The sequence below is a fragment of the Cricetulus griseus genome, chromosome 4 (assembly GCF_003668045.3).
Source record: "Cricetulus griseus strain 17A/GY chromosome 4, alternate assembly CriGri-PICRH-1.0, whole genome shotgun sequence".
Taxonomy (NCBI): Eukaryota; Metazoa; Chordata; class Mammalia; order Rodentia; family Cricetidae; genus Cricetulus; species Cricetulus griseus.
This window is the reverse complement of record NC_048597.1, coordinates 35833984-36039447: the sequence shown is the minus strand read 5'-3', so window position 1 is coordinate 36039447 and position 205464 is coordinate 35833984. Positions and strand designations below refer to the sequence as shown.

General features: G+C 39.3%; 3 protein-coding genes and 1 pseudogene across 17 annotated transcripts; 2 read left to right on the top strand and 2 right to left on the bottom strand.

Annotated features, from left to right (window-relative positions):
• Positions 1–12365: 12365 nt before the first annotated feature.
• Positions 12366–136847, top strand: Senp7 (SUMO specific peptidase 7). Of its 15 annotated transcripts, none has more exons than XM_027412494.2 (24): positions 12368–12544; positions 21773–21822; positions 27209–27304; positions 41965–42062; positions 54409–54606; positions 79955–80146; positions 96533–96645; positions 100605–100789; positions 101511–101805; positions 103247–103404; positions 106628–106774; positions 109121–109154; positions 113301–113480; positions 116977–117224; positions 118348–118481; positions 119799–119915; positions 122050–122172; positions 127249–127341; positions 127900–128024; positions 129100–129152; positions 130174–130217; positions 130892–130960; positions 132170–132320; positions 135086–136847. In XM_027412494.2, exons 1-24 carry the CDS (start codon positions 12505–12507, stop codon positions 135224–135226), a joined length of 3084 nt encoding a protein of 1027 aa, XP_027268295.1. In that variant the 5' UTR covers positions 12368–12504; the 3' UTR covers positions 135227–136847. The 15 variants fall into 15 exon arrangements, with proteins under 15 accessions (XP_035300364.1, XP_035300360.1, XP_035300359.1 ...); XM_035444471.1 differs by lacking the exon at positions 41965–42062 and adding an exon at positions 15769–15898 and having other exon boundaries at positions 12389–12544; XM_035444466.1 differs by lacking the exon at positions 21773–21822 and having other exon boundaries at positions 12367–12544; positions 27209–27321.
• Positions 55755–56433, bottom strand: LOC107979393 (annotated as a pseudogene).
• Positions 90811–91173, bottom strand: LOC103164112 (cytochrome c-like). The gene has a single exon (XM_035443373.1). The coding sequence runs from the start codon at positions 91171–91173 to the stop codon at positions 90811–90813; it is 363 nt and encodes a 120-aa protein (XP_035299264.1).
• A 9216-nt stretch (positions 136848–146063) lies between the features above and the next one.
• Impg2 (interphotoreceptor matrix proteoglycan 2) lies at positions 146064–203862 on the top strand. Its single transcript, XM_035444531.1, has 19 exons — positions 146064–146808; positions 147244–147471; positions 152788–152954; positions 158251–158282; positions 158374–158397; positions 164225–164274; positions 166018–166085; positions 171061–171222; positions 174129–174187; positions 176377–176397; positions 185425–185669; positions 187673–187758; positions 192708–193011; positions 194246–195492; positions 196251–196470; positions 199732–199942; positions 201666–201854; positions 203034–203235; positions 203779–203862. The coding sequence occupies exons 1-19, from the start codon at positions 146724–146726 to the stop codon at positions 203860–203862; spliced, it is 3684 nt and encodes a 1227-aa protein (XP_035300422.1). The 5' UTR covers positions 146064–146723.
• The last annotated feature ends 1602 nt before the right edge of the window (positions 203863–205464 follow it).

Sequence of the window (205464 nt, the reverse complement as noted above, 5' to 3'; positions counted from 1 at the left end):
CCCCATGACTGGATTTTTGAGGGCAGAAGTTAAAGGGACAAGATGAGCCTTTGGGGCTCTAAGTAGGTTTCTCCAAAGACAAAAACAAAACAAAAAAATTTCTGTGTCAGACATCTTTTACAATTGTGGTCGTTTGAAAGAAAATGCCTCCCAATGGGAGTGGCACTACTGGGAGGTGTGGCTTTGCTGAAGTCGGTATGGCCTTGTTGGAGGAACTGTGTCAGTGTGGGGTTGGGCTTTGAGGTTTCATATGCTCAAGCCACAGCCGGTGTCTCAGACCACTTCTGATTGCCTGAGCAAGATGTAGAGCTCTCAGCTCTCTCTCCAGCATCATGCCTGCCTGCCTGCTTGCCACCATTCCCACTATGATGATAATGGACTAAACCTCATCGAAATTAAATGTCTTTCTTTTATAAGAGTTGCCGTGGCCATGGTATCTTCATGGCAATAGAAACTCTAATAAAAGGTTCGTTTTGACTCACAGTTTTAGTAGTGGTGCCATATGAATGACAATGGTGGGGAAATGTAACATAGGCAAATCTTTTCTTTTTATGTGCATGAATCAGTCACATTGATTTTATTTTGGGTGGGTGGAAGTGTGTAGGTGTGCATACATCTGTTTGCATGTATGGGTGAAGACAGGAGGACAATCTTGGGTGCTGTTCCTCAGGATATTGCCTACTTTTCTTTTCTGAGACAGGATCTTTTGTTGGGTCTACAACTCACCAGACGAGGCTGGCTGGCCAGTAAACCCCAAGAGTCCTGTCTCCACTTCCACAATGCTGGAATCACAAGTGCCACACCTGAGTGCTGGAGATCAAGCTCACACACTCACATTTGAAAGGCAAGGGCTTCACCAACCAAGCTGTCCACCAGTCCCGAACAACTCAGCTCGTGACCAGAAAGTAAAAGAGAAAAAGGAGACTTCAGTTTCCTTTAAATGCACATCTCAGTGGCCTACAAACCACACATTAGGTCCTTTCTCAGCATTTCTGCCACCACCTGACAACACCAAGAGCTTGGGCCTCTAAGGGGACATTCCAGATTCAGCAACCATGGTAAAGCATGGGCCTCTAAGGGAACATTCTAGATTCAGATTGATAGCAACCATGAAATGGTTAATTTGCTGAATGAATTAATGACAGAGACTCTTAAAAATTCTTGTTAGAAATACACTGTATTAGTTACTTTTCTTGTTAAGCTGTGACAACGAAGGTAACAAAAACAAATTAAGAAAAGGTTTATTTGCCAGGTGTTGGTGGTGCACGCCTTTAGTCCCAGCACTCAGGAAGCAGAGGCAGGCCGATCTCTATGAGTTCGAGGCCAACTTGGTCTACAAGAGCTAGTTCCAGGACAGCCTCCAAAGCCACAGAGAAACTCTGTCTCAACCCCCCCCCAGAAAAAAAAAAGAAAAAAAGGGAGGGTTTATTTTGGATCCCAGTTTGAGGGTACAGACCATCATGGTGGGGAAGGCAGGATGACAAGAGAACAAATTGGCTGATCACATTGCCTCAGTCACATAGCAAAGAGAGATGAGTTCCAGGGAGCAGTTCATTTTCTCCTTCTATTCAGTCTGGGCCACAGCCTTGAGATGGTGCTACCCACATTCGGGTAAGATTGTCCCTCTTCAATTAAACCTTTCTGAAAACAAATTCATAGATGCATTCAGAAGTGTGTTTCCATGGCGATTCTAAATCCACTCAAGTTGACAGATTAATCATCTCAGCAGGTTTGCACAAAAATGTGGCACTTTCTCAGATCTAAAAGTCTTGTTTGTTCAGGTGCTATGCTGTGAAACATTATGTTCTATGCTAAAAATAAAAAGGATACAGGTTATGTAAAACAAGGAACCTTGTTAACTATTGGTTTATTTATTTATTTTTTGTTTATCTGGATAGCACATAAAGAAAATCAACATTCTCTGGTAACATACACTATCCATTTATTCTCTTGTACGTTTTTAAAAGCTATGTGTGTATCCAGTTGGTGAAGAGACAATTATTAGGGGAAAGAATAGAAGTTGTCGGGCTGCAAAACAAAAATAGCACAGATAGATAAAAGATGAGTGGAGGTGTGGTGAGTAGGAGGAACAAGGTAGAAATTATCTTGTAGAATATAAAGAGACTTTTTTTTTTTAAAGAAGATAGTGTCTATATAGTTCAGACTGGCCTACTATTTGCTATTCTCCTGTCTCCTCCTCCTATGAAGCTAAGATTATAGTCACATACCACCAGGCCTCGTTTAGACAATTCCTTTTTCAAAAGTGTATATGTGTACATGTGTGTTGCTGTATGTACACTGGGTGCATGCTTGTGTGTTTGCCAATGCAGGTGCCTGAATTAGTGCTCACAGAGGTTGGGAGAGGACATTGGGTGTCCTCCTTTATCACCGCCCCCATTCCTCCGAGGCAGAGTCTGGTCTGTCTGTGGGCACATGCATATCACAGTGTGAGTGTGGGGGTCAGAGGACTGTTACCCCTAGGAGTTGGTTCTCAAGTTCTATCTACCCTCTGGGTCCCAGAAATTGAACTTGGATCATCAACCATCAGGTACCTTTCCTTGGTTAGCCATCTCATAGGGCCCAGCCTTCTCCTTTTTAGTCAGACCAGGTTCCCAGTTCAGGGATGGTGCCACACACATTAAGGATTGGTTCTTCCTGTTAAGGTGTAAGCGTCACCCCAGCCCCTGATATCCATATACCCAAAGAGTGTGGAATGTTATGGTGGGGGTTCCACTCAAGTCTCCCCCATCTCCCTCCAAACCCTGCTGCATCTCAGAAAGCCCACCAAATGATGGCCCCTCCCCCAGAGATGCTCAAGACCACTCCCACAGGTATTTAAATTGTCCTCCAGAAACTAGACTGGTGGTTTTTCCAGTCTCTGTTTCCAGTCACCTCTTTGGGGTCCTGGAAGGCCATCTGGGAGCACTGTATCCATTAAATGTGGGTTTTTCTTTCTTTCCTTTTTTTAAATTTTCCCTTTGTTTTTTTTTCATATATTTTTTTATTAATTCAAGTTAGGGAACAGGCTTGTTTCTCATGTAAGTCCCTTCTCCCTCTCCCTCCCCTCACCCCATCCCTCCTCCCCACCTCCAACCTACCCCCCACCCCATCCACCCACCACTCCCCAGGCAGGGTAGGGCACTCAACAGGGGCTCTGCAAAGTCCACCAAATCTTGTGCTGGGCCTAGGCCCTTCCCCATGTGTCCAGAGCCAGAGTGTATCCCTTCACGTGGGATGGGCTCTCAAAGTCCCTTCTTACACCAGGGAAAAATGCTAATCCACTTCCAGAGGCTCCCTGGAGTGCAGGGGCCTCCTTATTGGCATCCATGTTCAGGGGGCTGGATCAGTCTTGTACTAGCCTCCCAGATAGCGTCTGGGGTCGATATGTTTTCCCTTGTTCAGGACAACTGTTTCTGTGGGTTTCTCCAACCTGGTACAGACCCCTTCGATCTTCATTCCTCCCTCTCTTCAACTGGGTTCCAGATTTCAGCTCAGTGTTTTTCTGTGGATGTCTGTCTCTGTTTCCATCAGCCACTGGATGAGGACTCTCGTTGTGATCAGTCGGCGGAAAGGGCTAAATGTGGATTTTTCTAATTCAGTTCGATTTGGTCTGATTTGGATTGCTGTATCGGCGGAGATGCTTAGCAGGGTCTAGAAACTTCTCACTTCCTAACCTAGTAAGCTAGTTCCTCACAGGCGTGTCCAGACACTTGTCTCTGTATGTGATGCTATGACTAGGGGGGTGTGAAGAAACGTCATTCACCCCAGATTAGGGAATTCATGATAGACCAAAGTTCAGATACCAACGAAGTCCAACTTAGTGAACCAACAAGTTTTATTGGGTGAGAAGAAATGCCTCAAAGGCTGTCACCACAGCCCTCCTTAGCATGGGTGACAGCTCATGATAACGAAAAACCTGGCGCTCACTGCAAGTTGCAGGCAGCTCAACAGGTTGGAGTGTCTTTTCCAGGTGTCTCAGTTGGTCTTAGCAGCCAAAGAGTGTCCCTCAGTTGTTCTTACTGCTTATATATGCTTTCGAATATATACATGCCACACACATACACAAGGTTAAAATAAAACAGAACAAATCAACCAAAACCAGTACAGAGTACAACCAGGAGCCTAGATTAAAGATATCTAATGGCACCACCTAGTGGAAGCATAAGTAACATACACAAAAACCTCCGCGATCTTGCTTTAATAGCTGCTTGGGAGGAGAGCTTAAGGCTTTTTTTTTTTTTTTTTGGAGGAGTGTTTGTTTGACAGAGGGTCTCAAGTAGCCAGGGTGGCCTCGAACATGCTATATAGATGAGGATGACTCTGAGCTCCTCTGAGCTCCTCATCTTCCTGGTCATACTTTCCAAGTGGTGGGCTGACAGGCCTCTATAAGATTGGTCAGGGTTTGGACCTGGTGTTTCTAGGTTCCTGGATCCTTATTTACAAGATCGAAATAGGGCTTAGACAGTTTGCAAAAAGCAAGAAGATTTAAGTGAGGGAATAAAACAGTTCAGAATATGCTGCAAGACAGACCCGTAGGCCACGGGAATGACAGTGTTCAAAGACCTGGATTAAAAAATGTCTCTTTTGAGTCGGGCAGTGGTGGCCTGTGCCTTTAATCCGCACTCAGGAGGCAGGCCGATCTCGGTGAGTTTGAAGCCAGCCTGGTCTACAGCGTGAGAGCCAGGACAGCCAGGGCAACACAGAGAAACCCTGTCTTGAAAAACAAATAAAACAAAGAACCTGTCTTTGTGGGCCTTCAGTCGGTTCCAGCCAACTTGCTTGGTTTGTACCTGAGAGGGGGAGTGTAGTTTTTCGAGACAGGGTTTCTCTGTGTAGCTTTGGAGCCTATCCTGGCACTCACTCTGGAGACCAGGCTGGCCTCGAACTCACAGAGATCCACCTATTTCTGCCTCCCGAGTGCTGGGATTAAAGGTGTGTGCCACTAAGGCCTGTCCATAACGTTGTTCTAATCAAATAGCTCTTATTCTATTCAGCTACCAGTCTCAGTTCACGCGGTCCAAGAACATTCAAATAGGAAATCAGATGTAAGCAATTATTCTTCAAATATTATAGCTAGGGGCTAGAGAGATGGCTCAGAGGTTAACAGCCATGGCTGCTCTTCCAGAGGTCCTGAGCTCAATTCCCAGCAACCACATGGTGGCTCACAACCATCTGTTATGAGATCTGGTGCCTTCTTCTGGTGTGCAGATATACATGAAAGCAGAATGTTGTATACATAATAAATAAATAAAATCTTTTAAAAAATTATAGCTAACGATGCCATGTTTGCCTATGATCTTTCTGATATAAAACCACATCCATACCTCAGTGGCCACCCAACCACTCAGCACAGCTTCCTTGACTGTAAGTTGTTTGAAGCTATCAGTTTTAGCACTTTGGATTATTTTTTTCCACGCTCTGAATAGCCATAAGGAGCTCAGTAGAGGTTGGGGCAACCAGTTCAACCTCAATGCAGTGACAAAATGTAACCAACTGAGATTTCAAATATGTCACAGTAACATTCACCAGCACCACGGCCTTTTCCTCAAGGTTATGGTCTAAGATGGAAATTGGATTAACTCTTAAGGGAAGAGACAATAGTACAGTAGTTCTCCACCTTCTTAATGCTCAACCCAGTAATACAATTCCTCATGTGGTGACTTCCAACCATAAAATTATTTTTCTTGTTACTGTTATGAATCAAAATGTAAACATATGATATGCAGAAGGTCTTAGGGGATCCTTGAGAAAGGATTGTTCCACCCCCACAAGTTGAGAACTGCTGCAATAGTATTGATACACTTTAGGGCAGATTAGAATGTCATGTCTTGGGCCAGCCAGTAGTTCAATGAGTCAAGGTACTAATTACAAAACCCTTTGACCCAAGCTTAAATCCCAGCACCAACATATCAGAATTAAGATAAATGACGCCGGATAACTTATATGCACACACATAAATACACAGGTTGCTATAGTCCAGTCAAAAAGGTTACAGAGCATCACATATATAATACTATATAAGAGTCTCTTTTTTTGTTTTTGTTTATTGTTTTAGAGACAGGGTTTCTCTGTGTAGTTTTGGAGTCTATCCTGGAACTCACTCTGTAGACTGGGCTAGCTTTGAACTTACAGAGGTCTGCCTGCCTCTGCCTCCTGAGTGCTGGGATCAAAGGCTTGTACCATCACCGCCTGGCAAGAGTCCTTTATTTAAGCCAATGACTGAGAGCAGGCTTTTGCCACAAAGAACTCTTGTCGCCAAAGCAATAGAGGTATAGTGTCCATAAAGGCATAAGCCACAAAACCCACAGTGACATCCTGTAAAGGTATAGGTCAGGGGAACCTTGTAAGCTGTTTTTTGGCAGGTCGTGGCAGTTACTTTGGTTATACATTCAGCAGTTATCTTGGTTATACATCTGGGCCATGGTTGGGATAATGAAGGTCTCCAATGCCCTATCAAGGTGGATGCAGTTATTGGGGGCTGAGGACCGAGGTTGCAAGCATGCCTCAGCAGACACAACATGGAGTCAGAGTACCATCATGACATGATGGCTCCACCACCTCCACTTCAAAGGACACCCAAAACAAAGAAATAGATACTTTAAAAAAGAAAAGAATATCTCATATCTTCCCAGGACCACAGAGGTAGAAGTCAAAATCCATTCTTTTCAACAGGAGGCTTCAATAAAGCCGTGGTTCCTTTGCTTTTTCATATCATATTTAAATCTTGAGGAGGTATTAATCCACCGGTTGAGAACAAGAACACAGCCACAATTTGAAGACAGATTTGAACCAGGTGTTAATTAAATACTGGCCAGCTGGATGGGGTTTGGTCAGTCCATACCCAGGTCCCTGGGAAATGGCCTCATTTGCAGCAGTTTGGGTATTTTCCCATCAGGTTCAATCCAGGGCAAGCATACATTTGGAAGTACCATCCTGCGAATCTCCTGCCCACATGTGATCAAGCACATCTGGTGCAGATGGGCCAAACAAACTTCTATAGGGGAGTGAAAACACGTGGCTTGTTATCTCTCGTAAACAATGACTCCAGCATTTCAGGAACTATCTCTCCTTAGGCAAGGGGCTTGCGGATTAGAGGCATTTTTGTTTCATGGATCTGTAAGGTATAGTAATTAAAACTTAAAAATGTAACTTTGGCTCTCACAGAGGAACAATTGTGGTATTTGCTTTGTAGTATTACCAGAGAAATAGAAGGTGAGGTGCAGTGTGGATTATGGTGAAGGGGTCTGTTCTATTACAACCACCAGCTCACTCCTGCTTGATCTGGAAAGCCCCCCCATCCGTCTTCTCTGTCTCTCTCCAAACTGTGCCCTCTCAGAGAATCTCCAACAAAGGGAAGGCACCAAAAAGCCCAGTTTTGCATTCTTGGCAGCTATGACAGCTCCTGCCCTGAAGTTGCGAGCTGCCCAAGTCCCCACCTAAAGCGGTCAGCTTTCAGCCATACTTGGGCATAAACCCAGATTGTGGTGGACAGGTTGTCCCTCACCTACAACCTATATAATCTCCCTGCTTTAGTTTGGGAATGTGGCTTCTCCAGCCACAATCTCTGGGATTGGAGAACCCACCCAGAAGTTGCTTTGCTTAAATAAACCTGTTGTTATACTTTTTCAATTTGGCTTGATCTGGCTTACTTCATAGGCAGAGAAACCTATTATGGAGTTACAGAAAACCTATTTGGGTCCATCATCAATGGCCTCCAAACCTACTAATGTCTTCTAGCTACCTTAACAAAGCCAAACTTCAATTTCTACAGTACTGAATGAGTCCTACACAACCCAAATAATCTGTAAAGAGTTCAGAGTTGGAGCTCTAGAATTATCCAATCATAAAAACAAATAATCTTCTAATATATAATATGTGAATGGATCTTGATAACATTATGTTAGATGATATAAGCCAGTCAGAAAGGACTTAGCTCTAGAACTGATACATTTATAAAGATAGAAGGTAGATTACAAGTTGGTTGGACTGTAGTTGGCACTTCAAAATTGCTAGAAAGCATTAACTTCTTAGATGGGCCCAGAAGATAATTATAAAACCAGCAAGAAAGCCTGGCATCTCCATCTTTATTTTGCAACTATCTCCTTTGTGTTGGGACTCTAGATTATCTCTGAGTCTAGACATGTTTATCAATCAAGAATTGTCTATCTAAAGATTATTTCCCTTTAATGTTGAAGACACAAAGACAAATAATTGTCTTAATCTTGCAGTCACCTTAAACTATGAGAACAGCAAGGCCAATAGGCAGGAAAGATCACCCCCCAAGTGAGATAAATTATCTATGCTAGAGAAGTTAGACTCTGGAACAGAGAGAGCATTTTGTAGGAACCAGACTGCTCCTCTCAGGCAAATACAGTGATTAACATATTGTAACTTTGGCCACCTTGAGCTCAGACAAAGACGGTAGGACCACACACACTTTTCTTGCTCCTGCTCCAATTCTTTCTGTTGGTAAGTGTAAAGTTCATACTATTATCCCCAAACACAAGTTTGGGGTCACTAGACCCCTTCCTCCATTCCTCTTCCCAATATGCATTGATTAAAAACTCATTTTCTGCTTCTTACCATCCCTTATCTCTTTAGTGAATTAAAATGTGTGGCTGAGAAAACCTGGTAACAACCTAGATGCCCCTCAACTGAAGAATAGATATAGAAAATGTGGTACATTTACATAATAGAGTATTTCTCAGCTGTAAAAATCACTGACATTATAAAATTTGCAGGAAATGGATGGAAGTAGGAAAGAAATCATCCTGAATGAGGTAACTCAGACCCAGAAAGTCAAACACCGTATGCACTCACTCATAAGTGAATATCAGATGCAAAGCAAAGGATAACCAGGCTGTAACTCACAGCCCCAGAGACTACCCTAATTGTTATCATAGAACCTCCATCCAGTAACTGATGGAAGCAGATGCAGAGATCCACAGCCAAGCACTGGGCCGAGCTCTTGGAGTCCAGTCAAAGAGAGGGAGGAGGCATTACATAAGCAAGGGGATGGGGGGAGGGTAAGGATCATGATGGGGAAACCCACAGAGACAGCTGTGGTCCCCTAGCTCGTGGGACCTCACAGACTCTGGGGAACCTACTCGGGACTGAACTAGGCCCTCTGCATTGGGTGATAGTTGTATAGCTTTTTCTGTTTGTGGAGCCCCTGTCAGTGGGACCAGGATCTACCCTGGTGCATGAGCTGACTTTTTGGGGCCAATTCCCAGGGGTGGGCTGCCTTGCTCAACCTTGATGCATAAGGGAGGGGCTTGGTCCTGTCTCAACTTGATATGCCAGGCTTAGTTGACTCCCCATGGGAGGCCTTACTCTTTCTGGGTAGTGGATGAGGGGGGGTTGAGTTGAGGGGGTGGGGGGAAGCAGGAGGAAGGCAGGAAGGAGGAACTGTGGTTGGTATGTAAAATGAATGAAAAATTAAAAAAAGAAAAAAAATGTGTGGCAGATCCTCCTCTGTTGCAGCTGCTGGAGCCGGGATTTTGCTTTAAAACTCCCTCCAGGGAGGGAAGACCTTTAGGAAGTAACCGTATAATGGTGCAGCATCTTTGTTTTGTGTGATATAAGAAAGAAACTGTGGTGATGGCTGCACAACAATGTAAATAATTGATGTCATTCAACTGCACACTTAGAAAGGACAGCTGTTTCTGTGGGTTTCACCAGCCTGGTCTTGACGCCTTTGTTCATCACTCCTCCCTCTCTGCAACTGGATTCCAGTTCAGTTCAGTGTTTAGCTGTGGGTGTCTGCTTCCACTTCCACCAGCTGCTGGGTGAAGGCTATAGGATGGCATATAAATCAGTCATCAATCCCCTATCAGGGGAGGGCATTTAAGGTAGCCTCTTCTCTGTTGCTTAGATTGTTAGTTGATGTCATCTTTGTAGATCTCCAGACATTTCCCTAGTGCCTGATTTCTCTGTAAACCTAAAATGTCTCCCTTTATTATAGTATCTCTTATCTTGCTCTCTTCTGTTCTTCCCCTGACTCAACCTTTCTGCTCCCTCATGTCCTCCTCACCTCTCCTCTTCTCCCCTTCTCATTCTCCTAGCTCCCTCTCCCCTCCCCCCACGCTCCCAATTTGCTCAGGAGATCTTGTCCCTTTCCCCTTCTCTAGGGGGCCATTTAAGTCTTAGAGTCCTCCTTGTTACCTAGCTTCTCTGGTGGTGTGGATTGTGGGATAGTAATCTTTTGCTCTATGTCTAAGATCCATATATGAGTGAGTACATATCATGTTTGTCTTTTTGTGATTGGGTTACCTCACTCAGAATGGTTTCTTCTAGTTCCATCCATTTGCCTGAGAATTTCAAGATTTCATTGTTTTTTTTTCTGCTGAGTAGTACTCCCTTGTGTAAATGTACCACATTTTCTCCATCCATTCTTCAGTTGAGGGGCATCTAGGATGCTTCTAGGTTGTGGCTATTACAAATAATGCTGCTATGAACATCGTTGAACAGATGTCCATGTATGAATGTGTACAGCAGGATCTTAATGGAGGCATTTTTCTCAGTTGAGGTTCCCTCCTTTCAGATAACTCTAGTCAAGTTGACATAAAACTACCCATCACAAATGCTTAGCACACAAATACAAATACTCATTATTAGTTGATTTTTATTTTAAAATTTCTAGCCAGGCCTGATGCCACCCATCTTTTTTATTTATTTATTTATTTTATTAAATTATTAATATTTTCACATGTACTTTCCCTCTCCCTCCCCCCACCCCCATTCCTTCTCCCCCACCTCCAACCTACCCCCCACCCCATCCACCCGCCACTCCCCAGGCAGGGTAGGGCCCCCAACCAGGGCTCCACCAAGTCCACCAAATCTTCCTGTGCTGGGCCTAGGCCCCTCCCCATGTGTTCAGAGACAGAGCGAATCCCTTCAAGTGGGATGGGCTCTCGAAGTCCCTCCCACCCACCAGGGCAAAACGCCAGTCCACCTCCAGAGGCTCCCAGGAGTGCAGGGGCCTCCCTATTGATGCCACCCATCTTTAATCCCAGTTCTCCAGAGGCAGGAGTATTTCCATAAATTCTAGGCCACCCAGGACTGCACAGTAAGACCCCGCTGAAATGTTAGAAACAGGCTCAGGGTGGCAAAAAAGAGACCATCATTTTAACTGAAGTGACTGGGCAAGGCAAACTTGCGTTTTCATCAAGAGGATGTGCTCAGAAGAGCAAGCATGCTGAGATTTTTATTTTTATTCTAACTCAGGTGGTGACCTGTGTCTTCTCTCATTGGTTGGGGTCTGACCTCACACTCTTAATTCTAGTAGCTCTTCTGAAGAGACTTGGTGCACAGGAAACGAAGAAGGCAGAAGGGAGTCATTGCCTCCTGCCATCAGTTCCCTGAAATACATCAAAGTTCTGGCTTCAGCTGGGTGGGAAGAGCATTTGTCTAAAAGTCTTACAAGGTGGGGGAGGAAAAAGATTTGAATTCCTTGCCTTTGTAGAGGGAACAGTGAAGAAACCACTGGCATGGCTGCTTCATGATAATTTTTTAAAATTGTGGGTAAGAAAGAAAATATCCATAGGCATCTGGAAGAGCCCAGAGCTGAGAGAAAAAGCAGCGGACTGGACATGGCCAGGGCTTTCTGTGAAGGAGAGAACAGTGGGAGAGATAGTGAGATAGCAACAGATAGCAGGCACAGCGGGGAAACCGTGGCGTTTTAAAGAATGGGGCTGTCGGACAGCCTGGGGGCTTAGCATAGGGCAGGAGGAGTAGGGGGAGAGGCCAGGAGGCTCTGGGTTTGGGTACTTGTGAATAGGGACTGTGCTGTAGGCTAGCGTGGACTTGATATTCAACCACAAGAAAGTATGTAAGTAGGTATGTATGTATGTGTCAATAGAGAGTCCTAAGCCCCATCTGTCAGGCAAGGGAAACGATTCAGAGGAATGCCGACTTTTATCTAACTGCTGGGCCAAGACTGTTATTTCTGGATATATGGACTTCCTGAGGCCTAAACTTCCTGAGTCCTAAACACAAGTTTTATAGTTTTTGATAGAAAAGACTTCATATTTGAATATTTCTTACATTGAACAATTATAAGAAAAACTACATTTTGCTGTTTTGTTCTAACTTTGAGTCGGCTTCTTGAGCACAAACAGCTCAAGAGAGACCACCGAGTAACTGGAGGGACTCGGTAGATTTAATTTTTGTCAACCGCAGCTTTAAGGTCAGCAGGTTAAAACCGTAAGCCAAGCCTCCCTTTCCCTTAGCGACCCTGGTGGTGAAACTGCCCCCTGCCAAGGCCTTAGAGGTGGCAGCCGCCCCCCTCCCCCGCCCCCCCAACAAGGCCCTCCCGGGAAGCGCTACCTCTCGCAGAGGTGGGAGGGGCAAGGGACTTCCGGTCGGAGGGAGGCGGCCGCTAGTGCGCAAGCGCGAGTCTCGTTCCTGCCTTTCTCTCTCCCCTCCCCCCTCCCTTCCCCAGCCTGAGGGGTCCTGAGGTGACAGCGCCTGGAAGCGCGACTGGAAGGGCCGGCGGAGGAGGAGATGGACAGGGCCAGGCCCGGGCGTCGGCGATCTTCGACCGGTGAGGAGGAGGGCTTGCGCGAGGGCCGAGCGGACCGTGCTGTCTGCGCGGCTGGCGGCCGCCGGTCGGCGCGGTGGGGAGGGAAGGAAGGAGGGAGGGGGGGAGGGAGCGGCGGGGGGCGCATAATGGAGAGCCCCGGAGCCGCGCGGGCGCGACCGCAGCTGTCGGGGCCGCCTCTGCTGCAGCCTGCCCCTTCTGCACCCCTCTGGCTCGCTCCCTCCTCCCGCGACACTCGGCTCGATTGTCTTCGGCCCACGGGTCTTCCCCGTTGGCTAGCGGCTGACCTGCCACGCCTTCCTCGTAATTTCACCCGCGTTCACGTTCGCTTCCGCCCACGGCGCACTCGATCTCACTTTCTTCCTGCGTCCCTCTGAACCCTTGCCTGGCCGACCCCGCCCCCGCCCGCCCCGCCGCTTCTCTCTCCCTCCCCCCCCCCCCGGCAGATAGGAGAGGCTGCCGTTCGCCCCTCTGTCCCTCAAGTAAATAAGCCTGGTGTCCCTCGTCGTCCCAGCAGGCTCGGTTAATAGCATTTTTCTTTTCCAGCCTCCTGCATCTTCCAAAAGTGATTCGAAAGGCCAAGGATTCGAAGCCGGGCTTTTGTTGTTGTTGTTTTAAATCTCAGCTCATTTTTGTTTGTAGTTGCTTCAAAGCTTGAAACTCAAGAACCTCTTAAGTTTTGTATAGAATTGACACGGAGCTCCGCCCAGTCACGCTATTGTTGTACACGTTATCTGTTAAGTGCGCCTCTTAAGTCCTTGAGTCAAGTCCCGTGTGCACAGAAATGCAGTCTAGTACATAAAACAACATCGGTGAATTCATTAGTATTATTATTTGTTGTTGTTGACAAAGGGTCTCCCTGTGTAACTCAGGATGGTGTCAAATTCTCAGTAACTCCCTTTCCCGAATGCTGGTGTTACAGGCTAGCTCAGCGCCTATCCGACCCCCCCTTTTTTTTTCCATACAGCTTTTCCCTGTGCAGCCCTGGCTGTCCTGCAACTCACTCGGTAGAGTAGACTGGCTTGGACACCGAGATCCATATGTCTCTCCCTCCCAGAGTGCTAGGATTAAAAGACATGAGCCACCACTGCCCGACTTTAGTCCAGCCCATTTAAGAAAATATTATTGTATTGTTCATTTTTGTAGAGATAGTGTTAACAGTTCTAAATCTATTTATGTATGCCCAGTGGCAATGTGTCTAAAATGTTTACTGCAGAATGTAAGGAGGTGAGCACAGATAGCACTTGGCTTAACAGAGTCGAAATCCACAGATCCCTTCATACTCGCTGGATCTTATCAATATTTTTGTCTCTTTTTCGGGGCGGGGGTGGGAGGGATGGTTGTCATCATGCAGCTTTGGAGCTCAGGAGTCTCCTACCTCAGTCTTCCCCCGTGCTGGGATTGTAGGTGTAAGTCACCATGCCTATTTTTTTTTCCCTGTGTATTTTAAATATACTAATTGTTCTTTGCCTTTGAAAGTATAATTATGCTCGAAAAACAAAGGTGTTTTTGTATGCATGTCTTCACTGACCAGTTTTTGTTTTGAGATTTCTGATCCTTGTGTTCAAATGAAATTGACTACTAGAAAAATGCAGTGTCTAATGTCATTTGGTCAGTGGCACTGCTGACCTTTAAGCCCAGCACTCCTCCAGAGGCAGAGGCAGGTGGATCTGTCTCTGTGAGCTTGAGGCCAGCCTGGTCTATAGAGGAGTTCCAGGACAGCCAAGACTATAATGTTTCAAAAAGAAAAAGAAAAAGAAAAATGCAATGTTTAGTTCTATTTGGGAGTTTTTTTGTTTTTTGTTTTTTTAAAGTTTTGTTTCTGTTTTTCTTTTTTCTTTTCTTTCTTTTTTTTTTTAAGATTTATTTATTTATTATGTGTACAGTGTTCTACCTGCATGTTGCCTGCAGGCCAGAGGAGGTCACCAGATCTCGAGCCACCATGTGGTTGCTGGGAATTGAACTCAGGACCTTTGGAAGAACAAGCAGTGCTCTTAACCACTGAGCCATCTCTCCAGCCCGGGTTTTTTTTTTTTTTTTTTTTTTTTTTAATGCAGAACTTTAGGCATAATCATAATCTCAATTCGATACAGTTTCTTCTCAATAAATATGATTCATCTTGACTTATCACATTTTATGTGTTAGTGTGTTATACAGCAAGTCTTTAGCCCTTTTTTTCCATTGGCAAAATCTATCCTTTACCTGGCTATTCATTTATTATTGTTTATTTGATGGATGTACTTTTGGAAAGAGAATTTGAGAATGAAGTTGCTAATCTGAAAACACTGGTATTTATGTTAGCTATAGCTCTAGGAAAGCCCTTTTGAGTGAAGTTTGAGATTAAGACCTCAAATTCATAAAAGACGTTGCTATTTATGTCACTGGAGAATTATTTCTTATGCCTTCTCTGGAAATTTTCTTTCTACGGAGCAGTGTGTAATCAGACCCATTCAGAGATCTACTATTTTCTAGCCATTGTTTTTCCAGTGTGCCTCTAGTTGTGTAATGTGAACATTAAAAAATAATCACCATAAGAATGGACTTTGGGAGCCCATTTCACATAGAGGGATACTTCCTCAGATTAGACACATGGAGGAGGGAGGGGAAGGCCTAGGCCCTATCCCAAAGGGCATGACAAACTCTTAAGAGCCCCTGTGGAAGGCCTCACCCTCCCTGGAGAGCAGAAAGGGTATGGGATAGGTAGAGTGTTAGTGGGGAGCAGGGGAGGAGAGCGGGAGAGGGAACTGGGATTGACATGTAAAACAATCTTGTTTCTAATTTAAATAAAAAAATGGAGGAAAAAATCACCTAATAAGATATTTGATTTTTCAACATATATTAACAGAAATATGTTGTCCTAGAACTTGCTGTGTAGAGCAGGCTGGCTTCAGATTCAGAGATCTGTTTGCCTTTGCCTTCTGAGTACTTGGATTAAAAGCCTATGCCATCATGCTCAGTCTTCAAATAGTTTTGTTTTGATTTATGTATTTTATGTCAATTTATTTACTTATTTTATGAATGAGTGCTCTGACTGTATGTATGCCTTTATGCCAGAAGAGGGCATCAGATGCCATCACTTGGTCCTGAGAATTGAACTCAGGACCTCTGGAAGAGCAGCCAGAGCTCTTTACTACTGAGTCATCGCTGGAGCCCCTGGAAACACTTTGTAGCAGAGTAATAATACTCCCTTTTATCATGACCCAGTTGTTTTCTTGACTTTGCTTTAGAATGAATCTCTGCTGCATCCCCTGAGGTTCCTGTGCTCAGCAAAGCCAGTGATGCAATACAGTCTTCGTATGTACTTGCTCACAGCTTCATCTTGGGCTGAGATCTAGTTTTCAAGTATCTGAAGATGAGGTTGGTGGACTGTACCCTCTCTGTCTGCATCCTTGGCCTGACCACTCTAAGAACTTTACAAACTTTAATTCTTTCAATCACTCTTACAAGTGACTTACTATTTTTGACTAATAAATGGAACTGGAATTTAGGAACCATAAGCATCTGTTAGTAAGAACTAGTGTTAGAAATAGGGTCAGATTAAAAGTCTGGTCTCTAAATACAGTATTTATGGCTTTAACTTCTTTTACTGCCTTTACACATTAATTAGCCCTACTTTGAAAAAAAATTCCATGGCTCAAAACTAGTTTGGATTTAAAAAAGCCTTCAGGATTTTGAAATTCTTTGTGTGCTCTTGTATATTTTGGCTCATTAAGAAAGTAGCTTTCTCACTGACACCCAAGTTCAGAGGGTCTGGATCAGTCCCATGCTGGCCTCCCAGCCATCTCAGTTCAGTGTTTAGCTGTGGGTGTCTGCCTCTGCTTCCATCAGCCACTGGATCAATCTCTTTATCAGGGAAGGGCATTTAAGGTAGCCTCTCCACTGTTGCTTAGATTGCTAGTTGGTGTCATCCTTGTAGATCTCTGGAAATCTCATTAGTGCCAGATCTCTCCTCAATTCTGTAATGGCTCCCTCTATTATGATATCTCTCATCCTGCTCTCCTCTATTCTTCCCCTGACTCAACCTTCCTGCTCCCCCATTCCTTTCCCCTCCTCTTCTCCTCCTGTCTTTCTCCCAGCTCCCGCTCCAAATCCCTTCATCCTCCCAATCTGCTCAGGAGATCCTGTACCTCTTCCTCTTCTCCGGGGTACTATGCATGTCTCTTTTAGGGTACTCCCTGTTTCCCAGCCTCTCTGGCAGTGTGGGTTGTAGGCTGGCAATCCCCTGATACATGTCTAAAATCCATATATGAGTGAGTACATACCATGTTTGTCTTTTTGTGACTGGGTTACCTCACTCAGGATGGTTTCTTTTGGTGTCATTCGTTTGCCTGCGAATTTCAAGATTCCATTGTTTTGTTTTGTTTTTGTTTTTTTTCCCACTGAGTAGTACTCTATTGTGTAAGGTACCACATTTTCTCTATCCATTCTTCAGTTGAGGGGTGGGTGTGGGGGAGGAGGGGAGGGAGAGGGAGCTGGGATTGACATGTGAAGCATGTTTCTAATTTAAATAATAATAAATTATATATATAAAAAAGAAAGTAGCTTTCTTGGCCTGGCGTTGGTGGTGCACTCCTTTAATCCCAGCACTCGGGAGGCAGAGGCAGTCAAATTTCTGAATTTGAGGTCAGCATTGTCTATGGAGTGAGAGTTCCAGGATAGCCAGGACTGTTACACAGATGAACTCTGGAAAAACCAAGAAAAAAAAATAAAAGTGGCTTTCAAGTAAGAGTAGCAGAAAAGGGATGAAGGGAGGAGAGGAAGGGGAGAAACTGATGTAACTCTATTTCACTTAGAAACATAAAGAAGCAAGTGGCTGAGGACTGGTGAGATGGTTCAGTGGGTAAAGACTACACATGAATTCACATGATGGTGGAAGAGAGACAACTACTGATCATTGTTCTCTGACCTCCACATAGTACTGGAATATGTATGACCTACCCTCCCCCCAATAAATAAATGAAAAAGTAGCTGAGTTCTCCTGATTTCTTCTTCATTTCCATCTTGAGGGATTAGTGTACCAGGTCCAGGTGATGTCTGCTTTGCAGTATTGGAAATGTAATGTGACTTGGGCCAGCAAGTTGTTCTCCAGTGACGGGCTCCTAAGGGTGATAACCAGAGGATGAGAAGATAAAGAAGATCGGAAAGCTGGGATCAGAAGGTCTTGCACAAGCTATGTCTTATGCCAAGCAAATTTATTAAGAAGTTTAGTATCTTATGTACAGTTTCTAGGGAAAAGTGGGACAGAATCAGCTGAAAACTCATACAATATGATGAAGTCAGCAAGAAGCTAATCAAGTAAATTTTTCACAAGATATCTCAAGTGCATCACAGACAAGTGCTCAAAGACTTTGGGACTAATAACTGCAGCCCCTCGAGGAGGGAAAAGTTGAGCTCTCAGGATCTGGAAAACAGCAGCTCCCCCAAGGTCCTGGCCCTAGGACAGTAACAGGCCTTGCTAAGTATGTGCTTGTTTTAGAAAAGGGACAAGTTGTAGTAGAGAAACAGGATTAAAAAGAAAAGAATATAAAGACTGATTGGGAAGGGAACAGAAAGGGGTAAATGGAGAGGAAAATGGCTAAAGATGTATCAGGTGATAAATAGGTAAGTTAGTTAATAGGATGAGGTGCTGGAAGAGTTGGAATGGAGTAGATTTGATGACATGGGACAAAATGGATTGAAGATGAATACAGTTACAATATGAGACGTTAATGATACTGCAGTCATGGCTTGCTATGAAATAGGTAAGGTATTATGAAAAGGGAGTTAATAATAGGAACTCAAGATCATATAGGGATTAATAAAGGAAGTAAGTAATTTCAGAGTTTTAAAATGTGAGTTTGCAGCCGGGCGTTGGTGGCACACGCCTTTAATCCCAGAACTCAGGAGGCAGAGGCAGGCGGATCTCTGTGAGTTCGAGGCCAGCCTGTTCTCCAGAGCGAGTGCCAGGATAGGCTCCAAAGCTACACAGAGAAACCCTGTCTCGAAAAACAAAAAAAACAAAAAAAAAAAAAAAAAAAAAAAAAAAAAGTGAGTTTGCATCTGCGTGTGGTAACACATGCCTTTAATCCTTGTACTTGGGAGGCAGAGGCAGGCAGATCTCTGAGTTCCAGGCCAGCCTGGTCTACAGAGTGAATTCTAGGACAGCCAGGGCTACACAGGGGATCCCTGTCTTGAAAAGAAAAAAAGTGAGCTTGCAGTAGTTGGGTTAAGTACTTGGAGAAAATAAGTTTAATTTAACTTTGGGTAAAGTGATGTGTTGTACAGACATGAGCAGGTAAAACTCTCTTACACTTAGAATAAAACAAAGCAAAACAAACCAGAGCTAATTCCTCCTCTTTGTACTTTGGAGCTTTTGATGTTATTTTGAGACAGGTCTCAGTATGTAGTTCTGGCTGTCATAGCTGTATAGATGAGGCTGGCCTTGAACTCACAAAGATTTGCCTCCCAAGTGCTGGGATTAAAGTTGTGTACCCCTATGTCATGAAAGCCAATAGACCTAGGTCAGTCTTCAGAGTCCACCTAGAGATAGTCTTCACAAAGTCCTCCAACCTCCCACTTCCTCTTGGGTCCATCCCTACCCACATCTTCCTTTGCCCATGGAGTACAGTTTGTGTTTCCCAAACTCTTGGGTGTGGAGCCCTTCCCCTACCAATGGTCACACCTTTAAAGAAAACTGACTCTCCCTCTCCCATCGACTATCAATTGTCACTAGTTCCTCAGCTAGGAATGAGACTTTGTGATCACCTCCCTCTTCCATGCTCCGATTTGTGTCTGACTTGTGCTTGCACGTGTAGTCTTCTCTGCACCCTGACCAGTTGTGGGTTTTTGTGTTAATCAGCATATACTACAAAAAGAAGCATATACTACAAAAAGGATTGAGAGTTGTGCTTGTCTGTGAGTGTAATAAGCCAGGAGGGATTTAATACTCTGTCCCTTTAGCAGAACAATAGTAGTAGGTGCTCCCTTAGGTCCTATGAACTGTCTAGCCTCAGGTTCTTGGTCCAGATAATGGTGTCTGGGTATGGGTTCCATCTTGTGGAGAGGCCCTTAAATCCAATCAGAAAGTTGGTCCCATGGCATCTCTGTCACTGTTGTACCAGTGGGCATGTCTTGTCATGCTAGTGGTTACTTAGCTCACAGAGTTGTTTGGTGGATAAGGTTATTGATTCCTTTCCTTTTCCAGTAGTGAGCACAGCACCTTCCATTACTATTAGAGCTGGCCTGTAGGGAAAAAGCTTTAGTTATAAACATGCCTTATTTGTATAGGCACCAGAAAACTTTTACCATCTTATCAGACTTAATTTGTGCCCTTCCCCAGTTAATATTCCCTTTATTCTCTATATCTTCTATTGTTCAAAATAGTATCATCATAGATTTGTTCTAATTGTAAAATGTCACAGTTGTGCATTTGATTTCCGTGGAGCAGAATGTCTGTGAGACATTCTGTGCTTAGAGGTAATCCTTGTCATTTGTTAACCCTGCAGCTTTCCTTGGTACAAATATGTTGATACATTACTAGTGGTAGATAATCTAGGTTGTTTCCAGCTTTTGGTTATTAAGGACACAGATAGCATGAACATTCTTGTTTCTCTTGGTTATTTGTCTAGAAGTATAATAGGTACTGAGTAAAGGCAGGTAAATATCTAACAGACACTGCCAAAGCATATACACTCATTTAACTTTTCCTGGCAGAGTATTAGTCTTTTTCCAATATTTGGTAATGATAGTCTTTTAAATTTTATTGTCATTTTAGCTATTATTTCCCTAATGGTTGTATCTTGACTATTTGGATATACATGTATACATACATACATATATAGTATGAAATGCTTGCTCAAGGCTTTTGTCCAATTTAAAGATTGAATTTTATTGTATTTATTCATTTTTCCCTTTCTTCTGTCCTGCCTTCCCCTGCCTTGCTAAGCATGTGTTCTGCCACAAGTACATGCCTCAATTTTAATTTTTTTATATTTATTTATTTTGGGTTTCTCTGTAGGCTTTGGTGGCTGTCCTGGAACTATCTCTTGTAGACCAGGCTGGTCTCGAACTCACAGAGATCTGCCTGCCTTTGCCTCCAAGTGCTGGGATTAAAGGCCTGCGCCACCACTGCCCGGCTACAATTTTTATTTTTGAACAGGATCTCACCATTAGCCCTGGCTGCTTTGGAACTTGCTATGTAGACCACCAGGCTAGCCTTGAACTTACAGAGATCCACCTGTTTCTTCTTTCTGAGTGCTAGGATTAAAGGTGTGTTCCACCATGCTGCGAATTATAATTGCTAAGAAATCTTGGATTGTGTCTGATTTGCTCAGTGTTATTTATGTTCAGTGCCTAGCAAGTGAGGAACATATGATAGCCATTAAGTAGATATTTGCTGATTGAATGAGAGAATTCATGCAAGAAAAACCCACAGAAAGTCTGAAAAATGCTGATGAGTAAAGAGTTAAAGTATTTCCCTTTGTGTGGCATGTGTATGTATGTGATAAAACTGGAAGGAAATGTTTCTGTAGAATACTGCCAACTTCTAGATAATCTCACCTCTGTTCTCTGTCATAAGATCTGCCCAGTCATCTGATTCTACCATGGGTATTTTTATTAGGAAATTTCTGTTTAGTTCTTTCTTTCTTTTCTGTTTTTTTTTTTTTTTTTTTTTTTTTTTTTTTTTTTTTTTTGACAGGATTTCTCTGTGATACTGCTCTGGCAGTTCTGGAACTCACTCTGTAGAGTTCCAATTTACAGAGATCCATAGCTTCTGCCTCCCGAGTGCTGGGATTAAAGGTGTGTATCACCACTGCTCTGCTACTTTTCTTTCTTTCTTTCTTTCTTTCTTTCTTTCTTTCTTTTTTCTTTTTTTTTGGTTTTTCGAGACAGGGTTTCGCTTTGGAGTCTGTCCTGGAGCTAGCTCTTGTAGACCAGGCTGGTCTCGAACTCACAGAGATCTGCCTGCCTCTGCCTCCCGAGTGCTGGGATTAAAGGCGTGTGCCACCAATGCCCGGCTACTTCTTTCTTTTTTAATTGTCCTTGTGCACATGTTTACTGGAGGCATTTGTGACAGTCTGTCACATTGATATATGACAAACTTTTAGGTCTTTAGGCGTAGCCCTTTAGTGTCTGTAAAACACCAGTGTACTTTAATTTTAAGTAAGGGATAGATAGAAAAGGATCCTGTTCAGTAAGTTATGTCATTCAGATGGTAAATAATAATTTTTATTATGTCTTTGGTTTTTGTAGAGATTGTCACAGAGAGAAAAAAGAAAAAGTCATCAGCTGATTTACAGGAGGTATGTGTTAATGTGTTTATCATCTTTAAAATTACTCACACCGGTATCATTTTGCTGTTTCTTTTTAATATATAAAATGCTGATTAAAGTTTTACTGTGCATTTTTAATTATACTAAAAGGAGCCAGGCAGTGGTGGTATGGACCACCTTTAATCTCAGCACTTAGGAGGCAGAGGCAGGTTCGAGGCCAATCTGGTCTACAGAGTGAGTTCCAGGACAGCCAGGGCTACACAGAAAAAAAGCCTGTCTTGAAAAACCAAAACAAAAAGTAAAATAAAATAAAACCAGAAATTTTTTTCCTTCATTAATTCTTTTTTTTTTTTTTTTTTTTTTTGTTTTTTGTTTTTGTTTTTCGAGACAGGGTTTCTCTGTGGCTTTGGAGGCTGTCCTGGTACTAGCTCTTGTAGACCAGGCTGGTCTTGAACTCACAGAGATCCGCCTGCCTCTGCCTCCCCAGTGCTGGGATTAAAGGCGTGTGCCACCAACGCCCGGCTCCTTCATTAATTCTATAAGCCAAAACTAGCAAAACAATTTTAATTTCTACTTGTATAGCAAGTTTTAAAAATCATCCTTAAAAAAAAGATGATTCCCCTCCCTGGGCATTTTGTGATTTAAACATAGTAATAACCTGATTAACATTATTTACTAGATAACTTGCTTTTCTTTCATCCATGCTTTTTTATTTATGTATAACTGGGAACATCTTTTATTCTGTATTATTTCTTTTTGTTTTTTGAGACAGGGTCTTACTATGTAGCTCTAGCTGTCCTACTCACTATGTAGGCTGGGTGGCCTCCAACTCACAGAGATCTACTGCTTCTCAAGTGCTGGAATTAAAGGCATGCACTACTGTGACCAGCTACATGCTTACCTTTAATTTAGAACTTTCTTTTTATGTTATGCATTTGTAGGATTTGGCAAAGGAGGGTCATGAGAGGAATTCAAGAGTGCCTTAGATGACCATGTAGGGAACATTGCTTTAGGTATTGGTTTCTGTTGGATTCCTTAAAATCTGCAAGGGGTGCTTTCTCCATTTAAAATGTTGGATTTAAATTAAGTGGGGTGAATGATAGAGAGAGACTTTTTTTTTGTTTATTATTGTCAAATACTGCCATAGCTAGGTACTCAGTTCATTTTCTGTTGCTATTATGAGTATACTTGAGACTGGCAATTTGAAAAGAAAAGGAGTGTTGGGCCAGTGAGATGGCTCAGTGAGTAAAAGAAAATAAGTGTAATTTGTTCACTGTATTGGAGAGCTCTTGGCATTTGTTCATCTGTTGAGAGCCTTGTACAACTTCATCTCGTGACAGGAAGTGGAAGGAAGGACAAGCAGGCTGGAGACAGGAACTTGAGAAAGATTGAGGAGAGAGTTCCAGGATTTCTTTGTAATAATTTGCTCTCTCTTTCTTCTTTTGGAGAAAGAATCTCACTAGGTAGCCCTAGCTGGCTTGGAATTCTCTATGTAGATTAGGTTGGCCTCAAGGTCAGAGACTGTCTCTGCCTCCCAAGTGCTAGGATTAAAGGTGTTTGACACCTCACCTGGCCCTGGAAGGTCTCTTGAGCCCAGAAGTTTGAGGCTAGCCTGGGTGACAGCTCCATAATAGTGAACTAATACATGCTGTCATGTTCTCTTCCCTGACTTCCCTTCCCTTTCCCTCCTTTGCCCTTCACCATTTTCACAGTGTTGAGGGTTGAACCCAGAGCTTTGAAAGTGTCAAGGAGGTACTCTTCCATAAGCTACACCCATTTCCCATACCCTGCTCTGTAGATGCATGGCATCTTTTTTATTTCTAAATAATTTTTGACTCAGAATATTTATAGAAGTTGGGCAGAATTCCTGTGTACTATTCATTTATAATGATAGTATGATTATCAAAAATAAGAAATTAGCCTTATAGATCCATTCCAATATTCTCTACTGTGTTTTGTTATACCTTCCTGATTTCTTTGTCTATCACATTTCTTTAGTCTCATTGCTTTTATAGCCATGACACTTTGGAAAAGTACTAAATAATAATTTGTGTAGAATATTCCTCAATCTGAATGGACTCTCTCTCTCTCCCCCACCCCCTTTTTTTGTGTGTGTGTCTTACTGTTGATGATGTCAGCCTGATTGTTTGGTTAAGGCAGTATTTCTTGCTTGCTCCCCTGTATGGTTATTATTTTCTCCTTATGATTAATTGATGTCTTGGAGGAGACTGCAACTTAATGCGATGTGGTATTATACTTTGCTCAGTATCTTGGCATCTACTAGTAGATCTTGGTTGAATTCTTTTGATTTTCTTTTATTTATTGCCTTTTGGCCATGATCAAGTATAGTATATATCTTCTTATTCCTTCATTTCTAAATGGAAATTTTTCTGTAAGTAAGAGCTGTCATCCTTCCACTTATTTATATCAAGTTGTTTTCAAATACTTATTTCATTATGTTTATTATAATCTATTCTTAATGATTCTGTTAGTCTAAGTTTTGGCAATAAGGTATCTTTCAGATTAGCTCCTGTCTTCCCGTGTGTGTGTGTGTGTGTGTGTGTGTGTGTGTGTGTGTGTGTGTGTGTGTGTGTGTTTGTATGTGTATTCATCTGTATGCAGATGCACATGCAGAGGGCATGTGTGTACAAATCCATTTGAACCCTAGGATCTGTGGGTTTCCACCTCTCCAATGTTAGGATTACAAGTGTGAACCACCATGCACATACACACAAACACACATATGTATATAATGTCTGCATATTTATATATGTTTAATGTGAATTTTAGCCTTCCTGAGCCCTTTTGACATTGTGTTGTTTATTTATTTGAGTGCTTTCTTTTCTTTTTTTTGTTTTTGTTTTTTTAAGACAGGGTTTCTCTGTGTAGCCCTGGGTGTCCTGGAACTCACCAGAGTGCTGGGATTAAAGGCATGTGCCATACTGCTTACTTTTTAGCATTGTAAGAAATATTTTTGGCACTGCTGTTAAATTTTTGTTCAAATTATATATAAAGAAAATAGGAGTATGAGACATAAGACTAAGAGACGTATTAGACATATTATAGGCCCGGCAGAGTAGGGAGACTAAAGGAGAAGAGAAACAGGGTTAATGGCTGACCGCCATGGCTGGTCACCATAGAGAGAGAGAGAGAAGAGAAGCAGAAGCAAACAGAGAAGAGAAGAGTAGAGAGTGTAGAGAGGTAAGTGTAGAGAGTAGAGAGTGAGTGTAGAGAGAGCGTAAATGGACAAGGATCTGTCTTTTAAAGGGGTCCTCTGCACCTGCGTGCAGACTTCGTTCCCATGGAACCCTGGGCTGACCAGGGTACTGCCTGTTCTGCCAGGTAACAGGGGCAGGCCAGCATAATGCTTGTATCTTTCAACTGCAGATGCTAATTTTGTTAGACTGTTGCTGTGCATACTTATGAGAGAAACAATTTAAAGGATGAAAAATTTATTTTGCCTTACAGTTTCAGAGATTTTAGACACTGCTGTTTGGCTATGACAAGGTAGAAACATCATGGAGGAAGGACATGGTGGAGAAAAGCTGTTGCTGACTAGACAGGAAGTGAAGAGGTAGCAGAAGTGGTCCAGGGCCAGAATAGCATGCTTCAAAGGCATGACCCCGTGAGATAGTTCCTTAGCTGGGCTTCACCATCCTTCCTCTGATTTCCAGTTGTCTATTCAGATTTTGAACCCATCACTTAGTTATGTTATGGATTAAGTCAGGCCTCATGGTTTAATCTATGGAAACACCCTCACCGACGTTCAGGTGTGCTCTAATAATCTCAGTGCAGTGCAAGTATCTTTCCGTCCAGATGACAGTCAAGACTTTTCATCACTCTTACGAGAAGGCCCTGAGTTTGATCCCCAACAGAAGTAAATGCTTTAGAGATACTATTTTTTCGGAAGTGAAGTGGAGCCTATCCTGGTACTCACTCTGGAGACCAGGCTGGCCTCGAACTCACAGAGATCCACCTGCCTCTGCCTCCCAAGTGCTGGGTTAAAGGTGTGCGCCACCAACGCCCGGCAAAGAAATGCTTTTTAATACAGAAAAGCAATAACTAGGAAGTTACTGGTACTCAGGAAGATTAGCTATCCCTTAGTGATGTAAGCTATTGATGTTAGGGTTGCGGTATACTTTCTTCAAATTTATTCTGTCCTCCTGATTTAGGCTTTCTTCTCATAGAAACACTTATGGGGAGGAGGGTTTTGGTAATTGAACCTAGGGCCTTAATGTACATGTTATGCCCGTACTCTGCTGCTGAACTTTGGCCCCTTGTAAGTGATTACTGTATGTTAATACTTATTTATTTATTTATACATTTTAGGTATTTACATTTTAAACAATGGATTTCTAACTTGTTGCATTTCATGCATTATTTTTAAAAAAGATTTTATTTATTTATTATGTATACAGTGTTCTACCTACATGTATACCTCCTGCAGGCTAGAGAGGGCACCAGATCTCATTATAGATGGTTGTGAGCCACCATGTGGTTGATGGGAATTGAACCCAGGACCTCTGGAAGAGCAGGCAGTGCTCTTATCCTCTGAGCCATCTCTCCAGCCCCTCATGCATTAATTTATAAAGTTTAACTGCTGTTAAGTTATAAAGTACTGGGTGTAGTAGACAGAAGCTTGTAATCCCATCTCATGGGAGACAGGAGGATTGCCACAATTTTGAGGCCAGCATTGGTCTGATTAGTAAGTTCCAGGTCAGCTGGGGCTATATAGAAAGACCCTTTCTCAGAAAACAGATAAAAGAGAAAGAAATGAATGACCAGTACCCTCAGTTTAGGAGGATTATGTAGTTTGAAGAAGACTGCTATGTAGATAAATACTGTGATATGCTACGAGTTAATATAAATAATTTAAAATAAATGTGCTGAGCACAGACACATGGAGAAAGGAGTGGCTTCAAGCAAGGATGATGCTTATGAAGACAATTTTCAGACAAATTCAGAGTATTTCATAAAAAGAAATACAGGGAAGAGCAGCCTAGGTTGAAGAAATCGTGTATAAAAATAGCTAGAGATATCAAATAATGCAACATGTCTGAAGTTTAGCAACTCCATAGAGTTGAATTACAGAATTTTAAATCTGTTGGTCATATGAAACATTCCTGAATCTAGAGTTTTACATAGAAATGGTGGATGTCATTGTTGTATTACATAACTGCTTTAGATAGATTAGAAGGGGGAAGAGACCAGGCAAAAGCATAGTATTTTGGAAGCTAGTGTGACTCTTTACCTGATTTCATGCTCATGAGAAGATATTGTTAATACAACTGTATTTAATGAAATCTTCAAAACTGTTAAGAGTATTTATGTAGAGCAATAGCCAATGCCTCTCTTAGTTGACTCAGTTCCTCTATACATTTCAGTTAAACTAACTGTTTTCTTGTCCTGGTTTCAGATAACAAAGTTGTTAACTGTACAGTCAGAGGATGCCCTTGCTCAGTCACCGTTGTCCAAACTCAGAGGCTCAGAGTGCTGGAAGCTCCCCAAGGGGGTAAACTCACTTTTAAAGTACATCATTTTGTTTGCTGTGTCTACAATATTTTAGTAAATAAATTTTATTTTCTTATGTATCCCTTTTGATTTTCTGTGTAACTAAAGATTTTATAGTAGCTTATGTCTGATATATGTTAAAATAAAACTTGGAGATTAGGATCTTGGGCCTTCAGTTTAAGTATTCATATGCATGGTTGATTTATGAAATTTCAATATCATTATTATAAAAAGAAATCATTTTAAGGTTTAGTGAAATATTTCTTTTTCTCTAATTTTTTAAAATTAATTTGTTTAAAAAGGTATTTCCTTTTTTTTTTGAAACAGGGTTTCCCTGTGTAGTCCTGGCTGTCCTGGAAATTGCTCTGTTGACCAGGCTGCCCTTGAACTTAGAGATCGTCTGCCTCTGCCTCCTGAGTGCTGGGATTAAAGGTGTGCCCCACCACACTTGGCAAGAGGGTATCTTTTTTTTTTTTAATTTATTTATTTATTTATTTATTGTGTATACAACATTTTGCTTCCATGTATATCTGCACACCAGAAGAGGGCACCAGATCTCATAACAGATGGTTGTGAGCCACCATGTGGTTGCTGGGAATTGAACTCAGGACCTCTGGAAGAACAGTCAGTGCCCTTAACCTCTGAGCCATCTCTCCAGCCCGAGGGTATCTCTTAACTGAGCTATAATGGTATAAAGATACTCTGGGGGCTGGAGAGCTAGTTCAACGGTTGAAAAGTACTAGTTACTCTTCTGGAGGACTTGGGTTCAGTTCCCAGCACCCATGTGACAGCTCACAACTGTCTTTAACTCCAATTCCAGGGGATCCAATGCCCTCTTCTCACATTTGCAATCATTAAGCATGTACCTGGTGCACAGATGTCCATGAATAGAAAATACACACATACACACACACACATACATACACACTTATTTATTCACAATAAATAAGTGAAACTTAAAAAGAAAGATAAATGTTGTGAAAGAGATTATGATTATATGTCTGGACTTTAATATTATCATGATTTGTTATTGGTGTAGGGTTCTGATAATTAGTTACCTATAGTAGCATTTTGTTATTCTTGCTGTTTGAGATGGGAACCCCCTCTCTTGGCATCCTGAGTGTCCAGGACTACTGATATGCACTACTGCACCTGACTCAGCTCTTCTTTCTTTTTTGGGACAGTCTCACAAAGTAGCCCAGACTGATTTTACATTCCTAAACTTCCTGTTTCAGCCTCCTCAGTACTGCTACTGTGTCTTGTTTTGCCATGTGTATATAATGTGCCTTGTGTTAATGAGTGGGGGGGTATGGATACATGTGTATGCAGATAACAACTTCATTGGTTCTTCCTCTGGTACTGTCTACCTTTTTTAAAAGACAGGCTCACTCACTGGTCTGGAACTCACCAAGTAGGTTACGCTGGCTGCCTCGAGACCCCCAGCCATCCCCTGGTACCATGATTGCAAATACATGCCACCACCCCTCCTTTTTGAAAATGTGGGTCCTAGTGTTTGCAAGGCAGGCGCTTTATACCTACTGAGCTGTCTCTCCAGTCCCTTGGTCATTTTAAAAATAGGTGCAACTAATTATTTTAGTAAATAATTGAAGTAAGTAATAATTGAAGTAAGTAATAATTGAAGTAATTACTTACTTCAATTATTGCTTGAAGTAACTTTTTAGATTGTTTTTCTTTTCTTTTTTTAAATTCTGGGAAAGGAGATAATTAATTAAAGAAGAATGACAGAGGAACTTAGAGGTTTGCCAGACTTAGCATGTGACCCAGCAGTAGGCTTTAATGGGACAAAAGGGAAGAGCAGGGGCTCTGTGATATTTTATGGGTCACTTACATAGTAATCCTCTCCCAAATTCCCAAAGTCTAGTCTTTTCTGAGCATGCTTCAATGGTTGAATGAAGTCTGAGCAGGCTGAGGGCTGCCACATGCTAATATGGCACACCATATGCTAATCTCCTCCACTCAGGTCTTCTCAGGCCTCTGTGTTGCTGATAGTCTTGCCCATGGAGCAGCTTAAGGGACACTCTTCCTGCTGCAGGATCACATGAGCTCTCAGCACTAGTTTTTGCGTTTTCTTGTTTCACACTCTTTCTATGATCTTTCATCTGTCTGTAATGCTCTCGCATGTTATCCCTGCAATTCTTTGGCAGCTACGTGGTGTTTCTCTGGCGGCTCCTCTCTTTTCCTCTTTTTCTCTTTCTCTTTCTCTCTCTCTTTTTTCTTTTCTTTCTTTTTCTTTTTCTTTTCTTTTTTTGTAGTAGGCTTGAACTTAAGGCCTTGTGCTTTCTAGGCAAGTGTTTTACCACTGAAGTATACTCAGTCCTTTTCTTAACTTTAAAAAATTCAAGACAGGCTCTTGCTAAGTCACCTAGTCTGGCCTTTTACTCACATTGTCCAGGCAGGCCTTAAGTTCTTGATTGAAATTACCTTTTTGGTGTCTACAAGTATTTTTTTTTTTAAATAATTTTGTAGGACTTCATTATATGGAACATCAGACAGAAATCCTGCTGCAGCAAGCATCGTGTATATGTATGAAATATGGAGAGCCATTTTTTGAGTGGGACCTTTTAGGAAATTGTATATTAAATTTCAATAAATATTACAAGATTGTCTCAGAAAATTTGGACCAGTTTATGTTGCCACCAGTGAGAGCACTGAATTTTTTACAAACTTACCAGTTCTAGATACTGTTAGAGCCCCGGAAAAACTCAGGTATCCGTGGTCCCAGGCCATGACCTCGGTCACCCCAATCACCAGGCAGATTCAGAGAGCTTGCTGCAAACTGCATGAGGCTTTATTGTTTTTTTAATGCGCTAACTCCATGTTAGCTCGGGTCTTTCACCCACCCACCATCGAGGATGGCTAGCAAAGACCCCTCGAACCAGCTGCCGAACAATCTTGTAGGGTAGCGTAAGGGGAGTGTGTAGGGTATGTACAGGCTCAGGATTGGTGTGCCTCCAGGCTTGGAGGGCTTGCCCTGTGTTGATTGGCCAATTGGTTGTTATGGCCCGTAGGCCCTCCCAGGGTGGTTGCTATGCTCTGCACGTCATTGCTGTGCGCTTGTCTGTAAAGTACACCCAGAGTCGTAAAGCATAGCGCTACCAGCTAACTTCTGATTGGTTCCTTGTCACGAGGCAGGCACCTAACCTCTAGTGACTAAGGCAAGGTCATAGTGAGCACGTGTTACTGTCATGGCTGCCGAAATGGGGGGCTGGTCCCTTCAATACCATCACAATAATGACTAATTTTGGTGCTCAGGTTGCCTCAATTGAGAACTGCTAATGTGATTAGAAAAGCACACCTCTGGGTGTGTCTGTGAGGGAGTTGCCAAGTGATATATCACAAGGATTAGTGAATGGATTAGTGCCTTGATGGATCCATAATTTGGTAGTATTACTGGGAGATGGTGAAAAGTAAGAGGTGGGGGTTGGTTGGAGAAAGGTTGCTGGTGATATTTCTTGGACCTCTCTTTTTCTGTTCTTTTCACCACACTGTCCCTAATCTGATAAATAAACATTTCTGAAACCTTCATAAAAAGAAGGAATTCCTCTCTTTTAGACGTGTGTCAGGTATGCAAAGTAATAAATAAAATCACAGTAAAGTGGTTGCCATTTGAAAGGTAGAAAAGTAATCTTGTTTGTTTTGCTTTGATAGTGGCTCCCTGTAGCCCATCTTCATTTGTTAGAGACAGCTTTAAACCTGTTGTCATTGTGCACATCTGGTATCCCCTTCTTTTCTGTGACAAACTTGTAGATCTCTCTGAATGTCCACAAGAAGTCATGGGGTAGTCTCAGCTTATCCCCATGTTCATGGCAGAATAGCCTTTCTTTTGATTACACTCCTTTGTAGGAACCATTTGTTTGGCTCAGGTTGGGAAGAAAGAATTCTAGGGATTATGAGTTTGCTTTTCCAAGATTAGTCATCACTGGAAGACCTACCTTGAATAAAAAAAAAAATGATTATTTTTTTCCTGTGTGTGTCTGCCCATGGTGGGGCATGCAAGTGCCAGAGCGTGCATTCAGAGGTCCAAAGACAACTTTGTAGATGTAGTCTGTTCTTTTCTACCACTTTGATGAGGGTGGCTCAAAGTGGGAGTTGAACTGAGGATGCCAAACCAGTGTAGCAAGTGCTATTATGTAAGAGCCATCACAGCAGCCTGCTGTGCCTTGAGTTCATTGTTTTTGTTTTTTTTTCCAAAACAATGTCTCTCACTGTAGCTCAGGGTAACCTAGAACTCACCATGTAGCCCACACTGGCCCAGAACTTGTAGTAATCATCTTGCCTCAGACTCCTGAAAAATAACTAGATTATAGAATGTGAGCCACCTTGCCTAGTTTATAGTATTAAAATTATATTAAGATACTTTCTGCTATTAAGATTGTATAAGAAGGATCATTTAAGAGCGTGTACTGTTCTTGTAGGATCCTACCATCCAACATCAGGTAACTACTTTTGTTTTCGGTGGGTACCTGCACAAAGATACATAATTAAAATATAATTAGTAAATTGCCTTGTGAACTCATGTAGCACCTTAATTTCTCATCTTTTTATACAAGGACATTTTTATTCAAAGATAAATTGTATGTTGAACATATTTTCCCACATATTCCTCTTTCTCCCTCTCCCTCTTTCCTTAGTTGTCTTGTTGCCCTAGATAGTTTCACTTAAACTTTCAGATACAAGATTTTGTATATCTGTATAACATCTAGGAGTAAGTAAAAACATATGGATAAAAACATATTATTTTTGTCTTTCTGAGATTGACTTAATTTCCTTAATGTGAGTATTGAGTTGTATCCATTTTGCTTCAAATGATATAACTTCACTGACTTCTTTTTTGGGGGGGCAGGGAAGAGAGGCTCCCTGACTAGGAATCCAACCTGTGCCACAGCAGTGAGAGTCCCAAATCTTTTCTTTTCTTTCTTTTTTTTTTTTTTTAAAGATTTTTATTTATTTATTTATTATGTATACAACATTCTGCTTCCATGTATATCTGCACACCAGAAGAGGGCACCAGATCTCATTACAGATGGTTGTGAGCCACCATGTGGTTACTGGGAATTGAACTCAAGACCCCTGGAAGATCAGCCAGTGTTGTTAATCACTGAGCCATCTCTCTAGCACTGATAGTTTTACTGAATCTTAACCACTAGATTACCAGGGAGCTTCACAGATTTTTATGTTTGAACAAAGTGTTATTGTGTTTATATACACCACATTTCCTTAGCCACTTCTCTGTTGTTGACCACTGAGGTTGGTTGGTTCTATTACTTAGCCTTTGTGAATATTGTCACAGTCAACATTGATGTGCAGATATTTCAGTGATATGCTGACTTTGAGTCCTTTTGTAAACACTGAGGAGTGTGGTATAGATGGGTCACATGGTAGTTCTGTGCTCATTTCCAGAGTTGCTAGACTAGCTCTTCCCATCAGCAGTGATTCCCCTTTTTTCACATCTTTGCTTGTGGTTGTTGCTTGTTGTTTGCTTAATTACTGCCATTCTAATTAGGCTAAAATGGCATCCCAGTGAGTTTTCATTTGGATTGATAGCTAGTGACTATGAACATTTTTTTTCATGTGACTATTGGCCATTTGTATTTTCTCTTTTGAGAACTTTGTATTTCATCATCCTACTTATTAGCTGAGTTATTTGATATTTTATTTAGATGGGATCTCACTGTGTAGGCTTGAGTGTTTAGAACTTGACCAGGTTGGTCTCAAATTTAGAGTTACCTGCCTCTGCTTCATGACTGCTGGGATTTAAAAAAAATATTTATTTTTATTTTATGTTCATTGGTGTTTTGTCATGGGGGTTGAGTCCCCTGGAAGTGGAGTTACAGACAGTTGTGAACTGCCATGTGGATACTAGGAATTGAACCTGGGTGCTCTTGAAGTGCAGGCAGTGCTCTTAACCACTGAACCGTTTCTCTAGCCTGACTGCTGGGATTAAAGACAGTACTACTGTACAGCTGAGTTAATTGATTTCTTGTAGTTTAATGTTTTGAGTTCTTTGTATAGTTTAGCTCTTAACCCTTTGTTAGATATGTAACTAGCGAAGAGTTTCTCCCATTCTATAGATTCGATATTTGAATAAAAATTTCTTTGGCATTCTGCAGTATCTTATTCTCTGCCCCTTGTCAGTTGTGGGTCTCTGTGTGGGTCTCCACAAATGTCAGACTCCACAGATGTGGGGATCCACATCTACTGCAAATAGAAACTTGTCAGATGAGGGTTGGGAGATGGTGTCTATTAGTATCATGATAAGCCGTTAGAAATTGGTTAATCATTACACCCATTGAGTAGCATAATAGTAGTAAGTTCTCCCTTGGGGCCTAAGATGTGTCTGGCCATAGGTTCTTGGCCTTATAATGGTGCCAGGTATGGGTTTCATCTTGTGGAGCAGGATTTAAAGTCTGTTAGAAAATGGTGATTGCTCCCATGATGCTCATGCCACTATTGCACCAGTGGGCATGTCTTGACAGGACAGTCATTGTTGTAGCTTACAGGGTTTACAGCTAGATAAGATTTGTCAAGATTCCCCCAGTGACCGCTGCCAAGGATTGCAGTAGAATTCAGGATTCCAGAGCCAGGGGACTCCAGATGCTGCTGCACAAGTGTGCATTCTGTGCAGCTTTTATTCCAGATAGCTTGAAGTTCAAAGCAGGAACAGAGAAACAGTGACCATTATACAGACTAGTTCTCATCACTATCACGGATGTGCTCAGACACAGAAAGTCTCATGGCTGAGTGGGGACTGTTTGCCTGAGGCTCTTGAGCATGCTAAAGTGATGAGGAAGGGGAGGAAACGTCTTGCTTGTAGCATTCTTGGACAGGCAGAGGCATTCCTCCAAGGGAAGTAAACAGTTCTCTGGGAACAGAGTTCACACAGCAGGAGAGTGTAGGAAAGTCTGTCATAGGGTGGTTACTACGATTGATGGTTCCTTGTTTCTTCTGACAGTGTGCATAGCACCATCCAGCACTATAAAAGTTGGATAGTAGGCGATAAAGCATCGAGGTCAGTACCAGCTTGATTCTGCCATGTTCTATGACTCAGTTGTGTGGTGTCTTCAGTAATAGGTATTACCACTGAGTTCTGGAGGGTGACCAGGAGCAATGGCAATGCCAGCAATGATTGCTTAGCCTGAAGGAACAGATGTATTGCAAACCCTAGGTTCAGGGATCATTACAGGAAAGGGGTAGAAAGCCGGAGGTGGTAAAATGACTACAGGGAGATGCACATCTGAACTCACAGTGGTTATGGCGGCATGCATAAGTCCTGTGCAGGCCCAAACCAGATCAGATCCCAGCACGGAGAGAGGAGCTGGGCATATAGCTCACCCCTAGCTGTGGAGCTACTGGGAATTGTTAGTTGCTGGAAGAAGGAGAGGGAGTTTTCTCTGTGAGTGGAGCTCTCAGGAAGTTGACCACACTCCACTGGAGAATCACATATTCAAGAATATTTGGGCATCACAAACTGGTCTTGAAGGTTAAAAAAAAAAAAGAGAGATAAAGTTGAGTGAGTGGGGAAGTGGGGGTAAATATGATCAAAATATCTATGAAATTCTTAAAAATTAAATTTGTTTGACTTCAAAGATGCTTTTTAATTTCATGAGATTCCATTTGTCAGTTGTTGATATTTTCTGAGTAACTTGTCTTTTTTTTTTTTTGCCCGAGACAGGGTTTCTCTGGGTAACTTTTTTTTTTTCTTTTGCAGGTTTCATATATATATATTTTATTTTGTGTGTGAAATGTTTTGACTAGACCATGACATCTCCATTCTTGTCTGTTTTGTGTTCTAAATGCCTTCTGTACATAGGTGGCCATCTTTCCCCTAGACCTAACTACTTTTCTTCTATGATTTTATTAAAACATGTTTTCTAGCTGTGAGTATGAAATCTTGTTTGCCAATTATTTGTAGATTTGATCTTTTTACATTGTGTCATGATCTTGGATAGATAACGTTATAGACATGTTTTTTCTGAATGATTAAAAATTTAAAATAACACTTGTGTGTTTGGTGTGTATATGCATGTGTTCTATGTAGTGTGTGTGTGTGTGTGTGTGTGTGTGTGTGTGTGTGTGTGTGTGCTACAGCATTCGTATAGATGTCAGAGGAAAGAAAGCTTGGGGCAGTCAGTTCTCTCCTACTATGTAGGAGAGAATCCCTCTCCAATCTTCAAACCCTCTCCCTCTTCAGTCCCTCTCCCAGGGATTGAAGTTGGTTTGAAAGGTTTGATGGCAAAGGCCTTTATTCCATGCATCTTCTTCCCAGCTCCTAATCTTTTTTTTTTTTAATCAGCACTTTGATAATGTTTTGTTCTTTTAATTTTTTGGGATTTTTGGAGATAGGGTTTTCCTATGCAGCTCTGGCTGTCCTGGAACTCAGGCTGGCCTCAAACTCAGAGATTCCCCCAGCCTCTCCTTCTTGAGTGCTGGGATTAAAGATGTGTGCCACCACTGCCTGTGGATTGTGTTTTCTTTTAAGCTCTGTTCCCTGTCCCATGATTAGAAGAAAGAATGCTGGCAGTCTGCTCCCACAGTTCCCACAGTGAAAAAACATGGTATCAAATGTTTGTTCTATTACATAACTTTTTCAATTAGTCTCAGAAGCTAAACATACGATTTTAAAAAGAAAGTGGGCCATGCTTGGTATCCCAGCCACCACCTGGGCCTAGCCATCAGCCATGCTTGTGAGAATGGGTCTGCTGAAAAGACTGAGGTAGGGCAGGAAAGAACAAGGGAGGTCTACAGAGTTGGGTGACTGTGAGCTTCTAGAGGCCCTATTACCTGAGTACCCCTCAGGAATCATTTTTGCCATCAAGCTAGCTGAGGCTTCTGCTCGTGTTTCTTCATAGTCCTCCCATGGTTTCAGGTAAGGACTAGGAATCACAGGGTCTTGAGGATAGCGTGCTGAGGGGGTGCCAGTGGAGGCACAGTGTTGCCATGCATTCCCCAGTTGCATATGGTTCATCAGGTTCAAACACAGCACACTCCAGGACAACCTTGAACACATCTTATCCATACATCAGCAGGCCAAGTAGATCTACATAGATGGCCAGAGCATGCTTACATGCAGGTGTGTGGTGACCCAGCCGTACACGTTGCTTTTGGTTCTTCAGGCTTGGGCATCAAACCTGAACCAATCAAACCTTGGGCTGGCTCTAAAGATTCCACAAAGCTCCAGTGGAGAATTTCTTTATTTTAGTCCCAGACCATGTCCAGTAAAGTGTTCTGTTTTGAAGGTGTGAAGCTGGTCATGGTATAAGTTGTTTAGACAAAGGTGAGCTTCAGTGAAGATTTCCTTAGGTTTTTTTTTTCAGGGAGATCCTTTGTTTTAAAATTGGTGTCAAAATTCTTTTATCTTTCAGATTGACAATTGCGATGCCACATTCTTCTTTAATTGCTCAGTTCTCTGTGTTGGTATTTCCTTTGAAAGAGGTGATATTCCAGAATCACCTTGGGGTGGGGGCATGGGAACCAAATGTACCAGCTGTATAGGTCAGATGTAGAGGACAGTTCATGTGGGCCGGAATATCCAACCCTGTAAGTGGAGTTCTTAATTGGTCTAAATAATAAAAACCAGGAGTCAGGTATAGAGGAAAATGCTGAGAGATCAGAGAGAAGGAGCAGGCCAAAGCCACCTTTACCTTATTAGCTTCCTAGTGGAAAAGAGAGCGAGTTCTGTTTCTTCTCGCTTATATCCTTTCTCTGCCTAGCCATCTCACTTCCTGTCTGTCTGTACAGACATCCAGACCTCCATGGTTAGCTAGTGGCAAGCTCCATCTTCTGATCTTCAGACAAACTTTATCTATACAAGCAAGATACCACCACATATCCCCTTTTTTTTGTCTAAAAATAAAAAAGGTTATAACTAATATAAGAAAAACTATATACATATAACAACTATATACAATATATACAGGCAGTAAGTACATCAACAATGTCTAGTCCATTAGCATTTGACAAATTCAGAGAATATACTCCATTATCCTTTCTTGGTGAGTCCAAAGTCTTGTACCTAAATTTACTTTCTTTTCTAATTTGCATTATCAAATTATCTTTCAATATCTTTCAAACCTTTTACACTTAACATATCTTTAGTGAGGTTTTTTCTTCTTTTTTTGGTTTACTTGTTTTTATTTTGTGTGCATAGTTGTTTTGCCTGCATTCATGTCTTTGTGAGGGTGGATCCCCTGGAATTGAAGTTACAGACAGTTGTGAGTTGCCATATGGGTGCTAGGAATTGAACCCAGGTCTTCTGGGATAACAGACAGTGCTCTTAACCATTGAGCCATCTCTCCAGCCCCCATGAGTTTCTTTTCTGGGTCTGGTAAACAAGGAAAACTATAACTACCTAGTTTTCATCTCCCTCAGAGACCCGATAAGGAAATAATATTAACCAAGTAAGCAGGAAGTATGAGCAAGTGACTCCCCAAAAATGTGAGTAATGACAGAAGCAGATGGTTGCCTGGACAGTCACCCAGAATTGCTCTGCAATGTTGTGGCATCCATCTTTGGCCTATAGGCCTAGCATATCTGACTTATCTGTGAAGCAGAATTTTCTGAAGGACTGTCCCATGTTGTCTTGGCAAGGTTTGCAGCCACTCTTTTCGGTGTCCTGTTTGTCCAGTTTGGACAGCATACTGTCAGCAGTTGAGGCAAGGGCACTTCTTGCCCAGTGGCTTACCTTTGCCACAAAGAAAGTAAACTCCATGTGGAGTTTCTTCGATGTCCCTCATCTTCTCTGATGTAGATTGGTGTTGTCTGGAGCAGACATGCCTCATTGTCATAAAAAAGAGCCTGTTATTAAGACATGTTAAATGCCATATTCTGTAGATCTATGAAGCATTTAAAGATGACCCATCTTTCTAAAATACATGTTTGACCTTGTAAACATACCTAATGTGACTACAAGTTCTATTGTAATTGTTGATTTATTGCTAAACTTATTATTCTATATAGTAGATAATAATAACTTTCAAGGACCAGAAATTTTCATTACATTGTTAAATGAGCTGTAAAGGTACAACACTTTGAACAATATTAGAAATGTATGTAAATATGTTTTAACAAAATTAGTCTCAAACTTGTATTAATATTCAACATTTGTATACAATGTGTAAATCCAATCCAATGTAAAATATTTAAAACTAATAGTTGGTTTTTAACAGTGGATTCAATAATCTACTTTTTAAATCTTATATCTTTATCCTCCCTTTTTTCTTTTCAGAGTAAATTCAACAATCTACTGTTGTTATCCTATCATATCTGTATTCCTCTTTGTTTTTATTTTTTCAAAGCAAAAACCTAGCCTGGAAAACTATGCCACATTACCAAAAAATGGATTATGGATGTCTGATTTTGTTTAGCATGATGGTTACAAGTTGTTATGGATAATGGTCAGGAAAAAAGCTAAACAAAGGAGATTAGATTCAGGGTTCTTGTTTAGAAAAGAAAAAAAAGAGGAAATGATGTGAGATAATGCTCTTGTACACTGTAAAGATTTGTCACTCATATTGGTTTAATGAAACACTGATTGGCCAGTAGCCAGGCAGGAATAGGCAGTGTGATCAGTCGAGGAGAATTCTAGGAAGAGGAAAGGCAGAGACACAGTTGACAGCCAGACATAGACAAAGCAAGATGAGAATGCCTTACTGAGAAAAGGTACCAAGCCACGTGACTAAAAATAGATAAGAATTATGGGTGAATTTGAATTGTAAGAGCTAGTTAGTAATAAGCCTGAGAAACAGGCCAAACAATTTATATTTAATATAAGCCTCTGTGTGTTTGTTACTGAATGGCTGCAGGACCTGACAGGACAGAAACTTACGTTTACACAACCCTGCTTTCCTACCTTATTCCAAAGCAGCTGCTCTGTATTTGGGTAGGATTGTGAAATGTTTCTGGTTCCCATTGGAACCACAGCTGTGGACTGAGTCACCAGAGCTGGCTGCCAAGATCATCATCCTAAAGCCCCTAGATAAGCAGGACAATCCCCAAGTCATGGGGGATGCCATTTTTTTCCATGCCCACTTAAACATTTAAGAGTTTAGTGACTCATACATTTTTGTTGTTATTCAGCTATTAAGACCATCCATCCTGAAAAATGAAATATTATACCCATTAAATAATAGTTCCTTATTGTCTGCTCACTCCAGCCTCACTCCACTGTCTATAAATTTGGTTACTCTAATTATGTGATTTGAATGGAAATATCCAATATTTGCCTTTTTTAGCTGCTTTATTTCACTTACACTAAATGCCAAGATTTTCTCATATTGTAGCGTGTTCCTTCTCTTAAGAAAATGTTTTTTTTTTCCAGGAAATTAATTTTTATTAGTTCAAATTAGAAACAAATCTGCTTCCTGCTCCCTCTCCCTCCCCTCCTTCCTCACCCCCTACCAACCCCCCACCCGTCCCCCCCCTCTGCTCCCCAGAGAGGGTAAGGCCCACCATAGGGGATCTCCAAAGTCTGTCATATCATCCTGGGCAGGGCCTAGGCCCTCCCTCATGTGTATAGGCTGAGAGAGCATCCCTCCACGTGGGATGGGCTCCCAAAGTCCTTTCTCATTCTGGGGATAAATACTGATCCACTACCAGAGGCTCCATAGAGTGCCAAGGCCTCCCCACTGACATCCACATTCAGGGGTCTGGATCAGTTCCATGCTGGCCTCCCAGACATCAGTCTGGGGTCCATGCGCTCCCCCTTGTTCAGGTTAGCTGTTTCTGTGGGTTTCACCAGCCTGGTCTTGACCTCTTCGCTCATCACTCCTCCTTCTCTGCAACTGGGTTCCAGAGTTCAGTTCAGTGTATAGCTGTAGGTGTCTGCCTCTGTTTCCATCAGCCACTGGATGAAGGCTCTAGGATGGCATATAAGGTAGTCATCAGTGTCATTATAGGGGAAGGGCATTTAAGAAAATGTTTTGAAACATGGTCTTACCATGTGACTGGGCTGGTCTTGAACTCATGATCATCTTGCCTCCACTTCCGTAAATGCTGGGGTTACAGGCATATGCCACCAGACTCAGAAGCTTCCTCTTTCTGTAAGTCTTACTTTTTCAATGTACACGTGTTTACACATAAATAATATGCCTTGCTTTGTTTAACCATTCTTTTGATGCACATTTGAGTTACTTTCATCTTTTGAATATTATGAACAGTATTACTATATGTACAAATATCTTTTAGATGAAGCGTATGTAACATTAAAACTTTATCTGAGATGATGTTACATCATTTCAAAGAAGTTGCTAACAGCTGGGGAGATGGCTCAGTGGGTGAAAGTGCTCTCTGTGCAAGCATGGGTATCAGAGCTCATGGCCAGAGTGTCAGCTTTGGGGGGACTGGGATAGGACAGCTTACTGGTCAGCCAGCCTAAACAAAATGGTGAGTCCTCCATTCAGTAAAGACACTTGGTCTCAGAAAGAAGGTAGAGCACAACAGAGGAAGGTAGTGACACACATGCACATATTCACAGAATAAAGTAGTTATTATTATCATTATGCCTATTTTCAAATAAGGAGACAAAGGCCTAGAGAAAATAACTTACGTGCTTAGGTCCACACAATATATTAAATTTCTTACACAATATATTAAATTTCTTTTTACTTCTTTTGTTTTTAAAACAGTCTCATGTTTCCTAGGGTAGTCTCTTAACTCACTATGTAGCTGGGCTTGCCTTGACCTGATCCTCTGCCTCCACTTCCTGAGTACCAGAGTTACAGGCATGTGCCATCATTTCAACTAATAATCCAAGTTTTAAATTCTAGTCATAAGAAACCTAAACCCGGAGAAGGGGTTTTGCTATTTCTCATACAGCAATTCATAAAGAACCACTTTTAATCTTATTTACCCTGGCATGTAATAATTTTGCTATATCAGATAGCATATTTCCAAATGAAGCAATCAAAACATGCATATGCTGGCTCATTGCCTTGTGCACGTTAAGCAAGTGTTGTACCACTGACTTACTTTCTTAACTCCTTACTACTTCCTTATAACATAGTTGCAATTATTATTGTTGTTTAAGCTTTGTAATCTCAGTCTTGATTTTTAACTAATGTTAATATTTTAAAATGTCTTCCTACTGTTTTTGGTATATTTGTATCTCAACACTTGGAAAAAGGCAGGTATTTTGTAGATGGCCTTTAATTTTCCCTGTGTACTACTAAGAATGTGGCTGGGGGGCTGGAGAGATAGCTCAGAAGTGAAGAGTAGAGTACTTGATGCTCTTGTAGAGGGCCCAGGTTTGATTCTAAGTACCCACATGGTAACTCACAACCCTTTGTAACATGAGTTCCAGGGGACCGGATACTGTCTTCTGGCTTCTTCAGGCCCCAAGCACTCATGTGACTCACAGACATACATGTAGATAAAACAATCATTACACATGAGATACAAATTAATAGGAATCTATCTTTCTTTCTTTCTTTCTTTCTTTCTTTCTTTCTTTCTTTCTTTCTTTCTTTCTTTTCGAGACAGGGTTTCTCTGTGGCTTTGGAGGCTGTCCTAGTACTCGCTCTGCAGTCTAGGCTGGAATAAATAGGAATTTGACTCTTTTGAATATCTAAGTAGAAAAACAAGTACCTTTAGTTATGTTATATTTGTTATAAAATTTTTTTTTGTTTTGTTTTACTTTTTTCTTAGTGGACAAGAAGCCTAAGAAATAAAGTCATCTGTCTAGATCACAAAAACAAAAAAGTTGTCCATGGGCATCCTGTCACTTCTAAGGCATCACCTGAAAGGTAAGATAGGTATTTATGTGTGACATAGAATGACTTTATATAATGCATAAACAGTGTGACCAGGAGTGATTATTTGATGCTTGTTGAGTCTCAGCATTTAAGATGAAGGGTTTGAACTCAATGTCCTCTAAGATTCCTTCTAAGCTTTAACTCTGTGTGATAAGAGGTTGTCTTTACTAATTGTTTTGTGCATTTGGTACATCTTTATAAGCTTTAGCTGACAACGTAAGGATTATAGACTGATGATGATTCTTGATTCATATTTGTTGTCAGTGATTAAAAGGTATACCATTCAGGTTCTTCACCCTCTAGGGATATTCTAGGTTGTATTCCCAGGGTGACTAATGTTTAGTTGGAGGGTATCTGCCTAGTGTGTTTGGAGTATAGGAAGCAATCACAGTTATCGAGATCAATATAGGTAAAGGCCCTGTCATTGTGTCTTAGGGTTACTAACTAGGTTACATCATAGGTTGGTGTAATCGAACTTGGTAACAAAGCCAACTTGGTAAGAGGACTTACTTGGTTTATGCTTCCAAATTGCTGTTCATCAGCAAAGGAAGTCAAGGCAGGAACCCCAACAGGACAGGAACCTGGAGGCAGGAGCTGATGCAGAGGCCATGGAGTGGTGCTGCTTACTGGCTTGTTCCCCATGGCTTGCTAAGCCTGCTTTCTTATAGAACCCAGGACCACTTTCCCAGAAGTGCCCCCCCCCCACAGTGGGCTGGGGCTTCCTACGTCAATCACTAAGAAAATGCCCTACAAGCTTGCCTGTAGCCCAGTCTTGGGGAGGCATTTCTCAGTTCAGGCTCCCTCTTCTCCAGGAACCTAGCTTGAGTCAAATTGACATAAAATTAAACATTATACATTGGACTTTGGAAACCTATTGCAGATGTGGGTCTCAGGTACATCCCTGGAATGTCAGACTTCTTAGACTCCGTAGTGCAAACAGTAGTTAGCATTAGAGTTTAATATGTTCTTGTTCTAAGCATCATGTCTAAAAAATTCCAATGTTAATCCCAGTTGATAAGATAACCCCTGGCCAGCTGCTTCTGTAATTGCCTCCCTTTGTTCTCCCTGTGGTTGTTACCTTTCTCAGGTCCCCATGGTAGCACATCTTGGGATGCCTTCTGGCAGCAGTCATCACATCAGGTAGTAGAAAACTGGGATTTATCTTTGCCCGGTTTTGTCTCAACTAACACCCTGGGTTTGAGACTTGTGAGGACTTTGAGCTTGAGAGTAGGATTGCTCATCTCTCAACTTTTAGAAGTGATTTCTGCTCCCTTCCCCCATGCCAGGGAGCCCAGATGACACTGTGTTAACCTTACTTCTCATCTGTTTGTTGTTCGTCCTTCTCCCCATACTTTTCTGATACCATTTTCCTTTCCTTTCTGGATTTCTGAAGCTCTTCTTCTCTTTCTGTGTTTGGAATAGAGGCTGATATTTTTTATTCTCCCCTTCCTTGGCTAAAATGAAGGTAGTTTCTCGCCCACCATCTTCCATAGATGCCCCAGGACTCCATTTTGATAGTAAGATAATTTCTTTTTCCTTTTGTTTTTTTGAGGCAGGTTTTTTCCATGTAGTCTCTCTGTCCTAGAACTCACTCTGTAGACCAGGCTGACCTCAAACTCACAGGTACAGAGGCCTCTGCCTCCCAAATGCTAGGATTAAAGGTGTGCACTACCACACCTAGATATAAGCTAAGTTTTTAATATTTATTTTGTGTGTAGGGCAGAGGTCAGAGTATACATGTGAAGGTCACAGTCTCTGTCATTTCATATGTGCACCAATCCTGCTGTGTTTAGAGGGCCTTGTTTCCTTGGCATTCTTTATTCCCTTGGCTGTCACACTCTTTCCACAGGGTTCCTGAGGTGAGGGAATTGATAGAGACATCCCACTTAAGACTGAGCTGTGGGTTGCTGTATTTATTCCCACCTCCTACAGGAGAAAGCTTCTCTGATGGCGAGCAAAACACTGATCTATGAATATAGCAGAATGTTCTTAGGATCCATTTTATTGCTATTTTCCTTCAGCAGAACAACAGTACTTGGTTTTCCCCTAGGTCCCTGGCCTATCTAGTCTCAGTTCTGTGGCCATCTGGGCACGGTAGGGATGGGTTCCGCCTATGGAGTATGCCGTGAGTCCAGTCAGATATCGGTTGGTTACTTCCACACGCTTTGTGCCATTGTTGCACTAGTGCATCTTGCTGTTGTAGATTGATGGGTTTATAGATGGCCTGGTGTTTACCCTTCTTCCTTGGGAATGTGCAGAGCATCTTCCAGTACCACAAATACTAACCTGTAGGATTGAAGGCTCTGTTTAGGTGGGCACTAGTCAATTTCTCTTTGTTCGATGAGTTAGACAGGCATTGTGGAGAGCAGCCCATGGCCTTGACAGTAGCCTGGGTTGTTTAGGATATTCCATGGGGCCCTTTTGGCCAGCAACTCATTTAGATGTAGCCTGTCTGGAACTAGAGGCTTCATTTGGTGATAAGAGATATCTAGTTGAGGCTCTATCCCCATTTTTATTTGGCAGTTCCATTTAGATCACCTTCATATATGTATATATTTTAGGAAGTTTCTCCTGAATTAGCTTTCCATGTAGCCCCTCAAGTGGCTCTTAGCTTTAGCTGTTTCTCTTTGTATTCTCTCCTGCATATTCTTTTTCCCACCCCCTCTCTGCTTGATCCTCCTAGTCCATCCTTCCCAGTGCTTTCATATATCTATGCATTCCCTTTCTCCTTCCTAGGGTGATCCCATCCTCTTCCTTACTGTTTACCTAACCTCAGTGGTTACATATATTGTAGCCTGCTTATTGAGACTTAACAGCTAACATTTATCTAGTTGAATGTTTTTCTCTGTCTTGCCCATTTTCACTGGACCAGTTTTTCTTCTGACTGCTGGGTCCCCATAGCCACTTATGAAATAACCATACCAAAGCTAATATTAAATTATATTTGTTTGGCCAATGGCTCAGGCTTCTTACTGTCTAGCTCTACCTATAAATTAGCCTATTTTTATTAATCTGTATATTGCCATAAGTCTATGGCTTACTGGTAATTCTCCAGCATGTTATTCCTTAGGCAGCTACATGGCATCTACCTGACTCTGCTTTCCTTCTCTCTGTGTCTTTGTTTGGATTAACCACCTAGCTATATTTTTCCTGGCCATTGGCTGAAACAGCTTTATTCATCAACCAATAAAAACAATGCATATTTGCAGCATATAGAAGGACATTCCACATCACATCACATCACATCACATTCACGTATAAGTGAATATATGCCATATTGTCTTTCTGGGACCAGGTTACTTCACTCATAATGATTTTTTTCTAGTTCCATCCATTTACCTGAGAATTTTATTTTTTTAACAGCTGAGTAGTATTCCATTATGTAGATGTACCACATTTTCTTTATTCAGTTAGCCACCGATGGACATATAATCTGTGTGGTAGTTTGAAAGAAAATGACCCCCATAGGGAGTGGCACTATTAGAAGGGGTGGCTTTTTTTGGAGTAGGTTTGGCCTTTTTGGGGAAAATGTGTCCTGTGGCAGCTGGTTTTGAGGTCTCCTATACTCAAGCTATGCCCAGTGTCACAGTTGTTTCTGCTGTGTGTAGATCAAGATGTAGAACTCTCAGCTCCTTTTTCAGCACCATGTCTGCCATGTTCCTCCATGATGATAATGGACTAAACCTCTGAAACTAAGCTACCCACAATTAAATGTTTTCCTTTATAAGAGTTGCTATGGTCATGGTATCTCTTCACAGATAACTAAGACAGAAGTTGGTACCGAGGACTGGGATATTGCTGTGAGGGATATTGCTGTGATTGGCCTGACCATGCTTTTGTTTGGAGGAATTTGGACCTTGGGAGTTTGGGTTATGAAAGCAGTGAAATGCTTTAAGTACTGCCTAATGGGCCATACTAGTAGGAGAATGTAAGACAGTGGTGCTGAGAGTGATTTGAACTGTGGGAGCCTGACTCAAGATGTTTCAGAAGAGAAGAATTTTAGTATGTTGCTTAGAGAAAGTTCTTACGATATTTTGGTGAAGGATGTGGCTGCTTTTCGCCCTTCTCTGAAGAATCTGCTTGAGACTACAGTGAAGAGATTTGGATTAATTCCATTGGCAGAGGAAATCTCAAAACAGCCTACTTGGACTCTGTCATGTGTTTTTTATTGGTAATTCCAATGAAGATTTATAATGAAGAAGCTGAGCAAGGTAAAATTCACAGTGTACAATTTGAGAAGAAAAGGGGCATGAGGAAGTGGAATGGAGCTAAGTCCTGTGTTCAGTAAGATAAACAGATTAAGAAATGTAATAAAGGGAGACTTTATTACTTCAGGGAAAGCGTTCAACTGGTGGAAAGGAATTAAAGTACAATTTAGAGCCAGGTGTAGTGGCGCATACCTTTGATCCCAGCACTCAGAAGACAGAGGCAGGCAGATCTTGAGTTTGAGGCCAGTCTGGTCTACAGATTGAGATTCAGGACAGCCTGAATCCTTCTTTCACCTTGTGCGACTTTCTTGTATTTTTTTTTAAACAGTGCAAATATACTTAGCTTTTGTTTATGAATGTCTTGATTTGTCAATAAATTTTGAGGGAGAGTTTTGGTGAATCTGGGAATTGTGGTTAAAAGTATCTCCCTGCTCTTAGCACTTTGAATGTGTTGAGATCAAGCTATACACTGCTCTAAACTATTTCATTTTGTGTGAACCTGGTTTTCTAGTCCCTGTCTTGTTTTGAGAGACCCTGCTTTATAAGCAGTGTTTGATTTAATTGTGAGGAAAAAGGATTACTATAACTTCTGGGTACATTCACAAGCACATCTGTCAGGCATCACTGGTCCAGCAGACTGATAAGTGACTTATGCCTGGGAGGATAAAGGGAGCCACCTCATAGATTTATCAGGGTGAAATGAGACTATAGGTCACATACTTGCATTGTTGTCATTCCAGGAAAACCATGCTCAAGGATTTATTAGGCATAGCATACTGAGGGAAGGGTAAGGTTTCTTCACTTGGATACATAAAATGATGGATACTTATCTCTGGGATGGTTTGACCCCAACCAACTTGTACTCTGATACCTGATGTGTCTTGATGTGCATCAAGGACTTACAAGCAGAGGACTCTGGACTCTCCCTGGGGTTTCTACTTAATTGATTCTGCAGTTGACTCTGCCTATTCGCCTGCCTGCCTGCCAACCCTTTATCCTTGCCTGAATCCTCAGATTCTTATACTTACATCCTGTTTGGCCTTTGACCTCATAGTTACACTCTATTACTTTGCCCTCCAGCAGCAACCCCTTCTTAGTACTTGGTCTTGATTCCTTACCTTATCAATATAGACTTTTCTCTCAGCCCATTTCTCAAGCCTTTGAACTCTGCTGCAGCCTCTCTAAGTTTCATTCATTGTCTAAACCACATGTACATATATCTGTATAAACCCATATATTGTGTACTGTGTGATGTGTCATATGAGAGTTAATGTTAGTAATTGAGATTGCATTTACCTCAGCAAGATTACAAAGGTAATTGCAGCCAGCAACCCCCCCCCCCCCCCCCCCCCCCCCCCCCCCCGTCTCTGTAGTTGTTTTGTGTATTGCTGCCTGTCCTGGAATTTTCTCTCTAGACCAGGCTGGCTTTGAACTCAGGGGTCTGCCTGCCATTGCCCCATTTTAAAAGTGATTAATTACAGCCTGTCTAGATTTGATTCTCCTTCAGTCCACCATATTTAAATAGAGTCTATTGCATTTCTTGCATGTCTAGATTTACTTGTTTCATCAGATTTGGAACATTTTAACCATTATTTCCTCAGATATTGAATACTGTGTCTCTTTTTTCTCTTTGAAATTCCTATCTCTATAGTGATTTAAAAATTTAAAATCTCAGTTAATTTTTTTATTTTTTTAAAGATAGGGTCTCACTATGTAGCCCTGGCTGGCCTGGAATTTAGCAAGGAGACCAGGGTAGCCTGGAATGCACAGAGATCTACCTGCCTCTGCTTCCTGAGAGTTTGGGTTAAAAGTATACACCACCACATCCAGCTAATTGATATATTTTTAAGCTCTAGAATTTATTTTTTTGAGGCTGTATTTGGCATTATTAGTATTTCTTTTCTTTTTTTTTTCTTTTTTTCTTTTTGTTTTTTCAAGACAGGGTTTCTCTGTGGCTTTGGAAGCTGTCTTGGAACTCATTCTGTAGACTAGGCTGGCCTGGAACTCACAGAGATCTGCCTGTGTCTGCCTCCCGAGTGCTGGGATTAAAGGCTTGTGAGCCACCACAGCCGGATTAATATTTCCATCTTATACATCATTCTTTCACTTTCTCATGTTTCTGTTTAGTTATTTAGATGTCCTTAAGACAATTTTTATTAATACTTTGAGAATTGGATACATTGTATATTGATTTTTTCGCCTCCTTCTCCAACTCCTACCAGGTCTACCCTCCTTCTATACTTACCCAACTGTGTGTCCTTAGTTTTTTAAAAGTCCACTTAATAATGTCTATAAAATCTTGGCTGTGTCGCCCTCTCCTGGAGTGGCTTTGACTTACCAAAGGCTTACCCGTAAAGAACACTGATCCTTCCGCTCCCATCCTGATCCTCTACTGGAGGAGGAACTTCATGATCTCCTCCTGTCTCCATGCTGGGATGTTGTCTGGCTTGAGCTTGTACAGGTCTTGTTCTTTACCTTAGCAGTTGTGGTCTCTGTGTAATCACCATCTACTGCAAATAGAACCTTCTCAGATGAGGCTTGAGAGATACACTGGTCTATGTGTATAGTGGTAACACTTTAGGGGTTGGTTTAATACTATGTCCCATTAGCAGAATAGTATTAGGAGGTTCTATATTCTGTCTAACCACAAATTCTTGGCCCCAATAGCAGTGCCCAGGAATGAGGGGTTCCATCTGAAATTTTTAAATTAATCATAAGGTGAAGAATTACTTCGTTGACGTAAGCGCCACTATTGCACCAGTGTCCTGCTAGGCTGGTTATTATTGTAGGCCACAGGATTAACAGCTGGAAAATATTAGGTAGCTACTTTCCCCCTTCAGTAACAAGCACAGCACCATCAGCCTGTAAGGGTAGAGGGTTCACTTGAGTTTTTTTGTCTTTCAGGTTCTTTATGGGAAATTGAAGGTAGCAATGATTTGAAATATTTCCCTGTAGTACATTAATTACACAGCCTGAGTCCTTACATATAGGTCTTCTATCCACCTTTCTTTTCTTTTCTTTTCTTTTTTTTAAAGACAAGGGTTTCCCTGTGAAGCTTTGACTATCCTGGAACTCACTGTGTAGACCAGGCTGACCTCAAATTCAGAGATCCTCTTGCCTCTGCCTCCCAAGTGCTGGGATTAAAGATATGTGCCACCACCACTTGGCCATCTTTTATCTACTTAGCGTTGATTTTGTTTGTATGCTGTGGGAAATTGGAGTCAAATTGAAACCTTCTGCATTTTTTGGTTGTGAGCCTATCCTTTAATGACTGAGCCATCTCTCCAGCCCAGTCTTCTACATTTATATACCCTGTTTTTGCAGGACATTTTATTGGAGAGGGTGTCTTTTCTCTAATGTTAGTTTTCGTGCCTTTGTTAACAATCAGTCTCCTGTACATGGATTAGTTTACTTATAGACCCCACTTTGTTCCATGGACCTGGCTGTTTTTATGTCAGTACCTGTATTATTTTGGTTACTGTGGCTCTGTATATTTTGTCTATCTTGAAATCAGGCATTGTGATACCTCAAGTTTTGTTATTTTTACTCAAGACTTCTCTAGCTGTTCAGCTTTTTCCTTCCATGACAATTTTAAGATTTTATTTGTTACTATTATCTTTTTTTTTAAGTTTTTTTTCTTTTAGATTATTTATTATGTTCTGCCTGCATGTATGCCTGCAGGCCAGAAGAGGGCACCAGATCTCATTACAAATAGTTGTGAGCCAACATGTGGTTTCTCAGAATTGAACTCAAGACCTTTGGAAGAACAGGTAGTGCTCTTAACCTCTGAGCCATCTCTCCAGCCCGTTACTATTATTTTAATTTCCTGATAAGAAGCAACTTGAGGAAGGAAGAGTTTCTTTTTCTTTTCTCTCTCTCTCTCTCTCTCTCTCTCTCTCTCTCTCTCTTTATTAATTCAAGTTAGGGAACAAGCTTGTTTCACATGTAAGTCCTTTCTGAAGGGTTTCTTTTGACTCATGATTTAAGAAAGTTGTCTTAGTGTTCTGCTGCTGTGAAGAGACACCATGACCAAGGCAACTTTTATAAAGGGAAGCTGTTAATTGGCAGCTTACTTACAGTTTCAGAGGCTTAGTCCATTATCATCATGGCAGGAAATATGGAAGCAAGCAGGCAGGCATGGTGCTGGAGAAGTAGCTGAGAGCCTTACATCCTGATCCTCAGGCAGCAGGCAGAGAGAGAGGTGGGGTCAGGCACTGGACATGACATAAGCTTTTGAAACCTCAAAGCCTACCCTCATCGACAGAGCTCCTCTATCTTGAACTGGCTGTCTTCTGTGTGATCAGCTCTGCTTAGTAGGTATTGCATGTTTTTGGCATTTCCAAAATCCTGGGGTCTCCATTATAACTTAGGCTTCACCTGCAAACTTCATGCAGTAGCTTCTCAGGGTCTGCTTGCAGGGATTCCACCCCTGCCTTACAATGCCTGGCCGTCTCACAGCTTTCATGCCTGCAAAACCAGTGTAAGTGGGCAGTGCTGCCAGCTTGAGACAGAGCCTGAAGGCTTGGGACCACAGTTGAACTAGCCTTTGTGTGTTAACACAGGGCTGGGGTTTATGTGTACTTCCCATGGCAGCTGTTTTTGAGCAAGCCATTCCTTCAGTGGCATTTTCAGTTTAGGCCCCCTTCCTTAAAATGAATTTGCATTTTCACTAGCGCTTTCCACAGGTGGGTCTTGCCCTCCTGATACCTTTTCTATGCAGAGTGCTAGGTTTTGTTTGCTCGTTTTGTGGTGCTTCTCTGTTTTAACAGCTGTACAGCTGCTTTCTCAGCAGCCTCGTCTGCAGCTTCACATTCATTCATTTCCCATAGCTTTCTGCTCAATCAGTTGTTCTCATTGAGCGTAGATTTAACCATAAACAGTCAGTAGTAATCATGCCACAGCCCTCATGCTGTCTTGTTTTGAAATTTCTGCTACCAAACAGAATTAATGCATTACTTTTAAATTCATCCCTACTCAAGGTTTCAGGACAGAGACAAAATGCCCCAGATTCTTTGGCATAATGTAATATGAGGCCTTTAGCTCAGTTCCTTATAGAATTCTTGTTGATATAAAATCTCAACTCCTGTGGCTGAAGAGATGGTTCAATGGTTAAGAGCACTGACTGCTCTTCCATAGGACCCTGGTTTAATTTCCAGCACCCACACGGCAGCTCACAACTGTCTGTAACTCCTGTTCCAGGGGATCCAACACCCTCACACAGACATATAAGCAGGCAAAGCACCAATGCATGTAAGATATAGATAAAAAAAAAAATCTCAACTCCTTAATATAGTCTACTATATACTGACTGCACAGTCTTATCCTGGACATAGTTCCTTTTACTCTAGACATTTGGATAACTAATTTAGTTTCTTTTTAAAAAAAGATTTATTTATTTATTGTATATGCAGTATTCTTCCACAAGAGGGTACCAGATCTCATTACAGATGGTTGTGAGCCACCATGTGGTTTCTGGGAATTGAACTCAGGACCTCTGGAAGAGCAGCCAGTGCTCTTAACCTCTGAGCCATTTCTCCAGACCCTAATTTAATTTCTATCATCAGAGTGGCATTATCCAGCAACTGATAGAAACAGAGACAGACCCACAGCCAAATGTTAGGCAGAGTTTGGGGAATCCTGAAGAAGAGGGAGAAAGAAGTGTAGGAGCCAGAGGGGTCAAGGATACCGAAAGAAAACTCACAGAATCAACTAACCTGGGCTCATAGGAGCTCACAGAGACTGAACATACAACCACGGATCCTGCGTGGGACTGACCTAGGCACTCTGCATATGTTACAGTTGTGTAGCTTGTTCCTCTTGTGGGACTCCAAATAGTAGGAACAGGGGTCATCTTCAACTTTTTTTTTTTTTTGGTTTTTCGAGACAGGGTTTCTCTGTGTAGCTTTGGAACCTATCCTGGCACTTGCTCTGGAGACCAGGCTGGCCTCGAACTCACAGAGATCCACCTGCCTCTGCCTTCCGAGTGCTTTGATTAAAGGTGTGTGCACCACCGCCCGGCTCATCTCCAACTCTTTTACTGGCTTTTGGGACCCTATTCCTCATACTGGGTCACATTGCCAGCCTTAATACATAGGAAGGTTTTTATTCTTACTACAACTTGATATGCCGAGTTTTGTTGATTTGATACTTATGGGAGACCTTCTCTTTCCTAAACAGAAACAGAGGAGGAGTAGATTGTGGGGTGGGAATAGAGAGGGGGATGTGGGGAGGTACTGGGAGGAGAAGGAGGGGAAGCTGTGGCTGTGATGTAAAATAAATAAATAAAATTTTTTATGTCCTTGAACAGGCATTACTCATACCAGAATATTTATGTTTCCTTAACAATTTTTGTTTCTCAGTTTCTGTTCATTTTCTTTGGTAGAGTGCCTAGCATTCTGTGACACTTTGGCTTACAGGTTGTTAACAGCTTATGGCAGGAAAGGCTTATTTTCAGCTCCTGGTTTCAGAGTTAGTCCACGTTGGTGGGACAGGAATGAGGGAGCAGCTACATGGCAGCTGCCAGGGTTGCTTACAACACTGCTGAAACAGGAAGCAAAGAGCAGGGCCAGGCTATTACCTTTAAAGCCGACTTGTAGTGATCCACATGTACTGGCCAGGTCCTATAGTCTTGCAGAAGAGCTGTAGGTGTTTGAACACCTGAGCCTGTGTGGAATATTAATGTCCAGATTTGTGATTGTCATCTTCATAGCAAAAACCTTTTTGACTTGCTTCAGAAGAAATGATAGTATGGGTTCTCCTTCTTATTTCTTCTCTGTTTAAATGATGGTTTGAGCAAGAACCATTTCATGTTTGCTGATGTGTCTCTAACTCCTACTAGCATAGTTGTTTTGTTAAATGTCCCATAAATATTGGTTGAACATATTATTACTGATTTAAAGAGATACCAACTCATTTCTGTGTTCTATATATCTTAATTTGTTTTTCTAAATTAACGTGTTTCCATTGACATTCCCCTAGGACTTAGACTTCTTCCCTTTAGGTTGTCTGGTGCTCTGTCTGTCCCCAAGTAGCTGCTACAAACATATTTTAAATTCATTTGGAAATTTTCTATATTATGAAAATATGTGAGCATTTTGTTTTCTGTTTGTTAACATTGTTGTATTTGTTAAATAATGAAAAGATGTTAAAAAGTGCTTTCTGTGGTAACAAATTGACCCTTCTGCCCTTCTGATTAAACACTGTGATTAACATTTTAGCTATTCTTCATTTGACATTGTTCGAAGCTTGTTTGGTAGTCTGTTTATACCCCTGCAAAAACTATTCAATGGTGTGATGACTGAACATAGTTTTTAGATATTGTCAGATATATATATATATATATATATATATATATATATATATATATATATATGCTGCATATAATGAAAAAATGTACAAATGTGATGAAGCAAAATTTGGAAACTGCTCACATCAGGACTGATGTTGAGGTATGCGGTCTCTGTACTCACAGATAGGCACTAGGAAACCAGGAAGGTTAAATATCAGGCTTGTCTCTTCGAAGGAAGGAGATGTTTACTGTTTTCCACTCAGAAAGCTGGGAATGGATGTCGTTTATAACCTGGTGGTCTTTTGCTGTCTGCAGGGCTATGTCTCACTTAAATCCCCCATACTATCACGTTTGCCACAGTCACTCTCCATAGACCCTTGTCTTGAGCATTGTTTCTGAGTCAACAGAACCCATTTTTATTAAAGAGGTCATATGTACTTTATAAAGAGTGTCACTGTAAATCTGTCTTAATCTTTGTTGTACATGTGGGATTGGATTAATTATCATCATGAAACTTTTTTTTCCCAAAATTATGTTGTGCTTAAATATGGCTAAAATAAACTGGTATAGGTTTGTACATACTTGTGAGGATGATTATAGGTTGTTTGATATGATTGTAAAGAAAATCCCAGTGTAAATGAAGTGGGCTTTACTTTTTAATGTGCCACTGAGAATGGCTAGACATTTGCTTTTTTTACTTACAATGTTTATAACTAACTAAATTTCGTGAAGAAGTGAAATTCAGAATTCTTGGAGATACTCACTTGTTACAGTTTGTAATAAATTCATGTATTATACAACATTTAGAACCATATGTATTAATTATTTATGTATGTAACAGGCATCTCAGAGTTATGTTGACGAATGTTCTATGGACGGATTTAGGACGAAAATTCAGAAAGACCCTACCTAGAAATGATGCTAATTTATGTGATACCAGCAAGGTGCAATCAGACTCATTGCCTTCGACATCTGTTGACAGCATAGAGACATGTCAAAAATTAGACCCTCATCACCAAAGCCTTAATTTATCTGAAAGGTATGTTACTTAGTATTGATTTTGTTCAATTTACTACATGTGAAATAATATAAATCCAATATTCTTGAAAACAAGATTGTTGAAGATGCACACAAGAATGCTCTATTCTAGCATAAACCTTAGTGTTTTTCACCCTGATTTTCAATTGAATGATGGCTCTGTTCAAGGGATTATGATGAATTAATGTATATATTTTAGGAATTTATGATATAAAATATAATATGCATATTTGAATATATGTGTACATTTGTGTTTGTTTGCATACATTTCTATTTTTTTATCGTTTACTTTAAAAGTTATTTTTATAGTTTTACATGTATACTGTGTTTGCATCATTTCCTCTCCTCTTTTTACACCCCCCAAACACTTTCAGGTTCTACCTACTCCTCTCAAATTCATGACTTTTTTTTAAATATTATTATTGCAAACACATATAACTTGCTGATTACTTTTAGTGTACTTCTATGGGTATGTTTTTTAGGGTTAACCACTTTGTATTAGATAACCAGTTAGGGGGTCCTGATACTCTTTTCTCCTCTTAGCAGTCATTAATTACCTATAACTCTTTATCTAGGGGTGGGGACATTGTTTAGGTCTAGTTTAGGCAGCCATATTGTTGAGATTGCATGAGTACAGCTTCCCTTCCATATATAGAAGATGCTGTCTTGCAGCAGAAGTTCTGATCCTCTGGCTCTCACAGCCTTTCTGCTTCTCCATTTATGATGTTCTTTGAGCCTTAGGTGTAGGGGTTGTGTTATAGATGTGTCAGGTAGGGGTGGGTACTTAGTGATCAATTGTTCTCTGCATTTTGACCAGTTTTGACTTTGAAAATGGTCTCTGCTGCAAAAAAGAAGCTTCTCAGATGAGGAGTGAGAACTACACTCATCTGTAAAGCTATAAAGATAAGTGTTAAGGAGGCAGTTAGATTTTACTAGTTTGGGGAAGTGGCAGTAGTAGATTCTCTCCTGTGTCTGAAGTCTGTGGTGTTGTCAGCAATAGGGTCCTACCTTCAAGTTCTGGAAGACAACCAGGGCAAAGACAGTAGCCTGTGTTGCTTTGTCATATTGTTTTGGGAATCTCATGGGTTCACCTCACAAAGCTGGCTTTGCACTGCAGGTGGATCCCTGTGAGTTTGAAGCCAGCCTGGTCTACAGAGCTAGGGAGAGCTGTTTCTTGTACGCATCTTCATCTTCCTCCATTAGGTAGCGCATGCAATCTGCAACATTCTGTCCCATGATGTGCTTCCCAGGCACTTCTGCATTGAACTCCTTGCTTTCAGAATCATTACCCAGGAATCGTTCGGTACTATGAGGAATAGGCAAGCCTCCATCCACAGCTCCCTTCAGGGTCCCCAAAACTTCATTGCCATTGTAGTTAGGGCAAGACCTGCATCCAAATAGCAAGCGAAGGCACCAGGCTGACCATCAATGCTCTTCACATTGTATTCGTCTCCAGTCACCTCCACTTGGCCTTCATAGATCTTGTCCATACCAAACCTATTGAGAAGTCTGCTGGCCAGCAGCAGGCCAGTGCAATAGGTTGCAGCATAATTTGTCAGGCCAACTTTCATACCGTGCATATGCTGCTCAGACTATCATATCCCCTTCTATACAGGCATAGGCAATCTGGTAGATGATACCTCTGTTAGTTACATGAATTATCATCCTGTATTTGGGTGTGTTGTACTTATTTTTGCCCTGGATCACCAATCGTTTCTGAGCATAGTAGTCAGTTTTACCCTCTCGCCGCCTTCTAAATCTCACTTGGTACCTCTTGAAGTAGGCCTTATTCTTGACAACTTTCACGAACCCCATCTTGTGCAACAGACACCTGCAACTGAGGCTCCACACAGACCTGTGGGCCCAGCGGTGCTAGGGGAGAAAAGACCAGACTGTCGTGCCGGGTTTTCATGTTTTACACACATTGATTTAGTACAAGAAATGATATTGAAATATCACTTCCACATTTTCAATAGTGAATACTGAGTTTAATTTTTAAAATTAATAAGACAAAAATGAGGTTTTCTGAAAAAAATATTTATTGTTATTTGTGTGTATGTGCATATGCCCCTGGACATCTGAGGAAAGTGTTGGCTCTCCTGGAGTTGGAGTTATAGATGGTGTGATCTACCATGTGGGTGCTGGAAACTAAACTCTAGTCATCTACAAGAGCAGCAAGATCTCTTAACTGAGCTATATCTCCAACATCTTGTTTTGGTTTTTAATTGTATGTAGGGTTTGTTGCTAAAACATTGGAATTAGTAGGAGATTATAATCTATAGTATAATACTTTATATTTGCTTACAGTTTTAGTTCTCAAGTATTTTTTGAGGGGGTTGGTACATTGTTTAGAATCAGAATAACTTTCTTCTTACCTTGGTAGTGCTTTGATATTATGGTCCCTAATTTGGAATTCTCTCTTTCTTTCTATTTGGAGATAGATTCTCATTATGTCCTCACTTTGTAACCCTGCCTGGCCTGGTACTCTCCATAGAGACTAGACTGGTCTTGAACTCGTAAAGATCTGTCTACCACTATAGTCTGTAATCTGGATGACGGTAAATACTTTAAACTACAATCCAGATAAAACTACTAACTTTAAGCAGTTATTTTTAAAAATAAAAATGGTACTTTCTTAAAATATCCAAGCATTACAAGTCTCTCTCTCTTACACACACACACACACACACACACACACACACACACACACACACACACACACACAAAAGAACATTTGGGGGTAGAAAGATGGCTCAGTGATTAAGAGCACTAGCTACTCTTTCAGTGGTCCTGCTTTGGATTCTCAGCACCCACGTAGTGGCTTATAATTGTAACTCCTGTTCTAGGGGATCTGTTGCCCTCTTCTGGCCTCAGTGGACACTGGGCATGGACATGCTGCACAGCCATACATGCAGGCAAAACATCCATAATCATAAACAATAACACAATAAATCTAAAATGAACACTTCTTTTAAAGGATAAAATCATAAAATGTTTACTGAGACTGCCCTGATAAATCATATTTGATAGAATTTTAACTTTTTCCCCAATATTCTTTTTAATTTAGGAACAATCTTATTTTTACATACATTCCCTGTCCTTTCCACCCTCCCATGCCCTCAACCAACACCCCCAACCTACTCTCCAAGGATAGTGAGGCCTTCCATGAGGGAATCATCAAAGTCTGTCACATCATTTTGGGGAGAGACTAGGCCCTCCTCCATGTATCTGGGCTGCAATAGTATCCCTCCATAGGGAATGGGCTCCCAAAGTCCATTTGTGCACTAGGGATAAACACTGGCTCCACTCTTAGAGGTCCCATAGACTGCCCAGGCCTCAACTGGCACCCACATTCAGAAGGCTTGGTTCGGTCCAATGCTGGTTCCCTAGCTTTACGACTGGGGTCCCTGTGCTCTCACTAGATCAGGTCAGCTGTTTCTGAAGATTTCTCTAGCATGGTCTTGACTCCTTTGCTCATCCCTCCTCCCTCTCTACAATTGGATTCCAGTAGTATGGCCCAGTGTTTAGCTGTGGGTGTCCACTACTGCTTCTATCAGCTACTAGATGAAGGCTCTAGGATGGCAATTAAGGTAGTCATCAATCTCATTATAGGGGAAGGGCATTAAAGACAGCCTCTCCACTACTGCCTAGATTCTTTGCTGGGGTCATCTTTGTGGATCTCTGAACATTTCCCAAGTCCAGATTTCTTTTTAAACCTATACTGGCTTCTTCTATTAAGGTATCTCTTTTCTTGCTCTCCTCTCTTCCTCCCCTGACTCAGTCTTCTGATCCCTGTTTTTCTCTTCTCCACTCCCCTCTTCTTCTCCCCTTCTCTTTTTATCCACCCCTTCCCCCGCCGTGCTCCCAATTTGCTTAGGAGCTCTTGTCCCTTTCCGCTTCTTAAGGGGACCATACATTTTTCTCTTAGGGTCCTCCTTGTTTCCTAGTTTCTCTGGTGGTGTGGATTGTAGGCTGGTAATCCTTTGCTCTATGTCTAATATCCATATATGAGTGAGTACATACTATGTTTGTCTTCCGTGACTGGGTTACCTCACTCAGCGTGGTTTCTTCCAGTTCCATCCATTTGCCTACGTATTTCAAGATTTCATTTTTTTTTCCTGCTGAGTAGTACTCCATTGTGCAAATATACCACATTTTCTCCATCCATCCTTTGGTTGAGGGGCATCTAGGTTGCTTCCAGGTTTTGGCTATTACAAATAATGCTGCTATGAACATAGTTGAACATGTGTCCTTGTATGAATGTACATTCTTTGGGTATATGCCCAAGAGTGGAATTGCTGGATCTTGTGGTAGATTGATTCCCATTTTCTTGAGGAGTCACTATACTGATTTCCAAAGTGGCTGCACATGTTTGCAGTCCCACAAACAATGGATCAGTGTTTCTCTTTCTCTAATCTATCCAGCATAGACTGTCATTGGTGTTTTTGATTTTAGCCATTCTGGCTGGTGTAAGACGGTATCTCATTGCTGTTTTGATTTGCATTTTCCTGATGGCTAAGGATGTTGAGCACTTTCTTATGTGTCTTTCAGCCATTTTAGATTTCACTATTGAGAATTCTCTATTTAGTTCTGCACCCCACTTTTTAATTGGATTGCTTGGTGCTTTGGAGACTAGCTTCTTAAGTTCTTTGTATATTTTATAAATCAGCCCTCTGTCAGATGTGGGGTTGGTGAAGATCTTTTCCCATTGTGTGGGCTGTTGTTTTGTCTTGTTGACTGTGTCATTTGCCTTACAGAAGCTTCTCAGTTTTAGGAGGTCCCATTTATTACTTGTCGATTTCAGTGTCTGCTACTGGAGTTATGTTCATGAAGTGGTCTCCTGTACCAATTCGTTCAAGGGTACCTCCCATTTTCCCTTCTAAGAGGTTCAGTGTGACTGGATTTATGTTGAGGTCTTTGATTCATTTGGACTTAAGTTTTGTGCATGATGATACATAAGGATCTATCAGCAGTCTTCTACATGCTAGCATCCAGTTATGCCAGCACCATTTGTTGAAGATGCTTTCTTTTTTTCCATTGTATACTTTTGGCTTCTTTGTCAAAAATCAAGTGTTTGTAGGTGTGTGGATTAATGTCAGGGTTTTCAACTGTATTCCATTGGTCTACCTGTCTATTTTTGTGCCAATACCAAGCTGTTTTCAGGGGTATAGCTCTATAGGAGGTTGAAGTCAGAGATGATGATGCCTCTGCAAGTTTTTTTTTATTGTACAGGGTTGTTTTGGCTATGTTGGGTTTTTTGTTTTTCCATAAAAAGTAGAGTATTGTATTTTTTAACTTCATAGACTTTATTTCTTTTATTCCTCCATTTTTTAAATTTAAATTAGAAACAGGATTGTTTTACATGTCAATCTCAGTTCCTTCTCCCTCTCCTCCTCCTCTGCCCCCACTAACAACCTACCTATCCCATACCATTTCTGCTCCCCAGGGAGAGTGGGGTCTTCCATGGGGGGGCCTTCAGAGTCTGTCATATCCTTTGGGATAGGGCCTAGGCCCTCCCCTGTGTGTCTAGGCTGAGGGAGTATCTCTCTATGTAAAATGGGCTCCCAAAGTCCATTCCTATGTTAGGGATAAGTGCTGATCTACTACAAGAGGCCCCATAGATTTCTGAGGCCTTCTCACTGACACCCACATTCATGGGGTCTGTATCAATTCCATGGTGGTTTCCCAGTGATCAGTTTGGGGGCCAAGAGCTCCCCCTTGTTCAGGTCAGCTGTTTCTGTGGGTTTCACCAGCCTGGTCTTGTCCACTTTGCTCATCACTCCCCCTTCTCTGTAGCTGGATTCCAGTTCAGTTCAGTGTCTAGCTGTGGGAATCTGCTTCTGCTTCCATCAGCTGCGGGATGAAGGCTCTTGCTCAGAATTGTTTCTTCCAGTTTCGTCCATTTGCCTTCGAATTTCAAGATTCCATTTTTTTTTTTTTTTCTTCCCACTGAGTAGTACTCCATTGTGTAAATGTACCACATTTTCTCCATCCATTCTTCAGTTGAGGGGCATCTAGGTTGCTTCCAGGTTTTGGCTATTACAAATAATGCTGCTATGAACATAGTTGAACAGATGTCTTTGTTGTATGAATGTGCTTCTTTTGGGTATATGCCTAAGAGTGGGATTGCTAGATCTTGTGGTAGACTGATTCCCATGTTCCTGAGGAGTCGCCATACTGATTTCCAAAGTGGCTGTAGAAGTTTGCATTCCTACCAGCAGTGGAGGAGTGTTCCCCTTTCTCCACATCCTCTCCAACATAAGTTATCATTGGTGCTTTTATTTTTGTTTTTGTTTCAGATTTTGAATTACTTTTATTTATTTTTTTATTTGAATTACAAACAAGATTGAATTACATGACAATCCCAGTTCCCTTCTCCCTCCCTTCCTCCTCTACCATCCCCCCAACTAAAAACCCTACTTATCACATATCCTTTCTTCTAATCTACAACTGACTCAACCTTTCTGCTCCCTCATGACCTCTGCATCCTTCCTTTTCTTCCCTTCTCATTCTTGTAGCTCCCTCCCCCCTCTTCCCATGTTCTCAATTTGCTCAGGGGATGGTGACCCTTTCCCCTTCTCCAGGGGACAAAGTTTGTCTCTTTTAGGATCCTCCTTGTTTACTAGTTTCTCTGGCAGTGTGGATTGTAGGCTGTTAATCCCTTACTCTATGTCTAAAATCCACATATGAATAAGTACATATCATGTTTGTCCTTTTGTGATTGGGTTACCTCACTTAGAATGGTTTCTTCGAGTTCCATCCATTTTCCTGCAAATTTCAAGATTTCATTGTTTTTTTTTCTGCTGAGTAGTACTCCATTGTGTAAATGTACCACATTTTCTCTATCCATTCTTAGTTGAGGGGCATCTAGACTGCTTCCAGTTTCTGGCTATTATAAATAGTGCTGCTATGAGCATCGTTGAACAGATGTCTTTGTTGTATGAATGTGCTTCTTTTGGGTATATGCCTAGGAGTGAAATTGCTGGATCTTGTGGTAGATTGATTCCCATTTTCTTGAGGAGTCACCATACTGATTTCCAAAGTGGCTGTACAAAGTGGAGGAGTGTTCCCCTTTCTCCACATCCTCTCCAGCATAAACTGTCATGGGTGTTTTTGATTTTAGTCATTCTGACTGGAGTAAGATGGTATCTTAGAGTTGTTTTGATTTGCATTTTCCTGATGGATAAGGATGTTGAACATTTTCTTATGTGTCTTTCAGCCATTTTAGATTCCTCTGTTGAAAATTCTCTATTTAGTTCTGTACCTCACTTTTTAATTGGGTAATTTGGTGTTTCGGAGACTAGCTTCTTGAGTTCTTTGTATGTAAATTTTGGAGATCAGTCCTCTGTTGGATATGGGGTTGGTGAATATCTTTTCCCTTTGTGTGGGCTGCTGTTTTGTCTTGCTTACTGTGTCCTTTGCCTTACAGAAGCTTCTCAATTTCTGGAGGTTCCATTTATTAGTTGTTAATTTCAGTGTCTGTGCTAATGGTAAATGTTCAGGAAGCTGTCTCCTGTACCAATTCATTCAAGGGTATTTCCCACTTTCTCTACTAATAGGTTCAGTGTGGCTGGATTTGTGTTGAGGTCTTTGATTCATTTGGACTTAAGTTTTGTGCATGGCAATAGACATGGATCTTTCTGCAATCTTCTGCATGCCAGCATCCAGTTAGTCCAGCACCATTTGTTGAAGATTCTCTCCTTATTCCATTGTATATCTTTAGCTTCTTTGTCAAAAATCAAGTGTTTGTAGGTGTGTGGATTAATATCAGGGTTTTCAATTTGATTCCATTGGTCTACCTGTCTACTTTTGTACCAGTACCAAGCTGTTTTCAGGACTAGGTTCTATAGTAGAGCTTGAAGTCAGGGATGGTGATGCCTCCAGAAGTTCCCTTATTATACAGGGTTGTTTTGGTATCCTGGGCTTTTTGTTTTTCCATATAAAGTTGAGAATTGTTATTTCAAGTTCTGTGAAGAACTGTGTTGGGATTTTGATGGAGATCACATTGAATCTGTAGATTACTTTTGGCAAAATTGATATTTTACTATGTTGATCCTACCTATCCAAGAACATGGGAGATGTTACCATTTTTTGTATCTCCTTTAATTTCTTTCTTTAAAGACTCAAAGTTCTTGTTATACAGGTCTTTTCCTTGTTTGGTTAGCATTACCCCAAGATATTTTATGTTGGTGGCTGTTGAAAAGGGTGATGTTTCTCTGATTTCTTTCTCAGTGCATTTATCATCTGTATATAGAAGGGCTACTGATTTTTTTGAGTTCATCTTGTATCCTGCCACTTTGCTGAAGCTGTTTATCAGCTGTAGGAGTTCCCTGGTAGAATTTTTCAGGTCACTTATGTAAACTATTATATCATCTGCAGATACTGAAAGTTTGACTTCTTCCTTTCCAATTTTTTCTTCCTTTCCAATTTGTATCCTCTTGGTCTCCTTTTCCAGTCTTATTGCTCTAGCTAGAACTTCAAGTACAATATTGAAGAGATATGGAGAGAGTGGACAGCCTTGTCTTGTTCCTGATTTTAGAAGAATAGCTTTGAGTTTCTCACCATTTAGTTTGATGTTGGCTGTTTGTTTGCTGTATATTGCTTTTATTATGTTGAGGTATGTTCCTGTTATCCCTGATGTCTCTAAGACCTTTATCATGAAGTGGGGTTGGATTTTGTCAAAGGCCTTTTCAGCATCTAGTGAGATGATCATGTGGTTTTTCTTTTTCAGTTTGTTTATGTGGTGGATTACATTGATGGATTTTCATATGTTGAGCCATCCCTGCATCCCTGAGATGAAGCCTACTTGATCATGGTGGATGATTTCTCTGATGAGTTCTTGGATTTGATTTGCCAGTATGTTTGCACCAATGTTCATGAGGGATATTGGTCTGTAGTTCTCTTTCTTAGTTGTGTCTTTGTGAGATAATTGTAGCCTCATAAAAAGAGTTTGGCAATGACCTTTCTGCTTCTATTGTGTGGAACACTTTGAGGAGAATTGGTATTAGCTGTTTTTTGAATTTCTGGTAGAATTCTGCACTGAAACCATCTGGCCTCGGATTTTTTGGTTGGGAGACTTTTGATGACTGCTTCTGTTTCATTGGAGGTCATAGGTTTATTTAAATTGCTTATCTGTTCTTGATTTAATTTTGGTAAGTGATATCTATCCAGAAAATTGTCCATTTCCTTTAAATTTTTGAATTTTGTGGAGTACAGGTTTTCAAAGTATGACGTGATGATTCTCTGGATTTCCTTCCTCAGTGTCTGTTGTTATTTCCCCCTTTTCATTTCTGATTTTATTAATTTGCATGTTCACTCTCTGCTGTTTGGTAAGTTTGGATAAAGGTTTGTCTGTCTTATTGATTTTCTTGAAGAACCAACTCTTCATTATATTAATTCTTTGTATTGTTTTCCTGGTTTCTACATTATTGATTTCAGCCCTCAATTTGATTATTTCCTGGCGTCTACTCCTCCGAGGTGCGTTGGCTTCTTTGTGTTCTATAGCTTTCAGTTGTGCTGTTAATTCTCTGGTGTGACTACTCTCCAGTTTCTTCATGTGGGCACTTAGTGCTATGAACTTTCCTATTAGCACTGCTTTCAAAGTGTCCCATAAGTTTGGATATGTTGTGTCCACATTCTCATTGAATTCTAGGAAATCTTATATTTCATTTTTTATTTCCTCCTCGACCCAGGAATGGTTCAATTGGGCATTATTCAATATCCATTAGTCTGTAGGTTTTCTGCAATTTGTGTTGTTGAAATCTAACTTAAAAGCATGGTGGTCTGATAAGATACAGGGGGTTATTCCAAGGTTTTTTTTTTTTTTTTTTTGTATCTGTTGAGGTTTGCTATGTTACCAAGTATGTGGTTGATTTTAGAGAAGGTTCCATGTGGTGCTGAGTAGAAGGTATATTCTTTTGTGTTTGGATGGAATGTTATATAGATGTCTGTTAAATCCTATTGGGACATCACTTCTATTGGTTCCTTTTTTTGTTTGTTAAGTCTCTGTCTGGTGGTCCTGTCTAGTGGTGAGAGTGGGGTATTGAAGTCTCCCACTAGAAGTGTGTGAGGTTTTATTCGTGATTTGAGCTTCAGTAATATTTCTTTTATGAACGTGGGTGTCTTTGTATTTGGGGCATAGATGTTCAGAATTGAGACTCCATTTTGATGGACTTTTCCTGTGATTTATATGAAATGACCTTCTTCATCTCTTTTGATTGAAATCTAATATGTTAGATAGTTGGATTGCTATACCAGCTTGTTTCTTGAGTCCATTAGATTGGAAAAATTTTTTCCTAACCCTTTGCTTTGAGGCAACATCTGTCTTTGAAGTTGACTTGTGTTTCTTGTATGCAGCAGAAGGATGGATTTCGTCTTTGTGTCCCTTCTGTTAGCTTGTGACTTTTTATAGGCAAGTTAAGACCATTGATATTGAGGGATATTAATGACCATTCATTGCTAATTCTTGTTTTTTTTTGGATTTGTTGTTGTTGTTGGTATTGTGTGTGGACCCCCCCCCCCTTTTTTTTTTCTTTTGGTGTTTGGTAAAGTGGGATTATCTATTGCCTATGTTTTTGTGAGTGTAGTTAACTTCCTTGGGTTGTAGTTTTCCTTCCAGTATTTTCTGTAGTGATGGATTTGTGGATATGTATTTTTTAAATCCACTTTTGTCATGGACTATCTTGTTTTCTCCATGTAAAGTGGTTGAAAGCTTTGCTGGGTATAGTAGTTTGGGCTGGCATCCATGGTCCCTTAGCATTTGTACAACATCTATCTAGGACCTTCTGGCTTTCAAAGTTTCCATTGAGAAGTTGGTTGTAATTCTGGTAGGTCTGCCTTCATATGTTACTTGGCCTTTTTCCTTTGCTGCTCTTAATATTTTTTCTTTATTCTGTAAGTTTGGCGTTTTGATGATTATGTGGCAAGGGAACATTTTTTTTTTGTGGTCCAGTCTATTTGGTGTTCTGTAAGCTTCTTGTATTTTCATAGGCATATCCTTCTGTAGGTTGGGAAAGTTTTCTATGAGTTTGTTGAATATGTTTTCTGTAACCTTCGCCTCTTCTATACCATTATTCTTAGGTTTGGTCTTTTCACAGTGTCCCATATTTCCTGGATATTTTGTTTTAGGGATTTGTTGGACTTCAGATTTTCTTTGGTCAATAACTCTATTTCCTTTAGTGAGTCTTCAACACCTGAGATTCTCTCTTCCATCTCTTGTATTCTATTGATTATATTTACATCTGTAGTTCTTGATCATTTACCTGAATTTTAACTTTTTTTTTTATTAGTTCAAGTTAGGGAACAAGCTTGTTTCACATGTAAGCCCCTTCTCCCTTTCCCTCCCCTCACTCCAATCCCTCCTCCCCCACCCCCAACCTACCCCCACCCCATCCACCCACCACTCCCCAGGCAGGGTAGGGCCCTCAATGGGGGCTCTGCAAAGTCCACCAAATCTTCCTGTGCTGGGCCTGGGCCCTTCCCCATGTGTCCAGGGCCAGAATGTATCCCTTCACGTGGGATGGTCTCTCAAAGTCCCTTCTTACACCAGGGGAAAAATGCTAATTCACTTCCAGAGGCTCCCTGGAGTACAGGGGCCTCATTATTGACATCCATGTTTAGGGGTCTGGATCAGTCTTGTATTGACCTCCCAAATAGCATCTGGGGTTGATGTGCTCTCCTTTGTTCAGGCCAACTGTTTCTGTGAGTTTCTCCAACCTGGTACAGACCCCTTCGATCTTCATTCTTCCCTCTCTCCAGCTAAATTCCAGATTTCAGCTCAGTGTATATCTGTGGATGTCTGTCTCTGCTTCTATCAGCTACTGGATGAGGGCTCATGTTTGTCTTTTTGTGACTGGGTTACCTCACTCAGGATGGTTTCTTCTAGTTCCATCCATTTGCCTGCAAATTTCAAGATTCCATTGCTTTTTTCTGCTGAGTAGTACTCCATTGTATAAATGTACCACATTTTCTCTATCCATTCTTCAGTTGAGGGGCATCTAGGTTGCTTCCAGGTTCTGGCTATTACAAACAATGCTGCTATGAACATGGTTGAAAATATGTCATTGTTGTGTGAACATGCTCTATTTGAGTATATGCCCAAGAGAGGAATGGCTGGATCTTGAGGTAGACTGATTCCCATTTTTCTGAGCAACCGCCATACTGATTTCCAGAGTGGTCTTACAAGTTCGCACTCCCACCAGCAATGGAGGAGTGTTCCTTCTTCTCCACATCCCTGCCAACATAAATTGTCATTGGTATTTTTGATTTTAGTCATTCTGACAGGTGTGAGGTGGTATCTCAGAGTTGTTTTGAGTTGCATTTCTCTGATGGCCAAGGATTTTGAGCACTTTCTTAAGTGTCTTTCAGCCATTTCAGATTCCTCTGTTGAAAATTCTCTGTTTAGTTCTGCACCCCACTTTTTAATTTCATTGTTTGGTGTTTTGGTGGCTAGCTTCTTGAGCTCCTTATATATTTTGGAAATCAGCCCTCTGTCAGATGTGGGGTTGGTGAAGATCTTTTCCCATTCTGTGGGTGGTCGTTTGGTCTTACTGACTGTGTCCTTTGCCTTACAGAAGCTTCTCAGTTTCAGGAGGTCCCATTTATTAATTGCAGATCTCAGTATCTGTGCTACTGGCATGATGTTCAGGAATCGGTCTCCTGTGCGAATTTGTTCAAGGATAATTCCCACTTTCTCTTCTAGAAGATTCAGTGTGGCTGGATTTATACTGAGATCTTTGATCCATTTGCACTTAAGTTTTGTGCATGGTGACAGGTATGGATCTATCTGCAATCTTCTGCATGTCTGAATCCAATTGTGCCAGCACCATTTGTTGAAGATGCTATCTTTTCTTCATTGTATAGATTTTGCACCTTTGTCAAAAATAAGGTGTTCGTAGGTGCGTGGGTTAATATCAGGGTCTTCAATTCGATTCCATTGGTCTATCTGTGTATTCTTGTGCCAATACCAAGGTGTTTTCAGAACTATGGCTCTATAGTAGAGCTTGAAGTCAGGGATGGTGATGCCTCCAGAAGATCCTTTATTGTAAAGAGTTGTTTTGGCTATCCTGGGTTTTTTATTTTTCCATATAAAGTTGAGTATTGTTCTTTCAATGTCTGTGAAAAACTGTGTTGGGATTTTGATGGGGATTGCGTTGAATCTGTAGATTGCTTTTGGTAGGATTGCCATTTTTACTATGTTAATTCTTCCTATCCAAGAGCATGGGAGATCTTTCCATTTTCTGGTATCATCTTTAATTTCTTTCTTTAAAGTCTCAAAGTTCTTATTGTACAGGTCTTTCACTTTTTTGGTTAGTGTTACTCCCCAGATATTTTATGTTGCTGGTGGATATTGTGATAGGTGATATTTTCATGATTTCTTTCTCATTGGGTTTATCATCTGTATACAGTAGGGCTACAGATTTTTTTGAGTTAATTTTGTATCCTGCTACCTTGCTGAAGGTTTTTATCAGCTGTAGGAGTTCTCTGGTAGAGTTTTTCAGGTCACTAATGTAGATTATCATGTCATCTGCTAATAGTGAAAGTTTGACTTCTTCCTTTCCAATTTGTATCCCTTTGATCACCTTTTCTTGTCTTATTGCTCTAGCTAGAACTTCAAGTACAATATTGAAGAGATATGGAGAGAGTGGACAGCCTTGTCTTATTCCTGATTTTAGAGGAAACGCTTTGAGTTTCTCTCTATTTAGTTTGATGTTGGCTAATGGCTTGGTGTATATTGTGTTTATCATGTTTAGATATGTTCCTGTTATTCCTGTTCTCTTCAAGATCATTATCATGAAGGGATGTTGGATTTTGTCAAAGGCTTTTTCAGCATCTAGTGAGATGATCATGTGGTTTTTCTTTGCAGTTTGTTTATATGGTGGATTACATTAATGGATTTTCGTATGTTGAACCATCCTTGCTTCCCTGGGATGAAGCCTACTTGATTGTGGTGGATCATTTTTCTGATATGTTCTTGGATTCAGTTCACCAATATTTTATTGAGTATTTTAGCATCGATGTTCATGAGGGATATTGGTCTGTAGTTATCTTTCTTAGTCATATCTTTGTGTGGCTTGGGTATCAAAGTGATTGTAGCCTCGTAGAAAGGGTTTGGCAATATCCCATCTGCTTCTATCGTGTGGAACAGTTTGAGGAGTACTGGTATCAGCTCTTGTTTGAATTTCTGGTAGAATTCTGCAGTGAAGCCATCTGGGCTTTTTTTGGTTGGGAGGCTTTTGATGACTGCTTCTATTTCATTAGGGGTTATTGGTCGATTTAAACTGTTTGTCTGATCTTGATTTAGTTTTGGTAAGTGATATTTATCCAGAAAACTGTCCATTTCCTTTAGATATTCGAATTTTGTAGAGTTCAGGTTTTCAAAGTATGACCTGAAGATTCTCTGGATTTCCACAGTGTCCGTTGTTATATCCTCCTTTTTGTTTCTGATTTTATTAATTAGCATGCTCTCTCTCTGCCTTTTGGTTAGTTTGGCTAGAGGTTTGTCTCTCTTGTTGATCTTCTCAAAGAACCAACTCTTTGTTTCATTGATTCTATGTAATGTTTTCCTAGTTTCTACTTTATTGATTTCAGCTCTCAGGTTGATTATTTCCTGGCATCTACTCCTCCTTGATGAGTTTGCTTCTTTTTGCTCTAATGCTTTCAGTTGTTCTGTCAATTCTCTAATGTGACTTTTCTCCAGTTTCTTCATGTGGGCACTTAGTGATATGAACTTCCCTCTTAGCACTGCTTTTAGAGTGTCCCGTAAGTTTGGGTATGTTGTGTCTACATTCTCATTAAATTCTAGGAAGTCTTTAATTTCTTTTTTATTTCTTCCTCAACCCAGGAATGGTGCAATTGGGTGTTACTCATTTTCCAAGAGTATGTAGATTTTCTGCTATTCGTATTGCTGTTGAATTCTAGCTTTAATGCATGGTGATCTGATAAGATACAGGGGGTTATTTCCAATTCTTTTGTAACTATGGAAGTTTGCTTTGCTGCCTACTATGTGGTCAATTTTAGAGAAGGTGCCATGTTGCGCTGAGAAGAAGGTATATTCTTTTGAGTTTGGATTGAATGTTTTATAGATATCCGTTAACCCCAGTTGGGTCATAACTTCTTTCAGATCCTTTGTTTCTTTGTTAAGTTTCTGCCTGGTGGTCCTGTCTAGTGGCGTAAGGGGGGTGTTGAAGTCTCCTACTATAAGTGTGTGTGGTTTTATGTGTGGTTTGAGATTTAGTAATGCTTCTTTTACAAATGTGGGTGCCTTCATATTTGAGGCATAGATGTTCAGGATTGAGACTTTATCTTGATGGACTTTTCCTGTGATGAGTATGAAATGCCCTTCTTTATCTCTTTTGATTGATTTTAGTTTTAAGTCTAATTTGTTAGATATTAGGATTGCTACACCAGCTTGTTTCTTGGGCCCATTTAATTGGAAAATCTTTTCCCATCCTTTTACTCTGAGGTATCGCCTGTCTTTGAAGTTGAGGTGTGTTTCTTGTAAACAGCAAAAGGATGGATTCTGTCTTCATATCCATTCTGTTAGCCTCTATCTTTTTATGTATGAGTTGAGACCATTGACATTTAGGGATATTAATGTCCATTGTTCGTTGGTTCTTGTTTGTTTTGGGTTTATTGTTGGTGGTGTCATTGTGTGTGGATTTCACCCTCCTGCTTCTTTTTGTGTTTGGTAAAATTAGATTATCTATTGCCTGTGTTTTTGTGAGTGTAGTTATGTTCGTTGGGTTGGAGTTTTCCTTCCAGAACCTTCTGTAGTGCTGGATTTGTGGATATGTATTGTTTAAATCTGTTTTTGTCATGGAATATCTTGTTTTCTTCATGTATAGTGATTGAGAGTTTTGCTGGGTACAGTAGTCTGGGTTGACATCCATGCTCCCTTAGTGCTTGAATGGTATCTATCCAAGACCTTCTGGCTTTCAGAGTTTCCATTGAGGAGTCGGGTGTGATTCTGATTGGTTTGCCTTTGTATGTTACTTGGCCTTTTTCCTTTGCTGCTCTTAATATTTTCTCTTTATTCTGTAGATTTTGTGTTTTGATTATTATGTGTCAGGGGGACTTCTTTTTGTGGTCCAGTCTGTTTGGTGTCCAGTAAGCTTCTTGTACTTTCATAGGCATATCCTTCCGTAGGTTGGGGAAGTTTTCTTCTATGATTTTGTTGAATATGTTTTCTGTACCTCTGAGCAGTGTTTCCTCACCTTCTTCTATACCTATTATTCTTAGCTTTGGTCTTTTCACGGTGTCCCATATTTCCTGGATATTTTGTGTTAGGGATTTGTTGGACTTGAGGTTTTCTTTGGTTGATGAATGTATATCCTCTAGCGAGTCTTCAATAGCTGAGATTCTCTCTTCTGTCTCTTGGATTCTATTAGTTATACTCACGTCTTTAGTTCCTGATCGTTTATCCAGTCTTTCCATTTCCAGCATCGCCTCATTCTGTGTTTTCTTTATTGTGTCTATTTCAGCTTTCATGCTTTGAACTGTTTCAAGAGCTTCCTTCACTTGTTTGGTTGTTTTTTCTTGGGTTTCTTTAGATTCTTTAAGAGATTTGTTTATTTCTTGAATTTTTGGTTTGTCTTTTCCTCCATTTCGTGTAATTATTTGCTTGCTTTTTCTTCTATTTCTTTAAGGGATTTTCTTGTTTCCTCTTTAAAGGTCTCTATCATCTTGCTGAGATAATTTTTGAGGTTCCTCTCTTCTCATGCACTGTGTTGGGCTTTTCAGATCTTGCTGGAGTGGAGTCCCTAGATTCTGGTGGTGTCATATTGGTCTTTCTGTTGTTGAGTGAGTTCTTCTTCTGTCCTTTTCCCATATCTTCTTCCAGTGAGTGCAGGAGGGGTCTCTCTATCTCCTCTTGTTACTCAGTGGTGTGTGTGGGCCAGGAATTCAATGTGTGCAGCTCTGGATGGTCTTGCCTCTCCTGGTAGTCTCCTCACTCTGAAGGAGTTAGGCCTCTATAGGTGTCAGGTGTGTGTGGCGGGGGACGGGAAGGAAGAGTGGGGTGTTTTCCAGGCTCAGGGAGTTCCTCACTGCCTGGGCAGGTCTACCCCAAGCAGGAGCAGGCCCGGGGAGATCGGGGTGGATGGGGCTTTGGAAGGGAGTTGGGTAAGAGCAGAGGATAACTCACTTCGTTGCGGATCGGTCGGCAGAAAGGGAAGGTAGAGTGGCCTGTTCCCAGATTCAGGGAGCTCTTCCCTGCCTGGGCATGTCTACTCCAAGCAGGCACAAGACCGGGGAGATCTGGGTGAATGACACTCATTTTGGATCGGTCGGCAGAATGGGAAGGAAGCGAATTTTAACTTTTTCAAACAGGACACAAAATAGTTCAGTATAAGTTTTGGTTTTTAGCATTAATCTTTTGAGGTATTGGAAGTCTAATATTTAACAGTGCTGATATGTAAAGGACTTGTGAGGAGAATGACTTTAATGGTATTTTTCTCACTTATTTGGAAGGAAGCTTCAATATTTCTCCAGATGACAACAAAATCATTAGTTCCCCTCATCCCCACCCTTTTCATAACTGTGTAGTGTTCCATTTTTCTGAAGAATAGTTTTTCCCAAGAATTGTTGCCAGATAAATGATGTGTACCTGAAACTTTATTATAGTGAATTCCACTGAGACTCTAGTTCTCTCCCTCTCCTTCTTCCCTCCCAGTACAGTTTCTGGCATCCAGCTAATCCAGTCCTCTTTGCTTAGGTCTAAGTCGACTAAATTTATTCCAATCTACAACCACAATCTTTTTTTTTAATAATTCATTTAACTTTACTTTATGTGCATTGGTGTGAAGGTATCAGATCCCCTGTAACTGGACAGTTGTGAGCTGCCATGTGGGTGCTGGGAATCGAACTCGGGTCCTCAGGAAGAGCAGTCAGTGCTCTTAACCTCTGAGCCATCTCTCCAGGCCCAACAACCACAATCTTTATTCTCAACTCATTCTTATATTTGTGTCCCTGTGTTATCTGAGTGAATTGCCTACCCATATATTCAGTCTTATAAATTGGAACTTGGGAATGGCCCTTAACTCCCCCCCTGTTTTCATCCCTCATACCATTATTTATTATGTCTAGGTATTTTTATTTCAAACTAAATCTATATTGAAATAATGTTTCCTGTTTATTTCCAGCACTCTAGTCTAAGCCCTAATAATGTCATCTTTATTATTATGATAACAACTTGTTTAGACTTCCAGTGTACACACTTTTTCTTATAAAGTCATTCCTTATCTTTATTTTAAAAGTGAGACGTGCTTGTTACTCACTAGTTTATATCTGTCTGTAGACCCATACATCCTTCAAGATAAAGTTATTGTAGCTTGGCACACGAGGGCCTTAATGGCTGACACTTTGACTGTGTCTCCTCTGAGTCTCTGCTCTTCCACATTTATGTTGTCCTGGGAAACTGTTTATATCTCACTGAATGCCACGTGCTGTTTCACACATTCTCTTCATTCTTTTACCTTGTAAACAATCTCTGCTTCCATTTTTACTGATTTCTCCTGGTCATGCATCTTCGACTCCTTTCTCACATAGCTACACGCGATAACCTCTCTTCATCCTGTTTAAATGGCTTATTCATCATAGCAATCATATTGTGATTTTTAGCTTCTTTGTATCCTTGATAGTAAGCTTTATGAGTATAGAGACTACATTACACTTTATTCCTTTTTCCTAGTACAATACTAGGCATATGCTAAGTGATAAGTATTTGCTGAATAAAAAAGCAATTACTTCTTACCAGATATACATCTTCAAACTTTTATTGATACATATTTTCCTCCATCAGAATGAATTTTCGACTCTGTAATTTTGATGACAACCAGGAAAAGAGATTACAAGCTTCAAATAAGGAAATTGGAGAACTCTTTTGGGTATGACTTTGGATGAATGTAGTTTGACATGAGGCCCTTTGCCTTATTTTCACTTTTACCCTGCTAGGATGTATTATTTCAGAAAAATAAAAAGATAAAAATTTACTTTTGCTTTTGAATTTTGTCCTAAAGTTTGACTTGAAATAAACAAAAATTTCTTATTGAATTACAGAAATGACTTTTTGTTAGAAATTTGGTTTCATTCTGGTATCTATGGGCAGTGAACCAAGTACCTTGTCTTTTATGTAAAGACAGTTCGACCTTTTGATTCCCAGATAAGACTAATGGGACAAATAGAACAACACATGGTTCAAATCAGCTGTATAATATAGTGAGAATAAAAAGAGTTGGGAATTATAGAAATACCAAACTAGCAGTGTTTTCAGTGTACATTTAAAAAATGAAAAGCAATGGGACTTGTTTTAAAATATGATTCTTCTGATGTGTTTGACTCTTTCTAAAGGACATATTAATACATTTTAGTGTAGGTTTATTTCCACATGTGGTTCATATCTGTTTTCCTGGTTGAAAATGTCCAGACATTTATTAGCCTTGGTCAGCAAGAGCTGAATGGGGCACACAGAAGAACCCACTCCTGCTTTTGTTTATGAGCAGCAGAGATTATTAGTGATGGACAGGAAATAATATACTCATATTCTCTTAAGAAGAGCTATGGATACTTGGAATTTATCTTAATGGTATATTTATTATTTTTCTTAATACATTTAAAACAAAAAATGCAACATATTCCAAATACTGTGATTACCTTATAATTTCTTTAGGCCAGTAACATTCTAGTTGAGTGATAATTTAATTTTACTCACTTAAAACTCAGCTTTGTGAAAGGAAAAAGAAATCTGTCAGTCTTGGGTCTAGGTACATAGCGTAGTTGTTAGAGTGTCTGCCATGTGAGCATGAGGGCCTGATTCTGATACCAGCATCCATGTAAAAAGCAGGATGTAGTGGTATGTGTTTGCAATCTCAGCGCTAGGGAGGTAGAAATAGGAGGATCACTGGGGCTCACTGGCCAGCCAGCCTAGCTTAATTGACAAGCCCTAGGTCCCAAGAGAGGGCCTTTGTGTAAAAAATAATGTGTACAGATCTCAAGGAACAACATCTGTGGTTGTGCTCTGACCTCCACATGCATCCATGTGCACACATGTGCATACATCACCCAACTGTATCCACTGCACATGAATTTACATATATACCTACACACATACTTACATACATGCATGCATGTACACAGACATACAGGGAGAGAGAGACAGAGAGAGAGAGGCAGAGAGAGAAGGAAATCTGTGGCTTTCTTAAAGATATAGACCAGTGAGATGGCCGTTGGGTAAAAGCACTTGGTACGCAAGCTTGACGACCTGAGTTTAATCTCTGTACTTCACAGTGGAAGACTGGAACTAGCTCCCGAACTGTCCTCCGTCCTACATACTTGTGCTTTGTCATGTGCATACACACATGTAATAATAACTAAATGTCTTAAAAGAAGAAAATAGAAAAAAGTAATAATTCTTACATACTTTAAAATGCTGATTTAGAAGGTATAGTTTGAATTATGTCATCTGAGAGATGAGATTTATGATATCCTTGTTGAAATTGCCACATACTGTACTTTTAGGATATTAATGTAAGTTATAGAAAAATGACATTAGACTAGCCATGTAACTTTTTAATTATATTGTAGCTATATTAGCAGGTCTAATTGCTGTTTTTCAGTAGACTTTATTTTTTTTTAAATGGCTGTTGAAATGACTTGCATATTAATATACCATTAGTTTTTCAATGTCTCCCTCTGCTAAGTATTTGAACCTTATAGTTACCTTTCTACACTTAAGCCATACTGTAGAACAGTGAAGAGGATACGCCTGCAGTGGGCCATCAGGAATCGGCAAGGCTGTCTTAACACACTTTGTTCTGACTTGTTTCTCAGTATTTGTTTCTGCTTTGGTTTGGTATATTTTTTGATATTCTGAAGTATAATCTTACAGTTATTTCATATTGCTTAATAGTAATATTTACATACTTAGGAAAGCAAGTTGGACATGACAGCTTCTATTCCTTCATTCCAAATTGAGATAGGTTGTAAAATTTCAGAACTTCTTGAAACACAAGGTAGCTCTGGATAACAGCGACAATACTAATTTATAGAGTTGAATCAAAGACAGTTTAGCTGCTACGAATTTAGTTTAGTGCATAGATCTATATTCTGTAAGGCCATCACACAAAACTCCTTTTGTTTTCAAGGTATCCAAAGTGGATTTTATCCATAGGTGATAGACGATATTGGCCAATGGCTATGAATTCTGAAGAGCTGAGGAAATGACTGTAGTCATTGCTAGGTGTAAGTTAAGCTTTCCAAAAGATTGGATTTTCTTCAAGGTTGCAGAGTCTAAAGCTATGAAAATTAACATTAACCAAGGCTTCAATAATATGAAAATTCAACTGGGTTTCCATTGGCCTTGAAAATATTACATGCTAGCAGTTGTGTTAACTACTTTAAGTCTATTATTTCATTTAATTGTCACTTCCCCTGTTAGGGGTGAGGTGGTTGGTGCTCAGAAACAGAAATTTTAGTAAGTAGCTTTCTTAAACAAATGTTACTTGGTGATGGAGATCCGTGATCTATGCTGTGAGTACCCACAGCCTGCGCTCATAATAACCTGTGTCACAGTACATTTCTTGACCCTTTTACCCTTCTGAGTCTTAATGTAGTAAAATAGGAATTGGGCTTCACTACCTCTTTTTTATGTTACTTAGTTCATTAGCCTTTGGTGTTCTTTGTTCTGTGGCTTTTGTTCACATAGTAGTAGAGTGCTTTCTAGTTGAAAAGCAGAGTGTTAGGGACACGTTGGGATAGGCCTTGAACCTTTTGACAGCTCTGGGGACCTTCAAGGTCTGTAGCACCTCAACTCAGGGAATACAGCTTCTAGTGCTTGGTGTCTAATCTTTCAAAATAATTTTTGTTTGAATTTTGGTTTTTCTGTTCTAGGAAAGAATTCTGACTTTGATATTTGACTTACACTTTGTAGTCAGCTTACATTTATTTATCTTCCAAAATTTCAGTTCCCCCTTCTTTTTGATTTTTTTTCTTTCTTCAAACTCTACTAGTATGACAAATACTATGAGAATGGCATGTGAGGGTCCTCTGGCTACAACCTCAGTTACCCCATCATTTCCCAGTGTTGATTTGGTGGATCTTTCCTCAGCACTCCATGAGCATTTCTCCTGAAGCTGCCTGATCCATCTCCCCCATAGAGGTGGACCGGTCAACTGCTATGAGCGGGTCAGGGGTATATGAGTAGCTGTGCTAGAGGCTCCAAACAAGCTAATGAGAATTGGGTGATCATTTATTATTCAAAAGAAAATCCTGAGCAATATTCTTTCCTTGCTGATTTTTAGGTCAGTGTATCTTTTCCTGCATTGTTTAGTACTAAAATTCTTTGTACACAGCCCCTTTATTTTAGAAAAAACCCGCTTATTTTAGGTACTGAGCACTTGAAGCCATCTTTAAATTATGTTATTATCATATATTTAAACAGAGATAGGAAATGATAGTTGGCATTTCTTTGATTTATCTCCTATGTGCCCACAAATTTCTCCTTATATCTTATAGCTTTTGGATTCACTTTCTGTTTAATAGGAAGCTCTGTATTGCTTTTCAAATGAGTTATCAGTTTAGTGTTTTGTAGCCCTGGATGTCCTGGAACTCATGCTGCAGACCAGGTTGGCCTTGAACTCAGAGATCCATCTGCCTCTTCCTCTGAGTGCAGGGATTAAAGGTGTGTGTCACTATCACCCAGAAGAGTAAATAAAATTCTATGTGCAATAAAGCATTTTCCTTGGAAAAATATGATAACTTAAATGCATTTCTATCTTATTCTATCTTTTTATTTTTTATTTTTCTTCTTCTGAAAGATGGAGTCTCACTGTATAAACTAGGGTAGCCTAGAACTCCCAGAGATCTCTTTGCTTCTGCTCCCTGAGTGTTGGAATTAAAGGCATGTGCCACCAAGCCAAGATCAATGTCGCTCCCTCCCTCCCTTCCTCCTTCCCTACCTTTCTTTTTTCTTTTGTTTTCTGAGGTTGGGGTTTCTCTGTGTAGCCCTGACTGTCCTATAACTCACTCTGTAGACCAGGCTGGCTTCGAACTCACAGAGATCCATCTGCCTCTGCCTCCCAAGTGCTGGGATTAAAGGCCTGTGCCACCACTGCCTGGCTCAATGTTTTCCTTAAAGTGTTGAGAGTCATAGTTAACTTTTATTTTAGAGTAGTACATAGTATAGGATCAAATAAAGGGAATCTTGGGATTTCTTTTGATTCTTCATTGCCCACACCACTTCAAATGTAGCCTTTCTTCAGTCTAGTGCTTCAAAGGATAATTTTTTCAGGCATCAAGTGTACAAAGAAGACAATACTGGTAGTTCACTTAGGTTTAAATGATACAATAATGGAAAGTACCTCCAAATTGGAGTGTATTAGGTGTGGACTTCAATTCTTTTTATCCTTCTTAAACCCTAATTTAAGGGATAGATATTGTTTAATCATTATAGAACTTTTTATGGTGGTTGTACTAGAAATAGATACTCAAGGATTTCCTCAAGTTCCTACCTGTGGATTTCCTAAGTTCCTACTTAGTTATCCATAACCCACTGTTACAGAATGAAAGAAGCAAATACCCAAAGACATCAGGCTCTCAGGGAAGAGCTAAGTAGAAGACTTGGTCACATCACTCAGCACTCTGAGGTTGGAATGCTCAGTGTTTAAAATAGAAAACTAATTTAAAATTACTGTCTGTAGCTAATTTTATATGTGGTTATTAATGTGTATGTGTGTATGATGTGTGTGAATATTAGCATGCACATTATAGCACATCTCTTGAGGTCAGAGGTCACCTTTTGGGAGTTGCTGCTCTCTTCCACTTTGATATGAGATCTAGAGATTGAACTCAGGTTGTCAGGCCATCTCACCAGTCCTAAAGTTCTTTTATGGTCTTCCGCCTCTTATGTGGTCTGAGATATAGTGAAAGGAACACAGTGTCTTTATGTTAGAAAGTAAACAGTACTTCTGATATTTAACAAAATTGACATTTTTATTTAAGCAAAAGTACTTAAGCCTTTTCAAAATATATCCTTTGTTTCCACAAAATATCAGCAAAGTGTGTTAGCTACATATTTGTACTAGTCAAGGGGAGGTGGGACATCCAATAAAGGAGAAACACGTTAAAAAATGATAACTATCCAGGTTTGGTAGCAAACACTTGTACTCTGTACCCTGCTACCAGAAGTTTGGGGCCAGCTTGGACAACACAATGAGAACCTGTCCTAAAACAAACAGAATAAAAACAAGAATAGTAGTTGGCTAGAAAGAAGGTTTAGTGATTAAGAGCATTTGCTACTCTTGCAGAGGACTGAGATTTGATTCCCAGTACCCATATCAGGTGTTCCAGTCATCTGTAAGTCTAGTTCTAGAGCAGCTGATGCCCTTTTCTGGCTTTCCACCACACATACAAGTAAAATAACTAAATATGTATTTAAAAATACAATAACAAAATCTAAAAAGTCCCCCCACAACCCCTGCAAAATGCAAACAATTGGCTTGAAAAGTCAATTGGATCAAATGTTGTCTTGCCTTCTACTAGTACTACTGTGCTGGAGTCAAACCCTAGATCTTGCACATGCTTGTCAAAAAAGTAGCCTTGAAAGTGTGGCAACACATCACTTGTTGACCGTAGAAGCTGAGAAACCAAGTAGATTTTGCTACTGGTTTTTGATTATGAAGATACAAGACCTAAAGTATATCTGATATAGAGTTCACCAATTTAGAGAACTTTAAATATTTAGAAATACACTATACATTTCTAAACACTTAACCTACTAGCTCACTTACTTGATGCTATTATAATATTAACATAAACATAACCATAAGTATATGTGCTGTTTCATTTGTGGAATCTAGCATTACAATGGATGTAATCTGGATGTTGTCTTTCTTATGGAATGTAGCATTTGTCATTTGATGATCACAGGTGTTTATCAAGGACCTTTCTGCTAAATCAGAACATAGATTTCATGAATTGGTTTGTGGTGGTATGTTTTTAATAAATACTGGAAAAGATAAAAACATTTTTTGAGAAAAATTGGTTAAACATTTAAGTACTGCCATAGTATCTGTTAGTAACGTTAAAGATATTATAGTTACTTGCTGATAATCTGTTCCATAATTTGTAAGCAAAAGTACTTTTAGAAACAAAAGATTGTATCTACCCCAAATTTTGAGTATCCGTGTGTTAATTTCCTGACACTGTTACAATTCTAAGAGAACTTACTTGCACCGAAGTGACAATGTTTGAAAATTCATCTTCATGGGGTACGTTTTTTTTTTTTTTTTCTTTTCTATTTCTTCTCCCCCATGAAAACTCTAGTACAGTACAGTGTTTGTCATTCTATGTGGCAGGATACCCAGAGTTATATTGACGGATATCCTGCGAACGGAGTTAGGAAGAAAATACTTAAAGATCTCACCTATAACTGAGGCCAGTTTGAGTGGTACAGCCAACCTGAAGTCAGAGCAACTTTCTTCATCATCTGATGGCAGCTTAGAGTCTTGTCAGAATGTAAATCATCACAAGAGCTTTTTGTCTGAAAGGTATGTCTAGTGATAACTTTACTAAAAAAATACATATTTATTCTCATGTACTTGATCTTTCCTCCTAGATACATTATTGTGAATATAAGACAAACATGCTTTAATAACTGGTGTGACTTTTTCCCACTGAATAAAATGGCTTTGGAAGTATCAATTCATGGCTCATAATCATAATTAAAAGTCCATTCTTGTATTTTGGAAACATGGATGCAAACACTGAATGAAACTTTAGTTACCTGCTTTAGTATCATACTGGTGTAATGGAAATAATTCCATTTCTCTCTTCTTTTCTCTTCTTTCCACCCATCTGTCTGCACATTTCTCTAGAATCCATCCATATCCATCCATCCATCAATCCACCCACCTACCCACCCACCCACCCATGTTTACTCACCATGATTATACCTGGAAAATGGAATCTTACATCTAGTGCTTAGTAGATATTTATTGAACAAATGGATAAACACACTGCTAGCAAGAATGATATGCAGTAGCTGAATTCCATTAACAGGTGCAGCTTACTCTACTACTTAAAATAGATACTAAGTTGCTTTGTTTCAGAAACTAAGACAGGGAGATCTTGCCTAGACTAGAACTAAGAAATACTTTATCAAAAAAGCTAGAAGATGCTCAATTAATAAATTCTACTGGGTTTGTTTTTTTTTGAGATAGAGGATTTCTGCTCTGCAGCCCAGGTCTTGAACTTGTGATCCTTTTGTCTTCTCTTGAGTGCTGGACTTACTGTGTGAAGCACCAAGTTTGACTTCTAGATTTTTTTTTTTAAATGTTTATTTGCTATAGTCAAATGTTTATTTGCAGACTAGTCAGACTTACTTTCTGCTTTCAGCCTGTAGAATTCAGAGCTTTTGTTTTAGCAAAAATTTGTTCTGGTCTTAGTTGTCCCTCCCACCAACTATCTTCTTCAAGCTTATATTTTCACTTTAAGCCTCTTACTTATGGTTCCCCCATTAAAGGCTTGTAACACATTTCTTAACAATTCTAACAGGTAGTATCTTCTTAAAACTCTGTTTCTTATCAACTTCTAAAATTTTCATGTCTTTATTCTGATTCATGAAATATCAAATATAACATATAATTAGTCTCTGTCCTGCTCCTTTCTGTTGCTGTGGTGGGATATTCTGACAAAAGCTACTTAGGGGAAGAAGGTTTTCTTTTAGTTCATAATTTCAGGTTATAGTCCATCATTGTGGGTAAGTCACAATGACAGAAGCTTAGAGCAGCTTATCACACCAAGTCCACAGTCAAGACCAGGGAAAATAAGTGCATGTATGTTCATGTATGCTCGCTTGCTTGTGTTTGGTTTGCTTTTTCTACCCTTACAATAGCTGAGGACCCCCTGCCTGTGGAATGGTGCCTTTCCATAGCAGTTAACACAATTATGACCATCTGCCACAGATATGCCCACAGGCTAACCCACAGTTAACAGTTCTTCATTGAGACACTCTTCCCATGTGATTCTAGATTATGTCAAGTTGACAATTAAAGCTAGCCATGACAGTCTATTTTAAAAATTGTCTCTTCTCCAAATAAGTATTTCAATGATGGGCTTGAGAGATGACTCAGTGGTTAAGGGCACCTAGAGGACTTGGGCATGGTTCCCAGCACCCAAATGACAGTTCAAAACCATCTATACCTCCAGTTTCAGGGGATCAAATGCCCTCTTCTGACACTGAACACAGGGCACTCAACTGGCATGCATGCATGCATACATGCATACATACATATATATATATATACATACATACATACGTACATACATACAAGCAAAATACCCATGCACATAAAATAAAACAAATATAACAAAATTAATTAAGAGAGAATTTCAATATTATTATTCAGATAGTAGACTGAATATATAATTAGAGATTTCAGAAATGTAATTATCACATTATTTTGCAAGTGTTTGTTTCTGCTTATTCTAGTAGATTGAAAGCATCTTACTTAAGGAGAGGTATTGTGCCATATTTATCTTTATATTCTCTCTCAATGCACAGATCTGTTCATGGCACTTAACCTTGAGCTTAATTTTCCTGAACTGTAAGAAGGGAATTAATTTAGAATGTATTTACTAGTTCATAAAATTTTTACATTATTATTTAAAATTTTGTATTTTATCTTTATGTCTATCGATGTTTTGCCTGTATATATGTGTGTGCACCATGTGCCATACCCATAGAGATGAAAAGAGGATGCTGGGACCCCTGGGACTGGAGTTTCAGTTGGTTGTAAACTTCTATGTGGATACTGGGAATCAAACCCTGGTCCTCTGGTAGAACATCCAGTGCTCTTAACCTCTGAGCCATCTTCCATCCACATTAAATTATCCAAGTATGAAAGTGAAAATTTTCTGCACATAAAATATAATATAAACAAAAGTGTTATAATTTTGCATTTTTTGTTGAAATTTATGATGTTATTTTCCATTGAATACAAATTATATTGGTATTATGTAATTAAGAAAATAGCTCTATTGTGAGGAACTTAAGAAACTGTCAAATTATAATCTGTACTTTTTGGGTCTTATGTTAAAAATGAATAATGATAATCAATAAGATATTTCTGTTTGTTTCCAGAATCTATTAAGTGAACCTAGCTTGCTTCAAGTTCCGTATAAGTGGTGAAATTCCTGGGTAGCTTTGATGTGGCCTCTGAAAATCAGTTCTCTTTTTGTTGATTGCCTCCAGTTCTTAACCTTTAGATTAAGCATAAACATTATAGCCAGACCTACATTCAGCTTTCATCTGTGTTGCTAGCACACTGAGTTACCCTGGCAAGTTCCTTGTATCTTTGACACAGGGATAACAATGTATGTCTTTTTGGATTGATGTTTAGATTTGAGCAAAATCCACAATCCAATGCCTGGTAATAACTGGTAACATTATTTTTATGCCTTTCTTATTGCTGCTAACTAAAAAAAAAAAATAAAAAAAATAAAAAAATTTAGAGGCTATTGCTGTATCTGATTCTTCTGAAGCCTTCTATCCTGGAAATGCCAGAATGGTCTGAGACCGCTGTTGCCAACTGCATTGTGGCCAAAGCATTTGTCTGAGCTTGATGAACTTCACCATTTAGTTAGTTTAAGGATGAGTCCAGCTCTGTCCTGCTCAGGGATACCTGACTGGGGGACTGCTCACAGCAGCAAATCCCATTCGGCAGGATCCAGCACATCTAGAGACTGCCAAAGCCCCATACCAGTCTCACCTCCATCCAAGGGATTAGGAAGAGGAGAGACATCTGAGTATTGAATCTGTTTGCATCTACCAGAAGGGAACCTTGGTCCCGTACCCACCAGGAGAGGAAGAGATTCCTTCTACTCCCACCAGAAGAATCAATGGGAATAAGACAATATAAAAACACATTCAACAACAGAAAAAACCAATATGACACCATTGGAGTCTAGGGACTCTACACCAGTAAGACCTGAACATCACAATGCAGATGAAGCAGAAGAGAATGACCTTAAAAACATCTTCATGAAAATGATAGAGGGCCTCAAAGAGGATATGAAAAAATCTCTTAAAGAAATGGAAGAAAAAAAAAAACAAAAAATACTAGAAATCAACAAATCTCTTAAGGAAAGCCAAGAAAATACAATCAAACAGCTGAAGGAAACAATTCAGACAGTTCAAGACCTGAAAACTGAAATAGAGACAATAAAGAAAACACAAACTGAGGGAATGCTGGAAATAGAAAAGCTGAGTAAATGATCAGGAACTACAGATGCAAGCATATCCAACAGAAAAAAAGAGATGAAAGAGAGAATCTCAGGAGTTGAAGATACACTAGGAGAAATAGACTTGTCAACCAAAGAAAATCTTAAATCCAGAAAATCCCTAACACAAAATATGTGGGAAATATGGGATACTGTGAAAAGACCAGAGCTAAGAATAATAGTATAGAAGGTGAAGAAACCCAACTCAAAGGTGCAGAAAACATATTCAACAAAATCATAGAAGAAAACTTTCCCAACCTAAAGAAAGACATGCCAATGAAAGTACAAGAAGCCTACAGAACAGCAAAAAGAGTGGACCACAAAAAAAGGTCTCCTCTCCATATAATAGTCAACACCCAAAACATACAAAATAAAGAAAGAATATTAAGAGCAGCAAAGGAAAAAGGTCAAGTAACATATAAAGGCAAACCTATCAGAATTACACCTGACTTTTCCATGGAAACTCTGAAAGCCAGAAGGTCCTGGATAGATATTCTACCTACAAAAGAGACCACAGATGCCAGTCCAGACTACTATTCCCAGCAAAGCTTTCAATCACTATAGATGGAGAAAACAAGACAAAACCAGATTTAAACAATACATATTCACCAATCCAGCCCTTTTGAAAGTGTTAGAAGGAAAACTCCAATCCAAGGAAATTAACTACAACCAGAAAAACATAGGCAATAGGTTAATCCCACTTTACCAACAGCCAAAAGAAAAAATGGGGTGGAAATCCACACACAATTCCACCACCACCACCAAATCCAAAACAAACAAGAATGAACAATCAATAGTCATTAATATTCCTCAATATTAGTGGTTTTAACTTGCCTATAAAAAGACACAGGCTAGTGGAATGGATAAGAAGACAGAATCCATCCTTCTGCTGCATACAAGAAACACACCTCAGGGCTGGAGAGATGGCTCCAAGGTTAAGAGCACCGTCTGCTCTTTCAGAGGTCCTGAGTTCAATTCCCAGCAACCACAACTCACAACCATCCTTTATGAGATCTGGTGCCCTCTTCTGGTGTGCAGTTATACATACATAATAAATAAATAAAATCTTAAAAAAAAAAAGAAACACACCTCAACTTCAAAGACAGATGGTACCTCAGAGTAAAGGGTTGGGAAAAGATTTTCCAATCAAATGGACCCAAGAAATAAGCTGGGTTAGCAATCTTAATATCTAACAAAATAGACTTTAAACTGAAATCAATCAAAAGAGATAGATGAAGGAGGTCACTTCCTACTCATCACAGGAGAAATCCATCAAGATGAAGTCTCAGTTCTGAACATCCATGCCCCAAATACAAAGGCATCCACGTTCGTAAAAAAAAGAAAAAAAAAAACTACTAAAACTCAAATGACACATTAAAACCTCAGACTTATAGTGGGAGACTTCAACACCCCACTCTCACTACTAGACAGAAACACCAGACAGAAAGTTAACAAAGAAACAAAGGAACTAATAGAAGTTATGTTTCAATTGGGTTTAAAGACATCTATAGAACAGTATTCCATCCAAACACAAAATAATATACCTTCTTCTCAGCACCACATGGAACCTTCTCCAAAATCGACCACATACTTGGCATCATAGCAAACCTCAGAAGGTACAAAAAGTTAAAATAACCCCCTGTATTTTATCAGACCACCATGCTTTTACGTTACAATTCAACAACAACACAAACTGCAGAAAACCTACAGACTAATGGAAATTGAATAATGCCCAGTTGCACCATTCCTGGGTCGAGGAGGAAATAAAAAATGAAATTAAAGATTTTTTAGAATTCAATGAGAATGTGAACACAACATACCCAAACTTATGGGACACTTTGAAAGCAGTGCTAATAGGAAAGTTCATAGCACTAAGTGCCCACATGAAGAAACTGGAGAGTAGTCACACCAGAGAATTAACAGCACAACTGAAAGCTGTAGAACACAAAGAAGCCAACGCACCTCAGAGGAGTAGACGCCAGGAAATAATCAAATTGAGGGCTGAAATCAATAATGTAGAAACCAGGAAAACAATACAAAGAATTAATATAATGAAGAGTTGGTTCTTCGAGAAAATCAATAAGATAGACAAACCTTTATCCAAACTTACCAAACAGCAGAGAGTGAACATGCAAATTAATAAAATCAGAAATGAAAAGGGGGACATAACAACAGACACTGAGGAAATCCAGAGAATCATCAGGTCATACTTTGAAAACCTGTACTCCATAAAATTCAAAAATTTAAAGGAAATGGACAATTTTCTGGATAGATATCACTTACCAAAATTAAATCAAGAACAGATAAGCAATTTAAATAAACCTATGACCCCCAATGAATTAGAAGCAGTCATCAAAAGTCTCCCAACCAAAAAAAATCCGAGGGCCAGATGGTTTCAGTGCAGAATTCTACCAGAAATTCAAAAAACAGCTAATACCAATTCTCCTCAAAGTGTTCCATACAATAGAAGCAGAAAGGTCATTGCCAAACTCTTTTTATGAGGCTACAATTACCCTGGTAACCAAGCCACACAAAGACACAATTAAGAAAGAGAACTACAAACCAATATCCCTCATGAACATCGATGCAAAAATACTCAATAAAATACTGGCAAATCGAATCCAAGAATACATCAGAGAAATCATCCACCAAGTAGGCTTCATCCTAGTGATGCAAGGACAGTCCAACATATGAAAATCCATCAGTGTAATCCACCATATAAACAGACAGAAGGACAAACCATATGATCATCTCACTAGATGCTGAAAAAGCCTTTGACAAAATCCAACACCCATTCATGATGAAGGTCTTGGAGAGATCAGGGATAACAGGAACATAATAAACATAATAAAGGCAATATATGTAATCCAACAGCCAACATCAAACTAAATGGAGAGAAACTCAACAGGATTCCTCTAAAATCAGGAACAAGACAAGGCTGCCCACTCTCTCCATATCTCTTCTATATTGTACTTGAAGTTCTAACTAGAGCAGTAAGACAACAAAAGGAGATCAAGGGGATACAAATTGGAAATGAAGAAGTCAAACTTTCACTATTTGCAGAAGATATGATAGTCTACATAAGTGACCAGAAAAACTCTACCAGGGAACTCCTACAGCTAATAAACACCTTCAGCAAAGTGGCAGGATACAAGATTAACTCAAAGAAATCTGTAGCCCTACTATATACAGATGATAAATGCACTGAGAAAGAAATCAGAGAAACAACACTCTTTACAATTGCCACAAACAACATAAAATTCCTTGGGATAACGCTAACCAAAAAAGTAAAAGACCTGTATCATAAGAATTTTGAGACTCTAAAGAAAGAAATTAAGATACCAGAAAATGGAAGGATCTCCCATGTTCTTGGATAGGTAGGACCAACATAGTAAAAATGGCAATCTTGCCAAAAGCAATCTACATTTTCAACACAATCCCCATCAAAATCCCAGCACAATTCTTCACAGACATTGAAACAATAATTCTCAATTTTATATGGAAAAACAAAAGACCCAGGATAGCCAAAACAACCCTGTACAATAAAGGAACTTCTGGGGACATCACCATCCCTGACTTCAAGCTGTATTATAGAGCAATAGTCCTGAAAACAGCTTGGTATTGGCACAAAAATAGACAGGTAGACCAGTTGAATGGAGTTGAAAACCCTGATATTAACCCACACACCTACAAACACCTGATTTTTGACAGAGCAGCTAAAGGAATGGAATAAAGAAAGCATCTTCAACCAATGGTGCTGGCATAACTGGATGCTGGCGTGTAGAAGACTGAAGATAGATCCATGCCTATTGCCATGCACAAAGCTTAAGTCCAAATGGATCAAAGACCTCAACATAAATCCAGCCACCCTGAACCTATTAGTAGAGAAAGTGGGAAATACCCTTGAATGAATTGGTACAGGAGATAGCCTCCTGAACATTATACCAGTAGCACAGATACTGAGATTGACAATTAATAAATGGGACCTCCTGAAACTGAGAAGCTTCTGTAAGGCAAAGCACACAGCAAGACAAAACGGCAGCCGACAGAATGGGAAAAGATACTCACCAACTCCACATCTGACAGAGGGCTGATCTCCAAAATTTACAAAGAACTCAAGAAGCTAGTCTCCAAAACACCAAACAATCCAGTTAAAAAGTGTGGTACAGAACTAAATAGACAATTCCCAATAGAGGAATCTAAAATGGTTGAAAGACACATGAGAAAGTGTTCAGCATCCTACCTTGGAAATCTATGGGACCTCCTGTAGTAGTTCAGTACTTATCCCTAGCATAAGTGTAGACTTTGGGAGACCATTGCACATAAAGGGATACTCCCTGAGCCAAGACACACAGGGGTGGGCCTAGGCCCTATCCTAAAGGACAAGATAGACTCTGATGACACCCTATGGAAGGTCTCACCCTCCAGGGGGAGCAGGAATGATATATGATAGGTAGGATTTTAGTTGGGGGTGTTGTAGGGGAGGAGGGAAGGGAGAGGGAAGAGGGACTAGCATGTAAAACAATCTTGTTTCTAATTCAAAGAAAAAAAAGAAAAAAAAGGAAAGTGTTCAACATAAAGTGTTCAACATCCTTAGCCATCAGGAAAATGCAAATCAAAACAACTCCAAGATACCATCTTACTCCTGTCAGAATGGCTAAAATCAAAAACAACAATGACAGTTTGTGCTGGAGAGGATGTGGAGAAAGGTGAACACTCCTCCACTGCTGGTGGGAGTGCCAACTTGCACAGCCACTTTGGAAATCAGTATGGCAATTCCTCAGGAAAATGGGAATCAGTCTACCACAAGATCCAGCAATTCCACTCTTAGGCATATACCCAAAAGAAGCACATTCATACAATAAGGACATCTGTTCAACTATGTTCATAGCAGCATTATTTGTAATAGCCAGAACCTGGAAGCAACCTAGATGCTCCTCAAGTGAAGAATGGATAGAGAAAATGTGGTACATTTATACAATGGAGTACTACTCAGCAGGGGGAAAAAAAACCCAAAAAACAATGGAATCTTGAAATTCACAGGCAAATGTAAATTAGAAAGAACTAGAAGAAACCATTCTGAGCGAGGTAACCCAGTCACAAAAAGACAAGCATGGTATGTACTCACTCATATATGGATTTTAGACATAGAACGAAGGATTACCAGCTCACAATTCACACCGCCAGAGAAGCTAGGAAACAAAGAGGACTCTAAGATAGACATACATGGTTCCCTGGCGAAGGGGAAAGGGACAAGATCTCCTGAGCTAGTTGGGAGCATGAGAGGAGGGGAGAGCGAGCTAGGAGAATGAGAAGGGGAGAAGAGGATGGTTGAGGAGGAAATGAGTGAGCAGGAAGTTTGAGTTGGGGGAAGAATAGAGGAAAGCAAGATCAGAGATACCACAATACAGGGAGCCATTATAGGTTTACAGAGAAATCAGATGCTAGGGAAATGACTGTAGATCTACAGCGATGATACCAACTAACAATCTAAGCAACAGAGGAGAGGCTACCTTAAATGCCCTTCCCGGATAATGAGATTGATGACTGATTTATATGCCATGCTATAGCCTTCATCCAGCTGCTGGTGGAAGTAGAAGCAGACACCCACAGGTAATCACTGAACTGAACTGGAATCCAGTTGCAGCAAAGGAGGAGTGATGAACAAAGGCATCAAGACCAAGCTGGTGAAACCCACAGAAACAGCTGACCTGAACAAGGGGGAACTCTTGGTTTCCAGACTGATAGCTGGGAAACCAGCATGGGTCTGATCCAGACCCCATGAATGTGGGTGTCTGTGAGGAGACCTCGGAAAAGGGGCCTTTTGTAGAGATCAGTACTTATCCCTAGCATAGGAATAAACTTTGGGAGCCCATTCCACATAGAGGGATACTGCTTGAGCCTACACACAAGGGAGAGGGCCTAAGCCCTATCCTAAAGGATATGACAGACTCTAAAGACCCCCTATGGAAGGCCTCACCATCCCTGGGGAGCAGAAAGGGTATGGAATAGGTAGGGTGTGAGTTCGGGGGTGGGCAGGGTTGGAGGGGAGGGAGAGGCAACTGGGATTGACATGTAAAATAATCTTGTTTCTAATTTAAATAAAAAATGGAGAGAAAGAAAAAAAAAAGGGCAAGTCCAAAGCTCCTCAAATGAAACTTTCGTTCTCTCTTTTCACAATCTGTGATTGTTTTAATTATCTTCTTACTGTTGAAAACTTACAAACTATTGCCTTTTAAAATCTTCTCATTTAATAAGTTGGCAAAGAGTGCTGCTAGTAATCACACATATCAGAAGTTCCAGTTTGTTTGTTTCTGAATGGGTGTTTAAGAACAATTCTGGATTATAGCTTAGTCTTAGACAATTAAGAATAAAAAGTAAGGTCTAAGTTGCTGGTTTCTAAAAGCATTTTAACTGAATAGATCAACTATAAAGATGTGCTAAAAACTCTTTATTTGATATTATACATATTCTAGAGTAAGTGCCTTTGAACAGTAAAAGGCAACATCCTTTGACTTAGGGAATTCTAATTAATATGACCTTTTCAAATCAAGAATAGACATTGCCTGTAACAGGCCAGTGAATACAAACTGAAACACAGGGGAATCTTCTTGTTTTTGAGATGGTGACAAAATTTCCTCAGTGTTTAAACATACTCTTGTGCCCAGTTATATAAAGATAAAACCATTCAGTAGTTTTGAGGGGAAACCCCCATCTTTGTGGAAAGTAGAACTTTAATAATTCAGTCTAATCCTGTTTTGATAAAGGGAGAGCAGTGACAGTATTTATGCAACCAGAACTGTTATATTTTTAAAAAGATCATACCCACTTTACAACAAGACAATTTTACTTAAATCAGGACTGTGCAAACAAAACATTGTTAGCCATTCATGATCTGAATTTTGGTGTATAAAGTAAATTATGGTACACATTAAAAGCCAAGAGACAATTGTTTTGTAATAAAGAAGACAGTGGAATCACTCACTAATAGCCTTTTAAGATAAGCTATTAGGTCTGCCCTTTCTCTCTTGTTCTTAATTCCAGGGAAGATCATTTTTGTTCCAGGGATATACTTTTTGGGATTCTCCAAATACTCCATCAAGGTATCCTTTCCCCATGTGATGCCTTTGTTCTTGTTGGTATCTCTGTACACTAATCCAGTGGCCTGACCTGTCTTCCTCCCAAACAGACCATGCATCTTTGCTCCAGTCTTATGCTTGCCTCCCTTTTCTATAGTGTGGTACTCAGCACACTTCTCAACAAAAGTCTTCTTGCCTTTCTCAGCATCACCCATTTTAAATCAGGTGACCAACACAAGTGACTTCGATCTGAAGATGGGTGTCCTGCTTTCTCCTCTCTTTTCTTAAAATGAGTCATTTTAAAAGGACAGTTCAGAGTACTTAATGGAAATACATTGACTTACAGCTGTGCCGTCACTTTTAGTAGATACATCCCAGTACAACTGAAATAAGATGAACACAAACCGTATTGAGTGTAGGCGTCTGTTGTAGTCACCCTCCTCCCACTTTCTCTCAACCGCAGAGGGTGTATGTAGAAATTATGTAGAGCTTCTCAGAGACAAGCTGTTTGCTAATTATTGTTATTCTTCTGTTATTGTAAAGAATGTGGTAACATGCTGACCCTTGTTATATGTAACCTCAAGTACAAACTGTGTTTGGAGTAATGCAGGGTGTAACCATAGAAACAGAAGTTTCCTCTGCAAACTTCTCATTGGTGCACTTTATGATGCATATGAGCAAAGATTTGGTGAAGATCTAAAGCTCTACTTCAGCCTTATCCTGCCAAGAATGACTACTGCTCCCTGTCACAGACAACTGGAATAGGATTATGTGGGGAAGAAAAAAAACAGAAATCAAGGTGTTATTGTTTTGTTTAAAAAGAAGAAAAGAGAAATTGCTGAGACAGACATATTGACTATAAGTTTATTATAAGGCCCGACAGAATGGGGAGACTAAGAAGAGGAACAGGGGTAAATGGCTGACCGCCATGGCCGGTCGCCATAGAGAGAGAGAGCGGGGAAACAGAGAGACGGGAAAGCACATAGAGAGAGAGAGACAGGGGGAGAGAGAGAGAGACAGGGGGAGAGAGAGCGTAAAGGTGCAGGGGCCTATCTTTTAAAGGGGTCCTCTGCACCTGCGTGCGGACTTCTTTCCCATGGAACCTTGGGCTGACCAGGGTATTGCCTGAGTGGATTCCACCAGGTAACAGGCAGGCCAGCATAATGCCTGAACCTTTCACAAGGAATGATAGAAAATACCAGGGGTGAACAGACAACTTAAATTATCTTCTTTAGGTCATGTATTTGCTTATTCAACATGGCAATTTTCACTATTTTAACATATAAACCTTAATTACTATGCTAAAAATTAATTCTGGAGTAATTTTAAACTTACATTTATTCTAGTTACTCATTCTTTCCTTATTAATTCATTCAGTTATTCCGATTATTCCTGTTTCCCCTGTTATTATTATTGTTTTCCCCAACTCAAATTCATGGCCTCTTTATTATTATATCATATACATACCCATATATGCAGACATATGTATATATAAATGCAACCTGCTGAGTCATTAGTGTTTCTTTTTTATTATTTCTTTATTTATTCTTCTCTCATACATTACATCCTGACTGCAGTCATTAGTGTTTCTTTTGTGTATATAATTTTATAGCTAGTGACATGGGATTTCATAACCTATCATGGCTCATTCCTGGAAAGTACTAAATCTCTTTCTCTTGTAGCCATTAGTTGCCTGTAGCTTGTCATCTGGTGAAGGACGATTCAAGATTTCCCTTTTCCAGTTTAGCATTGGAACTGGTGGTGTCATTGTTCAGGCCTAGCTTAGGCAGCCATATTGTTGAAATTTCATGGGTGGGACTTTCCTGTCATACAGAGAAGATGCTGTCTTGCAGCAGAAGTTCTGATCCTCTGGCTCTTACTGCCTTTTGGCTTTCTCTAGTGATGTTCCTTGAGCCTTAGGTGTAGGGGTAGTGTTATAGATGCATCAGTAGGTATTGGATACCCCACGTTCTGTTCTCTGTATTTTTGCCAGTTTTGGCTTTCTGTAATGGCCTGTGTCTGCTGCAAAAAGAAGCTTCTCTGATGAGGAATGAGAACTACACTCATCTGTAAAAGTGTAAAGGTAAGTATTAAGGAGGCAGTTAGAGATTTTACTAGTTTGGGGAAGTGATAACAGTAGATTCTCCTCTAGGGCCCATGACCTCACCAGCCCTGGGTAATCTTTTAGGTTTATAGTACTAGGCATGATTTCTCCTATTGAGTGAGTTCACCTCCAAATACATGGCTGTTGTTTACTCCCAAGATACAAATGCCACTGTTGCATCCTTGAGGAAATCTTGCAGTGCTGGTCATCGCTGTGCTCACAGGCTTTACAGCTGGGTAGCACTATTGCTTTTCTCCCTTGGCAATTTGCACAGCACCTGCAGATGCTGTGAGAACTAGTCATCAGGAGACCTCCAGGGCATATCCAGCAGGATGTTTCCAGGTCCTGTGTCTGAAGTGTGTGGTGTTGTCAGCAATAGGGTCCTACCTTCAAGTTCTGGAAGGCAACCAGGGCAAAGACAGTAGCCTATATTGCTTTGTCATATTGTTTTGGGAATCTAATGGGTTCACCTCACAAAGCTGGCTTTGCACTGCCTATGTTGTTGAGGATAGAATTTTTGTAGCGAAGCCATCCCCTTTTAGACTTACTTTTCATGGAAAAACATAACCGATCAAATTTCATTGCTCATTATTGGTCTGTTTAGATTTTATTTCTTCCTGACTCAGTCTTAGTAGTTTGTTTATGTTAGGAATTTACAATTTTCCCCAAGTTTTCCAGTTTGAGGAATGTAATCGTTTGCAATATTCCCACAATCCTTTTCATTTTAAATTTTTTAATTTTCATCTGTCATAGTTTAATCTAAGAGTACTTAAAAGCTGTTTATCTTTCAAATAAACAACTTTTAGTCTTGTTGATCTTTTTTTTGTACCAGTAGTTCTCAAGAGAGAAAAACACCATGTGACAGAGTTCAAGTAGAGGGATTCTTTATTTTTTTTATTTTTTATTTTTTTAAAATTTATTTATTAGTTCTAGTTAGGGAACAAGCTTGTTTCACATGTAAGTCCTGTCTCCCTCTCCCTCCCCTCATCCCCATCCCTCCTCCCCCACCCCCAACCTACCCCCACCCCATCCACCCACCACTCCCCAGGCAGGGTAGGGCACTCAACGGTTCTGCAAAGTCCACCAAATCTTCCTGTGCTGGTCCTAGACCCTTTCCCATGTGTCCAGGGCCAGAGTGTATCCCTTCACGTGGGATGGGCTCTCAAAGTCCCTTCTTGCACCAGGGAAAAATACTAATCTACCACCAGAGGCTCCCTGGAGTGCAGAGGCCTCCTTATTGACATCCATGTTCAGGGGTCTGGATCAGTCTTGTACTGGCCTCCCCGACAGCATCTGGGGTCGATGTGCTCTCCCTTGTTCATGCCAACTGTTCCTGTGGGTTTCTCCAACCTGGTTCAGACCCCTTCGCTCTTTGTTCCTCCCTCTCTTCAACTAAATTCCCGATTTCAGCTCAGTGTATATCTGTGGATGTCTGTCTGGAGGGGTTCTTTATTAAGGGAAAAGGATTGTAAAAAGGGAGAGGGGAGTGGGGAGACTGGCCTCCAGGGATGGGGGCAGTGAGAGATGGGAAAGAGGCAGAGAGAGAGAGGGGGGCAGAAAGGGAGGCAGAGAGACAGACAGAGGGAGAGAGGGATGAGAGGTGGTCAGGTCCCTTTTAAAAGGGAACATAGAGAATAGGCTCAGGTGGTGCTCTTAGTGGCAACAGCTGAGGGTGTAGCCTGTTAGCACTCCAAAGGCAGGTCAGTACAAATGCCTAAATACTAACACTTTTCCTAGTTTAGATTTCTATTGAAATCTTTACTGTTTATTCTTTCGGTTATCATTATTCTCCTTTTCCCCCCATTAAAGCATAACATTAAATCATTTACTTAGTGATTTTTAAAATTGTTAACTGCTAGCATACAAAATAATGGGTTTTGTTAAATAATGGTTGACATTTCGTAAAGGTATATTTTATTTTTAATCCTTTGCACACGCACACGTGTGTGTGTGTGTGTGTGTGTGTGTGTGTGTGTGTGTGTGTGTGTGTGTGTGTGTGTATGTGAGTGTGAGTGCAGCTGCTCATGGAGGCCAGAGGTGTTGGATCAGAGTTATAGGTAGTTATGAACTGTTCAACTCCAATTAACTCTGATCCTCTGGAGAAATTAAACTTAAATCATCTAACTACTGAGCCATCTCTCCAGCTCTTACTGTGACACACACACACACACACACACACACACACACACACACACACACACACACACACACACTTTGATCTTATTTGTCCCCCCATCCTCTCATCTTTTGCTGGTTCCCTTCCTTCAAATCTTTACTGCTTTCATGTCACATGTATTTTTTTTAACCTTCTCTTGCCCACCCTTTACTCCTCTTATAATTCTTTGTTTTTGTAGACCTTTTTCTACTTTCATGTCTTCTATATGTGTTTATGCATCCATCATGTGTATCTAAATTTAAGTCTAGATTCTTCATCTGAGAGAAAGCACACAGTCTTTGTCTCCGTGTCTGGCTTATGTCACCTAATATTTTCTTACAAATGTTATAATTTTCATTGTCCTTTACAGCTGAATAAAATTCTGTTGTGTTTATAGGACAACATTCTCTTCATGCATTTTTCTACTGGTGGAATTTCAGGCTTGTTCAAAATCACAGCTTTTCTGGTGAATAGTGTAGCAGTAATCATGGGTGTTTAAGTCTCTGTGGCATGCTTAGATTTCCTGTGGTATAGATCCAGGCACAGTATGGCTGGATCTGTATGTTCACTCAAGTTTTAGTATTTTGAGGATCTATCTTACTGATTTCTGTAATGGCCAAGCCAATTTACACACCCACCAGCAATGTATATAGGTTTCCCTGTCATTGCAAGCTTGCCAACATTTGCTTTCTTGATGACCCAGATTCTGACTTTGATGCAATGGAATCTCTCTGTATCTTTAACTTAAAGTTCCTTGATAGGCTTAAAGATCTTGAATTCTTTTTGTTTTGTTTCATTTTGTTTTGTTTCAGACAGGGTTTTTCTGTGTAGCGTTGACTGTCCTGGAATTTGCTCTGTAGATCACACCTGGAACTCACAGAGATCCACCTGCCTCTGCTGGGATTAAATGCCTGGGCCACCACTACTGGGCATAAGATCTTGAATACTTGTTTTAAAAACTGTGTAGGCCAGTTCTGTTTCTTCATTGTAAATCTATCTCTTTAATTCATTAGTTCATTTATTAAGTGAATGATATGTTTTATTTTAAAATTTTTGGAGTTTTTTCTTTTATAGATTCCATATGCTAATCCCTGTCTTTGACATATAATTGTTAAAGTTTTTTTTTCTGTTCTGTAGGTTGTTTCTTCAATTTGATGATTGTTTCATTTTCTATAAAGAAGCCTTAATTTCTTACAATATTATTTATCTTTTTTTTGGAGAGAATTTTCTACTATATTGGAATTATTTTCAGAAAATCCTTGTGTGTGTCTACATCTCTTATTAGAAACAAATTTAATACAATTCTGTTTTGCAGAGGCTCAAAAGCAAGTAAGACAGATAACATTTCTGCAAAGCAGGCTCCATGTGTGAAAGAAAAGCACAGAGCTTATCGTGGCATTTCTGAGACATCTGATACTCAGCCTAAAGGTTTGTGATTGCTAGAAAACTGAATTTGAATTTTTCTTATTGTATTTACAGTAATTTTTGTTATGAATATTTTATAGTAATATTGAGATGATGTGTAAATGTAAACAGTAGTTATCTAATGCAAATAAAATTGCCAAAACATTTATTTATATACCTCAATATCTGTTTCTTTCTTTCTTTGCCAGTCCCAAAGTTAAATTTGAATATTGCTTTTTGTCTTTTTGTGTGTGTACAGAGTAAAAATATTTATGAAGCTTTGCTAGTTTGACTGTTCAAATCATTGTTTTCATGGATATTAATATTACTGTTATCTGGAATTTTATTATGAGCTTCCCACTGTTAATTCTCTTACTGCAAAATGCATTGTTCAGGACTTCTTTTAACTATCAAAGGATGCCCACCTAATCCAGTTTTAGTAAACATGAAGGTAAATACATCTTGGACTTCTAAAAATTCTTCACAGGTCTCCTAATGTATATAATTAATAATTATTATGACTCCTTTCTTATTTATTTTCCTTTGAAGATTTAAAAGTTTTTTTAACCAAAATTTATGAGAAACTACTTTACTACCTTAACCATTAGAGCTTTCTTGGATTGTTGGTAGTATAAAACAAAGTAAGATATTTTGTTTTCTGAGTAATTTTATAAATTATTCACAAGGAAAAATGTCCTTTAATCACACTATACAAAAATTTATGTTATTTTATTTCAAATAGAATCATTAGGATTCATTTATTTTAGAAAAAAATAATCCTAAGTATTCATATGGCAACAGAAAACACAGCCATACCAAAACTACATAGACAGAACTTCTAGGAGGTATCAAAATATCTGACTTTAGATTATACTACAGATCCATAGTGACAAATATAGCATGGTACTCTCACAAAACAGACATACAGATCAATGGAATATAATCAAAGACCCAGAAATAAGCCCCTGCTATTTAAGGAAAAGTTAAATCATGGAGTTTGCCAGGTAATGGTTGGATCTGGAGATTACTGTGTTAAATGAGGGTATAAGGTCTCCTTGGTTCTAATTTGAATATTGTGTCTGGTTATGTGGGAATGAGTGTGATTATAGGTCAGAAACTAGAAAGTAGGTTGGCTCCAGGGATTCTGGGGGGAGGACCTGGGGAGAAGGATTGATGAACAGAAACAAAAGTATAATAAGTTCCATAATGAAACTCAATACTGTATATGCTAATTAAAACAAATTCAAAATAATCATAAGAGAATTGCCCAGTGTTGGTTGTACTCACCTTTAATCCCAGCACTCGGGAGGCAGAGACAGGCAGAGCTCTTTGAGTTTGAGGCCAGCCTGGTCTACAGAGAGAGTTCCAGGACAACCAGGGATGTTCGCAGAAAAACCCTGTCTCAAAAAGCCAAAATTAAAACCAAACAAACAAAAAGACAATTAAAGGTAATTTTTCTGATTCCAGTTGTTGAAGCTTTATCACAAAGGAGTTTCTAAAGTAAATTACAGGTATAGTTTTCCTTTTGTAGAGAAGTAAATCTGCCTTGTAGACCTTTCTTTTTCTTTTTTCTTTTTAAACTATAGAGAATACATTGGAAATGATACACACACACACACACACACACACACACACACACACACACACACACACACACACACACACACACACACACACACACACACACACACACACACACACACACACACACACTTTGGTTTTTTTCGAGACAGGGTTTCTCTGTGTAGCCTTGGAGCCTATCCTGGCACTTGCTCTGGAGATCAGGCTGGCCTCGAACTCACAGTAATCCGCCTGCCTCTGCCTCCCGAATGCTGGGATTAAAGGCATGTGCCACCAATGCCCAGCGCTTAATATGTTTTATTGGTAGGAGTTTTGCGACTTCTTGAACGTTATTTGCTAGGACAATTTCCATGTTAAATTGTATATAGTTTATTAATAGAACCTTAGTTTTACAATACCCATCTCAGTGTGTAATAAACTTATTCCTGTTTTGGCTTCCTGCTGGGTAAGTAGGAAATTATTTAGAGGCAGATTCCTATAAAATGTGTTTTTTCATCTTTTCAAGTTCCCCTTTCTTCCGTTAGCCCTTTTTATTAGTTCATTTGTTATTAAGACAGGGTCTCGCTATGTAGACCAGGCTGGCCTTGACCTTATAGCAGTTCACCTGCATTTACCTCCTGAGTGCTAGAATTAAAGGTGTGCCCAAAGTACCTGGCTCTTTTTAGTCCTTTATTATAACTTTTTTCTTTTTAGAAATTGTAATTTGATACAGTATTTATATTAAGATATTGTAGTTGATCTTTTAAAATACTTTATTAGTCGTTGAGAATTTTGAACATATTTGCTCCTACTCCTTCTCCTAACACTTCCCACATTCACAGTTTAAAAAACTGTGCATTGACTCCCAGATTGTACTGTCCACATTATACCTTACTTTTTAATGATTTGAAATACAAGGAAATTTTGCTATGTTTTTAAACATATTGGGTTAATAATTTCTGGGACGCTTATTATCTTGGGAAAAGGAATAGAATGATTTTTGTTTTTTTCATTTTTTTTAAAGCTGGAAAATTGAAGCTCGTCATTTTTTCTTTTCTTTTTTTGTTTTTTTGTTTTTGGAGACAGGGTTTCACTGTGAAGCTCTGACTGTCCTAGAACTCACTGTGTAGTTCAGGCTGGCCTCATTCCATCTGCCTGCCTCTGCCTCGAGAGTGCTGGGATTAAAGGCGTGTGTCATCACCACCAGTAATTTTAAAATGAATGTAAATTGTGACTAAATGTGGCTTGCTTTGTCATTTGGATATGTAAATTTGGAGTTTATGATTATGGAGTTTATGGAGTTTATGATGCTCATATGATAATGGTTTAGAAAGCTAAATAATTCAAACTTTTCATTAAAAGGTATTGGTAGATAGTTTTGTGCAGCATATATTGCTGACTGAAATCCAAAATGTTTTTAGTGATGATTGGCATGACCTTCCAAAATGATGCTTTTCACTTAAACAGGAAGTTCTTCTGAGTCAGAATGGTGGGCTACTGGGATACTTAGATTGGGAGAGTTTTGATTATTAAAAGAAGAAACAGGGGGCCGGAGAGATGGCTCGGCACTTAAGAGCACTGACTGTTCTTCCAAAGGTCCTGAGTTCAATTACCGGCAACCACATGGTGGCTCACAACCACCTTGAATGAGATCTGGTGCCCTCTGCTGGCGTGCAGGTACAAGACTGAATACATAATAAATAAAATAAAATAAATAAATAAAAAAAGAAACAAATTATCAAGCACATTTATATCCTTGTAAATGAACACATTCCACAGACAATGGGGAAGAAAGATATTTTGGCTCTTTTTCAAAGCAATAGCAATCATAGTTTCACTCTTAAATTTTAGTGCCTTGACTTTTAAGTTAAATATATTGTTACTAGTTTTAAAAATTGTGAATTATACAAAAATTTTAAAAGACAGATTTTCTAAATTTTCATAAGACCCATTAAGACATTATTATCAAATTATTTATAAGCTGGGCAGTGGTGTTTAGGCTCAGCAATCAGGAGGCAGAGGCAGGTGGATCTCTGAGTTTGAGGCCAGCCTGGTCTATAATGTAAGTTCCAGGATAGCTAAGGCTGCACAGACAAACCCTATCTTGAAAAAGCAAAACAACAACAACAAAAATGTATTTATACCAAATAGAAAAACCATGGTTAGTTGTTTAATTTTCATTACTTCTTAAAAGGGTATTTCTTCCCCATAAACTTTGTAACATGCTCCTCACATCTATTGTCTAAAGAAAATAGATGGTTAATATAGGCTATGCCTTTTATATTTTCATCCAGTGTTAACGATAGAGTTTTGTTTTAATGAGCTTTAGGCAGTATTGTAATTTCAGTATGACTACGAACTCATGTAAAAGGAACTTTTGTATATTTTTGGGCATAACTGTGTTTTTTATGTTTTTTTTAAAGACTTTAAACGTGGAAGTAAAGGTTGTGATTATCTGGAAAAGGGGACCAGAAACAAGAACACTTCATACCTTTATTCAGAGATGGAGCACACCCCAATTTCCAGGAAGAGAAAGAAAAGGGGTAGAAGTAATTTACATGATTCTAATAGTTCTAAATCTTCTTTGGATATGTCAACAGAATATATAGTAAGTAGATGTATTTAGATGCCATAGGAAATGACTTTGTGCTGTGATAAAAATGAGTTAATGTAACCAAATAATGAATGTTCTTTGAAGTTTTTACTTTATCGAATTTCTTTCTAGTTCTGTGTAAACTTTATTTTTTGAATTTTAAACTGCATTACTTTTATTTCACTTTATTATTTCTATGTGTGTGTGCATGGGCACACATGGATGCACGTGCATACACACATATGGACGTGTGTATGTGACTCTCAGAGCACAGTTTATTGGAGTTGGTCCCCTCCTCTCACCATGTATGTATCAGTGATCAAAGTCAGGTAGTCAGGCTTGGTGGCAAGAGTTTTCATAGTTTTTGATGTTCTTTTTTATTCAGTGTTTTTGCTTTTGTTACTAAAAGCGATTTTTGTTGCTACCTTTGGAAATAAAAATGTTTAAAAAATCCTCTTACTCTAAAGTTTATTTAGCTCTGACTTTGCCACATATGGAAATTTCTTTATTTGACCCTTTAAAAATGATTTGGGCATCAGATTTAATAGGTTAAGCCCTGTATCACCAGCATACGTGGATGACACTGCCTAGCATAATCAGTACAGCCACTGTCTGTCCAGACTCATAAAAAGGATACATTTTCATTGTTATGTTATTTCTTATGAACCTAAGTCTTATGCCTTAGGAAAACCAAAATGGAAAAATGTAATTTCTCTACTTTTAAAAAAATGTTCAGAAAGAAGAAGAAAATGACCCAACAGCCTCCAGTAAGCTTAAACAGTCAAGTGAAAACTGTCACCGTGACCCAGCACTTCCTGAAGGACTTACACCTGAACCTTTACAGAGTGAGGCCCCTAATGTGTGCTCTGGAAGGGCCTCCTCAACCACCAGAAGCTCAGAGAGCCCTGTTTCCTACAATGAGGTGGAGAGTTCTTCTCTGGCTGAGAAGGGTGAGGAGTTGACTGTGAAAGAGAAGCCTCTTGTATGTGGAAAGAGTGAAGATAGCCAGTTGTTGATTTCAGCTGAACCAAGTAAGTGAAGAAGATTGTAAAGACATTCATTTTCAAAGCTCTACTCAGAGTGTTTGCTTTTCTCAAATTTTGCTAAGGCTGCTTGGGCCTCTGGAAAATACTTTTAGAGAAAACATCCTCAGTGGTTCCCTTATGAATCTTGTACTATTAATTTAGGTAAACAAGTGGAGTCTGGAAACAGTTGTTTGTTTTGTTTTTAGATTTATTTTATTTTACATATATGAGTGTTTTGCTTGTAAGTATGTGTGTGCAACAAATGAATGCCTGGTGCCCTCAGAGAACAAATGAGGGTGTCAGACTCCCTGGAACTGGAGTTACAGATGGTAACCAGACCCATGTCCTTTGTAAGAACAGCAAGTGCTCTTCATTACTGAACCATCTCTCCAGTCCTGGGAATAAGTTTTAAAAGGTATTTACCATGAAGTAACCCAGTAATTAAAAAAAAAAAAAAAACTCTCTGAAGACTATTGTTATTGCATGTTTTAAAGTGGAATTTAAATTCAATTTGATTGTCATTAATTTCATTTGGTCAATTCTTAAAAATTGTTGTTGTCTTCTGATACAAAAATTCAAAAGTCCCTTAAAGGGCACACAGTGAGTTGCACCTATATCTTCTAGGCATCCATTTCCCCTCCCATAAGAAAGTAATGTGAAAGGATTCAGGGCACAGTTAGGAGTGATATCACACTTTGTTAGAACTAGAAACTGTTTGTAAACTTGTCTCTTAGTTCTATTACTGTAACAGAATACCTTATGTAATTGCATAGTTAAAGACTGTGCGTGGAGTATAATTCAGTGGCATAGTACTTGGTTAGCCTTTACAAGACTCTGGATTCACTTTCCAGCACAAAAGAATGAGAAAAGGAAAGAAAGAAAAATCCTGATATTGGTTCAGAGTTGAGAGAGGGAGGCGAGGAAGAGTGGACCCATTGCTTTGGGCTGCTGAAGGTGCTTGTTCTAGATGGCAGGAAATGTGGTGGAGCAGATAGGAGGGCAAAGCCACATACTCCATTTTCCAGGGAGCAAAGGGTATGGCTTGCACAGCAGCTCCATATCCTCTGTGGCAAAAGAGGCCTGAGGATCTTCCATTGCAAGGCCCCACCTCTGGAAGGCTCAACCTCATCTCAGTAGTAACACGCATAGACCCAAGCTTTTAACTTGCAAATCTTTGAGGACACTCAACACCCAGATGTACCATGTTTACTTAAGGCTTTAGTCATCTTATTTAGCCTTTATTCTTTAGAAGTCAAGATTGTATGAGGCTATTGGACAGTAATGCCAATATGGAATCTGTATATAACTACTACTAATCAGGTAGTGAAAGATAGATTAAAGTTGAATGTAGATACTTAGGTTTAATGTGATTATTAAAGATAATTAGAAAGGTTTGTTTTTCTACAAGTCATTATTGAGACACATTTAAAAATGTTTTCCCTTTTAGTTGTTGTTTCCAGTGATGAAGAAGGACCTGTTGAACATAAAAACTCAGCAATTCTGAAGTTACAGCCTAGTCAAGATTATGAGATTGCAAATGAAAATCAGGGTACCTCTGAAGCAAATTTGTCAGAACTACCACTGGGTGCCTGTGAGTCAGTACAGGTAATTTATTTCTGCTTTCTCATTATCAAGGCTTAAAACAATTCTTTTACATATTTGCTTATTTGTGGTATGTGTGGGGATGTGCAGGCCATGGTACAGTTGTGGGGGTGAGGACAACCTGCAGGAGTTCCTGTCACTCGTTATGGATGTTCCAGGGACTGAGCTCAGTTGTTAGGCTTGGTGGAAGGTACATTTCCAGCCCCCAGTGAAATATTCTTATTGGTTAATATCTACTTACTGTTTTAGAAAGCACAATCTAATGATAAAGATTATGCACTTCCTGAGTGTGGGTTTTGCAGCAACTTTCCTATTAGTTTTAGTAACATGCTTTTTAGTCTAAATATTCTGTGACTTGAATATTTTTTGTGGTTCTCACTAAACTGTAACTTTGATATTTGTCTACTCTTGGAGTAGTATGCCTACTTGGAATTATTTATTTTCCTCACATCAAGTTGTCTATCTTCAAATATAGAATCTATGGTAAAACATAGATTTGATGTGACAGGGTTCTTAAGCACTTACATCTCTCTTTAAAAACATGTATTTATTTTGTGTGTGTATGGTATTTATGTGGAGATCTGAGGACAGCTTATGGGAGTTGCTTCTTTCCTTCCACCATGTGGGTTCTAGGGATCAGATGGAAATCAGGGCATGGGGATTGAAGGCAAATATCTTGCCTGGCCAACTACTTATATCTCTTAATTGCTAATTAAAATGCATTAGCATGGAGAGTCGGGTTAGGAATTAGGAGGAATTGAGGGTAACTATGACTAAAATACATTGTATGCATGTATGAAATTCTCAGTTTGTATTATTATAATATGTAATTCCATATAATGACTATTAATGTGTCATTGATTCAAATGGGAGGGTTGGAACTATTTACTAAACTGGAAGCTTTACCTGTAGTATTGGCAGAGGTATCGTCTGTTGCCAGTTCAAAAGTTCAATCTGCTTTTGCATAGAATATACACTAAAAAACTCAGTCTGTAAAACAGCCTTATTCTGATTCGGCCTCTTGGATACACTGCTGTGCATCAGTGGCTCTGTGTGTAAATGCTGTGTGTTGGGGATACACAGACGGTATGTATACAAGAAATGCCTCATGCCAGTCAGTGTCCATTTTTACTCTTTGTTGACAACCCTTTATCTTTAGTGTTATAAACACTATATGAAACTCATTATAGTTTCATTCTTGTCATTTAAAAATATATTAAAATACAATAGCAAGAATATTATCTTGGTTAGTAGAAGCAATTTTGTCTGTTTGAATACTTCAGCTGAATAGATAAACCTGAGCTTTTGTCTTAGATTTGCTTCTTGCTGAGTACAGGACCACAAAGAAGCAAGTTAACCTAACCAACCACTCCAGATGACTGTTAACTTTATTTGTGAAATGGGGGAGGGGCAGGAGAACCTATTTGGTCAGTAGTCATAGGGATTAAAAGATCTGAATCATTTAAACACTTAACATGAAACAAAAGTACTATATAAATCTAAAACCTGTTTCCATTAATGTAAAAAAAAATGAATAAAGCCAGTTAGGGAATAGTGAATTGAAAATAGTGGCAGAAGAGAATATTCTTATTGAGTTTAGTCTTGGGATTAATTTTGGGTTTGGGTTTTGATTTTATTTAAGTAAATCTAAACTCAGTATCAATATCTATGTTGGATTTTTCTCCCTCACTAACCAGTTATTAGGTTATCCATTTTTTTTTTTTGGCTGTTACAAAGAATTACACAGAAATGACTGATTAAACCTGAATTTCGATTGAGAAAAGCAAAGTGCTCAGCCATGACAGCCATTGATAAATACTCAAATTATTAGTAAATACTCAAGTAAAATGCATGGTCAGAGAATATTAGTTTTAAACCAAGTTATTCTTTCTATTTTTATTTTATGTGTATGAATGTTTTATTTGCATACATATCTATGCACCCCATGTGTGTCTGGTGCCTGTGCAGGTCAGAATAGGGTGCCTGATTTCTGAAACTGTGAGATCTCATGTAGGCTCTGGGAATCAAACCCTGGGAGAAGCCAGTGCTCTTAACCACTGAGTCAACTTTCCAATACACTAAATAATTCTTGAACTTTCAATCTAAACAAGGTGACTGTATCAAAATTGCCATAATTTACAGTTTCTAGAAATTTTCAGATTCATATAAACTCTAATATGATTATGTCTTCTTCCTTCATGGTCACCTATTTACTTCATGTTGTAAATCCTGTGCTGGTTTCTTTTTGAAGCTTTTGCTGACTTCTTTGGGGATTCTAGGTTCCTATTCCATATCCATTTATCCTGTAAAAATGTTCAGGGTGTAGTTTACCATAAAGAAATAATTAGTTACATGTCTGTCTCTTCTACCAGACTTACAAATTTGTTGAAAACAGAAAACACATCCCAACATTTTTAATCTCTATGTTATTTCCAGCACAGTGAAAATTAATAAAAACCATTAGAAAAATATTTGACTTGGATTAAAATCTAACATTAGTCTAATTTAATTCAACAAACATCTGTAAATGTCCACTTGAGTTTATACTGTTTTCAGGTTAAAAGGGAGGGGGAAAAGCATAGCTCTCCATCCTAGGAAACCCAGAGGTTAACGAGGGAGGCTTATGCAAGAATGTAAGTAACCAGAAAACACAGGATAACTCTGGTAGCAATCTTGCTTGGTTTTCTTTACCCCGACAACTTGCCCCCAAGTCACTGGCTTTTCTTCTCCTTATTCCCTCCAATCCAAACAGTAAGTAAACAAACTTGGTTGGGTAACAGTCAGGTAAGAGAGAGATATTAAAGTAAATTCAAGATACAATTCAAAATAGGTATGTTTTTCAACACATCAGAAATATCTCATAAATTAACCTCAAGTCTGTTTTCATTTTTATATGTACACATACAAAATCTAAAAATGTCCAACACTAAAAGTTGAAGAATAAGTTTAAAATCTATATACAAAAAATCTTAGTGACTATTTTTTCACATTAAGAACATTATAAAGAACATTATAATATACTTCAGCTGAATAGATAAACCTGAGCTTTTGTCTTAGATTTGCTTCTTGCTGAGTACAGGACCACAAAGAAGCAAGTTAACCTAACCAACCACTCCAGATGACTGTTAACTTTAATCATAGTTTAAAGAATTTTGTCTTTGAACATAATTTTCAACTTTTTTATAATTCTTAGAGATTTATACATTTATAATTTATTCTTTGTTAGACATCATCTGAAGTATGTCCCTACAATCCTGATATGGAAGACAATTCCTGTATTAAACCTAATAGTGAAATGGATCTGAAACTGGATTTTGTATTTATTTCTGTATATATTGGTAAAATAAAAGGAGCTTCAAAAGGTTGTGCCACGGTAAGTAAATCCTGTAATTTTTTATGTAAAAATCCCAGTGATGTCTCACCACATCATTAACTAACAACAAGCTGAAAAAGCACAACAACAATAGACATATCTAAGTGGACAGGGGAAGGACCACAAGGCTTCAACTCTACACAAAGAATTATAGGCAACTAAGAATGCTGAGAGTGGAAGAAGCAGTCTTCCCCAGGGAAAAGCACACTATTTATCCAATACCAAATGATCTGTTCAGAAAACAAACATACTAACAACATTATACAGACTGAGCTGGTATATTTAGAAATATATGTGTATCTAATATACAAATATGCATGAAAACAATAATGAACACAGAAGCTATGAATTTGAAAGAGAGCAAGGAGGGGATAGATGGGAAGGCTTGCTGGGAGGAGAGGGAAGGGGGAAATTATGGAATTATATTATAATCTCCAAAATAAAAGAAAAAACTATAAAAATTATTAGTGACCATATTTTCACTTTCAGAACAGTGTAAAGTTTGTTGTAGACAAAATCCAGAAGTAAACAAAAATCTCCATAAAGACCACAAACAATTTTGCATACCAGGACAGCAGCTGTTAAACTGGAATGCATATATTTTCATCTTTCTCAAATGCATGTATATACAGTATTATATATATTATTCTGCAATTTACCACAATTAATTTAATTTACATCACCTTTCCATTTTGGGATGGATGTCTTTTACAATTTCCATTTGTTGTTCATTTCAATCGTCCTAGTGTTTTGCTTTAATTATTGCTGGGTTTACATTGGCCACAGTGGTGTCCATTGTGGTCTCATTTGGGAGGCTGAGGTGGGATGGTCACTTGAGCCCAGGAGTTTAAACCCCGTCTCAAAACAAATTTATCTATTACAGGAAAGCAGTTTAATCAATATAAATTTATGTACATGAAGAAAGATTGAGGAATTGTATAATATATAGAATTATGATTGGAGAACAGTAGACAGTTTTTAAAATTAAAACATAGGAAGTAACAAGGGAAAAGGGTAAAAATCTTAAAAATGTCTTGGTCTTCAAAAGATATTTTTATGTATTCTTTTTCAGACAGTTCATGATTTATTGTATCAGAAATGAAAGAAATGTTTTTTGTTGGGTAAATATGTTAGGTAATTAAATTTAATTTTTCAAATATTAGAGAATTTAATATGTTAGGCATTATTGTAATTAAGATAAATTTCTAAATGTTATGATAGTTACTGTTTAGCTGGATTAGGAAACTAATGATGCAAAAAATAATATGACTATAATATAACTTTCAAATTAAGAAAATAAATGGAATACAAATAAATCTGTATTGTCATTGAACACTTTGTTACTTGCCTAGCACTCATATGTTGTCTATTTGATTTTTATCTTGTGTTCACAAGTTATATTTCTGATATAGTAAACAATTTCATGAATGTATTGATCAGAAGAGAAACTTAACAAAACAAGTAAAGGCAGATTTATTTGTTAGTAAGGGAAAAGCATTTGTCAAAAGAAAAACCCGTTTGGATAGTACATGTAAAGTTTTGTCATGAGAGTTATAAGTACAACACATAAGTTGCACAGACACACAGAAGACAACTCGAGGAGATAGTTTAATGACGTAGAAGGATCAGAAAGAGCAAGGACCTCAGTCAAAGGGAGTTCTGAACAGAACAAAGAAATGATTGCAGGAGATAAAAGAGCGATGTTTGACCAAAAGTTACTTAGCAGGGGGCTGTGCTGCCTTGAGGCTTAATTTATGCCATCCTTTAACAGGTGCATCACTGTCTTGAAGTCAGCTTCATTAGACTTTTGTTGCCATTCTTTATTAAACATTTTTGTTGTTGTTGTTCTGTTTGTATGTCGTAAAAACAATCTTTCAGGTTCAGTTAGTTTTCAAAGACAGAAGGTCCACAGCCTGTGGGGATATAACTAAGTCTTCTGATACTTGTAATGTCTTATTATAAATAAATAGTACACTAGCACCATTGTTTAATCAGTATCTCGTGTGAGTTTGGCTAATCCCTAAGAGAATAGTCATCTTCTTTGGAGGTAGTTGCCTTTTGTGGTCTCCTGGCATTTCTTCAGACATTGTCTTACTTCTTAAAATTTCAGAACACACTTTTGAAAAGTAGAGTTTTACCAATTTTTATAAATGAATATTTTGGTTAAGTTAAAGACTCTGAACCCTAAAACTAAGTCTTTACATTGAGATAGTTCTTTGCTTTGATTCTTTAGTACTTTATTAAGTACTAAAAATTGAATAGTACTAAATACTTGAATACTAAGAAAATTGAATAGAAACGCATTTGGAGTAGTAACTCATTTTTTTGTTTCATATTTTTCTTTAGTTCACAAAGAAGTATATTAAAATCCCATTTCAAGGTAAGCCATCTTTTCTTAATGACATCTTTTCATTGTAATTAAGTATATACTAATTTATTAGAAAAAGTTCTGAAATTTTTATAAGTTTTCCATCACATTTCAGTATAGAAAGTAAGTCAAGTGAGGGCAGTTTAATAATGTTTGATGTCAACACTTTTTGCAGTTCCAAAAAACCTTGAAATGTTATATAGTACCCCAAAGAACATATTAATTATTGTTTTAAAGACTGTAAATCAAATGATAATAAAGTACACTTGATGCTTTCTTAGGAGTAACAAAAATAAAATTTGACAGCACAAGTATTTTGCAATACATGAAAATGATTAAGATAAGAAATAAAGAAAAGAGGCTGGAGAGATGGCTCAGTGGTCAAGAGCACTGGCTATTCTTCCAGAGGACCAGGGTTCAATTCCCAGTTGTAGCAGCTCACAACTGTCAGTAACTCCAGTTTTTGGGGATCTGACACCTTCACACCAATGTACATAAAATAAAGTTAAATAAATCATAAGAAAAGAACTAAGGGAAAAAGCACACAAATGTAGTATATATTTGCATAGACAGTTTTTTTATGCTATATCTTTTTTCCTTGTTTAAAATTTAAATTAGAAACAAGCTTATTTTACATGATAATCCCCAGTTCCCTCTCCCTCCTCTCCTTCCCTACTCCCCCCAACCCCCGCTGAACCCCTACCCCATCCTCTTTCTGCTCCCTAGGGAGAGTGAGGCCTTTCATGGGGATCTTCAAACTCTGTCATATCATTTGGAGCAGGGCCTAGACTCTCCCCCGTGTGTCTAGGCTGAGAGAGTATCCCTTTATGTGGAGTAGACTCCCAAAGTCCATTCATGTACTAGGGATAAATACTTATCCACTACCAGAGGCCCCATAGATTAACCAGACCTCCAAACTGACATCCTTGTTTAGGGGGTCTGGAACAGTCCTATGTCTGAGGTCCATGAGCAACTCCTTGTTCAGGTCAGCTGTTTCTGTGTCTTTCACTAGCCTGGTCTTGACCTCTTTGCTCAGCACTCCTCCTTCTCTGTAACTGGATTCCAGTTCAGTGTTTAGCTGTGGGTATCTGCTTCTACTTTCATCAGCTGCTAGATGAAGGCTCTAGGATGGCATATAAGGTAGTCATCAATCTCATTATCAGGGGAGGGCATTTAAGGTAGCTTCTTGACTATTGCTTAGATTGTTAGTTGGGGGTCAACCTTGTAGATCTCTGGATATTTTCCTAGTGCCAGATTTCTCTTTAAACCTATAATGGCTCCCTCAATTATGCTATCTCTTTTCTTACTCTCCTCTATTCTTCCCCTGACTCGATCTTTCTGCTCTCTCCTGTACTCCTCTCCCCTTCTCTTTCTCCTAACTCCCTCTCCCTTCCCCCCATGCTCCCAATTAGCTCAGGAGATCTTGTCCCTTTCCTCTTCTCTGGGGGACCATGTATGTCTCTCTTAGGGTCCTCCTTGTTTCCTAGCTTCTCTGGTGGTGTGGATTGTAGGCTGGTAATCCTTTGCTCTATGTCTAAAATCCATATATGAGTGGTACATACCATGTTTGTTTTTTTGTGACTGGGTTACCTCCCTCACAATGGTTTCAAGATTCCATTGTTTTTTTGTTTTGTTTTGTTTTTTGTTTTTTCCCACTGAGTAGTACTCCATTGTGTAAATGTACCACATTTTCTCTATCTATTCTTCATTTGAGGGGCATCTAGGTTGCTGCCAGTTTCTGGCTATTACAAATAATGCTGCTATGAACATGGTTGAACAGATGTCCTTGTTGTATGAATGTTTATGCTATATCTTATCTAAGTAAAGCAGAATGGAAATGTACTTACAGCTTAAAGAAACACAGACGATTTTCTCATTCTTTCCCAAACAAAAACATTTCCAGATTAATTGGTTATGAAAAATAATAACTGATAGAGAATAATCTCTTTAAAGAGTGAATTATAAAAAGAGCAAGGAAGAAAAATGTACCCACAAATAAATACTTCAGATATGAACTAGAGTAAAAGAAGCATCATTTCGACATTGAAGATGTAACTGAAGCATCTTCAGTTCCTCAGCTCCTGCATGCTTGTGATTAAGAACTCTGTTATGGTAATAAATCTACAGGTTCGATTACCATTTAAGTAGTGAGAACATATAAGGCACATGATAACTTAATAGCCCTGGCAGAAAACACTAACGTGTTTTAGAAACATGTTTTAGCTAAATGTAGTGTTATCCTTGTTCAGTTCATGTTTAGGCAGTCATATTGGTGAGCTTCTGGGTATAGCTTCTGACATCCCCAGGAGCTTCTGACATCCCCAGTAGACACAATCTCACAGCAAACTTCCTGATCCTCTGGCTCTTACTTTCCCTGCCCCCTCTTCCACAAAGGTCCTTGAGTTTTAGGTTCTGGTTTTGTGTTGTAAGTGTATCACTTGGGACTGGAATCCACAAGCATTTTGATTAGTTGTGTGTTTTCTGTTGTAAAGGGAAGTTTCCTTGATGGGGGTAAGAAATACACTTATCTGTGGGTATAAAGACAAGTATTTAAAATATAGTTAGGGATAATGGTGGTTGCAGGTTGTCCTCCAAGATAGTTAGCTAGGTTTCTAGAACCAAGCATGACTTCCCTCTTGGTGAGGGCTCTTAAGTCCTTTTAGAGAGTTGTTGGTTATCACCAAGGTATTCATGCTACTGCTTTACCCTTCGGATTATTGTACCATGCTGGTCAGACTGTTGTTTGCCTCCCTCCTTTGGAAGCCTGCATAGTGGCTCCTGGTACCATGAGAGCTAGTATTCAGGTTAGTTCAGCTCAGAGGTCTTTGGGCCCTGTGTCTGATGTGCATGGTGTCTAATGCAATATGGACCTACCTTTACCTCTCGGGGCAGCTAAGGGCAGTAGCCTGTAATGTTTGGGAGTCCCTTGGATGACTCTGAGCAACAACTCTAAAGAGGCTTTCTCATGCCTGGTGTTGGGGTCTTTGTTAGATGGTCTTTGGGTCTTGGAGGGAGCATTGTCAGTCCAGATGGTAAAGTTTTGTTTAAACTCTATAGGTATATTTAAACATAGACTTGCTGTGTATTATAGATATTTTTAGACACCCTTACTGTTATTTTGCCCCCTCCTCCTTTTGTATTTATCTCCCTCTTCCTCCCTGATTAGAAGCCCTCATTTTCTCATTTTCCCTTTCACTTGTACCCTCCCCATTGCTTTCCTGTAATGATCCCTGTTCACTTTCCTGGCTTCTGCAATAACTCCAGGTTATGCACTCACTTCTGAAGCTATGAAGCTAGAATCCTCCAATAAGAGACAACATGCTACCTTTTTCTCTCTGAGTCTGGATACCTCACCCGATATGATTTTTTCTGTTCTGTATATTTACCTGCAAAGACATGATTTTATTTTATTTTTTTACAGATGAGTAGTATTCTGTAGTGTATATGTACCACACTTTCATTATCCATTCGTTGTTTGTAGGGCATTTATGTTGTTTTCATTTCCTAACCATTATGAACAGAGCAGCAATGAACATGGCTGAGCAGGAGTCTGTGGAGGGTGATATCAAGTTTTTGGCATATGTCAAGAAGTTATACCATAATTTCTTTACTGTCCACCTCTTTCTTCAGATGAATTATTATTAAATTGCATCATTTCCTCATTCTCTTTCTTCTCTTAAACCACCTTCATATACCCCCTCTTTCTCTCTTTCAAACTCATAGCCTCTTTTTCTTTAACACACAGAAGACACACAGAGACACACAGACAGACAGACAGACAGACAGACAGGCAGACACACACACACACACACACACACACACACTCACACTCAGAGTCCTAAATATATCACTACAACTTGTTTAGTCCCTATACTGTTACTTGCATGCATGTTGTCAGGACTGACCATTTGGCATTGGATAACTAGGTGGTATGTTCTCCCTGGGGAAAACTGTTTTTCCCATTCTCAGCATTTCTTAGATGACAATTAAATTTTCCTTTGGTAATTTCACACATATTCCTCCCCAGCTTTCTTTTGGGCATGGTGTTTTATCACAGCAATAGAAACCCTTACTAAGACATATAGTATATCAAGAAGTATCAGAAATGGCATGCTCCTAAATAGGTTTCTTTTTAATTGCTTGTTTTATTTATTTCAGTGTCCATGAATGAGGTTTCGCTGTCAGTGGACACCACACATTTAAAGAGATTTGGGTTATGGAAAAGCAAGGATGCTGATCACAGTAAGAGGAGCCATGCTATCATTTTCCTCTGGGTTTCCTCAAAATATCTTCAAGAGATTGAGACACAGTTAGAGAACCCCCTGTTAAGCCAGCAATGTGAGTATAAAGATCATTCCTAAACTTCAGGAGAACCTTAAAACTTATATATGAAGTAATTTCTTCCAAGATAACGTAATAGACTATCTTTATTTCATTGGATTAAAATTAATTTTCTTCAATTAAAAATGTTACCCACTATTAACATTAGATAAATTATTTTACCTCTCCTTGATTTTGCCTGGTAATTTTATTTAGTTATGGAAACATGAAAAGTTGTTTATTTGCAGATAAAACATCTCTGTGCCCTTAAAAACCATATTTTAGTCCATTTGGTTATATTCCTGTTTGATGAGTTATTTTACTTAGTATATAAAACAATTGCTTTATTATGACATTTTCATACTGAATGTACTTTGTATTTGCACTCCATTTCCCATTCTTCCTTCCCTCCCCCTTGGCCCCCTTCCACCCCTGAATAGTGTGCTTCTGTTTTTATGTCATGTGTGATTGGCAGGTGCGTGAGGGATGTATAGAAACGTTACTGGTTTTCATGTTGCTTTTGTATGCTACTCACTTGATGGGAGTGTTTATCAGATCTAAGATTTTTCTGGTGGGATATTTACATTATAAGATCACATTATAAGATCACAAATGAAGATAATTTGACCTCTTCTTTTCCTGTTATTATCAATTTTATTTCCTTCTCTTGCCTCATTGCTCGAGGTAAGACTTCATTCCCTACCTTGATAAGTGAAGAGAACATCCTTACCTTGTTTCTGATGTGAGGTGTGCTCTCCATGTTCCTATGTAGTATATAGCTTTAGGCATAGGATTGTTGTATCTAGCTTTTATTGTGTTGAAGAATATTCTTTTTATTATTGGTTTCTTCAAGGCAAAAGGATGTAGGATGTTGAGTTTTTTGTTTTTTGTTTTTTGTTTTTTTTTTGTCAAAGCCTTTTCTACCTCGATTAATATGATCCTGTGATTTCTGTCCTTAATATATTTATGCATTTGATTACAGTTACTGATTTGAACCATCCTTGTCTCCCTGAAATGGTACCAGGATGGTCATGCTATATGATTTTTATCAAGTTGTTCTGGAATTCAGTTTGCAGGAACTTGTTTGAGTGATTTTAAATCTGTGTTCATTAAAGAATTTGGTTTATAGTTTTCTTACGTGTTGTGTCCCTATCTAGTTTTGATACCAGGGTGATCCTGACTTTCTACAATGAGTAGTGTTGCTTCTCCCTTTCTATTTTCTAGAATTCTCTGAGTAGCATTAGTGTCCCTCCCTCCCTCCCTCCCCTCCCTCCCTCCCTCCTCCTCCTCCTCCCTCCCTCCGTGTGTGTGTGTGTGTGTGTGTGTGTGTGTTGTGTGTGTGTGTGTGTGTGTGTGTGTGTGTATCTTTACCTGTGTGTCTATATGCTTTGTGTGTGCAGGTGCCCATGGAGACCAAAAGAGTATGTTTGATCCCCTGGAATTTAGTTTCAGGTGGTTGTGAGCTACTTGATGTGGTGTTGGGAACCAAACTCAGGTTCTCTGCAAGGACAGAAAATACTCTTAACTGATCAGCCATTTCTCCAGCCCTGTTCCTTACTTTTTAATGGTATGGAAGAATAGGGCAGTGAATCTGAATGGTCCTGTGCTTTTCTTTGTTGGGATATACCTTAGTATTTCTTCAACCTTGTTGCTTGTGATAGATCTTGTTACTTTTTTATATTATATCTTCTTGAATTATCTTTGACAGGTCATACATGTGTAGAAATTTGCTCATTTCTTTTAGTTACTCCATGAATTTAGAATGAATTTTCAAAGTATTCCCTAAAGGTCCCTTGGATTTCATTGATATCTTTTGTAATGGTCTCCCTTTCATATTTAATTTTGTTAATTTATGACTTCTCTTTGTTTTGATCAACTTGATTAAGTATTTCTGAGCTTATTTCTTTAATTTTTTTTTTTACATTTATTTATGTCCATGTTTGGGCACATTCCTTTGTGCCCACACACATGCTTGTGCGGAAGTCAGAGGACACATTTTGAGTGTCATTTCTCTTCTACTATGTAGGTCCTGTGGATAAAACTCTTGTCTTCAGGCTTGGTGGCAACCTTCTTTCTTTACACCAGTCTTTATTTTGTCTAAGCATCAACTCTTTCCTTGATTCTTTGTGCACTGTTCTTTAACTGTCAATTTAATTAAGTTTGCTCTGATCCTTACTTCTTTTTATCGACTGCTTTTTAGTTTGGCTTGTTCTTGTTTCCAGATCTCTCTCTCTCTCTCTCTCTCTCTCTCTCTCTCTCTCTCTCTCTCTCTCTCTCTCAAATTTGATGTAAGAGCTCACAGCTGTAAACTCTTAGAACCACCTTTGCAGTACCCTAGTGGTTCTGGTAAGTTGTGTTTTCATTTCATTTTATTTGACTCTAGGAATTTAAAATTTTTATTCCTGCCTGATTTCTTCAATGATCCAGTGGTTGGTCACTTAAGAGTGTTTAGTGTTCAAGTATTCGAGTTTCTTTCTTGCTCTGGATTTATAGTTTTAGTCATCTTGTGATATGACCTGATTGAAGAAATTATTTTATTTCTTTTGTGTTTGTTAAGACTTGCTTTATGGGTTAAAGTGTGACTGTAGAGAAAGTTACATTATCCATGATTACTTTTTCTAACAGATTTTGCCTATTATTTCATTATAAACTGTGACATAATTAATAGCCAAGTTAAATAAATTGTAGATATCTCTGTATTCTATGTTTTCTTAGTTTCTGATAAGTTCAGCTTATGTACATATCAGACTTCTAAGACTTGAGTTGAGTGCTTTTCTGTGTGTTCTGATAGCACATACATAGCTACATATATGTATCTTGAAATATTAACTTTATTCTTCAACTCCTAGTGGTATCTGGTTTAGAATCAGGTGAAGTTAGTAATATTTTTCTTACCACTTTGATTTCAGTCTCCCTTGTACTTTTTTTTTAAATATATGCTAGATGTTATAGGGATTTAAATTTTATACTCATAAAATTAATAGTTTCCTGTTCTAATTACACACAATAGAGAAATTCATAATCAGATAGAAAGGGGCTGTGGAATTATAAAGAGCATTTGTAATCATGGGTGAGTTGATAATATTTGTGTATATGTGTGACCATTATTGAAATGATAGGTTAAATAAAGAAGAAAGTAGTAAATAATGCTTTTTTAGCTGATAGGTGGATCTGTGGTGGAGGCTAGAGTAAAATAATAGTTTGATTATTATTCATTCATTTATACACTCAGAAGCAAATACTTACTAGCATCTTTTAAATGCCAGGTACAGCAGATGGGACAGTCAGTATCATTTGGAATTTTAATTCCAATGAAGTAGAATAGGTAATTGTGAAATTGGGTTTTTGATTACCAGCTGCCTATTTTGAAGTTTAAACTTGTCTGTTATTATCTAAAATACAAAATACTTGGTTGGATTTTACATAAAACCCTTACTGTTATTCACAATTAGATTAATTACAATTATTTTTTAAAAAGTATTGATAAAAATTGATTTCTTTTTTTCTCTTATAGCAAAAGCCAGTGAATTCATTTTCCTCGAGTTAAACAGTTCAGTTTCACAAAAAGAAGAATTGAAATTGAAAGATATTATGATGGAAATAAGTACGACCAATGGAGAATCAGAACTCTCTTATCCATTGTCTTGGGATCAGGCATTACCTTTGTTTCAGGATCTCACTTCAAAAGAAAGCTCCTTTATTCATTATTACTATGATTCCATTTGCTCTGATACAGAAATGAATAGGAAGTCACTGTCTCAGGTTAGCATATGATTAACACAATTACTGGGGATAGGGAGGTAAAAATTGTTTCACTCTTTAAAATGCTGTTTTGTTCAAAGTACATAAGAACACAAAGGAATTTTCAGTGTCAGAGCTGGAAAGTGTCTTCAACAAAATCAGTAATGATTGGATGAGCTTGTAACCAGAGGACTGCATAGACATCTCATACTGATGCCGATATGGAGTGAAGACATGAATGTGTGTTTCATTTTTACTTTTGATAGTCAGATATAGACAGGGTTTTCCTTTTTTCAACATTATGTAAGTCTAACATTATCTCAAAACAATAGTAATGAAAAATGTTACGTTTGGGGACCTTTTAGATGGCTTATTGGGAAAAGTACTTCTCGTGCACGTTTCTGAAGCTCACAGAAAGCTGGAAGGAGAGAACCAACTTCCACACACATGCTTGCCACATGCATGCCCATACATATGCGTTAGTCATAAGTGCATATGCACACAATGTTAATGGTAAATGCATAAAAAATAAGTTGTACCTTTTTATAGATTGATAATATACTTGTGGCTTATATAACTGTCAGTTATGTCTAGAAGGAAAAATATTTCCTAAGTAGCTATGGCAAACACATTTGTTCACACACATAAATATGTACATAAGTGCGTTCTAAGGCTCTTTTATTCAAAAAGCCCATAGATACCCATAATACTGTTAGGTGAAGCAGAAAGCTTAACTATATTGCGTATATAAATTTATATGTCATTTTTCATTTAATAATAGAATATCAGTTATGATATGAGCCAGTCTCCTTTAATTTAAAATTTTATTTTTTCCTAGTATTATCTACCTGTTTTGATTATTTTTGAACCACAAACTTAAATTCTTCTTTAATTGTGGAACTCATACCTGGAAGTAGGACTTTATATTAAATTTTAGCCCTTATATTGTATATGAAATCTTTCAATAAAAATATTTTTCATTTGATTATATATGTATAGTAATTTTAAAAGTGTAGTTGTTACTCTTTGATATACATTTCTTTGAGTCATAGTTTTTTTCAGTTACAAATCTAGATTTTACCTGTGTTTTTGAAAACTAATGTTTGTTTTTATGCACTCATAAGAGTTTTTTTTTTTCTTTCAGCCCTCAGATTCAGATGCCATCAAGCCTACTTACACTTTCCTACAGAAACAAAGTAGTGGTTGCTACTCATTTTCTATTACTTCAAGTCCAGATGAAGAGTGGCGGGAAGTCAGGAACACCAGACCTGTTCAGAAGTAGGAGCTGTGTCCCATCCTGTTTGTAGCCGTGTCGTAGTAGTTGCTTTTACTTATGCTGTGGGTTTTAAGCAGGTTACCTTTTAAAATGCTTTGAGTTTACTTTTATGCTCTTGGCTAGTGATGGAAATAATTCTGTTTATGAGGCACATGAAAAAAATGACTTAACTGCAATTTGGAAACATTAAAGAGCTTATTGAAAATCTTGGGATAGCAATGTATGGTTTTGGAAAATGATACTTATATGAACATATGATAAGGAAATGAATCTGATTATTAAAATATCTCTCAGTTTAGGAACTTTGGGTGCGTATTTAAGTTCTCTTTTTAAAGGTGCTACTTGATAGATTATCTTTTATATGTTTTCTGTTTGTGGGAAGGCACAGTATTCTGTACATTGGAGATTACTTCTATACATTTGAGTATCTCCCCCCCCCCTTTTTTTTTAAAGGAGTTGAAAGCACAGGATAAGATTTAAAATTTTCAGTTTTCTTGTTTAAGTGTTTTGGTATCAAGATAAAATCAACTGTGGATGACACTTGATTTCAAGCCATTTTTCTGGTATAAGCATTATAGCTTTATTAAATTACTACATTTGCCCATCAAACGGTTCCCTAATGATTCCAAGGTTATAGCCTGGAATTCACTTCTGGTTTTCTCTCTGACTTTTCAGGGGGAGTGTTAGGAGAATGCTTCTGAGCTGTCATTTGTACTCTGCTACCCTCCAGTTATGATCTTATTGTTTCCTTTATGTTCTCTTCAGCTTACGTTGTAACATTGTAAGCACTTTCCTTGTTACTTCTTCAGTATCCACCTCCTGGCCACCAGAAAGATTGAATGGGTTTTGAGTGCTGGCTTTTCTAAACAGAAAAGGATTCATTTTAGATTCAAATTTAGAATTTGCAAATTGTGGCATTGGGAAACTTTTGCTTTATTATAGCAGTTGCTGAAAGTTAAAAATTACGTAAAAGAGAGACAGCCTTAAGGGCATTGTAACTGATCATAGAATGTATCCTTTTTCTAAACGTGTTTTAGACGTTAGTCTTCTGGGACTAGCCCCATGGGAGTTAGTGGAAAGGAAAAGCTAATGGCCAATGTAACATAGGAGATTTATAAAAATGTAAGAAACTATAATTGGTTATGTCTTGATATTTTATCATATAAAGTTAGCTGTGGATATTACTGCCTACTAGCTGTTTCATGAGAAATCTTTTAATTAATAACATTAATATAACATAAATATATTGCATGTCACATATAAATATATTTTATGTATTAAAATAAGTTCTATTTTAACTTTATTTTTATTTTTTAAAGGTTGATTGTTTATCCTCCACCACCTACCAAGGGGGGCTTAGGAGTAACTAATGAAGATTTGGAGTGTTTAGAAGAAGGAGAATTTCTTAATGATGTAATCATTGACTTTTACCTTAAGTAAGTACAGTAATTATCTTGTTTTATAGGTTTTACTGCAAAACTTAAGTATCTGTTTTTTTTTTTTTATTTTTTCCACTTGTACTCAGGATTGAACCTAGAACCTTGTGCATAGTAGGAAAGCCTGGGATATTGAGTCTAGAGCCTTGTGCATAGTAAGAAAACACTCTGTTGAGCTGTACCCTGCCTTAAAATAAGTGTCTTTATCTGAATTATTTTCAATTTTAGTTAAAAGTAACCTGGGGAGATTTCAGATTCAGAAAACATTTTGGTTTCCAGAATTTTACCGAGGTTGACAAATTCACTTGCATTCTCTCACCATCTGTAGACACCACACATCTCAGAAGAGTTACTGCTTGCTTTTTTTACTTAGTTTTTATGTGTTGATTTTTTTTGATGTGTACTTTTTGAACACTGTGTATTATGGTGAAGGAAGTATTTACAAAATTGAAAACACTTTGGGGACAGAAAAGAAACCACTCTATTCAGTGGTCTTTTTATACTCTGAGGGTTAAGAATGGTCACCCGAGGAAAGGCCAAGCTGCATACAGTCACGAGGAAAAGCCATACGTGGCAAACACATTTCCCATAGAATATATAAAGGCTGGCTTGAAATTTAGTTGAGTAACAGCAGGAAGCAATAATCTTAAGTAAACTCAGTCCTACCTGCTACACCTGGGCGGAGCCTGCAAACACATTCCAAGAACAAGTCCGTATTTTTGAAGAAATAGGTCATTAGACTCTTTCTTGGAGTGTTCCCACAAGCATGGTTCTTCACAAGGCTCCATTCCCTTGACTGGTTTCTGGCTACCTTTAAGCATCCTAACAGTTAACTGTCATCTAGAAAAATCTGTCATGATTGCAGTAAAATTTTTAACTTAAAAATGTCAGCTTGTTGAATAGAAAAAGCTTAAGTAATAATTATGAAAGCTCTTTAATTAAGTCTATGCAATATAGGTGTTGGGTAGAGCCCTTTAATCTTGGCACCCAGGAGGCTAAAGAAGGAGGATTGTAAGTTCAAGGCCAGGCTGGGCTATATGGTACACCTCTGTCTTAATAAACCCAAACAAACCTAACTAAAATAAAAAACCCAAATCAAGAACACTAATAATTCCCAAAGCCTTTTCATGCAAAGGAAATTCATTTTTTACCCTTCATTTTGCACCGTATCTCTAGACTTAAGATTTCTAACACTCAGTTGAGGAATCTAATATTTTAAAGGTCATTTTAAAATGAATTTATTATCATTTAGAGTATTTTTTATTCATAATTTTATTTTATTCTAGTTACAAAGGCTCAGAATCTCACATTATTACAAATTTATAGACATAGACTTTAAAGTCTCTAGAAATTCAGTTTGAGCCTTTTAAAAATATATTCCACATAGGAATACAATTCTAATAATTTCATGTATTTTTGTTTGGTCTGTGTAAATTATGAATTGGTATCAGTTGCTGGTTCTTCTCTGTTTTGGTTTTTTGAGGCAGGGTTTCTCTGTGTAGCCCTGGCTGTCCTGTAAGTCACTTTGTAGACTAGGCTGGCCTTGAGCCTAGAGATCTACCTACCTCTGCCTCCCAACTGCCCACCGGCCCGGCTGCCTGAAATTATTAATCTGACTGCACTATCAGGAGTAGCACTTCTTTTTATTATGAAAGATATAACCACTAAGTGATTGAGTGACAGTTTCCACTGGAGAATTATTTTAGTATGAAAATAGATTGGGAATTTAAGCTAGGAATAGTCCAGTTACTAAACGTTTTCTAGATTTATATATGTCATAGTCTTACATGACTCACACTCATGCGATTATTTGGTCAACATTTCCTCCTATTTTTACTTTTTTAGGTTGCAGATGCTACCCTTCTACTGTGTCTCCAGTGTAAATGTGGTGCTTAATACATGTTAGGAGCTTGGTAAACACTTATTAAATAAGTGGGTAATTTCTACTTTTAAGTGGTTGTTTTGAAAGGCAAGAGATAACTAAAAGAGAAGCTGAGAGCCCAAATCATAGAAAAATGCAAGATTTCTTTGAATTTAACTGGATGTAACAGTAATTTCTAGTTCATAAAGGGTAACTGAAGAAAATACGGTAAAATCTAATCACAGTTTACTTTGTGGGCTTGCTTCTTTACAGGTATCTTCTACTGGAGAAAGCTTCAGATGAACTTGTTGAACGAAGTCACATTTTTAGTAGTTTTTTCTATAAATGCTTGACAAGAAAGGAAAATAATTTAACAGAAGATAATCCAGATCTCTCGTAAGTCAGCCTAATGTAATTAAGATTTTAGAGGAATTTATTGTGTGTGTATGGGTGCATCATGATGTGAAGGTCAGGGTACTATTTTCTCCTTCTAGCACATGGATCCTAGGGATTGAATGACAGACAGGCTTGGCACCAGCTTGGCAGCAGCTGCCACAACACTGAGTCAGATGTCTAAGTTTTAAGATGAAGACGACTCTATTTGATGCGCCTAGTGAAGTGTCTTCATTGTAGTAATCCCGAGAGCAAGCATACTAACACTTCTGCAGGTCACTGGTTTGTCAGCTGTGAGAACCATTTCTTATCCTTTCACTGTTCGCTCTGTAATAGGGAGACTGGTTCTTGCAGGCTGTATCTCCAGTTGCATTGTGGATACTAGAAGTTAAGAGAACAAGGAATTAAAAAAAAAAAAAAAAAAAAAGAGAGAGCCAGACTATTTCTTCCCTACCCTTTTTGCTTTGGACATGATTACCAGAAGTCCTATTTTCTCTGGATATATCTCTTACTGGCCATGGTTGCTATCCCTTAAATTTCCACTTGGAGGCACTGCTGCTTTCCTTGCTGTCCACCCTAGGGTGAGTGCAGTGCCCACTGTGCCAATCTCTGATTGCCTCACTGGCCTTTTAAGAATGTGGACTTTCCCTGAATAATATTCTGTTACAAAGATGTAGGGCTGTGGTTTGTTTGTTTGTTTTTCTGGTTAGTTCCTTGCTGACATGCTACTATTTTATTAAGTTAGTGAACATAAAATGAAAAGCATTCTTATTTGCACAATTTTGCTAAATGTCTCTATTCAGTACTTTTTAAAACTATTTTTTTTATTAAGAATCAAAACCATTAAGTAGTGGATAGGAGTAGACAAAAATGAAGAAGTAGTTACTATTTATTAGCTAGTAGAAACTCAGATAGTTATTGTAGCATGGACTTTCACAAACCCTTGCCCCGTGCCCAGCAATTTGTATTAGAACCCAATTAATAGATCTCTGAGCTTTTATTTTTTTTTAAACATCTGTCTTCTATTTTATAAACTTCCAGGGCACATTTTTTGTTCATTTCCCTTTTCCTTCAAATTACAATGCTTTTTAGGTACATAGGACCCATATAGTATATTCCTAATTCTCTGTCTACATGTATATCTGTATATACCAAAGCCTGTGGAGGTCAGAAGAGGGCACAGATCCCCTGGAACTAGAATTACACACAGTTGTGAACTGCCATATGGGTGCTGGGATTTGGAATCCAGGTTCTCTGGAAGAGCCAGTGCTCTGAACCATCTCTCCAGCCCCTATCCTACTTCTTTAGATGAAAAAAATAAAAAAAAAAAAAAACACGGGACAATTAAGGATTGGATATTTAGAAAAGGACAAATAGCTAGGGACTAGTAGGCCTGGACTTAAATCCTTATTTTTAAGTTTTAGTCCAACATTTTCAAAGCCTTAAAAATGATGATGTTGCTCATATGTGGATTTTAGACGTAGAGTAAAGGATTACCAGCCTACAATCCACACTGCCAGAGAAGAGAGTAAACAAGGAGGACCCTAAGAGAGACATACATGGTCCCCTGGAGAAGGGGAAAGGGTCAAGATCCCCTGAGCAAATTGGGAGCAGGGGAGGAGGAGGGAGAGAGCTATGAGAATGAGAAGGGAAGAGGAGGAGGGAAGCAGAGGACATGAGGGAGCAGAAAGGTTGAGTCAGGGGAAGAATAGAAGAAAGGGTATGTGATAGGTAGGGTTTTAGTTGTGGGGGGGGTGGTAGGGGAGGACGGAAGGGAAAAAGGGAACTGGGATTGTCATGTAAAACAATCTTGTTTCTAATTCAAATTAAAAAATCTGAAAAAAATGATGATGTTGGGCTAGACATGATAACTTAGCAGGTGCTTGCTCTCAAGGCCAATGACCCATGTGGTAGAAGATAAAACCTACTCCTGCCAATTGTCCTTTGACTTCCACACGGGTGTGTGCCCTGTGCACATCTACACACACACACACACACACACACACACACACACAAACCAGCGATAGAAATTTAAAAGTCAAACATTAGAAATAATGATTATGATGGTTAAATGAATATGCTTTTTAAATTTAACTCTAATATTTTTGTAAGGTAAATAATAATTTATAGTAATGCAAATGATTATTTATAGTGACGTTTATTAATAGAAACTTAAAAAAATAGGCTAATTACACATAGTTGAATGTAGTTTTCAAGTTCCAAAGTTTAGTTATTTCTGTTGTTTGTAGTGTTATAATGTATGGTCTCTGTTGGGACATACGTGAAAATAACAGGTTCTTTTACTGGTATACACTGGATAACTAATATAAACTAAGGCTGTCTTAGACAAACTGGGATTATGGTCAACTTTAAGTGGCTTTATTGGTTTAGGTCTTGTATTGATGGGCAAGGCCTTTTAGAATCAAAGAGAAAAAAGCAGTGCACCAAGAGAGAAACATTTGAGTATCAATTCATAACAAAACGCCCAAATTGCTAGTGTTAAACAAACTGTAGTATAAATGACATACATACTATGTGAGGCTACATTTTTTTATTCTCCCTAAACTTACTTCACATTTGCTCATGTATAGTCAACCTGCTTCTTCTCAGTTTTCAGATATGCTCAGCCCTTCCATATTTTCTTCTGAACTCTCTTCTAGCACTTGCATTTTGAAGTGAGAACTCTATAATGTTGTTTTCCAATTATCCTTGCTTTCTGTGAAGTGAGAGACCATCTACCGTGACTTATTCAGTGCTTGGTGTTGTGGAATATTACTTAACTATGTAAAGATGTATTGCACTTGTTTAGGTTGCAGAATATTACTTTCACTATATAAAGGTGTGTTGCATTTGTTTAACTAGGCGAAGATGTGTTACATTTGTTTATGCTGCATTTGTTTAACAATGTAAATATGTGCTGCCTTGCCTACCTAAGACACCTGATTGATATAATCAAAAGCTGAAAGGCCAATAGCTAGGCAGGAGAGGGGTAGGCAGGGCTGGCAAGCAGAGAAAATAAGTAGTAGGAGAACTCAAGGCTCGAGAGGAGAGGAGAGGAGAGAATGACAAAGAAAAAGAGGGAGATCTCCAGGGCCAGCCAGCAAGACATGGAATAGGACATACAGGAAGGAAGGAAGGAAGGAAGGAAGGAAGGAAGGAAGGAAGGAAGGAAGGAAGGAAGGAAGAAAGGAAGGAAGGAAGGAAGGTAAAAGCCCCAAGGCAAAATGTAGATGAAGAGAAACAGGTTAAATCAAGGTGTAAGAGCTAGCAAGAAACAAGACTAAGGCTGAGCATTCATAATTAATATTGTCTCTATGTCATGATTTGGGAACTGGTTGGTGGCCCAAAAGAAAGCCTGCTACAGCTTGGAACAAAATAGGAAATCAAAACAGAAGATGGTAGTAATGTCTATTACTAAGTAGAGACACTGTTAGATATTTAATTGGAGGTATTTACACAGTTAAGAACTGAGAAAAAGAGACTCGATATACTCCATAAATTTCCTTCATTTAGTGTTGTGTGTATGAATGTGTACATACACCTGTGTAGCTGGAGCTCTGAGGATGACTTTCAGGAGCTGATCCTCTCCTTCCACTCTAGAGTCTGGGGAGTGAACTTAGGTCATTGGGCTTGTGCAGCAAGTACTTTAAATGTTGAGAACCAGCTCCTAGCCCTTGTATTTTCTCCCATCATCCTTGTGTAATTCTATGTCTTACGTAGTCCCAAATACAGTTAGCTTAAATATGAAGTCTACTAAACACTAACATAACAAAATAAACCAGGTGTTCATCTTTAATGTTCTCAAACAGAAAACAGGTTAATAGTTTATATACTAGTTGAAGTAATTGTTCCTAATTTTATATAATTATTGAATTAAAATGAGAGCATTCAATAAACATAACTTCTGATTATTTTACTTATAATAATTATTTTTCATATGGTGTTTAATCTGTCATATCTTTTTAGCTCATTCTGGATTTTCTCTTAACCCTGATGTTTACTCATAAGGTTTGATATTGTTCAGATTGTACTATATATTGATATAAAGTACACAGAGATTGAAGACTTCTGAGGCACTGACCCAGAAATCTCCTTTGTGCCATTTTAAGTGCCCACTTTTTTGGTTTTTCTGAGACAGGGTTTCTCTGTGTAGCTTTGGAGCCTATCCTGGCACTTGCTCTGGAGACCAGGCTGGCCTCGAACTCACAGAGATCCACCTGCCTCTGCCTCCCAAGTGCTGGCATTAAAGGCGTGTGCCACCAATGCCCGGCCTTAGGTGCCCATTTTCTTTGTAGATGTTTGCACATCCAAAATTAGTTTGCTACAACTCCCCCAGTGGTTTTTTTTTTGTTTGTTTGTTTTTTTAAAGTATAACAAATGCTCAAGGTGGCTGTTCTAGATAATTTAGTATAACTCTTTGTATCCTTTTTTGGCACTGTATTTTAGTTATTTCTTTATATTTTCTTTTGCCTTCTTTAAATTATAAATTCATTTCAGACAGTTCAGGTTATTGTCATCATTTGTTCTTTGGAAATGAGTAAGTTCCTGTTGGGGAACTGACAGGGAAGTGGATGAGGTCAGCAGATGCACAGCCTTCTCCTGCAGTTCCCTTTTGTGTGAAATTAAGGGAGGTGAAGTTTACATTTTACAATTACAGACAAAAAAAAATGCATTTCTTCTCTTCCATTAGGTTTTAACATTTAACACAGAGAGAACAGTTGGGTAATTTCCTTAAGGTTTGATGATACTTTACATAGTCCTCAAGTGGAACAAAGTGGAAAGATTAGGTTTGAGTGTGTCTGTGTTCAGCTGCTGAGCCACTTTGTAATCTACAAAGCATTTAGCAATGTGCTGCTTTTACTGTTTATTCCAGTGTTGTTCATGGTACTCAGATAGGAGAACAATCAAATATGTTTCTGCCATGTTAAATTATATACTTTGAAGATGGGGTTTAACAGACCTCTTATTTTCAGTGTAAAAGGTGGCTTTTAATCCCATAACTTAGAGACTTTACACTTTTAGTTCAGTGTCTTAAATTACAACTTTTAAAATAAATCTACATGTCTTTCATATTCCTAGGATGGCTCAGAGAAGACATAAAAGAGTCAGAACATGGACTCGTCACATAAATATTTTTAATAAAGACTACATCTTTGTACCTGTAAATGAGTCGTGAGTATTTTTGACTATCTGAAAACCAGTTAGGATTTTTTAAATCTCTTATTAATGCAGTTAGGATTTAAGAAAAAAAATATTTGAGGTATAATCAATAAAAAGTATGGGCATATAAAGGCATAGGTCACTTAAGTTTTTAGTAGAAAAAAATGGCAGATTCCTCCAGTGTTGTAATAACCAAAGCAATTAATTTTTTTGTTTTAAGAAATATTTTGTAAACTAAAGCTATCAGAAGAGAATACATTCCTTAAATTATAATACAAAAAAGTGATGTTACTGGTCTGTTTATTAATAGAGATCCTGAAAAGGAAGTACTGAATGTATGCAGTAGGTAGCATTTGTACTATTCAGACAGTACTTCAGAAACTTTTATTTATGGCCTTGGTAAATTGTGGCAATTGGTGTGGAGTGTGTGCTCCATCGTACATGACATGCTGTAGTGGATGTCTTCATAGTGAGAAGTTTGTCATATCTACTGTCACAGATGTGGCTCTAGAAGACTCTTCCACATTGTGTAATTTGGCGTGTTATTAAGATTATAGTTCTTTTCAACAGGTCTCATTGGTATCTCGCAGTCATTTGTTTCCCATGGTTAGAAGAAGCCGTGTATGAAGATTTTCCACAAACTGTGTCCCAGCAGTCCCAGGACCAGGAATCTCAACATGACAATAAAACAACAGGTGACAGACATTGTTAATAATAATCACAGTAATAAGCAGATTAAGGAAAACAATATGAAGTTAACAGTTCACCTATTTATTATTAAACTTATTAAAAGGGATACAAAATGTTTGAAATTCTCATGATTCTCAGCATTATACAAAAATGTAATTCTAAAGTCATACTGTTGATGCTATATTTCATTGTAGCATTTTAAGAGAATAGGCTGCTAACATGACTCAGAATTCATGGTAGGATTCTTCATGCATAGCTTAAAGTCTCTAATTTAATACTTCTTATATACTAGTAAGTCAGAGGTAACATAGTAGCTCATATTTCTTCTATAATTTTCTTGTGACATCAGGTCTTAAGTAAGCAAATAAGCCTATTTGATAAAACAATAAAAAATTAAGTGTTTTGTAGTTGTAACCTAAATAGCAAGGAAAATTGATAGTAGTTTTCCTCACTCACACTGTCCAGAACCTGGGGAGGAGACAGGGAAAAACTGGGGACTCCTGTTTATTTTTTATCCTTTTGAGCTTCAAAAGTTGTGAGAACCATGACATGAAACTACCTTCCTCCACATTAATGTACACATTTTTATTAGTTTTCTGTATTTGAAGATAGTCTTTTGGGAGGAACTGGGCCCAGCCAATTTGTATTTCAGGTTTTGGTTCTGAGGTTTCTATATTATGTGACAACAGCCAACTCTTAACCAGTTAAGTTTTCTCATAACCAGTATCTGTTAAGTTTTCTCATAATACTGACTATATAATATATATATATATATATTATATATATAAAGATTTTATTTATTTATTATGTATACAACATTCTGCTTCCATGTATATCTGCACACCAGAAGAGGCCACCAGATCTCATTATAGATGGTTCTGAGCCACCATGTGGTTGCTGGGAATTGAACTCAGGACCTCTGGAAGAGCAGTCTGTGGTCTTAACCTCTGAGCCATCTCTCTAGCCCTATAAAAATATTTTTTCTTTAATTAGTACTGTGGATACCTCTTGAAGTTCAGATTGTCTAAATTATCTGTGTTAACACACAATAAAGACTCACAGTGACTTCTTTGTTATTAGACAATGATCCACGAACCACTTCCACAGCATCCACGAGTGCAGAGGATTCCCAAGTAAGTGTGTTCTGTCCAGATGTGGAGAAGAGAACTCTTAACAATGACAATGTTAACTACAAATAGTGCCTTCCTAAGCAGATGGAGATGGGTGTTAGTGACTCATAATTAAACTGTGCTCCTCTTTGATTGTTTCAGCAATTTTTGGGAAAGAACATGAAGTTACCAGTCTTGCTGATTTGTTTAGTTTATATCAACTTCCTCTCTTAGAGATTCATTGTGTCCTTTAGAAAAATAATGGTCCTAAGATGGTCTTAGAAATCAGCTTGATCTACTCACTCAGGAATTTATGAACGAAACCATTGTCAGCGAAGCTCACAATTGTTAATGCTTTTCCTTGCTTCTCAGCCTCTGGCTCAGATCAAGTGCAGATTAAAACTGTTTCAGTTGAGGGGCCTGGGCAGTCTATGGGGCCTCTGGCAATGGAACCAGTATTCATCCCTAGTGCACGAATGGACTTTGGGAGCCCATTCCCTATGGAGGGATACTCTCAGCCTAGAACATGGGGGAGGGCCTAGGTCCTGTCCCAAATGATGTGTTAGACTTTCATGATTCCTCATGGGAGGCCTCACCCTCCTGGGGGAGTACATGGGGGGTGTGACATAGGGGGAATGGAGGATGGGAGGGAGAGGGAACTGGAATTGGTATTTAAATAAAATAAAAAAATCCTGTTTCTTGTGCTTCAAAGGAAGAAATGTGTCTCTACAACCTCAATTGAGTTGCAGAAAGTGTGCAGGCACAAGTTATCTTTCTTGTCTTTAAGATAATAAATGAATAAAGATAAAAATTTATGTTATTGTGTAGGCCCTTTTAAAGCATGTATATGAGGGCAGTGTGAAAGTGTATCAGTCAGTGAGTTTTGGAAAGTGGAGTTAGTTAGATTTATTTTGAAGCTAACTGTTGAGAAAGAACTTTTACTTGAAAATTTAATTTCAGTATTTGAAACACTTTCAAGAATAAGTGGCTACTAATGTATTTAAACTAGCTTAAATTGCAAAGACAAAAATTCATGTTATTTCAGAGTACCGAGATGAATGTGTCAGTACCAAAGAAAATGTGTAAAAGGTAAGTACATGTGATGATAATATTAATAATAATAATAATAATAATGTAAAGGTTTGAAAATTCTATTTATATATTTGTATATATATGTATAGTTAAGGATTTATTTATTTTATGTGTATGAATGTTTTGCCTGTATGTGTATATTGTACCCGATGTGTGCCTAGTTCACTACAGAGGTCAAATGAGGGTGATAGATCCCCTGAAACTGGAGTTACAGACAGTTGTGAGCTGCCATCTGGATGCTAGGAACTGAGCCCATATCTTCTGCAAGAACAAGTGCTCAGAGCCTAAGAGCCATTTCTTCAGTCCTCAATTTTGCTTATTTATTTATTTATTTATTTATTTATTTATTTATTTATTTAGTGTGTGTGTGTGTGTGTGTGTGTGTGTGTGTGTGTGCGCGCGCGTGTGCGTGCGCGTGCGCGTGCGCGCACTCTCAAGCTTTGGCACATGTCATGCACAGTACACATGTGGAGGTTTGAAGACAGCTTTTGTGAATTGGTTTTCCCCTTCCACCACGTGAGCTCCCAGTATTGAAGTCGGGTCATGAGACTTACCTCATCAGGGTACCTGATGAACTATCTCACCAGCCCTGGATGTTTTCTTTGTTTGTACTTTGGTTTTCACCTTTATTTAAGTCTGTGCATCCTGATTTCTTCCTTTGTGTTTTAAAGGCCGTGTATTCTCATACTAGACTCCTTGAAAGCTGCTTCTATACAAAACACAGTTCAGAATTTACGAGAGTAAGTAACGACAGTTTTCACATTCAGTCTGTTATCTAAAGCCTTGGCTTTTCTGAAACTACCTCAAGTGATACTAAAAGCAGTCCTGGAGATGTGGGGTTGGGTGATGTAACATCAGGGCTCAGAGGCAGTGTTGCAGCCTAACAGGCAAGAGGGCCATAAATTCAAGGTTGGCTTCCAAGGACAGTGGACGGTAACAGTGAGATCCTGGCTACAATGAAAAAAGAGATTGATGATAACAATGTTAGTAATCTTTTTTTGCTTTGTTTTTCAAGACAGGGTTTCTCTGTAGCTTTGGAGCCTGTCCTGCAACTTGCTCTGTAGACCAGGTTGTCCTCGACCTCACAGAGATCCGCCTGCCTCTGCTTTCCAAGTGCTGGGATTAAAAGTGTGCCTCACCACCTCCTGGCAGTAATTATGTTTTTAACATGAACTTAAATGAGTCTGAAAATCTGATTGCCAGCAACATCCCCTATTGAGTGTTAATAGTGAAGGATTTAGATTTGTCATAGGTAAATTCAAAATTTTTATTTGTAATTGAACACAACCATAATATTATACAACATTGCAGATATTAGTGATTATCAAAAATAAAACCTGAAAAGAAAGTAGAAACATGTAAGTTTCTGTTTGTGCATGTTTTCCTGTTTGTGGAGAGAGAAGGAGAGAGAGGGGATCATTGTACAAAAATTTGAAAATCAGGCGGATGGGTTGTGAGATGGTGGCATGCTTGTGCCTAGGCCTAGGTGTGGAGGTCAGAAGACAACTTGTGGGAGTTGGTTGTCTTCTTCCACCATGTGGATCCTGGGGATCTAACCCAGGTTGTGAGGCTTCGAAGCCAGAACTTTGCTAGAAAGTGCCTTTACCAGTTGGCACTAGAGAGGAATTTTCAAATTTAACATAGGGGCTGAAAACAAACACATTTTAAAAGCCATGTGTTAGCTTACTTTGTAATATAAATAATTTTGTGTTATCTGAATTGTGAACATCAAGTTGTTAAAAAACTAAGTTTTATTTGAAATCACATCCTTTTCTTCAAAGTGGCATTTGTGAGGGCTCATAAGTTACAATTGTATTGTTGAAATTGTGTCTTTAGAATTTAATTTGAAGCAGCAGCTTTTGTAAAGGAGATGTTTTCTTCCCTTGTAGAAAGTGTTGCAGACTGACCAAGGTTTCCAACCATGCTACTTTCCTTATTGATTATTTCAGGTATTTAGAGGTAGAGTGGGAAGTTAAACGGAAAACTCACCGTGAATTCAGTAAAGCCAACATGGTGGATCTGTGCCCGAAAGTCCCAAAGCAGGACAATAGCAGCGACTGCGGGGTCTATCTACTGCAGTATGTGGAAAGCTTCTTACAGGTAAAGTGCACGTATGCATTTCTCTTGCAACTCACAGTTACCAATTCTGGCCAAGAAGAGGCAGGAAAAGTGAGTAGGCAAGGACACACAGAAGAGACATGGAGGCCACAAGTGACCCAGATGGGAGAGTCTGAGAACTTTACAGTTCTTTGGTTATTATGTTAAATCAAATAAAGCTGTAGAGGAAAAAAATGGATGAAGATGTGAAATACAGAAAATACCAAGTTTACATTCTAGAGCTGAAAACATACAATAGTCTATTAAGAACATATGTGGAGTTCTTTTTTTTTTTTAGGGATTAGAGAAATTTCATTTTCATCTTCAAATCTTTAATAATTTGGCAAGGTAAATTATGGCATTATCTCTGTTACAAATGAAAGTTTAGAACTTCACAGTTGTTATTTATTTCCCCAAATTGTCAAAAATAAAATATACATAATAATTTACCAGTTAAGGAATAAGAATAAGACTGCGATTTGGTGAGAAAGTTTGGTAACTTGTCAAATATGGGCTAGCTCAAGTATTGAAGCATACCATTGTATCAATGTTATTACTGTTTATTTCTGTGCTTTTATATTGCTAATTTTATTGTCGTGTTGGTTCCTTTCATGCATTACCAATCTTGCTGTTACTAGTTCATTCTTAACTATTCCGTGTGATTGCGAAATAAGACATCTTTCAGTAGTAATTATTTACTATCTATATGATATAGTATTTATAGACAAATAATTTTTATAGATACTTTATTTTTTTAAAACAATCTTTTTGTTTTATTATGTGGAGTTCTTAATGTGGTGGTGCATATGCCTGTGTAATTAGGTAGCTGAGCCAAGAGAATGAAAAACAGAGAAACTCACTTAAAAGGATAAGGTCGGGACTGGAGCGGTGGCTCAGCAGTTAAGAGCACTAGCTGCTCTTCCAGAGGACCCGGGTTCAGATCCCAGCACCCACATGGCAGCTCACAATTGTTTATAATGAGATCTGATGCCCTCATCTGGCCAGCAGGCATGCATGCAGACAGAACACTGTATACATAATAAATAAATAAATCTTTAAAAAGGATAAGGTACTCATTTAGGTGGGTTGTGGGTCTACCTAGTCTTTTGCAGTATGACATTATCCAGTGTGTCGTGATGCATTCATAGCTGTCCTGGGGTGCACGTGACCTCAGGGATGCAGGTGGGACACAGCTGGTAGCACACCAGATACAGCAGAAGATAGAACTTGAAGGATAGCGGAATTAGAGAACTTGAAGGAAACAGAAAGTGTCCAAGGGGAGTTCATGGAGTAAGAGAATGTAAAAAAGAGATGGGTACGATAGGGTGAAGGTCTCATTTTCGTATAATTGGAATCATAGAAGGCTTAGTAAAGGAGCGAGTAGGGCAGACAAAATGCTAAAGAAAAATTTCCAGATGCAAAAATACCCATTTACTTAAGAAGCTCAGGACATCAAAGTGGAGGAAACAATTAGAAGCATGGCTCTTATTTTCTAATTCATAGACTTTATTGGAATGTAGCAACATTAAAGGCAAATCTTTAAGTGGTGGGAATTGTGGTCTTTTCAGCAGCTCGTTTAGTTCTGTCACTAGCAATATGTATCACCTGAGAAAATACGTTTTGACCAGAAGTCTTTTTCGAGAATTCTCATCTGCAGTTAGGACTCTCCTGTGTCTTTAATATTGGGAGGAAGATACTACATAGTAAAAGATGCTTCACATTATAGAAATTATCATGAAATTGTTAACATTGTACTTAGTCCCCCCTGTATTCCACATTGGAACTTCATTATGTGGTGACAGCTGGTCCTCTAGTATTGTTCCCATGTAGATTTTGATTTAAGGTTTAGAATGTCCAGCAGGTATTGTTAGTGATGTATTCTTCCTTTGTTACATAATTCCAATTTTAGTAGCCCCAGTCAATAGAATATATGTTAAATACATAATCACCATATAGAAATAGAAGCTAAAAATTGTGTACTAATATATAGCATTGACCAGGTTAAAAACAGAGGCTCGAAGGACCACTGGGTTTCCCTAAAGAAAACAATACAAATTCTAGTAAAACTATCAGGCAGTAAATACCATGTAGGCATTGGTCCATAGGCTCACTGTCAGTGAGTCCATCTGAAGATTACAGTCAGTCCATGCTCTCACCCTGTCTTCTCCAAGGTGTAAGTCCCTACATTAGCTTTCTAACAATTTCTTCAGATTTATAAACACCAGGTAAGGGTAGCCTTAGCAACTAAAAAAAAGTTAAATGCATGGAGAATGATTTCAGAGTTGCAACACCTTTGCCATTAAATTAACAGTGTGGAAATATAGCTGTCTAGAAGTTGTGTCTTACCCAAAAAAATGACTTTTAGTGGGACTCCATGTTTGCAATTCTGGAAATCTTTATCACCAGGGATTTCTCCATGATAGTTTAATAATATTAACATGGGTTCAAAGCAGTCTGATTTCTGAGGTCTGCTGAGTCATTCTTTACCAATTATAACTACATAGACATGCAGAGTAACAGAGGAAACTATTTAATTTTAATGTTCAAAAGTTAGCAGTTTAATAAAAATGTTCTAAAATTGATTGCGGCCACATACCCCTGTTGAGAAACTGAAAACTACTTGTGTGCTTTGTTTGAGTGCTGTGGTATGCTATGCAACCAGCTGGTGATTTTTGAGAGGTATCATTTTTCACTTTTTATAAAACTGAAATTAAGAAAAAATGAAATAATGATGTCACACTAATGGCATTCTTTCTTTTCTCTATTAGGACCCCATTGTTAACTTCGAACTCCCAATTCACTTGGAGAAATGGTTTCCTCGCCATGTAATAAAGACCAAGCGGGAAGATATCCGAGAGCTCATTTTGAAACTTCATTTACAGCAACAGAAGGGCAGCAGTAGTAGCTAATCTGTGCAGACATGGCGCATGCTCTCTAAGCTTACTGGAAAGCCGCTTACCAGCATTTGTGTCAGCTTACAGAGAAGAAAGTAACTTGCTGTAGTTCATATATTGTTGAAATGTATATGGTATCTTGTTTGAGTCATTGGGCTCTCACAGCTGAAGGTGTCATAGAAGCACTTATAAGACAGAAATTAAAATTTCATAAATATATTTTTATGATTAAATATGCTTGGATTATGCAATAGCATATGTAATGTGGGAATGTTTTCGTAAGTAATAAAACTCTGTGATCTATACTTCCACATGACTGGGTGTTGATGGGAGTTAGGTTCTCCCTGGTGCCAGCCCCAGCACTTGTCAGATTTGTTGACAAGTCACATCATATTGTAATTCTATTCTTTGCAGCTCAAGCATGCAGTATGAATACTGTGTATTTTTTTAAAAAAAGGACTTAGTATCAAGGCTTCAGAAAATGCCATTCAAGGCATCCCTTCTGTATAGTGTGAAAAAAATACCATTAGAAAAAAATTTACCCTTTCTAAGTGCAGCTTATTATTCTCAATTGCTAAATGGAATTACTCTGCTCTAATTCCCCTCCTCCATTTCTTTCAGTGTCATATATAGAGGTCTGAGAAATGAGTTTATTTGTTCAGATAAAACGTGGAACAAATTTTATGTACCAAATAAGTTAAAAAAAATTATGTAGCTAAGCTTTGTTAATTTGAGGTATAGCTATATAAATATTCATTCCTACATTACCCCAGAATGTGTGGACACTGTTTCTATAAGGGATAAAATTGGTGTCCTCATAATTTTAATAAAGAGAATACCTTTAAACTTTTATTTATTATTTAGAACCAAATATGTAATTTTATAGTTTGGTTGCCCACTATTCATCTGCAAAACCAGATTTATCATTTCTTTTATATTTTTAAGTTATAGTTTTTAAAGATGTATGATCCCCCAGGGATCTCATACGTACAGCCCCTAATATTTTATTAAATGTTCAGGTAACAGTTCTATTGAATTTATGTGATGACGGTGGTATTATCTGTTAATACACTATCAGAATACTTTGAGGGAGACGTGATCATACTGCTTTCTCAGATAACGGACTTGAGAATATTACTTTAAACATCTCTTGCTTTTATGGTTTATAGCTGTTATGCTGTTATAACAGTTACAATGTATGTAAAGCATTCGAAACAAAGTCAATTTAAGATAAAACTAAGAAGTCTGAAGGTCTTATTTCAAAATCAAGTGACTTGGGATTGTCAGTTAGCCTTAGTGTCCTCAGTTTCTATTGATCTTGTCTCTCTCGTACTGTTCAAAATACATGGCTTTTGGAGATTTCACATGAAAACACATATTTCATTTTCAATTTATCTGTTTTGGGGAGAAGCTTTTTTTTTTAAAGTGGCTATTAATTGTTTTGTACATCTAATTTTGGAAAGCAAGTATACAAGCTATCTTGTAATTTCTGAACTTCTTTGTGTGTTTTTCAAAGATACCACTGTCCTTCATCATGTTTTGGAGACTGTTTAAAATTTGTTTTCCTAAATTCATGTAGAAATAATGACTTGAGGATGTCAGCATTTTATATTAAACATGTTTTCAATTCATTAAATCGAGGTGTAATTTTTTCTTAAATATGAAGCACTGCTAGAAATGGGTGACAGCTAAATCACCTCCTGTGATGGATAACAATCAAAACTCTAATTAAGAGCATTATATAAAATTACCTCAGGATATGTATGGGGAGTATGTATGAAACATAAATGAACATTTATGTTTATTATGCTAGAATTGTATTTTTAACTCTATTGTGTCCTACATCTACCATGTAATTGGATGTTTAATTTTTCTTAACATTTTGGCAAGTTTACAGTTAATTTGAATGTCTTTTTGTTTAAAGGAAAATACTTTTACTTCAAGTTGAGCAACTTAATTAGATAAGAAGTGTTCCCCAAATCCATAATCCAGAATGCTCCCAAATTTGAAGCATTCTGAGCATCAGCATGATACAACAAATAGAAAATTCTGTACTTGACTTGTGATGGATGACAGTCAAAACACTGAAAGTATAGTATACAATTAGATCAGAATATGTACAAAGAATATATATGAAACATAAATGAATACCATGCATACACTTGGTCCCTTCCTTAAGATATAGTCACACATTTGCAAACATTCTAAGATCTAAAGCATACAACCCAGGTATTTCCTGTGATATCCAGCTCCCATCGTCTGATAGCCAGTAGTAAACACAAGAAAATGAATGCTATGGTCATCAGGCTCTGTGGGTAAAGGCATTCACGGTGTAACTGGTGCCCTAGTTTGCTTTCTGTTGCTGTGGCGAACACTATGACCAAACCAACTTGAGGAGGAAAGAGTTTATTTCATCATATACTTCCAGGTCACAGCCCTTGAGGGAAAGAAATCAGGGCAGGAACTTGAAGCAGAAACCATGGAAGAACACTGTTTGCTGGTCCAGTCCCTCTGCCAGCATTTTGCTACACACACACACACACACACACACACACACACACATACACACACACACACACACACGAAACATACTTTTTATAATACTTTGTATTTATTAAAAGTTTTACACATTTTGATTTTATATCTATCCACTGTTATCATCTTCTAATACCTGTAGCAAATTTCTTTTGGACCACCAACCAGCTCCCAAATCATGACACAGAGTTAATATTAGTTATGAATGTTTGGTCTTATGCTTGTTTCACTAGCTCTTTTAACTTAAATTATCATGTTTCTTGTCATCTAAGTTGTGTCTTGGGGCGTTTTTATCTTCCTTCCCTTCTGTATATCTTACTTTGCTGCTGTCTCCATGGCTGGCTGGTGGCTGCCTGGCTTCTAGCCCTGGGGCAAGTCCCTCTCTTTCTCCCCTCTATCTAGATTTCTCCTTCTACTTATTCTCTGCCCACCAGCCCCACCTATCCCTCTCCTGCCTAGGTATTGGCTGTTCAGCTTTTTATTAGACCAATCAGATGCCTTAGGCAGGCAAGGTGAAACAAACACAATGCATCTTTTCATAATTAAACAAATGAAGCATAAACAAATGTAACATACCTTTACACAAAGTAATATTCCTCAGCATAAACGAATGTAACACATCTTGCATAGTTAAAATATTGTTCCACAACAAATGCCCACAGTGCCTTCCACTTTGTTACCCAACTTCATGCCCTTTTTGCTGTTGTTTATTAGTAGCCCCCTGGTCTAATTAGTGCTTCCTGTATGAGACAGATGTGGGGGCCGTCCACTGGGGCACGAACCTCCTTCTCATCTAGCTTTTTATTACTGCCCAGGCCCAACTCCCCAGAGGTGGAACTGCACACAACAGTGCACCAAGCCCTCCCACATCAATGAACAATCTAGACACTTCCCCACAGGCATGGTCTCAGGTCAGTCTGATCTGGGCAATTCCTCAAATGAGACCCTCTTTCCAGGTGACTCAACTGTATAAACTTGACAATAAAAACTAATACCAGGATGCACAGTGACCTGAGTTTGGCTCTTGGAACCCATGTTCCATTTTTGAAAGCAAACACTCATGTCTGGACAGATGAATGAGTCTAATAATTTGGTAAGATTCGGTAGGAATAGAGTTTCTTTGAGAGTGCTGAAGCTCAGCCTAAAGGGTATTAATTTTGTTAGCATAGGATATTAGTGAGAGACAGTAGACAGCGAAAAGCATGTCAATGGCCAGAGATTATTTATAGAGAAGATACAAATTTTAACTTAAATTCCTTGAGATTGGGGGTGGGGGAAGGGTGTGAAGCAATTTTTGTTTGATTTTGTAAATCCTATTCAGTCAGGTAGTGCCTGAGTAACTTATTTTTTAAAATTTTTTTTTAATTAGAAGATTATTTTACATATTTACATATGTCAATCCCAGGTCCCTCTCCTCCCCCCCCCCCCCCCCCCCACTGACACCCTACCTATCCCATACCCTTTCTGCTCCCCAGGGAGGATGAGGCCTTCCTTAGAGGGTCTTCAAAGTCTTGTCATATCCTTTGAGTTAGGGCCTAGGCCAACCCCCTTGTGTCTAGGCACAGGGAGTATCCCTCCATGTGGCTCCCTGTAGGGGAAGCTGTAGCCACACCTACTTAGGGGCTGGCTACAGATGTGCCTGACCACGCCCTCACAAGCTTTCGAGGGCGTGGTCAGGGGACGTAGGGTGACTCAGAGAACTATTTCTCTTTTTTTCCTAATCCCTATTCAATTAAACCAATGCTGGATTTAGAGGTGGATTTGGCTTTCCTCCTCTAAAATCCAAGCACGTTATTTTACTAAACTTTAACGTTTCTATGTTGTATCAAGAAGCCAATTAATATAATACAGAATAAAAGAAGAATTTGGGGACTGTCTTTGTCTTTTCTTGGATCTTTCTCTCAAGGTGTACACCCTCTCATAATTGTTATGCTCTCATGGTTGCATTCCCCAGCATGTGTACATACACAAGCAAACATTTCTCTGCTAACTGTTTATGTTTGAGTCCCACACAGCCAATGAAGACCTGCCTGACAGCAATCCCTGGACACCCTAAAAAGAAAATGGGCCACACCTCCTCGACTGCACTAGATCCAACTTGCTCCATTTCAACTGACATTCCGGCCAGAGGTTCCGGTACTGACTTCAATCAAGTTGAGGATTTCAAGCGAGATCTTCTATCAAGAGAATCCCATCTAACATGGACTGGATACAATTCATTCAAGACTTTCACAATACTAACATTTTCTTCCTACAGGACCCCACATGACTGTCATCGTCCCATTTCAGCAGGAAGTAACTTGGAGAATGCTACGCCCCCTTTCCCCATTGTTGTCACTTAGGATAGTGAATATACCTAGTTAGGGATAGCTTCCTATTGTTTTTGGTTGGGATTGGAATGAGGTGTTCAGGCTTGGATACCTCTCTCAGATGACTTTAGGGTTTAATTAACATAGATAGTTAGGATGTGACATAGCAGATTGTTGTATCTTCTTATATTTTACCTTTATGATTGTTAATTTTGGATACTTTACACTGTTAAGTTTTAATCCTCTTTTATACTAAAAGGGGAATTGTAGGGGAAGCTGTAGCCACGCCTACAAGCTTGCGAGGGCGTGGTCAGGGGACGTAGGGTGACTGCATTTTCGCTTTCATTTTCTCTTTTGGGCTTGCGTACAGACTGCTGCCACGCCGGCTGGCTAGGTCGCTCTGTAAGTAGGACTTTTCCCTATTAAATACCCTTATATTTCTACCTGACTCCGTATTGGTAATTTCCCACAATAGCTCCCAAAGTCCATTCCTATGCTAGGGATACGTACTGAACTACTACAAGGGGCCCCATAGATTTCCGAAGTCTCCTCACTGACATCCACATTCAGGGTGTCTGGATCAGTCCCAAGCTGGTTTCCCAGCTATCAGTCTGGGGACCAAGAGCTCCCCTTGTTCAGGTCAGCTGTTTCTGTGGGTTTCACCAGCCTTGTATGGACCCCTTTGCCCATCAGTCCTCCGTATCTGCAACTGGATTTCAGTTCAGTTCAGTGTTTAGCTGTGGGTGTCGGCTTCTACTTCCACCAGTGATGGGAATGTACTGCTGTGTATGTTTATCTTATTGATTGTTAAATAAAATACTGTTTGGCCAATGAGACAGCAAGTTAGACGGAACTAGGAGTCAAAGAGGATTCTGGGAAATGTAGTAGAGAAGTACTGATCCAGGCAGGAAGTGACATAGCAAGGAGACTCATATTTAAGTGAAGGAGAAACAGGAAGGGCCCCTTTTTCCCGTTCGCCTCCTCCAGTGGCAAGATGTGATCCACCGACAAGGAGGGACGCCAATAAGGTGTCCGATAAGATAAGTCTTATAAAATATATAGATTTATGATAATTAAGACTGAGCTAACAGATGAGAATCCTAGTCATTGGCCAAGCAGCTTTGTAACTAATACAAGTTTCTGTGTATTTATCTGGGCCTAACTCGGGCAGGCTGCTGACATAAAGCATACACGTGGCGGTGGGGCTCAGCGGCTTTTGGCGGAAAGATTTATTGTAACAGAATGGTGTCAGAAGTGGGATGACCCCATGCCCCAAGGTTTCCAGAGAAAGAGGGAAACCTGCCGCCACAGCCTGCCCTGTCGGGCTGCTGAGAGACATTGGAACAGTTTCCATATGCTCGCACCGTCCCGGTGCTCTTGGGCGTTGTACTCGGACTTCTGAGATGATAAAGACAGATTAAGATAAAGAAAACCTCTAAAGGTTTACAATACATTAAAAAATATATGTAAGCTTGTGAGAGAAAAAGTAACGGGGAAATAGAGTAACCGGTTATGATGGCCAACACGGGTAGGATTTACTGAAGGAAGCAGAGGCAGGCGGATTTCCACAGAGAAACGCTGTCTCAGAAAAAAACAAAAGGAAGTAAAAGTAGGATAGTAAAAAAGCCACCTAGAGATAAAAAATACACAGAGAATCTGGATACTAAATGCCATACTGTTGTCTTTAATTTGTTTGATTGCCGAGGAAAGAATTACTACTGCTAAAATACATTTGATTATAAATGCTGCTAAATTAATCCAACTTATACATTTTAAAAATGCTTTAACTTTAAAGTTTAAGTCTAAGGACAGGCTACTTAAAAATAAAGGTTTTACTTGTATTTCCACAAAAAATCAAAAGCTGTTGATTCCTTCCAGACTAATATGGTTTGATCAAGCAAGACCCCCTAAAGCTGAGACGATACAGCCTTACAGACTACAAAAACAAGGACTTGGTCAGGTTTCTATGTTTTATCATGATCCCTATGGTATATAAACATCGTCCCCAATCAGCAGAAAGCAGTTTAGAAAGAACGACACCCATATTCCCAAATATTGTTTATACATGTTTGATTTCATTTAAATGGGTTTAGTTATAGATGATAATAAACATGGTCAATCTCTTTTTAAAGAAAGAAAAGGAAAATAGGATATGGGAATAAATACTTTACATTGGTATAGATTTTCATTTATTGATATAACTTTAAGGTCAATTTTGTGATAGGCACATGTCTCCTCTTGTTTAGGTATTGTGTTGACAGATCTTTTACCTATAATAGTCAGAACTTATAATTAGGTTAGTTAGATTTTCTAGATATACAGAGATGTATTTGATATGGATAGGTATTCTTCAAACCTTTCAAAGACCTACAGAAATATGGCATTTAAATGGTTTAGGGTTTATCTTGGCAGTGAGACACAACTGCTCCTGGCACACCAATTACGTCAGAAAGGAGGATGGGCATCGAAGAAACTTGTTATGGAGTTTGTGTTCAACATGACAAGATTAGCCATTTGGGCAAGAAACTGCTCTTGCCTGGACTGTTTGTTGCTATATAAACTAGACATACAGGACCCATAAGAAAGTGACTGCTAAACTTACAAAATAAGACAATACTAAAGGGTTCCTGTTGAAATGGAGAAGTGTGCTAGACACACTATGGCCTATGGGCTAAAGATGGATGCCCCAACGTTACAGAGGAACTTTGGGTGACTGTCCAGGTAGTGCGAAGTCTCTGTCAATTCTAGAGTTCATATATTATCCTTCTATGGTCTTTGATAGAGTTAAAGAAAGATAGTTATGGTTATAGTTTTCTTCAGTTATTATAAAAGATAAGTTACCCTTTTTATTTAGACAGAAAAGAGGAGATGATGGGAATGTACTGCTGTGTATGTTTATCTTATTGATTGTTAAATAAAATACTGTTTGGCCAATGAGACAGCAAGTTAGACGGAACTAGGAGTCAAAGAGGATTCTGGGAAATGTAGTAGAGAAGTACTGATCCAGGCAGGAAGTGACATAGCAAGGAGACTCATATTTAAGTGAAGGAGAAACAGGAAGGGCCCCTTTTTCCCGTTCGCCTCCTCCAGTGGCAAGATGTGATCCACCGACAAGGAGGGACGCCAATAAGATGTCCGATAAGATAAGTCTTATAAAATATATAGATTTATGATAATTAAGACTAAGCTAACAGATGAGAATCCTAGTCATTGGCCAAGCAGCTTTGTAACTAATACAAATTTCTGTGTATTTATCTGGGCCTAACTCGGGCAGGCTGCTGACATAAAGCATACACATGGCGATGGGGCTCAGCGGCTTTTGGCGGAAAGATTTATTGTAACACACCAGCTGCTGGGTGAAGGCTCTAGGATGGCATATAAGTCAGTCATCAATCTCATTATCAGGGGAGGGCATTTAAGGTAGCCTCTCCTCTGTTGCTTAGATTGTTAGCTGGTGTCATCTTTGTAGCTCCCCAGACATTTCCCTAGTGCCTGATTTATCTTTAAAACTATAATGTCTGAGAAACTTCTTAAATATCATCTTTTATGTATTTTGGAGGGGATAGGGTCAGGAAATGAAAGGTCTCAACTTGTCATAGAGCTGTCTTCAGCCTGTTCCAGCCTGTTTGTTCATCCTTCCAGTCTCCTTCCTCTCAGCTGTACATAATTACTCAGTCATGCTGCAATCCTACTTTTTTTTTTTTTTTTTCGATACAGGGTTTCTCTGTGTAGCTTTGGAGTCTATCCTGGCAATCGCTCTGGAGACCAGGCTGGCCTCAAACTCACAGAAATCTGCCTACCTCTGCCTCCCGAGCAATCCTGCTCTTTTAGCTGGGCATATTTCTGTGGAATTTTGTAAACTTAGCCCATGTTGTATATGAGGCATACTGCAACTGTGCCCTTCATTATTCAAATGACTTCAATCTGTAAAACTATTCTTTTGGGGAGACTGGAGAAATCAAAGTGTCAAAAAGACCTCAGATGAAGGTGTACTCTAAAGTTACCATGGTAACAACAGTGTGAAGTATTTTTCAACAAGGTATATATAATGGACTGTTGTTTTGTGAATGTGAATGCCACTTTAAACCCCAAGTCAAAGCTGATTGCCTGGAGTTGGTTTTGTTTTTAGACAGGTTAATCATTCTAATATGTTCATTTTTACTTGATATGTGATGTGATTTGTAACTGCAGCACTTGTCGTCCCAAGCACCTTTGGGCAAGTAATACTTAACCTCAGTCTGTTACCCAGCCTTTTGCTAGACACACACACACACACACACACACACACACACACACACACACACACACACAATGAACTGTTTTGGAAGCAAATGCTTCTTTTTAAAAATAACACTTTTAATTTATTCTTTAAAAATTATACATTTTGATCATATCTATACACCATTATCTCCCTCTAACACCCCCAGTACCCTCTCACCCAACTTTGTGACCTCTCTTTATGTTGTTGTTTATTAATAACTCCCTGGTCTAATTAGTGCTTCCCCTGACAGCTTGGACATGGGGGCCAACCACTGGAGCATTGACAATCTACTATTGGCCAGGTCACCAAAGGAGGGTGACTCTCCTACAGCAGCCAGCCATCAACTGCTGGTAGCTCTTTCACCAAGGGTGGGATCTCAGGGGTCCTTCCTCATTCATGCTAGTATTTTGGTGAATATTCACTTCCGAGTAACACAGCACATTGCTTCTCCCTTTTCTAAAATGCCCTTTGTATCACTTACGCTTAAAGAATGGTCATACAGAATAATCCATCCTTCTGTTCCTTCATAGAAATTTGTATAAAAGTTAATAATTTTCATTCCACATACACATGTTCTTATCTGTGGGCTACAAGGCCATCAAATACTGGAAATGTCTTGCATTTGAAAAGGTTTTCTGAGTCTAAGCACAGCAGTGTTTCCCAGATGCCTTGGTTCTCAGCAGGTTTCATTCCTTGGAGTAGGCCAACAAAAACAATAATTTTCACCAGTATTTGTTAAAGTTAAGAGTTTTCCTGTGATTGCAATCACTAACAGATATTTAAGGTTTAAAAAGTTTTTCATGCTGGGCGGTGGTGGCACTTGCCTTTGATCCCAGCACTCTGGAGGCAGAGGCAGTTGGATTTCTGTGAGTTCTTGGCCAGTCTGGTCTACATACAGAGCAAGTTCCAGGACAGGCTCCAAAACTACACAGAGAAACCCTGTCTCAAAAAACCAATTTTTTTTTTAATTTTTATTTTTCCTTCTGACAAGCTTTCAAGTTTCTTACAACATTACTAATATTTAAAGTTATTACTATGTACATACAGCTTTTAGAAGGGCTGGAAATGTTTATTTGAGGCTGTCATATAATTGATAAGCTCTTCTATGCCATGAAAACATGGACCCTGACACAATTGGTTAACGATGCTATGAGACATGTGCTTTAGATCTTAAGTAATTTTTTCTTTCAAAAACTGCACCAGAATATGTAAAACAAAATTATAATTTTTAAAAATAGTAGTTTAAGAAAATCCCACAGGAATCTTCGGCTAACTTTGTTGCTTTCTACTTACTTAGGTAGATGAAAAACTTTACTAGTATAGATTTTTTTTCTGGTTCCATTTGGTGTAGGACACCATTTGTAGACAGAGTTCTTCATGTTCATATAGGTGAATACTCTATGAATGCTATTTATGTTGAACTATTTTGTCCCAAGAATATGCTGTTATTACCTCAGGGCAGGATGGGAAGGTAACTAAGAAAAACTGTTTCAACAGAAGTAGTCAACTGTAACAAACTTGCCTGCATTTGTTCTAAGGCACTAGGATATCGAAATACCTCAGTGTCCACAGAACCCATCAAAACAACCCCTTAGAATTCTTGGCAGATACTTTCTCCCTACTATCTTGCTCATTGTAGTTTTTCCATACTAATTCTAAAAAAATTGTACTTCTGCCTTTTTCTGTCTTGGTGAATTTTTTTCACTGGAATGTCACTACTATTTCAGATGACATAAACTTCATATTTTATAGAAAGCTTGGCATTATTTTTTAATGTAACTTATATTGTACACCTAGTATTTTTCAGGCAGTATTTTAAGCCACATTGAATGGATGCAATGGGTTGATTTGTCAATTTAATTCTGTTAACAGCTTCACCATGGTGTTCCCTTTGCTATTCCTTCACTGAGCAAAAGGAAGAAGACTAAGTGGTTACAAAGGATTTTCTTCTTTCCAGGGAAACGAGCACTTCAGGCTTATAGGTCTTTGTCCTAGGAAAACATAGAGAACATGTAAATTTGACCGATAGAGTCATAGCTTTTGGAGGAAAGACACTTGTGAAACACACTGCAAATGTCCAGCTTGTTAAGGGGGCGGGGCTTCATAAGGCGCTTAGGTAGCTAGATTAGAATCCCATCTGTCCTAATTAACTTACTTCCCTGCTTCCCTAGTGTCCCTACTGAGTCAGAAAAGAAGCCAGAGCTGTTCTGAAAGGACAGGGTTTGGTTTTGTTTTGTTGTTGTTTTTCATTTTCTCCAATTGACAATGATTTTAGAATTTTTGTGTACTCCCAGACATGAACTTTTAGCTTCGAGGCCTTTTTTGGTGAAAGTTTGTTAGTGGGAATTTCAAAACGCCGATGCTCGCTTGAGAATTTTGTCATCCCATTTCTTTGGTTTTGGGCCAAATGATTATGTTTCTTCTTTTAGGGAAGATTTCTCTGGGTATTTTGATATTTTTCCTGACAGGAGGGAACCTCGTATCATTCTCAGGTAATTCAAAACTGATACTTGTTTTCAGCTTTCTGGGGACCTTAAATATATAGTGTTAAGACAGTAATATTTGACATGACTGCTGTTAGACGATATGACTGTTAATCTTCGTTTTTGCTTTATATCTAACATGATCTGGGTTTCCCTTCCTCATTAATAATTCCCAGTTCAAACCTTCCACCTCTGTGTTGAAATTCGGTGTATATTTAATTTTAAAAACAATCTTGAATTAAAGGATTACTAATAAAACGGGGAAAAGCTTGAATACTTCTTCCTTCTGTGTGCATTCCTGTGCATTGAGCATTGTCTTAAATTGAAATGTGCAAATGGCAGCCTGTCTCTATTTGCTACCTTTTGTATGGCGCCTCCATCCCCCGAAGCCCCTGGTTATGCTCCCATTCGGTTCGCGGCAGTAACGGACCATGTTTTCTGCAGAAGAGATGCAAGACCCCATGCGTGCAGTCTCCGCTCTCCTGCCTGAGAAGACCACAGATCCTTCCCTGACTATCAGAAAGAGACAGCTTTTGGCGCCCACAGAGGCTGACAGCAGGTGGCTGCGCAGAAAGCGGAGATCTATTCTGTTCCCAAATGGAGTCAAAATTTGCCCCAATGAAAGCATTACGGAGGCTGTGGCTAGCCACGTAAAGTATTTTAAAGCCCGAGGTAAGCAGATGTCCAAACCCTTTATGAAACTCAAACCGTCACATTTTTTTTTTTTTTTGTGCGCTGTTAGAGTAAACGTGTTATAATTTAGGTAGAAATGAACCAAATATTAGTGAGAAAAGGACTTAATCACAATAATATTAATTAAGAGAGAAATGTACATTATTGTAAAAGAAAATATCTAATTTTTTGGAGCATTTAAAAATACTATTACTGGGTATATTAATATAATAATATATTAAATAATTTTTTATTATGGTAATTTGCCTATATATACCCACAACACATATTTAGACCGTGCTTTCCTACTTATTGTATAGATGAAAATATAGTGAGTTTCTTGATTGTGTACTTTGGACGTGCCATAGATTCATTTTGTTGCCTGATTAGGACACAAAAATTTTTATGTTAAAAATGACCCTTCTCTCAGTGGTCTAACCTGGCTTTTGTCTTTTTTTTCTTCCTTTTATTATTTGAATTAGAATTGTCTTATTTTTGATTAGGCAATATGATCCTTGGATTCATATATTCTATTATGTGAATCCACACTATGTTTCATACATTTATTAACATTGCTTAATTGAGCATCATCCACACACCTTCAACATTTGAAGGATTTTCAGATTTTGCTTTCTATATGTTCAACAGCCAATAAAAAGAGCCATTATATGAATGTGATGTTGTTTGTCCTATTAAATATCAATTCATTTGTTCAACAAATGTTGATTGAGCACACACTATTTTCCCTGGCACTAGGTTGTATGATTGTCTTTCTCACCTGCTACTTAATTATCTTAATTTTTTGTTCCTTGCCATTCTCTTGTACACTAGAGTTTTTAAAAATAAAAATTTAATATCAGGTAATATTATTTCAAATATGTAATGTTTTATGTTAATATAAAATGGCACAGTGTATTAGTTCCCTTGGTATAGTTCTTTTATGAATATATTACAGTCTTGATTGTATTTGAGGGCTGTCAAATATTACTCAGGAATAGGCTCTTCTTTTACTTTTCTTTTTTCCTCCTTGAGACAGAGTTTTTCTGTGTAACAGCCCTGGCTGTTCTGGAACTCACTTTGTAGACTATACTGGCTTCCAACTCAGAGATCTGCCTGTCTGTCTTGAAACTGCTGGGGGTAAGGGCGTGTGCCACCATCCCTGATCTGGCTCTTCTTTTATTTTTTAAAAAGGGATCGTAGACCTAGAAGTTTTATGCAGGACCCTAGGTTGGCAGTGAAATTGCAAAGTGACTGAGGATGTGACATATATATGGCAGTGGGTAATGTATCAAGATGATTTACACTGCCTGGATTTTAACTTTAAATGGATCAGAATATCCAGCTGTCTTGTCTATGCATTCCACAGTAAAGAGGAAGGGCCAACCATTAAGGAATCTGTTTCTACTTTGTGATTGTTTTGCTTTTATTTTTGTAAAGTCAAGAGATAATGCTCAAAAAAGAAGCCAACAAAAGGAAGAATAAAGTATCCTTGAAATAATTAAAAAATACAGGTGAATTGGGTTATTGAAAAGGAACCCTGAAAATATACACACAAGTAACATGCATATTAAACAATTGTACTTATGTATTTAGGAATATACACATATCTATCTATCTGCATGTGTGAAACAATAATTAATGGGTGAAGAAGGCATGAATTTGAAAGAGAGCAAGGAACGGGTATATGAGAGTGTTTGGAGGGAGGAAAAGAAAGAAAGGGGAGATGATGTAATTATATTGCATTCTCAAAAAATAAAAGAAGTAATTAAAAACTTAGAAAGAAGAGGGAGCTCAGAAAAGCAAATGATTGACACAGCCATCATAACATGTTTGTAATTATGATCATGGGAGAAAATAATATTTTACCTCTTATGCTTTTTGAAAACCAGGGAAGGGTTAGAGTTATGACCCTTGATATGGCCCAGTGGTTAAGAGCCCCGACTGCTCTTCCAAGGGACCAGATTTTGATTTCCAGCACTACATGGTGGTTCATAACCAATTGTTAACTCCATGCCCAGGAGACCTGGTGCCCTCTTCTAGTCTCTCTGAGGACACAGAAGGTAAATAGACTTCCGTGCTGGGATCTGATCTGGTTTGGGCCTGCACAGGACTTATGCATGCTGCCATAACCACTGTGAGTTCAGATGTGCATCTCCCTGTAGTCATTTTACCACCTCTGGCTTTCTACCCCTTTCCTGTAATGATCTCTGAACCTTAGGTTTGCAATACATCTGTTCCTTCAGGCTAAGCAATCATTGCTGGCATTGCCATTACTCCTGGTCACCCTCCAAAACTCAATGGTAATACCTATTACTGAAGACACCACACGACTGAGTCATAGAACATGGCAGAATCAAGCTGGTACTGACCTCGATGCTTATCACCTACTATCCAACTTTCATAGTGCTGGATGGTGCTATGCACACTATCAGAAGAAACAAGGAACCGTCAATTGTAGTAATCACCCTATGACAGACTTTCCTACACTCTCCTGCTGTGTGAACTCTGTTCCCAGAGAACTGTTTACTTCCCTTGGAGGAATGCCTCTGCCTGTCCAAGGAATGCTACAAGCAAGACGTTTCCTCCCCTTCCTCATCACTTTAGCATGCTCAAAAGCCTCAGGCAAACAGTCCCCACCCAGCCATGAGACGTTCTGTGTCTGAGCACATCTGTGATAGTGATGAGAACTAGTCTGTATAATGGTCACTGTTTCTTAGTTCCGGCTTTGAACTTCAAGCTATCTGGAATAAATGCTCATAAAGGCACACTTGTGCAGCAGCATCTGGAGTCCCCTGGCTCTGTGGAATCCTGAATTCTATTGCAATCCTTGGCAGTGGTCACTGGAGGGTTGTGATAAATTTTACCTAGCTGAAAACCCTGTAAGCTACAACAATAACTGTCCTGTCAAGACATGCCCACTGGTGCAATAGTGGCATGAGCCATGCGGGTGCTGGAACTGTTCTTCTGCAAGAGCAGCCAGTGTTCTTAACTGTCTCTAGCCTTCTAAATATAATTTTTATTTATAGTTTTAATGTGTTTCTAAAATTAATATGTTTTTTCAAGTAGTTGTATGTTTGGAGAAAAATCCATCAGGATGTCTATAAAGTTAGCACAAGTTCCTTGAACTCCCTAGCATTAACATGTGATATTAATACAGTACACTTGCTACAATTCATATGCCAACATAGGTGTGTTACTAATGAGTTCATGGTTTACATTAGAGTTCACTTCAGTGTGTATCCATTTGGCTTTGGGGAATGTATCATAATGTTTACCAACTATTACAGCTTTATTCAGAACAATTCCCCCTATCCATCCCCCTCCTTCCCAACCCCTGAGAAACACTCATCTTTTTACAGATTGATTTTGTTGATTTGATAATATGCACATAAGTTGGCAGTGTGCATAGTTTTAATGCTTTGAAAGCTCATTTTGAAATAATTGAGTCATATTCCACTGTGTGGATTTGCTAGTTTATTTTCCATTCATTTATTGAAGGCCATCTTCATTCCCTCCAGGCTTTGGCAAGTTTAAATAAAGCCATCTCAAACATTTTGTGTAAATTCTTGCACAATCATACATTTTTTTCTTTGCTTATGTGGATGCCACCGAGTGCAACTGAACTGGCCTTGTTTTCTTTTTCTGTATAAAAATGAATGTGTGTTATCTCCTGTTTTCAGGTGTGAGCTGTAGTTGCTGCAGAGTGACAAATTAAAGGGAACATTATCTCCCTGGTTACAGAGTGCCCTCAAATTAGAAGTCTTGAGGAGCTCCAAATGCTCCTACTTATTTATTTCTTTATTTGTTTTTTTGAGACAGGGTTTCTCTGTAGTTTTGGATCCTGGCCTGGAACTCTCTCTGTAGACCAGGCTGGCCTTGAACTCACAGAGATCTGCCCTACTCTGCCCACTGGATTGCTGGGTTCAAAGGTGTGCACTACCACCCTTCTCAAATGTGCCTTTTTAAATTCAACGTTGGACTCGTTTTCCAAAGAGTAGATCCCATTCATTTGCATTTCTGCATTTTGCTCCAAAAACCTCCTGGCTCTTTTAAAATGTCATTCTCTCTCATTTATTTTTTTAGAAAATCTTTTATTTATTCTTTGAGGACTTCATAAAATGTACTTTGACCATATTATTTCTCCTCCTCAGCTCTTCCTAGATCCTCCCTCACCTCCCTACTTGCACAATTTCATATTCTCTCTCTCTTAAAAAAAAAAAAAGACCAAACAACCCTTAAGTTCCCTATTCCTGGCCATGATGCCTGTCGTGGAACATGGCTGGTATACCAGATGTCTCTCTATTGATGAAAACTGACTACCCTCTCACAGCAGCAATAGAATGCCAATGACTCTGCAGCTAGAAGTGGGGCTTTGTTCCCATCTCCATCTCTATGCTGGGGTTTTGACTGGCTTGTGCAGGTCTTGTGCACGTTGTTATAGCCTGTGAGTTTGTATGTGCATCTATCGTGTTTGTATGACATCTATCGAAGTCATCCACCTCTCCTGGCTCTCAGAATTTTTCTGTCCCCTCTTCTGCATAGATCCTCTCACCTTGAGGGAGGAATGCCATGGAGCCATTCCTTATGGCTCAGTGTTTCAATGTCTCTTCTTCTGTGGGTCTGTATTAATTATTATTTATATTGAGAAGAAGCTCCTCTGATGAGGGATGATCTATGGACACAGAATTAAGTCAATAGGAGTCATTTTACTGCTGTGTCCAAAAGTATCATTATCTTTTTAAAAAGCTGAGAAATTGTCTTTCGAAGTTATGACTCCAGAAAAAAAATAAAAAAACTTGAGATTATGGTGTCTATTAATAAAACAGATTTAAGCTGGGTGTTGGTGGCACACACCTTTAATCCCAGCACTCAGGAGGCAGAGGCAGGCAGATCTCTGTGAGTTCGCGGCCAGCCTGGTCTCCAGAGCGAGTGCCAGGATAGGCTCCAAAGCTACACAGAGAAACCCTGTCTCAAAAAAACAAACAAACAAACAAACAAACAAACCCCCAGATTCAACACAATGTAGTAAACATAAGTTCTATTTTCATGAAATATAAGCATGGAATTAAAAAAAATCAACAAGGAACAAATTCACTAAGAGGTGAGTTAATGCCTATTATAAATGAGTAGTCAGGTAGTACAGTGCTTTTTTCAGAACTGAAAAGTTTGAATAGGATGTTTTTAACTGAATGCCATTCTCATGACCCTCCAGAAAGGAGGTATGGCCAAAAGTGTCCAGAGGAATGGGAGTGAGTTGTTCCATGATCATCAAGAGCATGTTATCTGTTTCTGAACACATTTCTCTCTACTTTCCAGTGTGCCAGGAAGCCACCTGGGAAGCCTTCAGGACGTTTTGGGATCGACTTCCTGGGCGTGACGAATACCGTTACTGGATGGACTTATGTGAGGATGGAATTACAAGCGTATTTGAAATGGGCACACATTTCAGTCAGTCTATGGAACATAGAAGCTTAATCATGAAGGTGGGTGTGGCAAGTAGAGAAGGAGACATTACGTTGTTGTGGGTGTAGTTATACATGGCTAAAGGCTAAAGGAAGAGAAAGTAAATTGAAGGTTTCTGAGGGAGCTGCCCTAGGGAATGGCTGACTCTTCTATCCCTAGCTCCAGCCTTTCATAATGAATATTGTTACTCCAGAAATAGCCTCAGCCTCGTTAATAGATGTAAATGGATCAAATAATATTATGCAAAATATTAAAGATAAGGATCTGTGTGAGTTAAACATGATTGCCAAATTCATTCATATATTAATTCAGAATGTATTGTAGTCATTCTAAATAAGTTAGAAGATAAAGGCCATTTAGCACATTTAGTGAAGTATAAATGTGATTTTAGTTCAAGATTTGTTTTTATTTGGGGTGTGTGTGTGCATGCATATAGAGGGCAGAGTTGAACTTCATGGAAAATTTTCTCCTTTTACCTTGTTCTTTTTTGCCTCTGTGAAAAATCTGTGAACTTCCAGCTGATTCTTCTGTCTCCCATCCCTCCTTAGGAGTGTCGGGGTCACAGGTGCATACCTCTGTGTGTGGCTTTCAAACCTGAGTTCTGTATTAGTCAGAGTTCCTTAAAGGAACAGAACTGCTAGAATGGATCTAGATATTAGGAGAGGATTTAGTAGAGTGGCTTCCAGGCTGTGGTCTGGCTAGTCCAGCAGTGGTTGTGCCCCATCAGAAAGTCCAAGAATCCCATAGTTGTTCAGTCCACTAGGCTGGATGTGTCAGCTGGTTGGTCTCTATGTTATGATAAAGCGTGAGAGGAAACTTGGTGGATTCCATGGCATGTGAGGGTGACCGAGATGGGGGACAAACATGCCAGGCAGACAGAGCTTAGTGAGTTTTATTAGAAAGAGAAGGGGGGGGGGAGGAAAGAAAAGAGGTAAAGAGACAACAGAGACACAGAGACAGAGAGAGGATAGAAGAGAAGAGGGAGACAGGAAAAGTCCTGTCTGACTTAGGGGAACTGTGGGGGGCGGGGGTAGGGGGTGGGGGGAAGAGATTGGGAAAAGAGAGTGGGAAAGAGAGTAAGTGGGTGGGGGTCTTCCTTTTAAAAGGGTCCTTTGCACCTGCATGCTGACCAGGGTACTGCCTGGGTGCATTCTGCCAGGTGACAGGGGCAGGTCAGCATAATGCCTGAATCCTTACACTCTATGTTGGAATCCCAAACAAATAGTTTCTAAAACCAGTGAAAGAATGCTTCAGCAGCAGGATAGATGAACTTGCCAGCAAGAGTGAGGCAAAACAGGCAAAAAAACAAGAGCTTCCTTCTTCCATGTCCTTTTATATGAGCTTTCACCAGAGGGTGCGTCCCAGATTTAGGGTGGATTTTCTGACTTCAAATGATCAGGATTTAAGGTTGGTCTTCCCACCTGGAGTTTTTCTGATTAAGAAAAATCTTTCACAGGTTCGCCCAGCTGCTTGCGTTTTAATTAATTCTAGATATAGCCAACTTGATAACCAAGATTAGCTATCATAGGTTCCAAGGATCAAAATCAGGTCATCAGGCTTGCATGACAAATGCTGTTGAGCTACCTTGCCAGCCATATTTGCAATTTTTTACTATCAAGATATAGAAAATATATAATAGATATTTGTTGAAATAAAATTATAAAGATAATAGCCACATGTCTTTTTTCTACTCCCTGCAATATATAAAGTTTAAGAATATCATTTTCTTTTGTTTTTTTAATGTGGGAAGTTTTATTGGGGGAAGGGAAGGGAGAGAGGGGAAAGAGAGAGAGAGAGGGGGGGAGGGAGACAGGCAAAGACCTGCCTACCTCTTCAGAGGAACAGTGGGAAAGAGTATGAATCTCTCCTCCTCCCTCCTCCCTCCCTCCTCCCTCCCTCCCTCGCTCTCCCTGGCTTTTTGAGTCAGGGTTTCTTTATGTAGAGCCCTATCTGTCCTGGAACTGGTTCTATAGACCAAACTGGGTTCGAACTCACAGAGATCCACTTGCCTCTACCTCCCAAGTGCAGGGATTAAAAGCACAAGCCACCACTGCCCATGAATATCATTTTCAAGTACTGACTGCAAGTATTATTTTCTGAAAATAATTGTTGAATGAATATCTAGAGTCAGTTGTTTAAGTAGGTCTGAAAAGTAGTTATTAAATGAATAGCTCTGAATTATTTTTAGTTGATTCTTATAAGATAGTGTATCTAAAAGAACTGAAATGTATCATCACATTTTTTCATATTTAAACTTTTATTTCCAGTAAAGAAGACATAATATTTTCTTTTAACATTTGGCCCTATAACAGTGATCTCATTAAGTGGGAGAAAGTTAGGTAGAGGAATAGTTTACTAAACTTGGGTGGACCGAAGACAGGTTTTATAGGGCTATAAACATTTTGAAGATGTGCAGTTTTTTGTGTGTTTAAAATGGACTCATCTCTTTACCATGATGGGTAACAGTTCAAGTCAAGACTCAGCATCAGCCTTTTCTCTGTCAGATTTTTTTCTTTAATTATTTTTTTTAAATTTATTTATTAGTTCTAGTTAGGGAACAAGCTTGTTTCACATGTAAGCCCCTTCTCCCTTTCCCTCCCCTCACCCCATCCCTCCTCCCCACCCCCAACCTACCCCCACCCCATCCACCCACCACTCCCCAGGCAGGGTAGGGCCCTCAACAGGGGCTCTGCAAAGTCCACCAAATCTTCCTGTGCTGGTCCTGGGCCCTTCCCCATGTGTCCAGGACCAGAGTGTATCCCTTCAGGTGGGATGGGCTCTCAAAGTCCCTTCTTGCACCAGGGAAAATACTAATCCACCACCAGAGGCTCCCTGGAGTGCAGAGGCCTCCTTATTTTTAACTGCTCCATTTTAGCAATTATGAAAATATATACAATATCATCCATGCCTACCATATCTTAAATCTAATAAACAGCAACCTTACAAGGTATTCTCCATTTTGTAAATAAAGACAATAAATAGATTGCTTACCCTTTGTTACAAAATCAATTGTGATGGATCTTAAGATCCAGAGCCAGTTGTTTTTTTTTGCAAAATTTATATTTTTGGATATGTATATTACTCAGCAGCACAGAGTTTGGTAGCATGTGCAAGGCCCTAGAGTTGATCAGCAGTATTGCAGAAACAAACAAAACTCTCAAAGCACATTTTCCTCCTGTGTTATGGAGCTTCTATTCCAGTCATTGTTGGTTTCAGAAATTTCTACAATGAAAAGAATCATGTATTAATCATGTATTCATATTTATATCAGCATTGTATATTTCAAATTGTGTCCACAATGTTGGATCACCTATTAAAGCAAGAAATATATACAAGGAGTTATTAACTTAGTAACAGAGTTTTGTGATGTGAAGATACATTAAAATATGTATCTTACAAGTTTTAACTTGGAAATAAGGAAATAAGCTTTAATGGTTATATACAAGCCATAGATTAAATGGGTGAGGCTTTGTCTGGCTTGAGTCTAAAGTGATAAATGTGAGTTGGTGGAGAAGGAGTGGATGGACAAGGCAGAAGGAGAGAACAACATGAACAGTGTTTGTAGGGGATGGCTTGGACCAATTTGCTAGAGAGACAGCTTGAAATGACAGGTCAGACAGGAGAAGGTGAGAGTGTTAAGAGGCTTGAATTTAGCTCTGTGGATGATGGAAAACTTCAGGGTTGTAAGGGGATAGGACAAAGGAGCTGGCTTAAAAGCTTTGACTTAAAAATTCACATTTATTTATTTATTGTGAGAGTGAGAGCACAAGAGAGGAAAAGAGAGATGGAGAGAATACTATGGCATTTTTGTAGGAGTCAGTTCTCTCCTTCCATATGTGGGCTCCTGGGATTGAACTCAATCATCAGGCTTGGCAGGAGGTCCCCTTACCTGCTGAACCATCTCCTTGGCCCAGTTTTGAATTCTTAAAGGTCATGTGGCTGTACACACATAAGAAGGGTTACAGAGAGTCAATTGACAGAGAGTCCAGGTAGGAAGCCACAGAGGCTCCTAACCAAACCATGGGACAGAGAAAGAGAACATGATGGACAAAAGTAAGAAATAGGATTTTTGGGGGCACTTGTAGTTGGCATTTTCTTTGGGACACCAACCAACTCCCAAATAAAGACATGAAGACTTATTGTTAACTGTGAATGCTTGGGCTTAGTTTAGGCTTGTCTCACTAGCTTTTTAACTTAATATAACCTGTTTCTGTTCATCTATGTTTTGTCTTGGGGCTTTTTACCTTTCTTTTGTTCTGTATGTCCTACTTTCCTGTTTCTCCTTGTCTGTCTCTCTGGCCCCTGGCATCTTTCTGGTGTTTCTTTCTCTCTCCTTGCTCCCAGCCTAAATTCCTCCTCCTACTTATTCTCCCTGCCCAGAAGTCCTGCTTATTCCTCCTCCTCAATATTGGCTGTTCATCTTTTTATTAGACCAATCAGGTGCCTTAGGCAGGTAAGGTGAAACAGCAGCACATCTTTACATAATTAAGCAAATGCAACATATCTTTACATAGTTAAACAGTCTGCATCATAAACAAATGTAACACATCTTTACATAGTTAAACAAATATTCCACAACAGGCTCTGGCAGATTGGATGGGAACAGCATAGGATAATAGTGTCGAACACCTGGTTCCTAGTGGGAGTTCACAAGATCAGGGACTCAGACAGGAAAGCCACTGTGCTCTTTGTAGATGAGGCAAGAAGGGTGAATTCAGTTTTGAAACATTCATTTTACCTGCTCATGAGAAATGTGAATTGTTTGATATTTTCATGTGAAACAAAGTAGGGTGGTCTGGGCTTTTATTTATAGAAATATTCACCAGCTTTGAGGTAGTAACTGAAAGCCTGAAGATGACAGACTATCTTGGGAGAGACCATAGAGGAAGAAAAACAGCACATTATTTAATGATATCTCAGAGTGATTTAGATAATTTTCTTTCCATTTAACAGCTGAGAAAACTGATCCCTGGCATCAGAAAGGACATGGGGTTTGTGTTTGTAACTAGGGAGGAGAAATGGGGACTTGAAACTAGACCTTCTGAGTCCAATTCTGTATTTTGTACATCCTTTTGTTTGTTTGTTTTGAAATGAGGGCACAGGAACATCAGGGCACAGAAGAGACATACTTGGATACTCCCAAGGTTATAGAATAAACTTGCCGTTGTTAGCACCTGCTTTCATTATTTTCTTGTACTTAGAGAATAGTGGCTTAGCTTTTGCCATGTTAGTGTATTGGTGCCCTCTGTGGAGTAAGTCTTAGGCACCGTGTAATCACTGTTATTAACTCAGTTATTGTGTCTTTGTTTTCTTCAGAAACTGACTTACACACAGGAAGCTGCAAGCAGGTATGTCTTCTCTCCAAATTCAATTTGGCAAAATAGGTGTGTCATAGCTACACCAACACTAACCTAGTGTTCTTTTTCTATTTCATTTCAGCTTCTGCAGGGACCAGGCCTGTGGGTAAGTCCCCAAAGCTGTTCCCCTTGAGGCCACCTCTCTTCCCAGGACACCACCATAGCCACTGTGCTTACTCGCTGTCTTACCTTACCAGAAGCTGGTCCATTTCTTTCCTGGATAATTCCATGGAAGTCTGCCCTATAGAGAATGACTTGCTGTTACTGAGGTTAAGGCTAACAAAAGCCAAGGTTTATCTTACAGAGGGTTAGTTTGTTAAGTGATAATAGTTGTTTGGATTATTTTCTTGACTTCATGGTTATGGTCTTAAAAAATAGTACACCCCCCAAAAAAATAGCACACCCTAGATTTATCTGTCAGTATGCTTCTTGGCTGGCCATTAGGCACAGACTAAGCAGTAGTAATATAAAGCAGACTTCAAAAAGTAAGGAATAGTGACTAAAGTTTGAATTCTACCCATCTTCAGAATATCAAGAGTGTACCAACATGTGGGAAACTACATAGGAAATCACAAATATATTAAAAAATTAACTAAACAATCCAGTATCCAGATATCCATCTTTCCAGACAAAGTCAAGACACAGTTGGAGTATACACACAAGAGCTTTTGAATAAAACACAAACAGGCAGGAAGACAGTGAACTCTGTGGCCTTGCTCATTCATATGTCTCCTGACACCATTGAGTCTGTGTTAAGATTTGAGATTGTGCATCTGCTCTGATGTGGGGTCATAGAGTCTTTTGGGGTTGCCTACAGAGTTCAGAAGTTCTTTGTGATTGACTTTATGGTTATGGATGAGTTGCAGCAGTGATGAGTACGCTGGCTGGTCCTACCAGTCCTAATGATGAGCAGTAGTATCTGGAGGGAGCCGTGTGGTTGGGTAATGGGCACAGATTTGAGTAAGGGCTCAGAATGATGGTGAACACGGAGGGACTAGGCTAGTTCTGAACTCTGCAGCCCAGCTATTTCAGTGTTCTCTGAGATGCTTACTCCTTCTTATGGGTCTACAAATCTGCTAAGCAGTGCAAGGCAGGGGTAACAGGAGGAGGTGGAGCAGGGGTCCTCTGTGTTGATCCTCGAGAATCTGTTTTGATGATGAAGTGTCCCACACTGTGCTGGTCAAGGGCAGAATTTGGCTGATGTTCACCCATTGTCTGAGAATTTGTTGCACTGGTTGATTGGTTCTCAGTTCTCAGCAAACAGAAGACCTTGTTCATTGAGGAGGCTTTAAGCTGATAGCCATGTTGGTGTAATAGCTTTGAAATGTGATCTGCATGTGAGAATTTGAGAAGAACTATAGGTTGTTTTGATGAGCAGCTAATGTTGAAATGAGTGGCTCTCAGCATTGTGCGTGTGTGTGCATGTGTGCATGTGTATACATTCGTGTGTCTGTGTGTGCACATGCATGTGTGTGTGTACGTGTGTGTGCACATGCATGTATGCATGTGTTTCTAGTGAGCAAATAGATTTTTTTTTAAAATGTAACACATGCAAGTACAAAGCATCATTCATCTTCCAGAACAAAGGTTGCCGTGTGTCTAGAGACTATCCAAAAGACTTCCATAGGCTGGCATGTTTATTGTAAATGTAAAGACCATCAGTGTACAGATATTAACATGGAACATTGTCTCACATTCTTCTTAATTTTAACTTAAAAATTTATTCATTGAGAGTTTCATCCTGGATATGTTATGTTTTAATCATACCCACTCTCCTTCCTCTATAACTCCTTGTCTAATGTCCTAAGAGGTGGGCCAACTTTCAGCTGATTACAGATTTGGATTTTCTATGTGTATGTGAAAGATTGCCCTAAGAAAATATTGTCTCTATATTTTCGTGGAGAAGCATCATTTGTTTCCTTCTGATAAGCACATCCTTTGGATGAACCCTGTATCATAGTATATGTTTTACTTTATCTTTTTCCTTTCTGTAAGCCCTTAGACTTTGGTCCTAATGATAGAGCTGGAGAAAGCATCTTCTCCTCCACATTCACAGTCTGCTGGACTCAGAGTGCCTTACTCTGCTTCTCTTCTTTATTTCATTGCCTAGTGTGCTCATTCTCTTCTTTCTCTCTCCCTCCCTGTCTCTCTTTTATTTTTGACTTTAAAGCAATATGTCCTCTACTTTTAAAAACATTAAATTTATTCTTTTGAGAACCATCGATGTATCATGTATACTCTGTGACTTGGTTGTATCCACTTCCCACTTTCCCTTCCAGCTCTTCCTGAATCCCCTCCAGCACACCCCTTTCCAGTTCTGGTCTTTCCTGATGCCCAGCTAGTGCTGCCTGTGTGCACGTGGATGGGTGGTCTTCTGCAGGAATGTGGGCAGCTACTGATGGCCAACCCCCCTGCCCAGCAAAGAAAATGATATCCCTTTCCCAGATGCCATCATGGTTCTTGCTTTTTGTTTTTCTTCTCTTCTATTTCCAGTTACCTTTTCCTCTGCCTGTTCTCTCATATTTCCCAATTTCTATAACCAATAAACACCCTAATTTCTATGACCAATAAACACATCTTTCAGTACAAAGTTTGCTGGTGGGTCTCTCTGCCTCTCACTGATCCACTTGCTATACTCTGACCCAATAGCTTTCAGAATGAAAAATTGGGACCATGTCCCTCTCCTCTGCAAGACAAGTGACTAGCTCTTAGTTGCTCTTAAAAGATAAAGCTGGCTTACATGGTTTTTCAGGCCTGTGCTTAACCCTACAGATCAAGCTGTTTCTGCAAGTTATGAGCATTTCTATATTAAAAAAATATACAAGAAACACAGTATAAGTAATATCAGACAACCCAGCTGAGCATGGAGTGCATTTAGGATTTAGACCCACACCCATCTGAGTCTCAAGAATCAGATTATAATCTCTGCTAAAATTTCTTTTTACTGTGTAAAGTATTTGTTCTACCATTTAATTGTCACAGCAGCAACACAAGCTAGGTTTGTGCATAGTATCCTCACATGAGCCTAAATTTGAAGAAAGTAATTTCAGGAAACACCTAAAGCCTGGCTTCACCTGTATAATCCATCATTCAACCTGTAGCAGCCTTCTGTAGGATGTTGGCAAGTGAATGAGAAATGTGTCTGGCTCATTTCTACAGCCCTCATAGGCGATCCTCTGGGGGGAAGAGGCTTTGGTTTATAAGTTCTTATAGACTCTCCACGACCAGCACTGAACACCCCAACATGCACAGCATATATCAATTTTGTTGATTATGTTTAAGTGACCATACCAAATCAATCAATATGTATTTGCTCTCTCTCTCTCTCTCTCTCTCTCTCTCTCTGTGTGTGTGTGTGTGTGTGTGTGTGAATATAGTCATACATGCATACAGATAGAAGAAAGATGAATTAACTCACCAGGGTGACTTTCATTATATTTTATTAATTCTGCATTGTGATGTGCTCAAGCTGCCCACACCATATGTTTCACAAAGACCAGTGTTTCTACATTAAATAATCCTGGATATCACAATATACATTCACACATTTTTAATCTCAATTTGTTTCTGTGTCACTGTGCTCTCAGAGATGACATAGTTTTCCTCCAGCTACATTCAAAGAGGAAAAATGTAGATGTGGGTTTGCTTCTTGTTCATACTGGGAGGAAGTTCTTCTTTTTTTCTCTTTTACTACACACTAAGAAATCCCTGATGATAGTGCCTTAAAAATGGACTACACAGAGGGGAAATGAGTACAAGCCCGGGCATTGGCTGAAATGGAATCAGTTTCATTTGGGGCTGGCCCAGCACGATCAGCTGACTTGTATTCTCCTGACTGTAGACTCAAATTGTCCCATCCTGTTTGTGCAAGCTAGAGACAAATACCTTCATCCTCTCTTTCACAGTCCCAAGTCCCAAGAAAAATTTTGAAAAGAAAAAGAATAATTCTGTCTGTGTGGAGAGAGATTCTGTATTATAAAACGGCCTGTAATGCAGCCCATGAGGGGGTACACTGGCATTGATTGCACGTTAGCACACACATCGGTCTCCTGTGTTGAGCAGTTCAGTCTGACTCTGGTGAATTTGTCTCCCATATAATGATGATGATGATGATGATGATAATAATAATAATAATAATAATAATAATAATAATAATAAACAATTGCTAATTATTATTTCTGTCTGTGGCATGAAGGTATTGCCTATGGATAACTGATGGACCTGTTTAGGTTTGCTTATGCTAATATATATTCTCAATGCATATGAACCTCATTTTATTTTCCCCTCATATCCTGTAACCCGAGATGCCTCTTGATGTTTTCTTATTACTGAGGCCTTCCTGTACTTACCTAAATCATCTGTGCAGATGTCGGATGACTTTAAGTTCTTCTGGTGATTACTCATTTAGTAAGTGTCTCATTCAGACATGTTCTAATCATCCAATAACGATAGGTTTCATATAATGGCTTAATAAGTTACTCCTTTTAGATGGTGTTTTTAAAACCGGAAGGATCTTTCTGGTGAGATATTTTAAAAATCAGTTTCTCCAATTTTCTATGAGTTCCTAAGTGTATCGAGAGCATGCCTTTGCTTTACCTTCCTATTCTAGCTTCAATCACAAATGTCTCTTACTTACTATGGTTTATACGAATGCCCCTTTAAATCTTACATTAAATGCTTCAATTGCAGGCAGGAACCACCATGCCTAGTTAATGTAGTGCTAGAGAGTGAGCCCAGGCCTTCAAGCATGCTAGGCAAGCACTCAACCAATTGAACTACATCCCAATCATGCAAAATGTCTTTTTAAAGGTTTTTTTTTTTTTTTTTTTTTTTTTTGACATTGGAGATGGAGAGGGATATGGTAGGCAAGTCCTTCATCTCCTGGAGTTCTTCATCATTATCTCCCCTACTTTAATTGGAGAGATTAGGATCAAGTCTGGGGCCGTATACATACTAGGTGTATGTTCTTCCACTGAACTGTGTTCTGAGCCTGGACTTTTTAGATTCTTAATGTGATTCTGTTGAGCAAACAGACCCTTCTGTGGTAGTGCAAATGCCCTTCATTGTCTTGTCCAGTGTGACGGCCATTAGCTACCTGTGAGCACTGAATACCTGGAGTGTAGCTGCTGGGAGTAAGGAACTGAGTTTCTAGCTGTTTAACTTCCATTAATCTGAATACTGAGCGAGTGCAATGCTTCTATGCTGACAATGCATTCTAGAGGATTAAGGGTGTGGAGACAGAGATAAATCGGCAAATAAAATAGTTTCACATAATGAAATTTACCTGAAGGAAAAGAAAATGGGCAATGATCTATAACTAGGAAGGTTCTTTATATGGGGGTGGCTGTTGATGAGGCATCAATAAGTACAAAATAAGTAAATTATGAAGTTATATCTATAACTTATAACTTATGATTATAAATATAACTTTTTTTTTTTAACTTTACCACTTGGTATGTTGGCTTGGGAACCCTTATTTGGTGATCTAAGGAATTTCTATGGGAACCTGTCTTAGGGTTTCTATTGCTGTGAAGAGACACCATGACCACGGCAACTCTTATAAAGGAAACATTTAATTGAGGTGGCTTGCGGTTCATAAGTTCAGTCCATTATCATCATGGTGGCACATGGTGGCGTGCAAACAGAGATGGTGCTGGAGGAGCTGAAAGTTCTGCATCTTGGTCTGCAGGCAACAGGAGGTGAACTGTGCACCATACTGAGTGTAGCTTGAGCAAAGGAGACTTCAAAGCCCACTCCCACACAGTGATACACTTCCCCCTATGAGGCCACACTCAAGAAAGTCACACCTCCTGATAGTGCCTCTCCCTTTGGGGGTCATTTTCTTTCAAACCACCACAGAACCCAAGTTCCAAATTTTATAATACTTTCCCAGGTTTCTATAATTTTTAATAGCTGCATTTTTTCCCTCCTAGGCCTGAGTTGTCATCTCCAGTTCCTGTTGGTGATACCTCAACATTGGCAGGTATGCTTTTTTTCCCCTACAATTCGCTTTTATTTCTTAGCTATTGAAGACTTAAGACAAGTTTTCAAGCAAGTATAGATTTTCAGCTCACATTTTAAAAATGTTTATTTTTGTGTGTGTATTGCTCAAGGAAAAAACAATTATTTTTCACTTAATTCATGCTATTATACTGTGAGTACTTTACAAGTCAGAATGCAGCTTAAAACACGAGTGTGACACATGAATTATTATTTTTTTAAATTTTATTAGTTCAAATTAGGAACAAGATTGCTTCAGATGTCAACCCCTTCTCCCTCTCCCTTCCCTTCCCCCAACATCCTACCTGCCCCTAGCCATCCCCCCTCCTCTCCCCAGGCAGGGTAAGGCCCTCAAAAGGGGCTCCCCAAAGTCTACCACATCATCCTGGGCCAGGCCTAGGCCCTTCCCCAGACACATGAATTATTTTAACACAGACACTTAAGTTGAAGGTAGAACTTTTGTGTTGTCACTTGGCCTGGACTTTCCCAGTATTAGGATTTTCTGACACATCTGGGCGTACAGCATCCTTTGAGAGCTGCTTTATTTTAAGTTGAAAAGATTTTCATTATTTTTTAAATTTAGGTGTTCTAAATTTAATTTTGTTGCTTGTGTGTGTATCTCTCTGTCTCTCTCTGGTGTGTGTGTGTGTGTGTGTGTGTGTGTGTGTGTGTGTGTGTGTTTTGTGTCTGTATGCAGTGTATAAGTATGTGCTTGGGGAGGCCAGAAGAGGGCATCACACCAAAGAAAGTGTCAGAGTTGGAGTTACAGGCTGCCTGACACCTGTGATAAGAATCAAACGAGGGTCCTTTGGAAGAACATGAAGTACTCTAACTGTTGATCCATCTCTCCAGCCCAAAGTTCTGTGTTTCATGTAAATTAGTCAGTCTCTTTCTCTTCTTGCCTCTTCCTGTCTCCTCTCTCGCCTCTGTCTTTCACCAATTTCTTCCTTCCTTCCTCTTCTTTCTCTCTTCTTTTTGCTAGAGTTGAACCCAAAGGCATCTTTCATGCTAGGGAGATGCTCTCACAAGGACTACACTCAAGCCCTTAGCATTTTTTTTTTATGACATTTTCCTCTTTTTTTTTTTAAAGATTTTATTTATTTATTATGTATACAACATTCTGCTTCCATGTATATCTGCACACCAGAAGAGGGCACCAGATCTCATAATGGATGGTTGTGAGCCACCGTGTGGTTGCTGGGAATTGAACTCAGGATCTCTGGAAGAGCAGTCAGTGCTCTTAACCTCTGAGCCATCTCTCCAGCCCAAGCCCTTAGAATTTTTAATAAAAACTATCAACTTCTTTGTCTTAGAAATTTTGAGCACACACAAAAATAGAATAGTATGATGTGGCTCCGTTTTGATGATTGTTAAATAATGACCAGGCTATAGTTTCACAAATATAGTTATGCACTTCAGTGTCTGTTCCCTTTGCTAACTAGAAAGCTCCTTAGAAATAGAAACTTTCTTTTTATATCCTAGCATCTATATTAGAGCCTAGCACATTAAACAACCAACCACCCCCAACAGCACTTGTTTAGTGAGTCATAATTATTAAGATTCTAGGAAGCCTCTACAAATGTCTCTTAAGTTTTTAACTAAAAACCCTTCAACATAAAAAAGCGAAGGTCTTGTAAGAATGGCTTTTGAAGGAAGTCTTTAATTCCTGACATGAATTCTGGCTTACTCAGGGACTAATGTCGTGTGGGTCTTGTTTTCTGCTTAGGTGCTGTTCCCAGTGCTTTGTATCCAGGGGTGGCCTCAGAGAGCAGTGTGGTGTCACCAGAGGAGAGTGTAAGTCCAGCTCTGTTTTGTTACTTTCTAACAGGGAGGATGGGGGTTAACAGGGTTTATTCCATTTCTAGGCTGCACAGGCCTTCACACAGTGCTCAGCTCTGAAAAAAAAATCATGACTTCTAAATCCAGTACATTCAGAAATCTGATGTTCCTTGGAAGAGCTGAATAGGCCTGTCATATTGGTAATTTTTTTGATAGAGGATTTCTGGGAAATTCTCATGGTGACAAATATGTGGCCTTCTAATCAATGGTACATTGGGCCTTTCTTTCTCTTTAGAGAGAAAGAAAATGGATTTTATGTAGTTTAATATTCTGGAAGTTATCACTCCTTTTAAATACACCATGATTAACAGAGCCTGTCTACTAAAAGGCACTTACAGATGAGGGTCTACGACAAAAGATTACAGGGTAAGTAAAGGATTCTACCGTGTCCAGGCAGATGGAAGCATCTTATTAAAAGTTGTGTTAAAATCTGGGTTGGGAGATGGCTCAGTGGAGGGAACACTAGAGATGCAGAAGTAAGAGATGGAGTTCAATATTTTGATAGAGATTGTATTAAATCTGAAATTTCTTTGGGTAGTACAGAATTTTAGCAATATTAATTCTTGTACTCCATGAACATTGCACATTTTCCCTCTTTATGTGTACATCATTGTCTTCGGTATTTTATAATGTCATTGTAGAACTCCTTCACTTCCTTGAGCAAATTTATTCCTTAGAATTTTAATTTTTAGTAACTGTTAAGAATAAAGCTGCCTTTTGCAGTTATTATTAAAGTATTAAAGTAATATTAAAGTATTTCCGGCTTTTGTTTGTTAATTTTGTAGACCATAACATTAATGAATTTGCTTGTGAGTTCTAATAGTTATTTTGAGGTGTCTTCAGTGTTTGTATACACATATATAGCCACATCATATGTAATCACATACTGTGTCTTACCTTCCTTCCCTCTAGCTTGGATACCTTTTCTTTCCTTCTCTTGCTTCATTTCAGTAGCTAAGACCTCCCGTACTGTCTTAAATAAGTGTACACCCTGCCTTTCTTTATTATAAATGTGGCTTTTTGCCTTAAAGCTCACAAATCAACCTCTGTTAGCTTCAAACTTTCTTGCACTGCTTCCGTACCCTTCTCAGCTTTCATAGACTTGAAGAATATTCAGGCCTTCGTCTGTATTAGACTGGGGAGAGGGTGAGCAAGCTGGTGTTGGGACAGTCAGAACACTTATCCAGGAAGTCTACTACCTTATTTATGTGGGTGTGGTTCATGGTGCTATAGAATTGCTATAGTAACAACACCAGTGACCTCAGGTTGTCACCTTATTGGACACAGCTATCATAAAAAGTTTAAAATACTCTTAAATTCCCAAGATACAGCACAGACTCCTCAAGTGAGCACACATGGTTAGAACAATGACCCCTGTAGACTTGCTACGCAGGCTTCCACCTGTACAAACACCGTGCCTGCAGAGTGCAAGAAAGCAAAGGGCAAAAAAGATGAGTTGTTGATTTTGTTTCGAATTTGTTATATCTATTTAATGTGGAGCATTATATTTTTTAATTAGTTCAAATTAGAAACAAGCCTGCTTCACATGTCAATCCCTTCTCCTTTCCCTCCTCCCCCACCTCCCACCAGCCCCCTACCCCATTCCCCCTCTGCTCCCCAGGGAGGGTAAGGCCCTCCATGGGGATCCCCAAAGTCTGTCATATTATCCTGGGCATGGCCTAGGCCCTCCCCCATGTGTCTGGGCTGAGAGAGCATCCCGCCATGTGGGATGGGCTCCCAAAGTCCTTTCTTATACCAGGGATAAATACTGATCTACTACCAGAGGCCCCATAGAGTGCCAAGGCCTCCTCATTGACATCCACATTCAGACATCCATGGGTCTGTATCAGTCCCATGCTGGCCTCCCAGGCATCAGTCTGGGGTCAATGTCGGGAGCATTATATTGAATGTAAATTCTGAGAATGTCTTAGCTATGACCTCTCACGATCCGTTGTAGGTCTGATTGCCTCTTTTCCCATCATGGCTCTTCATTATTTTAATAACTTTCATTTCTTTGTTGAAACTCCAGTTCTTCCTCTCTATCAATTCTTCCTTTAGTCTTGTTTGATATGTTGTCAAATTGTCCTCAGAGATTTAAGAACTGCTGCTTTATGGGGAAATCTCGGAGTTGCCTTTCAGCAAGGACAGGGCTTCCTGCTGGTACTTTAACCTTTGCGGTCTTTAAAATTCCAGCTTAGGCAGTGAGGAATAGCATCTGCTTCATAGAAGCTGACATCGTCTATGTGAAATTGTCTTCCTGGTGTCTTTTAATCTCTGTTTTAGCATCTTGACATCTTGGTCTTTTTCTTTCTGTTTTTACTGTCTTAAATACCAGGTAGGTTTTCAAAACATTAAAACAACCAGCATTTTAGGTGTTCTTCAGAGATAAGGTTAGTAAGTATATTTTAAATAAAAATATTAGAACTGGAAATCTCTGTCCAGTTTACTCTGATGGAATTTAAAGATATATTTATTTTAAAAATTGTGTGTGTGTGTGTGGTTTGCGTTCATGTGTGTGAAGGTGCCTGAGGAGCCAGAGAAAGACACCAGGTCCCCTGGGACTGGACTTACAAGTGGTTGTGAGTTGCTTAATATGGGTGCCTGGAACCAACCCCAGTTCTCTACGAGAGCAGCAAATGCTCTTAGCTCTGATCCATCTCTCCAGCCCTGAGAAGAAATGTAAAAAACAAAGAGGCAGTCTTGTATAAAATTCCACATAATTAACAACTTTTGTCGGTAGTGGTCTTAGTATCACTGAGCAATAGCATGTACTTACTGGAAAAACACCCAATGCAATAAACTGTGGTGTAAAATTAGATTGCATTAATAAAAATGTAGAATCTCCTTTAAGTATGTGATAGTCCCACCATATCTTAATTAGAACTCATGTATGGGTGTCACACTCTCAGGTAAAAATTAAGGTCACTGGAAGTGTCAGGAGGAGAGGAGCAGTGACAAGTCAGAAGAAGCTTGGTAGCTTCCTGGCATCTGTTCAAGACCCTCTGTGGCTGTAGTTTACTTGTGAGCCAGGGCACACAACCTTTCTCAATAATGGAACTTACAGGGGGGCAGTTTGGGTTTGTTTGGGAAGACTTTGACGGCTGTGGCAGCCTTTTGGAAGTGTGAGAGCCTGTTCTAAAAAACATGTCTGTTTCTGATGACAGCTCTTTAAGCTGAGATGAGCAGCCTTTTGTCAGGGATGTTGTAGAGAGAATTCAAGCACCAGAAGGAATGGGGTGGTGTTCAAGGTTATTTCCTGTTCTGAAACTTGATAGGTGTCTGTTATGTGAGCCACCAGATGAAAGGTGATACAATGAAAAGACAGGAATGTTCTAGTCTCAGCTCTGCCATGGGCTTGCTCAGCATCTCCAGGCTGCTCATGTATCCTTCCCATGTTTCTAAATGTCCAATGGAGGCAGTGGATGTAAATGGGCTCATTTAAATGTGCTGCTTACAGCAAGTATTACAGTAGTGTTCCAGAAGTAAGGGTAGAATTCCCTCAGTCCTTCTAAACTTATTAAGTAAACTTCCGAAAGAAACCGTTACTACACTCATTTATTTAGTTTTTTTATTCATATGAGTGGACTTATGGATATTTTGTTATTTGGGTTAATATTCAATATTAATTTTGTTGCCCAAGTTATATCAGCTTTGGCCACTGGAAGACCTGGAATATTCTTTCTTTTTTTCTTTTTGAGACAGCATCTTGGGCCCTCACTCTGAAGCTCATGTAACTTGCTATGAGGCCCAGGCTGACTCTTGGTCATTCTCCAACCTCAGCCTTCTGACTATGGGAATATAGATCTAAACTACCACACTAGCTTCTTGATTTTGTGTTTTGTACTTGTGTGTGTGTGTGTGTGTGTGTGTGTGTGTGTGTGTGTGTGTGTGGTTTCTGGGATTGAACCCAGGGCCTTGAAGATGTTAGTCAAGTGTTCCCCAGCCTAGAATTAGGTTTTAATGTCACAGAATGCAACAGAAAATTTGTTGGGTTTTGACGAATGGCAATTAATGTTTAAGAAATGACCTCTTTAAGCTTGTGTTGTGTCATTACAGAATATTCCAAGTTATCTGAAAAGATTATTGCTCTGTTCCTTTTTCCCTAATACATATTTTTATGGCCAGATTTTCTTCATGTTGCTTCCATTAAAATAACACATTTTGATTAATTGAATACAGAAATAAACATGAGAATTCAGCCATCTTGTATTAAGCCAGACATTCAAGAATTTGTAAAATTATAAACAATGTCAGTCTTCCACTATTTTCAGCTTCACAGCATGTGTTGTTGGCTTTTGCACTAAATTTGCTTACTCTGTTATTATTATTACTTTTGAGACAGGGTGTTACTGTGTAGCCTTGGCTGGCTTAGAGCTCACCATGTAGACCAGGCTGTCCTTGAACTCATAGAGATCTTCCTGCCTCTGTCTCCCAGTGCTGGAACTAAAAGCATGTACCACCATACCCAACTAATCTGTTGTTTTTTAATGAATTAGTATATGTTTTTCAAATTTATCCTTTGAAATTTTGTTGGTAAATATTTAGATTTATAATAAATATTAATAACGTTTTTGAGTTGCTGAGTTATTTTCAAGAGTTTAAAGGGATTCTTGAACCAAAATGTTCAAGAACCATCTCTGTAAGCTATGTTTTGATGAAATTATAGAATAGTCACCTATTTTCTTATTCATCTTGATAGTTTCCTATAGAAATGTTCTTGCTCTTTCTTGTCAATGTGTGCTGAAAGAATATACAAATATATAGTGATTATAACATTCACTTAATCCTAAAGGTTATTCAATTTATTATAAAATTGAATACTATATAAAAAGTCATCATTTGATGCAGTGTTTGGAACTTTGAGGGTAATAAGTAAATATTTATTGACTGAATGAATAATTACTGGTATTTGTATTTTTTATAAATCCAGATCAGTAATGAAATCGAGACGGTGACAGAGGAGCCCACACAGCCTGCTGTGGAACAGATAGCTGAATTCAGCATCCAACTTCTGGGGAAGCAATACACTGAAGAACTGCGTGATCCCTCTAGCGCCATCTACCGACTCCTTGTTGAAGAGTTCATTTCCGAGGTGGGTGATTTTTTGTTTTTTTTTAAAGTTTTAAAAAGAAACTTTTATTTATTTGTTTTAAACATGTGCATTATAGGAAACAAGCATTACCCATGTGGGTGGTTCATTTGATTGGATAACATGATTGTTCATTGGGGTTTAAGTTTCTCATAACCACAACACTGCTTAAATGTAAGTTGAGGATTCAAACTGACCATCTACTAGGTTGCAAATTAACCACTTCAGAAAATTTTGTGAAAAGTTCAGAGAAAGGTAAACTCTTTCTTAGAAACAACATCTTTCTACCCATTAACAAGTAGATGCTCTTTGTAACTCACCACAGCCAAGGAAGAACAGAGTCTGTGGTTTAATTTCAGCTTGTCAACGTTTGGAGAAATGAATGTCTCTGAACAGCCATGTATGGCATATCTTTTATTCCCTGTCGAGAACAATAAGCTTAATTCTTTAAAGTTCATCTTTACTCTTTTTTGTTCTTAGTGTGGACACTTTTTTGTAGTTAACTCACAGGTGAGTGTGTGAAAGTTGAGAAACACTAGAGGGGTATGGGGAATCAATCCCCTGTCTCTGTCCTCTGGCTCTGGAGAGAGGTTTTTTCCTTTTTAAGGGATTTTTTTCTAAATAGCCACCTGTTAAACCACACCATCACTTACCCTCTGCAAGAATTCTCTATAGAGTTTGAACTCAGAATTCTTCTATTAAACGTTAGCCATACCTGGTGCCCTCCTAGCGTGTCTTTGTTCTTATGTAGCATCGCCCTGAATGCCATCTACTCTTCGGCATGATAACTGGGCACACCATTTTTTTTTCTGTTTATTTCTTTTCCATTCCTACTTGATTGGTTTCTCCTTGACCAAGTTTGTTAATTCCATTACCTTAGCTTAATTTCCTTCCCTAGTCATTGTGTCCAGATGGGAAATAAAAATATGCATTGGTCAGCCAAATAGCATCATTGCAGCCATCAGACATGGGGAGGAGTGCAGGCCAGACAATTCATTTTCCTAACTGTGCGGCCAAGTTGCAAGGCTGTATGGTATGCAGGAGAAATGTCAGCCAGGCCAGTGGCCACCTGGCATCAGACACAGTCTTGAATTGGCTGTCTGGTCTTCCTGCCTGGGTTAAGGAGTCTTTAATATGCCTCAGTGTTTGAGTAAACAAGTGCAGGCATGACTGGAGATTTAGAGAAAATCTAATAAACACCCTGAAAGGTGTCCCGTCAATAATGACTTTATGAGATACGTGGCTACTGAGCTGAGGTAATTTGAGGCTGATGAATGGTCTGGGCCAATCATGAGCCACCCACTTCTTCCTCTGGCTAGCTAACCTCTGTATCGTGTACACCTTCACCTTCTGACCTGGAGTGATGTGCTCTGATGATAACCATTTCTTTTTGTGGAAGGTGCTCTCTCTCTCTCTCTCTCTTTCTCTCTCTCTCTCTCTCTCTCTGTCGCTGTCTGTCTCTGTCTCTGTCTCTCTCTGTGTGTGTCTGTGCTGTGTATGTGTGCTCTTGTGTGTTCAGACACCATAACTTTTTTATAAGAGAGAGAGAGAGAGAGAGAGAGAGAGAGAGAGAGAGAGAGAGAGAAAATTGTAAACCTGTGGCCAGACCAAGTACAACAGAAAGGACTCAGGATAGTATGATAACTGGGAGGGCGGAAGGAAGGCAGACACAGTACAATGTTTCTGCAGGCTGCTGTCCACTGTTTGCCTGTGGTCATGCCTTTTAGGTGAGGTTCAAGAGACCAGAACTTGTTCATGTTTATTTCGGCCTCTAAATGAGCAGAACATAAAATCAGAACTGTGTGTGTGTGTGTGTGTGTGTGTGTGTGTGTGTGTGTGTATGTGTGTGTGTGTGTGTGTGTGTGTGTGCACTTGTGCATGAGGCACACACACATCTGTGTGAGCACACGTGCGTGTGTTCCTGTTTGTAGGGTACATACACGTGTGAGTGTGTATATGGACTTTTGAGTGTTTTCTTCAGTCATTCTCCATCCTAATTTTTGAGAAAGGATGCGTTCCAAAGGTGGGTGAGCCACCTTTGGGGAATTTTTATGGATTAAATATTAATTTTGTTTAAATACATATTTTTATGTAATTAAATTATTTTTAGACTCCCAGTCTGGTATTCTTTTTCTTTCTTCAGTCACTGAGCTCATATGGACGGATGGGGCTGCATTTTAAAGACTTGGTATTGAAGCCAGCTCTCATGGGTGTGACACTCATAAATTGATATTTTAGCAAGCAGAGTTATCTGGCCACTGCTTCTTAATCTATTTTGTGACAACCAGTCTGTTCTGGGGGATAATGTGGGCCTTGTAGACATTTCTGAATGCTGAGTGTATTCCTAGTTCTCTTGTGATGTGGGGGACAGGAAACAGACACACTCAGACACATTCACACTCAGAGAAAACAGACACTTGACTATGCCAGGGTGCTTTCGAGGCCAGATTTCCAACTGGAACAGTAACATTTAAAAATGCTGTTATACAAGTACTATTATAGCTTCTTTTGAAACGAACGTTTTTTAGTATTTCACACAAAAGGAGGAAAATGTTGCTCTAATAAGTATGCTTTTTATAAATTAAAAATAAAATTGAAGCACATTAAAATTATGAAAGATCAAATGAAAAAGAAATAATGATGGTATTGTGGTAAGCACTATTTTATAACATTGTAAGCTCTAAGCGTACAAGCTCTATTTTATAACATTGTAAGCTCTAAGCGTACAAGCTCTATTTTATAACATTGTAAGCTCTAAGCGTACAAGCACTATTTTATAACATTGTAAGCTCTAAGCGTACAAGCTCTTATAATTGTAAGATACAAGTGTACTTTTTGTTCTGCTCTTCAAGCATTTGAAATATACTTTTGCATGTTCTTCATAGTTATCATCTTTATTTTCTTAACAGGTTGAAAACGCATTCACTGGATTACCAGGATACAAGGGCATCCGTGTTCTTGAATTCAGGTAAAGAGATTTATTCTAAGAATGCATGTGTGGAATAGCCTGAGTTCATTACATATATTCTAACAGCACATGATTGGAGTGCTGTGATAATGTTATTTGTGGTCAATGAGCATTTTAACACTAGTTTTGTACAAGTGAAACCGAATTAATGAGGGTCAAAGTAATGTATCCATGGAGATGTAGCTCAGTCTGTGGTTGGACCACAGTAAGAACCTAGGTGTTATTCTGACAAGCTATGCAGCTCTCTCTCATTTGGCATCAGACCCTCGAGTCAGACTGGAACTGACCTCAGGCTTTCTCTGAGGTGTCTCAGTGCTGTAGTGAGGTAACTGTCAATCCTCAGGGTAGACACTTCCAACCCTCCTTTTCCAGAGGAAAAAAAAAACAGGTTTAAAAGGCATGAACTAGCCCACTGTGGATAAGCAGCTGTCACCTGAGGGTGGAGGAGAGATTTTGAAATGAAATAGCTCAAATTTCAGGGCTTGCTCTTAACATCCATGTGTGAGTCTTCCATTTGGGGGCTGGGCAATAGCTGTTGCCCAGCTGTTGGATACAGGGACACAAGTTGGGGCTGTGCTCCATGTTCTCAGCCGGACTTGTGGGGCAGCAATCACAGCAAGTATTTATAATGTGTGTGTGTGTGTGTGTGTGTGTGTGTGTGTGTGTGTGTGTGTGTGTGTGTGTGTGATGCCCAGTTTTCTTCTGCTAAAAAAAAACAAAAAACAACCAGAACAGAGAAAATTGAAATTACTAACCCAAGGGCATGAGTCTACCTAGTGCCATGTCTATTATACTACCTACTTGAATTCATGCTACAACAATCCATCACATATGCTTATCCACGATGACCAGAATGAAGGCCTTTGAAGATCTCACTCATTTGGTAGCTTGTGGCACAACCATGGCCACTGGAGCCATCTTGTCTAGCTAGGAATGCTGCCTGTGCATCTTGGCCTGGATGGTTTTGAGTGGATTACTAGATCTCGACTTTTCATCTGCATAAAATAAATTTACCCATTTGTCCTGCTTTATTAAAAATGCTTTTGCATTATTTTGGGTAAATTAATAGTGTCTTTATTCTTTAGTCTCTTTATATGCAGTGTGGATATTAGCACTCCTTAATGAATTTTCATGAGGGTTAAGTGAATTAAGTTTTGTAATGTATTAGCACAGTTTCAGGCATAGGAGAAGTTCTATTTTTAGAAATATTGTATTAGTTTGTGTATATGGGTATTTTGCACCACATGTGTGTAGTCCTCCCAGAGGCTAGAAGAGGGTGTTAGGTTCCCAGGGACTAGAGTTACAGACAGTTGTGAGCTGCCATGTGGATGCTGGGGATCCAATCTGGGTCCTCTGGAAGAGCAGCCAGTATTCCTAACTGCTAAGCATCTTTTCAGACCAAGAAGTTCTGTTTGATGCCTGTTATATAAAATAAACAAGGACTAAAAGCCGGGTAATGTACCATAGGCTAGCTGGTCTACCTTTACTGATGGTCTTCGTATAATTGTTCTTAACTACTGAGCCATCTCTCCTGATTTTAATACCAACAACTGAAGTTCTCTGATGATCTGACAAAAAGTTGATTTACAAAGAGATAAATCACACATTTAAGAAGTATTTTTAGGATAAATCTGAAAACTGTAAAAATCCTTGGTTTTAAGATGACTTCTTTCTTTCTTCACCTTCATTTCCTTTTTTTTTTTTTTGAGACATGGTCTTTCTGTGTAGGCTTGGTTGTCTTGGAGCTTGATATATAGACCAACAGGCTGACCTCAAACAAACTCTCTCTCTGTTTCTCTGTCTCTCTGTCTCTCTGTCTCTGTCTCTCTCTCTGTCTCTCTCTCTCTTTTTCTCTCAACATCTAGTACCTTGTAGATCTGATTTAGTGTAAGTATTTCCCTTAAGAAGATATTTCAAAGCTGGGTGTTGGTGGTGCACGTCTTTAATCCCAGCACTCAGGAGGCAGAGGCAGGTGGATCTCTCTGAGTTCGAGACCAGCCTGGTCTATGAGAGCTAGTCCCAGGACAGCCTCCAAAGCCACAGAGAAACCCTGTCTTGAAAAACCAAAAAAAAAAAAAAAAAGAAGATATTTCAAATAAAATCAGAAGACGGACAATGTGTACTGTGACGAATGATGTGACAATTATAAAGATAATTGAACTCTAACTGATACTTTTGTTATTTTTCAGGTCCCCTAAGGAAAATGGCAGGTAAAAGTCCCTTTCGGTACTTTCTGTGTTGTTCATTGTTAGTATCCAGTGCTAGGGTACAGAAGAGTACCACTCATTTCTCCAGTCTCCTAGTCTCATTGTGCCACCCCTTATAGATCAAAAGTTGGCAAGCTAGAAAGAGCCATGATAGATACTTTAACCTTTGAAGGCTGTAGAGTCCCTGTTGCAACTTCCCAAGCCAATGGGTGAAATTAGACACAGGGAATTCATTGTAAACTAAAGAGGATATCTGTTCCCCAGCAAAGCTTTATTTATTCACTAGGAGTGGTGGTACACACCTGTAATCTTAGTTCTTAGACCCGTGGCAGAATGATGACAAGTTCAAAGCCATCCTGGGTTGCATAATGAAATTTTCTGTTCAAACAAAACAAACTTGCCAAGACAAAAAAATTAAAAATTAATTAATTTTTATTTTCTGAGTAGTGATTGGTGTTTTTCCTGCATGTATATCTGTGTGAAGGTGTCAGATCTCCTGAAACTGAAGTTACACACAGCTATAAGCTGCTATGTGGGTGCTAGGAACTGAACCTGGGTCCTGTGGAAAAGCAGCCAATGTTCTTAACCACAAAACCATTGCTCCAGCTCAACAAAAACCATTTTATGAACACTGAAATAGGAGTTCCATAGACATTAGGCTGAAGTTCACTCATAGGCTATAGTCGATAGCTGACTAACTGGTATTTTAAACACTGCATTAATTTAACATAGGCATAGAACTCATTAGTAAATACATTTTCAAGCCCTTTGTGGAATTTAATATCTGATCAGATGCACTTTAAAGTACATTTGATGAAGGTGGTATCATTGAACTTTATAATAGCTCATTTGTAAAAACAACTGTTCTTGAATTTTTTAGGAAGCAAAATGCAAATACACAATCAATACCCCCCTATTTTGAAAGTTTTGTCCATAGATTCTTAATTTAATTCTCTTAGAAGCCTGGTAAATACAAATGGAGTCTGTGAAGCAAATCCATAGGCTAACTATAGAAGTGTTTAATGGTTACAGAACTATTCCTTCATTGTACAGTCAGCTTAGCATCTTTAGCTTCCATATCTGTGGATTCAACCAACTGCTCATGACAACATTATAAAACATAAACCAAAGACAATAAAGACTCATTTGTCTGTAGTGAATGTATATAGACATTTTGGGTTGTCATTATGCCCCAGATAGTAAAAAGTGTTTATATATAACATTTACACTAAGAAGCATTCTAGAGAGGATTTAAAACATTGGTTTTCAACCTGACCCACAGAGGTCACATATCAGATATTTACATTATGATTCATAGCAGTTGCAAAATTACAGTTGTGAAGCAGCAATGAGATAATTTTATGGTTGGGGGTCACCATGACATGAGGAGCTGTATTAAAGGGTCACAGCATTAAGAGTTTAAGGGCTACTGCTTTAAATGTAGTGTCTACTCTATTGCATTTAAGGGGCTTAGATGTTGTGGAATTTGGCATGCATGGCTTGAGGGTGGTCACTGCAACCAACCCCCAATAAACACCTAACGTTGACAAGAATGTCTTGGTTTGAAAAGGGCTTTCTGATCTTATTTACATTATTTTGACAAATATTTATGAAATAATGCCTTGTTATTGGGCAAACCCCATGCATAGAGAAAGGAATAATTTTGGGGTTTTGTCTTTTTGGAATGTGTAGAGAGGAGATCCCCACCCCATGTTTTAAAAACTTTATCATCTTTGTACCCTTGTGGGATAGTAAAATAAGGATTCATATTTGTTTCCCTTTGGCTAGTGAGGACATTTTTCTTTAGAGAAACAGATTGTCTGGTTGGAAGTTACATGACTAGGAGATATCAGATATCTTGACCAATCAGAATTTGGGTCTCTGTACTTTTAGTGATTGTAACCTACTCTGCATTATGTATTATTGCTAGAGTGCTGTACCCACTCAAGATATTACCTGTACAGTTAACTTCTTCTTATGGTGATTGGACTGGAAAAAGCCCTAAATCCTGAGGTGACCCCTAGTATTGGCAGGGTAGTAGCCATTTGCTGACTGCTCACAGTCCTGTATCGAACACAGAAAACAATTAAATGAAGTCACTACATTATTATAGAATGTTTCCAAAATTGTGTCGTGTTATCAGGTGGTAGCAGTTAATTGAGTTTCTTTGTAAATCTGATGTACTGATTTTTCGAGTTGTGCATGAGCTACTGTGTAGAACAGAATAAAGAATATGCACTCTGTCCTTCTTTTGCACCAGCATTTAGATGCATGTGAGATTTTTGATTTGTGTTTCGCTGTGTACAATCCCCACTTATTACATATATGCAGTAGAACCTATTTGAAAGGAATAGATAGTATGTCAGTCTGGCAAACACATGTCCTAACTTCAGCTTCAAGTTTTGTAAAGATGCACTTTCTTTCTAGAAGAAACATTACTAGAGAGGCATTGTCGGAGTTCCCCTGAAATACTCTACTCTTATTTAGCTTGAGTGATGATATGGAGCAACACTACTTTCCTTTTTAAAAATATGTACACCCAAATAGTGGATTGGGGTATTTAGGGTGAGAGAATATGGGGGAACCTTTCCTCCCTATGACTGGTGCCTAAGTGATGGATTCCAGGGTGATTAACACTGAAACGAATCTGGTGCCACAGTGGTTGGCTACCCCAGGTTACTGAGTGTGGGGCCAGCACAGCTTTCTTCAATCAGAAATGTTCTGTCTATCCTCCTTGGCCTCTTGAAATTTATAAAAATTTCCCTCCTCCTGAGAAGTCTTTGCACTTTATGGCTTGCCAGAATACAGCCTTCTTGGGTCACAGTGAAGTTCTTGGCTTTAAGAATACATGGTTTCTTGGTATTGCAAGTATTTCTTTGAGTTCTGGTTCCAAGACAAAAAACATGATAATAAATTACAGTATCTTTCCAAGTCATTTTATCTTTCTTAATGAATTTATCTTTACTAGACAAGGTATGTTATAGTAGACATATTATCTTTAGATGAGCAATGCAATCACTGGGAGGTAAAATGATTTGTTGTCAGTAGAGGACGAGGTTGGTAATCTAACACAGACTTCCTGATTTGCATAGATATCTCATCCAAGAACATTTCTCATGGTCTTCTCTCCTTCATGTTTAAAAGCCATGTAAGGCACATGTTAGGTTTCCAGTAAATAAGTGGTTGACTATCCTTGCCCAAGTTTCCACATAATGAGGAAGCCATTTGGGTTCTGTTAGGCTCAGCCCCATCTTCCTCCTCTTCTCCCGTGCCCTACCTCTTTTTTCTCCCTCCCTCTTCCTTTTCTTAATTGTTACTATTGTTTGTTGTCTTAATGATAATACTACAAGAAAGTTTAATAAGTTGTACAGATACCTTGAGGAGGAGCCCAACTTTCTGGATATGCAGATGTAATCCATCCCACCGGCTTTGCAAAGAGTATGGCATCCTCACTGAGTTATGGAACCCAGAAACAGTGTCTCTAAATGAGTCCTAAGACACAAATGTATGAAGAAAATAGAAACACTCTGCAGGATAAAACTTGTTCCTTTTATATTTAGGGACAGAAAATACTTCAGCTTAAGAGATGAAGTGCCATTTAAATGGCAAAGATTCAAATTATCTTATCTGTTTATATTAGTGACAGCATCAATTATTTTGTCATTACTTTTGGAAGCATTTATTGAGGTACTATGAGCTAGGCATTGTTCTGGATGCTTGTAATGCATTAATCCAATGTTTGGAATAATAATTGTGTCAGTCCAGATGGTGGGAGAGATAGAACATGACCCATGTTGTCAGTATGAAAAAGAAACTCCCTGAGGAGGTGACCTTTAAGCTGAAGCATTGAAGAAATAGGCAGGTAAAGGAGGCAAGTGGATGTGCGTTCATGAGAATGAGGAGATGTGTGGACTGGGAGGAAATAAGCATACCGAAGACAAGGGAGTGGCATGCAGAGATCCGACATAATCAGTATGTGGCACCTGTGTGTCAAAAAGACCAGAGGTTCCCAAAGAACGATGGGGAATGTGACATAGGAAGGTTGACTGGAAGGTGTCTTCTTACTGTTTTATGCCTTGAAATCATCACACAATTTCTTTTCAACTTTTTTTTATTTGAATTAGAAACAGGATTGTTTTACATGACAATCCCAGTTCCCCTCTCCCTCCCGTCCTCCCCTACCCCCCCCAACTAAAACCCTACCTATCACATATCCTTTCTCCTCCCACTGGATGGTGAGGCCTTCCACAGGGTGTCATCAGAGTCTATCATATTCTTTGGGATAGGGCCTAGGCCCACCCCTGTGTGTCTTGGCTCAGGGAGTATCCCTCTATATGGAATGTGCTCCCAAAGTCCATACCTATGCTAGGGATAAGGACTGAACTACTACAGGAGGTCCCATAGATTTCCGAGGTTTCCTCACTGAAACCCATGTTCCTGGGGTCTGGATCAGTCCCATGCTGGTATTCCAGCTATCCATTTGGGGAGCAAGAGTTTCCCGATGTTCAGGTCAGCTGTTTCTGTGGGTTTCACCAGCCACAATTTCTTTCTTTAAAGAGAAAAGTTGAAAATTACTCATAGAGGAACATCTGAGTCTAAAAAATTAAAAGGCTTTAATTGCTTGAGGTATTGAGGACATGATATGGTCACACGTCAGAATGACTTTCAATCACCCGCTTACCCTCTCTATAGTCCCAATAGTCCCCTTTCTGTCTTCAACTAGCTCCCTTTCTGCCTTTATGTCTTTTTTTGTTTGTTTGTTTGTTTGGAATGTGGCTGAGGGTCTGTTTACAGAAGTGTCAGTTATCACTTTTAAGAGTTCTAAGTCACCCTTTGAAAGACCCCCGAAGAGGTACTTTTGTAGAAGGAGACCCGCACCCAGGAATCAGCGAGACCACGGACTTGGATGCAAACTGCAAGAGGCTTTATTGGAGATATGGGTACCCGGGAGACTTAGCTTCTGTGAGGCCAAGCGCGCCGAGCCAAGGGAAAGCGGTCCTTATATAGGGAAAAAGGCGCAAGCTAGAAGCAGGGATTCTATTGGATAATTCTAATGAGGCATTGTACAGAGCTATTCCCATTGGTCAATGTAAATGAGGCGCTATACAGGGTTATTCAAATGAGGCAAAGTATAGAGTTATTCAAATGAGGTGAAACACAGAGTCTTTCAAATGAGGCGAAATACAGAATCATTTCTATTGGATGGTTCAAATGAGACACAGAGCCATTCCAGATCAGCATATTCTCAAGGTCTGGTGTCTGGTACAACAGACTCAATTCCCCCCCCCTCCGCGTCCAGATGGCTGACCTTGGGGGCGGAGACCTTGGGACGGAGTGTTTCTCATCGGGCGGGGGCTCAGGGGCAGGGCTCCAGGCCGGCTTATTTGGTGCTCGTTCTTGGGCCGGGTGTGCGGCGGGTGGCGGGGGAAGTGGAGGCCGCCGTGGGTGGGGATCGGGGAAGCCGCCGACAGGAGGAGGAGGAGACAAACTTGAGAAAGAAAGGGCTAAGGGGCAGGGGTCTTTCACCTTTAGAACAGGAAGCTTGTCAGATCTGGGAGGAAAACAATATTAAAAGAATCCAGAATTTCTTTTTCTCATAATCAACTACTGCTTTCCTATGTTAATGGGGGGGAGGGGGAAGGTTGGAGATGTCTGGTTGTTTGCAGGAATCCCCTATAGCGTTTCATCTGCACTGTGTCCTTCAGGACAGGTCCAAACTAGACAGTACTTACAGGAAGGAAAGCCTTTGTAAGAGCATTGCATGCTTCCTCAACCACAAAAGACAATGCTTTCCCATTGATCTTTTAAAAAAGGGAAATGCACCCACCAACTGTGTGATTTTGCATTGGATGGCTCATGTATTCTTTCCCCATAGAGGAGTCACAATCAAATTCTTTTTTTTTTTTTTTTCAAGGCAAACTCAGAGGAAGTTGGGTGGTCTGAATGACTACCACCATCAAAGCAGGGCAGTTTGTCATAGTTGTCTTTAATCTACGGGGATACCTTTAAAGAAGCCCCAGTACACTGGTGGCTGTGCAAAAGTACAGCCCTCACCACTAAGAGGGTAAGAGAATAATTTTGGAGTCAAATGTAAGTGGCTGTGTCCTAGGAATACAGATTCATGTTACCCAAATTCCATGTTCTGATGTGGTAAAGGTTTCATGGAGTTTTGTAGTAACAGAATAAACAGGAACAAAAGCTGTTTCCAACACAGTGACAGAAACAGATAGGTGGGCACAGAAAAGCAGGGAGTGTCAGCTGCAGGCCTGAGATGGTGTCTGATGACAATCTTAGCTTTGGGTGGTGGAAGCCAGGGGTCTGTTTGCACAATCCAAAGGATTTACCTCATAGTCATGTGTGTTAGGTCACACACGGAAGGAGAATGATACATGTCTATTAATAGGATTAAAGATGGCCCAAGATAAGTTACCTCTTGTCCTGCAGCATTGCAGACTTGCCCATCATTAAAGTCCTAAACAGCTAATCGGCCTTCCTGAAGGTTCAGTAAAGGTGACGTTCATTCAGGGAACTTTGTTTCATGCTCGTCAGAAACTTTCCACTGAGCATAAATTACTGGCCAGCTCCTTCCACCTAGGATCCATAATGCTATCTTCTTTCTGCTATTTTCCTTTATATGTGTAAATAGTTTGAATATGTTTTTTCCTTCTTATATTCAGACAAGTCTAGATTTCTGGTCATATAATAGACACTGGGTAACTCTCAGTATGAATTACCAAACTGAGTATTGGGCTAGAAACAAGAGATAGATAGATAGATAGATAGATAGATAGATAGATAGATAGTCACAATAAGCACATGACAAATGTAATTGAGTAGGCACACACCCTGTTATACATGTGTATACTCACACAAATTGAGATACTCATACACATATCTACATATGTACACACAAATATTTAAGTAATTTCATTGGAAGATGCTGCCTGTTTTTATGTTTGAATTGGGAGTCATTTGCTGCCATGGAATGTCTGAAATAGACATCTTCCATTACACATCTGGCTTGAGCGTTGTGTTTTTGGAAGGTAGTTCTTGTCCTCGGAGGTATCTTGTATACCAGATGTGAAGAGGCAAGCTGGGGGCCAGGGTGATGAGATGACCACGCTTAGTCCAGAATGCAGGTGCTAAAGTGGAAGCCTGACTCCATCACATCTTCACTGCAAGATTTTAAGAAGCCTTTTAACTTCTTTAAAACTTTAATATTGTTTCCTTAACAATATTCTGAAAATGATGAATTTTTTGATAATCTTATTGTGAAAACTAAATGAGATAAAGGCACAGTGAGTCCCTAGCATGTTGAGAACACTTAAAAACGATTAGTGTTTAGTTGTTAGAGATCCCCGAGTGAGTGAATGGGTGTGTGACTGCCTAGGAGACACATCCACATTTGCTTTCCAATGTTATCTTCTTATATAATTTCTTCAAATGGCTAAGAAAATGTAAAATAACACACCAATAGCTATTGCTTATTTGTTCTCCTTCCTTTATTCCTTCTTTTTATTTGCTTGTATGAAGGGTTAGTGAAAAAGCTTACTATGTACATAGTTATTTGTTAGCACTTTTTATTGTTTCATTTAATTCATTATTGAAGGAATCATCAAAAGAAAAAAGATGAAAGGGAAAAAAAAGAGGAAAAAACCCATAAGGATTTCTAAGTTAAATATAGAACTAGTAAATGTCAGAGTGTTGTAAACAAGTCAAAAGAAAAATCATGTCATAGCAGCCTGTGTAGTTTTGCCTTAAATGTATTGAACTGTAAATTCTCTGGCCTGTCACTCAGAAGTAGGTCTCTTAAAAGATTCATGTAGCTGTCATTCTAGAAAATATTCTAGCCTGCTGTCTGTCTGTCTATCTATATCTGTCTGTCTGTCTGTCTATCTATCTGTCAGTCATCTATCTATATTAGAAAAATAAGTTGCTTTATCTTCATGTTTAACTTTTTACCTAAAAGTTTGAAATTTTTTCCTCTTCAATAAATTGTTGTAGTTTGGTACCTAACTTTTCTGGTAGCAATAATAAGGATATATGAGAAAAAATTAATATTCTTTTGGGGAGGAGTTGGGAGGGGTGTGTGTGTACTATGTGTATAGAGGTCAGGGTCAATTTGTGTGAGCTGGTTCTGTCCTTCACACCATGTGGGTTCAGGGATTGAACTCAGGTCATCACGCTTGGCTAAGCCATCTCAGCAGACCAGTACATCTTTTTTTAAAGACAGGAAGTACAAATCATAACAAGCCTTGATGCAAGAAACATCTCTCAAAGAGGAGAAGAGATATGTCATTCTGGAGCAACATATAAAGTGCTAGGGACATAGGTTTTTTTTTTTTCCCCATCAAATTCCATGTTCCAACATGACAGTAGTTTCAAGAAGTTTTCATGATATTGGAACAAAGAAAGTCATAAGTCAGCATATTTTTAATATACAGTGGAGGAAATATCAGAGTTATGATAAAGTGGGGAAATCTCTGTTAAAGGCCCTCAATGTTATCTTAGTTTTGGGGTTGGTAGGAGTTAGGGGTCTGTTTGTACATTCCAGAGGATTTATCTAATAATAACACAGTTATTAGGTCACACACGCAGATGGACAATAAATAGCTCTTAATTAGGCTCTGGACTTGCAGCATCCCAGCCTCTCCACATCACTGAAGTTCTAATTAGTTTACCAGCCTCTGTAGTTACATCTTCTCTCCAGGAACTGTTGTTCACATAGGGAAAGAAGGAAGAAAGGAATTAGTGAGAAGAAACGAGTTGTCTCTGAAAGAAAGGAAAACAGTTCAAAAGATAGGACAGGAAGAGCCTCCAATACTGTGGAAGGGTTACCTCTGTGGCTTCCTTAGAATTCTTGTTCTGTTGTTATAGCCATGGCGAGCGGGAGGAAGTGCCAGGAGGTTTTGATAGAATCCATGCTTTTCTAGACTTCTCCTCTTGGCCTAATGCTGTCTATAGACCGACCCAAAGCTCCTTTCTTGTGCTTTCTTAGCTGGACCTAATCTGTTCTCCTGTCATCTGTAGTGGGATAGACGTTCACTATGCAGTCACCTTCAATGGTGAGGCCATCAGCAATACTACCTGGGACCTCATAAGCCTTCACTCCAATAAGGTGGAAAACCATGGCCTTGTAGAGCTGGATGACAAACCCACTGCTGTTTATACAATCAGTAACTTCAGAGATGATATCGCCGAGACACTGCGCCAGAACTTTTTGATGGGAAATTCCTCTTTGAATCCAGACCCCAAGTCTCTCCAGCTTATCAATGGTGAGTCGAGTACCACTCATGACATCCTTATGGAGTTTTCCTTTCTTTTTGATGTATTATTTCGACAATAACGTCTCTAAATGTATATGGTTCTACACTTTCTTAGACTATACAAGGCAAGACCCATCTTGATAAACAGAGCTCAACCCTACAGTCTTTTGGAATAGGCTAATCATGGACATCCTGGAAAGTGTCTCCACAGAAGGTCACAGAGAAGGAAAAGTGGAGAACAGCATGGCAGTTAGAAACAGTTTCAAGGGATGGGAATAAAGTGTAAGAAAAAGGAATGTAGAGCCCCAAAATATGAATTGAAACAGGCCTTGGTGCTGCAAGTGTGAGCTGAGGGAAAGGTCAGTTGATTAAGGCTTACAAGTCAGCAGAGGAAGAGGAGGAAAGCCAATGGAAGCTTGCTGAAAGAGTCAGATGCTGAGCCCAGAAACCTCAGCACTAAGTTTGACCTTTGATAGTTGTGGAGATCCCATCATGGGTCATAATGAGCAGAGGGAGCTGGGACCATAAAGGAGAAGGAGACCACTGGGGGTTTGGAAGCTAGAATGGTCTTCCAGTCATCCTGGTGCAAAGCTTGCTTTCTGTACTACCACAGCATCGTTCATCAGAGACAAAGAGTTCTAACTTATTTCCCGTTATTGCTTGTTTTCTGTTTGCTTTGCCATGATGCCTTCACTTTATCCTCTGGAAACTTCCAGCCTAATGTATTTTACTAAAGTGAGAAAACAGGAAAAATATAAGTTGCTAAAGTGGGAAATGAGGAACATATTTACAACAATGGCTTAAAATTGTTTATTTGAGACATGAATAATAAATGACTCAGTGACAGATATTGGGGCTCAAGCTGAAGATCAGAAAAACAAAGCAACCAGCCACTGCCTCAGACCAAAATGGATGATCCTGCCTCCACGAATCCCTAGAGGCAATATGCAGACTGCACTGCTCTTCACCAAGCCTCAAATGGCAATCCCCTGAGTTCCTGTCTCCTCCTGTTTTATATTCCTCTCTCTGCCCAGCCATATCACTCCTGTCTCCACCTCCCTAGTGCTGGGATTAAAGGCGTGTGATCCCAAGTGCTGAGATCACCTTTGTGTGAGCTGTTTCTCTTTTAAACTGGATCAGTTTCATGTAGCTCAGTGTGGCCTTGAGCTATCAGAGATCTGTCTGCCTCTGTCTCCTGAGTTCTGGGATTAAAGGTGTGTACCACTACTGCCTGACTCAATGGCTGTGGCTAGCTTTGCATTTTCATCTCCAGTGAATTTATTAAATCATAAATATTATAGCACCACATTTATTTATTATTTATTTGGCTGTGTGCATGCCACTGTGTATATGTGGGGTTCAGAGGACAATATGTGGGAGTCTGTTCTTTCCTTATACCATTTGGATCCGGGGTTAAACTAGGGTTGTCTGGCTTGGTAGCAGGTACCCTTTCCACTAAGCTATCTTGCTGGCCCTAAAGATTCATTTTGGAGGAAGAGGGTAGGATACAATAAATGTAACACTCTAAGAATGATTTATGAATTATGCATCCCTGAGACCCAGGACATGTTCTGCAACACTCCAGAATGTTTAGGGATAGAAAATTGGAAGTGGCTTATAAGAGACAGGACCAAGGTACAGAGAGGGATCAGTTGTTTAAAACTTAGCTTTTGCCTTGTTTAAGCATGGTCTCGTGGATACTCAGCTTCATGATTGGCTCTTGTGTTACAGATTTCTAAGTTTGGTTTGCATTTTGTTTATTCACTAATTCAATCAGGTTCCAGCTCAGGGTTGGAAGGATCGAGTTTTGTGAGCACAACAGCTTTCTTACACTGCGTTAATTTGCTGTAACACCTTTCAAACAGCTTCTTCCTGTAGGTAGGGGTGTATGTGTGGTGTGTGTGTGTGTGTGTGTGTGTGTGTGTGTGTGTGTGTGTGTGTGTGCGCTGGTATATGCAGATCTCAAATACAACAGTGTTTCAAAAATGATGTTTTACATCGTCTTTCCTCAGTGAAAGGAGTTTTGCTCCCCCAAACAGAAGACATAGTTTGGAATGCCCAAAGTTCAAGTCCTCAAGTGACAACACCCTCCACTCTGGTAAGCCATCGTGCCTTACCCCAGACCTAGCCCTGAAACTTCTTTCCTTTGCAACCTCTGCCGTTTACCTTGGCACTGAGATTTACCTCCCATTTCAAGCATCTTTTGCATGTTCCCAGATTGTCACTCACAGTGGTCAGCTCAGGGGGAACCAAGTGTTGGTTCAGAAAACTTAAGCCTTCCCCAGTGGTTAAATGAACTTTTAATTGCCAATCACCACAAAGGGAAAACAGCATTTGTTACTCATACTTGTTTGAGGTTAGTTAAGCTGTAAATGCCCACCACGTTGTTTTTAAGTTGCCTAGAAATAGTATTTTTTTTTTTAAATAGTCAAGGCAACACATTGATGTTCATAACCACAGTAGACATTCTTTATTTCAAAGATTATATATTGTGGGAAGTTGGCAGTAGAATAGTGTATGAACGGGGAAAAGTGAAGATACTGACTAGCTGAAAGATAAGAGGCATCCTAAAATTAGTCCTTCATTTAAACGAATTTCATTGTTTATCATTATTTTCTGTATGTGTACTCATATATGTGTGAGGGATGCACACAAGGTGTGGAGCTCAGCAGACAACTCTGGGAGGCTGTTTTTCTCCTTCTATGTTTTGGTGGAGCCAGGCCCTTGGACTCAGGCTGCAGGCTTGTGCAACAAGCATCTTTACCCCAAGAGCTTTCGCACCTGCTCACAGTCCTTCTTTTAAACTGGAAAGAAGCATTTCCATCTGCGCATAAGCAGAATGGAACGAATCTTCCCTTTTGTTCTTGCCAGCCTCTTCCCCAACTACATCTTTATTTTCCATTTCACTTATAGGGAGATACTGGAGAGAAAAGAAAATACTTCCTCAAGTGTGGTTAAAGCAGCAGGGTTGACACTACCAATGACCCCTTGTGTGGGGATGGTTCAGTGATCTCTTGTTAGCACAGGGGTATGCGGCAGAGTGGGGGTGGCGTAGGGAGGACTCTTCACATCCAGCATTCACAGATCACATTCTTGCTTTCTTAAAATGTCTTTTTTTTGTTTAATACCAGCTGTTTGAAATAGTTGTTTCTTGATATTAGAACTCTAGTGGAAAATATGAAAAAAATTGAAATTAAATTTATATCATTTCCCCTTTCCACTCCTCCCTTAAAACCCTCCCATGCAATAACTTTGCTGTCTTTCAAATTCACGGACTCTTTTTCTTTAATTGTTGTTGCATGCACACGACACACACACACACACACACACACACACACACACACACACACACACACACACGCGCTTCTAAATACACAGATACAACTTGTTCAGTCTATATAATGTAACGTGTATGTATATGTTTTCAGGACAACTCTAAAAATTTAGAAAGCAGATTTACTTGACCAGTCATCTATATAGCCATCTGCTTTACTTAGCAGCTTAATTTTGAGTGTGGAGCCATTGGAAATACCCTTTTCTCTGAGTGCTGTATTAAAGAAAGAATGCATTGGGGATAGAGACATCAGGTGGCACATTAATTAGGTGTTTACTTACTTATCCATTCAAATACACTTATTTTGTGCTTTGTATGTGCCAGGTACCAGGGAAACTAAGCTGAATAAGGTGTGGTTCCCTCCTCGGGAAGTTCACAGACCGGTAGTAGACAGATTTCTAAACAAATAAGATGACATAGTGTTACGGGCGGTCACCAGAGATGACCACTCAGACACAGGGTAGAGCCAATTAAAAATCTTTATTCCAGCCAGCTGGGACCATACCCAAGTGTTTGGGGACCTAGGTGTGGCCCTGAGTGTTCAGAACATCCAGTTTTTAAAGGCAGAGACCCGGCACAGGCATCTCGCTCGGCAGCTGCAGGGGGGCATTACAGAGTAAGCAGTTGGAAGCAAGCAGTTTTAGTAGAATCTAAGTTAAGGGGTTAGCCCAGCGGGAGGGAGGTTCTGTACAAACAAGCAGTTTTAACAAAGGCTAACACAAGTTAGCTAGGATATCCTGACCATTGATTCTTAGGATAGAGTTGGGTAGTTTTCCATGGGATTCTCCATCAAGGAGATCAGATTCTAGTGAAACCTGGAAATGGCTTCAGGGAGAATACAAGATGGAGGAACCCCTGCCCTATCTTGCCCCATCACAATAGCTGCTCTCCTCAAGTCCATCCAGAGTGTAGAGGTGAGGTTACCCTCAGCCCCGCTTCTAATCACACCATCCCAGAGCTTCTCTAACCACGGGCGAGCTGTGATGGTATTTTAAAAACATGATGTAAAGGTCTGGAGATGACCATAAAGGTCAGTCTATAAAGCGCCTGCCACTCAAACATGAAAAACTTTGGTCATATTACTAGCGTCCACATAAAACTGGGTGTGGCAGTGCTCATCTGCAATACCAGTGCTGGAACAGGGGTGCAGCACGGCCCCCAGAGCTGGCTGGTCTAGACAATTGGTGAGTGCTCCGGGTTCAATGAGAAACCCTGCTCTAGAACTACGGTAGAAAGTGATAGAGGAATATACCCAGCATCAACTTCTAGCCTCCCTATTTCACATACTCCCAGTCCCAAACACACACACACACACACACACACACACACACACACTGAAAAGACAAGATTTTCTTTATCAGCCAGAGGTTGCCAGCTGGGACTATTTAGCTGGATTTAGAAAGGGACATGTATTTTGAAACTATTTTTAAAAAGCTAGTATCTAAAGCCGGGCATTGGTGGTGTAAACCTTTAATCCCAGCACTCAGGAGGCAGAGGCAGGGGGATCTCTGTGAGTTCAAGGCCAGCCTGGTCTCCAGAACGAGTGCCAGGATAGGCTCCAAAGCTACACAGAGAAACCCTGTCTCGAAAAAAAAAAAAAAAAAAAAAAAAAAAAAAAAATCCCCAAAAAACAAAAACAAAAACAAAAAAGCTAGTATCTAAATATTAGATTTTTTACATAAAAATGCAGATTTTCATCTTATTTTGAGAATTAGGACTGTCTGATACAATGAAGTCTGCATTCTCTTCTGGCCATAAAGTGGCCAGAGTGTTGCTGTGGCTGTCAGTCAAGGATGGCAAACACTGACTTTAGCCAAATCTCTTTATGAGAAGTGGCAACTGCAGGAAATTAAATAACCATTTAAGGAGTCTAGATTATGTAAAAACAATTTATTAATACATAATAGTCATGTATATTTGTGGAGTACAATGTGAGTTTTTGCTAAAATGCAACATGATCAAATAAGGACAACTGGTCACTCATGACTAAATAGTTATTATATGTGTTGGCAATAGTAGACTTTAGCTGTTTTGAAATGGGCCACAGGCTGTTGTTAACTATAGGCTCTCTACTATGCTACAGAATACTAGATCTTTTTCCTTGTAACTGAATTTTGTGCCATGAACAAAATTCTCTTTATCCCTGCTTCCCCAACCTTTCCTAGCCTCTGGTGCTACTATTATATTCATCACATCTATAAAATCCAGTAGACTTTTTTAGCTTCTATTATTAAGGAGACCATGAGAGATTTAGACATTTCAATGTTGATGAGTGGCAATAAGACATAAAAATGATTGATTTCAAATGTACGGTTATTACTTGCTTCCTTCCTTTCTGTAACTTTTTACTTTATTAGAAAAGTAGCATCTGTTAACCAAATTGAACGTTTTAGACTTCCTTTAGAGGTGGGAAGGTTGAATTTGGAAGCTTTTGGCTTCCCAGTTATGAAAAATCACTGTTTTTTCACTATGCTTCCTTTAGAACTAGAAAACTTTTCACATGGAAATTAGAACCAGTGAAATTTGCTAATATAACATTAAACACTGGATTACAAAGAATTTGTGAGTTGAATTTGTTACTAGAAGCCTCTATTGATAGAAAAATAAAGAAATTGCCTATCTAAGTTCTAGTGGGAGACACAACAGTACTGGGAAACCTAGAGCTGTGGCTTCAAGTTCTGATGATATTTCTTTTCTTTTTCTTTTTTTTTGTGTGATTGTTTTGGCCATTTCACTCCCATGAACATCTTCTCTTTACCTGTAATACACATGGCATGATTGGATTCCGTGATTCTCTGCAGTCTTCCTAGGTTTAAAATTGGATGCATTCATATGTTAACATACATGTGTATACTCCACTCTCCTCCCTTTCCTGGCCTCTGTGGGTACCAGGCATGCATGCAGTGCACTTACATATATTCACGCACAGCATCCATACACATAAACTAAAAATAAAGAAATCTTAAAAGGGGAATATTATATACCATGCTAGTGTCCAGCAAGGATTAAAATATAGAAACTCCCACCAAATACCATGACTCTTCTATCTATTGGCATCATCATTTAATTTCTTTTACATACAGTAGTTTTCATAAGATTAAATAATTAGTACATTCAAGGGGTGTATTTATGTCTACTTTCTATTTCTGAAACCAAATGTTGAAGTAAGATTATCACTATACTAATATAAAGTTAGGAGAAAGAGAAAAATGTATTTTGAGGCATGCAGCAATTTCATCGGTATGTGTTTTTATTTGAAACAACCAGCCCACATTGCTATCTGGTGACATTTTTCATAAAAAATAAAGGCTCCTAATTAAACATCTTTCAAAATGATGGGTAAAATTGTTAATTATTCTTTCGTGCTGTAGATAGTATGCTTAGGTATTTGTCAAAAAGTTGCATATATTGCTAACCTCTATGTATTTAAAGTCATTTAAGCCAAAAAGATAGAAGGAAACACCCAAAGCCAGGTACCAAATACCAAAACAGTTTATAGTCTTTTGAATATGGTATTTCACCCAGCCCTTTTGCAGGTGAATTTTAAGAGGTTACCTGGGTTTTTGTAGATTTTTCAGACTAGTAACTAGCAGAACTGGGTTTTGATTCAAGACTGTTTCCTTCAAGGGCTCTTGTGTTTCTCCCATCCAGCATTTCATGTCTACATGTTTCTTTTCTCTATGATATGATTTAGCCTTTTTCTCCCTCCCCAGGATAATACCCTTCAAGCTGAATGGCTCTCAGCAGATGAATTCACCACCACCAATATTACACCACTTGATTTCAGCTCTGGTCCTCCCTCAGCCACTGGCAGGGAACTCCGGTCAGAAAGTGCTTTGGGTGATTTAGGGTCTACACCTAAATTAGCCTCTCCCTCGAAGGTGGTCCTCAGTTCTTCCCTGGAGGTTTTAGAGGGTAGCAGCTTGACTCTTCATTCTGTTACCCCAGCAGTGCTTCAGATTGGCTTGCCTGTGGCTTCTGAGGGAAGGACTTCTGGATCTTCCGTATTAGAAGATGGTGAGAAACCTTAATCGCTTTTCATAACTTTACCGAATTGGAGGGCAAGAGCTTCGAAGAGTTTATCATGAAGAGGAAAACATGGTAGCATTCACTAGGGAGCAAATGTCTTGGGAAATGTGTACGAGAGAAGAAAAAAAAATCAGATTTGAGAATTAGTCAGATTGGAAAGTAAAAATTATTGTATCTTAAGAAATGGACTGGGGTGGAGATCAACTAAAAGATATTTTGAAGGTCATATATTTTGAAGGGTATAAAGTAAATCAGTATAATTACTACTAACAGTGAACTTTACCTGCTTGAATGTAGTAAACGGCATCAAAGAAGATTATTCTAGTATGTCCTAATAAGATTATAGGGGAAACTCTAAGGATTTTAGGTTATAGTAGTATTGAGAAGAGGAGATTATAAATAGAGGTGGAAATAAAATAGTTTATCCTCTAGATCAATGGTTTTTCAACCTGCAGGTTGTGAGAATGATCCTTCCACAGGGGTCACCTAAGAACATCAGAAAACTTAGATATTTACATACAGTTCATAACAGTAGGAAAATTACAGTTATGAATTGTCAGTGAAAATAATTTTATGGATGGGGTCACCATAACAAGAGGAACTGTATTAAAGGGTTGAAGCATTAAGAAGGTTGAGAACAATTGCTCTAAATGTTGTGGGACGCACTGCATGTGTGAAAGAGAAGATGAATAAAGATGTCAAGAATGGGTCTAGAATTTTGAACATGAGGGAAATATGAAGGATGAGGACAATAAACATAGAAGAGAAAGGGAAATATAACTTCCAGAAAAAATTCTCCATAAGTTTCCAGTGGATTCAATCTATGTTTCTTAATATGGTTAATATGGTTAATTCTTTATTTTCATTGGAAAAAATGCAAGAGCATGAGAATCATTTCAATATTTAAGTCTTTACCTCAGAGAAGTGGATTGTGCTTATGAATGCTTGTCCTATTCTATGAATTTATGATCATATCTTCCTGTAATGTAGATATCAAGTCAAGTGCTTGAGGATTATTCCAATAATTAAGACTTCACCTCTGAGAAGTGGATTTTGTTCACGAATGCTTGTCCCACACTATGAATGTATGATCACATCTTCCTGTAGTGTAGATATTAAGGTCAGCCACTGTCCCTGGTAACTGGAGAAAGTAGCTAGTTTTATTGGAGAACTATGGTTTCATTTTGTAGATTAACTAATGGAAAGCACTGTGCTTTTTTAGGGCTAGCCAATAGTGAAGAACCAGAAGATGCTTCTATGGATGTATTGCCTTCAAGCTCATTAGTTCAACCTGTGCCAAAAGAAACAGTACCACCCATCGAAGACTCTGGCATGACTCTCTTGACATCCTCACCACATCTGACCTCTTCTGTCATAGAAGACCTTGCTACAGACATAGCTACACCTTCTGGCTTGGACTCCTTGGCTTCCAAAGTCACAGACCGGTTGGATGTGAGCCCATGGTTTCCAGACACCCCCGAAGAAAAAGAGTTCACTTTTGAAAGTGGTTTGGGTTCTGGGTCTGGGAAAAATGATGATCTGACTGCTTGGCCATGGAGTGAGACTTCATTAGAGAAGACCACTGAAACATTGTCAAAGTCATGGCCTGAAGATGAGTATGCACTCTTGCCAACTGAGACTATAGAAAAATTACATATAGATGGCAGAGTAGATTCCACAGGACAAATTATTGATCCTTCAGAACATAGACAGAGTGATACATCCATAAATTTTGCAGAGGAAGAATCCCTTGGCGGGTCTACTATGCCCATCTTTGTAGAATCTGCAACTCAGTCCACATCTCTATTTCTTTCCAAGCATACAGTTACCAAAGCACCCTTTTTACTGGCAGCTATAGCAACCTCTGCTTCTACTGAGGAAACAGATGAAGTGACTACCCTGATAAAGGAAGTACAAACAGAGTCATCCAGTCACAAAGGGCTTCACAGTGAGATTTCTGTGAAGCCAGATATGCAGCCTGTGTGGACCACATTGCCAGAATCAGATATAGTTTGGGCAGGAACTTCTTCCTTAGGGAAATTGTCCAGGGACACACTGGCAAGTACACCAGCGAGCACTGACAGCCTGTGGTTGAAAGCTTCTGTGACACAGTCCACTGAATTGCCTCCAACAACCAGCTCCACCCAGCTGGAAGATGAAGTAATCGTGGGCGTACAGGATATTTCATTAGAACTAGATCGGGTAGGCACAGATTACTATCAGCCTGAGCTAGCACAAGAACAAAATGGCAAGGTTGGTAGCTATGTGGAAATGGCTACAAATGTTCACCACACAGAGATGCCTGTGGTGGCTCAGCCCACCAAAGGAGGTGACATGATTCACACCCAGACCGAAGGAACATTGGTGGTTTTCTTTAGCCTCCGAGTGACAAACATGATGTTTTCAGAAGACTTGTTTAATAAAAACTCTTTGGAATATAAAGCCCTGGAACAAAGGTTCTTAGAATTGGTAAGCACAGATTGTAAAACATGAGCATTAGTAAATATTATGTGAATCCCTCCCCACCCTCAGCACGTTAAGTCAGAGTCCAGAGGGGTGGTTTTCCATGCCCATTGATGCCTGTCATCAGGTGGCATCATGGCTTTGGGATGACAGGAGAATAATTAGGCAGGCGAATTCAAGAATTAGAAACATAAACATGGCATCAGGATGATGTGACAGGTTAGATGCTGAAGATTATGTGGCAGGAAATAAAATATGAAAGGAAATTTCAAACCCATCGTGAGGCCCATCTTTTGTGGATGCTCATATCTTCATTGCTGAGGACCTTCAGTGAAACGGAGTGAATAAATTCTAGGCATCTAAAATGGTTTATGAGTTTCATAACATTTCTAAATGACATCATGACAATCTCATGATATTCATAATTTATGCAATCAAACCATCCCTATTTATTGACTTTTAAGTTGGTGTATAAACAAGGTTTTCATTATGGCATTTTATACAAACATATCATTGTGCTTTGTTCACATTCTACCCTGATTTGCATGCCCCTGTCCATCACCACCTTCCCAAATAGGCCTCTTTACTTTCTCCTGCAGAGACAGAAGGTTTTGCATTTTGTTGAATACATACTAAAGAGGAAAAAAGAAAAACCTCACAGGAACATTCTTTTTGATTGCTTTTGTGTGTTTATTGTCTTTCTGGCATGTATTCAACAAAACGTTAAGTGTTGGCAGTAAACATAACCGTTTTGTCATTTGCAGCTGGTCCCCTATCTTCAGTCGAATTTGTCAGGGTTCCGGAACTTAGAAATCCTGAACTTCAGAAATGGCAGCATTGTAGTGAACAGCCGAGTGAACTTTGCCGAGGCTGTCCCTCCAGATGTCAACGATGCCATGTATCTGATTCTGGAAGACTTTTGTACTACTGCCTACCAAACCATGAACTTGGATATTGATAAGTACTCCCTGGATGTGGAATCAGGTAACCATAGTGTCTATCATTTAAAGTTTCTTAGTAGAATCCAGTCACTATTCTTATGTGTTTTCTTTTTCATTGATTCTTGTATAGAGAAAAAGTTGTGTGTTACACACAGTCCCACATCTTGAAAATTAGCAAAATGAGTGCTTCAAGGGAATCTCAAATATTGAGGAGACAATGGCACCTTTGTTGTTTACCTCCCATTCCGTTTTCTACACATTCTTCCAGGTCTCTTTCACTTATCCATTGGACCTGCTTTTGCTTTGTCTTATGTTGCCATGGCCCTAAACGTGTCCTTTCTTCTTCCAAATAGATGATATATATTTTAAGTTTCTATATTGATTCCTTTTAAGTTTTATGCAAATATCTCTGCAGTTTTGGTTGTGGTACTCTTTGTTGAACTTGGGCCTTCCCACATGCTAGACAAACCACCACTGAGCTGTATTCTCAACCACCTGTTTTACTTTTGAGACAGGTTCACCCAAGTTGTACAAGCAGATCTCACATTTGCAGCTCCTTCCCTGTCTCATCCTTCCAAGCAGCTGGGATTACAGACCTGAGCCTCACACCACTGCCTTGTTTCACTCTCCATGTTTCTCTGTATTGACCAAGCATCTCTCAGAAGTATTATTTAGTTGCTTGACAATCCCTGCTTGAGTGTATTTGAAATATTCTATGTGCACTAAATTGAAAGTATTCTGAGTGAACTCTTATTTTGTGTATCTTTCTACTCATCATTTAATCTATGCTTCTCCATCTCAACCAGAAACCTTAAGCCAGAAACCTAGGAAAATCAGGTCACTGTTGATTTTGTAGTTCCCATCACCCCTATTTCAACTGTTCACCAAACTTATATTGATAATGAGTTATAAAATATCCCAAATACAGGCTCTTATCTCTATTGCCATGGTTACTAGTCTATCCAAATGAATACCATGTCTCAAATGGACCACCGCTTCTACTTCTGTAGCTCCTCTATCTGCCTCTTCTCCAGACAGCATCCCTAACACTCTTTGTAAAGCAAAGATGTGTTTTAGATGATCTTACATGGCTGCTTTATGTATATCAATGGCTGCCTGGTTCACAGCCATATAGCTGGGTCTCCTTCTTCTTTCTCAGTATTGCCCAGTGAATCTAAGCTTTTGGCGTACCGTATTCCAGTCAAATTGTGTGTTTCAGTTCTTCAGATACTCAGATCTTTCTGAGGCCTTAAAGATTTTGCATATTACTAACCTTTGCCAAAAAATTTCCCCTTACCAGTTCGTTTAGGCTTAGGTTCAAGTGTTGCTTCCAGTGATCTCCATACCCTACACTGGAGCTGTCCCGATATGTTAATATTTCTGTAACATTATGTTTCTTTTGTCTGTAGAGCATAGCAGAGTGTCACCTTGTGTGGGCAGTCCTTAAGAACCATTTGCCAGCCAACTTTCCACGAGGATGTGGGTCTGTTGTAGTAAGCACTTAGTGGGAGCATAGCACAGCACTCTAAGTACCCAAGAGAGTATTCAGAAACACTGTGCACACACAAAAGGAACCACCGTTTTGTTTGGAAGAACTTGATTGCAGGGAATACCACTGGAACCTGAAATTTTATTTTATTTTTTTCCTTCCACATTCTAGGAGATGGTGTTTTTGTGTAGGAGTCACGTGGAATGTCTAGAGTCATATTTCAATAGTCCTTTTATTCCCAAACTGGTTTGCAAATGAGACCTGTTAAGGACTATTATTCATTCTAAGTGAGGAAAATGATTTAGCTAATCTCCCAATATTCAAATCTCTTGTCACGTGAGCTCTCTGAGGCTGCTTGCACAGTCTTTGCTGTGTGGTGTGTGGGAGAAGCAGTTATAATTTTGAAGGCAAGAATTTTTGCCTCCACTCTATCATTTATCATTTGCATGACTTTAGACAAGCCATTTGATCTCTAAGTTGCTCATATATTATTATATGGGCATTCTGCTATGTGGTTTATATATTTAATAAAGTGAGTCTCAGAACTAAACAAATATGTGAAAGTATTTGACTAGCTCTATGAATATGGGCAGTTACGACTAATTGTTGTTATGGTATTGGCACTCCCTTTCTACTTTCAAAGTTCTGGGGCTCAAACCTGGGCCTGAAACGTGTCAGGTAGGTAGGTGTTCAGCCACTGAACTATATTTAGCTCCTAGTCAACTTCTTTTTAAAAAGGATTGCAATAGAGAAGCACATTGCCTCACAGTATCTACTCTATAGAAAAGAGATTCTATTCTCCTCTTCCTCCTAAAGTAGCCACAAAATTTAAAATTTTCAGATAGAATTTATCTACTACATGTATATTTTAAAATATTAATGTTGTTTTATGTCAGCATTGGCTAAGGTAAGTATAACTTGTATTTCACCTAACTTTTTCATACTCAGTGTCTCCAAAATTTTTGCTTTTATTAATAAAGGAATTCTATGCAATATCCATTGTATCTGTTCCTATTTATAATTATGGGCCAAAATCAGATTGTTTTATGATTACAAAGTCACAAAGTAATTACTTAAATGTGAAGCAAGTACCTAGGGAACACACAGTGGTATCCTGCTGTGTAGTCTCCTATAGAAACTGCCTGTGCAGCTTAGGTAAGGTTTTCTGCATATCATCTTTAAGCTCCAGAACAGTGAAAAACATTTGCCAATTAAAAAATATTAATTTCTCTAGGAACAAAGATTGATCCTCTCTAGCTAAACTTCATACTTCCCTATTTAGATGTCTGTGATCATTTCCAGCTATTAGCTCTATATTCAATATCTGTGCTGTTGTTTCCCCATTTCCGTTCACCCATTGCTATATGGAAGGACATATGGTGGGACCCATCGATAGTTCATATCTTACATCACTTTTGACTGGTCATTGTCCCATTTTTTTTGTCCTTTTCTCTTACCCCATCAGTGAAACAGTAAGTTTCTGAAGACAAAATATTGTTCAGAATGGCCAGAGGAGGCACAGGGATGATTTTCTTTTGTGTCAGTAGTTTCTGCAAATCTAGACCATTCCCAATGCTACTCTAGGATATCCCCACCCATGAGGATGTCTCCATTTTTTTGTAGGCTCTCTTCTCATCCCATGGTCTCAGCCTGGGGCAGGCACACAACACCGTGTGTAGAGTAGAGGTGATGGTGTATTTTTATGGTGCAGGTTGTGGATTTTCCCATGGCACTTTGAGGGAGGAACTTTCTTCACGTATCTCAGTTCCTGGACTTTGAATTTCCTTGTATCCTCTGGTTTGTTTGATGCTTTAGGTGATGATGCCAACCCTTGCAAGTTTCAGGCCTGTAATGAATTTTCTGAATGTTTGGTAAATCCATGGAGTGGAGAAGCAAAGTGCAAATGCTACCCTGGGTACCTGAGTGTGGATGAACTGCCTTGTCAAAGTCTTTGTGATCTACAGCCTGACTTCTGCTTGAACGATGGAAAGTGTGACATTATGCCTGGGCATGGGGCCATTTGTAGGTATGTTGCAATTAGAGATTTTGGCTCTAAAGATTACATATACTTCCGAAGAAAGTAGGTTGACAGTATAATTGTAGGGCAATTACAATAATGTTTATTATGTCTGGCAATTAGATGGATACTGTCTGATTCTTATGTGAAGACTGGGTCACTCAATAGGCCTGAATCACATACCCACTAGGCTTATTTTAGGCTGCTAGGAAGTTGTAAACTTTTTTTCTGAATGTGTCAGACTGGGAGTACTTGGATTAGCTGGAGATCTTTGTATGCTAGTTTTAATGGGGATGACGAGATCATCACTATTCACATAAGATTTGTATGTAAGATCAGCATTTTACATGCAAAAGTACATAGAGAGGGGGCTATATTATTCTGATTGGATTTTATTCTTTTAAGATTTATTTTATTTTATGTGTATGAGTGTTTCCCTGCATTTAAATATTCATCTTATACATGTCTGGTGCCCACAAAAGTCAGAAGGTCCCCTGAAACTAGAGCTACTGATGGTTGTGAACTGACATGTGGATTCTAGGAACCAAATACTGGTCCCCCACAAGAGCACTAAGTATTCTTAACTGCTCATGAGCCATCTTTCCAGTCCCTTGGTTTTGTTTCAGTTTTTCCAGAGCTGAGGACCGAACCCAGGGCCTTGTACTTGCTAGGCAAGCACTCTGTCACTGAATGAAATCCCCAATTCCCATAGTCCCTTGGTTTTACTCTTTATGACTTTGTGCTCCTTGTAGCACATTGATTATTCAAGACTCAAGTAACACAAATAGTAAGGTTTTTCAAAGTGATGGCAAATGCATTTGCCTCTGAGTCTGAGATCTGTTTGTAAAGGCAGAACCATGGAGGGAACCGCAGACCCAAAAGTCATATAGACTGATGACCCTTTTCTGACCCCTGCCTTCAAAGAAACAAAAACAAACAAAGAATCCAAACACACTGACTTCCCAGCTACACATAACCACAGATACATGGCTGGAAGAGGAGGGGATGCCGGAATAATCAGGAGGAATGGAAATAAGATGTTAATGTGTGAATGTAAACACTGTCATGGCAGTGAAAATAGCTGGAGATGATTCAAATGCTTTTATGCAAAAAAAGTGTAAGGTTTAACTAGAAAACCCATGGCCATTAAAGTTTCCTGATAGAGAAATTAACATTATTCTGCAAAGCAATGATTTCCTTATTATTCTGGGACATTTTTGCACAAGTCTATTGACTCAAAACCTTGAGGATCTCTTTAGGGTGGTGAATGACATGTGTGGTGTTAAAAGCTATATTCTAGAAGCTGTTAGTATGTGTAACTGAGTGGCAGTTCCCTTCTCTTCCTGGGCATGTGTTTCTGTTATCTGTAGATGAGAAGGCTGATTGTAACATTTCTTTAAGCCTTTCATATTTTAACCAGACATTTAAAAACAGTTGTTTGAGATCTACTGGCCTATGTCAGGCATTGTGCACAGTCTTCGATCATATGCTCATTTAACTTGTATGTCAAGGTTTTCTTTCCCTGCTATGCTGGGAATGGAACCCAGGGTTTTATGTGTGCTAGGCAAGCACTCTACTACTGGGCTACAGCCCCAGCACTCCCTTCAAGTCCTTAGTGAAGATGTACATGATCAGAATTTATATATTCACCTTTCCATTCCGCTGAAGGTTCTGTTGCCTGTCATTTTGAGCAAAGTCATTTAGATCTTGAGGTTGGTGACTATTTTCACAGATGCCGGGTTGGTTCGAACTGGTGGTATCGAGGCCAACACTGTGAGGAGTTTGTGTCTGAGCCCTTTGTCATAGGCATCACCATAGCCTCTGTGGTTAGCCTTCTCCTTGTCGCTTCTGCTGTCATCTTCTTCCTTGTGAAGACACTTCAAGCTCAGAGTACCAGAAGAGAAAGACAGAGGCCCATCAGGTAAATAAGGAAAAAAAAAAAAAAAAAAAAGCTGGGTGGGGGCAGAGAGCTGTGAAATTGAATGAAAACATTTTCAAACTGGTGCCAGGTCTGAAGAAATCCAGGCAGTCTATGAATGAGATGTTAAGAGGCCTGGAGAGGATTGAACTGGAGTCTTGAGAGTTCAGGGATCGTTGTGACAGTGGGAGAGAAGAAAGTCCTTTTGCAGGAGATGGGTGGGTCTCTGTATTTTTTTTTTGAATTAGAAACAAGGTTGTTTTACATGACAATACCAGTTCCCTTCTCCCTCCTGTCCTCCCCTACCACTCCCCCCCAGCTAAAACCCTACCTATCACATATCTTTACTGCTCCCCCTGGATGGTGAGGCCTTCCATGGGGGGGGGGGTCATCAAAGTCTATCCAATCCTTTGGGATTGGCCCACCCGGGTGTGTCTTGGCTCAGGGAGTAGCCTTCTATGTGGAATGGGCTTGGGTGGGTCTCTTTGTAATTAGTGAGTAGACACGAGCCAGGTGAAGGAGGCCCACGTGAATGTCTTGGTGCACTGCTGGAATCCACAAGAGTTACTTTAGGTTAGTCTCCTCCACCTGCTCCCTAGCTAAGGAGACACCCCTTCTGGGGTCTTTCCTAGAGCATCAAGACACACTTTTGTCATTTTTAAGCTTTGTGTCGACTACGTTTTCAACAGACTGTGAGCTTATCTGGGGCAGAGGCCAACAGATTCTTCGACTCATCAGCATTTAGACAGGTCATGGCACAGAATCACTGCTCAGCAAATGGACCTGAATTGAATTCAGTTGAGGCTCAGGGCTTTTGGTCCTCCGGTATTTGAATTTTTTTTGTGAGATTTTTCTATGAGGTTACATACGATTATTTCATAGATGTTGCTCTGGAAATAATGAAGCTGTGTTTATTTAATGAAGTTCTATTCACCAGCAGTCATAGTTCCCAACCAACACTTATTGAGTGTTAGGTACTGTGGGAAAATGTGATGAATGGGACAGGATGCACTAATGACACCTGAGACTAATGTAGACATTTCTCATAGTTCCCCTGACTCCACATCTATGCCTACTTCCTTTTCCCCAACAGAAACCCTGTCCCAGAAAAATAGCCTTTCCCATAGTTGAGCATCCAGAGGAGCTCCTTAATCAATCATGCATTTCTTCCCGTGGCTCCAGCAGGCAGCCCGACAGCCTGTCATCTGTTGAGGATGCTGTGAAGTACAACCCTGCCTATGAAAGCCACTTGGCTAGATGTGAACAGTATGAGAAGCCCTATAGCCAGCATCCGTTCTATGGCTCTGCTAGTGACGAGGTGCTTGGTGGTCTGAGCAGAGAAGAAATCAGACAGATGTATGAGAGCAGTGACCTTTCCAAAGAGGTAGGAGACTTCCATTCTCATTGCTGCATTGCTGGTCCATGTGAGCATGTGTGTGGGCATGTGTGCATATGCACGGGCCTCAAGAGATGATGAAGAATCTTTAGGTTAGTTATTACCTGATGATATTGCTCAGAGTATGCCTACCCGGTGACTTATTTTTCCATAACTAGAAAATTCTCTGTCCTTTTTTTCATTCCTGTCTTAGGAATATATGTTAGAGTTAGAGCGGTTTACACAGTATCTATGCAGAAATAGCTTTCTTTTCTTTTTTGGTGGTGTTGGGACTTGAACCCAAGGCCTTGTGCATGCTAAGCAAGTGCTGTACCACTAAGCTACATGTCCAGTCTTAGTTCATGTAGTGTCTAGAACACTATAGGTGGAGCCTTCTCTTTTTTGAAAGCAGGGGTTTCTTTCTTCAATTCTTTCTTGGATAGCCCAGAAGCTAACAATTCCTTACAATAATTAGACACCCTTTAAAAGCCTGCTGGGGTTTTTCTAATGCATATTTTCCAATATATAGCCTCTTTTTCTTCTTTGTTCAAGGAAATTCAAGAGCGAATGAGGATTTTGGAACTGTATGCTAACGACCCTGAGTTTGCAGCCTTTGTGCGAGAACATCAAATGTAAGCATTGCAGCAGCTCCACCAGGCTGGGCCTTAGTGACCTTCCTTAAACTAAGGCTGCCAGCAGAAGCAAGTAATTACCACCCATGTGTCAGGGGTCTTGTTAATGACTAACCTTTATTAAACTCTTCGGAGTTTATGCTAATTCTTCAGAGTCCACAGCGATTATCTCATTTAAGTCTTCCAACGGCTCCATAAGAGAGATGCATCTTATGTGGAAAAAAAGGGAACCTCGGAGAGATGATTTTTACTTAAGAGATGATATTGACAGTAAGAAGCAGAGAAGATTAAAAATCAACTCACATTGACGTTGGCCTAGGGCCTTGAGCTACGTTATCATTTTTCTCTTGCTACTGTAGATGTCACCAGTAATCTGATGCTATAAAATGTCTTTCATGGGTGATTTCCATGGGGTGTCCAAATATCTCCCATACTTGAACACACTCTTCCATTTGTACCTTTAGAGACACTTTCAGTAGGCTTTGGACCACGTTTTATTAAAGCATGTCCCTTGCTTTTACTAGGCTTCGCTCTGTCTCTTTCCACTTGTTTTAATCATACACCTTGGGCAAGTATCTGTGATTCTCTATTTTAATTTTGTTCTCCAGGATTTGCAATCAGACATAAATTACAAAGATAAACTAGCCTGTAAAGAGAGCCCATGGGCAGTAGCTGACTGTGGTGTGTGACACAGCAATTTGATGTTGGTATTGGTTCCTTCTGGTTCCTCGTGGATGGGGTCCAAGCCAGAGCAATTCATATGTTTTTGTAAAAAATTAGGGTCAGAGGTCTTAAGCGGAACTCTTGATATACAGCTTCTTCACTCAGAACCCCTTCATGAATGATAGGACACATTGCCACCAAAGAAACTGACTAAGATGATTTTTTTTCAAGACTAGTTTTCTCTATGTAGCTTTGTAGATCAGGCTGGTCTCGAACTCACAGAGATCTGCCCGCCTCTGCCTCCCGAGTGCTGGGGTTAAAGGTGTGTGCCACCACCGCCAGCGAGTAAGATGATTTTTAAATGGCAATGCTTCTGAAAACCTCTCTGAGGTCTTGACAACCTCGCTTAATGCTGTCCCACCAACAATAGCAGTGCTTGCCTTTTAAATCAGGCCACCATTCATTTCTGCAGCACCAGCCAAAACAAGGCTCATCAATCTGTTTTAATAGTAGCCAGAGGAAAGGATATGAATGTGTTGCATTATTTCCCAAGGCCCTCTCTAAGTACTTCAGAGATACTGGCCTGAGTATCCTGAATGAAAAAGGTGGGATATATACCTGTAATCTCAGCACTCGGAAGGTTGAGGCAAGATGTTGGCAGGTTGAGGCCAGCCTGGGCTTCCTGGTGGAGCACTATCAAAACAATGAACAACTAAGTAAATAAAATGTATCAGATATAGGTTAAGAGAGTGAAAGAAAGGATTCATCTTAATTAAAGACTATGACTACATGCTTTTGTTTCTTCTGGTGGGATGTACAGCATTAAAATATATGTTAAAAAAACCCTATGAAACAAAGAGTTAATGAGACTATCCTCTGAAACTAAGGACAGTGGATCCAGACCCTATAGCCTTAAGAGCGATGCTGCACAGGGGAGGAAGGC

Excerpts from the sequence above, each read along its gene's own strand:
- Impg2 (XM_035444531.1), top strand. The coding sequence starts at position 146,724 with ATGATTATGTTTCTTCTTTTAGGGAAGATTTCTCTGGGTATTTTGATA. Across the intron at positions 185,670-187,672 it reads GTCTCTCCAGCTTATCAATG|TGAAAGGAGTTTTGCTCCCC; the intron begins GTGAGTCGAGTA and ends GTCTTTCCTCAG. Across the intron at positions 187,759-192,707 it reads TGACAACACCCTCCACTCTG|GATAATACCCTTCAAGCTGA; the intron begins GTAAGCCATCGT and ends CTCCCTCCCCAG.
- Senp7 (XM_035444465.1), top strand. The coding sequence starts at position 12,505 with ATGGACAGGGCCAGGCCCGGGCGTCGGCGATCTTCGACCG. Across the intron at positions 27,358-41,964 it reads GCTGTGTCTACAATATTTTA|TGGACAAGAAGCCTAAGAAA; the intron begins GTAAATAAATTT and ends CTTTTTTCTTAG. Across the intron at positions 132,321-135,085 it reads ATGTGGAAAGCTTCTTACAG|GACCCCATTGTTAACTTCGA; the intron begins GTAAAGTGCACG and ends TTTCTCTATTAG.
- LOC103164112 (XM_035443373.1), bottom strand. The coding sequence starts at position 91,173 with ATGGGTGATGCTGAGAAAGGCAAGAAGACTTTTGTTGAGAAGTGTGCT.